At 39.0% G+C, this 246,529-nt stretch overlaps 21 protein-coding genes, 4 long non-coding RNA genes and 2 pseudogenes across 38 annotated transcripts; 13 read left to right on the forward strand and 14 right to left on the reverse strand.

The window, feature by feature from the left end:
* The first annotated feature begins 5,726 nt into the window (after positions 1-5,726).
* On the forward strand, positions 5,727-12,196 carry LOC149668193 (uncharacterized). Its single transcript, XR_016367992.1, has 5 exons — positions 5,727-6,192; positions 6,260-6,308; positions 6,384-7,264; positions 10,941-11,842; positions 11,915-12,196. It is a non-coding gene; the product is annotated as an uncharacterized LOC149668193 (long non-coding RNA).
* A 10,570-nt stretch (positions 12,197-22,766) lies between these two features.
* On the forward strand, positions 22,767-25,165 carry LOC149668194 (uncharacterized). The gene is made up of 2 exons (XM_089841061.1): positions 22,767-23,519; positions 23,610-25,165. The coding sequence occupies exons 1-2, from the start codon at positions 22,959-22,961 to the stop codon at positions 24,786-24,788; spliced, it is 1,740 nt and encodes a 579-aa protein (XP_089697187.1). The 5' UTR covers positions 22,767-22,958; the 3' UTR covers positions 24,789-25,165.
* Positions 24,804-25,762, reverse strand: LOC149668195 (tRNA-dihydrouridine(20) synthase [NAD(P)+]-like; annotated as a pseudogene). The gene is made up of 6 exons (XR_016367986.1): positions 25,749-25,762; positions 25,563-25,684; positions 25,305-25,341; positions 25,151-25,238; positions 25,020-25,089; positions 24,804-24,966 (listed from the first exon to the last, which is right to left on the reverse strand). The product of XR_016367986.1 is annotated as a tRNA-dihydrouridine(20) synthase [NAD(P)+]-like (transcript).
* A 277-nt stretch (positions 25,763-26,039) lies between these two features.
* On the reverse strand, positions 26,040-27,765 carry LOC149668196 (tRNA-dihydrouridine(20) synthase [NAD(P)+]-like). Its single transcript, XM_089841248.1, has 7 exons — positions 27,697-27,765; positions 27,192-27,275; positions 26,978-27,097; positions 26,494-26,537; positions 26,374-26,434; positions 26,201-26,314; positions 26,040-26,141 (listed from the first exon to the last, which is right to left on the reverse strand). The coding sequence occupies exons 1-7, from the start codon at positions 27,763-27,765 to the stop codon at positions 26,040-26,042; spliced, it is 594 nt and encodes a 197-aa protein (XP_089697374.1).
* LOC149668197 (DNA (cytosine-5)-methyltransferase 1.S-like) lies at positions 26,237-203,337 on the reverse strand. The gene is made up of 15 exons (XM_089841250.1): positions 203,298-203,337; positions 203,138-203,222; positions 202,314-202,646; positions 201,637-201,808; positions 197,510-197,607; positions 196,698-196,797; positions 196,330-196,365; positions 196,161-196,253; positions 195,531-195,652; positions 195,419-195,464; positions 118,858-118,917; positions 103,746-103,861; positions 96,866-97,048; positions 26,374-26,434; positions 26,237-26,314 (listed from the first exon to the last, which is right to left on the reverse strand). Exons 1-13 carry the CDS (start codon positions 203,335-203,337, stop codon positions 96,934-96,936), a joined length of 1,416 nt encoding a protein of 471 aa, XP_089697376.1. The 3' UTR covers positions 26,237-26,314; positions 26,374-26,434; positions 96,866-96,933.
* On the forward strand, positions 27,241-35,828 carry LOC149668198 (uncharacterized). The gene is made up of 5 exons (XM_089841083.1): positions 27,241-29,276; positions 29,332-29,462; positions 29,523-33,905; positions 34,699-35,388; positions 35,455-35,828. The coding sequence occupies exons 1-3, from the start codon at positions 29,258-29,260 to the stop codon at positions 29,625-29,627; spliced, it is 255 nt and encodes an 84-aa protein (XP_089697209.1). The 5' UTR covers positions 27,241-29,257; the 3' UTR covers positions 29,628-33,905; positions 34,699-35,388; positions 35,455-35,828.
* On the reverse strand, positions 36,386-37,210 carry LOC149668199 (putative fatty acyl-CoA reductase CG5065). Its single transcript, XM_089841249.1, has 4 exons — positions 37,148-37,210; positions 36,908-36,997; positions 36,613-36,788; positions 36,386-36,557 (listed from the first exon to the last, which is right to left on the reverse strand). The coding sequence occupies exons 1-4, from the start codon at positions 37,208-37,210 to the stop codon at positions 36,386-36,388; spliced, it is 501 nt and encodes a 166-aa protein (XP_089697375.1).
* Positions 38,838-40,100, forward strand: LOC149668200 (uncharacterized). The gene is made up of 5 exons (XM_089841078.1): positions 38,838-39,252; positions 39,308-39,437; positions 39,616-39,737; positions 39,802-39,903; positions 39,978-40,100. The coding sequence occupies exons 1-5, from the start codon at positions 39,172-39,174 to the stop codon at positions 39,990-39,992; spliced, it is 450 nt and encodes a 149-aa protein (XP_089697204.1). The 5' UTR covers positions 38,838-39,171; the 3' UTR covers positions 39,993-40,100.
* On the forward strand, positions 44,129-48,863 carry LOC149668201 (uncharacterized). Of its 3 annotated transcripts, XM_089841096.1 has the most exons (3): positions 44,129-44,627; positions 44,762-44,820; positions 46,528-48,863. In XM_089841096.1, the coding sequence occupies exon 3, from the start codon at positions 47,029-47,031 to the stop codon at positions 47,530-47,532; it is 504 nt and encodes a 167-aa protein (XP_089697222.1). In that variant the 5' UTR covers positions 44,129-44,627; positions 44,762-44,820; positions 46,528-47,028; the 3' UTR covers positions 47,533-48,863. The 3 variants fall into 3 exon arrangements, with proteins under 3 accessions (XP_089697222.1, XP_089697223.1, XP_089697221.1); XM_089841097.1 differs by lacking the exon at positions 44,129-44,627 and having other exon boundaries at positions 44,663-44,820; XM_089841095.1 differs by lacking the exons at positions 44,129-44,627; positions 44,762-44,820 and having other exon boundaries at positions 46,308-46,834; positions 46,962-48,863.
* Positions 82,426-83,991, forward strand: LOC149668202 (uncharacterized). Of its 2 annotated transcripts, XM_089841113.1 has the most exons (4): positions 82,426-82,566; positions 82,745-82,960; positions 83,533-83,691; positions 83,901-83,991. In XM_089841113.1, exons 1-3 carry the CDS (start codon positions 82,488-82,490, stop codon positions 83,682-83,684), a joined length of 447 nt encoding a protein of 148 aa, XP_089697239.1. In that variant the 5' UTR covers positions 82,426-82,487; the 3' UTR covers positions 83,685-83,691; positions 83,901-83,991. The 2 variants fall into 2 exon arrangements, with proteins under 2 accessions (XP_089697239.1, XP_089697238.1); XM_089841112.1 differs by having other exon boundaries at positions 83,533-83,991.
* On the reverse strand, positions 100,801-102,284 carry LOC149668203 (uncharacterized). The gene is made up of 5 exons (XM_089841072.1): positions 101,756-102,284; positions 101,512-101,686; positions 101,381-101,453; positions 101,134-101,321; positions 100,801-101,047 (listed from the first exon to the last, which is right to left on the reverse strand). The coding sequence occupies exons 1-5, from the start codon at positions 101,946-101,948 to the stop codon at positions 100,876-100,878; spliced, it is 801 nt and encodes a 266-aa protein (XP_089697198.1). The 5' UTR covers positions 101,949-102,284; the 3' UTR covers positions 100,801-100,875.
* Positions 109,103-112,485, forward strand: LOC149668204 (uncharacterized). 3 transcript variants are annotated; one of them, XM_089841067.1, is made up of 4 exons: positions 110,380-110,393; positions 110,590-110,626; positions 110,685-111,496; positions 111,566-112,485. In XM_089841067.1, the coding sequence occupies exons 3-4, from the start codon at positions 110,695-110,697 to the stop codon at positions 112,141-112,143; spliced, it is 1,380 nt and encodes a 459-aa protein (XP_089697193.1). In that variant the 5' UTR covers positions 110,380-110,393; positions 110,590-110,626; positions 110,685-110,694; the 3' UTR covers positions 112,144-112,485. The 3 variants fall into 3 exon arrangements, with proteins under 3 accessions (XP_089697192.1, XP_089697191.1, XP_089697193.1); XM_089841066.1 differs by having other exon boundaries at positions 109,103-110,626; XM_089841065.1 differs by having other exon boundaries at positions 109,104-110,393; positions 110,590-111,496.
* On the reverse strand, positions 113,967-116,773 carry LOC149668205 (uncharacterized). The gene is made up of 4 exons (XM_089841068.1): positions 115,111-116,773; positions 114,751-115,028; positions 114,507-114,676; positions 113,967-114,446 (listed from the first exon to the last, which is right to left on the reverse strand). Exons 1-4 carry the CDS (start codon positions 115,655-115,657, stop codon positions 114,095-114,097), a joined length of 1,347 nt encoding a protein of 448 aa, XP_089697194.1. The 5' UTR covers positions 115,658-116,773; the 3' UTR covers positions 113,967-114,094.
* On the reverse strand, positions 119,000-122,603 carry LOC149668206 (DNA (cytosine-5)-methyltransferase 1-like). Its single transcript, XM_089840893.1, has 5 exons — positions 121,385-122,603; positions 120,526-120,625; positions 119,767-119,802; positions 119,602-119,694; positions 119,000-119,125 (listed from the first exon to the last, which is right to left on the reverse strand). Exons 1-5 carry the CDS (start codon positions 121,435-121,437, stop codon positions 119,000-119,002), a joined length of 408 nt encoding a protein of 135 aa, XP_089697019.1. The 5' UTR covers positions 121,438-122,603.
* LOC149668207 (uncharacterized) lies at positions 143,353-151,352 on the forward strand. Its single transcript, XM_089841084.1, has 3 exons — positions 143,353-143,669; positions 150,745-150,959; positions 151,028-151,352. Exons 1-3 carry the CDS (start codon positions 143,399-143,401, stop codon positions 151,058-151,060), a joined length of 519 nt encoding a protein of 172 aa, XP_089697210.1. The 5' UTR covers positions 143,353-143,398; the 3' UTR covers positions 151,061-151,352.
* LOC149668208 (methylthioribulose-1-phosphate dehydratase-like) lies at positions 156,865-158,537 on the reverse strand (annotated as a pseudogene). Its single transcript, XR_016367913.1, has 5 exons — positions 158,517-158,537; positions 157,755-158,016; positions 157,193-157,293; positions 157,024-157,119; positions 156,865-156,962 (listed from the first exon to the last, which is right to left on the reverse strand). The product of XR_016367913.1 is annotated as a methylthioribulose-1-phosphate dehydratase-like (transcript).
* LOC149668209 (protein regulator of cytokinesis 1-like) lies at positions 159,517-170,471 on the forward strand. Its single transcript, XM_089841062.1, has 10 exons — positions 159,517-160,869; positions 162,550-162,723; positions 163,265-163,562; positions 164,690-164,826; positions 164,901-164,996; positions 165,812-165,964; positions 167,008-167,248; positions 167,337-167,455; positions 169,306-169,452; positions 169,982-170,471. The coding sequence occupies exons 1-7, from the start codon at positions 160,291-160,293 to the stop codon at positions 167,125-167,127; spliced, it is 1,557 nt and encodes a 518-aa protein (XP_089697188.1). The 5' UTR covers positions 159,517-160,290; the 3' UTR covers positions 167,128-167,248; positions 167,337-167,455; positions 169,306-169,452; positions 169,982-170,471.
* LOC149668210 (uncharacterized) lies at positions 178,225-179,724 on the reverse strand. The gene is made up of 2 exons (XR_016367991.1): positions 178,853-179,724; positions 178,225-178,790 (listed from the first exon to the last, which is right to left on the reverse strand). It is a non-coding gene; the product is annotated as an uncharacterized LOC149668210 (long non-coding RNA).
* On the forward strand, positions 179,907-183,764 carry LOC149668211 (uncharacterized). 2 transcript variants are annotated; one of them, XM_089841080.1, is made up of 9 exons: positions 179,907-180,407; positions 180,554-180,663; positions 180,726-180,771; positions 180,838-180,940; positions 181,014-181,095; positions 181,158-181,300; positions 181,358-181,422; positions 181,482-181,771; positions 183,421-183,764. In XM_089841080.1, the coding sequence occupies exons 2-8, from the start codon at positions 180,565-180,567 to the stop codon at positions 181,496-181,498; spliced, it is 555 nt and encodes a 184-aa protein (XP_089697206.1). In that variant the 5' UTR covers positions 179,907-180,407; positions 180,554-180,564; the 3' UTR covers positions 181,499-181,771; positions 183,421-183,764. The 2 variants fall into 2 exon arrangements, with proteins under 2 accessions (XP_089697206.1, XP_089697207.1); XM_089841081.1 differs by having other exon boundaries at positions 180,560-180,663.
* LOC149668212 (uncharacterized) lies at positions 184,901-189,456 on the forward strand. 4 transcript variants are annotated; one of them, XR_016367987.1, is made up of 4 exons: positions 184,901-185,038; positions 186,548-186,902; positions 187,167-188,336; positions 188,412-189,456. XR_016367987.1 is itself a non-coding variant. In XM_089841115.1 (3 exons), the coding sequence occupies exons 1-3, from the start codon at positions 184,910-184,912 to the stop codon at positions 187,242-187,244; spliced, it is 270 nt and encodes an 89-aa protein (XP_089697241.1). In that variant the 5' UTR covers positions 184,907-184,909; the 3' UTR covers positions 187,245-187,712. The 4 variants fall into 4 exon arrangements, 2 of the variants coding, with proteins under 2 accessions (XP_089697241.1, XP_089697240.1); XM_089841115.1 differs by lacking the exon at positions 188,412-189,456 and having other exon boundaries at positions 184,907-185,038; positions 186,548-186,610; positions 187,167-187,712; XM_089841114.1 differs by lacking the exon at positions 188,412-189,456 and having other exon boundaries at positions 184,907-185,038; positions 186,548-186,594; positions 187,167-187,712.
* Positions 202,640-209,648, forward strand: LOC149668213 (uncharacterized). The gene is made up of 7 exons (XR_016367989.1): positions 202,640-204,098; positions 204,613-204,853; positions 204,942-205,033; positions 206,754-207,075; positions 207,279-207,656; positions 208,639-208,751; positions 209,470-209,648. It is a non-coding gene; the product is annotated as an uncharacterized LOC149668213 (long non-coding RNA).
* Positions 209,649-223,123: 13,475 nt separating this feature from the next.
* On the reverse strand, positions 223,124-224,404 carry LOC149668214 (uncharacterized). Of its 2 annotated transcripts, XM_089841303.1 has the most exons (5): positions 223,989-224,404; positions 223,802-223,931; positions 223,502-223,623; positions 223,336-223,437; positions 223,180-223,261 (listed from the first exon to the last, which is right to left on the reverse strand). In XM_089841303.1, exons 1-5 carry the CDS (start codon positions 224,067-224,069, stop codon positions 223,247-223,249), a joined length of 450 nt encoding a protein of 149 aa, XP_089697429.1. In that variant the 5' UTR covers positions 224,070-224,404; the 3' UTR covers positions 223,180-223,246. The 2 variants fall into 2 exon arrangements, with proteins under 2 accessions (XP_089697428.1, XP_089697429.1); XM_089841302.1 differs by having other exon boundaries at positions 223,124-223,261; positions 223,336-223,623.
* Positions 224,405-226,620: 2,216 nt separating this feature from the next.
* On the forward strand, positions 226,621-227,249 carry LOC149668215 (putative fatty acyl-CoA reductase CG5065). The gene is made up of 4 exons (XM_089841251.1): positions 226,621-226,675; positions 226,710-226,768; positions 226,847-227,022; positions 227,078-227,249. Exons 1-4 carry the CDS (start codon positions 226,621-226,623, stop codon positions 227,247-227,249), a joined length of 462 nt encoding a protein of 153 aa, XP_089697377.1.
* LOC149668216 (uncharacterized) lies at positions 227,229-228,736 on the reverse strand. Of its 2 annotated transcripts, none has more exons than XR_016367983.1 (3): positions 228,564-228,736; positions 228,192-228,473; positions 227,229-227,510 (listed from the first exon to the last, which is right to left on the reverse strand). XR_016367983.1 is itself a non-coding variant. In XM_089841055.1 (3 exons), exons 1-3 carry the CDS (start codon positions 228,720-228,722, stop codon positions 227,497-227,499), a joined length of 312 nt encoding a protein of 103 aa, XP_089697181.1. In that variant the 5' UTR covers positions 228,723-228,736; the 3' UTR covers positions 227,229-227,496. The 2 variants fall into 2 exon arrangements, 1 of the variants encoding a protein (XP_089697181.1); XM_089841055.1 differs by having other exon boundaries at positions 228,192-228,330.
* A 6,127-nt stretch (positions 228,737-234,863) lies between these two features.
* On the reverse strand, positions 234,864-235,784 carry LOC149668217 (uncharacterized). Its single transcript, XR_016368142.1, has 2 exons — positions 235,429-235,784; positions 234,864-235,367 (listed from the first exon to the last, which is right to left on the reverse strand). It is a non-coding gene; the product is annotated as an uncharacterized LOC149668217 (long non-coding RNA).
* Positions 235,785-238,093: 2,309 nt separating this feature from the next.
* LOC149668218 (uncharacterized) lies at positions 238,094-240,536 on the reverse strand. Its single transcript, XM_089841305.1, has 2 exons — positions 240,463-240,536; positions 238,094-238,806 (listed from the first exon to the last, which is right to left on the reverse strand). The coding sequence occupies exon 2, from the start codon at positions 238,734-238,736 to the stop codon at positions 238,101-238,103; it is 636 nt and encodes a 211-aa protein (XP_089697431.1). The 5' UTR covers positions 238,737-238,806; positions 240,463-240,536; the 3' UTR covers positions 238,094-238,100.
* Positions 240,537-241,414: 878 nt separating this feature from the next.
* LOC149668219 (uncharacterized) lies at positions 241,415-242,041 on the reverse strand. Its single transcript, XM_089841252.1, has one exon. It carries the CDS (start codon positions 242,039-242,041, stop codon positions 241,415-241,417), a length of 627 nt encoding a protein of 208 aa, XP_089697378.1.
* Positions 242,042-246,529: the final 4,488 nt, after the last annotated feature.

Below are 246,529 nucleotides of genomic sequence, written 5' to 3' on the forward strand. Positions count from 1 at the left end.
TAAAAAAATCTCTTAGACTGTTATTTATAGTTAAAATGTTTCTTTACCATTTTGGTGCAACAAATACACTGGAAAACTTAATGTAGATCGAGTTTATTTAATTATAAGCACTTAAAACGTGCTGGGTAAAAGTTATTTGATAAACCTCAAACACGTGTCCGAGATGAGGCACGTGGTTTAAAGAAACTTTGTTTCATTATAAAAACTTGCGCTGCAGGGAATTAGCGCTGATATCTCGCGAAAAACTTGAGTACGTGTTCAGAAGGGAACTATGAAAATTTGTACAAAATTAACGGATAGCGCCTCTGGTAAAATCTTTTTAAGGATTTTCGTCTTGTTTTATTACGCCATATCGATTTAACAAAATGCTCTTTGGCCAATTTTTTTTTCTCCCTTAAACCAGTATAAGAACCAAAAGCTTTTCCCAGGGATAGATTTAATTTTAGAAGTAGGAATGGAGAACAGAGTAATCTGAGCGCGCGTCAAAGTACTCGGGAAAGGGGGGGGGGGTTTATGAAAGAAGCGGTAAAATTCAGGGAAATTTCGAATTTTTAGTAAAATTCGGGGAAATTTGCGTCAAACAGGGGCCGAGTAATTAAGCAAAGTGAACGTGAATATTCCCACCATAGGATTAAGATTACACTATACTTTGGAGGCTCAGAACTGTGGTTATACTAGAGATACGGGGATGTCCTTTGATTATGTAGTAGTCATATTTGCCCCCCCCCCGTTCGTTAGCATTTGCTCCATAGGATACTCCATATACGGGAAAACTCTGGGAAGTATATGGGGGAAAAACCTGGAAATCTCAGGGAAATTTGTTTTCCAAAAGTTGTGTGAACCCTGTTTAAGTGAGCCAATAAAATAATTTAAACTTTTCTTTACGTGTTGGAGGGAGGGGCTCTATACTGGGCTATGAGTCGGACTGAAGTAAATACTAACAGAAGGGAATAAAGGAGAAGGGAGACATTAGAGGCTGATATGGTAACGGGAGTCCGGCCAACCTCAAGAAAACCGCGAAAACTTGCGCAAGTACACAGCTTTTAACCAATTTACTGCAAATATAGTTCTTTAAGTCCTCCGCGGTATCAGGCGGCCTATTTGTCTGCTAGATTTTCATTCTCCAAAGGCTTAGGGCTGTCGATGTTTCGTTCTTGTGCAATTATAACCTCAAGTATGTATTTTATTGAAACTAATTTTTATTTTTTAATATTAATTCAGAATAATTAGTTTTCATCTATTTATTACCTTCAAATTATCTGATTTTGGTATGTTCTATCAATCTAGGGTCTTCATTATGAATTCCGACGTAATCACATCATGCACAAATATTATCATAAGTAACTGTTCAACCGAAAGGTTTTTGAAAAATATTAATGTTCCTGGAAGTGAAATAGCTTTATTGCACAATGAATTGGCTAGTCGAACAACTCAATTTGAATCTCTAATTAAGTATCTTATAAAGTTATTTTACCAAATATATGATTCTGTTAATGCTCCTAATACTTCTATCAAAGGAAAAAAAGTTAAGAGTACGTCAGAAAAAAGCACGCTCACGATTATAAATTGGTATGGTGCCATCGCGAAACATTTCTTCGATTTATCAATTTTAACCACAGAAGCTACCTCAACTGCGGCTAAGGTGTCACACTATCAGAAACTCCAGTTATTTCATGCCTATGGATATGAAGTATTCTCTGTATCAAGACTGAAGCTACTTGGTAGAGATTTAGATGTGAATAACCAGTGTGATAACCCCGAATCAAAGACAGCAAATGATACTGATACTGGCTGCGATGATCTCATTGAAAGTATCGATTTAGATGTGAATAACCAGTGTGATAACCCCGAATCAAAGACAGCAAATGATACTGATACTGGCTGCGATGATCTCATTCAAAGTATCGATTTAGATGTGAATAACCAGTGTGATAACCCCGAATCAAAGACAGCAAATGGTACTGATACTGGCTGCGATGATCTCATTGAAAGTATCGATGATGCAAGTGTAGAAGACAAATACGACAGAAGCTATATTTCATTTGGCGGTGGCTGCTTATCGAGTATAAGAAGAGTTTTTAAAAATCGGATTCGATTTGGAAAAGAAAAATCACTATGTGAGAAGCAAATCCTAGAAGCTAAAACACTTTACGAATTGAGCTGGATTTTCAGCATGGATGCCAAAGATAAAGTGAATTTAAATTATACGGGCATGCTTATGAGAGATGACGGTGGAATGCAGTTTCCGAGAGAGGAGCTTAAACCATTTTTACGGGAACTTAACTCGAAAGTTAGAAGCTACCTTAGTACAGAGGGTTTCTGTAAATACGGACGAGGCATTATAAAAGTAATGGCAGAAAATGTTTTCCAAGATGCCAGTCTAGTCAAGAAATTTCTTGAAAGTGCAAGAACATTCACAGATCGTGCGGAAGAAGATTTGCTTCTATTTTATAAAGAATGGACAAGAAAAATGGTTCACGCAATGTTCAATGATTGGTTAAGAGCTAAAGAATCGCAGGAAAGTGAAAACCATAAGGAAATGAGTAAAGGTGGCGCTTCTCTTAGGGATGAACTATATATTCTTTCAAAAACATCCACAAATTCGCTTAATCAACCCCTGAATGAAGATAGCAGTATTTCAAAAAAGACCACGAAAATGTCGACAGCCACAATCTCAAAACCCAAAGTCTCAAATCCAACCGCTATACGTAAAAAGAAAACTGTGATAGAAGTGAAAAATCGCAAAGACGTGTCAAAACTGACCAAAAGAGCTCGTCCGAAAACCATTGTGATAGCAAAAGATGCCACACAACCCAACAGTACATTGGGACAAGCTAAGAAACCCACAAAAAGAGGGCGTCCAAAAACCATTGTGATAGCTCAAGATGCCAAAGAACCCAACAGTACATCTGGACAATCTAAGAAACCCTCAAAAAGAGGGCGTCCAAAAAACATTGTGATAGCTAAAGATGCCTTTGAACCAAACAGTACATCAGGACAAGCTAAGAAACCCGCAAAAAGAGGGCGTCCAAAGAAAACCATGATTGAATCAGAAGTCACAGAAGCGCTCTCTAAACCAATGGCTAAACCGAGCGAAGTTGTGCAGCCCAAAAAAGAAATTATACATGCCTCAAATGCTAAAAAACCAAAATCGTCTAAACCATCCAAGAAGCTTAACGAAAAAGACAGTACAAATAAATCTGTGATAAATAGTTCAAATGAAACACAATCAGGTGGCGAAAAAAACTCTCTATTTGAGCCGGGACCATCCTCTGGAAGACAAACAAGAAAACCAAAGTTCCTAGCTGACTTTAAATGCAAATTTTAAAAATGACTTGACAATTAAAATGTATAACAGAATGTTTTAATTTCCAAATTAATTAAACAATTCCAAATGCTCACTGATTCTAGCTTTTCTTCACTAAACTTTGCTTAATAGCCTTACCCGTACAAAACTTTTAGGCTGTAATTCATCTGCATACGCGCTTTTTTATCACTATCACGCTGTAATAGGTATACATTAAGGCTACATTTTCTGCAGCTCGAAAAACGCGAAAATTTAACAACAATTCCAGAACTGCAAATTGTCTGCCGTTTCTACATTTTCTGTTTATTATCTGTTAATTGTCTGTACTGGCAGAAATATGCAGCGCGATTCTGCAAACGCGATGCAAAAGTAGAAATAACAGCTGCTAGTTTAAAACTAAAATTTGACCACAGTTATAGACATGTTACAGATCTGCAAAAGTGATGGAAAAGTAGAAATCCAGCTGCCAATTTAAAACTGCAATTTGACTATATTTATTGACATGTTATAGGTTTGCAAAAGTGATGAAAAAGTAGAAATACCAGCTGCTAGTTTAAAACTGCAATTCTACCACATTTATAGACATGTTACAGGCCTGCAAATGTGATGGAAAAGTAGAAATCCAGATGCCAATTTAAAACTGTAATTTTACCTCATTTATAGACATGTTACAGGTCTGCAAAACTTATGGAAAAGTAGATATTCAGCTGCCAATTTAAAACTGCAATTTGACCACATTTATAGACATGTAACAGGTCTACAAAAGTGATGGAAAAGCAGAAATCCTGCTGCCAATTTAAAACTGTAATTTGACCAAATTTATAGACATGTAACAGGTGTGCAAAAGTGATAGAAAAGTAGAAATACCAGATGCTAGTTTAAAACTGTAATTTGACTACATGTATAGACATGTTACAAGTCTGAAAAAGTGATGGAAAAGTAGAAATCCAGCTGCCAATTTAAAACTGTAATTTGACCATATTTATAGACATGTTACAAGTCTGAAAAAGTGATGGAAAAGTAGAAATCCATCTGCCTATTTAAAACTGTAACTATTCCACATTTGTAGACATATTGCAGGTATTCAAAAGTAGAATTTCCTACTTTTGAATACCTGCAATATATCTCTCTAAATGTTGTTAAATTACAGTTTTAAGTTGGTTCCATCACGTTTGCAGACCTGTAACATGTCTATAAAAATGGCCAATTTAGGTCAAATTAAAGTTTTAAATTGGCAGCTGTATTTCTACTGTTCCAGCACTTTTGCAGACCTGTAACATGTCTTTAAATGTAGTCAAATTGCAGTTTTAAATTAGCAGCCAGATTTCTACTTTTCAATCACTCTTTCAGACCTGTAACATGCCTATAAATGTGGTCAAATTGCAGTTTTAAATTAGCAGCTGGATTTCTACTTTTCTATCACTTTTGCAGACCTGTAACATGTCTATAAAATGGTCAAATTACAGTTCTAAATTGGCAGCTGCATTTCTACTTTTCCATCACTTTTGCAGATCTGTAACATGTCTATAAATGTGGTAGAATTGCAGTTTTAAATAAGCAGCTGGATTTCTACTTTTCTATCACTTTTGCAGACCTGTAACATGTCTATAAAAATGGTCAAATTACAGTTCTAAATTAGCAGCTGGATTTCTACTTTTCCATCACTTTTGCAGACCTGTAACATATCTATAAAAACGGTCAAATTTCAGTTTTAAACTTACAGCTGGTATTTCTACTTTTGCATAGCGTTTGCAGAATTGCGCTGCATATTTCTGCCAGGCTAGACAGTTAACAGTTAACAAACAGAAAATGTAGAAACGGCAGTCAAATTGCAGTTCTAGAATTGCTGTGAAATTTTCCCGTTTTTTGAGCTGCAGAAATGTAGCCTTAATGGTTACAGCGTGGTAGCGATAAAAAAGCGCGTATGCAGATGAATTACAGCTTAAAATTTTTGTACGGGAAGTCAACTTCGAGCGCTCCATAAATTTTTATCTGCTTCTGTTAGGCATTAATATTACTGCTTTGATTTTCCTAAACTTTGAATAAACAATTGGTTAGGCCTAAAAAGGCATCTTAAAAAAGCTTTACTCATTCATCTCAATAAGATCTTTTGAACTAATACTGTCACGTCTCGATCCTAAAAATATCTAAACCACCATAAAAGATAGAAAATTGAAACATTTTTGGTCATAAAAGGGCCAGTATTGAATATACAGTTATCAAAAGTCTATCAGATATGTTTCAATAAGTATGACTCTGCCTATACTTCGTAATGCTAGAGACTTACTGAGAGCTAGTTCGAGAATGACTCGAGAATTGAATACACTCGGTTTTGCAGTCCAACTTCATCGATTAAAGGTAGCGTCGGCGAGGTTTATTACCGATCTAGAACGCTAGATGGCGCTCGCGATGGGGGCGGTGGCCTAAAATTTGAAAAAAGGACCATACCCTACGAGTGGATGAATCGCGTCACGTGGGTTACAAAGACTCTATTTGCCCCTCAACCTGGACTCCACGAATCAATATAAATGAAGCTCGCCTAGAGCGCAAAACCTTGCAGTCCATTTTGCACCCCTTTTCCTCATTCTTTCGTGACAGCGAGGAGCGGTTTTTCTTTTTCGCACCTGGGAACTTCTTTTATTCTTGGAATTTTTCTTTTTTTTGTACTATGCTGTTATAGTCATAAGAGAGGGGAAATTCGCGGAATTGAGAAATCATTCGACTTGGTTTGGTTGGGGGCTTGGGGCCGGGCGCGTTTAGCGATCGGTTAGGTATCTTTCTTAGGGACGAGATTTCAGAAAGACGGTTAGTAAGAAACGAATTGAGCTTTCTTCATATCGCATGAAGTCAATTGTGTTTGGAACTGTTTTATATGAAGATGATAGGTAACTATTAATAAAAGCATCAAAACTATATCCATGCCTGGTTTTAATTCATGCTTTGTTTTATCAGGAAAATTATTTTAGTGGTGTTTGGTAATGAACATCAAAAATAAAATGAGGTAAAAATCGAATGTTAAGTTTGACCAATTTGTGACTAAACATTTTGTGACTTTTATATTATACGTATACACCAGGACGTTACTGATAATTTAACAGGACGTGTGAATAATGTTTGAAATTATTGGGGTGGGAGAAGTTGCTCCCTCTCCGAGCTTTATCTTCAGTGCCATGTTGTGATTGTGAGGCATTCTACGTCAGCCAAGATGGTCAAGTACCAATTCAAACTGAACTGCTAGCCTTTCTCCCTGCAGCCTCTTGGCTTAGTAACACTGGGAGAACCAAAATGAAATTGAACTGGGTTACTGGACGCTTGGCAAAATTTAAATGGACGCTCGCGATATTTTAAGTGGACACTCGCGATATTTTAAGTGGACACTCGCGATATTTTAAGTGGACACTCGCGATATTTTAAGTGGACACTCGCGATATTTTAAGTGGACACTCGCGATATTTTAAGTGGACACTCGCGATATTTTAAGTGAACACTCGCGATATTTTAAGTGGACACTCGCGATATTTTAAGTGGACACTCGCGATATTTTAAATGGACACTCGCGTTATTTTAAGTGGACACTCGCGATATTTTAAGTGGACATTCGCGATATTTTAAGTGGACATTCGCGATATTTTAAATGGACGCTCGCGATATTTTAAATGGACACTCGCGATATTTTAAATGGACACTCGCGATATTTTAAATGGACACTCGCGATATTTTACGTGGACACTCGCGATATTTTACGTGGACACTCGCGATATTTTAAGTGGACAGTCGCAATAGTTAGAATACTTTTTCAAACTTCGTATTTATAAAAACTTTTTGAGGATACAGAGTTTAGACTAATGGTGGTAGAGAGGGGTGTAAACTGTGTATCCCTCCCTCTGGGCGCGCTTTTGTAAGAGAGGATACTGTACGCGCCAAGTAGGGGCATGACGCTGAACTAAGAGATAGGAGGTATGCCGTTTGCATAGGTAGTACTGCCATTACTCTATATCGGGCCTGATTTCAGTCTTACAACATCAGAACCAGTTTGTGTACCTGTACATATATAGACAAGCCTTTAGCAACTAGGGTTTTCTATACAATGTTGTGATTCTTTCTCGTATAACCGTGTCTAATCATAGAGCTGTTAAACTGGCAGCTTCAAGACGGAAAGGGTGTAGCGCTTTTTCTTTTTTTTTTTATTGATGGTTTAGCAAGTTTACACAAAAATAATCACCCTCCCATAAAAGCCACATGAGCTTCAAACTATTGTATCTATAAATCGAGACAGGTTTGGGAGAGAATAGGTAGACTAAAGACATTTTCTATGATTTAGAGAAGGAGAAAAAACTTATGCGTCATGCACTGCTCAGCCTTAGACCATTGTTGGGTATTGTACAACCTTAGCACATTGCAAAATAATTTTGGTCTTTGTTAGCAACATCGAATGATAGATAATACCAGGTGGTAATTAGCAAAGGAGATGTATGTATTCATCCTTATTGGCATTAAGGGGTAGTATGGACTGGTACTTGCTTCGTTACTTTGAGTGGGGTAAGGGTGTGATGGTGTTGGAAAATTTTTGTGCCGGCTCGCTAAAAGCAAGGAGGATGAATAAGAGAGAAGACTCGTTTTGGAAATGTGGATATAAAAACATGCATCGGCGCGTAAGCCGTTGGTAAAGGCGCACGTCACGTGATCGTTCTTGCAAACGAGGAATATTCAAAATTATAAACAAGCTGATGAGGCTAGAAAAAGGGGGCTTGAACGCATGGGCGAGAACGTACGCTCTCTTGCCGTGAGAGGGTAGTGGTAATCATGGTAACTGGTCAACGCCACAGTGTAATTTTATGAACTGCGGACTACGTGCATTTTGTCTGACTCTGAACCTCCTCTCTTATAAATCCTCCTTGCTACGAGAATGCTACGGCATCTACCGTATAGACCATTTCGGAAATTAAATACGGTACCATTGCGGTATCCTCCTTGGCGCCAAGAAACCCCGCTAGATTCAGTGCGAGTTGGCTAGCCTCCCGCGAGCAGTGAACTCGGGCTCATTCTGGCGTCTCTTCTTGGCGCGAGAGAGAATACCCCAATGGCCGCCTCGCCCTTGTGGGTTGGTTACTCAGTATTTATATTCCGAAATTTTCTATAGTTAGTTGGTAAAGGGGGTCTGTAAACCAGAAATGTGATTTTATTTTTGTTTGGGTTCTAAGAATTCCCTCCAGATCCATGAATGTATACCATTTCTCAATCTTGGCGGATGGTGTTAATTTCGGGAGGGTAATTGAGGTTTTCCTACCCTTTTCTTAGTATCAACTCTGCTTTAAAGTCAAATTCCGGGTGGCTAGTGCTTCCCAAACACACCCATAATATCGGCCGGTTCTGACATTTTTACCTTGAATACAAGTTCATTCGTTCATTATTTTAAAAGGAGATAAAAGAAATGTTTAGGCGCAGTGGCGTAACGACGTTTGTTGGGCCCGCCCGCAGCCCGACAATAAGGGCCCCTTCTTAAGTGTCGAGCTTTCAAAAGGTATATGAAAGCATCACGAACGTTACTACTTTTCCCTTTCATAATTTTTAGCAATGGGTCTTGTCGTCGCTCTCGACTAAGATTTCTCGCACATACCAAACTGCAATGCAGGCCCTCAACTCTTATAGGGAATTTTTAATACAAGAAATAGGATTCTCTTCGCAAAATGATAGCATTATATAGGACCAGATTAATCAAATGATAGGATTATACAGGACCAGATTAATCAAATTATTGGATTATGCAGGACCAGATTAATCAAATTATAGGATTATACAGAACCAGATTAATCAAATTATAGGATTATACAGAACCAGATTAATCAAATTATTGGATTATACAGGACCAGACTATCCAAATTATAGGATTATACAGGACCAGATTAATCAAATTATAAGATTATACAGGACCAAATTAATCAAATTATAGGATTATGCAGGACCAGATTAATCAAATTATAGGATTATACAGGACCAAATTAATCAAATTATAGGATTATACAGGACCAGATTAATCAAATTATAGGATTATACAGGACCAGATTAATCAAATTATAGGATTATACAGGACCAGATTAATCAGATTATAGGATTATACAGGACCAGACTATCCAAATTATAGGATTATACAGCACCAGATTAATCAAATTATAGGATTATACAGAACCAGATTAATCAAATTATAGGATTACAAGGACCAGACTATCCAAATTATAGGATTATACAGGACAGATTAATCAAATTATAGGATTATAAAGGACCAGATTAATCAAAGGATTATACAAGACCAGATTAATCAAAGGATTATACAAGACCAGATTAATCAAATTATCGGATTATACAGAACCAGATTAATCAAATTATAGGATTATACAGGACAAGATTAATCAAATTATAGGATTATACAGGACAAGATTAATCAAATTATAGGATTATAAAGGACCAGATTAATCATAGGATTATACAGGACAAGATTAATCAAATTATAGGATTATACAGGACAAGATTAATCAAATTATAGGATTATACAGGACAAGATTAATCAAATTATAGGATTATAAAGGACCAGATTAATCATAGGATTATACAGGACAAGATTAATCAAATTATAGGATTATACAGGACATGATTAATCAAATTATAGGATTATACAGGACAAGATTAATCAAATTATTGGATTATACAGGACTCATAATTGATTAGATTGAAAGTGTGGATAATTTTATTTTTTTGAGAACGTAAGACTCTTTAAATAAGCGTTACATCGCTCCTAGATCTAAACAAATACTGAAGGGCTCACACAGACATAGATTTACATTTGCTTCAAACAGTGACTATTAATTAAATGAAACTGTAAGCAAAAAGAGACTTGAAAAGTTAAAAGTTACTGATAATGACTAAATCAAGCTATTTAAAAGGGTCAGGTATTAAGAGATGTTTTCAGAGATGACAGATTTTCAAAACTCTTTTTTATAATTGAACATATTTTAAAGGTCTAGGCTATAATTCACTTCAATCTCTGGGCTTAGATATTTAAATGAAAGGTCAGAGGCGAAATTCAATTGTGCTATTTTGAGTTCAGCTCAGAATGCAAAGTAATTGTTATCATTTCATATAAAAACCTTAAAAAATCGTATAAATTCAATTATGTGAGAATTGAAGATAAAAAATTCCTGAGCGAGCGAAGCGAGGTCCGCGGTTTTTTTTGATCTAACCAAATGAGCTATCACTAATTTTGCGTTTAAAACATCATACAGCAGGGATCATAAATAGTTTCTTTGAAATCACTAAAATGTAGGACTTTATTGGACGATTTGTGAAATTGTAGGGCACTATGGGACAATCAGTCTATAAGGAAAATTTCGAAAGGGCCCCAAAAGTCATGGGCCCGCCCGCAGTTGCGGGCTCTGCTCCCCTGTCGTTACGCCACTGTTTAGGCGCATTGGAATGTGGTCACCGAAGAAATGGAGAGAGAATTCAGTTACGGTTACTGCAGTGATTATAACATCATTATTTAATCGCCGCCTTTCATAATAAAGTGTACCCAGAACAACTCGCCAAATACACATGGCAAAGGTAATTGTAAAGCGATTAACGAGTCATTTCATTTCAGAAAGAAGTATGTTCGAAACACTTCGCAAATATCACACGATATAAGGAATTAGATCGGGATAACCAAATCATTTCACATCAGGTGTTCACAGGATATAAAGAAGGATCACGTCCCTTTCGTTTGAAGAACGTTCAAACCAATGTACTTTTTCAGTTTTTCCAAGAAATAAATAAAAATGCTCATTATATACTCTTGTTCAACCTCACTTGACGGTATTGTAAAAGTTGAGGAGCATTAGCCAATATATAATGGCAAGTACGGTTTCTCAAGTGCGGGTAAACAGGAGTATAGATATTTGTCTCCATAGTTTCATTTTAAGTTGAAAATATCGAATCGAAAAAAATAGTGAATCTTTATAAAAGACCTTTCTATTCATAGCTGCTAGCCATTAGCACATAGAGAGTGAGAAAATGGATTGAAAGGCATGTGTATGGCATTGGGAAAAGGGAATAAAGGAATCAACTATAGGTGTTTGGTTGTCAAAATATTCAGGTGGTCGAAGCTACCCTGCCCTTATTTAAAAAAGGGGGGGGGGGAGGTACCTCCTTCTTACAGAAAAAAACTTAATAGTATTGCAATGTTAGGGGGTTTCAGTTCAAACCTATGCCCTCTAAAAACTCCGAATCCCTTCTTGGTACCGCAGTCCCCAGGAAAATCATGGCAGTAAGACTATAGAGTAATGGCACCTCCCTGCCTTTGGCTACGTTACGCTCTATGTGAAATTAACATGGAGTGCCACTACTCTATGTAGGGGCAAAAAGAAAACCCAGTCTGGCGTTTTTCGTCCCCCCGTTTAACATTCTTAAGCTATCCCTACCATCAACGGTCACGTGGCACGAGCATCATCCATGGGGAGGGGGGTTTGGCGAACCTAAAGGAAGCGTGGCTTCGTCGTTGGAGCGGTAACGGATGGGAGAAAGGGGGGAGTAGAAAATTCGTTAGAAATAAACTGAGTTGCAAGCTTTCTCGCCTAGGCGGCAGCACATTTTCTCGGCGTTTGGAGCTACACAGGAAAGTTTCACTAAAGGGGCGCCAACCGAGCAGAGTTCCCCTTTAACCTCGTTCAAACGCGAAAATAACACTAAAGAAAATAAAACAGAGCGCTGAGGTCCGAGGTTGTGACTCTTCCTTGAGATACGCCTATGCCAAATTGTCCCGTTTGGTGGCGTTCAAATTTGAATGGTTAAACACCTCTCGCGCGCTTGAGCGTCTCGAAATGCATGTCAAGCTAAGGCAAAGGTAGGAAAATATGGCAGTCCGACACTTTCCCCTATTTATTTTTGTTTAAGGGTATAACTCCTTTAAGACTAGCTATGCCTCTAAAATTCGTAATCTAATGTAGATTTGGAAAAACTATCAGAACTATATAAAATTTCGAAAAAAAATGGTTAATTTCCCGTTAATAAGTTAGCCGTGCATTATGGTAATGAGAGAATATCGATCGAGGCACTGCCTTCTCTAATACCAGGCCTTGCGATAGGAATAAAAGGGGGGTGGCAGTTAGGATTTCACAAATGTCGCTTTTCTGAGGTTTTAAACTGGCGGCAAATTCAAAACTATGGGAAATTGTTAGCAACGACGAAGTGTAATGTGCTAAGTTCGTCTCGAAAAAGAAAGCATAAAACCGGACAATAAACCAGTTCATGATGCTGAACGGTTTCCGAGTTCGAAAAATACTAGTTTAAATTTGGTGTATGTTTTGACACGTGTCAATGGCGTCTGCAGGAAATTTCAACCCTCCACAGCCCTTAATTTTTTCCCAAAAACTGCCACTGTCAATGAAATACCTTAAGTTTGATTTGGACTGCCCAATGAGCGAGCTTAGGAGAGGTAGGAGGAGATTTCTTTGGCAGCTGAATTCGGACACAGACATCTCCAATATTTTAATTATTCACTTCTCTAGTTTAGCAGACGATGTGCCCTGTCATTGACCAGGTTATTTAGTCCAGTTTAAAAAAAACCTTATTTCCCTTCCTGGTCCGCCTCTCAATATTCACAGAAATATAATAAATATGGTTATAATAAAGTATTGTTGTTACCAAAGAGGGTAGAAAGAGGGGGAGTAGAAGCTAGAGGCTTTGGCGAGGCATTTTGGGTGTTCTCGCTTTTCTTTTTTATTTGTTTGTTATATTTTCCTCCTAATATCCGGTTCACCGTATTTCAACCAATAAAAGGTCAGAGAAAGATGCGCGCGCACACCGGAAGCTTAGAGGTAAACTTTCAAAGCGAGAACACTCCAGCCAAGCCTTCTACTCCCCCTCTTTCTACCCTCTTTGTTGTTACCGTGGCTGTCGCAATAATTCGAGACATTTGGATACCTCTGTTGTTCAAGGGGCACACATAATGTGTTCTTTTTATCTTTTCCGTGGTTAAATCAGTTCAACCGCACGAAATAATCCATCTTTTACATATGTCCCCAGTCCAATTTGGTTTTGTTTGCGGAATGGGATGAATTTAATATCGGGGCTACAGTTTTTGTAACAACATTTCTTAAACGAAACCATTATCAGGCCTATAAATTGTTAAAAATTGTAAACAAACCGTAGACAAAGCTACAGTAACCACGCTGAATGCTGATCTCTAGTCTAGTGTGTAGTGTGAGCCTCTCTCTAACCGTATTTTCGGGTTTACCCTTTTTGAATTTTCCTCTCAAAGGATCACGTGATGTCTTACTCCTCGGCTGTGCGCCGAGGTAGGTTCATAATTGGAATGATATTTGATATTTAAAATAAAAAAAAATAGCCGTAAAGTATATAGGCCGGGGTCACCTTACAATAAATTTAGCTAGCCCAGGCAAAACGTTATATGGCCGGGGCCATCTTGTTATATTATTATTTCAAATGATTGTTTATATATTACCAGAAGAAAATAGGGGAAGTGGGTAGCCGTAGTCTTGAGCCATACAAGTCGTCCAGTGATTCTCACTTACAATGGTCGATTCCCCTACCACCCTTAAAATTTGAATCTGGCCAATCGGCGCGAAGCATAAAATAGTACCAGATTTCATTGCGAACGCCACCATGTAGCGAACTGTGGAACTAACTTGTGTAGTCTGCTTATATTTCTGCTGTGCTTCAGTTTGAGTTAGGGTTACGTCAGGTAACAGGTTAATGCGCACCAGTGGTCGAAGGAGGAAAAAAAAAAAAAAAAAAAAAAAACAGGTTAATGCGGATATTGGTTTAATTAAGGACGAAAATTCGGTTATTTAATAAAATGAATGTCGTTAAGAGTACTCAGCAGGGTTGTTTGATTTAAATCAGTTTGATTTAAATCACTGATTTAAATCATGATTTAAATCAAGCGATTTTTTTAAAAAAATCATTTGATTAAAATCAAGAATATATTTTTATCTTTAAAAAATGTTTTCTAAGATTCCAAGAAGTAGTTTAAGAAACTCGAGAAGAAACTTAACTAGAAAAGACCTAAAATTAAAAATAATCATGGTTTTGGTATATTTCAATGTAAGTTTTTCCCAGAACTCCAGTTTGTCTTGCTGGAAAGGCTAGGAAATGAAATAGCGGTCAAGCTACAGTGGCGTAACGACAGGGGAGCAGAGCCCGCAACTGCGGGCGGGCCCATGACTTTTGGGGCCCTTTCGAAATTTTCCTTATAGACTGATTGTCCCATAGTGCCCTACAATTTCACAAATCGTCCAATAAAGTCCTACATTTTAGTGATTTCAAAGAAACTATTTATGATCCCTGCTGTATGATGTTTTAAACGCAAAATTAGTGATAGCTCATTTGGTTAGATCAAAAAAAAACCGCGGACCTCGCTTCGCTCGCTCAGGAATTTTTTATCTTCAATTCTCACATAATTGAATTTATACGATTTTTTAAGGTTTTTATATGAAATGATAACAATTACTTTGCATTCTGAGCTGAACTCAAAATAGCACAATTGAATTTCGCCTCTGACCTTTCATTTAAATATCTAAGCCCAGAGATTGAAGTGAATTATAGCTCAGACCTTTAAAATATGTTCAATTATAAAAAAGAGTTTTGAAAATCTGTCATCTCTGAAAACATCTCTTAATACCTGACCCTTTTAAATAGCTTGATTTAGTCATTATCAGTAACTTTTAACTTTTCAAGTCTCTTTTTGCTTACAGTTTCATTTAATTAATAGTCACTGTTTGAAGCAAATGTAAATCTATGTCTGTGTGAGCCCTTCAGTATTTGTTTAGATCTAGGAGCGATGTAACGCTTATTTAAAGAGTCTTACGTTCTCAAAAAAATAAAATTATCCACACTTTCAATCTAATCAATTATGAGTCCTGTATAATCCAATAATTTGATTAATCTTGTCCTGTATAATCCTATAATTTGATTAATCATGTCCTGTATAATCCTATAATTTGATTAATCTTGTCCTGTATAATCCTATGATTAATCTGGTCCTTTATAATCCTATAATTTGATTAATCTTGTCCTGTATAATCCTATAATTTGATTAATCTTGTCCTGTATAATCCTATAATTTGATTAATCTTGTCCTGTATAATCCTATGATTAATCTGGTCCTTTATAATCCTATAATTTGATTAATCTTGTCCTGTATAATCCTATAATTTGATTAATCTTGTCCTGTATAATCCTATAATTTGATTAATCTGGTTCTGTATAATCCGATAATTTGATTAATCTGGTCTTGTATAATCCTTTGATTAATCTGGTCTTGTATAATCCTTTGATTAATCTGGTCCTTTATAATCCTATAATTTGATTAATCTGTCCTGTATAATCCTATAATTTGGATAGTCTGGTCCTTGTAATCCTATAATTTGATTAATCTGGTTCTGTATAATCCTATAATTTGATTAATCTGGTGCTGTATAATCCTATAATTTGGATAGTCTGGTCCTGTATAATCCTATAATCTGATTAATCTGGTCCTGTATAATCCTATAATTTGATTAATCTGGTCCTGTATAATCCTATAATTTGATTAATCTGGTCCTGCATAATCCTATAATTTGATTAATTTGGTCCTGTATAATCTTATAATTTGATTAATCTGGTCCTGTATAATCCTATAATTTGGATAGTCTGGTCCTGTATAATCCAATAATTTGATTAATCTGGTTCTGTATAATCCTATAATTTGATTAATCTGGTTCTGTATAATCCTATAATTTGATTAATCTGGTCCTGCATAATCCAATAATTTGATTAATCTGGTCCTGTATAATCCTATCATTTGATTAATCTGGTCCTATATAATGCTATCATTTTGCGAAGAGAATCCTATTTCTTGTATTAAAAATTCCCTATAAGAGTTGAGGGCCTGCATTGCAGTTTGGTATGTGCGAGAAATCTTAGTCGAGAGCGACGACAAGACCCATTGCTAAAAATTATGAAAGGGAAAAGTAGTAACGTTCGTGATGCTTTCATATACCTTTTGAAAGCTCGACACTTAAGAAGGGGCCCTTATTGTCGGGCTGCGGGCGGGCCCAACAAACGTCGTTACGCCACTGTCAAGCTAGTCTTTTTATGCAAGCATTTGAATATTTACAATATCCAATAGCTGCTAAAATGTCATGATTATTTTGCTTTTGGTTAATTTTGACTCAAAAGTTTTCATGTTGGTAATTTACTGTCTATTAGTTCAATAAAAATCAAAAAAATTAAATAAATCAATTAAAATAAAAAAATCCGATTTAAATCAAAAAAATCAACAACCCTGGTACTCAGTCTGATTTAACGTACAAGGAAACTACCGATAAGAAAACTCAGGCTGTGTTGAAAGGAAAAGTAAAATCTACCCAAACCAATCCCAATGTTAAAAATCAAACAACAACAACTTGGATACAACTTTATTACTTTGAACTCTTCCCTATCACAGGTCAAAACTTCGGACAAGTTAATTTTTTCCCTGGAATTTAGAAATACCATTGTATTTAAAAATAAAGACATATTTTAAAATAAGTTATGAATTTAGTACTTACCACTCGATTCCAGCCTCTGCCACTCTGCCTGAGTGCCTCACTGCCTCTAGCAGACGCCTCTAGTCAGTTGGAAGGCGTAGGACCGTACTGTCCACAGAATAACGTCACTCGTGTGTTAATGCGCGTAAAAATCCCATCTCTCTTCACCCCCACGGGGAGGTAAATGGCGCGAAAAATCCGTAAACGGGACGCCTCGCGAAGTTGCCCAAGCTACCCACTTCCCCTATTTTCTTCTGATATTACCAAAAGGAGATGATCTAAAAGGACATAGCTTTCCAGCCTAGGAATGTGACCCAGGTGAACCACAGCCATGTAGTAGCGGCGTGAGAACCCATAACTAAAGGTCCAATCAGGAATACATAGATTTACTACTGATGCAGACGACAGCTTAAAAGGTCATGATCTCGATCTGTCCCACACATTCGCATAACCAATGAGACGCGAGGAAGGAGGAGCAGGTCGTTTAAAAGTTTTTGGCGCTTCCCCTCACAGTCAATCAGATATTTGTGTGGGGTCTATGGCCTCTTAAAGATTCCAAGTACTAAATCTATGTATTCCTGGTCCAATAAACGGTGGTAATAAGTTTGACAGGGTATGTTCTAATGGATGGCAATATATGGCCGTTATGGCGATTGGAGACGTCCATTCATGGTGTTGCTTATGGATGTGCTTGTAGATTTTTGGATGGTGCAGGAGTCTGGGGAAAGAAATTACCTCATTTCATAGAGTTTAAAGGAACATAAGCACCGAGTTCAGGGGGATATTTCAAAATTTTTACTGGCAGACTTCAAGTCCTATTTTCTTCCCCTAGCCTATATTTTCTACACCGTTTCACAATAATTGATTCTTTAGGCTAAGGACAACAACACCACCCTTTGCTGAGCAATGAAACACCTTTTGATTTGAATGCCTTACCTGTGAGAATAATAGAAACCAATTTCCTCAATCAGTATGAAGACACTTAGTTCCAGGAGGACCCATTGAAAAGTTGGCAATTCCCCGCAATAACTACCTCGCCATTTGAAGAGCTCATAGGCGATGATAGTAAAGGGAATACCCACGCAAATCTGATTGCAGAGAACTTGTCCTATTACTTTCCATAATCGTTTCGGCTCCACCTGAACATAATACCATCATATTCAATCTCTCCCAGAGATGAATTGATTTATTAGGCTTACAGGGTAGTTGGTTAATTGTCTCTTGAATTTTATATTTCAGGAGAAAGGCTGGTTTTCCAGTCAGATCTACGAATGTGTAAATACCTCCAATCCCCCAGTATACAAAAAAGGCAATTATATTGGATGCTGCAAAAATGTTTTAAAAACTAATTCAATATCCATGATCAGCTCCCTGTTTTTGAGATGATTTATTTAGAGTATTTTTTATTTTATTGTATTATTGTTGTTTATCTTATTTTATTATAATATTGTTTATCCTATTTCAATGTATTACTGTTTGTCCTATTTTATTTATTATTTCGGTGATAAAGCGTAGGTAAACAATATCTTACCCGAAACAGCCACTGTAAAATCATCTTACTAGCAAACTGAAATAACATAAGCATTTCCATCATGAACTCTCTATTCCAAAAAAGTGTATAGTAATACGCAACATCTACAAGTGAAATTAACCTAAAAATCTTACACACATGCGTATCAAAGCGGATACAATTTACAATATAGTACACTGTAAATTACAAGTTATAGTCTATACAGATGTTTTAGGAAATTAGTAACTACAAAGTTATAGGACACACGGAAGTTTCGGAAATTGTAGGATGAAACAAAGGGGGGGGGGATTGGTCCAATTAAAACTCAATTTCACATAACCTAATCTGCCTGTAACCTATGGAAATGGACCTTATTTGAAACCCAAGCCAAAGATAATACTTAGCAAGTTAAAGTATTTCGGAATGCAACAAAAACCACCAGGAATGTGCTGAGAATAAATATTGCGCTTTTCAATGAAGAAATTAGCTGGTGAGCTTTTCGCGGAACATTAGGATCTCTAGAGACAGTCTTAGTAACGTCGACTGGTGAATTATCCAGTAATGAAACTGAAGATGGTCTTGCCACTTGATTATCCTCCATGAGTGATGTTTGGTGTTTGTTTGTTCGTTGAACTAGCTAAAATCCCAAAATTGTTGATATATATCGCGATTAATATACCCTATTTAAAGATGAATAATAATCATTATCAGGAAGTCAATTATAACAATTTTATTATTAATTTTTCCATAACAATTTGGTAACAAATAACATGAGGGTTTGCTAAAGATGAATTTGTGGGAGGAAGCTTTGAAACCCTTCGGGTATTATGAAGTTTGTGTAATGAGCTTTCACGACAGTGTCATTAATAGTGTAGTGGTTGATAATTGGCATCTTACCTTTTTTTTTTTTTTTTTTTTTTTTTTTTTTTTTTTGCTCCAGTTTAGTTGCCGAGCTAGGGCTTAAGTAGTTAGCCTTACAGCTCCAAATTTTTGGGAAAGCTAGAGATTGAGGGACTTTTTGAGTGCCAATTTAAATTGCGCCAGAGATGTGAGGGAGACCACTTCAGGAGGTAGGGAGTTCCAAATGGGAATAGTTCGTCTAAAGAAGGAGTGTTTCAGGGGGTCTTTACGAGAAGGAGGAAGGAAAAGTTGGCGTGGGTGTCCGCGGGTGTTGTGAGAGTGATGAGGGTATGTAAAATAATTTTGCCCGGGAGTATTAAGGACCCGGAAGAGACTTACAAGGTCTATGTACGTCCGCCTAGTGGACAGGGGAGACCACCCTAGCGCTGTTTGTCGAGATTGACGAGGTAGGTGACAAAGGGATTTGGAAAGTTTAGACGCACGACCCTGGACACTATCGAGTAAATTAATATCTCGGATCAAGGAGGGGTTCCAGAGCTGGCTACCAAATTCAAGTAGGGGTCGTACATAGCAATTGAATAAGCGCGTAAGAAGTTGGTGGGGTAGTCTGCGAAAGTTAGCTTTAATGGTCGCGAGAAGGCCTTTAGCACGGCTACAGGTTCGCATTATATGAGAGTGTGGTTTGAGGTTGTATGTCACCTGAATCCCTAGATCCCGACATTCATGGACTCTATTGATATTAGTGCCACCAAGGTAATAGGGAGAGGGTAAATCGATATCTGGTTTGGTATGGTGGATAGTGAGTAACAATGACTTCTGACTATTAAATAAGAGGCCATTCCGCGAGGTCCAAGTTTCTAGCTTGCTAAGGTCAGATTGAAGACTACGAACATCGTCGTATGATTTAATTACCCGAAAGATTTTAAGATCATCCGCGAAAAGGCACAACTGTGAGGATAATTGAGATGGTAGATCATTAATGTACAATAAGAACAATATGGGTCCTAGAACGCTACCTTGGGGGACGCCACTAGCTACAGGGAGGGACTTGCTAAGAGAGTCACCAACGCGCACAGATTGGATGCGATCTAGTAAGTACGAGTTAATCCACCTGTATATATTATTGTTAAGACCAAAAGCTCTGAGCTTGGCCAACAACCGTTTATGGGGAACCGAATCGAACGCTTTTGCAATATCTAGATATATGACATCGACTTGATGACCCTCATCGTAGGCCAATAGCCAGGTGGAAAAAGCCGTAAGCAGGTTTGACTCCACAGATCGATTATTGAGGAAGCCATGTTGATACTCGCTTAGGTAGGGCGTGACAAACTGGAGGAGAGGCAAACGAATACACTTTTCAAGGACTTTACAGACTGTTGAAGTTAAACTAATGGGCCTATAGTTGTGGGCGTCACTTTTGCTACCCTTGCCCTTGTATATGGGGGTTACGTGCGCAACACGCCAGTCGGATGGTAGAGTGCCTTCAGTAAGGGATGTTGTAAAAAGGGTTAAAAGAGGGATAGCTAGCGAGGATGAGCAATGGTTCAGAATACGGTTCGGTATCCCGTCAGGACCAGAGGCGCTTTTTATGTCAAGTTTACGGAGGATGAGTTTTAGATCGGCTAATGTAGGGAGAAAATCAGGCATTTGGGCTGGAAGGCTATTAGGTAAGTCAGCTAGGTCCGGAGGGTTCGAGTTAAAGTTTTTAGAGAGGGTTTCATTGAGGCAGTTGGCCATTTCTTCATCAGAGTCTGTGGGTGTGCCGTTGTTCAACCGGATATTGAGGCGCGAAGGCAGGCAACGTAATTGATGACGGATGAAGCGGTAGAAAGCCCGTGGGTTGGTCTTGATTGTAGACAACTTGCGCGCTTGGGTCCTGGAAACCGCCTTACGGAGAAGAGATTTGACAAGACCCACTTGGGATTTATACAATGGTTGAAGGCGGTCATGGGTGAGGCTGTCTTTAGAAGCGATAGCTCGACGGAGTTTCTTCCACAGACGTTCTTTTTTCCGTATGGCGCGTTTAGTAGAAAGCGGTATCCAAGGTCGGGAAGTGCGAGAGGCCAGGTGATCGTAGAGTGGTACTGCTTCTGAGATGCACGTGAAGAGCGTAGTTTTGAAGAAAGTCCACGCCTGTTCAATCGGAAGCCGAGCGAGGGGAGACCAGTCGGAGGTGGAGAGTAGAGTGTTGAGTTTGACGTAGTCACCTCGACTATAGTCAAAGTCATGTGAGAATTTGAGTGGTAAAGATTGGTTACCAACTAATGGGTACACGGCGCATATTGTTATGTGATCACTACTACCAACTGGGGCTAATGCGGTGATGGTGGGATTGACGTTGGCTCTTGTTAGGACTAGATCGAGTGTATTATGGGATAAAGTGTGGCACTGGCTGAATCTTGTCGGGAACGTGACGTGTTGGGTCAAGGCTGCTGAGTGTAGAAGATTGAGAAATTCATTGTGGAGAGGGGACGAACCCGGGTTTGGCGTTGCGGTATGCCAACAGATGGCGGGGAGGTTAAAGTCACCTGTGATGATGATTTCCGTGCGATGATCTGAGATTAACCGTATATCGTGAAGAAGCTTGTCTGATTCCATTTTAGGGGTATTTGGAGCGCGATATATACAACCAAGAGTGACCCAAGAGCTTGAGGAACGGGGCTTGAGGTCAATCCATAATGACTCGGAGTATGTGGTAGGAACTGGTGTTACGTGATAGATAGAAGCCAATGAATTATGTTGGTTGAATATTTTCCGTCTTATATACCACAATGTTAATAGTCTTTCAATGTCATAGCTATTGTTTAAAAAACACAATACTACACTAGCAATTTATTGTAATTACTTCAGAATTTTGACCGAACTCGGGGCAAGGGTTATCAAATGTCAGAGCAGACGACGGTTTATAAACTTCTAAAATAGCGCGTGATCCCGTGGGCTATGGCTATGACATAACATTCGTTGCAGGGCCGGAAATAAGCACAGGACACTGGACATTGTCCAATAAAATTTTAAAATGTCCCATAATTTTTCTAAAAACTAAGGGGGTCACAGGACATTTTGACCAATAAATTTTCCGAAGTTTTGATAGTTTGACTATGAAGATGCGACACTATTTTTGCACACTTCAGTGGACACTGTCCTATAATTTTTCCAGTCAAAGGGGGCGTCACTGGACACTTGTCCTATAAGAAATTTCCCTTATTTCCGGCCCTGATTCGTTGGTTTTTTTCATTGAGTTGAGAAAATTACCACTAGAGTGGCCTTTGCCTATTGGGGTACAAGGGACACTTTTGAAAACATGGAACGGACGGACAGCTTCCAAGTTTCTCACGCGATGGTGTCTCCATCTCGAAGCCTAGATAAGAAATGTATAAATACATGTATTCTTGAAATCAGTCAAATTTCCCGCCTTTTCTTTTAGTTCCCTTGTTTGCACCGGGATAGCGCAACGATGGGTCTTATATCCAAGGATGGAAGACTATTCTAGGGGTAATTTTCTCAACTCAATGTTTTTTTTTCGCCGGTCACGGACTCCCGTGCCTGAACTGGTTCACCTGACCTATTTAGCCAATCACTTTCACATTCAAGAGATTTCCCGCCTATTCCGCGCCTAATATTTTCAAAATGTCAACTGACACGATCAACCTTGGATAGTGTTGTCTATTCTCAATTGAAGTTAACATTTAGTTTGAATTAAATATTTAATTAATCTAGAATGTCGCGGAGAAAACCTTTAAAGGGAGATCCGCAGAAGGAATCTCGCGAGGCTTTAGCCCTAAAAATAGGACAGTGGGCTTTTGATGAACTTGAATATTCGGAAGAAGCAACTCGACCTGTTGTTGCGAGTGCGTGCAAGGTATTTCAAAATTTAAGTAAAGGCGTAAATGGGAAATTGTGGGAAAATGTAATAAACAACGTAAAACGAGTCAAAACAGATGGTCCAATTAACGCCTGTACTAGTAAAGCTTTAAAGAAACTGTCAGAATTGAATGAACATTCCAAGGCTCTTGATTTAGAGTTAATGCGAGAAATATCTAATGTTGAGGAGTTGCAAAAGACAGCAACTACCCTTCAATCTAAGATTGACAAAGATTTAAACCAAATAACCCACCTTCAACGCGTGACTGTAATGTTAGAGTCCAAATCCGAAGAAACCAAGTCTAAGGCCTTTCATTTTACGCGAGTTAACAATCATCTTCGGGAGAGTTTTGAGTTATTGAAAAAACCTGACGAAATAGTCGATGAATCCTTTTCAATCGCAAGCACGTGTCAAAAAGTACAAAAACGGAAAATTTTAGCCACAAATTTGATGATGGAGATTGAAAAGAATGTTTATTCTTTTTGCTATGATCATTCTATTGGAAAGCTTAATACCGAAGAAGAATCCTTCAATAAAAGAATTCTCACGGCACAAATAATTGACTTAAAGAAAAACATCTCCTTGAAGACCATAATGAAATGCTTAAGCCATCGAGCCCAAGAAGCGACTAATGATGTAACCAAATTAAGAAATGCATTTACCATCAGAGGACAAATGAGTGATCTGGGTGAAAGGGCAGCTTCAATGGGGGATGGGAAAGGCGATTTAATTCACGAAATTGAGGACAAGTGTATGCAACACCACTTTGAAACTTTGCGTTGTAAACACGCAACAATTGATTCTGAATACAGAATGATTCGTAATCAGATTGAAACCTTACTTTTGAGGAGGAAAAACCTTGAAGAAAAAATGGCCGCCTTAATCTCAGGTAGTTCCAAACGTCAGATGATCTCTGATTTATTAAAATCCGAAATAGGCTTAAAAAACGCGGAGTCGAAGTTAAGCGCAATTCGCAAAGAAATAAATCTCATTGAAACTTCAGAATTTAACCCAAGTTTGAATGAAAAATTGGAAATTATTGAGGAAACTGAACGATTGATTCGACAAAAGCATATTTCAATATTGTCCGCGTTGTCTACGAATGCGAAAATGAAAGCTGAAATAGTTCTACGCTTCCAAAATCGAAAAGATGCGAGATTAATGTTTACACAAATGAATCTTTGCAATAACTTAACATCTATCGAAATATGGAAGGAGAAAATGGCACTAGGATTTCGCATGTTCTGTGAACTGGATATCGAAAATTTATCCCGTCTAAAAATTAAAGATCAAGTTGTCCCTTACACAAAGACGAACCTCTCTTTAATTGAACGAAATCCGTTTTTGTCCCAAATTAAAGACATATTTAATGTTTCTCGAGTTCAAAGCTTTGACTACCTTATGAAACGCGCCATTAATGAAAAACAGATGTACGCAATCAATGGAGACATTTGTCCGCAACAAGTGCAACTAATTAATGAAATGAAGAATTTTCAAGCAAAGCAACGACAATTTGTAGAAGACTATCAGAAACGTTTGAAAGACTTGAACCGTGAAATGGCTCAATGTGTACCAGTTATTAAAGAATTCTTAAATGAAATACCCCTTATTGAACATAGATGTAAAGAGACTGCGGAGCAAATTAACACATGGTGGACTCTACCCGCCTTTAATGTTAAATTTTAACTAAATAATTAACGCTTCTTAACCATTGTGATTTATCAAATAACATTTTTGTTACATTTACACTTCATGTCCTAACAAACCCGTAGCAGAACCAACTATTTTGTCTTTTTCAATTAACCCCAATGCAAAAGCAGCGACCAAGGCTGCACTTTGTTACGCAAATTTCTTGTTCTTTTCACTATGAAAAACAAAGACGTTAAATTGTTTATATAATATTAAGTAACCACTTACTAAAATGAACTTGAGTATTTTTGGCCTCCAACTATAACCGCATAGATGAAAACATTTTCTCCATTGGCCACTAAGGAATATTAATACTTAATTATCTTTGTAATTAACTTAATAATAAAAATTATATCTACAGTCTTATAAAAAGTTTGCTTTTTGTTATTTTGTCGCGTCCAATTTAACAAAATTGTTTTAGGTAATTCTTCCGTTGGAAACATTGATCTTTTTACGCAAAAAATATAGTCAGTCAATTCAAATGCAATTAAAAACGGATTAAAATTATTTTACTTGATATATCTGGCTTTCATAATCCACGTTTCACCGTCTTCAGTTTTCATTTTCTTTAATGAGACTTCTGGTGGTTCATCTTCATTAACATTTCCATCTATACTTTCTTTACGTTTCCTATTATTTTGAAAGCCGTGAGCTTTGAGCTTTAAGTTCTTTTGGTATTCTTCGTAATAGTCTAACACGCCCCATAGTTCGCTAAAATTGTTGTAAAGTTTAAAAAAACAAATAACAAATCAAATTTTAAATTATATTTACCATATTTCCTCCATTCTTTGAGAGGCCAAGAGCTTTTTTCCACGTTCAGACTCTTGTAGTGAACCCAACATTTGTTGAATGCAATATTTTGTATTGTGAAAATGGTTATCATAATCTATAGCCTAGAAAGTAACACGCCTTTCAATAAATTATAATTTAATTATTTTAATTAATTAAATGTAATACCAATTTTAAATAAGCAACAATTAATTCATCCAATGGTATTTTCCCTTCTGGTCTCAAAATGGAACAATTTTTTTCAATTTGTCTGGCAAGCATCACGGAAGAAGCTCCACACCTCTCTTTAAACTCTTTAATATCATTGTAACAATAAATTCCACCGGAACCACCACTAATTTTATTTAAACAAAAGGGGTTGAAGTTTCAAAGTTTGCATTAAAAATTTAAAATTGAATTTTTTTTCAATACTTTGCTATCACCGGGATTTTTAACATTTGGGCTATTTGTTTAATTTCTTCATTTCTGTTCTTGTCTCTCTTCTTTTCTTCTGCCATGAATGGCTATAGCGGAAACAGCCGTGCTTTCAATGACCTTGGCTAGTTTCATAGTTTCTTCTAACTAAAAATGATCATTATATAAGTAAAATTGACTTCAGTATCTATTTAAATTTAACATACACAAGGAAGCAACCGGATTTTGCAAGTTATTGGCATCTTGGTATTTTTAACAAGAGTGGTCAAAATCTTTTCTACTTTTTCAGGATTTTTTAGCAAAGCAGCTCCCATACCACCCTAAAATTTTCAAGTATTGTTATTTAATGTTATTTGTTTTTTTTTAATTAATTTTTTACTTTGATTGAGAATTCTTTAGGACATCCCATATTTATATCTATTCCAGCCACATCATTCTGCCTGTTAAAATGTTATTTTTTATTTATTAGTTTATACAAGTGATGAAAATATATACTTACACTTTTAACGCTACTTGTAAGGCACGTTCTGGGTTGCATGTTCCCTATATTATTACGAATGCTTAGTAAAAGTTTAGAGAGATTGTTGTAAAAATTATAAGGTTTAATACGTTAACATTTGTAAAATTAATTGCTTCTTTTCATTATCACATGTTCGGAAGACTATGTTTTGATCATCATCAACATAGTCAACAGTACCCAAAACATCTAGAGCAATCGTTTCATAATTAAATTTTTTAAGTGGGGTATTTTTAATACATATTAATACTCCGTTCCATTTATTCCATAAATTGCTTTCCCCCACTCTAATCGGGAAAGTAGGGCTTTCATACCACCGGGCTGCCAGGCCTTTAGTGCGGTTTCTGATAGGAAACCGATCTCCATGATTATAAGCACTGATTGGCTTTTAAAGTTGCGAAGACGTTTATCTAGCCAAGGCATAGCCCACTCGATCCGCGCTCGCGGACGCTGCGCTCATGCTTACGTCGTTATGCGCGTGATCGAGTGGGCTATGGCTACTGCTACGAGTGATAGCCGGCTTCAGAAGAGGAATCCAAGGCATAGCCGATATCCGAAACGCGGTGCACGTTACCGGGCTGCCGGACTAACAAAATGTAAAATCCACAAAATAGTGAAAGCTTGACTAGTCCATTTAGATATTTTTATTTGGTCTTTGTCGACTATTACGGTTTTCCTACCCCCATTAATGGAACGGTGTATTGAACAAGTAGTTTACTATTTTCAATTCTTCGGCATTTTAATAATCGGTAATCAATCAGTTCCTGCAGGAATACATAGATTTAGTACTTGGAATCTTTAAGAGGCCATAGACCCCACACAAATATCTGATTGACTGTGAGGGGAAGCCATAGTTAGACCCGTATATATATCTATGGTCGAGACCTAACCGTTAAGAGACCCAAGTGAAACTAAAATTATCAGGCATAAAGGATAGTGATCATCTGCGTCATTGAGGGGGAAACGAGGTGTTATGTTGTTAATGTTATTAAGTTTGTTAACCCTGTTTAAAGTCACAAATTATGGGAAAATCAACCACTAATATTTGGCGGTACTTTAATAAATCTACTAAAGTTGGCAAAATAACTGGAGAATGTTTTAAATCTTTAAAAGTTAGATAAATCACGGAGCTTCTATTTACAGGGAGAGGAAACTCGGACTTTCCCCCCCTAGCCCTTAGCGTACCTCGGTTCTGCGCAACGCTTTCGCTCCTCGCGCGCACCCCGAGCCCATGTAAACAAAGTCTGACGTCATTTTCTTGGTGGAACTTCAATTCCTTGCCATTAAATGATGATTTGTACCGTGAATCGCTTCTGTAGCTACGGTATACACATTTCTCCTCATTCCCTCTAGTGCAAACTATTAGCCTGGAATCGCAGTCCATTCAAAATTTAAAAATTAAACCTTTAAAACACCAAGGCTTATGCCTTTCAACGAACTAGTGAAGGAGGCCATCTTCGTTGTTTACATAGGCTCCCTTTTTTGCCAGCGAAAACCGAGGGGGGTTAAATATGTGCCCCTTTTTATGGACAAATAGTGTCTACGTTTCCTAAGAGCGTTTACATTACTAGAGGGGGATGAAGTTTCCTCTCCCTGTAAATAGAAGCTCCGTGGTAATACCATGGTTGTTTGCTCTTCTCACTTTAAAAAAGACGATTATAAAACAATTCCGCAAGAACATAGAGGTAAGACACTTGCTGGAGTAATAAAATTTGTAGTAGTTTTAATTCTACAATTCTTTAACAGATCAGTTCAAATACCCACCGCGCCTAAGACCTTTGGCAATTCCATCCCAGAATCTGCCTATTCGTAAACATGACAGAACTCTTTGAAAAATAAAAACGGGGGAATGAGTTCAGATGATGGTGAGAATTTGAAAAATCATTTGTTTGCGGATCATGATCATCAAGTAGAGCAAATTGGTGTTAATAACCAACCCGATGACATAACTGAAAGTGAAGAAAATGGAAACAGTACTCGACTACGAGACACACCTGAAATTTGTGACACTGATAACAGTTCCTTAGAAAAAGGAATTATGGTGAACACATTAGAAGAACATAAATGTAAAGTGTCAGCTAGTTGCGGAATTTTGAAACAACAAACTGTAGCAGTGCCGTCTTATCCATTGGGCCCGTTGGGCACTGGCCCAGGGGCCCCTTAAGAACAGGGGCCCCATAATTGTCAAATAATACTCATTTTTCATTTCTTGTCATAAGAAAACCACTAGAATATAAAAACTACTTTCCATCGGTCATACAGTCTTTTCAATGAAAAATTTGGCCTTCGAACTTGAAAAATGTAAAACTAAAAATCTTGAGACTTATGAGGTAGTCACCCATTGCTTAGGCCTTAACATTATCACCCCTCCCCATGGCCTCACTTCACAACCGTACATCGGCTTATTTATTTAGTTTGAAACCTTCACCCTAAAACAGACTCAGTCTATACTCTCATTTTGCCCATGCGCAGAGAGAAAACCTGGAATTTTCTCGCTCATTCTCGCTGTTTGGTGGCACGTGGGGTACAAGTCTATTTCTTTCCCTGCTGAAAGTAGACAACTTTGTTTAAAATATAATGCCTGTTATGAATAAAATTATGGCTGAGATGTTAGACAAACTATATATAGAGATTAGTAGTGATCAAATCAAAATTGAAACGTAATACTTTGAGCGGTGCTCAGAAGATAAAACGAGCTGCGCAGGAGCTAACAAACTTCCCAAGGTAACATCATGGTGCCATAAAAATGCAACGAGAAGTGCCTGGTAAAATTACTCTTTCAATAATATCACCGAAGCCCTCAAAGACTACCACATGCAGTTCCAACCGACATTGCAGTGGAGTCATCACTTGTTCCTACAACTGATCCAGATGAGGATATTCCACCAGTGGAAGTGCCTAAATGTGAAACGAAAACATCTTCCTTCCAGGAAACAGATGCAGGGCTATGGGTAATCGGCAATCCTAACACAGTTAATTGCTGGATTCAAAATGGGCCGGCATCTTTTCAGAAACATGAAAGCGATCTTTCCAAGACACGCCAAGTGTATAAAGCAGATAGAGAAAGATTAGTATTCCAAGACAAGATATTTGTCAAAATATGTGTTCAAACGTGAATTACGTAATGGCGATCCAATTGTAAAGGAATTTTCAAGGAAGAAAGTGCGCAAATGTTTCTGACTTTTCGTTGACTGTTAAATTTGTAGACTTTTGTTTGAAGGAAATAATAAATATTTTTTTATTTCTCGATTAATTTGTTTTGTATGGGGGATTAGGGGGCCCAATATACTGCACAGCCCAGGGGCCCATATAGCACTTAAGACGGCCCAGAACTGTAGTAGCTTTGACTGGAATTCAGTCAATGGAACTTTTTAATGAAATAGTTAAAATTGTTAGTGAAGAATATCCTAGTAAAAGTCCACTACCTGTAGCTGACGGAATTTTACTTACACTAATGAAACTTAAACTTGGTATTTCATATTCCGCTCTCGGAGCTCTTTTTGGTCTAAGCCAGCAGATAACTTCTAGTTATTTCAAACAAACATTATGCAAGTTAGCGACTGTCTTGGAGTCATCAATTCAGTTACATGGCTAGAGAAAGAAGAAATTGTGGAAGCTATGCCGCATTGCTTTAAAGAATACACTGATACAAGAGTGGTATTAGATTGCACCGTGGTATCTGTTGAAAAACCCAAGTGTTTAAAATGCAAGATCAAGACTTATTCTCACTACAAAGGGACCAATACTGTAAAAGTACGCGTTTGTGTAGCTCCATCCGGTGTGATCACCATGGTGAGCAGAGCATATGGGGGAAAGTCAACAGATAAACAAATAACTGAAGAATGCGGGGTCCTAGAACGATGCATACCATACGCAGACGCCATAATGGTAGACAAGGGGTTCGCTATTGAAGATCTTTGTAACGAAAGAGGGCTCAAACTAATTAGGCCACCTTTTCTAAAACGTAAAGCTAAAGGTCAAAAAAATAAAAAAAGGGAACAATTCCCTAGAGAAGATGCTTTGCTTACGTCAAAAATTGCGTGTGCTAGGGTACACGACGTGGCTAAAAACACTGAATTAGGATAGGCAATAATTGTATACACTGTACATGATTCTGTTGGTTAAAGGTACAATGTGATAATTGCCTCATATTAACTATGGGCAATTTTAGCTATGGAGATATTGTAACCAAATATATCTGGAACAGAAAGAGGACCATGCCTATCGAATAAATTGCCAAAAGGTGAGCTCCCCCCAACGGGGGCGCATTCGCCGAATGAAAGAGAGAAACTTTCGAAATCATACAGCTAGTAGCCAGTGACGTGCGCTGCTAGTAACCAGTGACGTACTGTATATTTTTTGGTGGTATTATTATGTTGGCAATTTTATCTGTCTCTAAACTCCGTTAGCTGTGATAAGGCTAAGAGGATTGTGATTTTGGTAGTATATAAATAGTATAAAATTAAAATAATTCAAACTTGACAAATTTAGAAATATTTTAATTTCAAATGCTAATTTTTAAGTATCTATTATAGGGAGAAAGAATAGAACATGCTTTTTTTCTCGAGTTGAAATTAGGAACATTATAATCACAAATTTAACAGTGTTTTCTCTTGTTTAATATACATAAAGTCGGCTTTCAGGTCTGTTTCATAATCATCAGGAGTAAAATGATGGGAAAATATTCTAGCATTTTTACTTGAAATTCATTGTTTCATAAAGCAAGTTGCATTTACTTAAGCAAGAATGTCTGATAATGTTATCAGAAGGGAATCTATGATAAGACACATCTTGAATTCTGGTTGACAAGAAAGTTGTTTGCCTTATACAAATCCAATACCTAATTACCGATAAGTTTAAGCCTATGCTTTGCCCGAATGTTGAAGTTGAACCTGATATTTGAATAACACATCAGCATCTGAGCTCAAGGTCCGTAAAACCGCAAAAGCTCTATGATCTGAGCTGATCCCATCTTGAAATTTAACTTATAATAAATAACCCTTTCGGATACAAGTCGTCAAGCTGCCGGTAGCCCGGTACCTTGGCCACCGGGCGGCGTGCCGGCCCGTGAATCTCGTCGTAATCCCTCTCGGCCCGTGAATCTCGTCGTAATCCCTCTCGCCTCGTGATTGCCGTCGCCGGCTCGCCTCGGCTCTCCACAAAAAAGCTGGACTACATTCGGGTTCATGTTTTCGAACGCGACTACTTATTCCTAAAAAATCCGTAGCCAACTACGTCACGCGGCAGGGAATACATCGTTTTCTTGCCCCCCGGTGATTTTGAGAATTTACCTTTGTACAATAAGGCTTTATAAGCTAACCTAAATATAGCTTTTGCGATTTTACGGACCTTGAGCTCCCCCTTCCCCCAAAAATATATATCGAAACTAGGTCACAACACGCTAAATTTCCCCAGTCCATAATAGCTTAGCATCGAAACTGTGGGGTAGGACGTTTTAGAAAAGGTGTACGGTATTTCGAAATCCAATTTGATTTCTTCGGATTTCACTTGATTTCAAAATTTGATAAAGTCCGACGGATTTCATCGAATTTTGCGATTTTTTCCCGTGATTAAGACGGATTTTGGGATATTTCCCTTGATTTCGTCGGATTTTGTAATGGATTTCGTTTTTTCTTTACTGATTTTATGATTTCTTTACTGATTTTAAGATTTCGTTGCTGAATTCGGATTTTTTTATGGGATTTCGAAATCAGCAATGACCGACCCCTCGATCGAAAACACAGCCAATGCAAAGCACCAACCACGCACTATAGGTTGTGTCCCGAAAAGTGGCTTGGCCCGGCCAATTAAGACCATTAAGTACGCCGTGATTTAATATCGACCACCCCCCAACCTTTCCCTGCGTAATAATGACTCCGATATATCTTAATTAGATCTAGAATAGCCTTACGCGTACGTGTACGCCTAAGCACATACACTACACTACAATTCCAATAAATGTATGGAGGAAGAACAGGGTCTATACAACTTTTCGAAGAAAACAAATTTCCCTGAGTTTTCCAGGTTTTTCCCGTATATGGAGTATCCTATGGAGCAAATGTTAACGAACGAGAGTGGTGGGCAAATAGGACTATTACATACTCAGAGGGCATCCCCGTATCTCTATTAGAACCAGAGTTATAAGCCTTCAAAGTATAGTGTAATGTTAATCCTATGGAGGGTATGTTTGTTTACGTTTTGCTTAATTACTCGGCCCCTGTTTGTCGTAGCCCTACGTTTTTAGTATGGTTGGATGGGGGTCAAATAGGACTATAACATAATCAAAGGACATCCCCGTATCTCTAGTAGAACCAGAGTTATGAGCCTACAAAGTTTAGTGTAATGTTAATCCTGTGGAGGGGAGTATGTTTACGAACATTTTGCTTAATTACTTGGCCCTTGTTTGACACAAATTTCCCTGATTTCCCTCAATTTTACTAAGAAATTTAAAATTTCCCTGAGGTTTTTGTCAACTATTTTTTTCCCTGATTTTTCCAGGTTTGTATGAACCCTGAGGAAGTATGTTCCAAACACAAAAGGACACGCAATTGCGCTATAGAGAAACTAGGGAAAGTTTCAAGATGATATAGTTATTGAATATATTCAAGATGGGTTTTATCGTAGAACAGAATTTCAAGTGACTCAAATCAGGGATATTAGATGTTTTAAATTAAGAGGCATTAGAATTTTAAAGGGAGAGGGAAATTGTGGAAAGTTATCGGCGTGTGCCCTGTGCTATCGCCTTATTTCACACGCTGGAAATAAGGGTAAGGTAGAGCATAGCCAACTCAATCACGTAGGGGTAAGAGGTTCTATTTAGCAGACGCCATGCACTAAACCAATGGAGGGTGGTGCAGTAGTCCTTGATTATTTTAAACCCTAATTAAATGTACTAATTATAATTTGTAATAAGAGATCATAATTATTTTAATTTGAATTAGTTTTATGTTTATAATAAGACTGTTCCTTTAAGGTTACTTAAACTATCCCTTTAAGAAAAGACAAAGGGACATTATAAGATGGAGGCTTATAAAACAAAGAGCTACTGAATGAGGAGGTCGTTCAGGTATAGGCTAAAGAATGACGGGCGGTGCAGCTAGGGATTACCGCATTACTGTCTGTGTAATGGTTTTCCATTATTATAGTGAAGGATAAGCTTACGAGCTCACAGGTATGCGACGTTACAGAGAAGACAGTTCTACAGAAGATGCATGCGTCATGGACTCATGGCTGCTGATAAGGATTGCAGTCGTTACCGAGGAGGATTTGCCATCGAACTGTAATGAACATCACTCTTCTTATAAGGAAGGACCAAAGAGGAACTACGTTATACCTTTTACAAAAGGTGCCATGGAATTACAAATACTGAATTATCAGTCTTGAGTTTATTAAAGGTTTAGAGCTTAAATTATTACTTGATCTAAACCCCTCTAATAAAACCATTAAGTCATAATAGAACGTCAGGTCATGATGTAACACCATAAGTTCATAAGATATGTTCATGTTCCATAAGTTTGTTTAATTAATCTCTGGTAACTTAGAAACTCAGCTTGTAATTTTGAAGTGAGTGAGTGAGGTCATAAGGTCATAGATTCGAGGATGTAAAGCGAGCGATGGGAGCCTGGTGAGTGGGGCGCTGCTGTCAAAGGCCTAATTAGTAATGCAGATACTAAATAGGAGGACCTAGATGGAACTTGGTCCTGCATGCAAAAAAAATTAACCACTTGCACAGAGTGTAGTAAGGACTTCAATTGAGTTCCCGCTTAATTGTCGTTCTCCTTCTCGAACTAGTTATCATCTCGAGCTGCTGTAAGTCTCTCAGTAGCATTACTTAGCATTGAAAGTGACATACTTATGGAAGGAACAAATCACTTATAAACTTATGGTAACACCAATTTAACTAGTGCCCTATAACTAGAACGATCATGTTGAGGATAATATGGAATTAAACTTCCTCTCTCACTTGTTTTTACTTTTGCGCTCCTTGAGAGCTGCAAAACTATTAGCTGGTCACCTTCCGGCTGGGAACCTATACCCCCTTTCTTCCCCAGTTTTTGGTGTGACCTTCTGCACCATATTTAAAGTCCCCCGTATTTCAAATTTCCCGCTCAAAAAACTGCATATAGACCTAGGTGGCTTCACAAATTTTATTTCAAATTAAATTTATGTATCGTGATCCCATCGCAGGTAAAATTTGGGTCTCTGATAAAATACTCGACTCCGTTCAAGATACCAACTCCTTCTTTAACTCTCCAAGGATTTTAAAAACAATTACATCTGGATGAAGACCCGCTCACACGCCATTTAAGAAAGCAGCTTAAACTTTCAGATTCAAATTCCCAGCCTACTTGTTCAATGACCATGTCAAGAGTGCATTATTTGTTAAAAATAATATTGTGTTACAAACAAGTTGATTCTACATTTCGAAAAAATGCTGATTTAACAACGTTTCTGATAACTCGTAAAATCCTTCAAGGTCAGTTTCTACTACGTCACGCCGATCACGCGTACTTTTATAAAACCAGTCTCTTTGGTACGTGCACTGAACGCCCCCTGTGTGACGTCGACAAAAATAGTAAACCAATGAGTAAAACTATCAGCTGCCCAAGCAATTTTACGAAGCGCAGCTAGATGGGCAACTCCCGTTTCAATCGAAAAAATTATGCATAAGGGGTTTCATACCGTTTCCCCCAGTGTTGCCAGGCCCTTGGTGAGTCAATAGGATGCAGAGTGAAAGGCTAGCAGTTCAGTTTCACTCAGAGCAACCTGACTCGCAGAACTAGGGCCTAACAACACCGCACTGAAGTTTAAACCGAGAGAGGGGGAAGAACTTTCCACAGCCCCTTTATTGAAAACTATCAATGCCGCGCCAAATTGGTAAGTTGCTGTCTGTTCGTGTAACCGCGACTTAAAAATAAATTCTAGATTTATTGGTTCGTCCAGGGACACCAGCTAAAGGAAATTTGTTGACTCCGTAATTTTTAGCACGGGTGTCATTTATATGGACTCTTTGTTTTAGGCGAGATTGTCACGCCTAGCTTCCTTCCAAAGTAATAATAAATGAAGCATAATTACTTTATAGTATTTTGAAAAAACCGAGGGGACAGACACTGCGAACGCTTAACCCGGTTCACCCTGCAAAACCGCCTTTCAAATCGCTAGCAAATGAACTAATGCCCTATTACTAAGATAGCCAGTGAGAGCTCCTTTTGAGACCCTGTACTTGAACTCGAAACTTAAAGGACAAGCTCAGGTAACATAATATTATAGCCGCGTCAAGCCTATTTTATTCAGATTCGCGGGACATTATTAGTAGACTCGGGAGTCTCGGGCGCTCGCGCTTGGCTTCCGTCGTTCTCGAACTAGCTCGAGTAAGCCTCTAGCATTACGAAGTATAAAAAAAGCACGAAGAACTTATATAATGTAGCGAGCGGCGTTGCCGGCAGTTAGATGCATTCATTAGTATATTCGTTTCCAACCAAATATTACATATGGACAAACAAAAGCCGCAGTTGGACCAGCAGGTTCTTTTCTGCCTTTGTATTTCACTCAAATCTGACTAACAAGTACTAGGCCTACAAAATAAATGGAATTATGATTGTTTATATTCCACAGAATGCTGTCAATAGCCTAGATTTTGAATTACCAGGGATAGATTTAATTTGAGAAGTAGGAATGGAGAACAGAGTAATATTTGGACGCGCGTCAAAGTACCGGACCCCCTTCCACGGGACGGAGGGGGGGCGTATGAAAGAAGAGGCGGAAGGGTCATAGCGATAGAGAAAAGAAGGAATTACGTCACTATTTTTCGACGTCCCCGTCAGCAACGTCATCAAAACGTACCTGTTTAAGTGAGCCAATAAGATAAAAGATTCTACGAGGAAATCGGCTGTATAACGGGTACTGGGTAGACAGTTTCTTCGATCAGCGGTTTCTGGCAATTCGAGTACGCTGTTGAGACGTAAACGAAAGCCAATTTCTCGTCAAAAGCTTGAAAAAGCTCGAGGACATTTTTCGTCCCGATGAAGTTGATGGCCAGGGCCTTTCTACAATAATTCAAGGGATTAGAGCGCAACACGCTCTCGAGTAATAAGAAGTAACTTGAGCGGTTCGTTGAACTTTGTGGTGGCGGCCAAATGGAAGACGATGGAAGCGTTTCGCCGTAACATCTCCCTGTCCGACTCGGACAATCCGAGTCCCTCTTGCGAGACATCTCCCCAGACGGCAACTACCTTGGACAGGGCTTCCGGTCTTTTCTCTCGAAGACGGTCGAAGACCTAAACGCGAGCAGGCACCACCACCACCACCGTCCGTTATACGCGCGTCTTACAATTAGGGTTGAAAATGCGCCTTCATACCTTCAATTGAGCAGATTTTTCAGGCGATCTTCACCCACTGGATCGGTGGCTCTGGAACCTTTGGGCCGAATTAGAACGTAGGCGTTCTTGACAAGAGGACACGAATAGAAAATCTTCTCCAAAAAGATCTAATCGAAATGAAAACATCTTTTAATCGAAGTACAATCGATGGTGGCCGAGCGATAACGCGTCACTCTATCGGCATTATCGCGAGTGAAGGGATCAGGTTACCCAGAGTTGGGAAAGATTATGATTTTCTTGGCGAGAAAGCCAGTTACCCCCGTGATGAATACTCCCTTGTTGTCATAAAAATCTAGTACTCCTTGCCTCTGTCCGTCCATAGCGAAACCAATCGGAGAAGTGACTAGGAAAGGCGGTTAATTAATTAACTATTAATTATTTATATTATGGTTAATCGCCATTAAGAAATATGGAGAGTTCCACGCGCAGGACATGATACTACTCGGAAAAAGCCAGTTGCTCGGATTCCTCGACGTTATTCTTCAGTTGAAATTTCGAAAAGAACTTTCATCATTTTGGAAATGTATCTTTTACCGCGTTTTCATCAATTGATTTCGACATTTTTACCACCGCGTTGACGCGTTTCTCGGTTTTTGTACTAGGGTAATGGCAGCGCCTGACCGAAGGCCTTACCTTAGACTGCGGGAAGATTACGTCGAGTGTCAAGACGCTTTCTCTCCAAGCTCTCAATCGAAACTGAACTTGTAATATTTTTGGGAGAGAAAGAGATTCGGGGAGAGGGTTCGAACTTCGAAACGCCTTGCAAAAAATGCAAACTACGTTTAAACGTAATTACTAATTTCGTCATACTTTTTGCCAAAAGCGAAAATTCTTTTGTCTGTCAGAAGTCAATCATTCGACGTAAATAACTAAAGTTTCGCTTTAAATTCAACGTTAAAAGTAAATATCTCGAACGAGAAGTATGGCGCGCGCGTTACGTCAGCTTCAACTTTCGAACTACATTTCTTAAATCTTTTTTAATTTTGAATATAATCATATAATAGATAATAATTAGAAAAAGTTCTAGGAGGAATTAACCTTGAAGGCCTTAGGCGCTCTTTTGTGGCAGCAACTGCCAACCGTAATTAAGCCAAATCCAAATAAACCTTAATTACTGATAATAAGATGGATGGGCGGCGTAATACGGCGTCCAACCTTTGACCCACGATACTTCTTGATATCAACAAAGATATTAAAATTGGAACTAACTGAAATTATAAGTGCCGCGAAGGGCTTGGGAGCAATCTGACGATCACGTAGCCACTCGCGTACCAAGTCGCCAAAGAAAGTACCGGCGATCTGACTGATTCTGGAGGATTACTCGGTTCTATGAAAATAATGGAATGTGGTTTTCCATTACACCGGTCACTTTGAAGCTGTTTATTGTTGGGACACCGATTTTACCCGAAACGTACCACTCCTCTACCCGTCTCCCATTGTTAGCCCGTCTTAATTTTTCCAAGGTTGGCAATTTCTCGCGAGACCCGCTCTCTATCGCGTATCCGACCCCTCGCTTTGAAAAAAAAAAGAAAGAAATGTTTTGAGAAGAGATTGCAATCTAGTTTAGTCAAAGGTCTTTGTGAAGGGTAAAACCCGAGGGGCTCGTCACTACGCCTCCGTGGTGGTCATCCCCAGTCGTGCCCCTCCTCCCATCATACACAAAATGGATAATTTAAACCTCCCCCGGGTTTTTCAGGGGCGAACCCCCAGCAGCATCAGCCAGCGCGTGGCGCCGAAAACAAGATAGAGAGAGACTGAATGTAATAAGTCAGTCAAGGTCCGGGATAAGATTAAAGTAGGGGTGGTGGTATTCCCTTTACTGCATGGTTGTTTACCAGGTAGATTTTTGAAAAGACGCTTTACAAGTGGAAAAGTACCCCGCTCCCTCTATACAGAATGTAGCCCGAAATCTTATGTCGCAATGAAATATAAACTACGAAAGTTGAGGGGTTTGGGGGGGAACTACTTCTCATCGACTATTCATTTGTGATTTTCTCTCGTGTTAGGAAGATTTAATTCATCATTGAGTCGCTTTCAATGTTCGCCTATTTATCAAAAAACCCACTGTTTTTTTACAATCTTTCTGGAACAAAGCCGACTTAACGTGACGCAATACTCTAATTCCGAGTACATCCCTTGATGGGAAACTTCCGTTTTCCACCTCCCGGATGTGTCATCCATATCACTCGTACACGAGACGCGAACATTTGTCAGGCTGACGCGATCTATCTAGTTTAAAAGCGGCTGTCTTTCTTAATTTCAACTCATTTTAGACAGTACAATGTTGCATTCCATCATTTGCGTCTTGTTCCTTAGCTCCTTTCAACTCTTAAACGCCTTGAATCAGACGGATAATTATTTCGTAGGTTTCGTTTAGTACACGTTGACGTTGGCGTTTAAATTTAAAGGTATTTCAGGATGAATCGAAATACGTCGAAGAAGTTCGACGTCACATGCAAGAGGTCAGAGACCAATTTGGTGACGAACTGAAGGACACCTACGATCGGGACATTACCGATTATATTCGTCGACGCAAAAGATCGAGTAGTACGAGCACTTCGCTTTCCCACGCATTTAATCACGCATAGTTTATCGGTACCAATACCTCAAAGTAGCTATAGTTACCATTTTGAAGAGAATCTACTTCTAGGGATTGGGACCGATCAACGAGTCGTTGTTGCGCGACATAATAATAATCTGGCTAAAGACGAATTTCTTTTGTCAGTTGGCAAAGGTTGCGATTTGCCCTTGCAAATCGGTATTAACGACGCTTGCATGTGTCAATCGGGACCTCACAAAACCATGGTCGAGTTGGAAATGATCAACGGAGATATATCCGGCAACACCGTAAATCAAACGAAAGATAAACTCGGGAAACATATTTTAAATCATTTCATTCATTGGTATATAGTTGCAAATACCGTGGTGCATTTCCATCGACAGATGCAGCAGTTCTTGCTCTTCACCCACGCACAAATGCGTCGCCGTCGACAAAGAGATGGTCAAAGTACCGGTAAGTACGCGTCTTCGAGTCGCGACCTTAAAAGGCCCGGAAGGTTTCCATTCTAAGTCCCACCCAAAACTTAGATGGAAGTCAATTAGAGACAAATATGTCCGAGAAAAGAAAATTATGGACGGACAGAAATTGAGCGGCAGTGGTTGTTCGAGCAGAGAGGTATGGGACCTCTACGAAAGCCTTCATTTCCTTAAAGACTCGATTAGCCACAGAAAGTACGTGAATACAAGAAAAATAAACAGCTAGATTTAACGATTCTTGTTTCCACGCAGAACAATTAACAATATGTCTCAAGCAAATAAAGACGAGGCGGCCGATAAGAATCCTGATAAGCCAGAAGATAGTCATGAGGAAATGGTTTTTGAACATGAAGATGAGGACTTCATTATCGAGGAGCCAATTAATGAGGCGGCAAATGCGCTGTCCGATGCTGACCAAGGAAATAACAGTTTGCCTAAGCCAAGAAAAACCAGCTCTACGTCTAGCTTGAGAGCAAGTGACAGTCGGCCCAGTACGTCTTCAAGCAAACGTGAAAGTGAAGAAACATTTATGAAATCAGCCAAGTATAAAAAGCCAAAACAAAAGGTTGATGCCTGTGAACAAACGCTCCTAAATATTTGGAATGAAAATACAGGTAAAATCAATGCTAGCTCCTGCAATGCCATCCCAGATGATCCGGATCGTTTATTTCTGTTGAGCCTAGAAAAGGATTTTAAATCTTTAAATGATAAAAACAAAAGAAAAGCAAAACATGCACTCATGCAAGTGCTCGATGATTTGCTTGAAGAGGAAGAACGTGACAAATTGGCAGAGCAAATTAATTAATAATCTGTATTTTCATAATAAAATCATTTTTATTAAACGAGTAATCTTTAACGTCCTTGGTATTCCATTTTACCATTAATAGTAAAATATTCCTTATAAGAATCTCTTATCTGTATGGCTCCTCTTCTACATGCTCTACCTCCTTGCCGAGGAAGCCCGGTCATATTACTGTTATGGTTAAGTCTCCATTCCCCTTTGACCAAATTTCCATGTTCATCAATATGGTCACCGTACTTGATTGGACAATACAAACGCCTATCAGTTTGTTCTTCCTTCGTCATCAAGAAGTTGTGCAAACATACTGCAGCTTTTACAACAGCCTCAGCATTCACTGGGTCAAGAGGTATAGGGCTTTGCAAACATCTAAATCTAGAACTGAGAATCCCAAATGAATTCTCAATGGTCATCCTAGCACGAGACAATCTATAGTTGAAAGTGTCTTGATCAGCTGGGAGATTTCTGCCAGCATAAGGGCGCATTAATTTGGGTTTAAGAGGAAAGGCAGCATCACCAACAAAACAAAACGGAAGTTCAGGCCCATTTTCTTCAATTTTTCTTGGTTGCGGAAAGAAATTTTCATCTTCAATTGCTTTCCCCAACTCTGAACCACCAAAAACACCTCCATCACTTATTCCACCGAAATTTCCAATGTCTACAAATGTAAATTTATAATATGCGTCGCACACCGCCATCAACACAATACTGTAGGTTCCTTTGTAGTTGAACAAGATGGCCCAAGGGCTGGGCCTTATTAGTAATTTTACACGGCTCACGTGACCCCCCGTATAGTTGATCTCCAATAAATCGTACAACTAAAAACATTTCTGAAACGCAATCGTGTATCCCCTTAATTTCTAATAACGTCACATTTCAAATAATATTAATGAAATTAAATTGTGCACCCCACTAAAGTATAATTTTTAAAAACCATACGAATCAAATAATGTATCTAAAACAAAATCCTGGATCCCCTAAACCAGAAATCACTATGACCGTAAACCGTCCCCTCTATTTTACGAAACCTAACCTAACCATTCAGCATAATCTCTGATGTATCACGCGCACAAAGTGCAGCAGTGCACGAAAATTATCAACTTGTTTCTTCCACTCAAAAAAGCCCGCGAGATTTAAACTACCTTTCTTTCCTCTCTCTCCTCTCCGAGCGGGATGCCGCCTCTCCCTCTTCCCCCTCTCACTAATATACCAGGCAGGCAGCGGAGCTTCGTTTCCCTCCGATCTGGGTTCCATCTCTCTTCGTATCGCCATCGCGTACGCTAGCGATCTCTCTCTCCCATCGTAAGCGTACGCGAAACCGGTTTCGCGGACGCGTCCGGCACAGGGGATTGGTGCCCTTTCTTAAATTTTAACGGAATAAAATTCCGTGTAAAATTAAAAACATAGAGCCAGAATTAGCAGGTGCGACCAATTCATTATGTTTTCCGTCCAAGGAGCCAACACAATTAGGGAAATTCCACTTTTGAAAATAATTTAACGCGGATGTCATCATTGCTTTTTTAGTCATTGGTGGAAGATATATTGGCTGAACTGCATTCCATATGACGTTACAAGTCTTTGGTACAATTTTAGCAACGGTTGATTTACCAATTCGATACGCTAATGACAAAGTTCGATAGCTATCTCTAGTTGTCAAATACCTATAGAAAAGCTAGTAAATTTACAACCAATTCAAATAATTAAACATAATACAAATATTACCTCAATGTGATGTAAAGTCTTTCTTTAGCAGATATGGCTTTTCGGTAATGGGTGTCTTGTTTAGTTAAATTATCTTTAACGAGACTCAATAAATAATCAAATTGGCTGGGTGTGACTCGAAACACTTCTCTGTACATATTGTCATTATGATATTCATAGCAAATTCTCATTTTCGGTATTAAATTGTGGAAGTCACCATCTACAGGTCGGTCCTAAAACACTTCTCGTACCCATATTCTTCTCTTTTTTTTATTCGATTACGGTGATTTAATATCAGAAGAGAAGCTATTACATTATTATTGAAACTTAAAATATTCTTCTGTTTGGAACACACAGGTGCCATGTTTAATTCCTACAGGAAAGAAGCAACCTCGATGACGAAATCATTTATGACGTCAAAATATAAGCGTACGTTATTGGTTGATCCTTTGCGAACAACGCAAAACTTGCAAAAATCTTTGGCACGCCAAAGAATTTTGCTCTCTTCGCAAGCCTCGCTTAGTAGACGTTTTTTCTGGTGTGAACGAAACGCGACGGATGAAAGCGAACAATGCGAATGCGGCGAACTTGGCGAAAGACGCGAAAACGGTTGGTGTGGACGGGCTATAAAAGAGTGTCGCGTGACGCCTTAAAGAGTGTCGCGTGACGCCTTAAAGAGTGTCGCGTGACGCCTTAAAGAGTGTCGCGTGACGCTTTTAAGAGTGTCGCGTGACGCTTTTAAGAGTGTCGCGTGACGCTTTTAAGAGTGTCGCGTAATGCTTTTAAAAGTGTCACATAACACATTTAGCATGTTTTATAAAGCTAATACCACCTGATCACCAATTCCTTTTCCTTAGCTACTTTTTACTCAGGGATAAAAATATTTTCTTAAGAAAATATCATCTTTAAAAAATGCTGTTATATTTACTTTAATACGAACAATTTCGTCTTTTTCCTTGCATTTATAATCTTTGGATTGACTTCAAAATTAAAAGATATATAGAAACGGAAGACCTCATATAAAAAACAAGTTATTGATTTTCAATCCCGCAGTATTATTATTTAATTTCCATGTTTAATTTCAAACGGTGTTTTAAAGGTTTTTATTACTGAATTTACACCAAATTATCTGGAAAAACTCAAGGTGATGAAACTCTATTTTGGGTGTTTTTAATTTGCAAAAAATTTGTTTTCTTAAATTACACTCTTTTGAAACTTCCATTTCGCTAAATATTAATTATCCACAAAACTATTTCATAATCATAAGTCAATGAAAAAATGCGAAATTGTTCTCTCGCCGCTCTCGCGTTATTGTATGGTACTGTATGAGACAGTTTAACTATAGCAATTAAAAATTTACAGAATTGTGCTAAAAAATACCAGTTTATAAAATTTAAAGTCTGAGATCTACCCTTATAACACCCTTTCCGACGAAAAAGGAGTAATTCCAGATAGATTTTACACCTTTATTAACTAAGCTTTTTTTCGTAGATAATGGTCACCTTTAAAATACCAATATAACACCGTTTTTGTTATTCATGTGAAAATGTTAGGTGTTATATAGGTGTTTTTAAAAAGTACACCATTTTCACTCCAAAGAAACACTCATTTTTTTTGTGTGAATACTACAACTTCACATTAAGTAATGAGTTTAGAAATAAATGTACATGTTTCTCTCACCAGAAGGAAAACCATTATCTAGACATCAAGAAACAATATCAATATCATAATCCCATTCGTAAACGCAACAGTTATGAACCAAATTTGAAAATTTGCAAAAAAATATCTTCGAACTCACTTCCTTGCTGATTGCAGACGCTTTTCTATGCCTAGCAGCCTACCGGCGTTTCCCTATTGTAGCGTCATCTACGTACACTACTATTTTAGCAATTTGGAAGAAATAATTATTCATTGTTAACTATCTATTAATTTTAGTTTTTTAATTGTAAATTTTATGTATGAGCAAAACAGTTTAAAATTACTTTGGCATATGTATTAAAATTAGGCCGACATGATGGCGCTAAATAGAGCCTAGATCTGACTTAGATAACCAGCCTTCATTCCGACTCTCAGAGCATTCCACCCCCATTTTTCCTTATAACTACACCCCCAGTTCAAAGAATTCGATTTACATGTATAAGCGCGACTTTTGAAGAAAATTCGAAGGAACCGAAAATTAACATTAAGTTTTATGGGAGGAGGTAGGTATTTTTGCCGGATATTTTCTTTGACCTATTGATTCAAATGACCTTAAATTGTAGTGAGACGTGTGTCTCAATGTGTTTTATTATACTAAGAAAGATTAAAGCTTTTTTGTGTAAAAATTATTTCCAAGGCCAAACTGATGATATCTTCGGATCTACTGATCCAAATGTCCTGAAATTTCACCCTGAGGTGTGTTACAATCTATTCTATTATATTAAATAGGATAAATATTTGAATAAAAATTAATTTCTAAAGTAAAAATTGTAAATTCAGTATTTCTAATGTGAAAATTGTAAATTCAGTATTTCTAATGTGAAAATTGTAAATTCAGTATTTAATCCACAATTCAGTACTTACAACCATTTTCCAAGAAAGAAACCCATCCCCATCCTTGTCCAAAACAGGCCTTTTAGAGAGTAATAGATTATAAAACCAAGACCTCTTGAACCAATATTCTTAGATTTGTAAACGTGCCGAGGGGCAGGTCTCGCGAAACCTGATCAGTTGAATAACACATATAATGAGAACGTTCTGCGTTCGTTACCAAATGATACTGATAAAAAATTATTGCATTAAAATGTAAGGTCTCCCTCGCAAGAAGCTTCAGAATGTCATCGAAAAAGTAGAGTACCGCTGAGAGGAAGCTTTTTTCTTCTTGGACCTGCTTGACAACTAAGTATAATTTAAAACTATATCTCAAGTAAATCCTGGTTTTTTACCAACAGTAACTGATATTGTGATACTTTTCCCCCACCCTTTCAGTTAGTTTCTTAATCATGATTTTTCTACTCTTCATTGTTTTTCAAAATATGTAATATTTCCAATAAATACAGTTTTGAACTAAAATTGCGTTAACATAGTAACGTTTACTTGGTAGAAACACAAGGGCTTTTCTGAACTTTCCCATTTAGATGTGTTGTAAGCTTTATGGACTGTAATTTGGTTTAGTTACAGGATTTTTAGTGCCATGTGTAAGCGATATGTTTAATCTTGGAAAGGGCCTGAAAGTACTAAATTTATCATTTTGACAAAACTAATTAATTTGAAAGTTTTTAACCATTTTTAGATATAATAGATAGTAGCACATCTCTTATTAAAGTTTCATTACATTTGGACCATTAGACCTAAATATATTGTGGATTGAATACTGAATTTACAATTTTGGCATTGGATATTATTTATCAACAAGAGGAAAAAAAAATGATACTTGAACTTCATATCACATTATTTGTGTTTTTGCTTTTGCGCTTCGAGTTGCAAAACTATTGGCCTGACCCTTGCTAGCAGGCTGGCTGGGTGCCTTTCCGCCCTTTTTCCTGCGCGGAATTAGATTTAAATTTATTAATACCATTTAGAACCATACTTATGTGGCTTTGCAACGTCAACGTATTTTATTTATTTAAGAAACTATTAAGATTAGTCATGGTAAGTAATTGACTACACTTATTATAAGTTAAAACAACAGATAATTAAATAAATTATTAAGAACGCTTACAGGCAAATTTAAACTTCAAATAATAATTTTGGTTTGTCAAAAATTGTATGTGAAAAGAACCTTACAAACTGCCTGGTCCAATTTATTATTAAGGGTTATTTGAGTAATCAGACGTTAATAGAACGATTTTGTTGCGAATACTAATGCTTATAATTTAATCTACAAATTATCATGCTTGTTTATAAAAAATTGTAACTGAAAATAACCGTTGAAACTGCTTTGTCGAAACTATCATTGAGTTTATCAAACCGCACTAGAAAGATTTTATTGTGAATACTAATTCAAAAATAGTTTGTATAGTATAAAACAACTGTAATTGTTTTTGTTAAAGAATTTATTTTAAGGTCAATGATTATATTAAACCAAAGTCATACTAAATTGATTTTGTTCATAATCGAAAGGATATTTGATAAAGAAAAAGAGAATACCGCCAAAAATATTTGCCGGAATCACACCAGTTCTAGCCAAAAGAGGGCGCGCAAAGCATAATATGGCCGGGGCCATCTTGTTCACTCAACATATCTTGTCGGTTTTTGTGTAAAGATCTAGACTAATTCTAATGTGTGACGTATTTTACCTGGCAAATAATCTATCTCGCTGCGCATTGCACCTTGCGCACGTGCCTGACCTGACCTCGCGTTGCTAACAACCAATGAAATCTCAGTTAGAAAGACATCTGTACTATGACACGTGATTGTTGTTATTAAGGTAGGGGAAGTAAATGATATGTATTCCCCTAAGGTCACTGCATGCTATGACCGCAAAAAACTATTTTACTAGTCCTTTTTAAATTACAAAGTCCATGGGAAAACGCTTATTTTTTTTAATATCTAAGGAATAATGTATAAAATGGAGTTGCGAATACCTATCTGGCATCAAAAAGCTTTAAACCATTCCTCAAAATGAGTAATACACCGTTGAAGACAGCGTCAGAACCTTTCAAAGCTAGTGGATTCGTCGTCAGCGTCGACCCGGATTTCACTTATGACGAATCCGAGCCAAAATTGACACCCGTATCGGAAGCTCGGCCATCGTACCAGGACTTAATGAAACCCCATAACATTAAGATGCGCCGGAAATTGAATGCCGTCGTTTGTTCCCCAAATTTAAGACAAAGTTTGCGAGATTTGGTTTACTCGGGGCAAAACGGTTCGCCTGATTTTCAAGACCAAGGTACTTCCGGTACAGTTCCTCAGGTGAAAGGGTCACCGTCTGTGGAAGACCAATGTACCGTTTGGAAGACCAACTCGTGCCGAATTTGCGCAACTGTCTTCGAGGACATTAACGTGGTTTCCACCTACTGTAATCACCTTCTTTGCGAACCATGCGCGCAAAAATGGTTCCGAGAAAATACCAAATGTCCTTTTTGCCAAAAAATAACTTATTACCATGAAATATCTATGTAGGATTATTAAGAATTTTAATCAAAGTTGTTTTATTTAATTCATTTGTATTCTTTTATCTTCAATTGTCACCAATAAATTATTTTCAAGTCTTTAATTACGATTGTGTAGTTAATTAGTGTAATGTTTGTTTAATTAAGACTGACTTTGAAAGGGGTGTTATTGTTTTATTTAGTAATCTTATCATGAATTGTCGCTAATAACTTCTCTTAATTTTAACTGTGTTCTTAACTTCTTAAGGGTATTTAATTAATAAACATAATTCAACAACACAATTAGCTTTGTTCAATTAAGATTTATAGTAATTTGTAATATCGGGAAAATTCCAGATAAGAAAAATTTGTTTTCCAACAACAAAAAATTGGAATATGACCTTGTTTTTTTCGGTTTTGCATTATTTGCACAACATTTTACTGAATTTAATGTAAACATTTGCTTACGTTAAGTTTAAAAGTAAACTACTCAAAAGGGGGCCGTTATTTTCAACTGAATTAATCAAAAATGTTTTAATAAATAAGTTTGAAAACTGAAAATTTTGTTTTACACTCAATTTCGAAAAATAGAGCGTTTAACCTACGAGGGGCTAATCACTTTTACAATTCTTAACCCCAAGATTATTTTAACACTGTCAGAAGCGTACACCGACTACCAGCAGTGACTTGCCCCTCGCCACTACCCAAAAAAACCAACTACACTATAGGCCTACTCGTTTAGAACAAACTGATACACAAACTTTGTATACTCCCTCCCATCTGGGGGGAAAGGGGGATGACATTTTATTTTTTACTGCGTTCCAAGGTACTAAGATGCTATGAATTTTCATGGAAATTTTGATTCCGATTCTATTTACCGACTCAGTTTAATTAGTAGATTAGAAAAAATAGATTTAGTATAAAAACTACAGTAGGCCATAAAAAAATCACACTTCACATTAGTTTTTTTGTTGGCCTACAATAAACATGTTTTCGCCTAATTATGATGAACCGAGTCTGGAGGAACTTCCGAGTTTAGAATGGAACCACGTGGGACCGGCGTACTTACAATGGAATCACGTGGGCTCGCCGTACTTAGAATGGAATCACGTGATTGGTTGTAAGTGTTACGCAAATTTTTATTTCTTCATAGGTTGCTATTTTTTACGCGCTTCATTATACACGGTAACTTTTCGCGCTTTGGTTAGTTCGTAGCAGTTTTTTTGAGTAAAATTTAAAGACCGATTTCGCAACAAAACTTAACAACCCAAACGATTATTTAAAAGGTATGATAAAAACTAATTATATATTTTTAATTAAAAATATACGGTTGCTTCCAAGTATTATTATAGTAGCTTAAAGAATGTCATGTCCTTTCAAAATAACTTTAAAAAATATATAGTAATAGCACCGTGTATTTTTTCTCGTAACCTTTAAACACAGTTAAGCTTAGAAACTGCCGTTTATGTTTTTAAAAAGTAAAGATAGGTTAATCCTTTTTTATTGTGAAAGCGAACATCTTTGGCATCTGTTATAGATTTTGTCAGATTTTTGGGAAGGGTAAAAAAAAAATTGTAGGCCTAGTTTTTGTTGGGACAAGGATGGTTCGGTTCTTGGAAAGGCCCGGGGGATCTAATGGGATGGTTACTCCTTTTTCTTGACCACACTGAATGGTACCAAGAAAAAAAAAGAATTTCCTTTCTAATTTTCTCACGCTGAATCACGACGCCTACCTCGTAAAAATTCTTTTAAAAACATGCCTAAGGCTTAAAAATACTCTTTTTCTAACAACGTTTTGTTGAAAAAGGGGGAAGAAAATGAAATAATTTCCAGCATAGCATGAATATTAAATCAATAAGGGAATATGATGAATAAGAATTGAATATTAGGGTGGATCAATAGATAGTGTCATAAGTTTATAAGTGATATGTTCCTTCCATAAGTATGACACTTCTTTTACTTCGTAATGCTACTGAGAGACTTACATCTCGAGCTATTTCGAGAACGACGGAAGCTAGAAATTGTACATCCCTTTAACTCAAAAAAGTGGGTGAGATGGGAGGAAATACGTCACTGCACGTGGTACGCTGGGGATGAAATAGAGAAGCCTTAGTGTGACGTCACCCATGCGGTTTGCCGTAGAACCAAAGTGGTACCAAACATGGCGCCCACTGCCAAAGCTAAGCCCTTGACGTTTTACCTAGGCATTAACTGAGAGTAACTTTACGATATTCATGTAAGAAATATTAAATTCATGTTAGTAACAAAGTTGAAGGGGTCAGTTACTCAGTAGTACCATTTGCAGATGGCCAGGGGTCAGTCAAGCGGCAATGACTGAAAAAAACCTTTACTATTCAATATGGTCAGTTACATATCACAATGGCGTACAGTTGGTATAGTACAAAAGTCTGGACTTCTGGAAATAGAGCGAATATTTTTTCTTCGCCATTTCCGGTTGCTGAAGTAACTAGTTTGGTAGTACTTAGGGTTAGATTTAGTTGGTCCCAACTCCCCAAAGTATTGCGTGATTTCCTGAGTAGATTGTCCCTTTCAAACAACGTCTTTGCCCTTAAACGTTTTCTTAAAAACCAGTCCTTGATTGACAAGGTCATGGTTGCTTAGAGATAAAAGGTTATCGCGACAAAAAACGTTCCTTAGTTTCCTAAGCCTTTGCGGGCATTTTTTTCTATATTTTTTTTCTTTGAAACATGGTGTTGTGTTGTATGGGTCACTTGGAAGTTGGAAGGCATTAATTGGACGTATTCCCACAACTGTACCAAGGTCACACACCCTTGGTGGTATATGCCACTTAGAATCCCTAAACCCTAACCCTAAAAATGGTCAAAGCTGTTGCTAAGCCTCGAACAGTTTTTTTTTTCTATACTTGAATCGTTCCATCAATGTCAAAACTAAAAAGTGTTCCCAATAAGAAATATTTTACAGTCCTTTTGCCTTCCATTCTGAATAATTCGCAATCCTTTTAAGGGCAACCGAAAGGGTGGAAGTTTAAAAAAAGGGGGAAGTAGTGGATTGTTAACAAAGGAAGTGATATTATTAACCACAACGAAAGTAGGCAGCTGACCAAAGGACAAGAAAATAGTATAGGCCTAAAATTTAGGGCCCTTTTTGAAAAGAAAATATGGACAGTTTTGGTAAAATTCATTATTCAAAAAAAGAGACTTATTTAAAGCATATAACTGACCAAACATTTCTAAAAAAGTGAATCAACAGGAAGTGTTCTTTAACTGTGAAGGCACGTTTCTCAGTAATATATATACACTCTCCATGTGTACCTATAACTTCCCAGTGATTTATTTCACCGTACCTTGATGAGATACTGAAGTAAGATAGTGTAGCAAATAGCAATAATTCATTTGGTCAGGCCATAAATTGGTCAACACAATGATTGAGGTTTGAAATTCTTTAGAATGACCATTGACTATCCTATGTTGTAAATTATATCTCTGAGGAAATTTTCACACGCGAGTTTTTAAGTTGTGTGGTCCCTAATAGAGGCAGCTTGTTCTCAAAAACACAATGGATTACTAATAGAACTTTGGTATAGATATCTATTTATGTAATTGCAGTTATTGCACTGTTCTTCCCCCCCCCTTGTAGTCTTTGACGCGCGCTTCATAAGTGTCATCTAGTCAATCGTCCGTGCACCGTTAAGTACCGCGTAGCAACTACTGAACATTACTCGAGTCGACTGTCGACTGACGCGGGTCTCCCACCCCAAATATTAACATTTCCCAAGTTCTTTATGGTTCTTTATGCTTGGATAAAAAACTGGTCAGCGGCAAGAACGTTTGGTGGAAGATACCGATGTCGTTTGGTACTATATCCCATTATAAAAGAAGTAACCACCAAGCAACTGCACGGGGTCGCGGACTGCCACCGTCAGATTCTTCTAGGAGTCCCAAAGCCCATTCCTCGTAAACGCTTATGTTCTATCGATTCACATAAACGTTCAACTTGGGGGGATACGTTCATCGTATCACGGATATGTTCACACTAACTTACTTTAATTCTTGAGATGATATTTGTTTTTGTTGGATGTGTTTGATTTAGGCTTAATTGCTAACTTGGATAGGTTCGTGAATCATGGATTAACTTTGGAGAGAAAGCTTGAACTAGGCATAAAGAAACGCTTGAACTAGGCATAAAGAAACGCTTGAACTAGGCATAATGAAACGCTTGAACTAGGCATAAAGAAACGCTTGAACTAGGCATAAAGAAACGCTTGAACTAGGCATAAAGAAACGCTTGAACTAGGCATAAAGAAACGCTTGAACTAGGCATAAAAAAACGCTTGAACTAGGCATAAAAAAACGCTTGAACTAGGCATAAAAAAACGCTTGAACTAGGCATAAAAAAACGCTTGAACTAGGCATAAAAAAACGCTTTAACTAGGCATAAAGAAACGCTTGAACTAGGCATAATGAAACGCTTGAACTAGGCATAATGAAACGCTTGAACTAGGCATAATGAAACGCTTGAACTAGGCATAATGAAACGCTTGAACTAGGCATAATGAAACGCTTGAACTAGGCATAATGAAACGCTTGAACTAGGCATAATGAAACGCTTGAACTAGGCATAATGAAACGCTTGAACTAGGCATAATGAAACGCTTGAACTAGGCATAATGAAACGCTTGAACTAGGCATAATGAAACGCTTGAACTAGGCATAATGAAACGCTTGAACTAGGCATAATGAAACGCTTGAACTAGGCATAAAGAAACGCTTGAACTAGGCATAATGAAACGCTTGAACTAGGCATAATGAAACGCTTGAACTAGGCATAATGAAACGCTTGAACTAGGCATAAAGAAACGCTTGAACTAGGCATAATGAAACGCTTGAACTAGGCATAATGAAACGCTTGAACTAGGCATAATGAAACGCTTGAACTAGGCATAATGAAACGCTTGAACTAGGCATAATGAAACGCTTGAACTAGGCATAATGAAACGCTTGAACTAGGCATAATGAAACGCTTGAACTAGGCATAATGAAACGCTTGAACTAGGCATAATGAAACGCTTGAACTAGGCATAATGAAACGCTTGAACTAGGCATAAGAAACGCTTGAACTAGGCATAAGAAACGCTTGAACTAGGCATAAGAAACGCTTGAACTAGGCATAAGAAACGCTTGAACTAGGCTCAAGAAAGCTTTGGAATTAGGCTCAAGAAAGCTTTCGTGTTATGTCTTAATCGCGAACCCCTGGAAGTCGAAAACCCACGGCACTTTTTTGTCCGGGGAAAAGCCATTCTACAGGCGTTTTTCGTTCGACTCTGATCCGAACTGGGCTTGGGCGGTAAAAAAATCTGGAGCGATTCCCCGCGATCACGCGAATCGTGTCGGGCGCTACACGGGGTTGAGGAGATGGTCATCCTCATCCCAAAATACGTCGTTATACCAGTCTAGCTCGTATCGTAAGAAGGAAGAAAAAAAATGCCGAAGCCCTTGGCCCCGTAACGATGTCTACTTGGCTGGGGCTTCACGTGGTTGGAGACAACAATTTTGTCTCGGGGGTAAGTTAAAGTTCTATTCGGGAAAAGGCGGGAAAGATTGACTTGAGTTTTGGTCAGTTTTATATTTTGTAAAAAATAGTTAATTATTGTCAGATGTTTTATATTTTCTTAGGGGTACATTTAAGTTTAAACTTAATTGTAAGTGATTTCTTTTAAAGTTAGGCTTATGAAACTTTCAGGGAATGATCTACTGAATGTCTACTATCTACTGGTGAAATCTGTTTCAAATTATCATATCTAGAAGTAAAGTTATGTCGAGTTAAAGATAGGCAACCTTTTAAAGTTGGTCGATCAGACCCAACAAAATTTGGAATTGAAGTTTAAACTTAATTTTAGTTTTAAAGCTAGGCTTATGAAACTTTCAGGGAATGATCTACCGAATGTCTACTATCTACTGGTGAAATCCGTTTAAAATTATCTTATCTAGAAGTGTAGTTATGGCGTTTGTTGTAAAAAGCAATTTTTCAATTGATTATATATGGGACACACAGGTTCTCTTCCGGAATTTTGAGTTGTATTTACTCGCTAGGCCCAGTCTCTCATGCTTGAATGGGAAAAATGAGAGGAAACTTTCCCTTAGAGGGGAGATAGAACCTATCCTCTTTTTTACGTAACCAACTATTGAATAAAGTCCTTCGGAAATATGACTTTATTATCCCCCTTGCGCTCCAAGGAAGTAGGCTTAGCGTTGACAGGTAAATATGATGCTGTAACAATGAGCTCACTCCCTGTCCTAGGGAGAGAGACATTTTTATCAATGGAGACATTTTTATGAATGAATATCGTTAGACGCGTATAATGGCTAAGAATTTGTACGAGGAAAGATCGCTATTTAGTTGTATTGGCCCATATTTCAGGTACATTTTGTTTAGTCGACCATGAATTGATCGAATTGTGAAATATGTTTCCAGTTGGAAAATTGCAATATGAAGGGCAAAATATGAGGGGAAATTTAATTTTCAAGTTTAAGGAAGTACGAATTAGGCTTAACTGACGAGAGGGAAAGTTAGAATCAGGCTTAATTGATGTAGAGATTAAGTATGAATTAGGCTTAACTAATGTAATGAAAGAGTTAGAAGTAACAAAGATAAAATTTGAATTAGGGTTAAATAATAAAGAGGTTTAATTAGGCTTATTTAACAGGAAAAAGTTTGAATTAGGCTTATTTAACAGGAAGAAATGTTGAATTAGGCTTAACAATTAGGGAGAAAGTTTAAATTAGGCTTTTTTAGCAGAGAGAAAGTTTACATTAGGCTTTTTTAGCAGAGAGAAAGTTTAAATTATGCTTATTTAGCAGAGAGAAAGTTTAAATTAGGCTTAACCAATAGGGAGAAAGTTTAAATTAGGCTTAACCAATAGGGAGAAAGTTTAAATTAGGCTTAACCAATAGGGAGAAAGTTTATTTAGCGTGGAAGTTTACCCCTTTTAAAAAATCCCCTAAATGGTTTATGCAAATTAAAGTTTGCGCATTATTATCCTAACGGTTTCCATGCAATTGAATTGGCAGAATAATATAACTCACACACAAACACACACGCGTACAGAAGCCAAAGGCAATAAATCTAGGCGGTATTAGTCACTTTTAATATCCTGAAAGAAGAAAAACAAGACGGCCCAAGGGCTCGTAATAGTAGCCATATCGTACGAGTGAATAGCCCCTCTATACCCTACCCTAATGAGTGGATAACGCCTCTATACCTTACCCTAATGAGTGAATAGCGCTATCTTTTTCAATGCAAAAATGATTTACCGTGCATAAAATCAGAGTGAATAGCCCCTCGATTCCCTACTCTAAACAGTGATTAAATTATAACCGTATAAATTTACTTATGCTGTAATTCTATTATTCCGGCGAATCGAAGAACAGATAGTTTTTAGTGATAATCCCCTCGATGAGTTTACAACATAGACTTATGCCGATGCACACTTATCGAATCTTATAAATTTCAAACAAGGACTAGCTTATGCCCAGAAACTTTTGAAAGAGAAAGTTTAGTTATAGCAGAAATAATATAAGAAACCTCCCTACGGGAGGGAAGTATACAAGGCGCCATAGGCATAACGTTAAAACACGCGATACATCCTCGAACCGCCAAATACCATATTCAGACACTATTGCTCATGGACAAGGTACGTTAGATCTTAGTCCTTTGATATGGTCGTTGGAAAGGGAAAGAACAAAAAGCGCTTCAAACTAGTGTAGTCTGCTTAGCCGTCTGTCGTAAAGAAATAGAAGATTCCTGAGTTTGCTAATAAATATTCACATACGGTAATTTCGGAACGAAAATCTAGTTTGTTGTGAAGCCAAGTAGAAGATGAAAATTTCGAATACAGGAGCAAAATTTCGAGATAGATAATAACATCATTTTAAAATCTATATATGTATAGTGTTAGTCATATACCTTGGCAAGGTAAGGGTTTAATTCAAATTTTATACAAAGACCTATGGAAATCCTATAATCGAGTCACTGCCTGTTTATTAATGATTGATTGTCATCAAAATCAAAAAATGCTGCATGAATTATTTCATTGGAAAAGTTTAAAATTAAAATGAGTCTGTGAAATTGACTTAACTTAAGCAGCCGACGCAATCGCGAGATCAGAGAATGTATTCCTACGCTCTACGCGGCGCGGCCCTATTTTTTAAACTTTGTTTACAGCTGTATAAGTGCGCGGGGACATTCGCGGTACGAGGATGTATCGGGAAAAATTCGCCTTTGTATACTTTCCTCCCGAAGGGAGGTTTCTTATATTACTTTTGGTTATAGTGAATACGCATTTTAGTGATTATCCCCTCGAATTACCTTTAGCAATGCTAAAATGATCAAACGCATAACGCTCATTTAACACTATGTTAGCTCTATCAAAACCCACATTTGAATTAACCGCCAAAACGTTCCAGTCAAACATAACATAGATGACGATAGCTACCGAATGAGAACGAAACACATGAGGAGCGCGGTAGGAAACGGGGAAAATCGTTATATATTTAATTAGCACATACATAAAAAGAAAATAAATATAAAAACCCCAAGCATAAAAATTCATAAGTATCCGACCCCACAGATAAAAATTCAAAAGTTTCCGACCCCACAGATTAAGAGGTACCCCTCCCCACATCACCCCGACATTTTAGAGATAAGAATAAATAATTAAAAACTCGAGACTTCTATCAAGTCTCTATGGTTCATTGGTAGAATGGCTGTCTACTACGCCAGCGACCCGGGTTCGATTCCCGGGTTCTGACCTGAAAAAATTTTAATTAAAATTAAATCTCTATCCGAGCCAGTAACCTCTATGGGTGGGTTGTGGTAATATAAAGTTCCTTTTAAGCTAAAATATAACGATAACGATAGCGAAAACTCCGGTTACTGTTACTACTACGGCTCGGGTCAAACTAAGAGCCTATCGTATACTACGATATGGCTAAAAAAGAAAGCTTGTACTTAAATCGGGCTATGTGACAAACAAAATAATACTACGTTAGGCCTAACTTCCCTTTACAAACCATACCATACCATATTCAATTCCATATTTTGTTGTGTACAGTTGTATCCAAGCAAAAGATAGAGAGAGTCATGGGGGCTTCTAAATAAAAATCTGGCTTTTTTTTCTTCCTTCTGGGGGAGAGATTTTAGGGGGTTATATCTGGATAACACGGGGGTTCTTGATTTATTGGGTCATAAAGGCATCGGTCGCTGTACCCCAGCTGTCTACACCCCCGCTTTTCAGGGGGGAAAGCCCTCTTTCCAAGTGTAATAAGGAAGCACCATCAAGTATACTATTGGAACCCCAAAAAACATTTGCTCTTGCTCCTGGGGTCAGTTTCCTTGGAAAAACCCGTAAACAGAACCATTTTGACCACAGTGCTTGGTACTCCCCGTGTCTGACGGTATCTTTTCTTTTTTTAATTATTTATTTAATGTTGTCTACTCAGAGATGAAGTGATTTGAACTGACTTTGGTTTAGAACATCCTGAAAAAAATTATCACCATTTTTCTTAAAAGAGAAGAAGGGGTTTTCTTTTTCTTAAACCTAACGTTTGTCAATTTGCAAACATCTGTTGTTGTTTAGCAACGTTTTTTTAAACGGGTCCTATTTTGGTAAATAAATAAATGAATATAGCGGATATTAATTTATGGGTTCACCAACTTTCACTATCGCGGAAAAAGGCGGGGGAAAAGAATTGGCGTCGGGACATATTGAAAGAAATCAGAGGCATAAAACCAACAATAGTTTTCTACAATTCCAGATATGGCAATGCTGGAATCCTGGTCCTGTTATAGTACTTATTCAGTTAAATATGTTTTGTGAAAGGAAAAAATATCTATTTACCTATAGCTAAATTACTTCCGGAGAAGGGGGAAGGGTTTTATTTTACTTCCTAAGTTGTCATAGTGGTCTGCAATTAAACCGAGAAGAATATTTCAGAGGCCCAAAACCATTTTCAAAAGACCCATGTTATCTTTAGACGGAACATAGATGGGTTTGTGAACAACAAAGGCGTGAATTAAGATATGGTTCAAACTGACCAAATTTCGTGCAGGACTGGTAACGTTGAAGTCCATTCTAAGGTGTTTGCGTCCTCCACATACCCAATACCAAGCGGAAAAAAAGCTCAATTTCAATTGTCGAGGGGTTTAATAATCTTACATTAATTGGTTAAAGAATTTTTCCCGCCACTTTTCTCAGCGTCTGTTGAAATATGGCGGGAAACCTCTTAATAGCGCTTAAGGGGATTTAGGAAAGTGTCATTATAGTTGGGGGGTCTGGACACCCAATTGTCCCACTCAACTCTTTTATACGAGATCATAATAGAAACCAGGAATGGCTGGTTGGTTGTTAAAAATTTCATTATATCCTAACCCTTAGTGACGTAATCAGGACTTCAAAAGGAGACCACAGTCCACAGGACGAAGCCACCCTTAATATTTATGGTTCAGCTGCTAAGGCCTAAAACTGACCAGAAAGAAGAGTGAGTTAGGTCTTAATCGGTAGAAAAACAAGACGGCCCAAGGGCTCGTAATAGTAGCCATATCGTACGAGTGAATAGCCCCTCTATACCCTACCCTAATGAGTGGATAACCCCTCTATACCTTACCCTAATGAGTGAATAGCGCTATCTTTTTCAATGCTTAAATGATTTACCGTGCATAAAATCAGAGTGAATAGCCCCTCGATTCCCTACTCTAAACAGTGATTAAATTATAACCGTATAAATTTACTTATGCTCTAATTCTAATATTTCGGCGAATCGAAGAACAGATAGTTTTTAGTGATAATCCTCTCGATGAGTTTACAACATAGACTTATGCCGATGCACACTTATCGCATCTTATAAATTTCTAACAAGGACTTATGCCCAGAAACTTTTGAAAGAGAAAGTTTAGTTATAGTGATTACGCATTTTAGTGATTATCCCCTCGAATTACCTTTAGCAATGCTAAAATGATCAAACGCATAACGCTCATTTAACACTATGTTAGCTCTATCTAACCCACATTTGAATTAACCGCCAAAACGTTCCAGTCAAACATAACATAGATGACGATAGCTACCAACGAGAGAAAAACGGGGAAAATCGTTATCTATTTAATTAGCACATACATAAAAAGAAAATAAATATAAAAACCCCAAACATACAAATTCATAAGTATCCGACCCCACAGATAAAAATTCAAAAGTATCTGACCCCACAGATTAAGAGGTACCCCACCCCACATCACCCCGACATTTTAGAGATAAAAATAAATAATAAAAAACTCGGAGTTTCTATCAAGTCTCTATGGTTTAGTGGTTAGAATGACTGTCTACTGCGCCAGCGTCCCGGGTTCGGTTCGCGGGTCTGACTTGAAAAAATTTTAATTAAAATTAAATCTCTAACCGAGCCCAGTTACCCCAACGGGTGGGTTGTGGTAATATAAAGTTCCTTTTAAGCTAAAATCTGACGATAACGAAGCGACAACCCCGGCCACTACTACTACTACTACTACTACTACTACTACTACTACTACTACTACGACGGCTCGGGTCAAACTAAGAGCCTATCGTATACTACGATATGGCTAAAAAGGGGGAACCCAGCTAGTACTTAAGGGTACCTTCCCTGTTTTCCAATCAAATCTAAAACCCGCCATTTGTTGGGGTCTCCTTTTTACTCGTGAAGCGAAAGAACCCTAAAGATAGAACCACTGAAGCGAGAGCTATATTCGAAAAGTAGGCGAGTTTAGACCGAAAGTGAATCAACCCTACGACCGAAGTTGTTTCCTTACTTAGAAAATGTTACGTAAGTGTACGCACTGGGTTTATTTACTTCTAACCGTTGACAAGTAAGGGGGTCCAAGGCATCGAATATAATTTACGCGCAAAACGTGGTGGCCATTTCCCGGGGTCCCTTTTATTTCTTTGATCGGTTCAAATACTACGAATGAAGGAAGGACACATGACATTAGGTGGTGGAAATATCTTTCTCATGCAGTATCCCGCTCGCGATTCTTGGGGTTATATCTGTGTCACCCTTGATTACCGTCTAGGTCCGTTAATAGCCCCGTTCAAGACGCAGGGAAAGTAACCCGTCCCCATTCATCGTGGTGTTACAGCATGGCCCTTGATTTTGAATGATAGGGAACCAAAAGGGGGATGGATGGGTGAATCGAAAGATTCGCATTCAAGGGACACAAGGATTGAATCACGAGAAGTAACTTCACTCTAGAAGTTATCTAAATATTCCATTTCGATTTAACTAAGAGGGAAAGAGACGGGGGTAAAACTCTGCCTTCCATCTCGCTTTTTGGCACATGCGCTGCAGTCTTTTTGTATCTTGTGCGCAGAGACGGATGGCAATGGATCAACCCCTCCCCCCTTGATACTGAGGATTGCCTACCCTTAAAATGTGAGATATAATATAAGGGCACAATAATTCCTGTTAACTGTATGCATTCCTGGTAGCAAATACAAACAAACTTCACTCAGCCTTTCATTTTATAACTTCTAACCCAACATCAGCCTTTCATTTTATAACTTCTAACCCAACATCAGACAGTAATAATAAAAATCTTAACTGCCCATTGATCAGTGTTTGAATTTTCCCATGGTTCCTTCCTCAGGCAGCACCCTTTTTTTGTCGGATTACATAACAAGATATCGTGATTGATTCTATGTCCAGTTAGGATAGAGCTCAGCTTCTATTGAATTGGATAGGCTCCTAAAAAAGGCTGAAATGTTCAGAATCAGGACTATCCTGAGCCTGACATCCTCGAGTTTCGTTGGCACGTGGCGCGACTTGTTCAGACGTTACTAATCCCGGGGTTAACTTGACAAGTCCTATCTAAGTACCTTCTTTTTTTTGCTGCATGCACGAGGACAAGGGATCCAGGATTATGTTCTATACGCTCAAACGCGGGGCTCACTCCTTTTTCTACATAACACTCGGGGTATTTATCATTTCCGGTTTAACGCCCTTGCATAAAAGTACATCCCGGCTCGTAAAAAACGATGGACTTCCTCTTACAGTTAGGACAAACAAAAACCCCGGTCGCTGTGCATTGCAAAAAGCCAAAACATATTTTACAAGAGCCCCTGCATGCAGACGCTTGCTTGCATGCTTGTTTATTGAAATATGCATTTAGTTAATGCTGTCTGCATATTGTTAAAATGTAAATAATTTGATTGAAATGTAAAACTGGTTGTAATTTTTGTTCAAAAGGTAGTACTTGATAAATGATAAAACCATGATAAATTTAAAAAACATGGCCGTAATTCCACCAAGTATTTCAACCAATACCGTAGGGGTAAGGTAGGGTTCTGGCTATCAGACGCCACTAAACCAATGGCGGGACAGTAGTCTTTGATTGTTTTTAATTCTAAATGCTAATTATTTTGTAATAAGAGATAAAATTTTTCTTTTAATATCTCGAATTGTAAACATGCGAGAGCTCTGTAGGTACATATCCCCTTGGGTATCCATCCTCATGTCGCGAACCTGCACTGATTCCTGGTTCCGTTTAGGCCCATAATGCCTCCTCATCCTTAAGAGGGGGGTGATATGACGTTCTCTTGTCAAAGGACACGCTATCCCGGGGACCTCGTGGCTACCAACCAACATCCAAAAATATGAAAATGAAAACCATGCAGGAGGAAGGAAGTCTCTAAAGAAAGAAAGAGAGAGCGGCGATAAATAAAATATAATCATCCGAATATTCTCTTTTGTAAATCGTTCCATCTTGTTTACAAGGGGCACCGAAATTTCCCTCCAAAAGAAAAAAATTGTAGTAAACATCCATTTCACGCTTCGACAGAGTCTTTTTATTTTGCGCCATCTAGCGATGAGCGTAAAATATTAGGGAGCATAAACGGAAAGTTTAACTCCTCCTTCGTTTCGTCTTCGTTTCGTCTTCGTCACACCGCTTATTGGACGGCGTCGAAAACCCCGCCTTAATTTTCACCCTCAGCTGTCAGTCAACTCTAGCTTTACAATATGTATACAGTACGCAAACAGACAAGGAATCGCATAGTTACTCGTAGCCCAGTTGGTAAAGCGCTCGACTGTTTTTTCCTCGTGGATTGTTTTAAATGGCGGCTCGCACGGCGACTAGCGCGTTCGAATCTACCTTGAAATTTTTCTTTAAAAATTTATATTTATTTTAAGCTATTTAATTCATTTACAAAATATTATTTTAAATTACATAAATTATTTATTTTAAATAATATGAAAAAATAATATTTTAAATAGTAATTTAAAATATAATTTAAATATATATTTTGAAAAATGCCAGGTGTTGATTTCGCTAAAATATACATGATGTCGCCAGTGTTTCCACTTTGCAATTATTGACTGTGGAGCTACTCTTCTTAATGCTATTTCTACATTAATTACTCCAGCGAGATAACCTAATTTTTAATTTTATTTCATATTTATTGCTTTATTATAATAGGAGATAGGACTCATAATCTGTGCTTAATTTATACGAGATGTGGCGCAAAATTGTAATGGTCCTCTTGGGACCCTTGTTTTACTTAGTGGAGAGGTTAGGCTAACCAAAGAGAGAGAGAGGATATGATGCAGTGAGTTAGATTTGAAGGGAAGATTCGGAAGGTGGGCGCTTATAGTTCACTTTTTTGGTTCGCGTTAAGAGGCGAAAGTGATGAAAGCTGCCACTTCATTAACCGCCTCGCGGCGGTAACACGGGCATGCCTCGATTCGCTTTTTGGGGACCCCGCGAGCTGATTTTTTTATCGTCATCTAAGGCAAGCCATAGTTCTCCCCATAGTATGTGCGCGTGCTATTATTAAATCCAGGAATATATAAAACTTACGGGAATAATTGTGAAGGCTGTATTCACTTTCACTCAACGTACATAACGTATCTAGGCGGATTTTGTGTTAAGGGGGAGGACGACTGACCTAAAGTTCGAATCTTTTTCAAACGATGGCGCTCAGATCTGCGGGGAATAACACAATTCTATCCCCCGTGTAGTAGGTATTATAGTGGATATTTAGAAGTTTTCCTTCTATAAACCATCCCTGTACCGGAATTCAGTTAACTATTTATTAACGCTATACTAACGCCGATAGAAATAACTGTCATGAAGGCTTTAATGTATTGAACATTAGGTGAGACGAACCTGATCTCGCATCTTTGAAAATGGGGAATTTTTTTTTTCCCCAAGCGCGGTTAAGATTACCACTGAAAGGGAAAGGGCGTGCGTTACTGATCAAGGATAGATAGCGACCTGAACAAGAGGGGATGTTCACCTCGACATTTTTCATTAAGGGGGAAGACCACTGAAGACAACCCAAAATAGTTCGAGTCCAGTGTTCAAAATAATAGCCCCATACGGATAAAATTTTACTCACTTATAGTTTAAACCCTCTCCTAGCGATTAAAATAGTTTTCATTATTTTTAACTCAATATTTAAGTCAGAATATTTTTTCCCGCTGGTGAAGTTTTGGCTGTAGTTATTCAAGACCAGCTCTTACAATTCAATACCTAATTTTTTGCCTAATATGTCATTCGAAAGACAATTTTGAGCTGCATCGATTAAAAAAATTTCAATTAAATCCGTCCACCTGACCTGTGAACACCTGAGAATGTTACGGGAATTTTATCTTTGGATAGCACAATTTCTTTCATTGACCACTATTAGGCGAGTGGTTTGCCCCTCGCGTGACACCGTTACCCATTTTTCAATAGAAACGCTTGTAATATCTGTAAAGTTTTTTTTTTCTTGAAGCTACAATACCTATAAAACTAGAGCTGTACTTCTCTTCCCTATTGAAAGTACATTTAGTATAGCTTTGAAGGCACTGAAGTATTCATCTGAAACATGGTGACATTTAAGAGGGTCTGAACTAGGCCTAATGCACAATAAATGTAGCGCTATTCGAAAGAAGTGATAATTTGAGCGTCAGATAAGGTGTGAGTCTTGCTCCTAAAATGTACACGTAGTTTACGGTTAGTGAACCTTTGCATCATTTTAATACAGTAATGGCAGTGCTGCGTATGCAAACGTCTACTCTTCTCTCTTAGCTCAGTGTCATCCCCCTACTGGGCGCGTACAGTATCCCCTCTTACAAGAGCGAGCCCAGATGGAGGGATACACAGTCTACGCCCCTCTCTACCGCCACTAGTAGTCAATTTTGTTACAACGAGATCAGTTTTTAATTTATTTAGCAGCAAAACTTCTCCTAAGACTTTATATCGCTAACCAACTTCGAAATTAAAATGTATATGGCAACAGAGTTAAGTATTCCTTAATCACCCCTAGGAAAAAATCAAGTTAATCGAAAAGAAAAAGACCACCAAGTAAAGTTCGTAGTCGCAAAAAGCGCCATTGACATTATAGGAAGAAATATTACGGCAATACCAAGTATCAGACAACGACCACATCTCTTTTCAACGCCAGACTGTTTTCACAAAATGTAGAGAGGAAGGCTAGCAGTTCAGTTTCACTCGTTACTTGACTAACTTGGCTAATTTCAGAGGGCCACTGCAGTTAAAGCTGAGAGAGGGGGAGGAAATATCTCTAGCCCTTTTAGTGGAAGCTATCTATATTTAGAATAATAAAATAACATGAAAATTGCTTTAAATTAATCTAAATCGATTAAAACTGTTTGTATGACCATTTCTGACTCCCTTTAATTATTAAAAATCGTTTAGTAAAGTAAATTTTATTTGAACACCCGGGAGAGGGTCAGTGAGGCCTAAATTCAAGAACGATAAACTAGAATTTTGTTGGTGATAAGAGGGAATAGCCCGAAATCCACGAGCAGCAAAATTCTTTGACGAAGCGAATGAAGCCTTTCAAAATCGCATTCACAGTCTCCCGTATTAACCCCTCCCCTCGGTAGTTCTGTACAACAAAAGAACTTCAAAATCTCGCTGCGGGGGCCAGCCGACCAGTTTTACCTTTTCCCGTCGATCCGCCAGTCTTTATACCAGCATAGAAGGAAAACTTCTACATAGTATGAGAAGTTCAGAGTTTAGCCTATAGGTGGGTTTCCAAATTCTGCAGTGAAGTATTGAGATAGGCGTAAAAGGGGCTAAGAAGACAAATCTAATGCTAAACCCTCTCGCGAGTTGGCGCGCAAGGAATGGTTCTATGGAAATTTTACATTGCTATTGTCCAGCCACCTGGAGGGAAATTTTGGCGAACTATTTTTCTTCTTCGCACCTGCGAGTTCAGCTGCTACGTAGTGAATATGGAAACCCACCTATACCCAGATAGGGTGCCCTCTAGGAATTAAGCATTGAAGCTGTCTAAATTTGAAGTTTTTCTGGTGCAGCTCTTTTATTAGTGGACGGATTTAATTGAAAATTATTTTAATCGATACAGCTCAAAATTGTCTTTCGAATGACATATTGAACAAAACATTAGGTATTGAATTGAAAGAGTTGGACTCGAATAACTACATCCAAAACTTCACCGGCGGGAAAAAATATTCTGACTTAAATATTGAGTTAAAAATAATGAAAAATATTTTAATCGTTAGGAGAAGGTTTGAACTATAAGTCAGTAAAATTTTATCCGTATAGGGCTATTATTTTGGGGACTGGACTCGAACTAAAACGGGCTATTTTGATTAGTCTTCAGTAGTCTTCCCCCTTAAGAGCTAGTAAGACTAATCATTATTTATGACGAATATTACCTTTGAACCTTGCTCTCGCGCCTGACTGACTTGGCGTTGCTACCAACCAATTAAATCGCAGTACAAAAGACGCTATCAGAATTGCGAGTCGTGATGAATAGTAAGTTCTCAGACCCACGCCCACAAACCCCGCATAGAAATTAACATGAGAGATCTATGCGGGCACAATTATTCCTAGTAGCTGTATGTATTCCAGTAAAACTCCCATAGTATAGACTTTAGTGTCTAAAAAAGGACCTTGCTGAGATGAGGGGAAATTGTTTGACATATCCTACCATGCTAAATTAGTCCAAAGGATGTCAACAAGTCCATCAAGGTACTAGCTACCGTATTTCAATATATTTCTTGATTTTTATCACATGGAATTTTGCCAAACGTTTTAATCTATACCCATGGATTGGATTTTGGAAACTATTGCCTTAACATACAACCAGAAAAAATACACATCACCTAATGTTTCCGCCCCCAACGCGCTTAGCTTTAAACATCAAATTAATTCACTAAAATTAAATTTAGAAAATGACCATTCCGTTGATAAACTAGATAAGTTAATGGTTAATTAATTTCCTTGCTGTGTTGCACACCGTTCTGTTATCATGTATTTTCGCAATAAGGACAAGAAATCCCTCTCCCAGTTGTCCCATCCCATATTAGGAATATTTTTAAGATCCAAGGATGGTACGAGATACCTGGCCATAGGAAAACGCCATAGACTATTTCATTAATTCCATAAGGGAAGCAAACACCCCATGAGGGGAAAGGTAAAGTTCTTGGGTTTATTTTCCATGCACCGCTAGAGGCACTACTGCGAGTCTGCTAGCCTTCCTCCACGTGTAGTGAACTCGATTGAACTCCGTTGACTATTGGTTGGCGCCAGGGGAATTAACAACCTAAGATTGGAAGCCCCGTCCTTACGAGTTGGTTTCTTTACAAGTAATTTTTGGAATTGTCTATTCGAAAATGCTACAGAAGTTCAATAACGGATTTTACTATCCCTTTGAAGTTTGAGTCAAAATAAAAACATACCTACGTAATCGGTTTTGTTTTGAGCGGTAAAAGAAATATTTTGAGCCTTACGTCCCTTTTAGATTGACTTTGGGTTGGGTTTGCTTTGCTTTGGTAAGAGAGAAAGAGAGAGAAAAAGAATTGTCTTTCTTTATCTCAAAGTAAATCTCTCTTTCCTTCGCTGAAGAAGCGATTGCTCCTTAGGGAGAAAAAACTCTGTCTTTAAGGGCCTTTGGATACGGGCCAACAACAAAAAAAGAAAGTACATAGTTCTTTATAAGGTCGAGGACGGGGAAAGCCCTTTCCCTACAAACCCTTTAACCCAATGAAACGAGAAAAGGGGTCAAGATCAAATCGCGCTCAAAAAAATATTTGCTAATATTGCAAATTTCTCTCGCACTTGTTTACAATTTTATTATTTGATATTTTTGTAGCCTTTATTGCCATTAGGTTTTGAGGTGTGTTGTTTATTGTTTTCTAAGAAATGTTATCTTTCTATTTGCAGATCAAGGAAGTCCATATACCATGTCGATGCCAGTCATCCCTTACAGTTTCCGGCAATATCTAACCGAAGACCAACAGCAGCAACAGCAATCAGCTACAGCTTACCCGGGTTCTCAATTTTTGTTGCAAACATTGCCACCTCCACCAGCTCCGCCAAACCCAGTCTCGTCACCCATCATGTTGGAACAACTTAATTCATCATCGAAACCAGATCAAAGGCGAGGAGGTCCAGTGACGTATCGTCGCTTAATGCCTAATGGTTCCGGTTCACCTCCAGTTGGAAACTACGCCACAAATATCAACGAGGGGATAATGACCACGTCACCAGTTTCCTCTCCGGGACCTTCCGTTTCAACGTCACCTCTATTGCCAACGGAATCCGTTAACCGATCGTACATGGATGGTAATGGTGTCACTGATCAAGGTCAGCATCCTTTGGCTAAGTTACAAAACGCTTTGGACCACGGTTTCTTGGGTATTAAACTATTCAGTCCAGTTGGGAATGACGCGCGTCCTCTTCGAGAAAACCACCGTCCAAGTACGGGTAACGATGAATATTTCGGGCCACCAATACCCGTGGCACTGGGCGTCGCGTCACGCGTCTCACCCGACTCCTACCAAAACCCGGATGAAGTCAAAGACACCCGTTATAGATGCCACCTTTGCGAGTTCGAAACGGGTCCCAACGAGGAATATACTGATCACATGAACATTCATTTCGATTATAAATGTACCCTCTGCGATTATTCGTCGCGTACCGAAGGACGCTTGAAGAGACACCTGAAAGATTTTCATAGCGAAATTCCACCCGAAAGTTGGGCAGGAACTAGGGTCTATCGGGGAAGCGAAGCACTTATAAATCCCGCCAACTAGCCTTTGCTAAGCCAAAACTGGAGTACAGGAGGAAAGTTACCTTGTACGGGTAATGGGCGGTACTCGCGCGGGGGGTTTCTATTTATTCGCTAGTGTGGCAATCTTATAGAACGAGATACAATTTATATAAATCATTAGGTGCCCAAACATGACAATAGCGGACAAAGACGAAGTCGAAGATGAATTAATCAAAACGCGTCTTGGATTTAACCAAGACCTAAAAAGTATCGATAAGAAGAGAGTTAAGCAAGTGACTGAAGGCCCAGATATAAAAAGTTTTTTTTAAATTAAGACTTACATGCTTAAGATGCTGTTCGGACAGTGGGACAAAGGACGATCTTTCTCGTAGAGCTTAACATGGCGGGTGGGTAAAAAAGGAGAGGGCGTCGGCCGTCGGACAGCCCCTTTAAGAAACTAATGTTCCATCACCCTATTCCATTGAATAAACTTAATTTACTGGTAGTCAATTTATTCCCTCTCAATAATTTGAAAAATTTACTTATCTCGGGTTTTCGAGCACAATTCCATTCCCCGTTTACATTTTATAACTACATTTATCATTTTTAGGAGAGTACGTGTATGGCTTTGTGTCGTTAATAGGTTGCTAACATATCCCCGTTCATGGTCTGAACGATTTATAGTGAAACCTTTTGTTTTTGTGCAAATTTGAACAATGGCGGCAAATTCAATAGGGACGTTATGATTTTTAGTCTTGGTTAAACTTAATATATGTAAGAGGGAAAGACACGGGGAAAATACTTTTCCTTCCATATCGCTCGATGGAAAGATCATAAAAAGAGTAGAGACGTCGAGGGGTCAACCCCCTGTATATCCCGATACTGAGGATTGACATCTCTCTTTTTTAAGTAGAAAGGGTCTATAGCAGCGGTATGATAGACTACGGTCACACGGTTCTATGCCAGGCCCATGGCGTCTCTATCGTTTCTATGGTTCGCAAGCAGTAGGGGGTGCATACTATTCGAAATTTTTTTGATTTTCTTTGTTGTAAACTTGTAATTGTCAACTTAAGGGCGCTAAGGGTGTGAGAGTGTCAGCTGGACTCACTCAGCGCGGTCGTAGCCTGAAAATTCTGACTTGGCTAGTTTGCAATATAGCCTGCGTTCACCCAGTCGCGTGATCTAGGAGGCTGTGACTCGACTCTGCTACTTAGTCTGTATCAGGCTTCTGAGCTAGTCCTTCGGACCAGTGACCCCTGATGTCTTAAATATGGAACTGGTTCCGGGGTCAGTAACCCTTCCCCTATTTATTTTTCTACTGGTCCCAGGACTTGCGGCCGTTCTCTCTTCTAAAAAAATCTCTCTCGGCTTAGGGTTGTATACACAACTGGACTCATGGAGCCGAAATTTATGTTAAAATGAAAATAATTAAAGAGGTCCCCATATCAATTTTTAATAAAAGTTGGAATTAATAAACTAGTCATTGGGACCAGTGACCCTCACGTTTTGAATAAAAAAAGTGGTCCAAGCTATTAATAAACTGGTTTTTGACCTGTAAACCTGTCTTATTTCCTAGCCTGGACTTTGTATATGTTCAGGAACAAGGTTAATGAATGTATTAACGGTTTTTAAAGGAATATGGGATTTATCAGGGATAGCCCTGGATTTATATACTTGTCGCCGCGAATCTTCCTATATAAATGTAGTATTTCTAGTAGCCGCAGAGACGTCTGGTAGCACTCTGTACGCAATAGGTAGAATACTTTTATAGAAATTGAAATTATTATTATTTACAAAATAAAATTTGGTCGAATTATTTCGTAGTTGTCCTATTTCAAGCCTAGGAATGTTCTCAAAAACAATTACTATTTGGTGACGAATACCTTAAAAAGTACTATTCACACGGAATTTTGGAGCAGCTTAACGCGTAATTGAGTGGGCTATTACCTTGGTGACGAGGCCAGCGAAAGAAGGCACGAGAGTGGCACAAGGCGTACTTCTAGTCGATGTATACAACTATGCATCCTCCTTGCTCGTATCGGGCATAGCAGAAGCTAAAGCAGACTACGACTAAATCGTTTTGTCATTGTTACGTGTAGTTTTATGGTATTTTTCATGACGAAATCCCCTAAAAATGATAAATGTAGTTATAAAATGTAAACGGGGAATGGAATTGTGCTCGAAAACCCGAGATAAGTAAATTTTTCAAATTATTGAGAGGGAATAAATTGACTACCAGTAAATTAAGTTTATTCAATGGAATAGGGTGATGGAACATTAGTTTCTTAAAGGGGCTGTCCGACGGCCGACGCCCTCTCCTTTTTTACCCACCCGCCATGTTAAGCTCTACGAGAAAGATCGTCCTTTGTCCCACTGTCCGAACAGCATCTTAAGCATGTAAGTCTTAATTTAAAAAAAACTTTTTATATCTGGGCCTTCAGTCACTTGCTTAACTCTCTTCTTATCGATACTTTTTAGGTCTTGGTTAAATCCAAGACGCGTTTTGATTAATATCTGTGACTTCGGTCTTAATTTTTATTAATTTTGTGTAGACACGTTGGTGATTTTATATTGATTATTTCAACGCTTATTTCTGCATGCCGTAGAATAGGGAGCTAACAGTTGTGACCCTGAAACGTCACACACTTCTATCACTTACTGGAGTTTCATCCCCCTAACGGTTGGAAACGCGCAAAAATGACAACCAGATAGGGCCTGCGTGACGTCAGACTATCTCATCCCCTAGCCAGTTGTTAGCTCCGTATAGGAAGTAGTTCATCATTCAATAGAAAATTGTTGAGAGATCGGAGCTATGGGAACGTCACATGAATATTTTTAGTCTAAATTGTATGACCTGAGCTGACAAAGATTGTAGTATCACACTATAGAGAGCTTTCAGTTGACTAGCAGTACGTCACACTCTCCCAAGTCTTACCGCGGTTCTGGTAGCCATATTGGGTGGTCTCAGCTTCATCCCTGCTTTAAACCCACCAATATGGCAGCGTAAATTACGTCACGAGACTCGGCTCCTCCTCCAACTGAAAGCTCTCTATTTCAGGTGGACCAAGACCAGATGCTCTATTACAAATTTTTGAGCCCCATTTCCAATGTCATTGTTTGAACAAGATCTTATTTAAAATGGATAATTTTTTTAACCTTGACGGGAAATGAAACATATAGAATATGCCATCTAACTTTAACCTAGTTTAAAGAACTAAGATAGTATTTTTTTTGTCGAAAATGGCATTAAATTAGTAAACTAGCAATACTTTAGCAATATTTCGGGGTGAAAACAAATCCAATTTTGTAATATTTTGGGAAAGATGTTAATTTGATAATAATAATAAGAAATACAATAACAGGCACACATTCAGTCATTCAGTTTTAATGTTATTAGCTCCACCCTTAAGTACAATTCTAATTGGATTCAGCCTTTGGGAAATTGAAGTTGATGTTTAAATGATTTGCCGGAATGCTAGGAGGTCAGGCAATGGAAGTATGCTTTGATTTATCATTAAATATAGGAAATAACAGGATTAAATTATTATTTACTTGTAACCATGAAATTAATGTTATTTTATGCCCTGTAAACTATTTTATTTTTAATAAATAAAGTTAAATGACAGTTACGGTAATTTATTGATGACAAAATTTAGGGTTAATAATATTATTTCATATAATAGTTAAAATACAAATAGGAATGTTTTTAAGTAATGCCTGTTTAAAAATTACTTTCAAGTACTAAATTGCATTAAGAATGTTTTTGTTTGACTATTTTCAAGTTTTTAAACACGCATGATTATGATATTGGAAGGCGCAAAATATTTATTTAAATAAACATTTGGTTTGATACTTGCCACGTTTATTTACAGCATGTAATTTGGGCTTAATTTCCCTAGTTGTTATTTAATTATGGTATTCATTATAAATTTATTCCAGTCAATAAAAATATTGTTTTTTACGTTTAAAGGTAAAAGTTGCATATTTTAAAGGGTTTTTCCAAATAAAATTGTTTTTGACACCAGAAAGGCTTTTGAGGATAATTAGCGATTGCGACCTGCTGCCAAAAAATAGACCTTAACAGGGAAAAGCTAAGAGTAACTATAATTAATTTTAAATGAATCTAAAATGTAAGTTTCACAATGAATGCGTGAGAGGGATTAAAAAAATGTTCAAGGACAGTCATACGTGAAGGTTGGATTTATAAAGTGAGAGACTTCAACATTATCGTATGAATGCCTATAATAATTTTGTTAATCTCTCAAGTGAACAATTCAATGATGAAAAAATATTTACACACATTTAATCCTAGGATTGTCAAATTGAGACTATATAATTGCCAGAAAAATAGTAAGCATGTGTTTCAATATTATATTTTTTTAAGGTATAAAAAAGGGAAGGGGAGTTTGTTAAATTAGTCCTAATATACTTAAAGATGCTTTTTAAAATTGGTAGTGATTTGTTGGTGTAGAATCTGCAGTTTAGTTCAGAGAGTTAATGAGGTGCCTTGTATTTCATTAGTGACATCTCCAATCCAGTTGATTTTAGGTTTTTTTCTATATTTATTACTATCGAACTCAGATGGCGTTGGGAGTTAATGTCATTAATTGTAGTTTTTTTACTGGTTCCATCGCGCTTGATTTTGTTTTGTTGATGTAAAATCTGCAGTTCAGTTCAGAGAGTTAATGAGGTGCCTTGTGTTTGGTAGCGACATCTCCAATCCAGTTGATTTTAGTTTTTTTTTTCTATATTTATTACTATTGAACTCAGAAGGCATTACTGCTTAACGTCATTAATTGGCAGCAATTTTTACTGGTTCCCTCGACCTTGCTTTGTTTGGCAAACGTCCGTTAAACAATGTAATATACCATCATGGTATATTAGCTTTAATTAGCTTTAAGGCGTTTTGATGAAAATTGAAATCCAACGTTAATCAGTTGGTATTTTAGAGTAACGAGTGAAGTACTTGAGGTTTAATCGAGTGGTGAAGGAGGGGGGATTTGGGGTATTTCACCACCCGCGGACACGGGGTAGTCAGTTCCTGTAGGGTAGGCATGCTGACAAGTCCCTTATTCCCTCAAAACTTTGTCGCCCAGAAGCTTGGCTTACAGGAGTGCGCCCAACTCCCAACATAGTCAAGCACATAATTTTAGTAACAATCCATTGCTGTTCTAAATTTTAACAACGTTGAGGCAACTTTTTGCCCGGAAAAGGTTGTTTTGCGAATCTATAGCTGTTATGAACTTCTATTGTGTTGATAAACTTGTAGGCGCGGCTTGCCAAACCGTAACGTAGTTATATAGGGAAACCAAAGAGTTGACATGTATTATTTGGCCTTGATACAGCTTGATGTTCTATAGACACTGACTCAAGCCAATAGAAAGATTATTTCTTTGAATATCTTTGCTGTTCTTAATCCAAAGACGCTTTCACTCTTTGAACACGCCAGTATAAAGTGTCTGTTATTTCGGTGGAGAAGTTGAATATATTTCTTGATTTGTCTATCGAAGTCTTGTTGCGGGTTTTTTTCTAATGATGATGATCATCATATTTTTGAGCTGTGTAGGTTTAGTCTTTTATTATACTGGTAATAGCTATGATGAATTATTTTTCTGTTGAAGCTTAGCATGTAGTTGTACGAAATTAGTCTTTAAATTGTATGTTTCAAACTTGAAAATATACACTGCTTGTAGTATTTATTTCGGAATAATTTTGATCTTCGTTATATTAGTTACGTAAAGGGGCGGGGGTTGAAAGAAAACTTTACAATTTACTGGCAATTATATGTTCATTTAAATATAAGATTTTGAGGGTCTATTTTTAAAATTTTGTCACGCAACTCTTAACTTTAAGTTTGGAAACAGTGCTGCTAGAACATGGCAATTATTGTTTTGCGCGTGGGTTACCAAAGGGACAATGAAAAGGTTATTAATTTTTGGGGAAAAAAAAATATTCCAGAAGGCTTTGCAAATTGTACCCCTGTTGGATTTACGCAATGCAATCTGCCACGCAGACTACCCCAGCTGGTGAGAAACACAAAGAGACTATGCAAAACTTCCTGGAATATTAATTGGAAAAATGGTTTAGTTGTTTTAATTACAAGGGTAATGTCTATATATAATATTGGTAACCACAATTTGGGAAATAATTTTCACACTTTATAAAAACAAATTATACAACAATAGTAGGATATTAGTTATAGGACAAATTAATAAGTTCATATGGCTTTTTTTAAGCCTAACTATTAAATAGTTTAAAAATCAATTTTTGTAAGTGGTATCGGATTGGGTCGGGTACACATTATTGATAAGTTATAGAAAGAAAAGGTTATATTAATAGATAATATTTAAACATAAAAGCTTTGCTAATCTTTGATATTGTAACAGGATAATATTAGATTAGATTAATTTAATTTAATTTAATTTAATGTTTTTGAATGGTTTTAAATTGTTAATGTAAAAAAGTTATGGGCGTCTTAATTTAAAAAAAAATAGCGCGCTTAAAAGAGAAAAAAATGGAAGCTGCGAAACTGGTATTTAGAAAACTCTTTGAATATATTAATTTTAATAAGTATTTATTTAAAATTTGGATACGAGTGTCTAAATCTCAGTTCAAAAAATCTGTTCAATGTTAACTAATATGATGAGTTTATCTCAATAGTTTCACCAGCTTATTAAAGAATTATATTTAATCACATAGCATTACCAACAGGGGTTACGTTTTTAGCGTGTTTTTTACATAAAACACCATTGGGGCAAGAGTACTAAAAACCCTTCACTTGAAAATTCTAAAATTAATGCAAGAATCATCGCCCTTTTTTCGTAACAATAGCATGGCCCTACAATCCTCCCTCCTCTCCCTTTCACGGTTATTATAGTAGGCAACATCAAAATTACTCCAGAACCATCGTTAACCTTAAACTTGCTCTAGGATTAACAATCTTACCCAGTCATAAATTACTTTAAAGTGAATATGAAACTATTAGTATATCTTTGACAGATATGATGCTCCTTTCTGGTATGAATATTGAAATTTTGGACTTTACTCGGGGTAATTTTGATATGGATTCTTCAAGCACGTTAGATTCCCTTTAATGCGTCTGGACTCTTTCCAAGAGCAGAACAGTGACGTCAGTCAAGTTACTGACGAATCTCTCCCTTTTTCTGATCATTGTATCACTGACCTCGTACCAGCCGTTGTCTTTTCTCACAAAGTTCACATAATGTCCCTCGGCCAACGATTCACCTTTATGAATAATCACCCCTTTAGTTTTAAAAAGCATCTTACTCATAGTGACATTTTGATTTTCAAAACTTGATATTTTGGTCGAAATCTTAATTGGTCGACCATCTTTGTAATCGCCACGGAGAAGACACAAAAATACGTACTTCCCGCTGGATATCAATACATCACGCTCTTGTATTTTTGGGTTGTTACAAAATACGCATGGCACCTCTGTTAATCTCATCCTTTTTTCTAGAGATTTCCAATCAATTTTATCTCGGTTTTCTAGTGGAAGATTGAAAATGTTGCTTTCAACAATATTCTCCGAATTTTGTTCAACTTGACAATTGGGGCATTTGGTAACGTTTCGCGACTTTGACCAAAAAAGATCTTTCAGAGCTTTAGAGTAATCGGCTTCCATTTCTTGACTTAGTGTCGTCAAAAGGACCATCAAAAATTCACTGGCGTCTTGTTGATCGTTTAGCGTAAAATGATTTCCGACAGCCATTCTCAGTTCCAACCCTTTACGACTGAAGCTTCCTTGAGAACTCTCGATGTCGTTTATCGTGTTATGGAGGCAACGTAAAACTGGTTTTTCAACGAATGATCCATTGTAAGATTTAACCAATTCTCTTAATTCCGGCACTAATAAGAGTAGTTGCAAAACGCTATTAGAATAGCACGTTACTTGGTCATCGTTAGCTAAACCCTTCAAGGGCAAACTATCCAAACTCTGTTGGGTTTTCCTTTTCTTCTTCGGTGTTTCTGCACATCTCTCTTCCTCGCCTTCTAAAAGGCTTTTAGATAGTGTAGGCGCACTTCTTTTCCTACCTCGACTTTCTTTCAACTCCGTTATTTCCAAAAGAGGCAGATCTGGCCTATATTTTTTGCGAAGCCTGTTATACTCCATAATGGCTCGTCCATCCACCTTAATTTTAGTCGGATCGAACTGTAATAGATGGAGTCCGGCTAAGGACGTCACTCTCGATAAAGCCACGTACGCCATGCCAGTTCCGAATAAATTCGGACCCAAATCCATAATGGCGCATTTTAAACTCATGCCTTGGCTTTTGTGTATCGTAATAGCGTACGCCAGGATGACGGGAAACTGGGAGCGTTTAACGTAAACGTTTGCCATGAGCAAAAATTTGACGCAAATTTTCTCAACTAAAAAGTCAGTGTTAGCGTCATCGTTATTCGGTTCGCGATCTACTCTGAGAAAAATACCAGTAACGTTTCCTTGTTCGTCCTTCTTGAATCCAGTTACGAAACCCATCGTACCATTTACAACGCCTTTTTCAAAACTGATATTCCTTCTGACCATTATTCGGCAGCCAACGCAAAGAACTAACTCGCTCTCCAAACCGCCTGTTTTGGACGGTTCGTTTTGTAGCCCTTGCAGTCTCCTGAGAATGTTTTTATTCATTTTTTTCCCATAGTCAGCGAGTCTATCCTGACAACGAATGACTTCAACTTTCTCGCCGTTTTTTCGCAGCATATCAAAGTTGAATTTTACGCACATGGCTAATTTAGGCATCAAACAAATTGGGTGAAACCCTTCATTGGACAGCTTAATGAAAAGGTCCATAGCCACCTCGATGTTTTGACCTCCCTCAACCAATCTAGTTCCTAAGGTTGCAACATCAGCTTCGGAAATATTTCCAATTCTAACTCTGCTTAGAATGTCGCCGTAACTTTGGTCGTTGGCTTGTCTAACATTTTGCGTTAGTTCATCGTATTTAAAAAACTTCCAAAGATCACTTCCTCCGATGCAATTGAATCTAAGTCTGGCTTCTTCGGAAGTGATTTTGATAAACGCGGGATTTCCTTGAACCGGTGGCAATTGGAAAAAGTCTCCCAAGACAAGAATAAATACAACTCCACCAAATGGTTGGTTCATTTCCCAAAATTCGTTCAGCCTCAAGTGAACGTGTGTCAGTAAAACCGATGAGACCATAGAAATTTCATCAATAATTAACAGTTTTAAATTACCCAAAGTTTCTTTCATAATGCTCATATTGTCCGAACTTAGGGAATGGTATTCGGCAATACGCCCATGATCTACCGGCAACATTAGTAATCTGTGTAATGTTACGCCATTAACATTCAACGCTGCCAAACCCGTTGGCGCGGCAATTGCCACGCTAGCAGGATTTTGAAAGCGTCGCCTTACGCCGTTGGCGAGAGTGTCGATAAGAAACGATTTGCCAGTGCCACCAGGTCCCGACACAAAAAGGCACTTGTTTCTACATTTTTCTCCCTCTTGGGAGAAGTGATCCATGATGCGATCATAAATTCGCCTTTGATCCGAGTTTAGTAACGCCACATTGTCAACATCAGTCTCGAAATTCATTTCCATGGCAGCTTCCACATCAGCCATCGCGTGTTCGGTTTCGATAACAATTTCCTTCCCTTGCAGCGCATTTTCATTGTCGTCACTTTCAGTCTCCGAGACTATGGTTTCTGGCTCTTTCGCCTTTTTAGAAGCCTTCCGTTTCTTTTCAACTTCTTTGGAAACCGAGAGTTTCTCGTGGTATTCTCTCATGTCTTTTAACACCGAAAGCGAGTTTTCGAAAGCATCGGCGTATGTTTCAAAATCGCCCAATAGTTCAGTTTCGTCACGCCACGGTTTGAAGAGGATCAGTAGAGCGTGACAATACTGTTCTTTCTCCTCTATCGGGTCGTGAATAAAGTGCTCTATTATGTACGGCTTAATTCTCTTTCTCATGAAACCCAGATTGTTTTTCAACTGGATTACATTCGCATTTTTCTCGACACCCTCAGAGCGCATCGCATAATCGTAAAACTGACCAAATTCCCGCAAACTAAGATTTTCCAAGCTGTCGGGACGATTCGGATATTTGTCGTCGACGAACCCTTTTTGGCAAGTGTCCGTGCTTTCGGGGTCAGTTTCCCTCAAACGCGCGAGTTCCTTGTAACCTTTCAAAATTCTCGATCGGTTTTCTTTTAAGTTAGTGTTAATAAATTTAGTGCTGTCGGACTTGTTGAAAAGGTCTTGGCCCAGCATCATATCGAGAGCTTCGTAAATTCCTATTTGTTTGCACGTCAAAGATTTCAATCTATAGGCAAATAATTTTTTGGACAAACTTTCGTTGCCTAACTCGGCAAAAGTTTGGTCCACGTCAGCCCGGTCTCCCTTTGTCACGTAAGCCGTAACATAGTTTGCCACTATTTCCGATTTGTCAGCGACAAATTGCAAATCCATGTTGGCTTTGGAAGCCAAAAGTAGCGTGGGATTGTAATCATTGATTAAAACTTCGTGCTGTTTTCTCGGCAAGTCGTACAGTCGTTTCTGCACCTTTTTCATTTTACGGTGACGAGTAACTGATCTAACAGAATTCATAGTGGCAATGTTTGTTACGTTTCGAGGGAAACCGTAACGACACACTTTCAATCCTTTTTTAGAATTTTTCACCTTCTTATAACAACTGGAGGTGCATTTGTGAGTTTGGAATTTTTTTACCAGCCGGTGTAGTTCCGGACTTACCGATGCTCTTGGCATCGAACACGTGACGTGTTTTTGCACGTAATCCAAAATAGTCTCGGTCGAAGAAGTTCCAATCTTTGGAGCGTCCTTGGCCCACAAAAGCATATGGTAGTGAGGTAAACCCCGAGATTGGTATTCAACCCTCCAAAAATGATGTTCTATCATGCCAAGAACTGGATTTTGCTTACACAAGACAAAGTTGTTTAACAGCGACCGCACTTTGTTGTGAAAGTGCAAATTGACGCTAAGTGGGTCCAAATTCAACAATTCAGCCACCGTCATCGACTCTACTCCTGGAACGTCTGAATTCACTTTTCTCAAGTGATCGTGCAGTTCCATATCATCGTACTCGGCCGGATTAAAAGTTAGAAGCCAGGTGGGAGGACCAAATTCCCGAATCATCGCTAAAACGTATCTAAGAACTTTATACCAGTAGTCCTTCGTTCCTCGAATATGACCCAAGAAAGTAGCTAAATTACTCTCAAGTTCTTTATCGCCAGATTCAACTCGATTGAGCAAATTTTCAACCCCAATTGGCATGGGTTTTTTAACACGAAGAACGTAGTTCAAACTGCTAGAAATCGCTTTCATTTCGCATTCTTGATAAGAATGGAACAAATAGGCGTAATCTCGTCTAAAAATTGGACTTTTGTTCAAAAGACGGGATAAACGATACTCGGTTTCCGTTATTTTGCCAAATGGTCTATCATCGTGCTTGCCAAAGCGACCCCGAGGGAACAAATGAACGAAGCTCATGTATTCAAGATTTTTGTCCCAAGTGCTAACCGGCTCGGCTTCGACGCGCTTCATTTGGTAAGCGCCAAGTAAATCTTTCGGTGGTTGAACGTTCACTGGATGAATAGAGTAATGATCGTACAGATCATTGGCTTCACCCTCAGATAGTTTTCGCAACAAAGCCTCGGGCTGTGTTAGAATTTTGTAGGCGTCGCCTGGTGCAAGGCTAGACTGATTTTCATCTTGGTCCTGCATGTTCGAAGCGTTTTGGTCACCTTGGACGTCGTGACTACTATCCGCTGGTCCTTCTGTTGGAAGCGCAGCGGAAGCACGTGTCAACGCATCAGATCCATCATTAATTAACGCAAGTGGATCTGTTACGCTCAGTAATTCTTCGGGAGTCAATGAATTTTCATTTCCATCAATTTCTTGCGTGCCACAAATATATTCCTCATTCATTGTCGAAATATCAATGTCTTTGTAAAAAGGGTTTATCTTTTTCAGCACACTGAATGCTTTCAACACTTTTTCGAGGCAAACAACCTGTTGCCAAACTTTTTTGTCCGCTGTGGGAACGCCATTGACCAAGATATGCAGTTCGTGATTTTTGGGCAATGTCTTGGGAATCATCTTCAAATTTTTCTCCACGGGTATTGGAAGATAAATTACTCTTCCCTTCAAAGCTTTAACCGTGCCAAACTGCATGTTGGAGTTGGTTTTGGTGCCTAACCGCACCACAGTGTGGAAGGCCTTCACAAGCTGAATTAAAACTTTCTCAAACATGTTTAAACTGGTGACATCTAGTGGAGGATTGTCAACCGCCAAGTTGTTCAGAAAACATCTGATGGGAACTTTACCCTTTCCCAAATCCGTAGCGCAGTAACGACATAGTAGCATGTCTGCTTCTCTCGTGTCGGAATTATTCATTATCCAACCAGCTCTTAAAATCAGATAGGCCTCGTTCTCAAAAACAGCTCTGTTTACCAGTTTTTCTACTGCTCTTAAATCAGATTTTTTCAGTAATCTTAAACAGCAGTCGCAGGGCGTATCGTGAAACTCGTTGGTGTTTAGCATTGCCCGAGCGAATTGATTCTCGTAAAGACTCAAGATTTGACTTTCATCGAGACTCGGCTGAGGAGCGTTAACGCTTCCTTCGGGAGCATCGTTTTGTTCCTTATTTAAATTTTTCCCACGTGTAGCAAGGGTTTTCCTTAATTCCGCCATGACATTCGTCACAGACTCGTAATCACCACTTTCAATTTCAGTTGAGATTTTAGTTAACGCGTTGAGTAACGCTTTGACGTGATAAATATTATTCAGAATATTTCTAATTCCCGAATAGTGAGGAGCCAGTTCAGCTAAAGCACGCAAATGACTTTGGCACTCTTCGCTATCAGCGCAGTAAGCAGTGTGTCCTAGGAACGGAACTATTCTCACCACTATTTCGTCCCCATCTGGTGGTATAGACACGTTTGATTTTTTGCAAAATTGTTTTCTTAATTCGCAAAGGTCCAAATCAGAGTCAAAAATTTTAGTCAAAGATTTTTCATTCGCATTGGCAACTGTGTTTACGAAAGCTAGTACTTTTGCAATGGCTCGAGTTCGAACATTACAAATATCACTGCATTCCCAATATACAGTTTTGTTTAAGGTTTCAATAAAGCCACCTTCATTGATCACAAAATTTGCTTTTGGATTCTTCTCTTCAGTTTCAACAATGTTGAAGAGATTCGTAACAACACCCGACTCATTAACTTGTAAAACTAATTCAACATTACTTGTTGCGTTATTGTTTTTCATGTCAACGATATTTCCCATTTCGTCAACAAACAATTCTTTAGTCGAACTGGTAGCACGGTCTCTCAGAACTTTTCTTATACTACCATCAGAATCCAATTTAAAAATTTTGCCGTAATGTGACTCATCGCCATTTTTCAATATTTTACCATTATTTCCAATCACATAATAGGTAGTTTCATGAAAATAGGCCTCTTTCATGCTACTGTGAAGCCTTTTCCCACCCACAACTTCTGTCAAATTGCCAGGGTCAATGGACCCAATTTCTTTGATTTTCTGAACAAAATCCTTAAATTCACTAACAATGCTCGTTAGTTGGGCGTGGTAAGCCGAATATAATTGCCTTTTCAAATGCAATATTCTACCAGCTAGCACTTGGCATTTTAGCTTGTGAGAGATAGACTTCGTGCGTTGTTTTTTAGTCTCACCGTTAAAAGACTCTGACGCCACCAGTCTTTCAGTTAGACGTTTGACTAAAAACCTTTTATAGCTTTCGGCTATAATTTTTTTGTTTTTCGTTTTGAAAATCCCCGCATTGAGGAGCTTTTTCGCAAAACCAAATTTATCTACTTTAGTTGGTTTATGTTTGGGTTTTAATTTTTTTGAGCAAAAAGCAACATTAGTGGTGCCACCTGGTGCCATAGCCCTTTTACAACCTTTTGCTGTACCAAGCGCAAGTTTACGCTGAACATAGTTATTTGCATTTCTTCTCTGAAAATTGTCTTGGTTTTTCAAATAACATTCCTTATTCTTAACTCGCTTAGCTTTCTTTTTTTGCAAAGCTTTACTGTTAACTAACAGTTCCAATTTATTTTGGGCTCTTTCTTTTTGCATTGCTAAGCATTTATTTTTTCTCTTTATTTTCTCCCGACAAAACATTATGAAAATTTACGAATCGCACAAGAAAGCAAATCTTATTCAACCCCTGCAGAGTTCTAGTCAGTACAAGCAGTACCGTATTTGACACAGTTTGCAATGGGTCACAAGGAAACCTTAATCCCACACTGGAACTTGCAATTTGGATACACAAAGAGATCCAATTAATGGGAACACAGAGAACCCAATTAATGGGAGCACAGAGAACCCAATTAATGAGAGCACAGAGAACCCAATTAATGAGAGCACAGAGAACCCAATTAATGAGAGCACAGAGAACCCAATTAATGAGAGCACAGAGAACCCACTTGCCAAACACAAAGAATTGGCTGAATAAAAGGTACACAGGGTACCTTTTAGGCGCACAGAAAGAACCCAGTGTCAAAAAAAAAACTTCTGACAGAATTGCAAATTGTAAAAAGAAAAAAAAATACAATATAAATTAATGAAGATAATATAATTACAAGAGAAAGTGAAACCTATTAAGACTAAGAATAAATAAGACAATTTCACAATCTGAAATGAGAACAAAAGTTATTGTACAATAGGAACATAAAAAAACCAAAAATACTTAAGTTTATAAATCATATAAAACCTTAAAAATTAAGATTCGTGGCAATTAATATTCTTTTACAAGTCTTCGGAATTGTAAGAGAACGGAACGACGTGGAAATTGTAACAATTCCCGCCAAAAAAGAAGCCAAGAGAATAAGCTTTTTTAATTTATTGCCCTCTGGAGTCTGGAACAGTAGCATGGAGCGATTATAGCTGGAAACGTTTCTGTAAAATCGTGCTATCACTCTAGTTTAATTGCTCTATGGTACTTCCCCTAGCCCGGGGAATATTTTTGGCGGGAAAGTACTATTACTTGTTAAAGCAAGCCGTTTATCAACCTCGTAAGTATGTTTTAAACACAATTTTTAATAGTTAAAATTATTAATTAACGGGTTTTGAAGCTAAGTCATAAAATTTGAAGTTATAATGTTTAAATTTATTGTCAAACTTTAAACTAGATAGAAAGTAATTGATTGTAAACTATTCAATAAAATTTCTTGTTTGTCGGTTTGGGCTTAGTAATGGAAGGCAAAAACATTAAAGTAGTTAATGCCTACTTTTACGGCGGCGGCGGCGACGGCGGTCGCGGACGGGGCGGCCAGGGCGGCCGTCGCGGACGGGGCGGAGGACGAGGCGGCGGACGAGGTGGCGGTCGCGGACGGTGGCAATGGGTCCGCACTTGCTACAAGTGCAAGAAGGCCGGCCACATAATGCGGGAATGTCCGCAAAACGGAGGTACTAAATATTTTCGATTGCTTTTCCCAGGGCTACCTAAAAACTTCTATGCACTTCGTTAAAAATCTCATTTAGGGAAACTAGTTTTAAATTTAATAAAATGTTATAGAGAGCTTTCAGTTGGAGCTGAGTCTCGTGACATAATTTACGCTGCCATATTGGAGGGTTTAAAGCAGGAATGAAGCCGAGACCACCCAATATGGCTCCCAGAAGACTTGGGTGGGTGTGACGTACTACTATCCCATCTGAAAGCTCCCTACTGAATTTAAAAAAGACAGTGAAGTTCCCTGCTATCCCTAGGTAGGCCTAATGCAAGCAATCTTAGTTAGAGCCCTTTATCGCCATGGCTTTCATAGCGTAATTTTGTTCTAATATTGGCAATGGGGTAGAAAGATATTCTATGGTATAAAAGTATCTAAAGAAAATGAGATATTAAACTGAAATTGTAGGACTGAGAAACTCTGCATGTAAGACCAAAATGAATTATAAAAAAGTATATCGCACCCAAACCAGCCAAAGTTGTTAAAGGCTCAAGCATATATATAGTTGTCTTATATACGGTTACATGATAGGTAATGCAACCACCACCACAACCACCACTACCACCACCACCACAACCACCACCACCCCAAGCACCACCACCACAACCACCACCACCCCAACCACCACCACAACCACCACCCCAACCACCATCCCAACCAACAATATGGAAACCTCACTGTAAATATTTTGTAAGTATTAAACCACATTTAAAAAAGTTAACACTTTTATTATATTGGGGCACAGGAAAAGAAGTTACTATTGGGGGGTTTTTTTTTTTCATTAATATCATGAAAGCCTAAGTTTTAAATATTTTTGCATTCTCAATTCTTTTCTTGAGTTTCAATTAAAAATTTTCATTGAAGATAATTAATATAATTTTTCTTATATTTTTTTGTAGCATCATCACCATATTAATTTTCATTCAATTTCTTGTCAAAACATTTATTAATATTGAAGCATTTAACAAAATAAATTAATTTCATCCAAAATTATTGCATTCTTTTTAATTCATTTTAATGGACTAATATTCCATTCTTATTAATCCATTTTAGAAAATTTTCATTTCCTTTAAAATAATAAATGGTTACCCCAATCATTTGTTTATGCTTTGTAACGGGAGAAATGGTTTCCCAACCATTTTGTAATACCTTAAACTTAAGACACTTTTGACCCGCAATTACGTTATTCCTTGACTTAAAAATGGTTATCTCTTGAACCAAATAATTTTTTTCATCAATATTCATCTATTTAAATTTAAATTATTAAAATTTATTAAAATGGATTAATTAGAACAGTCCTTTAAAGGACCTTTCTAATTAATCCATTTTAATAAATTTTATCCCTTGAACTTAAGAAAATGTTTCCCAGTGATTTCTTTATCCCTTGAACTTAAGAAAACGTTTCCCAGTTATTTCTTTATCCCTTGAATTGAAGACTCATTTTCCCAGCCATGTTGTTATTTTTTAAAAAATTCAATTAACTTTCCCATCATTATTCCATTCTTTTTGATCCATTTTAATAAATTAATGTTCATTCTAATTAATCCATTTTAATAAATATTATCCCTTTAACTGAAGAAAAGGTTTACCAGTCATTTCATTACCCCTTGAACATAGGAAATGATTTCCCTACCATTTTGTTATCTTTTGAAAAAATAAACTAACTTTTCCTTCCTTAGTCCATTCTTTTTGATTCAAAACCATTTAGTTTTCCAGTTATCTAAAAAATGGTTGACCCGTTTGAAGCTACAAATATATTTCATAAAAACATTTTCTTATCCCTTTAACTCCTATTAACAGAAATAAACAATTTATACTAATATGAATGTATCATTAATTGCTGTAAGGGACCGTCCATAAACTACGTCACACTCTTATGGGGGGGAGGGGGTTTCTAAATTTGTGACTGTCCGTGACAAGGGGGAGGGAGGGGTTCTTCGATGCGTGACGTCACATTTAGCATTGATTTTGTTACGAAGTCAGTAAGAGGCCGATTGGCTCTCTAATGTTATAGAAGAAGAAGAAAGACAACATTCCATAGTCCACCGTTACAATAATTTACCAAAATTGTTATTCCATCATCGCTTAAATAGTAGAAAATTTAAGCAATTATCTACTATTTACCCCTTTATATAGCCAATTTAAATAGCGCATTTAAAATAAACAGCGTAAACTCTCTTATGTCTCTGTTTATTCACCCCTATTATTTGTGAGGATGAATCAAATCCCCCTGCCGATTGAAATGGTTTCGATTCTTTGGCAAATTTTCTAAATCTCAAGCTCGATTAGTCTGTTTTCGGTGACAGTGTCGAAACCTAAAAATTGTGCCCCTTTAACTAAGCTTTATGGAACTTTTTTGAAGCTTATAAAAAGCTCATCCAGACATTAAAATTCTAAAGGTTAATCAGAGGGAAAAAGCTTAAAACGGAAGAGAACTTCGAATTTTCAGCCGAGCAAAATATTTCTGAGAGGGCGGCATATCACTCAAAAAATTAGTGAAATTAAATTTGTAAATTAAGACAAATCATAGTGCGGAGGGGGGGGGGTTAAAGAAATGTGACGTGGTTTTTAGGGGAGGGGTCTGAGAAAAGCGTGATCTGGGGGGACGGGGGGGGGGTTAGAAAATGCTTTTTTTCGCGTGACGTAGTTTATGGACGGTCCCTAAGCAAATATTAATAAATGAAACAATTTCTTTATCAACTCGCGTTAATCAATTTCTTCAATCTTCATAACTCAATGAAATTTTGTCGAATTTTAAAACAAATAAATGGTGTGGTTTCGATTAAACAAACGTTACTAGATGGTCCCGTAGTCCAAGAGTGGGGTTGACAGGGTTTATTTGTTTATCAGTGTGTAAAGGGATTTAATTAGCCTCTATGCCTAATTGCTAATTAAGTCATAATTGTCCAATTGCTAATTCCAATTCAATTAGTTGCCAGTTAATTAGCACAGCTCTGGTTTTTTTGGTGACACGGTTTTGTGATCGTGCGACTTAATCAATAATTTATTCTACCAGCAATTTGACAAACAATTTATCTTCGTAGCAGTTATCAGTGGCACCTGGTGAGAATTAAAAACAGGCTATTGCTTATTGTTTTCTTGGGCAATGTTAAAATAATCATTATATAAATAAACTGGTCATCGTTTAATTTTTTCTTAGGTAACTAAAAATAAGCACTAAAAAAATAATAAAAAATTTAATAGTTACCCAACAAAAATGATTGGAAGAGTCTGAATAAAAAATATTAATTGGTTTGTTGACAGGGTTTAGTGATCGTGTGATCTCGATTAATTTACCAGCAATTTCAACGAACAAAATGATGTACGTATTTGTTATCATTGGCCGGTGACACCAGTTTAGAAACCTGTTAACAAACTCTTATGCGTAGAGTTTGCAAAAAGACATGAAATTTAGCACTTAAACTTAATTTTTCTCAAAATCCTTAAAAATGGTCCTAGAAAAAGGTTTAAATTTTCATATGCAAGGCCTAATACCGTTTTGCTTGACTGCATGTCGCCGTCAAATTCCTTTTAAAGCCTAAATCATACTAGTATCCACCCTTGATTTTCATTTCGTAACACACGTTGGATTCGTAAACCTCGACGCGCACAACGATTAGAAGCATTAAAATGCAAACACAACAACACACTGAGCGCATACATTTAAAACAAAAAACCCTCCTTATACATTAAGAGCAGTATGAAGTCATATCTGAGAGAGCGATAGTAAATAAAATTTCTCACTACAGCTGTTTTCAGGCTGAAGCGACCGAAAGACGGCGGTAAAGAAACATTCTCCGGCCCATTAAAGGGAGGGAACGAAATTCAAATGCAAGGCGCGTCCCATCAACAAACAACATTGAATTCGTTTTACACAATTATAATATTGAAATTTTATACATTTAAGTAATATTTAAGAAAACAAGTCTAAACTTAAGTACGACGATACGAGAAGGCGAAGTAACGGGCAACGAGAGGTAAACATTTTTTTAAACGGCAAAAATTAACGGAAAGCCAAGGCTTAGCGCAATTTCACCGCCTTAAAAAAAGTGCCAAGTTTAGAAATAGATTGTGGGACAATAAAAAGGTGGAAAATTATGAAATTAGGCTTATATTAAAGCTTGAAACCTACTTTATATTATATTTAAAATCCATCCATGAGCAAATCCTCCAAAAATATGAAAATGGCAACGAAAAAGGACCCACTCTCAAATTTTTTTCCCCTTAAAAAAATGGCGGCCACAAACGGGGTAATTTGTCACGGCGGCAATATTAAAGCAGTCTTATCTCACTATCGATAGGCCATTTCAACCAAAAGGCATTATGAAAAAACAATCGGATTATTATGACGCAACTATACGTAAAAAAAGGCCAATATTGGTCGCGCTGATATTTACCAATAAAACAGCGTATCCATGCTAAAATATCGCAGATTGGGGTAGTTATTAAAATTTAAAATTAAACATACTTAAAATTAATTTTTCTCAAAAACCTTAAAAATGGTCCTAGAAAAAGGTTTAAATTTTGATATAAAACCGTTCCCAAACGTAACAAACGAATATTTCATGTCAAAAAGGTGGCCACAAAATGGCTAAATTTGAAAAAAACTCCATGTTATTTCTATGGGAAAATTTAACTTTTTCACCAAAAGGGCTGATTAATTTTATGGAAATGAAAACCACCCTTAGCAACTTTATTTTTTATACAATAAACTAATGGGTGGATCTTCTTGAAATTTTAACCACATATTGAGGGCCCGAATTGTAGTTCTGTGGAATTTTTTCAAAGCAGTTAATACGATACAAAAAAAGTTATAACCAATCAAAAAACCATCCTTATACATTAAAGTCGGTATGAGGTCTTATCTAAGAGAGCTATCGCTCTCCTAGAATATTGCAATGGAAGTAGTGATACTGAAGAGCAAAGTCGCAAATTGCCACCTGCAGTAAGTATTTTGTTGAAAAAGTAATTGCTGGAGTTTGGATTTGTTTGTGTTGAAGGGTCTGTAAGGAAGGGATCGGAGGGTTTTCTAAATATTGATTAGACACGTGACTGGGGAAAGGGTGGTTCGAAGAATTGGCGCTGCAATCTCGCGGAAACCAGGACTAAGCGTCCAGTCTCATTCTTCCGTCGAGTCTTTGTATCTTGGCGTCACGTCACTCACGTGGTGCCTGTGAATTTTTTCAAATAGTTTTTTCCCATCCTTCCACGCTTGCTTTACAGACCCTTTAAAAATTAATAAAACGTTACTTTTAAAATTTTTAGAGCCCCACAAAGAAGAAAAATGTCGAGGAGAAAAAGATAATTCCTAATTTGTAAATCTTCATACTCTATTGACGTCGAACTATAACTTTTTTATTGCCTATTCATTTTAAGCGTAAAGGTACTGTTAAACCCATTGGCAAGCCCAAATTTGTGACGAAATCCAAAAGGAAGTACTATTCGCGGATCAATGTACGAGGAGAAATTGTTAGTGTAATTACATTAAATTTACAGGGTTGCCACGGGGTCAGGGGAAACCTGGAAAAGTCAGGGAATTTAAAAATGGGCAGAAAAGTCATGGAATTTCATTTTAGTGGGTAAAATTTCTGGGGATAAGCCTTTATTGAGAGAGTAATGAAAGTTCTCCTCATCCTCTCTTAAAGGCCGACTTCCCACGAAAAGGGTTCTTACGAACTGAAAACCGAGCATCGAGAGTAACAATGGGGCGACCGTGCCGATTTTCGAGCTCATGCTGAGACCAAATTTTGAAGCGTTCTTACTAACTGAAAACCTTGCAAGGAGGGTTCTTACGAACTGAAGATAAACAATAGAGGGTCTCTTAATATTTTTCCCCCAAATTTTGCATCCATCTGACGTAAAACTAGGGGTTCTTACTAACTGAAAACCGTGCAAGGCGGGTTCTAGCGAACTGAAGATAAACAATAGGGGATCCCTCGGCTCTGACGGGAACCGATAGGTTCGAGGCTTATTGATATCCGCGCCTAGGTCGATTCTATTCGAAGTGAAGATCAACAAAAGTTGCTTCTATAATCGCGCTTTTAAAATTTATTTCGAGAGAAGGGCTATTGTATATTATCACAGAACAATTCTACTTCAAGAAGGCGTGTTATTGGTATTTACAGGTTGCTCCTGCTACAGCAAATGTCCCGTAACCGCTTTACAATAGAGTAGTGTCGGTAGAGGGGGGAGTAGACTGTGTATCCCTCCCTCCAGGCGCGCTTTTGTAAGAGGGGATACTGTACGCGCCTGGTAGGGGGGATGACACTTAGCTAAGAGATAGAAGGATATGACGTTTGCATACGTAGAACTGACATTACTCTAATAGAGAACGTCGCCACCTAAAAACCTCGGTCCTTCTCTAAAGGATAAATGAAAGTATTTTTCTTGTACCGAAAAGAGGGATGGGAGGCATTCCTCCCTCCCGCGTCTCTCCGCATAGACACGGTGGAAAGAACTTTATAATATGGACTATTTCTTAGAAGAATTCTTGTATTTGTTGAGGTGTCAAACTATTTCGCGCCTTTTTTATACTTGAAGCGAAATAACTAATTTAATCTAAAGGCCTTCCCGGATTGTTTCGGCACCATGAAGTTTATTAAGAAAAAGAAACTATGGTTAATAAAACGCAAATTTATTTAATAAAAAAGACTAAATTAACTTGAAATAAACGCGAGTTACAAATTTTCCTCTCGCGACTCCTCGACCCGTACCTTGTGGAAACCTCTATTGAACTGTCCTTTTTGGCGCCTTTTTTCTCCGAATTTTCTTTATCTCCCACGATGTCGAGCCCCTCTTGTAAAAACCCATGAGTCACTAAGTTGACCGGGTCTTTCTTAAAAGTCCCAAAAAATTCCAAAACAAGATGAACAAAACCACAACTACTTCACAATTCGTTACAAGGCGACGCGTGATTCTCATTGTCTCTGAGCGAGGGGCTAGTCATTCGTCAAAATTTTGTACACCTGATTTCTGAACTTTTATGTGAATTCCGTTGATTACTGATTGAATTCCTTGATTTCTGTGATTAGGATTATTTTAGGTGATTTTCTTTACACTGTTTTCCCGTTATTGCCGCAGATTACTTGTGATTCCTATTTGAATTTCAACGAATTCCGTTGATTTTTTTGGTGAATGCCGTGATTACCACTGGATTCTTCGTGAATTACGATTATTTCTATCTGAACTGATTACGATTTTTATTTTGGATTTTCGAGTTCTTCAATTGATTATGTGTGATTATTTCACGAAATGTGTGATTGCCGAGGTGATTACAAAAGATTACAAGTAAATCATGTGATTATTTCTGAATTTCTCAAGATTTCTCGTGATTTCCAGTGATAATCGGAGATTTCTGATTACCTTTGATTACCCACAAGAATGATTTTGATTACACTCTTAAAACTAATGGGTTGAATGAGTAGGGCTATTTGAATTTTTACTACAATTTGGTAATAAAATAACCCAGTAGCAGTTGAATAAATCTTTCCTGGTAGTTTGGAATAGGGTTGTTTCAAAACAAAAAAATGTGGTTATTGCAGTAACCCAAATTGGTCATTTGCAATTTTAGGCAAACCAAGCATACAAATTCACGGTATTGAAGACTAGATGGATGTTTAGAAAACTTTGCAATACCAGTTATTTAAGTAATATATAAACAATCATTTGAAATAATAATATAACAAGATGGCCCCGGCCATATAACGTTTTGCCTGGGCTAGCTAAATTTATTGTAAGGTGACCCCGGCCTATATACTTTACGGTTATTTTTTTATTTTAAATATCATTCCAATTATGAACCTACCTCGGCGCACAGCCGAGGAGTAAGACATCACGTGATCCTTTGAGAGGAAAATTCAAAAAGGGTAAACCCGAAAATACGGTTAGAGAGAGGCTCATACTACACACTAGACTAGAGATCAGCATTCAGCGTGGTTACTGTAGCTTTGACTACGGTTTGTTTACAATTTTTAACAATTTATAGGCCTAATAATGGTTTCGTTTAAGAAATGTTGTTACAAAAACTGTAGCCCCGATATTAAATTCATCCCATTCCGCAAACAAAACCAAATTGGACTGTGGACATATGTAAAAGATGGATTATTTCGTGCGGTTGAACTGATTTAACCACGGAAAAGATAAAAAGAACACATTATGTGTGCCCCTTGAACAACAGAGGTATCCAAATGTCTCGAATTATTGCGACAGCCACGGTAACAACAATACTTTATTATAACCATATTTATTATATTTCGGTGAATATTGAGAGGCGGACCAGGAAGGGAAATAAAGTTTTTTTAAACTGGACTAAATAACCTGGTCAATGACAGGGCACATCGTCTGCTAAACTAGAGAAGTGAATAATTAAAATATTGGAGATAATGTCAGTGTCCGAATTCAGCTGCCAAAGAAATCTCCTCCTACCTCTCCTAAGCTCGCTCATTGGGCAGTCCAAATCAAACTTAAGGTATTTCATTGACAGTGGCAGTTTTTGGGAAAAAATTAAGGGCTGTGGTGGGTTGAAATTTCCATGCAGACGCCATTGACACGTGTCAAAACATACACCAAATTTAAACTAGTATTTTTCGAACTCGGAAACCGTTCAGCATCATGAACTGGTTTATTGTCCGGTTTTATGCTTTCTTTTTCGAGACGAACTTAGCAGATTACACTTCGTCGTTGCTAACAATTTCCCATAGTTTTGAATTTGCCGCCAGTTTAAAACCTCAGAAAAGCGACATTTGTGAAATCCTAACTGCCACCCCCCTTTTATTCCTATCGCAAGGCCTGGTATTAGAGAAGGCAGTGCCTCGATCGATATTCTCTCATTACCATAATGCACGGCTAACTTATTAACGGGAAATTAACCATTTTTTTTTCGAAATTTTATATAGTTCTGATAGTTTTTCCAAATCTACATTAGATTACGAATTTTAGAGGTATAGCTAGTCTTAAAGGAGTTATACCCTTAAACAAAAATAAATAGGGGAAAGTGTCGGACTGCCATATTTTCCTGCCTTTGCCTTAGCTTGACATGCATTTCGAGACGCTCAAGCGCGCGAGAAGTGTTTAACCATTCAAATTTGAAGTTGATGATGTTATTCTTCCCGAAAATAACGCTCGTACGCCACCAAACGGGACAATTTGGCATAGGCGTATCTCAAGGAAGAGTCACAACCTCGGACCTCAGCGCTCTGTTCTATTTTCTTTAGTGTTATTTTCGCGTTTGAACGAGGTTAAAATTTGTTTAAAACGTTAGCACGCCGAAAATAAATTAAAAATGCCGCAAATCATCATTTATTTCAAAAAACTCATGGGTAAAATCCTTCAGAATTTCGTTCAAACTTAGGCCCTGGGGCTGTCATTATAAGCTAAATGGTTTTAATATTAGTAAATAACATCAATATTAGCAAGCTATATTAATACAATCATGTACATCATCAAATTAAATTGTGGTCATGGTTAGCCTCAGTCAAAAGCAACTAATGTAAAATAAAACCGCACTATTTCTTCACGCGCAATATCAAAAATCCATCGATAATCGGCTTTAAATGATTTTATTTTAATAATGTTAATTTATGTAGACATATTTAATATTGCAGTGAAAATTTATGATACTTGGGTTAAAAGCTTCCAAAAAGGAGCTACTGGTGACAAAGATCTATACACATCGCAGATGAATAAATATCATCTGAGAATTGATATTCCAATCTGATGCCATGAGTTTGATTTTGCGTAAAATCGAGCTGCAAGTTAGTAAGAAACGGATTCGCATTTTAGAGAGGATAGGAAACTTCACGCTGATTTTGGTAAGTTCACTTGATTTTTCTCGTTTAATGAAATCATAAGTTTATAAGTGATATGTTCCATAAGTATGACACCATCTATGTTTCGTAATGCTACTAAGAGACTTGCAGCTCGAGCTAGTTCGATAACGACAAGCCAGAACTGAATCTACACTCGGTGGTTAATTTTGTGGGATTTCCATCTAGTCCTATTTAGTCTGCATTACTAAGCCTTCGGCAACGACTTACCAGGCGTCTGTCGCTTTACCCTGAATCTATGACCTACCTCACTCATTTCATGACAAGCTCTGAGTTACCAGTGACAAACTTATGGCACATTATTTTCGCGAAAATGGTATATGGCGGGCGAAATTTCGCGATGATGGTAGATCGCGGTCGAAAAGAGCAGTTGTGAAAAACGGATAATTGAATTAAAATGTGCCTTCTAACTTGCCTATCTTATAATAATTAATTAAATGTAAATGATCCCGATTAGGAACTAAAATCTCATTCGCATGCGGAAAAAACCATTCGCAAACTGGTGGAGACAGTTTCTCGAAAATCGTCCTTTAAATTTTAGCCCTCCATCATTTAGTTAACTTGTTTTAGTTATTTTAAATTTCCCTTTCTTTGTTTTTAATTTTAAATTTTACTCCAAAAATTTTTTTTATCCTGTTCAAATTTTTATATACAACGGTACCTTATTAAATTAAAAATTTTACCATTGTGAAAATTTTGATTATCGTCCGAAAGGATTGGGAAGTTTGGCGAACTTCCTGTAAAACCTAGCTACACGCCCCCTCTTTTGTGAACTTAAAATTTGGGTGCTTGTTTAAGGGTATAGACAGGGTGTTCCCAAAACCCTAGGGAGCTATATATTATTTTCTTATGATTCCACCTTTAGATCTCGTATCAGCATAAAATAGCAGCGTGTTGAGGCGCGAGATTGACATTAACTATTACATTTACAATGGCTGCGTTCAGTAACCGGCATCAAAAACATCGATGACTAGAAGATGACATCGATGTCTTAAGCCTGGTTCACACCTGGCGAACGGAGAAGCGAATAGCCCGTCATGAACTGTTCGCTCGTCCGTTGGCCTATTCGGACATAGTTTTGGCCATTCGCTCACCCCTTTCGCCCGGAACGAATAGGTCAGCTTTGCCCGTATAAAATGTGGGTGGGTAGGAGGCCTTTTTATTCGCTGCTCAGCCCTCTTATCTATTATCGCGCAAAAATTTCTTTCATCCAAACATACTTGGCCTTATCTTTAAGCAAGAACAAGACGTTTACCTGGTAGAATGCTTTCTCTCAAAGTTGCGTCGTTCTTCCGAATATAAGGACCCACCATTTGCAATAAACTCCCAAATGTTGTCGGAGTCATTCGCAACTATTGGCTGGTGGATTAAGTTCACCTTCTAGCTACAAAAATCCTACGCCAATGCGATGCGAGCATCTTCTTCTTTCTATCATTCTAACATCCATTGGCAATTATGAAAAAAAGGCAAACCAGCCCAGTTTTCTGATTTTCCCGCCAATATAGCACCCCTTACAGCTATGACACCGCTTAAATTTTGGAGAGTTCGCCCCTTAATTCGCCTAGTAACAGCTCTTTGCTCCTTCATTCCCTTGGATCCAGAATTAATTTACTATAAGCATGAATCTATATAACTATGAATATACAGCTGCGTTACGCTGTCTAACCTCTCGATAAGGTTTGGGCGGGGCTTAGCGAAAGGAGACATCAGTCACGTGTCTGCTAGTGTTAGGAGCGGGAGAAGGAAGGGGGAGTCCGGGGTTGTGTAAATTCGAAACGTCACTTCCTCTTGTCTCGTGATTGGCTATTAGAGCTACGCAAAACGCGTCAAAGCTAGGAGGGTAACACCCAAACCAAATCGACATGATAGAAGGGGCATATGACAGAGCTGTATATTCATAGTTATATAAATTCATGCTATAAATGATAAGAAGAGCCGCAATTGCGTGAACCTTTGGGGGAGTTGCCATTGGGAGGCTAGACGTTTCTCGTAACCCTAGCCGATCTTCGCGTACTTCTCATTCCTAACGATGATGATGGAGGAGAAGATGATATTGCTATCTGCCAGGTGCGAACAGGTTAGCTCCGTTTTGCCAAATGCGAACGCGGTGACACAGACACGTCCAGTGTAGTACCTCACCGTGACGTCATCGTCACTCGGAGAGGTAATAAGCAGTTCAGATTAACAACCACTAGTAAACGAAATTATCAGAACTTTATATTTTTACATTTGACTTGGAATTATTCAAGGTTACAATTTTTAAAAAATTTAAATTAACATTAACAGATAACCAAATAAGCGTGGTCTCTTATTAAACTTTTTCCAGAAACTAAAACTTTTTAATTTATTCTTTGCAAGCAGAGACGAGTCGGGTCGACTTTCTTTTCGACCCGACCCGGCCCTAGTCCAACTTTAAAATTATAAACTTAGCCCGACCCGACCCGACCCGAAAAAAAAAATTAAAATAAAAACCCGACCCGACCCGGAAAATTTTGAAATTAATTTTGCCCGACCCGACCCTGACCCGTGGCAACCCTGTGTTCCTACTCTACATGAGTCGATTCGAACTATTGTCGAGCCAGCGCTAATTCTACTCCACTCGAGCCGAATCGAGCTGCTGTCGAGCCAGCGCTAATTCTACTCCACTCGAGCCGAATCGAGCTACGGTCGAGCCAGCGCTAATTCTACTCCACTCGAGCCGAATCGAGCTACGGTCGAGCCAGCGCTAATTCTACTCCACTCGAGCCGAATCGAGCTACGGTCGAGCCAGCGCTAATTCTAGTCCACTCGAGCCGAATCGAGCTACGGTCGAGCCAGCGCTAATTCTACTCCACTCGAGCCGAATCGAGCTACGGTCGAGCCAGCGCTAATTCTACTCCACTCGAGCCGAATCGAGCTACGGTCGAGCCAGCGCTAATTCTAGTCCACTCGAGCCGAATCGAGCTACGGTCGAGCCAGCGCTAATTCTACTCCACTCGAGCCGAATCGAGCTACGGTCGAGCCAGCGCTAATTCTACTCCACTCGAGCCGAATCGAGCAATTCAAGCTACTGTCGAGCCAGTGCTAATTCAATAACATAACCCTGCGCGAGTACTCCTTAAGCCTAGGTTCGAATAAGACTCAAAAGCCAAAGTTCAAGGCCTTTCTCTAGTGCACGTACAGTTTTTGAAGTCGAAATATCTCAAGCCTAGAGCTATAGCTAATGAAACACAACCAGTTTGAGATTTATTATCTTTTTTAGAGGGAAACTAATAGTTAGGGGCAATCAATAGTCTAAAAATGTACGCGAAGTAACGCGAAGATGCTTTTGAAGTTGTAAACGAATAACTAATCTGAAGATGAAACATTACTCGGATGAATAATTTTGACTAGTGAAAAGGCTAGAGACAATCAAGACTCGGCTAGACACTCCAAACAGGGTTGGCAAGTTTTTGCCAGGGGTGGAAAAAACCGCGGTTTTTACCTGGTAAAAACCGGGTGGCAAAAACTAATTTTTCCGCGGTTTAAACCAGGTTAAAACCGGTGGCAAAAACCATTTTTCCCGCGGTTTTTTCCACTTTTTAAGGTTTTTTCCAGTTGCTGTGTGAAGTATTTGACTAATTATTCGTTAAATATTCGCGAAAAACCTGGCAAATTTGAATACTAAAAATTTAATAGAGTAATAACCACCTCAAATTTAAAAATTAAAAATACTATTGTTATTTTTCTAACATAACAATAACAAACATCACGAAAATGCACTTAAAACTCGCTAGTTTACCACTTTGTAACCATGAATTTAGTTTTTGCCGGTTTTTTCCGTTTTTGCCGGTTTTTTCCACGTGTCCCGGCAAAAACTAGTTTTTCCCGGGTTTTTTCCACGTGTCCCGGCAAAAACTAGTTTTTCCCGGGTTTTTGCCAACCCTGACTCCAAACCGAAATTTTTAAAAGCTCTTTACTCGGCTCGCACCCCCTATCATTCTACTCTCGGAAAAGTTCGCGTCGCCCAGCTGTTTAAATGTCTTATTAGGACAGGCAAACAAATTAAATAGCGTAATTACCGAAAGATCCTTTAACTTCTCAATCTTCGGAGGTTCTGGCGTATAGTTAAACGTGTAAACATCTGACATTAGGTAAACGCAATCGCCCACCCTGTATTCAATGTTCTCCCATTTAATACTTTCAAAGTAGGAGACATCAGATTTTGGCCCAGACGTCCTAGCTCCCCATCGTGGAACAAAAAACTAAAAAATAAAAAAAAAGTCGTGAATTTCCTCTACAAAAGCAGGGATAGATTTAATTTCAGAAGTAGGAATGTATAACGGTTAGTATTTACTTCAGTCCGACTCATAGGCCAGTATAGAGCCCCCCCTCCAACACGTAATGAAAAGTTTAAATTATCTTATTGGCTCACTTAAACTACGTTTGGATAACGTTGCTGACGGGGACGGCGAAAAATACGTAATTTCTTTTTACCTCTGTCACTATGACCGCCTCTTCTTTCATACCCCTCCCCCGTTCTGTGGAAGGGGATCCGGGACTTTGACGCGCGCCCACATTACTCTATTCTCCATTCTATCCAATCTATCTATGACAAAAGCTTTTGGTTCTTATACTGGTTTAAGGCCAAGGGAGAAAAAAAATGGCCAAAGAACATTTTGTTAAATCCATATGGCGAAAATCATTAAAGCTTAGTTCCCACTTGACCGAAAAAACGACGGAAACACTGCGTAAGTACCTCTGCGGTAAAACATCTTCCGCAGAACGCGACCGAAACAGCTTTCGGTCGGACAGAATTGGTGTTCTATTTTTGACGCAGAGGCCTACGTAAAATTATTTTCATAACCAATCAAAATTCGTTTCGGGATGAAGCTTCTGTTGACGTCATAATAGGCGAGTTTTTCATCGCCACTTTGAGGTTTTTTTTTAACTCGTCAGTCGCCATTGCCACATTTGAGGGTTATGAACTTTTGAGTTTCAATTCTTTAACCGGATTAGATCGCGAGTCGCTACTGTAGTGTTTGTATTTTGAATCTCTCTGACCTTCATTTGGTGGAAGTAAGCTCCCTAATTTAGATACCAGAGGGAAAATCAAAGGTCAAGGCTTAAGTTCTTCTGGCTCCGAGTCGCAATTCCATCTCGTGCCACGTGACTACCTGTCGACCACCCTTTTTGGTCTGAATTCGGTCGTATGTGTGAACCGAACTAAAATCTTGCCGTCAAAGGCCCGCGTAAAACTCAATTTTTTGACGCAGCGCAGACGTTTTCGGTCAAGTGGGAACCCAGCTTAACAATTTTTACCAAAGGCGCTATATCCGTTAATTTTATATAAATTTTCATAGTTCCCATCTGAACACGTACTCAAGTGTTTTTCGCGAGATATCAGCGCTAATTTCCTGCAGCGCAAGTTTTCAAAATGAGACAAACAAAGTTTCTTTGAACCACGTGTCTGAGGTTTTTCAAATAACCTTTACCCAGCACGTTTTAAGTGCTTGTAATTAAATAAACTCGATCTACATTAATTTTTCCAATGTATTTGTTGCACCAAAATGAATAAGAAACATTTTAACTATAAATAACAGACTAAGAGATTTGTTTAGAGAGCATTTACTTTGTAGAAACAATTCTAGACATTTTTAAGGATTGCTCTAGAGTTTTCTGTGTTAAGAGAGGATGCCAGTGTTGTAACTAGCTAAAATAATAACCAGGTGGCGCCACACTATGGGGTGCCCAAACAAGGAGAGAGGCTCAGAGAGCTAAGGATTTTCCCAGGGATCCACAGTTAACAACGCGCTCCTAAACAAGCAGGTAGCTCAACAATGTTACTTTGTATTATTGCATTATAAAAGTATTAAAGAACTAAAAACATTACATTAAAAGAAATTGATCATTTTATAACAGCGAGGAGAAACTTTCATTACTTTTTCAATTAAGACTTATCACCCAGAAATTTTACCCACTAAAATCAAATTCCCTGACTTTGCTGAAACTTTTAAAATTCCTTGACCTTTTGGGCCCAGAACAGAGGTAAGACTTACTACTTAAGATGTACTACTATCCCATCTGAAAGCTCTCTATACTTCATAATGTTCGAGACTTAATAAGAGCTAGTTCGAGAACTGACTACACTAGGTTTTGCAGTCCATCTTCCTATTTATTCCGTACTTAAGGTACGTTCACAAACGAGCGAGAATATGAAGATTACGCGTGAAGCTTAGGCTGAAGTTAGAAACCTATTCTCGCGGGCTGATTTTGAATTCAGCTTCCGCTTTCAACATCATCGTGATCTTCTCGCTCGGGCGTTCACATAAACGGCGAGAAAAATTAAAATCCCGCGTTTCGCGCATGCGCATCTTGACGGATCGACAAAGATGGCGATTGTAAAAAATAGACGTGTGGTTCTTTTGCTGTTGAAAAAAAAAATCCTACTGAGAAAGAAACAAGAGCTCGAAAAAAATGTAAAACGAAAGAGAAGACAAGATCGCCGATGGTGGGTGCATCCGATTTGGCAAAATAGGAAAATTGAAGGATATTTTCATACTCTGGTACGTAAAAGCCAAGGCTTAACAAGAACACAAGCTATGTTAATCCTGTTTTTAAGTTTGAAAAAATGTATGACCTATTCATAGCTAAATACTATGAGGATTTGTGACCATTCTTATTTCCACAACTTTATGAGAATGACGCCGGACGTTTTTGATAAGTTGGTTGGAATGCTAGCAAGTTCCCTTAAAAAGTACCCTCGTTCTAGAGAACCGCTTTCACCAGCTCATCGTTTAGCTATTACATTAAGGTAATCTTTTCAATTCAAAGAATATATATTTTTAAGATTTGATATCTAATTTCGCGTTTCCTAGGTTTTTAGCCACTGGTGATAGCTTTATGAGCACTGCCTATGGCTTTAGAATTGGCAAATCGACATCTCACTATGTCATTAAAGAGACTTGCGACGCTTTGTGGAAAGTTTTACAACCACTGTATCTTCCGGTATGGTTTGGTTTATACTTTAAACTCGATAACCAATACTGAATGGTGTTTCTCTTAAGACCCCAACTAGGGCAATATGGATGGAAGCGGCCACGCAATTTGGACGACAATGGCAATACCCCAATTGTTGTGGGGCTGTAGACGGCAAGCATGTCGCAATTAAACAGCCCGCAAAAACGGGGTCAATGTACTATAATTACAAAGTATGGATCTTCTTTTCTAAATAATTTTACATTTAAATTTTTTTAATAACTGCTATAAATATTATTGTTGCAAAAGGGTACAAATTCTATTGTCCTCATGGCTGTAGTTGACGCAGCATACAAATTCTTGGCGGTAGATGTAGGAGCCTACGGATCAAGCTCAGACGGCGGCATATTTAAGTCGTCAGAAATCGGCCAAGCCCTGGAAAAAGGAACATTAGGCATTCCAGGACCTTCTACCTTACCAAGAAGTGACATTCGAGCCCCCCATGTATTATTGGGTGATGAAGCGTTCCAGCTTAGGACTGATTTTCTCCGACCATATCCAGGAAGGAATTTAGACTCAAAGAAAAGAGTGTTCAACTATAGGTTAAGCAGAGCCAGGCGTTGCAGTGAAAATGCTTTTGGTTTATTAGGTGCCAGATGGCAGGTTTACCATCGAACCATGACCTTAAATCCAGACAACGTTGATAGAGTTGTGAAAGCAACTGTTGTGCTTCACAACTTTTTGATGGCTATCGAGCCAGGCCAAAAGAAAAAAAACAGGGTATATTGCCCACCAGGGTACGCTGATTTTGTTGATAAAAATGGGAAATTTTGTTATGGCTCATGGAATGATGAACCTGAGAATTGTTTTACCGATATTGCCTGCTCAACAGCGCGAAATTCTAGCCAAGAAGCGACACGAACACGTCAGAAGTATACCGATTATTTTTGGAGTGAGGAGGGAGAAGTCCCCTGGCAATGGGAGATGCCTGGGGTTACTAATCCACGAAGTGATAATTAAAAAAAAAATAATAATAAATTTGTTTTCAATCATTTTATTTGATATATAAAAGTATCATTTTACAAAATAAATAATTTAGTCATACTGTACAAATTTAGTTTTCAGAACTATCTGCTTCAGTTTTTTCAATATATTCATAAACTGTTTGAAGCAGTTTGAACTCGCACTTGTTTTTATATTTAGGGCCAACACGGCGCATCAAAACTGCCAGATATTTTCCTAGTTTTTCTTCGTCGTCATCTTGAATAGTTGCTTGCTTCAACAATCTAGAATTTATTTCAATCCAATCAATCGAGGTCCCAAAGTTTTAAAAATATTAATTCCTAAATTAGTAAAGTTAGTCCAAACACACTCATCAACAACTGTTATTTCCGTGTCCAGTGTTGTTGTTTGTGGGGTACTCTCCCTTATTTTGCGTTTTTTTGACGTTGTGGTTTGTTTTTCTACATATTTTGAGGGTCCGGCTGTAGCTGTCTCTTCCACCGAATTATCTTCCTCAATTTCTTCATTGATGAAACCTTGCCCAAGGTTTGATAGAATCTTTATCAACCAAAAATACAATCATTATGGGAAACGAAATGGGATTAAGGGATTAATACCTGGAATGCAGCTGCATCATTAGCTTCTTCATTTAATTTTGAGACGTCCTCTGGCTCTACATTAGATGTGGTGCTAAAGAAGTTCAAAAGTAATGTAACTCTAAACAAGCTTCGTTATTATCTGCAATTACTCTCTCTTGGCAACTGTGTCCTTCAAAAAAAGCATTTGCTTGAAGTAGGGCCATTTGACTAAAGAAATATCTCCTTCTTCTAAATATTCCTGGCCTGATTTCTTTACAGAAATTGCGTGAAAGTTTACTCTAAATTGGTCCTTCAAGTATTTCCAAGTTGTTTTTGCCTCTTTCTCTACAGTAAAAAATTCCAATTCTTTAAATAAAATTTGGCATTTCAAGTGTATTATTCTGTGATTCTTACTCTGCATGCCAGTTTCCATGCTAACCTTCTCCCACGCGGCTTCTATAGTATCTCTTTCCCTGTGGGAGGGAAGGAATCTATCCCATAAAACGTTATTGTTTCTGACAGATTCAATTAATGCTTCTTTTTTCTCTACTTCTTTTTGTCTTTCTTCCGCTTTTAATTGTTTCGCTTTTTCCTTCATGGATTTCATAACGGAACGGATATTAAATATAACCAGAGGTTTAATTATAGGCTTCTGATATAACTAAACTAATTGCACCATATCTTTATTAGAGAAGGTTAGAAATTTAGGGTCTCTGTCAGTTATGGCGCCACTTTTTTAGTTTCGTGGTTCCTATTGGATAATAATTGTCACGTGTTGTTTTGCGATAAAAAAAAGCGGCGAGAAAATCAAACACTTTTTGATCGTGTTTGACCCGAGCTGACTGCGACAATCAGCTCCATCTATCGGCAAAAAGCGCGTAAAAGTAATCTTCTCGCAAATATGTGAACGAGGGCGCGAGAATCAGTTTCAAAAATCAGCTTCATGCGTGCGCGATCCGCCTCGACTTTATGGCTTTCTCGCTCGTTTGAGAACGCACCTTAAGCCTTTGACAGCGTCTCACCAGACGTCGCTTTACGAGAATCTACGATGTTTCACCTCGTGACAAACTCTCAGTAATCAGTGACAAACTTATGGAACCTATTCTTACGAATTAACTTATGTCATTATCAATCTATAGGGAGCCAAAAGTTCTGACCCTGAAACGTCACACCCTTTCATCTCTTACTGGAGTTTCATTCCTCTCTAACGGTTGGAAACAGTATTCTAGGCACAAAAATTCCAACCAGAGAGGGGCTGCGTGACGTCAGACTATCTCTTCCCCCCAGCCAGTTGTTAGCTCCCTATAGATGTTTGGCCATTTCATTCCCCAGTTAAACGAAATAATACCTGGCGTTTCTTTTCCAAAGATTGGCAATTAAAGCAATAATCTGGTTTGTTGTCGTCTCAGACATCAAAATCGGGTGGGATGTCTTCAAAGCGGGCTTGGTCTTTGTCGTAACTCACAGTACAAAGTAGATTTCATACCCGAACCGAGCCCGGCCCGGGATTTAGCATTTTTAAAAGAAGTCCGAAACATGGCCCGGCCATTTAGTTGGTTTACTGGCCCAGCCAGCCCGTTGCATGTAGTGCAGTTGGTCGTGTGTTATTAATAACAGTCCGTCACATTTGTTCTTAAAAGCTTATATTCATTTAAATTATCTTTCATTTGAATTAAAGGAGGTCCTAGTCCGGCCTGGCCCGAATTTTTTTATTGTATAAACTAGCTGTTACCCGCGGCGTCGCTCGAGTGTAATAAGAATTTCACCAAAATTATATAAAGAATGGGTATATTTTACTGATGACTAATATAGCACCCTAGGAGTGAAGGCATTCAGCGTTGCCCGTCAGCCCGTCGGGCCATTTTATATTACTTTTCATGCGGACATTATTCCATAAAGAAAGGTTTTTAAATTTCTGGCCTCCGTGAAAAAGATGGCAACAAATCGAGCCCGAAGGACCATTCAGCCCATCTATAGGTTAAAGGAAACCAGTGTACTAAATATTTGCGGAATCGGTTGAAACGCGCGGGCTTTGTTGCATAGAGAAGATCTTTTACATTTCTGGGCGCCATTTATTAAGATGGCGGCGGATTGGAAAAATCATTCTTAGCACGCGCCTACAACTTATGAGTAACGTTCCTGCAAATTTTCAGCCTTCTAGGGCAAGCGGTTTGGGCTGGGCGACGGGCGTTGATTATCAGTCAGTCAGTCAGTCAGGACTTTGATTTATATAGATATATACATAAATGAAAGTTGGCCCGGCCCCTTAATTTCCAAAATTTGAAAAGCTCAACCCGATAAAATTTCCGAATTTGGAAAGCGGGGCCAGTGCAAGGCTCTGGGCCCCGCCCCCAAGTAACTGATTGTAATAAGAAAGACACAATTTTACTCAAAAAGGTTTTACCTTTTTTGCAAAAAGAAGGATTCCCAATCTTCGATGGAATCAAATTTACACATAGTGTATTTTTCTCCACCTTCCTTATACCATCCTGGCGTGGGACGACATCCCACTGTGTCAATCTAGAAACCGTGATCAATAAGGCATTAGTGTATTTAACCAGACATGAAAAGCAAAACAATTAAAAAAAGAGGCATATTATTGAATAGAATTTAAAAAAAGAGTTCTATTGGTGCGAGAGTCCCATTTTTAGTTTTGCGCTCTTTAGAGCTGGAAAACTATTGTTCTGTCCCCTTGCGGCTGGGCGCCCCAGTTTTTGGTGTTACCAATTTGTCCGCGCAAAACTGTAATGTGGCCGAGGCCATCTTGTTTAGTTTCTAAAAGTCTTTAGAGTATAGTATTGGTCCATTTGAGCGCCGCATAGTTCTCAAGAATCTCGCGGCGTTTTTTGCGGGAAAAATAAAATCACGTGATCGGCCGCCATTTACGGAGAGAGGGATTTTTTTCGAATATAATAATGTTTATTGACGGGTAAAAAGAAAGCCAGAGGCTTATTGTGGCCCGACTCAGTTACAAACAAATTGAAAAAAAAAGTAATAAAAATAATAAATACATAAGAACGGAACAATGAGGTGAACAAAAGAAATAATAATAATAATAAAAAAAAAACAAATAAATTAAAAAACAAAACAAGTGTCAAACAACAGAACAGAGTGAAAAATAAATAAAAAACCAAAACACAAAAAAATACAATGACGCGACTCAGTGGACGAATTTGTCCAACCGGGCCTTGAACGCATGTACGGACGAGTTCCGCTTCACCTCACTAGGGAGACCATTCCACGAGTTAATTACCCGTTGCGTGAAAAAGACACGCCGAGGTAGGGACGTACAGCGGAACTTGGAAAGAGTGGGCGCTCTCCTCCCAGTCCAGCGAACGGTAAAGAACGCGGTGGCATCCACGTCGTAGTGGCCATGGACCAATTTGAAGGTTTCCACCAAATCCTGACGCAGCCGCCTATCAGCCAGGGACATAAGGCCCAGCCGTCTGAGGCGCTCCGGATAGGGCAAAGTTCGTAGGCCAGAAACAAGTTTTGTGGCCCTGCGCTGGACCCGTTCAACATTCTCAATGTCCCTGACGAGGTGGGGAGACCATATGCTTGAACAGTAGTCAAGATGAGGACGGATGTAAGTTTTATATAGGACGCCGAATGACCTGACGCTAAAATGCGAAAAGGAGCGTTTTAAAATGTAAAGAGCACGGGAGCCACGGGCCGCCGCTACCCTACTATGGGTATCCCCCAGCATACCACCAGCCAACATAACCCCGAGGTCCCTCACAACAGACTGAGCCGCAATTGGCCTACCCGCCAAACGGTACTGAAAGCGAGGGTTATTTTTTCCGCAATGCAGGACCACGGATTTGGTGGGGTTGAAACTCATGCCGTTCGAGCTGGCCCACACCTCGAGAGCATCCACGTCCCGCTGCAGTGCGAGAGAGGCAGCGGTCGTGCGAATGCCGCGTCCAACCTTGGAATCGTCCGCAAACAGGCTCACAAACGAGTGTCGGATAGCACGCGGGAGGTCGTTGATGTAAACAATAAAGAGCGTGGGCCCCAGTACCGAACCCTGAGGCACACCACTGGCCACTTCACACCACGAGGAGTAAACACCCCGAAGAGCCACGCGCTGAAGCCGATGGCGGAGAAAGGCCGCAATCCAGGTCACAAGCGTGAAGGGCACGCCAAGCCATTCTAGTTTCCGAAGTAACAACGAATGCGGGACCGTGTCAAAAGCTTTGCGCAAATCAAGGTAGATTAAGTCGACCGAGGCTCCCGAATCGAGGCAACGGGAGGCGTTCTCAAGGGTGCTCAACAAGTTTGTGAAACACGACCGTTTCATCAGAAAACCGTGTTGGTCAGGCGTAAAGAAATCCCGGGCTGTTAGGAAGGAGACAAGAGCAGCCCGGACATAGAGCTCCAATTGTTTACACGGTAAACAGGTCAAGCTAATGCCCCGAAAATTCGCGACCGAGCAGGAAGAGGGTGACTTCTTGATAGCCGTAATGTTTGCCCTCCTCCAAATAGCAGGAACGACACCCGACAAAATTGACCGGTGAAATATGGCCAACAGGGGCGCAGCCAAAATCGTGGCACCCTCGCGCAAGAGCCGTGGATGAAGATCATCCGGGCCAGGAGATTTGTCGAGCCGCAAACGGCGTAAGTAGCGGCGAACTTCCACATAGGACAAACCCAAATCTGAGGGCTCCATTTCGACTTGGAGCGCGGTCTCTTCAGAAGCGACGCGGGACATAAAGTCCCCAAGATAAACCGCCTCCTCGTGGGGTTCCGGATTAAAGACCGACTGAAAATAAATGTTGAGGGCCTCAACAATGTCAGCGGGGTCCCGAAGCGTAACGCCAGCAGGGTCGTTGACAACCGACAAATGAGCTCTGGGGTTCAGCGAACGCGAGACGTGGGAGTAAAGAGCCTTGGGATTGACGGGAATCTCAGCGACTAGTCGAGATTCATACCGGAACTTAGCGGAACGTATATGACGCGTAAGATCATTACGCGCGCGTGCAAACACATGACGATGTGCCGTAGTCGGTGATGAACGGTAGCGCCGGAAGGCAACGCGCTTTGCCCAAATTAACTTCTCTGTACCGGCGGACCACCAAGGCTCACGACAAAGGCCAGAGCGTGTGGGCACCCGACCAACAATGAGCGGAACACTATCCGCCCGAGCAGCAAGAACATGAGCCACGAAGAGCTCAACCATGTCATTTACGGTGGGAGCCAGGCGCACACGATCCCAGTCCTTGGTAAGTAGAGCGGCCCGAAAAAGCTCGTAGTCACCGCGACCATACGCGAAACGGTCAGGGGGAGGGCATGGAGCCGGCAAAGCACTGTCGATTGGGAACAAAAAGGTTAGGACATCATGGTCCGCCTTACCCAAAGAGGGTAAATGGGTAAGCCCATGCACCACATCCCAGTCAAATGTAAGGACTAAATCCAGAAGTGACGGCACATGCTCGCCACGGCTGCGAGTGAGGAGACTGACGTGTTGCCGTAAACGGCAGCCAGTGACAACCGTGAGCAGACGAGACTCCACGGATCGTACACCCAACGAAGTCGTGCAGGTAGGCCAATGAATCGATGGCGAGTTAAAGTCCCCCAAAATAAGCAGGCGGTCCGCCAACCGGGCAGCCCTCTCAATCGTCGCTAGTAAGATCTTCAAGAAGTCCAAGGACGCAGAAGGACTGCGATAAACACATATGACAATAAACAGTGTGTCGCCAACTTTAAACTGACAGGCCAAAACATTAGGCGATGTAAGGGAACGGTTGAGGGACGCGGCAAGAGGGGTTTTACAGTACAAAACACATCCACCTCTGACGGTAACATCACAGTCAGAGCGAAAAGAGTCATAGCCAGCAATGTGGTATAAAGCATCGTCCATCCCGTCTTTGAGCCAAGACTCGGAGACAGCAATCACATGGGGCAACTCGACCCAGACGAGACTCCGTAACTCGAGAATTTTACTTAACAACGATTCCGCGTTTGTACTTAGAATTTTCAGTTCCTCACAAGGAGAACAATGTACAAGGGTGCGGAGAACACCGACATCGGCGCGTTTAGAAATGTCATTTGCAACCGGAGCAAGCCGATTTATAAGAGAGGTATCCATAAAGGCAGACGAGGCAGGGACGAACGGTGTGGCGTAAGGGTTTAGGGCAGACGGGCTGGCGAGAATGACGGGCGAGGGGGGTCAACCCTCCGATGCAGGCACGGCAGAGACATCTGGCTTGGCCGAATCGTCAAGAGAGCGAGGCGTAGCAGGGATACGAGGGCGAAGGGTCTTCTTGAGGGCATCGCGCTCAAGAACAGTACGATCGGGAGTCAGGCGGACGCGATGAAATTTGTGACCCACCGGGAGAGCAGCAGTCCGAAGCTTCTTAGCCGCCTCCAGAAGGTCAAGCTTCACCTCTAGGGTAGAGACCGTGAAACGCAGGGGTCGCGTACGGCCCTCAGCGGGACGCCCCAAGCGTATCACTTGGAAGAGACGGGGGGCCTGTAGACCCAAAACGTCTGTAATGAGCGAAGAAATAGCAGCAACATCATCAGAGCGCCGAACAGTAGGGTCCTCGGAGCAGGATTCCCCGACATTGTGCACAATAACATTATGGATACGTTTTTGACGTTCGGATTGTTCATCAAAACGTTTATCAACTTCACCAAAGCGATGCGTGAGTTCCTCCCGGAGGACGGGGATGTCCAGGACCGACTTTTCAAGAGCCACCAGGCGCCGAGCGTGGTCATCAAACAAGGTCTTGGTCTCTAGTTCATGACCCTTCACGGTATCTCGCAATGCCCGGAGCTCAGACTGAGTGGCACTCAATCGTTCCGGCAGGTTAGCAAGTGCGGGCACTACAGGCCCCGTAGAAGGAACCGCAGCAGCAGGCAACAGTTCAAGCTTGGCAAGGCGATCCTTAATTTTTTGTATGTCCATGGACTCGGCCAGTTTCACCTCAACATAGACATTGCATTGCGAACAAAACCAGCGGAGCTGGGGTGAAGCGCTTATAAAGTCATAGAACGCGCCATCTATGCCAAGGCAGTCGCGATGCCACCAGTGGCGGCAGTCCTCACACTGAAGCAAGGGAACATCATCCCCACTCGATTCACCGCAGTCCATACACGAGTACGTCACCTAACCAGGCTAGGAAATAAGACAGGTTTACAGGTCAAAAACCAGTTTATTAATAGCTTGGACCACTTTTTTTATTCAAAACGTGAGGGTCGCTGGTCCCAATGACTAGTTTATTAATTCCTACTTTTATTAAAAATTGATATGGGGACCTCTTTAATTATTTTCATTTTAACATAAATTTCAACTCCAGGAGTCCAGTCGTGTATACAACCCTAAGGCGAGAGAGATTTTTTTAGAAGAGAGAACGACCACAAGTCCTGGGACCAGTAGAAAAATAAATAGGGGAAGGGTCACTGGTCCCGGGACCAGTTTCATATTTAAGACATCAGGGGTCACTGGTCCGGGGGACTAGTTCAGAAATAAACCTTATTTCCAAGCCTGTACCTAACTAGATCACCTCCGTGAGCGGGCAGGGCCGGAAATAAGCACAGGACACTGGACAATGTCCAATAAAATTTTGAAATGTCCCATAATTTTTTAAAAAAATAAGGGGGTAACTGGACAGTTTGACCAATAAATTTTGTGAAGTTTTGATAGCTTGACTATGCAGGTGCGACAATATTTTGCACACTCCAGTGGACCATGTCCTATAAATTTTCCAGTCAAATAGGGGGTCACTGGACATATGTCCTATAAGAAATTTTTCTTATTTCCGGCCCTGTGAGCGGGTGGGCCGTGGTTTTGGTAACTGATTATCGTCTGCTTTATAATTGAGAGAACTGCAGGGCACAATTATAAAATGGCAGCGTCCTAGCCTTATTCTTTAATTTTTTACTATATTTTGTTCCACGTTTAGAAATTGAGGTTTCCAACTTAATTAAATGGTATTGAATTAAGGCCAATTAAAGTTTCCGTAAACAAAAATTAACCTTTAAGGATGTTCTGTGTCCAAATACGGAATGAATAGCAGCCGACGACAATCAATCCAAAAAATACTAGGGAAATGTGTCTGGCAGCAATGCACCTCCGAAAATGGCGCTAGGTTTCAAATTTTAAAACTAGCTTACTACGCTCAGTTCTCCCATATTGATGGTTTTAAAACTGTTCAAATCTTAAAAAGGGAACGACAAGCCAGTTTTAAATCGAATTAAAGAGACAAGACAAGAATTCGCGACTCTTTGGGTTACTTAAAGCCGGTCCTATCTAGGAAATAAAGGACAGTATTTGGTAGGCCTGATGCCCAACAATTACCCGGTCGGGTACCCGAAAACTTAATTTCTTAATACCCGAAACTATTCAAATATTATAATTTTCGCTCAATACCCTTGACAAGGCTTAGGACAATCGGGTATTGGTTGGCACTCGGGCGTAGGGGTACCGGGTAAGGTGTGCCTTAAACCACCAATGAGGGCGCTAGACGCCCGACTTTCTTTCTTCTTAAAAATGGAACTGAACAAAGCCACGAGTTTAGAGAAGAACAAAGTGATACAGCCAGACAGAAATTCAAGGAAGAATTTTTGCTACCCGAAAACCACCCGAATAATGGTAGTTTTGTTAGGCCTAATTATTCGAGTACCCGTTAGAAATCCGGGTACCCGACCCGATTTAAAGTTTTTCAACTACCCGTACCCGACCCGACATACAAAATCACTACCCGCACATGTCAATGATTCTGATGCTATTTTATTAGAGGTGTGAGAGTCCGAACTCAAATTGCGAGTAGCAAAAGCGGATAGAATAACAGAAAGTCTGGCTCTCAACCTCTGAGCAGCTCCACGTAAAATTAGAAGCCCCCATAGTTCTATTTTTAGTGCGACCCCCTTTTAGCCCCGAGTTACAAACGGCGATTGACTCTAGGTACATGCGTGATCTGGTTGGAGAAAATAGTTCCTTTAGTCTTGCCAATCTACTTGACTATATGGTCTTCAGAATTTTGAGTGGTGTGTGTTTGCTGCTGCGCGTGGAATGGTGGAATTGTTACGAGCCTGTCGAACCAGCTAAGTAAGTTTTTAATTTTAAATATGTTTTAAACTGTTTTTATGAAAACATTTGGTCGTAACGACCTCAGTATTAATTCTCTAGTCAAGTTAGTTAACGCAGACGTGTTTATTGACAAATAACATTATGCTAGGGTGCACTTGTTGCTCTTGATGACCAAGGCTTAGGTGATGTTTCTCACTTTTTAAGTTTTTTAAAGGTTATCATTATCAACGAAACATTCTGTCATAAGTCAAGTAAGAAGCTCATGGTCTAGTCAAGTTAATCATCAATAATAATGGAAAATACGGATAGCAAAGTTATAATGAATGTGATACTGGACAAATATGAAAAGGATCATTTCTTTAAATTGGACGTGTCAGGAAAAAGGAAAGGGGCCTTGGAGTATTTGCATAGGAATGGGAGTTTAGAAGAAATTATAGAAGATATGGAAGCACAATATAATCTTCTCAAGTCAAAGCACGAAGATGATGTGGCGGGTTATTCGCAGTTTTTATTTTCCTGGAACAACTGGGTTTATAATTTGGTGTTGGCCGAAGGTGCTCCACGTCCTGTTATTGTTTGTAACGCTATTTTTGAATCTGAACTGTCAAATGTGATACATTGGATTGCTTGGACGCTTTTGGACTGTAAGGCCGAAGCTCTTCGAGAGGGGGAAATTGTAGCAAATGAATTGGAAAAAGTGTCTGAAAGACGCCAACACGATTATCCATTAAATATTTCCAAGGCTGATAGCGTTAAGTACAAATTGCGTCATTTAAAAACAGACCGACTTTATACAATGAATAGACTAGTTGGAGGAGCCATGGGAGAAATCTGGGGCGTTAATAAGCGTGGAATGCAAGTTTTTCAAAAAATAAAGAAAGGAAAGAAACCTCTCACCCAGAAGCAAAGAGACAAAGCACACGTGAACTACAAAATTAGCCTTTCTCTACGTAATTGCGATCTGTTAAAAACAGATATTCCACCGGCCCTTGATGAAATAAACCAGGGAGGTTTGTTTGTTGCTGATGCGACAATAATTCCATATGTCAATAAAATTGTAAAGCTGGTTGTTGATGAATTTAGAAGATGGTCGTACGGAATTAATCCTCACAAATCCATTAGTAAGTATTACATATTTTAATTTCAAACATTCATGTTATTTTAATTTACGTTAAATTAAATTACTGTAGAAGAAACTGTGGCAGTCGTCAAAAACGATCCGACTTTAAAAGGTATATTTCATGGTATTGTGGAGAAAATACCTCGAATTAAACAAGAGGGATTCACAAGTGAAGAACTTGAAGCATATCGCCTCATTTTTGAGAGAAAATTCGTGCATGGTAAACTTGCTGATTTGATTAGAGGGCAAATTAGGAAAAGAAATGAGAGGAAAGGTAATAGAGGTGTAGGGGGCCAAACTTTAAGGTGTGTTTTATATGGACAAAAAGGAAAAAGAGGAAGAAAGACAATTCAAAATAAATCACACGCACAAAAGAGAAAATCAAATACAAACAACGGCACAACCACCAAAGAAAATCGAAGAAAAAAGAAAGGCCCAACCACCATGTTGAAAGGAATTACTCCAATACCTCCCTTGAGTAAGAAGTCAAAGGTATTAGCCACAGCAGTTAAGAAAGACATCCAGGCTGAAAGTGGTCCAAACATTTGCAGCGTTGACAATACAAGCCCCCAACCATGTACGTCACAAGTATCGAGACGGGGAAGAATAATTAAAAGAAGAATTTTTGACGATTTTAATTACTCTTAAAAACTGTGATAACTTTTTAGTTAACTAGAAAACTTTGGTTATTATTTTAATTTCACTTAGATATTTTTGTTTTGTTATTTTAATTACCATTAGAAAATGTGATAACTAGTTCCTAAAGCTTAAGAACTTGGATTATTTTAAATACACTTAAAAACAGTGATAACTATTTTTACCTTTATGTAATTGAAAGATGTGATACCTTTTTTGTTTTAAATTTTAAAACAATTAGCAATTGTGATAGCTCATGAAGTGCACGCAATTAACGTGTTAGGCCAAAGTTCTTAGATTATTATCTATGTCTCAGATAATGTGTTTGCGATTAAAAACCAATCGTTATTTAAACTGTTACGCTTAATTTTATTGCTTTGTATTACAAGGTTTTATTTTATCTAGGAGGTCTAATCCCACTTTACGATAGGATGATTCAGCATTTTGGGAACTTTTCGTAACATTTTTTACCATTATTGCGCGTCTGCTGCTATGAACATTTAAGCCAGTAAGTTTCGAAGCTGCGATATATTTCATTTGACTGAATAATGTTTCGACCGCAGATCCATTTATTCTCACAGGGTAGATATACCTTGTTGGATGTCTAGTTGTAAAGTCTTTAACATAGTCAATGAAACCATAAATGGAAACCCTAAGGAGCTCCCATGTCTGCCATGCTAAAAAGTGTCGGTTGTTTGTCATTTTCTCATTTGCCAATATTTTTTCTGAAGCCCAAGTTTCGAAGTATTTTAAGCCTTTTAACATTGACTTGATTGGATCAGAATCATCTCCACTTACAGGCCTTTTGGATAGTAGACCCTCTTCAAAAATATGTTGACATGCCTTCAAATAATCGTAACAAGCCATGACAGACGGTGCATCTATTGGTTGCTTTTCATACAATGGGTTGGCATAGTTAAAGAGTTCTCCTAGAAGAGGATTTTGTTGCATGATTCGTGCTGGAGTGACATTTAATTTAGTCCAAGAGTCTCGATCAATGTGAGATTTCAGCAGACCCTTAACTTGGACCATCTCATCCGAATCTCTTCTGTCATCTTCCCTCTTTTTTACATCTTTAATTTGTAACCATCCAAAGCGAATCCCACCAATAGTAAAATCCCTTGTACCTTTATCCTGTGAATGTTCTAGGGCATTTATCATGTTCTTGAGCTGATGGCTAGGGCAAACTATCCAGTAGATCCAGGCCCCTTTAACGTAGGGATTGCGAAATCTTGTTTCAAATCTAAAATCCAGAGACCCATCTTGTTTAAGGGAATGGGAAGTTGACTTTGTTTTGCCAAGACTTTGTCTCATTGCAGTCATGTTGCAACTTCCTCCATCACAGACGAGAGCACCAACTTCTAGACCGACACTATGAAACGCAAATACAGTCCTCAGCATCGAACTTGTAATTGCTGCGTGAGATGTGGGTTTAGCAAACATAAAGTAAGGCCCAATGATATCAAACTTGGTACTGGTACATCGCCACAAATACTGGAGTACGTACTCTGCTTCAAGGATTTCTGAAGCTGTTTTATACTTATACAAGTCTTCCAGGGAAGCAAATTCGGTAGGGTTCATTTGGCATCCAACAAACTCGCCATTCCGCGAATTCCACATCATCTTTCCAATTATTTTGACTTCATCAAAAATTAACGCTCCTTCTTTCACAGGATTTTGTAGTTGTGGGTTATCTTTAATAAACTGATCAAATCTGTCTGATTCCGTTTTGAGATGTTCTAGGTCAATTCCAGGTTTACTTGGGATTTCACGTAGCTTTGCTTGTAAAGTGTGTACACTTGGTAACTTTAACACGTCAAAGGCAGAAAGTGCGTCATAAGCTGCAGGTGATCTCGAATAAACACTTAGTGCAATTCTATATGTTAAGGCTGACCATCTGTTGCCGTTAGAGCCATTAACACATTTGTCTTGATCCTTTAGAAAATCATTGTGCAAACAAGGTTTACTGTTCATCTCCCACGCTTTTCTTAATGCCCGACTTAACACTTTTCTTAGATACGCTATCAAATATTTTCTCTAATTCTTCTCGATCTTTTAGGTTAATCTCTTGAACAACTTCTCGCATTTTCTTATCTTGGTCTTCACTTAGTTGCAGGCTTGTTTCTTTGATCTTTTCTTCTAGTTGTCTTATCTTTCTGTTTAGAAATGATCGATTGCTTTTATTTTGACGAAGTCTGTTGCGCCTTGATTTTGGTGTTAAAACACCGATTCTACATGAGGAATTATGTAACTGTCTCTTTTGCTTCCTCGTTGGAGTTAATGACGCCTTTTTCTTTTGGGCATGAGTCAGATACCTTTTAAATTTGGATACATTAATTACTTCTTGAATTTGTAGGTTAATTTTGAAAAATTACCAGTTCAGAGCTCGACATTTGCGACATTGATAAAGCTTGTTCTGAATTTTATCTTTACTGGCATTAACTGGAGGTACAAACCATACGAAACATTCCTTGGATTGATAACGTTCGAAAGGGGCAGTAAATTTGACAAGATTCTTTGTAGTTTCCAGCCCTTCACATTCATTCTGATATAAAAGATTTAAGCATTATAATTTAGATACGTTATTTTAATATTAATAATAAATTGGTATTTACTAACTTTAGATATTCCTGAGCAGAACACCTTGTTTTCATTTAAAAGGTTCAATTTAACAGAAATAATATCCGTTTTCAATGTTGCAGTGGCAAAATCAAAATATTCAAATTCTTCAGCAGATTCAAAAAGAGTCAAAATTGTCCCTTTTCCCGTTGAATCAAATAACATCCTGATTGGTGTATCATAATAAGAAGAAACACCAATTAATCCATTATTTTTAGAAATTTCTAGTTGTTCCAAAAGACCATTTTGATTTGTCAAATGTTTTATGGAAAGTGATCCTAAAATATAAACAAAATATGGGTATAGCTTTGGTATAGGCAACCCTTAATTCTGCAAAGGTAAACAAGAAAAAAAGCTTACCTAGATTTGAAGTTTCAAGGTGAGGAAGCAGCTTTATCAACGGTGATGATGGAGTATTAAATGGTCGAGCTACTAAAGTGTCTTTAACGATTAAATTTGCAACTGATGTCTCTGATAGTTCCTCTTCGGGTTTATTATCGCTCTGATTAAAATCTGAAGCCAAGGTATGGGTTTCACTATCGCAAATACATAGTTTACGTTTCTTGGAATTTAAATCCATATCCCCATCTTCGCGTTTCCGTTTTTGGGCATTTAACTTAGCAAAAGAGTTAATTTCATCCCATTTCCACGCTGGAATTATGAATCCAAATATTTCCGTTTGAGTTTCCACAGTAACATTACGTGACCCGTTATCTAAAACCGTTTCCAAATCTGTTTGAACTTCCTTCGTTAAATTTAACGGTTTTAAACTTTCCAATGACGTCGATGTTTGCCCAAGGCTAGTTTGAATACCAACAGTGTGCTGAACCTTTGCATAGGCATTATATTGAGTGGTTTTGTTTTTTGGCATCAAATCTTGTTGTTGTTGTGATCTTTTACGCGGCATTGTTAAAACCAATTTACCAAGAGCGAAAAATTAATAGGTTAAAATGAACTAGCACTCTAGCACGACACGGAGACCGCCATTTTCCAAGTAGTTTTTTTTTTTTTTTTTTTTTAGAAATAAGCAGAAAGCTTTTTTTTATTTCAAAGATTCCCGGTAGACGCGCTAGTGTCGCCCGGGTCTATTTTCGATAGATTTAATACGCCCCATTACGTAAACAAACTGCTTCGTGATTGGCTACCTTCTCTAAGGGGGTAAGTGTGTGGTAAGACGCTTCTCGACTTAGGTGGAAACCGTTGTAAAAGGCTGAAACTACTGTGAGAGCCAGACTTTCTGTTATTCTATCCGCTTTTGGTTCTAGGTTTAGTTAAAGTACGAATGTGGAATAGAACGCGTACTGCGCGTGACGATAGAAGCTTTATCTTAGCCTTTGCAAACTTAGTGTAACAGCGCCTGCACTGACAAGTGACAACGCGCGTGTCAACTAAAGCGTGATCGAGTGGCCTCTGGTCGAGGGGTCGGTCATTCATGAAATCCCGTACGCTACCCGTGAAATCCAACTTAAGAAATCCGAAATCAATGCTGATTTCGAAATCAAATAAAAAATCCGAAATGAAGTGAAGAAATCGCAAAATCAGTAAAGAAATCATAAAATCAGTAAATAAATCACAAAATCTACGAAGAAATCACGAAATCAACATAGAAATCACGAAATCAGAAGCAAAATCAGTGAAGAAATCGTGAAATCCATTACAAAATTCACGAAATCCAAAATCAAAAGAAATCACAAAATCCGACGAAATCACGGGGAAAATTTCAAAATCCGAGGAAATCACGCTAAAAACCTCAAAATCCAACGAAATCAAGGGAAATATCGCAAAATCAGTCGAAATCACGGTAAAAATAGCAAAATCCGACGGAATCACAAGAAAAATCTCAAAATTCGATGAAATCCATTGGATTTTATCGAATTCTGAAATCAAACGAAATCCGATGAAATCGAACGAAATCCGATGAAATCGAACGAAATCCGATGAAATCGAACGAAATCCGATGAAATCGAACGAAATCCGATGAAATCGAACGAAATCCGATGAAATCGAACGAAATCCGATGAAATCGAACGAAATCCGATGAAATCGAACGAAATCCGATGAAATCGAACGAAATCCGATGAAATCGAACGAAATCCGATGAAATCGAACGAAATCCGATGAAATCGAACGAAATCCGATGAAATCGAACGAAATCCGATGAAATCGAACGAAATCCGATGAAATAGAACGAAATCCGATGAAATAGAACGAAATCCGATGAAATAGAACGAAATCCGATGAAATAGAACGAAATCCGATGAAATCCGACGAAATCAAACGAAATCCGACGAAATCAAACGAAATCCGAAGAAATCAAATTGGATTTCGAAATCCCGTACACTTTTTCCTAAACGTCCGACCCCTCGCCTCTGGTACTGAAAGACGTCGTGTAGTTTGCTTTAGTTGACCCCTCTCGAAGAAGGAATGGACTAGCCCGACAAAAATTAGACTAGGCCTAGTTTAAAGAAACAAATAAGACTCGCATAGGGGGAAAAATGGGCTCGTCGAGTAGTGTTACTAGCCTTTCCGTGGACTCGCGAGTACCCGCAAATTTCAAGGAGAACAGTTTGCGCAGGCCCCTATTTTATCAATCTAGAATGGTTGAATTAGGAGATGCCACCCCATTTCCCCCTCCCTTTAATTTTAAGGACCAGGGATAGATGCAATTTTTGAAGCAGAAATGGAGAACTGAGTAATCTGGGCGCGCGTCCCGGACCGCCTTCCACGGATGGAGGGGAATGAAAGAAGAGGCGGGTCATTGCGACAGAGCTAAAAACAGGGTTCAAACAACTTTTGGAAAACAAATTTCCCTGAGATTTCCAAGTTTTTCCCCATATTGTAAGCACGCTTGCGATATTACTAAACTCGCCCCACGTGGCCATAAAAGCCTTGGCTAATACTAAGAGTAACTACTCCGGTTCCTTAGGTTCAATCATACTTTTATTTAACTAAATAATAATTAAATGCCGACTCGCATTTACTACAAAGTAAAGAACTTAAAGTTTAAACATAATTACTAATTGGGATCAAGTCCTATACTAGGGCAAAGCCCTTCGCTCGAGCGAACTACTACATCTCAGTAGCATGGATTAACTAACCTAGGGATAGTTTCGTTCCCCCAGAAAGATAACGCATGCGTGTTCCAAACGCCCCCTAGCAGCAGTTACTATCCCTAACAGGGAGTTATAAGAAAATTGGACCAAATATCACGTGGTCTATGACGTCAAAATTGAAATACTACCTAGATTGGGCAAAACGATTTATTTTGCCGAGAGATGGCGCTCTATCTACATCCTTTTTGGTCCAATAAATTGGGGGAATGAAGAGGGGAATCAAGGAATAATTCGGAACATGTAGTTGGCGACAGTACTACATGGGAAACACGGTTAGTGAACAATCCCTAGCGTTAGTTAATCCATGTCAGTAGTGAAGAAAGACTGACTTAATAATGATAAGCAGTCGACGCTTATATAGTACGGGAAAGGTCAGAGGTAACACAGGGTGTTAATCCTCTATGTAACCTTACACCCCTGGAGTAGAAACCCAGGAGGTCCCTTAATTACTATACGGAAGGTTACAATATAATTCCCTGAATTTCCCAGGTTTTTCCCGTATATGGAGTATCCTATGGAGCTAATTCTATCGAAGGACGGGCGGGGGGGGGCAAATAGGACTATAGCATACTAAAAGGACATCCCCGTTATCTCTAGTAGAACCACAAATATGAGCCTCCAAATATAGTGTAATGTTAATACTATGGAGGGGATGTTCACGAACATTTTGCTTTATCACTTGGCCCCTGTTTGACGCAAATTTCCCTGAATTTTACTAAAACTTCTAAATTTCCATGAGATTTTTGTCAACTATTTATTTCCCTGATTTTTCCAGGTTTATATGAACCCTGAAAAAGGAATTACGTATTTTTCGCCGTCCCCGTCAGCAACGTCATCAAAAATTAGTTTAAGCATTTTCGTTACGCGTTGAAGGTAGGGGCTCTTTACTGGGCTATGAGTCGGACTGAAGTAAATACTAAACGTTCCCCATTCCCGCTTCTAAAATTACATCTATCCCTGTAAGGACATTCTGTTAAGATCGGCTTAAACTCACATCACATTTTTTGAAAATGTCTAGCGCAATGACATTTTCGCAGTGAGATTCCAAGAAGACCTCGTGGGCATCTCCGGTTTCTGAAAACAAACCAAATATAATAAGACCATTTGTGGCGGAATTGAACGCTTCTAGGAGAAATTTACCTCAGCCAATGGGCGTGAAACATGATGTTACCATTTTCCTCGTAAAAATAAGCGCATTTTGCGATGAAATACGCGACTTTCGAATCGTCCGGTTCAACCAGGACAAAATCACCGGAATTTATCTGACAAAGAAATTATTTAGTCTAGATGATGGTAAAATAGTAAATAACTAAATCAGGGTTGCCACGGAATTTTCAGAACCAAATTCCCCGACTAATTTTCCAGGTTTTCCCTGACCTTTTTCTGAGATTTTCCCTGACCTTTTTAGGCCGAAAAAGTAAGTGTTTACAGCACAGTTTAACTGCTTATAATTAGATAGAGTTTATTTAATTATAACTGCTTATAATTAAATAAACTCTATCTACATTAAGTTTTCCAATGTATTTGTTCCCCAAAATGATTAAGAAACATTTTAACTATAAATAACAGTCCAAGAGATTTTTTTAAAGGCATTTACTTTGTAGAAACAATTCTAGACATTTTTAAGTATTGCTCTAGAGTTTTCAGTGTTAAGAGAGGATGCGGGGAGAAACTTTCATTACTCTTTCAATAAAGACAAACTTTCCAGGTTTCCCCTAATTAATGTAATTATACTAACAATTTCTCCTCGTACATTGATCCGCGAATAGTACTTCCTTTTGGATTTCGTCACAAATCTGGGCTTGCCAATGGGTTTAACAGTACCTTTACGCTTATAATAATTAGGCAATAAAAATATAGTTCGACGTCAATAGAATATGAAGATTTACAAATTAGGAATTACCTTTTTCTCCTTGACATTTTTCTTCTTTGTGGGGCTCTAAAAATTTTAAAAATAATGTTTTATTAATTTTTAAAGGGTCTGTAAAGCAAGCGTGGAAGGATGGGAAAAAACTATTTGAAAAAATTCACAGGCACCACGTGAGTGACGTGACGCCAAGATACAAAGACTCGACGGAAGAATGAGACTGGACGCTTATTGCGGCGCCAATTCTTCGAACAACCCTTTCCCCAGTCACGTGTCTGTGACGTATTTCAAACAATATTTCGAAAACCCTCCGATCCCTTCCTTACAGACCCTTCAACACAAACAAATCCAAACTCCAGCAATAGGGGATTGTAAAAAAGATTAGGAGGGGAAACAAAAATGGGGGGGAGGCACTAAAAAGTGTTTCGTCACGTGGTACAGCTGCTTTGAACCTTCGAGCAGACGCTCCTTTAGTTGGACCTTTATTTATAAAAAAATGAACATCAATGTAATGCAAACGTACTTCATATTGCACGTAGTAAAAGAATAACTCGCCTTCAGTTTTAAATTAAAACGTTTAATTATCTGCAGCGAACAAATCCACAAAATAAAGTTTTCAGTTAGGCCTTGTCCCACCAAAAAAAAAAAAACATTATGGGCGGGGGAGGGGGTGTAGTAGGACGTTTTAAATATGTCCAGCCTTCTTTTTAAAGTTATCTGGCAGTACTGAAAACACTTTCACGTGACCTCTTTCTTTTTTACAATCCCCTATTACTTTCTCAACAAAATCCTTACTGCAGGTGGCAATTTGCGACATTGCTCTTCAGTATCACTACTTCCATTGCAGTATTCATCTTCGACTTCATCTTCGTCCGCTATTGTCATGTTCGGACACCTAATGATTTATGTAAATTGTACCTCATACGTCACGATAAGATTGCGACACTAGCAAATAAAAAGTAACCCCCCCCCCGGGCGAGTACCCGTTTCACTGGAATTTAATTACTTAATACGCAAAAGCATTTCGTTATTTAAATATTCCCGCCCATTCCCCGTGACAACGCTTAAGTCAATCAGTCAATCGGGTACCCAAGACGGAGTTGATATAAAAACTTAAATCTTTACTTTTTACTAATGTATTTTTCCACAAATATTATTTTGACCTCATAAGTACCCGAGCTAATTATTGCTACCCGAAAACCATCTAACAATTGTCACTTTGGACAGGCCTAATTATTCGAGTACCCGTAAAAAAGCCGAGTACCCGACCCTAATAGGGAATTTTTCTAGTACCCGTGAAAAATATGGGTACCCGACAATGGGGAATTTTAATGTACTCGTAAAAAAAGCCGGGTACCCGACCCCAATAGGGAATTTTTAATGTACTCGTAAAAAAAAACTCGGGTACCCGACCCCAATAGGGAATTTTTCACGTACCCGTAAAAAATCCGGGTACCCGACCCCAATAGGGAATTTTTCACGTACCCGTAAAAAACCCGGGTACCCGACCCCAACAGGGAATTTTTCATGTACCCGTAAAATAACCCGAGTACCCGACCCCGTGAGAATTTTAAGTACCCGTACGTGGCTCAAAATTTAAAAATCACTACCCGTAAAGTAGTAAATAAAATAAATAATGTAGAACAATACACACTTGCGCTTTAAGCAGGCTTGCTTGCTTTTACCGGAACCTCCAAATTTAGTCATTTGCTTACAATTTCCACATTCACCACAGTCGGGCTGTTGGCAAAACTGCAAAGACACACGAGCCAAAAGTAATCAAAAGAGCAGTACAGCCGAGGAGTGAAAAACAATTGTCGCTCATGTGGTGTATGTTTGGTTAGATTAGTTCAGATTTGGTTATTTAAACCCCAGTAGTATTAGGGTCGGTTTAGGCATACCGAATAGTATTAGGGTAGGTTAGCCTATTATGATCTTTTTGCGCTTTATAGGTAAGGTAAATTGTAGGGTTAAGAATTGCTCAAACCTCAAGCTAAAAACTGCTATTACCCAAAACAGCAGTTCTCAACAACGCCGCTGTTCTTATGGAATCGCGGTTGCTTTTCCGGGAACTGCTCATACAAGGTACACCCGAATCGCGATAGGACACTCTTGCCGGGTGGGCCCCAATCCCTTAAAACACGCTGTACAAAGCCGAGTTAGTTAGCAAGTCAACCCAATACACATTTAGTTGAGAAAGCGCTTTGTTTGTATATATGTCGTTTCGGAAATTGATCATGTTTTGGTTCAGTTCTTCCCACGGTTTGGTTGGGACAGAGGTGAACCGTAGCTGATAAGAACATCCTATTCTAGACCCATAACAGTTTAGCTTTAAGATTAACCTCTAATCAGTCATATTTTTATTGAATTCGAAAGATGTTAAAAAAAAGGTCTTATGAAACAAAACGTAATCAAGGATAATTTAATGTTTAGTGTCTGTTTTCACACTTGGGCAACGAGGGGTAGCCTAATTAGTGAATTATAAAATTCCACTGTGTAAATATGTAGGGATTAATCGCACAGCTGTCAATTTCTTCAGAGGTAACTGTCGGCAAAATCCCATTAAATTATTCTAGGTGGTTTGCAGTATTTAAAACCATAGCTTTGGTTTCAATACGAAAGTAGCTTCCCCACCAATTGGTTTTCTAATTAGAATTACAAGACGCACTAGCTTTCATAACCGCGTCATAAAGATTTTTAGACTAAGACGCCGTTTTATATTTTTAAGTCGGTTTCATCAGAAGGGGATAATAGAAGAAGGATGACACTCTTTATCCCCTTAACACCTGAGTTATGTAAAGTCATTCTTCCCGGGCGAAATTTTGTTTGCTTTCCCGCTCATCAAACTTCAGATGGGCCTCTATAGCACCGTTCTAGGGTGAATTCCATAATTGTTTGGTAATAGATCCCCAGCACAAACCTTGATTGTCTTGACGTGGGAAAAGAATTTGCGCAAGCGCATATGCGTCTTGCCAAATATTTAAATGCTAATAGAGTAATGATGAGGGAACTATTTATCGCGTATGTGATTCGGTTTAGTAACCTTGTACACTCCAAATGTAAAATGATGTTGGGAAGAATGACGTTACACTTACCACGCTTTGTGGTGGTACACTTCTCTCGAAGTATTATATACTTCTGGTTTCATACACAAACAGGGTTCGGTTCAGACGAAATTTTTATAATGAAAATCCCTGACTTTTCCCTGGCCATTTTAAGGACGCGTTTACCAAAGCCCACTTCATGGTCACACCTGCAGTCCATATTTATCATTGCTCAAAGCGTTGTTAAGTTTCCCAAACAAAGTCCCTGACACCTCCAGCTTATCCCTGACCATTTAAAGGTGATTACCAGGGTCCACTTCATAGTCATGCACTGCTGTTTAATTTCCCAAACGAAGTCCCTGACCTTCTGTCCCATCAATGGCTTTAGAAAATCCCTGACTTAAGCCCGATTTTCCCCCTTTTTACAGGAAAAAAAGCGTTCACTCACCTCGCAAATCATGCACCGCTTTTTGCGCCAATCAACCTTGGTCGACTGAGATGGATCTTGAGAAATCTGTTCGGCAAAGAGGGTTTCGAATACGTGTCGAACAAGAGGAGTCGTCGTTGCCAGAGTATTGGAAACTGGCTTCTTCGTGGGAACTTTGGGTCGCTTATTCTTACTATAACGCAAAGGGACAAATAAAATTCAAAATTAAATTCTCATGTAATAATAACAATATCCTCCTCTATGCTATTAAGTAATCAGGGTTCATACAACTTTTGGAAAACAAATTTCCCTGATATTTCCAGGTTTTTCCCGTATATGGAGTATCCTATGGAGCAAATGTTAACGAAGGAGGGGAGGCTATAACACAATCAAAGAACATCCCCGTATCTCTAGTACAACCAGAGTTATGAGCCTCCATAGTATAGTGTAATGTTAATCCTATGGAGGGTATGTTCATGAACATTTTGTTTAATTACTCGGCCCCTTTTTACTCGAATCTCAAGTTTTTAGTATGGTTGGATGGGGGGCAAACGGTATGATTATAGTTTGTGGGTAATCAGCCATAACTGACGTAAATCGCCGAGTATTAAGTGGAAACTATTTTTACAGTATATATCAGACCTCGGGGACTTCCGGAAAATATGTCTCTTTATCTTTCTTTTACTTCCCAAATAATATTACGCATTTTCCAAAAAGTTGTTGTTTATCTTCATTTACTTCCCAAATAATATTACACCTTTTCCAAAATTTTGTTGTTTATCTTCATTTACTTCCCAAATAATATTACACCTTTTCCAAAATTTTGTTGTTTATCGCCTCCCTATGGAGTTCTAATGCTTCTCAAGCCCTAGCTCGTCACCCCCAAATGTTATAACCAAAAAAAAAAAAAAAAATTTATTTCTTTTTTTTTTGAGACATATTTTCCGGAAGTCCCCGAGATCTGATATATACTGTAAAAATAGTTTCCACTTAATACTCGGCGATTTACGTCAGTTATGGCTGATTACCCACAAACTATAATCATACCTGTCATTTAATAAAAGATTAAAAATGTGTTTAAGGGCTAAGCGAGGTTAAGTAAAATACAATTGAAACTGAAAGTGACAGTCTTGTTTGTAATAAATTGTTCAAGAACGCAGACGGTATTTCCTGGATGTTTCACTATGCAAAATGGTCTTATAATTAGAAGAAGAATCGATAAAAAATAACTTTATTTTCCTCTTTATCCTCCCTTTAAGGGCTAGGGTATGTCCAATAAAATATCAAGCAAAAATTCAAGCTGAAAGTGACTGTCTTGTTTGTATAAAATAGTTCAATAAAGCACACGAGCATTCTTCAGTTTGAAACTCGAAGGAAGTCTTGTTATTTGAAAATTTTCCTCCAAATTTTATAAATATTTTTCAACTTTTAACTAGTTATCAATAATGATATTAATGGTTATCCAAAATTTCTTTAAAAAGGATAATTTTCTTTCCTACACAATAAAAGTCTTAAAACACAAAATGGCCTAATATCCCAATACCTCCCAAAGTTAGTATTTTTACCATAGAAAATAAACGAAAGGAGTAGCAGACCAGCAGCGCAGAGAGACCAACTTCAAGTGTTTACCGTTCGGGTTCGTTTTAGCTGTTAGCTGTTATTTTCAGTTGTGATCATTGTTACCGGCATTAATTTTTTTCCTCATTTATTTGTTAGGTTTTCCATCGGTAACTTTGAACGTCAGTTGTGAAATACGCCTTTGCCCATGCTTTGGTTGCGGTCGGCTTTATTATTAAGCCTCAACAGAGATAGATTTAATTTTAGTAGTAGGATTGGAGAACGGTTAGTGTTTAATTCAGTCCGACTCATAGCCCAGTATAGAGCCCTCCCTCTAACGAGTGATGAAAAGTTAAAATTTTCTGATTGCTCACTTAAGCTACGTTTTGCTGACGTTGTTGACGGGATCGGCGAAAAATACGTTATTCCTTTTTACCTTTGTTGCTTTGACACGCCTCTCCTTTCATACCCTTCCTTTCCGTGGAATTTGACGCGCCCCTAGATTACTCTATTCTCTATTCCCACTTCTAAAACTAAATCTATCCCTGGTCTCACATTTGCAGTAAACGCGGGAGGCTATAGCCCAACCTCAGGCTCCGTTTAGAGAAGCTCAATCGCGTAGCGAAAATTCCTAGCATAGAAGCCATCTCCTCTGAAGTTGTTTCTTATAAGGAATAGTCGAATATGTCTATTTGAAGGGATCTCGTGAAGCGCATATGCCATCATGAATGAGTTTTTCACTGGGCTGCAATGAGTCGGGCTGAAGGCCCAAACGTAATTAATGTGAGTTCTAAATATTATGATATCATGGCCCAAATAACAATATTTTCAAATCGCTTCTCTCCTTCAAAAGACGCAGGTTTTCTCTTAAAGGGAGGGGAAAAGGAAATTAAAGTGATTTTTTATTGATTCTTCTACTAATCCTGAGACCAGTATGCATAATGAAAAATTCAGGAAATACCTCCCATTTATTTTAATATTCAAATTAGGCTAAGATTTTAAGAATAGTTTCAAAAAAGGAACACCGACCAATCGCGTAACGCCGTGCCTTTTTGTTAACAAAATTCTCGTGGCACGCTCCATGTCTCGCGCCACAATTGTCACATCGCGCAAATTTTTTCAAGTCTCGCGATAAATTTATTCAACACGCAGCGTGCCAAGAGAAAATTGTTCATAAAAAGGCAGGGCGCTACGCGATTGGTCGGAGGTCCTTATTTGAAATTATTCATGAAATTTCAAACTAATCGTAGTTTAAAAATCGTTCGGTGTTATTTCTTGGATGTTTCACTGTCTTATGGAAAAATCAATAAAAAATTACTTTATTTTCCACTTCACCATCCCTTTAATCAACGTCTGATTTGTTTCGAAGTATTGCGCCACAAGACCAATCATATATATTCTATGAGAGCGGTAGCTCTCTTAGATAAGACTTCATACCGACTTTAATGTATAAGGATGGTTTTTTGATTGGTCATAACTTTTTTTGTATCGTATTAACTGCTTTGAAAAAATTCCACAGAACTACAATTCGGGCCCTAAATATGTGGTTAAAATTTCAAAGAGATCAATTTAATAGTTTATTTTATAAAAAATAAAGTTGCTAAGGGTGGTTTTCATTTCCATAAAAATAATCATAGATTTTGACGAAAACCTCGAAATTTTCCCATAGAAATAACATGGGAAAATATTTTACAGATAACCATCTTGTTGTAGCCGTCATGATATAACTATACGTTTGTTTGATTTGAAAACGGTTTTAAACGAAAGCCTCATATTTAGTATTTGTGCTTTCCAGCTTTCATTGATTAATTTTAAGTTTAAGTATGTTTAATTTAAATTTTCAAAATTACCCCAATCTGCGTTATTTAAGCATGGATAATAGTCAGTTTATGATGTTAGCACGGTTAAGGCTATTTGGTCCAATTTTCGTAGTGGTAAAAAAACAAGAGAACCTAAGCTTGTGTTAGCTAACAAGTTAAGTTGGAAAAGGACCCCACACATGTATATTAAGTTAACAAGATAACCTACGACTGGTAATTAAGCTAGATTACCTACGACTGGAAATTAAGCTAGATAACCGAAGACTGGAAATTAAGCTAGATTACCGACGACTGGAAATTAAGCTAGATTACCGTCGACTGGAAATTAAGCTAGATTACCGACGACTGGAAATTAAGCTAGATTACCGACGACTGGAAATTAAGCTAGATTACCGACGACTGGTAATTAAGCTAGATTACCGACGACTGGTAATTAAGCTAGATTACCTACGACTGGTAATTAAGCTAGATCAGCGACGACTGGTAATTAAGCTAGATCAGCGACGACTGGTAATTAAGCTAGATTACCGACGACTGGTAATTAAGCTAGATTACCGATGGCAGGTAATTAAGCTAGATTACCGACGGCAGGTAATTAAGCTAGATTACCGACGACTGGTAATTAAGCTAGATTACCGACGACTGGTAATTAAGCTAGATTACCGACGACTGGTAATTAAGCTAGATTACCGACGACTGGTAATTAAGCTAGATTACCGACGACTGGTAATTAAGCTAGATTACCGACGACTGGTAATTAAGCTAGATTACCGACGACTGGTAATTAAGCTAGATTACCGACGACTGGTAATTAAGCTAGATTACCGACGACTGGTAATTAAGCTAGATTACCGAAGACTGGTAATTAAGCTAGATTACCGACGACTGGTAATTAAGCTAGATTACCGACGACTGGTAATTAAGCTAGATTACCGACGACTGGTAATTAAGCTAGATTACCGACGACTGGTAATTAAGCTAGATTACCGAAGACTGGTAATTAAGCTAGATTACCGACGACTGGTAATTAAGCTAGATTACCGACGACTGGTAATTAAGCTAGATTACCGACGACTGGTAATTAAGCTAGATTACCGACGACTGGTAATTAAGCTAGATTACCGACGACTGGTAATTAAGCTAGATTACCGACGACTGGTAATTAAGCTAGATTACCGACGACTGGTAATAAAGCTAGATTACCGACGACTGGTAATTAAGCTAGATTACAGATGACTGGTAATTGAACTTGATAAGTATATGACATGTGTTGGTGCTCAGGTGTACGGAATCTTTTTATGGTATAACTATGTACAGCTTCCTCTGTATTTGCATGTGAAAATGACGGGAAAGCAATTTGAGTTTGATCGGACGTTCATTGTCAAGTCAAGCAGTCAGGAATGACAGTTTTATAATAGATGGTTGGCTAGTTCAAACGCGTTTACTAATGTATGCACAATGCCCTAATACTTTTACTCTCCTAAGGTTTCTGAATTTGAATTAATATTAAGACTGAAGTAACAGATATTAATAAAAACTGTCATTGTAGACAAAGACGGGAAAGTGTAAAAGATAAGTGTAGAAAATGAATTGCCAGAAGTAACAGATATTAAAATTTTTACTTTTGAAGACATGATCATAAAACATCGATTATTTTAAAAAATTCTTATCTTAGGTTTTTTCACAAAAATTAGTCAAAATATTTTGTCACGAAACATGTGCATCATTTCAAAACCAGTACGCGTGTACATTTTTTTTTATACCAAAAATTTACAATGAGTTTTGAGTATTCGGTCCTATGAGGAGAATAAAATAGTCAGAAAATGGTTGAAAAAAAACTGTGTGAAAATCGTAGTCGTTATTTTGAAAGTTTTAAAAGTATCAAAATTAACGTGATGTATAGGTCCCAAAATATCTTTTGAACATTAATAACTACATCACAGTCAAACGGCCTTTGTAATTTTCTGCTTGGCAATATTTCCAATTATAAAATATAAAAATTGGAGTATTTGAACTAAAACCTAGTATCAAAAAACTTGAAGATACCATTTTTTTCTGGAACTATTATATAGAGCAAAATCCTTGTGTAAATAATGTAGAAAAATATATTGAGTTTAATGAAAATTTGGTGAAAAAAACTAAGATAAGAATTTTTTAAAATAATCGATGTTTTATGATCATGTCTTCAAAAGTAAAAATTTTAATATCTGTTACTTCTGGCAATTCATTTTCTACACTTATCTTTTACACTTTCCCGTCTTTGTCTACAATGACAGTTTTTATTAATACGCATAAGGTGCCATAACATATAACAAGCATTATTACGACAAAGATTCGATACTCGATTATGAATTATCGCCAATCTAACCAAAGTTGCCAGGTTTTGAATAAAGGCTGATTACTCGTGACCTATTGATCCGAATTGAATTTGGTGAAAACTTTTCAAATATGAATCGACCCCAAGGAATCCGAAAATCGCATTTATATCCTCGAGAATCCAATATTGATAATTTTGACATTTCTGGTTTCCGGTATAAGTATGCAAAGGACAACTGTGGTACGGGTAAAATATGAAAGAGGAATGCAAAACTTTTATAACGCACTTTATTCCAGAGCGCTAGCTCTAATAGTTTTTGAAATATAGTAAAATATGTGCGAAAAACGCAACGCGCAAAGACTTCTTTAACAGTCTGTACTTGAACTTGAAAAGGTTTGGTGAAAAGGAGGTCGTCGACCAAATCGCGCGACTCCGGTTCTTTGGTGACGAAGGTAATTTCGTCGTAGGCGTACGGGAAGGAAAAGTCCACGAAGCGACCGCGTTCCGGAGTCGGGGTCACCGTTGAAATGCCCACGTCAACCTCCTATTCAGCGTTTAAAGCGATATGCGTGGTCATAAAGGGGGGTGGGGGGACATCTATCTAAGTCATCTTACGTTTCGGGCCACCATTCCTATCAGTCCCGAGCACTGGTTTCCCGGCATGTTTTGGTCGCAGAAACCCCACTGTTTTTACTCACTTATAGTTTAAACCCTCTCCTAGCGATTTCAATAGTTTTCATTATTTTAAACTCAATATATAAGTCAGAATACTTTTTCCCGCTGGTGAAGTTTTGGCTGTAGTTATTCAAGACCAGCTCTTACAATTCAATACCTAATTTTTTGCCTAATATGTCATTCGAAAGACAATTTTGAGCTGTATCGATTAAAAAAAATTTCAATTAAATCCGTCCACCTGACCTGTGAACACCTGAGAATTTTACGGGAATTTTATCTTTGGATAGCACAATTTCTTTCATTGACCACCATTACGCGAGTGGTTTGTCCCTCGCGTGACTCCGTTACCCCTTTTTCAATAGAAACGCTTGTAATATCTGTAAAGTTTTTTTTTCTTGAAGCTACAATACCTATAAAACTAGAGCTGTACTTCTCTTCCCTATTGAAATACATTTAGCATAGCTTTGAAGGCACTGAAGTATTCATCTGAAACATGGTGACATTTAAGAGGGTCTGGACTAGGCCTAATGCACAATAAATGTAGCGCTATTCGAAAGAAGGGATAATTTGAGTGTCAGATAAGGTGTGAGTCTTACTCCTAAAATGTACACGCAGTTTACGGTTAGTGAACCTTTGCATCATTTTAATACAGTAATGGCAGTGCGTATGCAAACGTCATACTCTTCTCTCTTAGCTCAGTGTCATGACTGTCATCCCCCTACTGGGCGCGTACAGTATCCCCTCTTACAAGAGCGAGCCCAGATGGAGGGATACACAGTCTACGCCCCTCTCTGCCGCCACTAGTAGTCAATTTTGTTACAACGAGATTAGTTTTTAATTTATTTAGCAAAACTTTTCCTAACCAACTTCGAAATTAAAATGTATATGGCAACAGAGTTAAGTCTTCCTTAATCACCCCTAAGAAAAAAATCAAGTTAATAGAAAACAAAAGACCACCAGGTAAAGTTCTTAGTCGCAATAAGCGCCAACGACATTATAGGAAGAAATATTACGGCAATACCAAGAATCAGACAACGACCACATCTCTTTTCGACGCCAGACCGTTTGTGAGCCAAACAAAATGTAGAGAGGAAGGCTAGCAATTCAGTTTCACTCGCTACTGGACTAACTCGGCTAATTTCAGAGGACCTGACTGCACTGCAGTTAAAGCTGAGAGAGGGGGAGGAAATATCTCTAGCCCTTTTAGTGGAAGCTATCTATATTTAGAATAATAAAATAACATGAAAATTACTTTAAATTAATCTAAATCGATTAAAACTGGTTGTATGACCATTTCTGACTCCCTTTAATTATTAAAAATCTTTTAGTAAAGTAAATTTTATTTGAACACCCGTGAGAGGGTCAGTGAGACCTAATTTCAAGAAGAATAAACTAGAATTTTGTTGGTGATAAGCGGGAATAGCCCCGAAATCCACGAGCAACAAAATTCTTTGACTAAGCGAATGAAGCCTTTGCAAATCGCATTCATAGTCTCCCGTATATACCCCTCCCCTCGGTAGTTCTGTACAACAAAAGAACTTCAAAATCTCGCCGTGGGGGCCAGCCGACCAGTTTTGCCTTTGCCATTCGTTCCGCTAGTCTTTATACCAGCATAGAAGGAAAAATTCTACATAGTATGAGAAGTTCAGAGTTTAGCCTATACCCAGATAGGTTGCCCTCTAGGAATTAAGTATTGAAGCTGTCTAAATTTGAAGTTTTTCTGGTGCAGCTCTTTTATTAGTGGACGGATTTAATTGAAAATTATTTTAATCGATACAGCTCAAAATTGTCTTTCGAATGACATATTGGACAAAACATTAGGTATTGAATTGTAAGAGTTGCACTCGAATAACTACATCCAAAACTTCACCGGCGGGAAAAAATATTCTGACTTAAATATTGAGTTAAAAATAATGAAAAATATTTTAATCGTTAGGAAAAGGTTTGAACTATAAGTCAGTAAAATTTTATCCGTATAGGGCTATTATTTTGGGGACTGGACTCGAACTAAAACGGGCTATTTTGATTAGTCTTCAGTTGTCTTCCCCCTTAAAAGTAGTTTATATGGGTCCAAATTTGACACCATTACAGGTGTTCATTTACACCCCAGAAAGGGTTTAATAAAACTTATTTGAGCAATTAGTGTCAAAGATAAGAATAAAATGGTGCAACAGAGGTTCAGTTTAACACTTTTTTAACTCTTATATCGAACTAAAAGTTAATTTTTACTCCCATATGAGTGTTGCGCAATTCCTTAAAGGGTGCAGCACAACACCTTTCCGAGTTTAAATAACGCTTTCTGAGTGTCGTATGACACCTTCCCGAGCGGTTGATTTATCAGCAAATAGCGCTATGTGCTTAGCAAGGTTCAACCTTGAGAGAACTTAAGAGGACAGTTCTAACAAGCAAGGGTAGTTCTCGCATTAATGTGAAACTACATAAATAGTTGGCCACTTGATCGACTTAAAATCCAGCGTGAAACTGCATGGTAAGTTGGTCATTTTCACCGACTTAATAACTTCTGAAAAAGGCAGAAAGTTATAAATTAGTATAAATGCATCGGGTATTAAATTGGTTTTGGAGGCCCTAATATCCCAGCAGTAGATACAGACGTATTCGTCAAATTTAATAATCTCTTTTTACGAAGAGTTTTTCGAGCACCAGAAACGCGTTTGACCTAATCTACTCTTCTATATTTATAAAAAGAAAATCCATGGAAGTGCGAGAACTTGGAACAGTTTGACACTAACGACGTTTTTGAAGCGGAAATTTCTCTAACTGTAACTAAAGTCGACGATTTAGAAGTTAGTGTTCGGATTATTTTGAGGGGGCTAACTTTGAAATTTGGGGGCGCTATAGCCCCCATAAAAGGCCTAGCGACACCACTCCAAGAGTGTCGCATAACGCTTTTAAGAGTGTCGCATAACGCTTTTAAGAATGTCGCCTAACACGTTTCAGAGTGTCGCCTAACACGTTTTGTACATTTTCGGTCAATTTTAGAAATAAGTAGGTTGAAATTATAATGAAGAAGAGAAATTGCAAAGTTAAAAAATTGATTTTAAAATTAGCAATTCACTGACTTTCCAAAATATTTTTATTTTCATATGGGTCCTTTCATAATAAACGCGGACCTTTTCCAAAAGGCTTAGCATGATTAGGTAAGATTAGGTTATATTGCTTCAAGGTTTAAATTAAAGCGCTTCAAGGTTTAAAATAAAGTGCTTCAAGGTTTAAAATAAAGTGCTTCAAGGTTTAAAGTAAAGTTCTTAATGTTCAAATTATAGTATGCAAAACTTTAATTTACGGTGGATTATACAGTAAAATATACGTTAAATTTATACTTAATAGTGTAACTATCTGTGTTTTTAATTATACACTACTGTATTCTTCACGGCTGAATCCTTTTTTTCCCGGAAAACAGCAACGTTCTATTAATAATAACATATCCTGCACTTCCGTTTGAGAAAAAACAAGTTGGGAAAACCAAAATATTACCTCTCCGAGTCAAGAGGTCTACTACTACAAACTTATTTACCTAGATATGGAATTATTTCTCTTTTTTGAAGTAAAAATTTACGAAATATTGAAGCAGTATTCCAAGCATAGCGAATAATACAGTAAAGCAGACGACATTTTACATCCAATAAGGATAAATCTTGGACACATGGAAATCAGTCAATGGGGAAAAGATCAGGAAATGAAGTCTACGCTTCAGCTGTTTACCGTATATTCTGATAGCTACATTCACAACTGGTTTGCAGTGTAAACACTATCGTCTCGTCTCACCTCAACAATATTCTTAGTTTGCCAACATGAATGTTAACGTTAATTAACACCAAATCTAAATTGTAGATAGACGCACTAATAGTCAATGCGCACCATAAAGAGAATAAAAAGTCTGTAGCTACTACCCGTTTACCATTAGCCGTTTTACTATTCTAATTGCCACCATAATCTTTTCTTCTATTATAAAATGTTAACGTGATTATTTAATAGTGTATTTAACTTTCGGCTCACTCTGAACCGTTGATGTCTCTTCATTTCAGACACGAAAATCAAAGCCCAAAGTTTACTTCACCTCAGGCCTCAATTATTTACTCTTTGTTTCACTAAGCCTATTGCGGATGCTACTTAATATACCCGCCGAAGTCTAGGTCTTAGTTTTTTTCATGAAATCACTAAAGCAAGCATTATTCTATATACAGATGAAGTATAGCTTAAGTAATATATAAACAGCCATTTCAAATAACAATATTAAAACAAATCTTTGGAATATCAAAATGAAACAGAGCTTTAAAGCTACAAAAGTACAAAATGCATCATAATTACGAAAAATACTTCCACATATTCACTTTATATTATGGAAAAAGGGAATATTAAGGTTCTGTATGATTTCTTAACACATCAACACAAGGCTAACTGCTAACGCGACGCACTAGTGTAACAATGGACGGACACACACAGACAAAAACATAGACTGCTTTTTAACTCTTTCCGTATTAATTTTAAGTTGAGAAACAAGATTATCTTTAATATTTAAATAAATATAATTATTTTTAATTATTTTAATCTTCAATAATTAACATTAATAATAGTTAAATCGTTTAAAATAAAGTTATACCTATTATCATCTCAAACTTTGCTAATATTGACGTTTAAAGTGAAGGATACCCCTCTTGCCCGCTTTCTTCAAATTTTGGGGTATATATACGATTCTTTTCCATTATAATAGTAAGGAAAAAGCGCAATTGCGAAAACCTTTGGTGGCGATCCCACCTTAGGGAGGCTAGACGTTTCTCGTAACCCTAGCTGATCGCCGCGTATATCCTAAAACCAAACGATGATAATGGAGTAGAAGCCAATGAGACAGATTGGTGTCTATGTGGAATAGACGGAAGACCAGTAGATGGTGGTGTTTAGAAGCCAGTATGTACAGACTGGTGTCCAAGTGGGATGGACAAAGACCAGAAGATGGTGGTGATTAGAAGCCAGTATGTAAAGACTGGTGTCCGAGTGGAATGGACGTAGACCAGAAGATGGTGGTGATTAGAAGCCAGTATGTAAAGACTGGTGTCCGAGTGGAATGGACGTAGACCAGAAGATGGTGGTGATTAGAAGCCAGTAAGTACAGACTGGTGTCCGTGTGGGATGGACAAAGACCAGAAGATGGTGGTGTGAGAACTCAAGTAGAGGAGCCATTTCCGAACCTGTGAAAGCAGTTCGGAAATGGCGAACACGTTTGCTCCGATTTGGAAACTGCGAACGCGGTCACGTGGGTGTAACAACAGACACACACACAAACACACACACACACAAACAAACAGACACACACGATCGTTACAGAACCTCTCCGTGACATACGTCACTCGGAGAGGTAAAAATTGCTGCTTTTTCCACAGTCGTTAACGTAAAAAAAACAATGTTTTGCTGTATATTTAAAATTAAGGTAATGTAATTTCAAAAAACAGCGACTCCCTGTATATATTAAGGCTTGTTAGAGGTTTTTCTGGATAACAGCATTAAACAATCAAAAACATGGTGAAAACTATTGTTTTTTTGACATTAGTTTCTCAGTGTGTAGTGTTTTGTGTTTAGTCATCTTGTTGTCTTAAGACAATGTGGATGCAACGGATTTACAAGTTGGGAAACCAAAATAAACCTCTCCAAGTCGAGACATAATTTGAGGTTTTTCTTAAATAAATATAATTTATATTAATTATTTTAATTGTCATTAATTTAGCCTAGTTATAGTTAAATCGCTTTATGAACCTTTATTCCAAAAATCATTTTTAAAAATTATTGGAAATTTGGGGTATATAAAGCGATTGATTCTCAATAAATAGCCCTTTTCGCATGTCGGAGGGTAAAAGTGGGGGAAAATGCGAGGCGCATGCGTGTTAGTAACAACGTGGATAAAATAGCAGACTACGGTCTTAGCCTCCGCCGATTTCCTCATTATTTTAGAGGCATCAACTTTGCCATTAAATCTGATCATTTTTGATACATTTTCTTGATTTTTTTCTTATAAATTTGGAAAATAAGTGTAATAAAATTCATTTAAGCCAGTGGTTTTTTTAGTTAGTTCAATTTTGTAGGATTGTTCAATTATTTTTCTCATATGATTCTTAAGCCTTTGCACTATGCCTGGATGCTGTGTTGTGATAGTGGGTGGGATTCAAGAATCAGTCGTATAAAGTAAAGAAGGATGGTAAAACAGTGGAAATTTAATTTCACAGAATTGTTGTGAAAAGGAGAACGAGTTATAAATCGAAAATGTTGGAACTCCAAAGACGGGGATATGTAACATGAATTCCGTTAGTGGGTACCGGAGCCTGGTCGGGAATCGGCGGCCCTCGCGGGGAAAGCGCTCTTTTTTGCGGGGTTGCTCTCGTGGTTTTAATAATAACAAAAGGAGATGTAAGATTATTCTACTTGTGATAATAATAATAATAATAAAGGCTTTTATTGGAACAACCATTAAGAAAAAAAAAATCTTATTTACAAAGGTGTCCGTCAAGATAAAATTAATTTAGGAAGAAAATTAAAAAAGTCAAGCACTTAAAAGTTCTTTTATGGTAGATTTAAATTTAGTCTTTGATTTTAGAGTTTTTATTGAGGTGGCTTGGTCATTCCAGGCTTTGATGCCTCTATGTTTAACACTTTTGGCGCGGAATTTAGAGTCAAATACCTCCACATAAAAATTATTTCTGTGAGCACTACTGTAGCGAGATTTCTTAGGGTCTGGGAACCACTCTTGCATGTATTGTGGGACGTTTTTATTTTTGATGTTATACATCAGAGTTAAAAGATTTGATCTGTAGTTAAATGTTGGGGAGGTGATTTGGGCTAATTCTTTAGCCTTGGTTGCGGAAGAATATTTTGGGGTATTGGTTATGAGTTTTGTACAGAGTTTATAAAGAGATTCTAGTCTAGCAATATTGCTTGAGGTGGAGTTATGGTAAAAGATATCTCCGTAGTCGAAAACTGGTTTTATACAGGCATTGTAGATTAGGCGCAATGTAGATATATCCAGATAGTTTTGTAGAGGTCTGAGGAGCCATATTCTAGTTTTCACTTTGTTTGAGACGTATTTAATCTGCTCTGTCCAGGTTAATTGGTCGTCGATCCATACCCCTAGGTACTTGAAAGAGGTTACACGAGTTATTTCGCCGTTGCACAAAGAATTTAAATGGTCGGCGTGTACTCGCAGTTTTTTATTTGGGGAGAATACCATAAATTTGGTCTTGTCAATGTTTAAAAAGAGACCTTTTAAATTGAGACCATTCCTTAGCACCTTGACATCCTGTTCCATGTTCTTTATCAGCTGATCTAGATTTGATCCGGATCCGATTAAGGCGTTGTCATCAGCATACTCATTGGCCGTTGTATGTAGTAGACAGTTATGTAATACTGATGTGTATAGATTAAATAACATAGGCCCCAGTACGCTACCCTGAGGAACGCCATGTTTTACTTGGAGTTTTTGGGAGTTGTTGTTTGCATAGTATACTGATTGGTACCGTCCCTGGAGGTATGATGCAAACCATGATAGTAGCAGTTTGCCCGGCCCTGCTTGGTTACCGACATTATTTATGAAGCCGACACTAAGCCTTGGTTATTAAGGGAAATATTTTCGATATTATCATATTTTAAAGCTAAAATGTGCATGTGTATTCGCCAGTAGGATTTAAATACAATTCCCATATTTTTACAAACTTCTTTAAGTTCCAATATTTTTAGTTTATCATAGTTTAGATTCAAATTTACTCCGTTATCTACAATCCCAGCTATTTCTCCGTAGGCCGATGGCGTCGTCTGCTATTTTATCCACGACGCACGACAAGCGCATGCGCGCATAAATTTGCGAAAAGGTCTATTATGAGAATTTAGCAAATGCGAACGCGGTGACAGACACACGCACACAGACACCTCCAGTAAAATACCTCTCCTTGTCGTCAACGTCACTCGGAGAGGAAAAAGTTACCAGTCCTTATTGTTTAAAGCCCCATTTAACGTCTTTGAATCCACATCTATATCTATATAAATCAAAGTCCTGACTGACTGATTGACTGACAGACTGACTGATAATCTAGCCCAAACCGCTTGCCCTAGAAGGCTGAAAATTTGCAGAAACGTTACTAATAAGTAGTAGGCGCGGACTAAAAAGATTTTTCCCGATCCGCCGCCATCTTAAAAAATGGCGCCCAGAAATGAAAAAATCTTCTCTATGCAACAAAGTCCGCGCGTTTCAAACCGATTTCAAAAATATTTAGTACACTGGTTTCCTTTAACCTATAGACGGGCGGAATGGTTTTTTTGGCTTCAATTTGTTTCCATCTTTTTCAATGGCGGCCAAAAACTTAAAAACCCTTCTTTATGGAATAATGTCCGCGTGAAAAGTAATAGAAAATGTTTCCACGGGCTGACGGGCAACGCCGAGTGCCTTCGCTCCTAGGGTGCTGCAAAAATATTAGTCAACAGTAAAATCCACCCATTCTTTATATTCTTTTGATGGAAGTTCTTATTACACGCGAGCGACGCCGCGGCTAACAGCTATTACCGGATAAGTACCGCTTAGCACTCGATAAGGCAGCATGGTCTATAAACCTACTAAAGAGAGGGTGAAGTAGAAAATCAAGTGATTTTTTATCGATTCTTCTACCAATTTTAAAACCAGCCTGCATAGTCAAACATTCAGGAAATACTTCCGAATGATTTTAAAATTCAAATCAGGTTCAGATTTTAAGGATAATTTTAAACAAGGACTTCCAACCAATCGCGTAACACCCTGCCTTTTTATTAACAAAATTCTCGTGGCTCGCTCCATGTCTCACGCAAATTTTATCAAATCTCGTGATAAATTTCATTCAACACGGAACGTGCCACGAGAATTTTGTTAACAAAAAGGCAGGGCGTTACGCGATTGGTCAGCAGTCCTTGTTAAAATTATCCTTTAAATCTGAACCTAATTTGAATTTTAAAATCATTCGGAAGTATTTCCTGAATGTTTGACTATGCAGGCTGGTCTTATAATTAGTAGAAGAATCGATAAAAAATAACTTGATTTTCTACTTCACCCTCCCTTTAAAATGGCATAGCACGTTTACTAACTCAAATACAGCAAAATGCAATTGATTTCGTTCCTTAGACGCTTTAGCCCATGTTTTAGGTTTCCCCTAATGTTATCAATATATATTTTTGTTTTTGTTTTCAGGAAAAGGTTCCTTGAGGAGTCAATTAAAATTTTCCTACAAAAGATAATGGAAGAATTATATAATCCGAGAAATCCCTACAACTTGACTTTTGCATTTCCACATGAGGTAAAAACAAGTTGGGAAACCAATTTCAACCTGTCCGAGTCGAGACGCAATTGAGGGATTTTTCTTAAATAATTAAATAAATATGATTGATATTAATTATTTTAATCGTCACTTATTTAGCTTAATTCTGGTTAAATCGTTTTAAGAAACTTTATTCCTAAAATCATTTTAAACATAGCTATTGTTGACGTTTGAATTCAACCGGCATATGCCTCTTTTAAGAATTTTTGAAAATTAAGGTTATATAATGCGATTGATTCACAATAAATGATAAGAAAAGCCCCAATTGCGTGAACCTTTTGTGTTAGTCCTGCCATTGGATCGGCTAAACGTTTCTCGTAACATCAAAAAGGAGAGGGAGATAGAAATGCGCTTTATTAAGTTCGCCGAAAAATGTGAAAATAAGGGGGTAGCAAAAATAATTTTCGGTACGTTTAGTTTTAGGACGCACATCCTTAGCGTATTGGGGGGATTGACCTCCTCGCCTTATCTCTGTCATCCCCTACGTCAACTGTGCGTGAGAAAGCAGCGCCGCGGTGTACCGTAGATTTACCCCCGTTTTCACCACGCATGGATCACGGCTGCCAATACTGATTCTCTCTCCCTCTTTCTCTCCTCTTTGGTAACACTAGCCGATCGCCACGTGCTTCTTAATCCTAACTATGGGATTAAAAATTGCTTTCTGAGAACACGTTTGCTCCGATTTGCAAACTGCGAACGCGATGACAGACACATACTCACACACAGACACGTTCACAGTAACGCCCTTCCGTGGTGTCATAGTCACTCGGAGAGGAAATAATTATTCACATTGATTGAAATGTAGTTGTGTAGCATCTGGTAGCATCTAGTATGAAATTTAGCTTTTCCGGTTTTCAATCGTGCTTTAATATTCTCAGAATTTCCCAGGTTTTTCATGACCAATGACAACCTTGCCTACCTTTTCTTAGTAAGAATAAGGTGAGGCGGGCCTACAGAAAGTTCAAAAATCATGGCACGATTACGGTTTTGAAGTTCAGAATAAAGCTCGGGTTCTAAAAGGAGTTGTGAAATGTTTCTTGTAGAAGTCTGGAATTATTGTTAAAGAGACTGTAAAGAAGGCATCGGCGGGTGGGTAAAAATAATTTGAAATACGTCAGAGGCACGTGACCAAGGAGAGGCGTGGTTAAAAGAAGCTTAGTTCGTTTTATTTCGAAAACTACCACTTCATGGAATCGGCGCTGCAATCTCGCGAAAAACAAGGACTAGATGCCCAGTTTCACTCCATGAGGAGCCTTTGTATCTTGGCATCACGTGGTATCTGTGACGTATTTCAAATAATTTTAACCCACCCGCCGATGCCTTCTTTGCAGTCCCTTTAACCTCGTCCTAGAAACGAAGACTTTCGCATTGTTTGCTAGTCCCGTATGAGTTTATATTGTCCCAGGCCACCCAGGTTTTCGACTTCAGAACCAGATTTTGTATACATATATAGACAGCCTCGCCTCACTGCGAGAAGATTAGAAATGGTTGGGTTGGCTTCGAACTTTCTAAGATTGACCAGTATGTTGACGGATTTAGTGTTTTGGCAAACTAAATTGTGCAATTTCTTACTGTAAGGGTTAGGGTTTGTTTCTGATTGTGTTGATTTTCTACGATTTACGGAAAGAGAAAAAAATGTATATGAAATGGCACCTTATAGCAAATGTGGATGAGAGGGAAAGTATGGCAATGGCCATAGAGCCTGTGTTAAAAAACGCGGACATCAAAGTTTCGCCAATAACTATTTAGTTTACTAGTGCCTGATGGACTTGCAAACTCGCGACTGAAAGTAGTTCCGACATTTATGCTCCTTGGTTTAACCATAGCCCACTCGATCACGCGCATCACGACGCAAGCTGCTCGCGCTATAGCTAAATTACCGAGATTTGTTTTAAACGTATATAGTTTTATGTGCTCTTCTATTGCTTCGATAACCTTACTTTAATCCATATTATACCTTCAAATACCTTTTAAAACATTACCAGATACTCTGTCCTGACTAAAAACACAAATCGAGGAAGTTCTAGCATACACAATAGCAGACGACGGTAACCGCGTAACCGCGAATTAACACAAGACCTATTTTAAGGGAGTGAACAGGCCCAGTATAGCTACGCCAATAAAACGGTGAACTACGGCGAAACTCTGATGACTCGCCACTTTTGGCCATTTTCATACTTTTCCTCTCATCCACTTTTGCTTATAGTGTCGTGGTTACTGTATTTCGCGTATATCGAAGTGGGCAGGCATTTCTCAAGTTTATGCGGCACTCTTCGTAACTTTATAGTGTATGCGAGCCACTGTATAGCCTTAGATCATAAGAAAATAATATAAAGCTCCCTATATATTATTTTCTTATGCTTAGATTGATGTTGGGTGCTGTAAAACTTTAGCACATATGCACATTGTAAACCACACGGAGTAATTTAAAATGATTTTTGGCCTTGTTTTAATTTGAACTGATAAGGCACGAGAGCTTAATGTTAGTGAATGTATTTTTCAGTGGCTGGATCCTAAAGTGAATTTGTTCATGACGACGCCGTATAATCCGTTTCACGAAATGGGGTTTTCGTTCGCTCGTTATGTGCTTTTCAGTCTTAAAAATGTGAAGTAGGACTGACCTTTTCTTATTTTTCTCCAGAAAAGATAATTGCAAAATGTGTAACATTTTAAATTTACATTGCAGACTTGTATTTATGAGCAATAAATACATCGAATTTCGTTTGAAGGAGATCAATGTCACGCAGTGGACATCAAGTCACTTAAAACATAGCTTAGCCATCTCAAACGGTGTAAGTATGCAGCGTATTCTCCGAGGGGTCGGTCATTCACGAAATTCCGTACGTTACCCGCGAAATCCAAATTAAGAAATCCGAAATCAATAACAAAATCATAAATCCGGAAAGAAATCAAACGTATTTTTGCTGATTTCGAAATCCCATAAAAAATCGGAAATCAGTAACGAAATCACAAATTCAGTGAAGAAATCACAAAATCAGTTAAGAAATAACAAAATCAGTAAAGAAAGCACAAATTCAGTAAAGAAATCACAAAATCAGAAGCGAAATCACAAAATTAGAAACGAAATCACAAAATCAGATGCGAAGTCAGTAAAGAAATCGCGAAATCCATTACAAAATTTACGAAATCCAAAATAAAAAAAAACAACAAAATCCTTTGAAATCACGGGAAAAATCTCAAAATCCTAGGAAATCACGAGAAATACCTCAAATTCCAACGAAATTAATTGAAATATCGCAAAATTCTTCGAAATCACGGGAAAAATCAAACAAAATCCGAAGAAATCAAATTGAATTCGAAATCCCGTACACTTTTTCCAAAACATCCGACCCCTCGATCTATATATTCTCATTACCATAATGCACCGCCAACATATTAACAGGATATTAACCTTTCTTTTTTTCGAAATTTTAATGAAGGTTCTGATAATTTTACGAAATCTAGATTAGATTACGAATTTTAGAAAGGAGTTATACCCTTAAGTAGAATCCCCTTAAAGGGAGGGTGAAGTGGAAAATCAAGTGATTTTTTATCGATTCTTCCACTAATTATAAGACCAGTCTGCATAGTGACACATACAGAAAATACAGTCTCCGAATGATTTTAAAATTCAAATTAGGTTCAGGTTTTAAGGATAATTTGAAATAAGGACTTCTGACCAATCGCGTAACGCCCTGTCTTCTTATTAACAAAATCCTCGTGGCACGCTCCATACCAAATGATATTTATCGCGAGATTTGAATTAAATTTGCGCGCGATGTGACAATCCTGGCGTGAGATGTACAGCGTGCAACTGGAATTTTGTTGATTAATAAAATTGTCTTGTTTTAAGTGTCCATTATGGAGCGAATTTAACGGTTCAAAGTGAGCCTAAGTTTAAATACACATAAAAATAAATATATTTAGGTTGATTTAAATTACACTATGCGATGACGCGATTGTTGAAGGTCTGATAGTAATCGTTTTCAGCGTCGAAGTTTTCATCTTTTTGAGCACATTCTGATTTAGTGATGAACCGATACCGATATGGTATCGGTACCGGTTCATCTAAACCAAGAAGCGATATCTAGTAGAGTACCACCAGAAGTTTATTTTCATACATGAACATTTGAGCTCCCCTTTTTTCCAAAACCCGCATTTATACCCGTTTTGTGTAAAATCCAAATTTCTCATATCGTTTATTTTTAATTTCAAATTGCAATACATATATTAACTTGAAATTTTTGGCCTTTTCTGGGTTGAAAAAGCGTTCTTGTTTCGCCAAGGATTGTGTATAAATGCAATTTTTTTATAATACTTGTTTTTGTATAATATATTTATAATCTTTGAAACTGATGCATTCAACAAAACAATAGCGCAAACCTTAAATCCAAAATTTCATATTTAGGCTTCTTAAATTTTAGTTCACAATATATATATTTTTAAAGATTCTAGACACTGTTGTACTGCAATATTTCGCCGGTGAAATGGACACGATGTTACATCATGTATCTCCGATCAGTTACTTCGATTCATTCTCCATATTTTCAAGCATGCCCATTAAGAACGAGCGTTCACAAAAGAATCTCACCATCAAAGGGCACGATAACACAGTTTGGACGTTGAACGCTTTCTCCCTGATATTAGTGTCGCTAGTGACACTTCTAGCTACCTGTAAACAAATGAAATTATGGAAAAAGAATTGTTGGACTTTTTCAAAGTGCATCTGGATATACTTTGCTGATTTATTGCAAAATCGTAAGTAAATTAGACCGATTTAAATAAATAGTTAAACCATAGCAAGCCAAGGTGTTGAGGCATCGTGCCGAGGGCTGCGTGGTACTGGGGAAGTAAAACTACGGTATCGCTAACGATCCCCTCGGGGCACCAGGCGACACCCCGTTGTATCTAGCCTTCCACCCGGGTGGGGGACTACCGGGTGGTGACCTTTTACTTGCCCCCTTACTCGTGGGATTCTCATGGAAACCTCAAACAAAAACAACTCCAAAACTACCAAACCTACAGTGCAGGGGTCTGCTCAGGGCGGAACCCACACTGATACCACTGCGCTAGGGCCTGCATCCAGCGATACTCGTGCCGATTTATCGGTGCGTGTGACTGGTAAGGCTTCGAAACGTACCGTGCGACGTCGTCTTAAACGACAGATTGCTCGGGAAAAGGCCAAATCGGGGTCTGAAACGGTCTCCACCCCCGCTGGGGGTGCGGCGGCTCGTGACAACCCACTGAAGAGGCCTAGAGCGGAGAATTCGACTCCCTCACCCAGTATCTCGCAGGCGGCGTCGAAAAAGTCCAAGTCCTATAGAGACGCCGCCAGCTCAGAAAAGATGGCCATTGTTAAAAAAGGCTATCCGAAGGCGGTCAACACGGAGGAAGACGTGGGCCCAATCCAGAAGACGAGGGGTGCTGGGCGGGATACCCTCGGGGAGCCGTCTACCGCGCCTTGGGAATTTTAGCCTGACGGCCGGGCCCTAGTATACTCCTGTGAGGATACGTTCACCGGTCAATGGTTGAAGGATAATTTAGCCTACTCGGTGGTGGGGGATACGGTGCTCTCAGTAATGAGAGCTAGCAAAATCCCTAAGCCGTTTAAGGTAATGTTCCGCACCAGGGACCAGATCACCAAAGAGCCGCCGGTGCTGTTCCGGCGCCTAAAGGCTCTTAACGATGGCTTTGCAACCGAATATTGGAAATGTATCCGGACATACGTGGACAGGGCCGTGCGGTACTGGGTACTGTCCATTGATGGCTCCTCGCTGGACGCCATTAATAATGCTGGCTTCGTGGGCTTCACTGGAGTGGACAAGGGTTCCTTCAAACTCCTACAGCACACGGAAACCACCAAAACCACTGCAGCCGAGTCTACGGCAGGGGGTGGGTCTAGCGAGATGGGGGATCTCGCTGTGGAGCTCGCTGGTGTCGCTCTAGGCACAGAGGGGGAGGGGGTGGCTCATTCGGAAGCTTGTTCTTCCATGGATGAGTCCACCCTACTGGAAGAATCGGATGGGACCCTTCGGGATCCAGCCGATGTGCGTTCTAGTGGTCCTGATGAGGGGGAGGATCTTGGGACTGGGAGCTTGCCTGTCGGGGGGGGAGGTGCCACTAGCCCCCTCGGGACCGATGAGGTGTAGCTAGGTCCCTTCTGAACCCCTCTCTTAAGGACCATGGGGACGCTACGTGCAATTCAAATCAATCTGCACCATAGTAAGGCGGCCTCTGCGGTACTCTGCAGGAGGTTTGCTATAGAGGGTCTGGATCTGGCCCTCATACAAGAACCGTGGATTTGCCATGGCAAAATCCTCGGTTTGACGCGGCGGGGTCACTATTTTATGACCATACTGCTGCTAGACCTAGGGCGTGTATTCTGGTTCGGAGGGATCTTTGTTGTATCTCTCTACCGCTGTACACGTCCCAGGACACGGTGGCCGTGAAGCTAGTCCTGGCCACTGGGCATGCCAAGTTGACTATCACGGCTGCCTCTGCATACTTTGCCCACGACGCGGACTCTCTCCCGACAATTGAGGTGATCAATTTGGTCAATCAATGTGAAAAGAGAGGGGACAAACTAATCATTGGCTGCGACGCCAATGCTCATCACATCACGTGGGGCAGTTCTGACTGCAACAGGAGAGGTGATGATTTACTAGAATATTTAGTTGGTTGTAAACTCTATATTCTTAATCAAAACAATGAACCTACTTTTGTTACTTCTAATAGAAGGGAGGTCATTGACCTCACGCTAGCCACGGAAAACCTCGTGTCTTCCGTGTCTAACTGGCATGTGTCTAATGAGCCGTCTCTGTTGGATCATAGGCACATCTGCTTTACTGTCTACCTCTGTCCCGGCGAGGACGGAGATACGCAATCCAAAACGGACTAATTGGGCTGGCTATAGGGAAGACCTAATCCTACGCTACGGAGGGGGTCACACTCCAAAATTACTTCACCTAAGGATCTTGATAGGGCTGCTTAGAGGACTGCAAAGGCTTTGGGAAAACTCCAACTCCATAGAAAGCCAAGGGACTCCCTCATTTTTGGTCGGAGTTGGAGTTGGGTAAAATAAATAATTTGGCTTTGGGTGGCTTTGGGAATATTATCTCTGAAATGGAACGGAGTCGGAAGGGAGTGGAAATATTTCGAAAACTTATACGGGAGTCGGTCGGGACTGGATTATTGTTGGATTCAGGTGGCTTTGGCTGGCGTTGGCATTTATAGTATCCAAATGGAGTTGGTGGCATTGAGAGCCAGCCTTATTTTATTCAACCGGAGTTGGGTGGCATTAGTGATATTAGTCAATTTTTCCTCTTTGAATTTCCCACGCGGTTGTTTTGGCGCAAGCGGGATGCATGAAGTTCAACCCCACACAGACGGCACATGACGGTCGCGGCTGGTACAGCCGTCCCTCCGCAAAAAAAAAACAAATTCATTGCTGTGCGAGAGAAAACGAAACTAAAACTATTTGTTCTTTTTAAGTTAGAGAGTCATAAATTTTTCCGTCGCCTTAGATTAAATGTAAAAAGGAAAAATACAATTATAAACAATGTTCCAGTTTATAATAAAAATAATTTAAAAAATGCAGTGGGATAACGTTGGAAAACCTTCATAATATATCAGTTCATAATATACCACACGGCCGGCTGGGAAACGTTGGGGTAAATATAAATGAAAATTGGTTAGGTTAAATGCTTTTGTGTTTGGAGTAAGAAATAAAGTTTGTTGAAGCTCTCATTGGCTTTGGCAGAGACGGGAAAACTTGTCGGATATCTCATTAGTTTGGTCAAGGATTAGAAAACTTGTCGCATATCTCATTTGCTTTGGCAGGGATTATTAGAAAACTTGTCGGATTTCTCATTGGCTTTGGCAGGGATTGGAAAAATTGTCAAATTTCACATTGGCTTCGGCAGGGATTGGAAATATTATTGAATTTATCAATTGGCTTTGGAAGGGATTGGAAAGATTTTTAAATCTGTCAATCGGCTTTGGCAGGGATTGGAATTCGTGTGAAACTTCACAATTGGCTTTGGCAGGGATTCAAAAATGAAATGAACTTTAGTGTGGCGTTAGGGAGAAGTTGAAAATATAACAATGGCGTTAGGGTGGCAGTGGCGTTTGTGAAAATTTTACCATTGGAGTTGGCAGGCTTTGGGAATGACTTTTTTCAGTTTGCAGCCCTCTAGGGCTGCTGGTGATTTACAGTGCTCCATCATGGAGTCGTTCCACCGGAACTGCCCACTTGGCTCTTTAACAAAGCCAAGCGCACGGGTGACTGGGCTGGATACAGGCAGTCCCTTAACACCTACAACAGGGCCATTAGAGCTGCTAAGAAGGACTCCTGGCGGACCTTCTGTGAGCAAGTCTCCAATGTCCCTGCTACGGCTAGGGTCATGAAGATTCTAGCGCACGACAGCACACATCGACTTAATGCTATTAAGCTGCGGGAGGTTGTGTACACTAAGTCTGGGGCTGAGACTCTCAAGCACATGCTGGAGGTCCATTTTCCTGACTCTACTTTCATCAATCCAACAAACCCTGACTCTCTCTACCCTGTCCAGCACAGGGCTAAGAGGGAAGACAGGCTTGCAGCCAGACAGGTTGTCACGATTCCCAAGCTTCGGTGGGCTGTCAACTGTTTTGAGCCCTACAAGTCTCCGGGACCCGATGGGGTCTTCCCTCTGCTTTTGCAGGAGGTCTTAGACCACATCGCTTCTGCGCTATGCAAGATCTACAGACTCTGCATTGCTCTCGGTCACATACCTCGTGACTGGAAACGCTCTAGGGTCATCTTTATTCCCAAGGCTTCCTATCTCGAGGCGCAGGCATTTAGGCCCATATGCCTGACCTCCTTCTTCCTCAAAATTCTGGAGAAGCTGGTGGACAGGTACATTAGAGACGAGGTACTTTCGGTAACTCCTCTCTCTTCTTCACAATTTGCTTACCAAAAAGGCAAATCCACTGAGACGGCCCTTCACGGCCTTACGAATTGCCTGGATAGGGCATTCGAGTTTCAGGAAATTTCACTGGCCGTCTTCCTCGATATTGAGGGGGCCTTTGACAAGGTCTCTAGCTCGGTTATTACTGAAGCTGTTAAGAGATTTGGCATCAGCGACACTCTTGGCCGCTGGATCAAGTCCATGCTTACCGACCGCGAGGTGTCGGCGTCCCTCCTTGGGGACTCTCTAGGGGTGACTACCAGCAGGGGCTGCCCTCAGGGTGGAGTGCTCTCCCCCCTGTTGTGGTGCCTGGTGGTGGACGAACTCTTGGGGAGGCTCGGGGGTGCTGGGGGCTGTAGCTGCTTCGGGTATGCGGACGATGTAGCGATAGTCTTTACCGGGAAGTTCCCGGATACTGTTACCGCGCTTATGAGATCTGCTCTCTCTAGCGTGGAGCAATGGTGTCAGGCGGTTAACCTCACCGTTAATCCTGATAAAACTGTCCTTGTTCCGTTTACGAGGAAAAATACTAAGGATCTGTTCAATGATATCTCTTTCTTTGGCCAGGTTCTGACAAAGTCCTCCGAGGTGAAATACCTGGGGGTGACCTTTGATTGCAGACTCAGATGGAAGCCGCATCTTGATCGGTGTATTAAGAAGGCCAAGATGCTCTTCTGGAGGACCAGGAGCTCTGTCGGCAAGACTTGAGGCCTCAACCCCAAGGCTGTACACTGGCTCTATACTGGGATCATCAGACCCATACTATCTTACGGGGCACTTGTCTGGTGGACAAGGGTCCGGCTTAAGACGGTGCAGGCTGCCCTGCGCAAGCTTCAAAGGCTTGCCTGCATTGGTGTTACGGGGGCCATGAGATCGACCCCAACTGCTTCCCTGGAGGTGCTCCTTGACATGCTTCCTCTTCATCTCTTCATTGAGAAGGAGGCTGTCATGGGGGCCTACAGGCACGTGAAACGGTGTCTGCATGACAGGTTGACTGTCATACAAAACCAGCTCTGGCATAACATGGAGGGCCAGAGAAAGACAAAACTGTTGGTCAATGGTCCCTGCAGGTCTCGTGCCAGAGACCTAATTTCGCTCAGCAGATGGGATATTAGGCTGGCCACTGGTCTTCTGACCAGGCACTGTCGGCTTAATAGGCACCTCCATCTGATGGGTTTTGCCGACGACCCTCTCTGTAGGTCGTGTCAGGAGAAGGAAGAAACATCCGCTCACGTACTTTGCGAGTGCGACTGCTTCGCCTCGCTTAGACTAGAATATTTTGATTCACACACTTTGGAACCCTCGCGGGTCTCCTCTATTACGGTGGAGCGAATTCTTCGCTACGCTGCTGCTACGGGCCTTTTCAAGGCCTGAATACGAGGATGCACAATATGCCTTTGGCATCGGTGCTAGGGCGCGTACCCTCCTCAACAATAATAATAATAATAATAATAATAATAATAGCAAGAAGGAATATACAATAAGAATAATTCGCTAGATTTTGCGCCGGTATCAGTTGACAAGTAAGCCCCACCCCTTTCATGTCCGTCATTGCTCTGCGTTTTCCTATTGGATCCCGTGGGGATAGGTCATACAGACGCGAATAATAATATAATAATAATAATCTAGGCTTTGCCTATGAAAGGATTTCCACACTAAACCTGTGGGTTGTTTACAGTTGGGTCCGTTTACAATGCATAGAGGGGTGGTGGCTAGCCCCTATGCCACAGCTAACCTACAGCGCCCTATACTAACTATTACCGTTAACCTCTGCAAGTTTTGATGGAAAGGAGAAACCGGGTTAGACCGCGGAGGAAAACTCCTTTTATCAAGCGGGGAGAGAACTTGCAAACTCTACGCGGAAGGATTTGTTCCCGGATTTTCACCCGGTGCCACAGTCCGGGATCGATCCCTGGATCCTCTTGCTGCGAGGCGAAAGCGCTAACCGCTTCGCCACCCCACTCCAGAATGACGTATTCCGACTAGAAAAAACATAACTAGAGCAAATTAAACAGAAAATGGTGGCTGCCCGCGGTGCTGAATAGGTACGCCAGTTGTTTTCAATTGCCATTAACTATCTAGTTAAAGGTTTTGAACGTAAATTGGTGGAGTTGAATATGTAACTCTACGTGAAAATTGTTCTACAATTATTTCTAAATCGAATCAAGTGTACTAATGATTTCGTGAGTTCCAAAAACCAAACCAAGGCTTAACGCAAAGGTAAAAGAGAGATAGTGAAAAACATAAAGTAAGATAAAATATTAAGCCCCCACCTCCGTTTACAATCCTCCCCCCCCCACCATTGAGGGGAAATGTCGACTTTCACGCGAGCACCGGACGCCTTTTTATGCCTTCAAATATAAATCACTTCCTGGTTTAACCAAGACGCGATATATAGTTTATTAGGAAGAAGGTATAAGATGCCTAAGTATTCGCGCGCCATAGTCCCAGTCCCTCTTCAAAAATACAAGGGGGGGGGACGTAAAAGGAGGCCGAAGTATTTCGCCTCTCCATAGTCGGAGAATACGTAATTTTCGTTTTTCGCGTCGCGCTAACGTCAGTTTTCTAGAACCAATGAGATGCTGGTTGTAATTTAGAGGCGGAGATTAACTCCGGACCTACGTTTGAACTGGAGATAAAGCTGGAAATGCGACGAATTTACACCTTCTCCCTAATAAACTAGATATCACTTCTTGGTTCAACTAAAGAAAAAATAGTTGAAACTTAGGAATTCTTGATGTTGCTAAAATTACGTTTAGGAAATAATTTGAGGGGCGAAGTTACAAAATGTGTAGCTACACAATTGCGCGTCTAGAATTTTCGTTTGAAATATCAGTAATTTGTTTTTCAGAAACCATATAATGATGTATATTTAATGCTTTTAGCTGTAGCATCATTGGAGGAACGTGGAGTGAAGAAATGGTTGCGCGCTATTTGGATTTTCGGAACTTTGGTGCTGGCGTATGCGTGGTCGGGAAATTTAACTGGCACACTAATGACTGGCAAGTCCCAAAAATTTGACACAATCGAAGATTTGATTGCAAATCCAAAAGTTTTGACTCTCATGTCCAAGAATTGTAAAATATACAATTTAATAACGGTATGTAAAACCATAAGTTTATAATACATGGAACATATATTATAAACTTATTCGTTTATAATATTTAGTTTCTACTGGAGAATGTTAATCTCTCAGTTTGAAGTTTTTTATCGACTAGAGATCGCAAAGCTACTCGAAACCCATAAGATGTTCCAGAAAATTTTATAATAAGAATTAGATTAAAACATTCGTTCTTGATTAAAGCAATATGTGGTGCGTGCTTTTTTGATAGTCTTTTTTAGTTTTCCCCCCTTTTTTCCCAATTTTTTTGTGACCAATTTGGCCGCCCAAAACTGTAATATTTCCCAAGGCCATCTTTTTATTATATGTCATTTAAAAAATCGGTCTGTGCAGGAACCAGTAATGCTTTAAAAATTACCGGTAATTTACCAAATGCCGCGAAAATTACCGAATTATATCTTACCTTCATTTTAGAGTGGTAATTTTATCGGTAAATTAACTAAATTTTAATCGGTACTTTACCCGATAAATTACCATTTTTAAAAATTAAATTGCGGTAATTTCACATCTCTAAGGAATGCATACAGCCCCATATCCGTCATTAATTTCTATGAGGGATTTGTGGGCTGAGCTTGAACACTTCCCGTCACGATTAACTAACTGTCATTTCAATGGTCGATGCAACAGCTAGGCAGCGAGATGGATTATTCGCATCATAAATTTCGTCATACATAATGATGAGTCTAGCTATTCCCACAAAATCTCCCTTTTGATGACGTTCCTGACGGAGACGGCGAAAAATACGTTAATTCTTTTTACCTCTGTTGCTATGACCCGTCTCTTCTTTCATGCCCCCCCGGGAAGGGGGTCGTGTACTTTGATGCGCGCCCAATACACCCTGTTCTCTATTCCTGCTTCTAAAATTACATGAATCCCTGGTAACAGTAAATAAATCTAAGTCGACAAAAACACTTGTCTCGGGGCTAATTCGTGATACAGTTGCACGCGTTAATTTTTCAGCAAAACGAAATTGCGTATCCCGGTTTGAGGAAAAAAGGAGGGAGACTATTTCATTTCCTCAATGATCCAAATGTAACGGACCAATTGGCGAATGGCAAATCGGTTATCATTGATCAAACGCAAATGTTTTGGGATCCTGGTCGCGGACATTTGTTTAACCTGTGGAATCAATTGGATGAGAAGAAAAGACGGATTTATGTCGGAAAGAAAACTTACGAGCCCATATTCGCTCATATGTTTTTCAACAAAAGAATTCATCGAGAAATCCTTGAGAATGTCAACTATCTGTAAGTATTTTGGACGAAAATTAGAGATGACCGATACCCGGCTTAACCCGATACCGATCGGTGCCGGTGCAAACAGGAACCGATACCGATATTTACTCACTATGATCCAAAAACTTGATTCTTCGACCGATGCCGATATTTTTAGTAGGACAGTGCCATTTACAGATCAAGGAAATAATTTAATTTAAAGTGTAATTTCATGAATTATATTTCTAAGTACACTGTTTAGAGTTATTATTTCCAAAATAATTTTATTTTTTTATTAGATATACTAAATTCATGTACTTTTTATATAGATGAGAAATCATCACGATTGACATTCATAGAAATGAAATATTATCAGAAGGGAATAAGAGAGAAGGGACACACTTTATATCTCCATAATGCTTTACACTCGTAACAACAGTCTTACTAACCTCAAATCAACTACCCTTCACTGATTGGCTATCTAACTTCTGTCTTAGCAGTGACGTCACATAAGAAGGTGACGTCTCGGTTGACGAATAAAAAGTAGTTTTGTTTACAACTTTACATTGAAGGAGATAAAAATGGCCGAATTTCATGTTCATAAACGAAATCAAGCTGTGCAATTAATTTAGATACACGGAAATTGAAAACATACCAAAATCAGATATTTTGAAGGTAATAAATAGATGAAAACTTATTATTCTGAATTAATATTAAAAAATAAAAATGATTTTCAATAAAATACATACTTGAGGTTATTACACAAGACATAAACATCGACAGCCCTAAGCCTTTGGAGAATGAAAATCTAGCAGACAAATAGGCCGCCTGATACCGCGGAGAACTTAAAGAACTATTTTTGCAGTAAATTGGTTAAAAGCTGTGTACTTGCGCAAAGTTTTCGCGGTTTTCTTGAGGTTGGTCGGACTCTCGTTACCAAAGCAGGCTCTAATGTCTCCCTTCTCTCTTATTCCCTTCTGATATTATCAATACATTACTGAAAGACCTAAAAATGTCACGTAGCGCCATTTAAAGTATTTTAAACGAGTATCGGTTTAGTAGCATATTAAACGAGTATTGGTTTAGTATCATATTAAACCAACCGATCCGATACTATCGGGAAACCCTGAGTATTCGTGCCTAATTTTAAAGTCATTCGGAGACTGTATTTCCTGGATGTTTCACTATGCAGACTGGTCTTATAATAACTAGAAGAATCGATAAAAATCACTTGATTTTCCACTTCACCCTCCTTTTAAGGAATTTGAAATGTTCATTTTCGAGTGCTTGGAATTTTAAAATATTGGATTTTGCGCGCGTTTCGTTCCAGCTCGCAATGCCATCTCGCGGTAATATAGAGGGAAAATAAGAAGTGGCGTTTCTTAAAAGTCGCCCCCTTCGAAACTACCGCGCACAGGCCTTGATTAACGTAGGCAGCGGTATAACTCAGTTCCTGGATAATTCTCGAGGCTTTACGTTAAATTACAGTCGATGTGTTATTCTACAATTAATTTTGTTTATTTTTTTATTTACACAGTTGCCAACGAATATTTGAAACTAGTCTACTGTCTACCCACAGATTTTCTGCAAATTTTTACGCTCAAAAATACCTAGTGGAGTCTGGCGCTTTGATATTGGGAGAGCCAATGAACTTGATCTTTCTCACTTCCGTTTTCCGAGTCTGGATTGTAGGAAACATTATGGCTGCATTAATTTTCGTCTTTGAAGTGATTCTGTCGTTAGTGATACTTTCTTACGGGGGATCATAAATTATTTTTCCGTATCAAATTTCAATAGAAATTCTATACATAATTGGCACATCAATTTTAAACATACTTCGAAATTACTATTTTTATAAGATCAACTCAGACTCATGATATTTACCTCATTTCACCTCAACAGGTTTTAAATAGCTTTTTAATAGAATTGTAATTAAATACAGCAAAATGCTAAAAAATTATACAGTTTAAGATTTTTATGAGTTAGAAGAAGCAGTGGTCACAAAATGTGCCCGTTGGCTATTTGGACGTTTCAAGGGCACGTATAAATTCGTCACCAATAAGGTCATAACACTCATTTCTACAAAAATTCCACTAGAATTTAGTATTATCCATGAGTTATCTGCAAAATTTAAACTGTTAAACATTTATCAACTAGTTATTTCAACATCCCGCTAAGTAAACCCAGGGATAGATGTAATTTTAGAAGCAGGAATGGAGAATGGTTAGTATTTACTACAGTCCGACTCATAGCCCGGTATGGAGCACCTCCCTTCAACACGTAAAGAAAATTTTAAATTATCTTTCTGGCTCACTTAAACTACGTTTTGATGACGTTGCTGACGGGGACGGCGAAAAATAAGCAATTCCTTTTTACCTCTGTCGCTATGACCCCGCCTAACCTTTCATACCCCCCCCCCCGTCCCGTGGAAAGGGTTCCGGGACTTTGGCGCGCGCCAACATTACACTGTTCTCCATTACTGCTTCTAAAATTACATCTAACCCTGGTAAAACTAATTTATTCATACCCACGAAAAGTGTTTTACAAATTTCCTCATGAGAATAAAAACAACAATCAGAACGGAAAGAACATTCTGCTCTAAAATTGCTTGATTCTGCTGCTAAAAATTCAACTAAAAACAGTTTTCTTTTTAAATCCAACAATTTACTGTAACATGTCTATTTACCCTGATTAAAATATAAATTTACCTTGTGAAGCATTATTTACAATAATATAGAAAGAAATTGTGCGGATATTGATAAGCCTTCAAATCGTTTGAAAATATAACTTTTCACTAGGGTACTCCTTATTATCGGAGAGAACTTAGCAATGAACCCTTTCGTTACGTGCAGTATATTGAGGCTATTTTCCACCGCCAAATTGCTGGAGTTCCGTCGAATGGAACCTCCCAATTTTGGTTCCAGTCGGATTGTAATAGGTGAATATATAAAGAAATTGGTCTTTTCGAACTTGTTGAAAAATAAGAAATCGTCATCACAGTTGCGCGCGATTTTGCACGTGACGTGAGTCTGGTGATTTATTGTTAAGCCATGGATATGGAATGAGCGTAAGGAAATTTTTTTCACACTATCTTAGAGCATGAAAACAAATCCTCACGCGCTTCTTCGCGAGCGTCATTTCTCCAGACTAGAAACATAGCTCGTAACGATTTGTTATATTTTTCAATTAGCTCCTCCTAGTTTATATATTTACCTATTCGGTCCATTGGGAGGGAATCTCCAAACCGTGGACCGTCTTCTTTCATCTTGAATAAAAACAGAAAATGGTTTCGAGATAAAGGGAGCGCAGATTTTCACATATGAAATCTTATAAATCTATTCTTGTGGAGATACAAAATGAGCTTTTAGCATTATAATTATTTAGGGCGGAACAGAAAGGAAGAACACTTATTTCAAGTAAAATGTCGCTTTACTACTCCTAAAATGAGATCCCTCATTCAGATTTGTGGCTTTAAAAGCGGTATCGTGTTTCTGACAATCATTAATGGTGCTCTTATGTGTGTGTTGTTTTGTGAGTTTTAAACTTCAATTTCAACTCGAGCAGTGGCGTCGCTAGGCCTTTTTTGGGGGGGCTATAGAAGATAATAGGTATAACTTTATTTTAAACGATTTAACCATTATTAATGTTAATTATTGAAGATTAAAATAATTAAAAATAATTATATTTATTTAAATATTAAAGATACACCTCTCGTGCAAAGAGAGAGATTATCATTGCCTCCTATATCTACCAAGGCAAGTTTGAGAAGATAATAGGTATAACTTTATTTTAAACGATTTAACCATTATTAATGTTAATTATTGAAGATTAAAATAATTAAAAATAATTATATTTATTTAAATATTAAAGATAAACCTCTCGTGCAAAGAGAGAGATTATCATTGCCTCCTATATCTACCAAGGCCCGTGCATGCGATATATTTCCTTCATTGCCTCCTATATCTATCAAGGCCCGTGCATTGTGATATATTTCATTCATTGCCTCCTATATCTATCAAGGCCCGTGCATTGCGATATATTTTTCAAAACAACAACAAAAATGGGAAACCCCAACTCAGAAACATAATAACGTTTTCATTGGATACTTAAGTTTATATAATCTTCTTGACACGGAGAGGTAATATTTTGGTTTTCCCAACTTGTTTTTTGTTTAGGGTCTTTGAATTTTTTTCTTTTTATTTATGTGCAAATCAAATAGATTATTTAGGGTGGAACAGAAAGGAAGAACACTTATTTCAAGTAAAATGTCGCTTTACTACTCCTAAAATGAGATCCCTCATTCAGATTTGTGGCTTTAAAAGCAGTATCTAAGTGGCTACTATTAAGTCCAAGCCATTGGGCCATCTTGTTTATATTAAGTTCTTATAATAACTTTAAAATAGTTTGCCCAGATTTAGCCCCCCCAAATTTCAAACCCTAGCGACGCTACTGATTTACTCGAGTCATAATCGTCCTTAATTTAATCGTCCTTTTAATAGACCCCAACTTTTCACGATCATTTTAAAAGCCTTCAATATCAGAATTAGGGCCAAAAAACTGCGTAGATTTTTTGGGTGACACGCGTTTTGAGGCCAACTGGACGGGCTTCTACAGCGGGTTCAGCGGGAAAAGCGTGATCGGGTCGGCTGTGGTACGAATCAACTTGGTACTCACATTATTTTGGTTTTTTCCCATGTGTCACCCCAAACGTAGACACAAGAACTGCGTAAGTTTCGGGATACTTAACCATAATTTCAGCTAGTGGGTCCTAGTTGTATCAAGATGAAATTAAACCTAGTATTGCCTCCTAGTTCGAGATTTAGGCCTACCTTCAGGTCACTTTCGTAGTTTAAGTTCTCAATAATGGGAACGATTAGTTCTTCATCGTAACGATAGTTGAGCCCCGTTTTTGCATTTTTAATCCCCTAATTATGAGCGAGCGAAATTGTTTGGCAATTAAACAAATGTTAAAGTTATTCGGGGTGTGTTTAGGGTCACCTTAATCGTTTCCTGATGAGTTATCTTAAACTCATTTCCTTCAAAGAGTAACGTGGCCATAGCGGCTGCCTTTGAGTGCGTGTGAATCGCGGCACCGGCTCCTTTAGATTACGTAATAAAACACCGAGCTATAGGTGCGCGGTGCGCAAACAGTGGAATGGCTCAGGTTGGGTGGGACGCCAAAATGGCGGATTAATAGTCGGACTCAATTGTAGTTGGTTCGTCTGTAGCCCTTTTAGCCAATGCGTCCGAGCATTCCTCCCCCATTTTGTCGCGTCCCCGCCCCCGGACCTAAGCCGTTCCACAGTTAACGCGCCTATTTCTCCTCCTCCCCTCATCATCCTTGTTTAGACAACTTGAAGCAAATATAAGCGATATTACCCCCCCCCCACCCCCGGGTTTTTAACACGGACCACCATTACTTCATTTTTCTCGCGGGATGGGGGACTAATGTAATGGCACCTTCCTGAGTTTGACTGCATTACGTTCTATGTATATTTAACACGGACCGCTATTTCTACAATATAAAGCGCAACGCAAATTTTAAATATTCTAGGTCTACCTCTGATAATGTAAGCATTCATAAACAATGGCGTACAGTCACTCTTCTTAAGTTTTTTAGAAGGGGAGGGTCCAGCGATATCGTCTCCATTTATGTTTTGAACAAAGAGATCGTCAGCTTGAATTCGTTCTTTCTGGATTCCAGATGGCGCCAGGTATATTTCGTCACCAATTTTAATACTAACCGCGCCACCTGTCCCCGTTAGCCAACCAAGATTATAGAAACTTCTACAGAGTTCCGGTATCAGTCAACGAGGATGCGTCTGACATTATTGGAATAAATTGAAAATGGATCTAAATTAGGCGTAAAATTTGGGACTACCACACGCCATATTGGTGTGGCTCGAGGCTTCGTAGGTGGCTTCTCCTCTTTAACCCAAAATTAATAGAGTAGTCTCGGTACTACGTACGCAAACGTCATACCCTTCTCTCTCTTAGCTCAATGCCATTGCCATCCCCCTACTGGACACCCCCCTTCTAACGACCCTAGTCAATAAAGTAATGGCAGTACTACGTATTTAAACGTCATACCCTTCCTACTCTTAGCTCCGTGTCATCCCCCCTACTATGAGCGTACAGTATCCCCTCTTACAAGAGCGCGCCCAGAGGGAGGGAGGGATAAACAGTCTACACCCCTGTCTAGCGCCACAGAATGTAAGGTTTACCTAAGTTTCACTTTGGTTATTTAAACTACGAGAAACACTCTCCTACATGGTATTAATTTGATATTTAACTATATAATTAAATTAAATGGCATATTTACCTCGTTCAGCTCTCCATCCATGACTATGTTGTATTCGAAACAACTTGTTACTTTACCGAGAAACTGAACAAACCACGTTGCGACTTTCAAAATAAAAAAAAAACTGAGAAAAGAAAGGCAGAAGTTTTAGCAGACGATATCACCAGAGTCAAGTTAAAACGAGTATCCAAGAAGAGAGTGTCTATTCTCACCCCCGGGTGGAAATAGCCTACGCATAGAGATACATTATATATTATTATTATATTATTATATTATTATATTATTATAGAATTCTAATGTCTATGAGCCTACGCGCTATTCTCAACCCCCCGGGTGAAAATAGCTTATACGCTATTCTCACCCCCCTCCCGGGTGAAAATAGTCTGACTAATTAATTATAGTGGTCTATGACCATTGACCAGGGCACGTCGTCTGCTAAGCTAAAAAAGTGAATAATTAAAATATTTTAGATAATGCCTGGACTACTTTACTAATTTGTAGTTGAAAACGCCGAGTTCCTAATATTCAAGAATCAAGAAAATTTTTAAAAATCCTCAGCAGTCCTGTGGACCACTGACCCCTTTCGATTTAATTTTCAAACTGATCATTTGCCCTGCACCACGGCCTTATTTCCCTCGCTGGTTATTTCCATCCCTGCATTTATGAAGTTAGAAAATTTGTTGACCAATAAGATTCGCGAAAGCCACGCGCATTCGGAGGCGGTTGAATATAAAAACGCCTAACCGGTCGTGATTCAGTTTAGTTATCGATTTGACTTTTGAAGTATACTACAAAAATATTTTTGCCGAATATTTAACTAATAAAGTTTAATTATGGCGTCATCAAATCGAAGATCTGTTTTGGGTGCTCCGCATGAACTTAATAGCGAGGAGAAGGACGACAGCAATATTGTCTTGGTAATAGAAAGGTAAATGAGCCCGTTTTTGTTATTATTAACCGAATAAAATACCCCTTCATTAAAAATTACTAAATTTGATAGGTTTTAATCCAAAATACTGCTGCCTTTACCAAATGATTGCTTGTTTATTGCCACCTGTTATACAATATTGCTATTTTAGTTTCTTTCTACAACCCTCGTTTTAGCCAGTAGCGTAAATCGTACTTATTTAGCATATTAAACTTAACCCCTTTTACCATTGTCGATACCCCCTTTATTAAAAATGACTAAATTTGATAGGTTTTAATCCAAAATACTGCTGCCTTTTCCAAATTATTGCTTGTTTATTGCCACCTGTTATGCCCAATATTGCTATTTTAGTTTCTTTCTACAACCCTCGACCCTCGTTTTAGCCAGTAGCGTAAATCGTTCTTATTTATCATATTTAACGTAACCCCTTTGACCATTGTCGGATATGCGAGGTGGAAATTTATTATAACAGCTATAGTTTTAGCTTGTAAAGCTAGGTGTTTCTTTAATTTGGGAATGGGTTTGTGATCACTTGAATGTGCATGCAGTGAAATCATTTCTAAGAGAGTCAGCAACGTAATTCCCGTAATTCTAACTGATAGTACTTAATAATGGACGTTAGTTATTGAGTTAATTATGTTTAAGACAATAGGGACTTGGCAATTCGGACTTAACTCCGCCCCCAGCGCCATTATGGTATGTTTTTTTAACAGAATGAAAGCTACATAAGCCCCTCCTCCTGGTATGTTTTTTTAACGGAATGAAAGCTACATAAGCCCCTCCTCCTGGTATGTTTTTTAGCACTAGTGGAAGGTAGCGTGACGTTGCATGACGTAGTACTGCCAAGTCCCTATTGTTTAGTCTCTGATGATTGATCTCGCAAACATTTCTGAAGTATCCCGTTTTCTTTTTCGTAGTTTCAATCTGGTCGAAAAGGTCGCCGTAATGCTAGCCAAATCCGAAAAAACATTAAGCGACACATGGACCAAGATTGGCCTATCCGAAAAAGACCAATTGGACAGACTTCAAAACCTCTACAATTATCACGAGGACCTGCAACAACAAATGGTGAAAGAGGAGGAAGATCTGTACCATCGAATAGAAGCCATCGTTAACGACTTAAAAACAGAGTACGTCGATCTCTGCCAACAACTAAAAGTGGACCAGGAGCTCGATGTTAATGGCATGGGACACATGGGACTCCTACAACAGGAGTTCCATCTGAAAGGAAGAGTCGAAACTCTTATCAAGAGCAAGGACGAACGCTTGGAGCGGCTTGCCACTTTGCTGGAGGAGGAACGAGAACTCTGCCAGTTACTCAGCATGCCTCCAATTGACAATGGAACAGCCAGGGCTGGGGACGAGGACGTTGATGAAGCCAATGTTCCATCCGAAGAACAGCTGAATGAAATAAAGCAACATATCCTGATGTTGCAAGACGAAAAGGTAAAAACATTTTTATGAACTCCGTTGATTAGTTCCATACTTTCTACAAGAATGTCTGAAGCAGCACGCCATCTAGTATTTAATTATACATTAACATTTTTATAATATACTAGCTGTTACCCGCGGCGTCGCTCGCGTATAATAAGAACTTCCATCAAAATGATACTAAGAATGGGCAGATTTTACTGATTCGACTAATACTTTTGTAGCACCCTAGGAGCGAAGGCACTCGGCGTTGCCCGTCAGCCCGTCGGAACATTTTTTATTACTTTTCACGTGGACATTATTCCATAAATAAGGGTTTTTAAATTTCTGGCCGCCATTTTAAAAGATGGCAACAAATCGAGCCCAAAAGAGCATTCAGCCCGTCTATAGGTTAAAGGAAAGCAGTGAACTAAATATTTGCGAAATCGGTTGAAACGCGCGGACTTTGTTGCATAGAGAAGATTTTTTACATTTCTGGGCACCATTTAAGATGGCGGCGGATTGGGGGGAAACCTTTCTTAGTACTCGCCTACTACTTATGAGTAACGTTCCTGCAAATTTCCAGCCTTCTAGGGCAAGCGGTTTGGAATGGGCGTTGATTATCAGTCAGTCAGTCAGTCAGTCAGGACTTTTATTTATATATAGATGTAGATTTAATCAGTTGTTTATTAAAACTGTAGTCATCTCGATTAGTAATTCTAGTTTAATCAATTATAGTACTCTTATTGATACTCGATTCATATGAGTACTCACCCATGATAATTAAAAAAAATAATAACTTGTCGTAAGGTTCCAAATATCTGCTATTTGTCCTCATGCATGCACCCTAATAAATTTAACAATAACATCTTGTCTTATTTTTCGTTAGAGGCCAAAGGAAAGTCTTCCCAGTCCAGTGTTTTAGGTGTATAGAGTGCTGTCAGTTGTGACGTCAGATCCAAGGTTAAACGTCACGAGTCTGCCTTTAGCAATGGGCGGCCATGACAGTTACTGTTTTTTCTTTATGGGAAAACAGCATGGGTGACGTCACACCGGCGCTTCTGACAGCACTCTATAGAACTATCTCAGAAGGCTTAGTGTGACATGACGTCACCCATGCTATTTGCCCATAAAACCACAGAAGTACCAAACAAGGCCGCCCACTGCCAAAGCTAAACCCGTGATGTTTTACCTAGGCACTAACGTCACAACTGAGATAGCTCTATTGAGTTAAGTTAGTCTAAGCATGTCGCGTCTGTGGTTTAGTTTAAACAATTGTAACTAGATGGCTCCCATAGTCGAGGAGAGGAAATGACTGCTTGTCAAGCTTAGCAATGGCTAGTTTTAGCTCCGCCCTCGACATTAACGAGTTCTGATTTATATTGGGAGATATTTTAATATTCCTAATACGAAAAGTAATAATTAGTAAAATTAGTCTTCATTTTCTCGTTTTAAAGCAAAGCGCGGGTCACGTGGTGCCCCAAGAAGTTGACTTTCCTTACGAACTCCAGTTTAGGCTTGGCGAAGGCAGGAAGCATTTGTGGGCGGGGTTTATAAATCCCGCTCACTAGCCTTCGCCTAGCTAAACCCGAAGCTCGGAAGAAAAGTCATCTTGGGCTTTGCTTTAAGCCCAACCAATTGATGTTCTTCATTACTATTGGTCGAAATTACATGAAAGTTATGTTAATTAATAATTTGATAATATTCTGACCATAGGAAAGACGGATGGCAAAATTCGACCAAACTCGTACCGAAATCGTAAGGCTCGTTGAAGACCTGGAGCTTACTCCCGAAACCAGCTTTCATAAAGCCATCATCTCGCTCGATGACAACATCCCGAATATATTGTCGGAAAAATGCATGACTGATGCTAAAAATTGGTTGCTCGAAGTAAGATATCCTATATTTTGAACCTGTCCCATATTATCCTATATTTTTGACTTCGTCGAAGTTTTCGTATAGTTAAGCATCAAATTTTTCAAAATTTAGCCCTTTTTATTGAGATCACTTTGACTAAGTTCCCCTGAATTTAAGTAAAATGCAATTTGTTTTTTTTTTAGATTTATCTGCATAATTTAAACCAAATATTATAATACACGAATATTTTTAATCCTATATTTTCATATAAAAACTTTTTCTTCTATAAAATCCTATAATCACTGGAAAAAATTCCTTTGCAGTCCATCTAGTTCCTATTTAGTCTCTACTAAGCCTTTGACAGCGCCTGACCAGGCGTCGCTTTACCTCGAATCTATGACCTACCTCGCTCACTTAGTGACAGGCTCCAGTTTGTAAACAGTGACAAACTTACGGAACATATCTTATTCTTATAGACTTACAATATTATTTACTCTTAGTTGCTAACCCTTTGCTTAAAAATACTTCTTAATTTATTCATAACTTGAGTAACTTTGATTTCTGCAAATTTTAGCTTCGAAAACTTAAAAGCGCCAATGATGCCGTCTTAAAGGCCTTGCATAGACAACTGGGACAGTTATGGGATGGCTTAGAAATCAGCGTGTTGGACCGGGAGGAGTTTTGGTTAACTTGCATTTATCACGGCCAACCCACGATTGAAATGGTTCAACGAGAAATCGTTAAATACCAAGAAATTAGAAAACAAAATGTGGGGAAATTCATTGATCGTCTAAGAGTCGAACTCCTTGCATTATGGGATAAATGTTTTATCGGCACTGAAGAAAGGGAAAATTTTGTTTCCTTCAAAGAAGGTAAAAACTGACAAATAATTTGCTTTTGACAAATATAGAGGTGTGCGAATACCACTTTTTGGGTATCACAGACCAGTTACCAAATAGTAAAATAGGCAAAAATTTTCCTTATCAAATACCGAATCGAATAGTTAGGCCTTGGTAAATTTTTACTACCCGATTAATTGCCTAGTATTCGCGAATAGTTAACCATACTATTCTCGAATACCGAATTGAATACCAAAAATTTACCTTATCAAATACAGAATTTAATAGTTTTTTCCAAATCGAATACCGAATAGTTAGGCCTTTGTAAGTTTTTACTACCCCGATTAATTGCGAATAGTTAAGCCTAGTATTTGCGAATAGTTAAACCATAATATTCACGAATAGTTAATACTAGGTGACCAATTAAGAGTCATTTAAAATACGTTTCTTCATTGGTCGCCGAATATTTCTTAAAAGTTTCCTAGGCACTTGCTGGTAGTTTTTGATGGGAGATATATAAAATTGGGACGAGATCTTTTGATAGAAGGTGGGTCTATGTAGCGAGAGTTGCAGTGTCAGGGCGGCCAGGCTAAATATTTATGGTAGTGAAACTTTAACCGAATAGTTAGTTCGATATTCGTATCGAACAGTGGAAATGAGCTTAATTGATTGAATTACTCTATTGAAACGGTTAACCGCACGCCTCAATTTTAAAGGGATTCTTCAAATTTTAAGACCAATTTTAGTAATGAAAAATTAAGACAATATCTCTGAATGATTAAGAAATCTGTGCTTATTATGATTTTAATTTCATTTGGAGATATTCTCCTAAATTGTGGAAATTGATCTTATAGTATAGTATCAAACCTAAGACCATTAAACGCAGATGGAATGGAGATAAGGGGCGTTGTTCTTTTAGGGCTGCGGCTCTCTAGCGCCACACCGCGACCAATATTGAAACTTGTTCGACTCAAAGCATAGCGAAGGCTTGTGAGTCGAATTAAGTTCGGGCCTTTCCCGCAAGGGGCGCTGCCAACAGGCGATGCCATTAGAAGAACGGGGGTTTTAGGTTATAATTTTTCCAGTACATCTATGTTTAATGGTCTTAGATCGAATTAAGTACGATGGAATATACTTAAAACAATTTATTTTATTTTCAGAAACTTTCTCCGAAGATCTGTTAGAGCTCCATGAACGCGAAGTTTCGAAATGGACTCAAATGTATGAAGATAATAAAGGCATTTATGAAAAGATTGTTGAAAGAAATTCTCTGTGGGAGCAAAAGAAAACCTACGAGGTAATATCCATTTTATAACTTCACTTTGGTTGGCGGCTATTGCGATTTTAATTTCCCTAACTATATCATAATAGATTAAGGGAACTGATCCAAGCCGTTTTCAAAACCGTGGTGGAAATCTATTGCAGGAAGAGAAAGCTCGAAAGCGTCTGGAGCATGAAATTCCAAAGGTAGATTTATACCTTATTAAGTTCCCTTTCAGTTTGTCTAACACTTTGAAGGAAAGCGCGGCTCCATGATCACCCCCAGCATTCTGGCTAATCTTCTGGACACGAATTTTACCTTGCCAAAGGCAGGAACCAATCAGACCTAATGCACTAGTTCCCATTGGTTCCTGCCTTTGACTTAACTAGCCTTTAGCAATCTTAGCCACTGTGTAGTAGAAAGACAATCTTTTAGGGGCACCAACAGAGCCGCGCTTTCCTTCAAGGGAAAATTTCAGGTAACGGTACATTATACTTTCAAAGAACGGCATTTTTTAAAAAAAAATGTTAAAAATAAAATTAGCGATCTCTTATTACAATATGATAACTAGCATTTAATTAGTCTTAAAAATTATCAAGGACTACTGCGCCATCCGCCTTTGGTTTAGTAGCGTCTGGTAAATCGAACCACTCACCCCTAGGGCATTGGTAGAATTCTCACAGGCTGAGAGAGATAAGGGGTAAAAGCTTCGATTTAGCAGACGCAACTAAACCAAAGGCAGATGGCGCAGTAGTCCTTGATTATTTTTAAGACTAATTTAATACAAATTACTTTGCAATAAGAGATCATTTATTCATTTTTTTAATATTTAATTCCTTTCATATTTAGAAAAATGCCATTCTTTTAAGGTATAAAGTAACGTTACCTGAAGTTTTCCTTTTAAGGCTCTATTTATTTCCACTCTACACTTGGCCCTAATTACTGTTAATTGTTCCAAAAATTCGTAACTATGTTAAATACTAGTCACTCGCAATCAATCTAATGTGAAATATGTTTCTAGTTGGATTTAAAAATCGAATTCATGATTGCTGAATGGGAAAAAAGTCAAGATAATGCGGAAACCCTTCGGATCAATGGCAAAAAATATCAAGATTACATCGCGGCTGAAAGTCAAAATTTGAAAAACGAATTGGAAAATATCAAGAGAATGCGGGTAAATAGAAGCCGTAATCCAAAAAAGCGCTGAAAAAGAAATTAAAAAATATAAACCCCACATATTACACTTAAGCCTCAAATAAGTATTTTTTACTAAATAGAAAATAACATTAATAAAAAAAAATACTTATTGGGGCTTTTAAGTGTACGTTTTTATTTATTTGTTTATTTATTTATTTATTTATTTGTTCATTTATATATTTATATATTCATTTTATTTTTAAATTATTTTAATAGTTACTAAATAATTATTTAACAAGTGATATTTTTAGTTTAAAGATACTTTTATTTCTGGCAATGTTTACTTTATTATAAAATAAAATTCGTAACATAAGTTTATAAGATATTTTCCATACATAAGTTTATAAGATATTTTCCATAAGTATGACACCACCTAAACTTTGTAATGCTACTGAGAGAGACTTACAGCTCGAGCTAGTTAATGACCGACAAGCGAGAATTGATTAACTCGGTTAATTTTGCAGACTTCCATCTTATTATTATTTAGTCTGCATTACTAAGCCTTTGTTAGCAGCGCCTTACCAGGCGTCGCTTTATCCTTAATCTATGACCTACCTCAATCACTTCATGCATGGATTAACTAACGCTAGGGATTGTTCACTAATCGGGTTTCGCATGTAATGCTATCGTCAACTACATGTTCCGAATTATTCCTTGATTCCCCTCTTCATTCCCCCAATTTATTGGACCAAAGCGGATGTAGATATAGCGCCAACTCTAGGCAAAATAAGTAGTTTTTGCCCAATTTAGGCAGGATTTCAATTTTGACGTCATGGAACACGTGATATTTGGTCCAATTTTCTTATAGCTTCCTGTTAATGATAGTAGCTGCTGCTAGGGGGCGTTTGGAATATGCATGCTTTATCTTTTGGGGGGAACGAACTATCCCTAGTGTTAGTTAATCCCGGCTTCATGACAAGCTCCAGTTCCTAAGTTACCAGACTTTACAAACTTATGGAACATATCTTATGAATTAACTTATGGTGATACTAACTCTCTAAGGTTAATTCTTTGCAACAGAAAACTGAAGATGGAGGGAAAAAACTGGTAACCCCAATGAAACGCAAAGCACCACCGACTTCTAATAAAAATACACCAGCCAGCGCTGTCAAAACACCGCGTTTACAACCAAAAGGTTAATTCTAATGCTCCGCCTTCTCCCGCCATTGTTTTGTTTCCCGGTGTAAGTGCTACAGCCGTTCAAAGTTCGCCACGGAAACTTCTACTTAAATCCTCTCCACGAAAATACGCCAATTCGCCGGTAAATTATTTTATTCTTCTGTTATCTCTGGTAGTTGGTTAAGATTCACTTAATTTCCTTTTGGTTTCCTTCGAAATGATAACTTTAGAAACGTATTGCGCAAAATCAATGTATGATTGCTAAACCTCGCACGATTTATGCGAAATTCAAGAAAATCAACTTTCGTTGAATATGCCCAGGTCTTCTATAACGTATATGGACTTTCAGGTATTTACTGCTATTTTTACATTTAGCATTAAAAATTGAACATTAATAAATTAATTAATTAAACATAATTAAAAACATTAGCTATAGTTAAGCCTAGTATTCGCTTATAGTTCGGCCTAGTGTTCGCGAATATTTCGGCCTAGTGTTCGCGAATATTTCGGACTAGTATTCGCGAATAGTTCGGCCTAGTATTCGCGAATAGTTCGGCCTAGTATTCGCGAATAGTTCGGCCTAGTATTCGCGAATAGTTCGGCCTAGTATTCGCGAATAGTTCGACCTAGTATTCGCGAATAGTTCGGCCTAGTGTTCGCGAATAGTTCGGCCTAGTATTCGCGAATAGTTCGGCTTAGTTTTCGCGAATAGTTCGGCTTAGTATTCGCGAATAGTTCGGCCTAGTATTCGCGAATAGTTCGGCCTAGTATTCGCGAATAGTTCGGCCTAGTATTCGCGAATAGTTCGGCCTAGTATTCGCGAATAGTTCGGCCTAGTATTCGCGAATAGTTCGGCCTAGTATTCGCGAATAGTTCGGGCTAGTATTCGCGAACACTTAATATTAACTAAGGAGAAAAACATTTAGAAGCTCCTATATTTCAAAATACCCCTCCTCATTGTTCGCTGAGCATTTCTTTCGTTACCTATGCTTGTTTCCTGCAATATGTCGTTATTCGAGAAAAAAAATAAAGAAATATTGCTAATATGGTGTGTTACCACGAACTTTGTTGTGACGTCACATGCTCTTATCTCTTACCAAAAATAAATAGGGGAAAGTGTCGGACTCTCTCCTTCGTCTGTGACATGCATTTGGAGGGGTGAATGCATACTCGCGAAATCTGTTTCATCCCCCTCGCCTATTCACCATGTACCTAAGATAATTTGTGATATTGCGCGTGAAGAAATAGTGCGGTTTTATTTTACATTAGTTGCTTTTGACTGAGGCTAACCGTGGCCACAATTTAATTTGATGATGTACATGATTGTATTAATTTAGTTTGCTAATATTGATGTTATTTACTAATATTAAAACCATTTAGCTTATAATGACAACCCAGGGCCTAAGTTTGAACGAAATTCTGAAGGATTTTACCCATGAGTTTTTTGAAATAAATGATGATTTGTGGCATTTTCAATTTATTTTCGGCGTGCTAACGTTTTAAACAAATTTTAACCTCGTTCAAACGCGAAAATAACACTAAAGAAAATAGAACAGAGCGCTGAGGTCCGAGGTTGTGACTCTTCCTTGAGATACGCCTATGCCAAATTGTCCCGTTTGGTGGCGTTCAAATTTGAATGGTTAAACACCTCTCGCGCGCTTGAGCGTCTCGAAATGCATGTCAAGCTAAGGCAAAGCAAAGAGGGTAGAAAGAGGGGAGTAGAAGCTAGCGGCTTTGGCAAGGCATTTTGGGTGTTCTCGCTTTTCCTTTTTATTTATTTGTTATATTTTCCTCCTAATATCCGGTTCACCGTATTTCAACCAATAAGAGGGTAGAGAAAGATGCGCGGGCACACCGGAAGCTTAGAGGTAAACTTTCAAAGCGAGAACACTCCAGCCAAGCCTTCTACTCCCCCTCTTTCTACCCTCTTTGGGCAAAGACAGGAAAATATGGCAGTCCGACACTTTCCCCTATTTATTTTTGCTCTTACCTTATTTTCAGGCGACCATATTGGCGGTCGCGAGACGTCGTCAGCTTGGGTAATACAAATTCGGGACCCAATATTGACGTCAGAGTTTTCCCCCCTAGCTTCGTGGTAGCACACTATAACTGTTGTTCTTTTAATTTTCTTATTTTTTTTGCTTTGAAGCCACGGAGAAAGGTCTAAAAATGTAGAAACTAAATTTACCGTATTGCCAGGTTTCATTAGCAGCGTTCAGCTTGGTGTACCATAAAGGCGCCTTAGGTTACCGGTTCCGTATAAAAATTAAAATCCGACACTGAACCGAGAACTCGGTAGTGGTTGCTGAACGCACTTACACTTTTCAAACTTTGTCAAGAAAACAAGTAAGCGAATTCAGTTTTGTACTTATTGTCATGGAATATGATTTTAAATGGAAAATTTATTAACGAATAGGATTTTATTTTGCGCTTAAATACTTTTTAGTAGCATTAAAGCACTAACAGCTTATAGTTTCACTTTGAAATATTTTTATAACGTCTTTTTCAAAATATAGAACTTAAGCCTCGGTTAATGAGAGCTGCTTTCTTTGAATCTTTCAAGTTTCAAGGCTGCAGCTAAGGCTTAAGGGAAGTAAAAATAGGGCGGGTTCGCTACTTCGCTGGGGGGAAAAAATTATTAAAAGTACGGTACAGACCCGTAATTAAGATAACCAGGGTTTCAAGAAACTAAGTTCGATTAATTCAAGAAATTAATGTTTAAAGATTATTCCAATGCACCTCTTTTCTTCAGTCTGTTTTTCAGTCCCTTGGATATTTTTTACTATTAAAATCAGCTTCCATGAATGTGAAAATAGTCCTTGAGTAAAACATAGGTTAGGACCATAATAATAAATGTCTTTATTTCAAAATCTAGTTTCCAATATGCATCGCCAATTTACGTTTACCTAAAATACAACGGTAAGAGTTCAACTCTTTTATGGGGATGAAGCTAATCGCGCAAGAGGCCGCCGAGGTGCTAATAGGGCCATAGGGCGACCCGCCCGAGGCCGTGGGGCGGCGATCGGTCGACGACCTGGAAGGCCCTGGGCCGATAGCTCCACCTGAAAGGCCCTGGGCCGATAGCTCCACCTGAAAGGCCCTGGGCCGATCCCTCCACCTGGAAGGCGACTGTTACAGTTTGTGCTTCGTGCCAGTTGTATTACGCGCCTTACGAATCCTTACATTAGTACCTTAAAACCTCCCTAGACGGCGCCAGACTAATCAGAACTATAACACTAACAATTACGGACTAGATAGAGGACTGGCACTTCAGAGCGGATCTCCAGCCCGCAGTGCAGCTAGGAAGAACGCCTCTAAGCTACAGTTTATAACTCAGTTAATTGTATTCCTTTTAATAAAGTAAATTTGATTTAACCTAGCACATACTTGCGTACGTGAAGATCTCAGTTACTAACAGAATAATCTAACATGGTGACAGCGGTGGGATGCTGAATTTCCTCAGAAACGAACTCATCGCTACTGATAAGCCTTGGACACACCACGTTGGGCCTTCGAAAGTGTTGCCGACACAATGACTCATTTTAAAAGCCCTGAACCTTTTTCCCCTGGATCAGACCCAGCCTTGGCGTGGTCTGAGTATAAAGAGGGATTCGAACTATATGCTACGGCTTCTAAACTCGGCACTGAAACAGTTTCCACGCAGCGGGCTACGTTTCTTCATATATTGGGCCCCGCTGGGCGGAGAATTTATAAAACTCTAACGATACCCAAGGTTGACGATGCTCGTACGTTGCCCATCATCTATGCGGCATTTGACACATATTATGAGCCTTACAAGAACCTCACATATATCAGGTATCAATTCTTCACTTCTAAACAAAAGGAGACGCAGACGTTCGATGAATTCTATACCGATTTGAAAATTAAAGCTCAGGACAGTGAACTTTCCCCTTTAACTGATATCTTATTGTGTATGGCCATCGTCTTTGGAATTCGAAAGGAATCATTGCGCAAAACCTTATTAGCCAAACCAAAGTTAATATTGACTGACGCCATTTCACTCTGTCAAGCGGAGGAAACTTCTGGTATTCATGCCAGTGCAATGGCTCTCACTAACACCAATACGACACCTCAACAGGTTGACGCGGTAAATCACCACTCGTCTACAAGCCGAACTCGGTTTCACCCTCGTGGTGGGGGTCCACCAAGAGGGTCTGGGCGTCCGTCGCCGCACACGACTTCCTCTCGCACTATGCCTCGTTCATCGTCTTCCCAGCGACCTGAATTTACGTCTTCCCAGCGGTCGGAATTTAGTCGCAATCCTGCCTCCCCTCACCAGCGAAAATGTCCTAACTGTGGGGGCAGACCGCACTCATCCAGACCATGCCCTGCTCGAAACACCACTTGCCTGAAATGCAATGCTCGTGGTCACTGGGCTTCCGTCTGTCGGTCTACTCATGCCTTAGAAGCACGTGACGCGCCACAAGACGATTACGACGACTCGGACACAGACGCTAACACGGGCTATGATTATGAGGGTGACCATGCCCCTTCCGATTATTTGAGTTATGGCCTCACCCTTCATCCACAGGTTTCACAAGACGAAAACCTTACATTACACACCGTTCACTCACGGGACGGGTCTGATGAGCTCTATGACAAGATTTATCTCTACAATCAACCAACCACGTTCAAGGTAGACACTGGCTCCCAAGTGAACATTATCACGAAAACCATTTACGATGCCTTACCACATCACCCGGCGTTACACATGCCTACGCACCGCGTCACGTCATATTCTGGTCACACTGTTCCCATTACGGGGATGACGAGCCTCCCGTGCACCTCTCACACTGCTGCCTGCTCCTGTCACTTTTATGTCACCGAGGAGGACCGCACTCCTATATTGGGCGCCCAAGCTTCGCTCGCCCTTGGGCTTATCGATCACATCGACCGACCCCTTGGTCCGCCACCTCGACTTCAGAATATGTCATGCGCACCATATATCCAACTTCTGAGTTCCCCAATGTACACATCTCGACCGATGACTTTCTCATCGCCTCAGCTGATGTTGCCTCCAACGCCCGGATGTTGTTGCAGGTTTTGGAGCGTGCCAAGGAACACGGCCTCCAGTTTAGCTCATCCAAAATCCAACTGGCGATACCCCAGATCACCTACTTAGGTCATGTCATCAGTGCCCGTGGTGTACACGTGGATCCCAAAAAAGTCAAGGCCATATGCTCTTTACCACCCCCCGCGGACAAGAAGGCGCTCCAGCGGTTCTTGGGGATGATCAATTATGTGGCAAAATTCTTACCAGAGGCCACGTCTGACACGGCACCACTCCGGATCCTGTTGAAACCAGAAATGGCGTTCGTGTGGGAGTCCCATCACCAATCACACTATGATCACCTCAAAACCCTCCTATCTACCACACCAGTCCTCGCTTTCTACAATCCGGCCAGGCCAAGTGTCATCTCCGTGGATGCTAGTCAGAGTGGCATCGGAGCGGCTTTGCTACAGGATTCCCATCCAGTCGAATACACGTCAACAGCCTTCACACCAACACAGCGTCGCTATTCTCAAATCGAAAAGGAACTGCTGGGTGTGGTGTTTGCGTGCGAACACTTCGATTTTTACATCGCAGGCGCTACAGCTACGGTGCAAACTGACCATAAACCCCTCATAGCGATCGTACAGAAACCACTACATATACTATCTCCGCGCCTACAACGCCTGGTCATGCGTTTATTCCGCTACAACATTCAGTTGGTTTACGTGCCTGGGTCTGAGCTATACATAGCTGACACGCTATCCCGAGCGCATGAATCCCACGTCTTAATCAATACGGACAACCTGGAGGGTCCCCACGCGGCTGTCCATGCCATTACGACCTTTCCCGCCTCCATTCAGGACAAGTACAGGTCTGCCACAAAGGACGACGCTGTCCTGCAACAGGTCAGCGAACATATCCATCAAGGTTGGCCCAGAACCCAAAGGACTCTCTCACCGGAGCTGGCCGCGTATTGGCAACACCAGAACGAACTATACATCGAGGATGGTCTAGTCTATCGTGGTTGTTGTCTGGTTATCCCGAAAGCACTACAAGGGGAAATGCTTACTAAAATTCACAGCACGCATCAAGGCATTAACTCCTGTGTTGCGAAGGCAAAAATAAATGTGTTTTGGCCACACATGTCCCACCATATCACCGATTTTGTTCGAGCCTGCACCATCTGTCGTGAACGAGATCGCGCCAATATCGCCATGCCTTTAACACCCCATCCAGTCCCACAACTCCCATGGGAAACTGTTGGTTCTGACCTTTTTCAAGTGGACTCCCAACATTACATTGTATTGGTGGATTACCATTCCAAGTTTGTTGAGGCAAAGTTGCTTCAATCCACAAATGCACAGGCGGTGATCAATTTTATGAAACCAAATTTTGCCCGCTACGGCGCACCTCAACTGTTGGTCACAGATAATGGCCCGCCGTTCTCGTCTGCTGCTTTTAAACACTTTCTTGAGCAGTGGGGTGTTAGGCACACTACATCCAGCCCCTACTATCCGAAGTCAAATGGCATGACGGAACGGACCATACAAACGCTTAAGAACTCCTTAATAAAGGCCAAGAAGGAACATCGTGACCTGGATCAAGTATTACTGGATTATCGCACTACACCCAAAACAGATCTTCCATCCCCAGCAGAATTACTTATGGGCCGTCGCCTACGCACACACTTAACCACCACCAACATGTCACTTGAGCCGTTATATCCCACGAACGACACAAAACGGGTCCTTCATGAACGCCAAAAGAACATGGTTGCAACTTTCAACAACACGTCGACCATGCCTCTACCTCCATTATACCCTGGTCAAGCTGTCCGCTACCTCGCAGGACCTAGGCTGTGGCTCCCGGCTAGAATCGCTTCAGTTGGCCCTGAACCTCTTTCCTACCACCTACACACACCCCTGGATAAAGTCATCCGTCGCACGAGAAGCCAAATTCGGTTAGATCCCTCTAACATCAGACGTACACCCGATTCAAATTCAAATTCCGTTCGCACACGGACCACGCCATGCGAACCAAGGAGGCATGACCCGGAACCATTTGCATGGCACACTCACACAAAGGCACGCCCGGCTCCACCGCCTCTTGTCCCTCCTGCCGTCTCACCCCGCCATCGCGACACTCCTCCACCATCCGCCTCTGCACCGACCGAAGTGCCTATCGGACATTCCATCTCCCACGGTGCTCCGAACATACCAATGGATACACCATTGCCACTATTGCCTAGTCGCCCGAAGCGTGACGTTCGCAAGCCACTCCGCTACACATACTAACTACTAAAACACGAAAAAAAAAAAAAAAAAAGAAAGTTGTTACAGTTTGTGCTTCGTGCCAGTTGTATTACGCGCCTTACGAATCCTTACATTAGTACCTTAAAACCTCCCTAGACGGCGCCAGACTAATCAGAACTATAACACTAACAATTACGGACTAGATAGAGGACTGGCACTTCAGAGCGGATCTCCAGCCCGCAGTGCAGCTAGGAAGAACGCCTCTAAGCTACAGTTTATAACTCAGTTAATTGTATTCCTTTTAATAAAGTAAATTTGATTTAACCTAGCACATACTTGCGTACGTGAAGATCTCAGTTACTAACAGAATAATCTAACAGCGACCTGGTAGGCCCAGAGGCCGTGGTATTGGAAGGCCCCGAGGCCGTGGTATTGGAAGGCCCCGAGGCCCCGAGGCCGTGGTATCGGGCGTGGTATCATACCACCCCGAGGCCGTGGTATCGGCCGTGCTAGAGGATGTCGGTACGGCCAATCTGTACAATGGAACGGAAGACGAGTCCGTGGTATAAAAATTCATTTATTGCTTAAAGGTTAAAATTTACAATTATATTATACAATTCCGATTAAAGGGGGATCGTTGGAGGCTGCGCAATCTCAAGGCGATGAAATTGAAGGAGAACGAGCTCCAAATTAAAGTAATATTTCCAAATAGAGTGGTAAGACCGAAGTACAATGGTTGTGTTTATGGGGAATTTTTCAGTCATAAATGTTCTTTGACATTTTGCCATCCAGGTCAGAATAAAAGTCGTTGACGGATGACCCCTTAAATAAATGAATAAATAGGCGTAAATAAATACAGTGGCAAAACTTTCATAGAACATTTTCCACTCACGCACATAGCCCACTGTACTTTGGTTCTACCACCCTTTGGATGGGAGGGGGAAGAAATACTGTAAGTTTCTTAGCGAGTTATCGTCATTGATAACTATGGGCTTAAGGGTTTGTGCCCATCTCGTGTGTTAAATAACTTTATATTCATCTATGTACAGGGTGTTTTTGAAAAGTCTGGCCAAATTTAGGTAGCGTGTTCTTGGAGTCACTCCGAGTGAAAAATTCCAAAGAACCATGTACCTCAATTACGCCATTTCAGAGTTATGAGCTTTCAAAAGTAGCCCAAAAATCAACAAAATTGTGAAACTTGTCATATGGCTTGCTCATCTTGTTTTCGATTAAACGCTCAATTGCATAAGCCAACCGAAAGAAATGAGAGACTAAAGGTTTGGAAACAGAAGGGGGCGATTGTGTGTAGAAGTGTGCTATCGCTAAGAAACATGTTTACATTTCATTAACACAGGTTGTTTTAATGGTCATTAGCACAGGTACTTTTAATTGTTATTAACACAGTACAAGTTAAAAGTCATAATCAATATTTAGCACACCGAAAATAATTTCACCACAAAACAAATCAGTTGTTGTAGCATTCAATCATATACTGGGTACTGAAGATATTTATCCATAGTTTTTGATGTCTTGGCTGGTTAAGTCACGCTATAGGATAGGCAACTCCCTATTTCATGGTTCTTTGGAACACGCTACCTAAATTTGGCCAGACTTTTCAAAAACGCCCTGTATATCTCTCGCTGCCATAACATCGTGTGTTATCATCTGCAATAACTAGCTATAAAGTTACAGAATTTCCCGCAGGTCATGATTCTAATTTTAAATCATTTCCTTACAGGAGCGCCATTTAGATTTGATCCTTTTAATTGTTCTTTATTTTAAATATTTATTTAATTTATAGGCAATTTTTTTTTCAATGATAAATTTCTTTTTTTTTTTCAAATATTATAAATTGTTTTTAAATATAAAATCTCTCTTATTATCAAAATGTGTCAGACCTTTTCATTCACCCTTTACTGAAACGTGTATCTATTTTACATCATGACTTAAAAGGAAACACCCAAACTTTCAACATCACATCTACAAGAAGTCTGGGAATGTCAAAAGGGATATTTTTTCAGGATATTATTGAGCTATAAACAAGTCAACTCTTCATTTGAACCGTTATCTTTTAAACACAAATTTATCGCGCAATTTTGCATTTTTCGTAAACCCAAGAACTGTTGTTTCCCACTAAAATCAAATTGCCTCGCTAAAATTTTTCAAATTTCGAGGTATTTTTTGGAGTTCAATAACAAAACTCAATGCATATTCCAGGGATTCAATGATACGCGGCAGTCTAATACGCGCACCATGAAACAACCATGAGTCTTCAGCCTCTCTAAACTCCGTCAAGGTCATTTTCCAGGTAATTTCACATCTCTAAGGAATGCATACAGCCTCATATCCGTCATTAATTTCTATGAGTGATTTGTGGGCTGGGCTTGAACACTTCCCGTCACGATTAACTAACTGTCATTTCAATGGTCGATGCAACAGCTAGGCAGCGAGATGGATTATTCGCATCATAAATTTCGTCATACATAATGATGAGTCTAGCTATTCCCACAAAATCTCCCTTTTGATGACGTTGCTGACGGAGACGGCGAAAAATACGTTAATCCTTTTTACCTCTGTCGCTATGACCCGTCTCTTCTTTCATGCCCCCCCCCCCCTAGGGAAGGGGGTCGTGGACTTTGACGTGCGCCCAATACACCCTGTTCTCTATTCCTGCTTTGAGCGTCGAAAGTTTTGCACGCGCATCCTTCATCCATGGTACTCATTTTGATAAAGACAAAGGACACGGTGGCATAACTTACTTTCCCGGTGAGTCGGTGACTGATATAATTGATCTTCAATCATAATAAACAATCCGAAATTTCACCATACAATTTATTTAAAAACTAAGACCTACAAAGAAGTTTTCTTTCTTTCAAAGCGTTAGTTCTCCGTTTATCTCAAGTTGTAGTGGCCAAAAGAGCCCCATGAAAGTAAATTAGCCAAATTGTTTAAAGGTGGCAATAAACAAGCCTATTTGGAAAAGGTAGCAAAACTTTACAGTTCAAACCTATCCAATTTAGTTGAATTTAGTAATATTTTGTAAAAGCGGTTAATGTTTTCCGTTGATAATAACAAAATCATGGTGATACTATGGGACTAACTAACGCTTAGAAATTCATTTTATCCCTAACCTGGATACATAATTTATTTAAGAACTAAGTATTTAACACTTTAAAGGTTGTACCGTTGTTTTTAAAATAATCATAAATAAGGTGAGACCTAAGAAGATCTGTGTGTGTAGTGGTTGTAGAAGTGACAATCGCCAAGCGCAGAAACAGTACATGAAAGATGAAGAGTTTATCGCCTTTTCACAACCTAAGTGTAATTATGAAATTTGGACAGAATTGATAGGTTGGAAAGAATACCCAGTCTCAATTGGAAATATATATATATATATATATATATATATATATATATATATGACTGCTTTTAAGGCTTTTTGCTAACCCCCCCCCTTCCCCTTTTAAAAATTGAATCACTTTTCCGGTTCGCATCAAATTCTCGCTAGGGTGCGTTGTCACCAAACATTTCTCAGATATTCAGGCTTGCGTTAGTTAGTTCCATGGTTTCAGAGAAAAGACTGGTGGCGCCCCTACACGCGGCGAAGGTAATCTAAAAATACGTTATCAAAAATCCAGAAATTGCAACTTGGATTTCCCGCGCTTTATTTAATAACTCCTTCGCTCGTCAACAGAAGGCGCCACCCCATCACATACGCCAAGGAGAAGAAGCGAAAAATCCCTCACAAAAACGTTCAAGCGCCGCCTTCCCCAATAGTTTAGGCTTAAATAGTATGTTATAATGTCTATGGTTTTGGAGCGTTTTCATAAAATCAATCAAGCGAGAAGTTATGGAAACAAGTTAGATAATTTATTGTTTGGAAAAATAAAACCATATTAATTTTTACAAAAGTTTAAAATTTAATTAAAAATGGAACTGTAAATTTAAGGCCTTCCTGAACTGGCCTATAACTAGGTTCTTGGAGGAAAGCGTGGGCCCATGTTTGAAATAACTCAAAAATTTTGGCTTTAGGAATTTTAATTTAAAATCTAATTAAAAATTTTGGCTTTAAGAGTTTTAATTTAAAATCTAATTTAAAATTTTGGCTTTAAGAGTTTTAATTTAAAATCTAATTTAAAATTTTGGCTTTAAGAGTTTTAATTTAAAATCTAATTTAACATTTTGGCTTTAAGAGTTTTAATTTAAAATCTAATTTAACATTTTGGCTTTAAGAGTTTTAATTTAAAATTCAATTTAAAATCTAATTTAAAATCTAATCTAAAAGCTAAATTTAAAATCTAAATTTAAAATCTAATTTAAAATCGTTCCGTGCATTCCGTTGAACACAGAGTTGACCACGTCTTTGCGCAACTCGTTATAAACGTCCAAATTGCTTTCCACGTCGGAGAAGACGCGATCTGACAGAGTTTTATTGTCAAAAACGAGTCCCTCCCTCGCTTACCATCCAAGCCACGCTTACCAAAAACATACTGCGTCCTGGGAATGAGGCAATCGTTGGAATCCAGTTGATAAATCTCATTGCGCGGATTTACTTTCCAATCAACGGAAACGTTGCTGTTTTCTCCCTACGCAAACTTTAATAGTTAAAGGGGGGTTCCACGATCTAACTAGGTCGGACTGTTAGGAGTTGACGCTTAAAACATGAATGGCTGAATGCGCGACTCTCATTTGGTTAGAAAGAAACTAAAATAACAAAATTGGGAGCTTTCAGTTGGAGGAGGAGCAGAGTCTCGTGACAAAATTTACGCTGCCATATTGGTGGGTTTAAAGCGAGAACGAAGCTGAGACCACCCAATATGGCTACCAGAACAGCGGTGAGACTTGGGAGTGTGTGACGTACTACCAACGCCTACGTTATCAGGGTAAAAACGGCTAAATTTTAGCTCGCACATTCAAAATACAGTTTTATCAATAAATATCATTTATTCAAGGTTAATTATAGGATAATTTGTTAAAGTTATGATGCGTAAATTAATTAAAATTTAAAATATATATTTTCCATGTTTTTCTATATTTTACCCTTCATATTATAGGTTAGGTTAGGTTGGGTTATGTTATATTTTTAGATATATCGTGGCTAGGAAGAAGGAACTGGTGGGGTTTTTATGGCTATGAAAATATCGATTAAAATAGTTTCCGCGACTTAAATGTAATTAATTATCATATAATTAACATCAAGAAATTAATTGGAAAAACTGTATTTTGATTGTGCGAGCTAAAAGTAATGTTTTCCCGTAAAAACATACCCAATTTAGTAATATTTTGAAAAAGGGGGAATTTATTCAGTTGATAAAACCTCAGACCACTAATATATATATATATATATATATATATATATATATATATATATATACTATATTAGTGGTCTGAGATAAAACTTGATAATAACAAAAACAGGCGCGCATTTAGCAGAACATCATAAAAACCTTTCTGAATTTAGCGCGCGTTGTATTGAACACGAAGAACACTAACTTACCTTTCTATTACCAAGACAGGATTGCGGTCGTCCTTCTACCAAGGCTTCTACTCGCTATTAAATTCATGCAGAGCACCCACAATAGATCTTCGCTTTGACGACGCCATAATTAAACTTAACTTTATTAGTTAAATTTCATATTCAGCAAAAATATTTTTGTAGTAAGTTTCACAAGTCAAATCGGTAACTAAACTGAATCACGACCGGTTTGCCGTTTTTATATTCAATCGCCTCCAAATGCGCGTGGCTTTCGCGAATCTTATTGGTCAACAAATTTTCAATCTTCATAAATGCAGGGATGGAAATAACCAGCGAGGGAAATAAGGCCGTGGTGCAGGGCAAATGATCGGTGGCCAATGTCCCGTGTATTGTGCTTATTTCCGGTCCGGAAAATAATTTTTTCCCGGGATCAGCGTGATCGAGTGAACCGTGTCGGTGGAGTGTCTGCTTCTGTCAAACTGTCAGTGACAGTCACCAGCGCAACTTTATTTTTCAGCGAATTATCGTTTGACATTTTTGATTATTACTTCTTTTTTGCGTGTGTATTTATTAATTTTCAGAAACAATTTTAGTAGCCATCGGTTTCTTTAAAAATTTAAATCAAGAATAAAATCTTGATCAAAATTTTCAAAACTTTTTACACTAAGCCTTGGATTTCTTGAAGATCTTTAAACTTAGTTCTAGTTACAGTTTGTATGCCATTGTTTCCGACTTTGAAAAAATGGCAGTTAAAGGCGCTACCCTTCATGGATTCTATGGAGATTTTGGATTTTGTTGGCTGCAAACGTCATAAAGTAAAAACCAGACCTTTTTTGCGAAACTGAACTCAATCTCATAGGGCTTTTAATATTTGCAGACGATACATGATTTTAGAACAGCTTATTTGATTAAATTTGCTCCTTGTTTGTTCAAAATTCGAGCTCAGCTATATTTAATATTTTTTTACTAACATTAATCGTGTAATTTAGATTATTACGTTTATCGAGGGAAAGTTTTGGAGCCACTTTTATTTGAAAATCCTAACCCAAACCACCCCATGTATAAAGAATGGGCGGAGTCTGCGGGTATAAAGTAAGAAAATAATCCTTTTACTATTGAAAATAAACGTAATAACTCGTCTTATTTGAAAAATTCTTTGATTTAGCGACAGTCTAAATTTTGATGACCTAATTAGTTTTGTAAACTTCTTCAAACTAGTGGCAAAAGCGATTGGTCCAATTTTATTGGTAAGAAGGGAAAATTTTTATGATTTAATATTAATTGCAAATCTGGGGAAATTCTATTTAAGTTGTTTAAATGCGCGTCCACCGAGTGCGAGAAAGTAAAGACTCGGTGGGTCGAGCTTATTTCGAAATGTCAAAGCGTAAAGAAGTTTCATTTGGACAAAGCCTCGAAATTAATTAGAGATGACGCTTCATATGAGATCATAAGGTAAGGCGCAAAGTATAATAAATATAAAGAATTGTGATTAAAGCTAAGGTTTTAAAGGAAATATTCAACAATATCCCGTGAAAAAGAGATTGAAACAGCCTATATCCTCTGCACTCGCGTTTGTAAGTTCATTTCTCCCAATGTTTCGTTTAATATTTTATATATCATGAACATTTTTCAGTTTTTGATGAAAATTAGGACTGGCCCATGACATTAACATCATTTGGTGTATCAGGGGAAAGTACAGGAAAATGTCTGGGAAAAAGCAGCTAGGAATTTGGAAGTGGAATTTTCAGGAAACCCTCTTATCTAATTTTTAACGCGTATTTTTAATTTCTCAGTTTTGACGTATCGCTTCTACCTCCAAAACATTGCCAGGAACTGATTAAAAACGTTTCAGTCTTAAAGCAATACGATTGGCCAGGAACGGAAAAAGTTATTGACGAAACTTCAATCAAGGAGAGACTCGAGGTTAGTTCTCATTTCTATAAATATATTTCTACGCTTGCTTGGAATAGTTATAATGGTATTTGTCACGCTTTAGGAAAAAACTTATCAATAAATAAACCATTATAGTATTCTAGCGTAAAAATAAACACGGGGAAAAGTTAAATAGAAAGTCCAACAAACAAACATTTTATAGCTTCGTTTTCAAATATGGCCACGGAATGAGTAAAGGCGTGTTTTCAATCAAGATTTTTTGAACAAAAATTAAGCTTTTGCTTCAAAAGTAGCAGCGGAAAGCCGAAGCAAAAAATCTTGGTGTTTTCAAACAAGCTTCAAATTCAGCTTTTCGTCTTTTCAGGCTTTAAACCTTAGAGAAGCGGATACCTAAATGAGTTTGATATTTGCTTCTCATTTTGTTTAAGCGCTAGAAGTGTCGTCAATCTTGATTCACCAATTAGATTAAAGCATACAGTCTCCATGGTTACAACTATCTGCGTGTTTTTTACATTAAAGGCAGCTAGTGTTTCGGCGCGTTCAGTTTTGCTACGGGTTTAGGACTTTTTTCGAAAAGAAAATGACGTCTACACACATGAAAATGTAATTTATAAATAAGTCACGCCCACTTGTAATTTTTTATTCATTTGAAGCTTGTTTGAAAACGATACGAGTTTCAGCTTTTCCATTTCAATTTTTTGGAAGATTTTTTATCTTCGAAAGCCCGTCAAAAGTTCCCAAAAAAGCCAAGTTGATTGAAAACGGGCCTTAAGACTTTGACATTAGCCAGGGTTAGTTTCAATTTAATTATTTATTATCATTTTAATTAGGGTTTTAGGTAATGCACTTCGCGTCTTAGGGGAAGGGAAAATTGCTGCACTTACCAAATAAAAGGCGCAAGCAATTAAGGCATTGTTATTATTCTATGATATATCAGAAGTGAGATGAGACTAGAAGTGAAGGGCTCTAGCATTGGTAATAGATCCTGGCACTAATGAACAAATTTGAGGATTTTATGCCGCTTCCCACGCGCTAAAACCAGAGAGAGAAAAATTGGTCGAGTTCCAAAAAAATTTCTTACCCCCTTCCCCTCAACCTAAAGCGGCGAAACACGGACGCGGGTGCTTGAATCTAGTTCGGTCGTCTACCACCGCGAGCGTCTCACGTTTTGGAGGGGAAATTCTGAAACCGCCACCAGAGGGCCAACCGTTGGTGTGTTATCAAGAATATTCACTTTCGCCGAGTGAAGAATTTGGTTAGCTCAGTACTTCTGGTCTCATCTCACTTCTGGATATATTTAGGTTATTCTAATTTTAGTTTCACAAATCATTGTTTAAAGGTATGTTCATGTACGTTGGGGAAGTTAATTAGTGTTTGAATTCTAGTTTATCAAGGTCACTTGCAATATCAATTTGAAGCACTGTTTTAAATAGAGTTGCTACGGGTCAGGGAATTTGAAAATTGACCCAAAGGTCGGGGAATATTAAGAATTTCAACAAAGTCAGGGAATTTGATAAAAGTTTGTTAAAATCTCCGCGTTTATGTGACGTTTTAAACGCCGTTTTAGCGAGATCACGCGTGACCAGGCACTGAAATCGAGGAGTGTGAAATCTGCTGTGTTTTACGTCAAATATTAATATTCGATTTAATCGAATTTGTTCTCTTTTTCTTATATTTAGAGCAATAACAATTTGGCCTAAAAATATCAGGGAAAATCTTATAAAAGGGTCAGGGAAAAGCTGGAAAGTCAGGGAATTTGAATGTGAAAATATCAATTCAAAGTGCTGTTTAATGGTAGGGTCGAGTGCGTTGGGGTCGATGAATAGAGTCTGTATTTTTTCTGGTGTATCAAGGTCTTTTGGAACATCTATTTGAAGTGCTTTTTAGACTGGACTTTGTATCTGGTAATGTTTCGATACGCAAAGGCCACAATCGAGATACGTTAGATTAGGTTTCATTTAATGCGTAATTTCATTGCGGTCATAATGCCTTAATTTTTATAAATTCGATTTGTGGTGAGCCCTAATTTGTATAAAAAAAAATATTATTTTTCGCAGGATTTTTTGGATAATTCTTGCCCTACACCCGACTGCGAAAACGTAGTTTACCTAATCCAAATTATTTCCAAAAATTGCGAAATTCAAAATACCGTAAGTAATCTATATCTAACCACAAACTTCACCAAGGCTTAACTGGCAAGGCCTAGTGACGTTTCATTTAAAATATGATCTCCAACGAGATATTTGTACATATAAATGGTCTAACCACTAACTTCACCAAGGCTTAACTGGCAAGGCCTAGTGACGTTTGATTTAAAATATGATCTGTCTAACCACTATATTAACTATGGGTGTGCGAGCGCTGGATTTTCAGTTTCGAGCCTTGGAATTTTTTTCTTATGGAGCTCTCGATCTTTCAGGTTTAGTCAAAAATCGGGTTTCGAGCCTTATTGAGCTTTCAAGTTAGTGAAAATCGGATTTCGAGCCTAAAGAAAGTTTTTCTTTTTAGATAAGACGACTTTTATTATTCTAGCAAGTTTCAGAAGGAACTAATTGCCTTTAACCTTATGCTAAGTTTGCTAAGACAGTATCACGAAAATAAATAAAAACTAGTTTAATCAAACAGCCTTTAGTTTTTTGTCGGCGGGAAAAATGGCGCCGATTTCCTCCAACAACGCTGCTAACGTGGGATAATTGAATAATTTCTTTGCCTTGCATCATGCGCATCATGCGTGCTTCGAATAACTCAAACTAAGAGCCAATCAAAAGTCGTCTTATATATCGGACCTGGTTCTGTGTCACACCATTTCAAGAGCTAATAATAAGTATTAAGCTTACTTAAACCCCTTCGCAGATCTCATAGGTAGGATTTCGCGCATCCAGGGTTTTTGAGAGATGGTTGAGAACTCAATTTTGGCTACTCGGCTCGAACCTTTTCGAGCACTCGCACATGCCTAATATTATCCAAGGCTTAGTGACATATTTCATATTTGTTTTTTTTAGTGTGAAAGCGCTATTCATGGTAAGCATAAACAGAAAGTAGCCAAGCATCGCAAGTCAAAGTTGGAGAGGAAGACGGAGACTCGAAGTATTAAGAAGCGTAAAAAACTAGAGAAAGTAAAAAAGCCGTTGAAGGATGGTGAGAAAGAAGCTGAATATGATCCCGAAGATGAGGATGAAGATGATCAATATAACCCTAACGACACTGAGTGGAAAGATGTTCCAACGGAGACCACTGCTGAAAAGGAAAATATTCCCCTTAACAACGAACATTAACCAAATCAAATCATTTATGATTGTAAGTTTACTATTTTTTGTTCTGACCTTACTCCCACTGATGAAATATGTAAATTAAGTCCTGAAATTAGCGCCCAATTTAGATGCATTAGTATTACCATTAGTTTATAAGTAGAGGTGTGCGGTTAACCGTTTCAATCGAATAATTCGATCGAATACCGAACCGAATTATTCGATAAGCCCATTTTCACTATTCGATACGAATGTCGAATGCCGACCTGACTTTTCGGTTAAAGTTCGACAAAAGAAATATAGGCCCTTGGCACTAGAGAGACCCACCTTATTTTAAAAATTATCATTCCAATTTTATTTGTCTCCAATCAAAAACTACCCTCATGTGCCTAGGAAAATTTTAAGAAACACTTGGTCACCAATGAGGAGAGGTATTTTGAAATTTAGGAGCTTCTAAATGTTTTTCTCCTTGCTTTGTATTGACTATTGGCGAATATTAGGGTTACTACCCGATTAACCGCGAATAGTTAAGCCTAGTATTCGCGAGATGAACTGATATATTTAAAAAGAGTGGTTATAAAGAATCTAGATTTCTATTAGAGAGCCTGATTTATCTGGGCATAGCCGACTTGTATTAATACAAGTCGGCTATGACTCGAATGAACAATTTTGACTAGTGAAAAGGCTAGAGACAATCAAGACTCGGCTAAACACTCCAAACCGAAATTTTTTAAAAGCTCTTACTTGGTCGCACCCCCTATCATTCTACTCTTGGAAAAGTTCGCGTCGCCCAGCTGTTTAAATGTCTTATTAGGACAGGCAAACAAATTAAATTGCGTAATTACCGAAAGATCCTTTAACTTCTCAATCTTCGGAGGTTCTGGCGTATAGTTAAACATGTAAACATCTGACATTAGGTAAACGCAATCGCCCACCCTGTATTCAATGTCCTCCCATTTAATACTTTCAAAGTAGGAGACATCAGATTTCGGTCCTGACGTCCTAGCTCCCCATCGTGGAACAAAAAACTAAAAAATAAAAAAAAGAAGTAGTGAATTTCCTCTACGAAAGCAGGGATAGATTTAATTTTAGAAGTAGGAATGAATAACGGTTAGTATTTACTTCAGTCCGACTCATAGCCCGGTAAAGAGCCCCTCCCTCCAACATGTAAAGAAAAGTTTAAATTATCTTATTGGCTCACTTAAACTGTTAAACAGGGTTCATACAACTTTCCCTGATATTTCCAGGTTTTTCCCCATATACTTCCCAGAATTTTCCCGTATATGGAGTATCCTATGGAGCAAATGTTAACGAACGAGGTGGGGGGGGGGGGACAAATAGGATTATTACATAATCAAAGGACATCCCGTATCTCTAGTAGAACCAGAGTTCTGAGCCTCCAAAGTTTAGTGCAATGTTAATCCTATGGAGGGGATGTTTACGAACATTTTGCTTAATTACTCGGCCCCTGATTGACGCAACTTTCCCTGAATTTTACTAAAAAATTCGAAATTTCCCAGAGGTTTTTGTCAACTATTTATTTCCCTGATTTTTCCAGGTTTGTATGAAGCATGTTAAGCCACGTTTGGATGACGTTGCTGACGGGTACGGCGAAAAATACGTAATTCCTTTTTACCTCTGTCGCTATGCTCTATGACCCGCCACCCCCCCCCCCTTTCCCGAGGACTTTGACGCCGCGTCCAGATTACTCTGTTCTCCATTCCTACTTCTAAAATTAAATCTATCCCTGGGAAAAGCTTTTGGTTCTTATACTGGTATATGGGAGAAAAAAAATGGCCAAAGAACATTTTGTTAAATCAATATGGCTTAATAAAACAAGACGAAAATCATTTACAACTTTCAACAAAGGCGCTATCTGTTAAAGGGACTGCGAAGAAGCTATCGGCGGGCGGGTAAAAATTATTTGTAATACGTCACAGGCATCACGTGACAACAAGATACAAAGACTCCACATAGGGTGGGACTGGACACCTAGTCCTTGTTTTTCGCGAGATTACAGCGCAAATTCCCCAAAGTGCTTGTTTCCGAAATAAAACGAACTAAGCTTCTTTGAACCACGCCTCTCCTCGGTCACGTGACTCTGACGTATTTCAAATCATTTTTACCCAGCCGCCGATGCCTTCTTTACAGTCCCTTTAATTTATAAATTTTCATAGTTCCTATCTGGACACGCACTCAAGTGTTTTCCGCGAGATATCAGCGCCAATTCCCTGCAGCGCAAGTTTTCAAAATGAAACAAACTCAGTTTCTTTGAACCACGTGCCTCATCTCGGACACTTTCACCCGCCTGATGATTCCTTCTGTACAGTCCATTTTAAAAAAAGTTCTTACTTGAACAAAATTATATAGATATCGGCATGTAAACTAAACTGAGACACAAAGTACCACCTACAGGAATTAACTAATCAATCAGGGAAGAGCTTTTTGACGTCACAGAAAGTGTGAATGTTTACAGCACGTTTTAAGCGCTTATAATTAAATAAACTCGATCTACATTAAGTTTTCCAATGTATTTGTTGCACCAAAATGACTAAGAAACCTTTCAACTATAAATAACAGTCTAAGAGATTTGTTTAGAGACCATTTACTTTGTAGAAACAATTCTAGACAGCATTTTTAAGGATTGCTCTAGAGTTTTCTGTGTTAGGAGAGGATGGGGAGAAACTTTCATTACCCTTTCAATAAAGACTTATCCCCAGAAATTTTACCCACTAAAATCAAATTCCCTGACTTTTCGGCCCATTTTTAAATTCCCTGACCTTTTCCCTGACCCGTGGCAACCCAGCACAGGTTTATAGAAAGTAGTACATGATGCTGGCGATCCAAACGTTCATTTTTGGTACTTTACGAGCTTATTCACGGCTTGTTATAATAATAATAATAATAATAATTTGTCGTAACTGCGAGTGAAAATAAAATAAATTGCCCTTTCCAAACGAAAACAATAAATAAGAATAAAAATAGAGATAAATCAAGAATTTTTAAAAAGGTCCAATGTCAGTCCCGGTGTTCCCCACGAGCTGATAACTCTATGAAATTCACCGTACAAAGTAGATGGAAGATAATCTGGATATAGGCTCCGCCAGATGGGCCGAATTTTTCAGACCCGACCCGAGCCCGGCCCGGGATTTAGCATTTTTTTAAAAAAAGTCCGAAACCCGGGCCGGGCATTTAGTTTTTTTTTTTTTTTTTGCTCCTTTATTATGACGAGCTAGGGCCTAAGTGACCTTTCAGCTCCAACTTTAAATTGATACAAAAGGTAAGATTACATTGGTAAAGAAAGAAATGAACAAAATATTTACAAATCAAGGATAATAAAGACAATGGTAATAATAATATACAATAACAAAGGAGTAGTAGAATAATTATACATGATATGATATTATGGACTATAAATACAGGTAATATGAACTGAGGTACCGTAGCTTATAACTTTAGGAACTTTTTTAATTGAGCCTTAAACTGTGCTACCGAACGGAGGGAGACTAACTGTTCAGGAAGACCATTCCACACAGATATCGTTTTGCGGAAGAAGGAGTAGCGTAATACATTGGTGCGCGATGGGGGAAGAAAGAGTTTTCGACTATGACCCCTGGTGCCCTGGGAATGCGAATTAAATTTGAAATACGGCTGTGTGGGAACGCACAAAATTTTAAAGAGACCAACGAGATCAAGGTAGGAACGACGGAGGGAGAGGGATGACCAACCGAGGGTGGATAAACGATGGTGTCGTGGTTTGTGTCGAAGGTAATGAGGGATACGGCTGGCGCGAGCTTGAACCCTGTCAACCAGATCTATATCTGTCTGAGATGCGGGATTCCAGATCACGCTGCCAAATTCCACGAGAGGGCGAACGTAGCACTGGTATAACCGAGTTAACAAGGGGGGAGTAATACCAGGGAAGTTAGCCCTTATCACTGCTATGAGACTGTTGGCACGCGTGCACATCCGTAGAATATGAGGTCGCGTAGATAGTTTGTGGTCAATTATTACCCCCAGATCACGACATTCATTGACTCTGTTAATGTTTACTCCATTAAGGTAATAGGGCGAGGGGGAGTTCACATCCATAGGACGACGCTGCAAAGTTAGGACTTGGGACTTATCCAGTTGGTTTACTGCCCCAGCCAGCCCGTGACATACATTGACCTGGCCCGGCCCGGCCCGACACGTTGCATGTAGTGCAGTTGGCCGTGTATTATTAATAACAGTCCGTCACATTTGTTCTTAAAAGCTTATATTCATTTCAATTATCTTTCATTTGAATTAAAGGAGGTCCTAGTCCGGCCTGGCCCGAATTTTTTTATTGCATAAACTAGCTGTTACCCGCGGCGTCGCTCGAGTGTAATAAGAATTTCACCAAAACTATATAAAGAATGGGTATATTTTACTGATAACTAATATAGCACCCTAGGAGCGAAGGCATTCAGCGATGCCCGTCAGCCCGTCGGGACATTTTATATTACTTTTCATGCGGACATTATTCCATAAAGAAAGGTTTTTAAATTTCTGGCCTCCGTTAAAAAGATGGCAACAAATGGAACCCAAAAGACCATTCAGCCCGTCTCTAGGTTAAAGGAAACCAGTGTACTAAATATTTGCGGAATCGGTTGAAACGCGCGGGCTATGTTGCATAGAGAAGGTGTTTTACATTTCTGGATGCCATTTATTAAGATGGCGGCAGATTGGAAAAAATCTTTCTGAGTACGCGCCTACTATTTACGAGTAACGTTCCTGCATATTTTCAGCCTTCTAGGGCAAGCGGTTTGGGCTGGGCGTTGATTATCAGTCAGAAAGTTGGCCCGGCCCCTTAATTTCCAAAATTTGAAAAGCTCAACCCTATAAAATTTCCGAATTTGGAAAGCCCGGCCAGTGCAAGGCTCTGGGCCCCGCCCCCAAGTAACTGATTGTAATAAGAAAGACACAATTTTACTCAGAAAGGTTTTACCTTTTTTGCAAAAAGAATGATTCCCAATCTTCGATGGAATCAAATTTACTCATGGTGTAGTTTTCTCCACCTTCCTTATACCATCCTGGCGTGGGACGACATCCTACTGTGTCAATCTAGAAACCGTGATCAATAAGGCATTAGTGTATTTAACCAGACATGAAAAGCGAAACAATTAAAAGAGGCACATTATTGAATAGAATTTAAAAAAAAAGTTCTATTGGTGCGAGAGTCCCATTTTTTCAGTTTCTAAAAGTCTTTAGAGTATAGAGTAGGCCTGTGCGGGGACTCTAGTTTGACTCCTCGGACTCGAATGGGTCCTTGGCCAAGGCCCGAAATTACCCGTTTACTAAAACTTTGGGCCTAAATAACTTACCAAATCATTCACACTATTTAAGCCCACAATTTGAGCCGAAATAGTGTCCCTGGCATGGCCAACTATCTTTAGGCATAGTCTTCAAAACTAAAAACGACACCAGAAGGCGACACTAACACGATGTCATCACCCATTCACACTGAGGCGGGCTTCGCGTGTCTATTTCACTTTTCACAATATTTCAAATTTTAAAACTAGCTTACTACGCTCAGTTCTCCAATATTGATGGTTTTAAAACTGTTCAAATCTTAAAAAGGGAACGACAAACCAGTTTTAAATCGAATTAAAGAGACAAGACAAGAATTCGCGACCCTTTGGGTTACTTAAAGCCGGTCCTATCTAGGAAATAAAGGACAGTATTTGGTAGGCCTGATGCCCAACAATTACCCGGTCGGGTACCCGAAAACTTCATTTCTTAATACCCGAAACTATTCAAATATTAAATTTTTTTCGCTCAATACCCTTGACAAGGCTTAGGACAATCGGGTATTGGTTGGCACTCGGGCGAAGGGGTACCGGGTAAGGTGTGCCTTAAACCACCAATGAGGGCGCTAGACGCCCGACTTTCCTTCTTCTTCCAAATGAAACTGAACAAAGCCACGAGTTTAGAGAAGAACAAAGTGATACAGCCTGACAGAAATTCAAGGAAGAATTTTTGCTACCCGAAAACCACCCGAATAATGGTAGTTTTGTTAGGCCTAATTATTCGAGTACCCGTTAGAAATCCGGGTTCCCGACCCGATTGCAAGTTTTTCAACTACCCGTACCCAACCCGACATACAAAAATCACTACCCGCACAGGCCTAGTATATGTCAATGATTCTGATGCTATTTTATTAGAGGTGTGAGAGTCCTAACTCAAATTGCGAGTAGTGGAAAACTGGACAAGCCGAGCGAGTACTCAAAAAATTGTTAATGAGTCCTATGCCCATGGATTAACTAACCTAGGGATAGTTTGTTCCCCCAGAAAGATAACGCATGCATGTTCCAAACGCCCCCTAGCAGCAGCTACTATCCCTAACAGGAAGTTAAAAGAAAATTGGACCAAATATCACGTGGTCTATGACGTCAAAATTGAAATACTGCCTAAATTGGGCAAAAACTACTTATTTTGCTTAGAGATGGCGCTATATCTACATCCGTTTTGGTCCAATAACTTGGGGGAATGAAGAGGGGAATCAAGGAATAATTCGGAACATGTAGTTGGCGATAGAATTACATGGGAAACCCGATTAGTGAACAATCCCTAGCGTTAGTTAATCCATGTCAGTAGTGAAGAAAGACTGACTTAATAATGATAAGCAGTCGACGCTTATACAGGGTGTTTCTGAAAAGTCCATCACAAATTAAGGGGCGTGTTTATGGGACCAAACTGAGCGGAAAGTACCAAAGAACATGGGGTGTACAACATTTTGTTACGGAGATATGGCCTTCCAAACATTCGCCCCTAAAACAAGGAAATATCCAAAAATGAGGAGTAACACTTAAGACCGACTAACCAGCTTGTTTAAAATTACTAGACAATTTCAATAGCCTTTAATCGAACAATTGATTTCTACCTTTACTAATCAGAAGCGTATAAATGAGTAGAAGTATGCCTACGGTGGTAATGTAAAATTAATCCCAAGTGACATGATGTTTCAAGATCTTCCCAGCACCAAGTAAAATGGTTCTGATTGAAGGGACTTTTATTAGCACAGCGTAAACAACGTTATTTTCAGGAATTAGTCCAAATGTCCACGGGCGGCATTACAAAAACGAGGCAGTCTTTCGAATGATACTTGGACATGTTGGAAGATCCCTGGCTTGTTCCTGTTATCTCAAACCGTAAAAAGCTACGCAAATCTTCATCATCACGGACAACACTCTTGTACGTTAGGTATGACCTTGAGAAAACCTAAAAGGACATCTCGAATGTATTTGAAAAACCCATCTCCAATTAAGGGGCGTGTTGTTTGTTTCCAACAGAGTAAACTCGCCCAGAGAACAATTACAATGCAGAGCCACGTTTCGGCGTTAATGGCCCACAAAGGTGGTCCCAAAAACAAGAACAAACTTTAATTTGTTTCGTTCAGTAAGTGTTTCATGTGTCATAGATAAAACGCCATGATTAATGCACGAAGAAAATGAATTTATTGACAAGTTTTAAAATTTAATTGCAACTAGTTACAAAAGTTGTTCAAAGTGTTCACCACCCGCGTTAAGGCACACATTAGCACGTCTTACAAATGATTCCCTTACACGTTGAAAAATGCCTGGAGTTTCGCGAATTGTTTGACAGCCGTGAATTATTCGTCGACGTAGCTCTTCAACATCGGGCACTTCAGTCTGATAAACTAAGTCTTTCAGGTGGCCCCAAAGAAAGAAATCACAAGGGTTCAGATCGGGTGATCGAGCAGGCCACTCCACAGGTCCACCTCGACCTAACCACCGCAAAGGGAAGGTCGCGTTAAGATAATTTCGGACCGCGATGCTGAAATGTGGTGGTGCACCATCGTGCATGAACCACATTCTGTTTACCAAACCTAAGGGTACGTCTTCGAGTAGTTCCGGTAAATCGTCCCGTAAGAACTGCAAGTAAGCCACACCGTTTAACCTGGGCTCTAGGAAATATGGCCCAATTAAATTGTCACCCACAATACCACACCACACGTTTAAACTGAATTGTACTTGGTGACTTCTAACGCAAGTTGCGTGGGGGTTTAGCTGGGACCATTGATGTTTATTATGTAAGTTAATAATACCATCCCGTGAAAAGTTAGCTTCGTCAGTAACCAACAAATCCCGTGGGAAATCGATATCGTTTACTTTAGCCAGAAACCACTGACAAAACGCCGTGCGTCGTGGGTAGTCCGCTGGATTCAAACCTTGAACTTTTTGAACATGGAAAGGATGAAACCGGTGGCTTCTGAGGATTTTCCACACGAGCGTGTGGTTTACGCCTAATCGGCGACCAACTTGGCGGGTACTTGATTCAGGCTCGTCCTCGAAAATGGTGAGAACTTCGTCTTCTACGGCCTCTGGGATGGCTCTCGCTCTAGGTTGAGGTCCAGCCGGTTGGATTCGTCCATCTTGCCTCAAACGTCTGTCCACAGCCTCGAACGTCAGTCGATTTGGTAGTCGCCTCTGCGGAAATCTTTCCTGATACAAGCGTACAGCTGCAGCGGCATTCCCCTCGGCTAGTCCATACATTAGGTGCATATCCGCATATTCGGCATTTGTGAAGAAAGGCATTGTAACAGACTTCGTTGAATTATGAGTTTAATAAAACAAACACATGTACGTGAAACCTCTTTTATTCCTTTCTTAAAAAACATAGTGCTCTGTTTTAGTGCTCTGTTTTTTAAGAATAGGCGAAGTTCTCACTATTTTCGAGGACGATCCAAAAACAAGCAGCCGCCAATTGGTTTGCTGATTAAGAAAAAACCACACGCAACTTGCGTTAGAATTCACAAAGTACAATTCAGCTTAAACGTGTGGTGTAGTATTGTGGGTGACAATTTAATTGGGCCATATTTCCTAGAGCCCAGGTTAAACGGTGTGGCTTACTTGTAGTTCTTACGGGACGATTTACCAGAACTACTCGAAGACGTACCCTTAGGTTTAATAAACAGAATGTGGTTCATGCACGATGGTGCACCACCACATTTCAGCATCGCGGTCCGAAAACTTGTCAATAACATTTTCTTTGTGCATTAATCATGGCGTTTTATCTATGACACATGAAATACTTACTGAACGAAACAAATTAAAGTTTGTTCTTTTGTTTGGGACCACCTTTGTGGGCCATTAACGCCGAAACGTGGCTCTGCATTGTAATTGTTCTCTGGGCGAGTTTACTCTGTTGGAAACAAACAACACGCCCCTTAATTGGAGATGGGTTTTTCAAATACATTCGAGATGTCCTTTTAGGTTTTCTCAAGGTCATACCTAACGTACAAGAGTGTTGTCCGTGATGATGAAGATTTGCGTAGCTTTTTACGGTTTGAGATAACAGGAACAAGCCAGGGATCTTCCAACATGTCCAAGTATCATTCGAAAGACTGCCTCGTTTTTGTAATGCCGCCCGTGGACATTTGGACTAATTCCTGAAAATAACGTTGTTTACGCTGTGCTAATAAAAGTCCCTTCAATCAGAACCATTTTACTTGGTGCTGGGAAGATCTTGAAACATCATGTCACTTGGGATTAATTTTACATTACCACCGTAGGCATACTTCTACTCATTTATACGCTTCTGATTAGTAAAGGTAGAAATCAATTGTTCGATTAAAGGCTATTGAAATTGTCTAGTAATTTTAAACAAGCTGGTTAGTCGGTCTTAAGTGTTACTCCTCATTTTTGGATATTTCCTTGTTTTAGGGGCGAATGTTTGGAAGGCCATATCTCCGTAACAAAATGTTGTACACCCCATGTTCTTTGGTACTTTCCGCTCAGTTTGGTCCCATAAACACGCCCCTTAATTTGTGATGGACTTTTCAGAAACACCCTGTATAGTACGGGAAAGGTCAGAGGTAACACAGGGTGTTAATCCTCTATGTAACCTTACACCCCTGGAGTAGAAACTCAGGAGGTCCCTTAATTACTACGGAAGGTTACAATATACTTCCCTGAATTTCCCAGGTTTTTCCCGTATATGGAGTATCCCATGGAGCTAATTCTATCGAAGGACGGGCGGGGGGGGGGCAAATAGGACTATAGCATACTAAAAGGACATGCCCGTTATCTCTAGTAGAACCACAGTTATGAGCCTCCAAATATAGTGTAATGTTAATACTATGGAGGGGATGTTCACGAACATTTTGCTTAATCACTTGGCCCCTGATTGACGCAACTTTCCCTGAATTTTACTAAAACTTCTAAATTTCCATGAGATTTTTGTCAACTATTTCCCTGATTTTTCCAGGTTTGTATGAACCCTGAAAAAGGAATTACGTATTTTTCGCCGTCCCCGTCAGCAACGTCATCAAAAATTAGTTTAAGCATTTTCGTTACGCGTTGAAGGGAGGGGCTCTTTACTGGGCTATAAGTCGGACCATAATATCTAGCGCAATGACATTTTCGCAGTGAGATTCCAAGAAGACCTCGTGGGCATCTCCGGTTTCTCCCAAGATCGTCTCGCAGGCGCGACTGAAAACAAACCAAATGTAATAAGACCATTTGTGGCGGAATTGAACGCTTCTAGGAGAAATTTACCTCAGCCAATGGGCGTGAAACATGATGTTACCATTTTCCTCGTAGAAATAGGCGCATTTTGCGATGAAATACGCGACTTTCGAATCGTCCGGTTCAACCAGGACAAAATCACCGGAATTTATCTGACAAAGAAATTATTTAGTTCAGATGATGGTAAAATAGAAAATATCTAAATCAGGGTTGCCACGGAATTTTCAGAACCAAATTCCCTGACTAATTTTCCAGGTTTTCCCTGACCTTTTTCTGAGATTTTCCCCGACCTTTTTAGGCCGAAAAAGTAAGTGTTTACAGCACAGTTTAACTGCTTCTAATTAAATAAACTCGATCTACATTAAGTTTTCCAATGTATTTGTTGCACCAAAATGATTAAGAAACATTTTAACTATAAATAACAGTCCAAGAGATTTTTTTAAAGGCATTTACTTTGTAAAACCAATTCTAGACATTTTTAAGGATTGCTCTTAGAGTTTTCTATGTTAAGAGAGGATGAGGAGAAACTTTCATTACTCTTTCAATAAAGACAAATTTTTAATATTCCCTGACTTTTCCGGCCCATTTTTAAATTCCCTGACTTTCCAGGTTTCCCCTGACCCCGTGGCAACCCTGTAAATTTAATGTAATCATACTAACAATTTCTCCTCGTACATTGATCCGCGAATAGTACTTCCTTTTGGATTTCGTCACAAATTTGGGCTTGCCAATGGGTTTAACAGTACCTTTACGCTTATAATAATTAGGCAATAAAAAAAGTTATACTTCGACGTCAAAAGAATATGAAGATTTACAAATTAGGAATTACCTTTTTCTCCTTGACATTTTTCTTCTTTGTGGGGCTCTTAACATTTTAAAAATAATGTTTTATTAATTTTTAAAGGGTCTGTAAAGCAAGCGTGGAAGGATGGGAAAAAACTATTTGAAAAAATTCACAGGCACCACGTGAATGACGTGACGCCAAGATACAAAGACTCGACGGAAGAATGAGACTGGACGCTTAGCCCTGGTTTCCGCGAGATTGCGGCGCCAATTCTTCGAACCACCCTTTCCCCAGTCACGTGTCTGTGACGTATTTCAAACAATATTTAGAAAACCCTCCGATCCCTTCCTTACAGACCCTTCAACACAAACAAATCCAAACTCCAGGAATTACTTTTTCAACAAAATACTTACTGCAGGTGGCAATTTGCGACTTTGCTCTTCAGTATCACTACTTCCATTGCAATATTCATCTTCGACTTCGTCTTCGTCCGCTATTGTCATGTTCGGACACCTAATGATTTATGTAAATTGTACCTCATACGTCACGATAAGATTGCGACACTAGCAAATAAAAAGTAACCCCCCCCCGAGCGAGTACCCGTTTCCCTGGAATTTAATTACTTAATACGCAAAAGCATTTCGTTATTTAAATATTCCCGTCCATTCCCCTTGACAAACGCTTAAGTCAATCAGTCAATCGGGTACCCAAGAGGGAGTGGATAAAAAAACTTAAATCTTTGCGTTTTACTACTGTAATTTTCAACAAATATTATTTTGACCCGATAAGTACCCGACGTAATTATTGCTACCCGAAAAGCATCTAACAATTGGCACTTTGACTAGGCCTAATTATTCGACTACCCGTAAAAAAACTCGGGTACCCGACCCTAATAGGGAATTTTTCTAGTACCCGTGAAAAATATGGGTAGCCGACAATGGGGAATTTTAATGTACTCGTAAAAAAAGCCGGGTACCCGACCCCAATAGGGAATTATTCTTGTACCCGTAAAAAAAACTGGGGTACCCAAAACCAATAGGGAATTTTTCTTGTACCCGTAAAAAAACTCGGGTACCCGACCCCAAAAGGAAATTTTTCAAGTACCCGTAAAAAAACCCGGGTACCCGACCCCGTGAGAATTTTAAGTACCCGTACGTGGCTCAAAATTTAAAAATCACTACCCGTAAAATAGTAAATAAAATAAATAATGTAGAACAATACACACTTGCGCTTTAAGCAGGCTTGCTTGCTTTTACCGGAACCTCCAAATTTAGTCATTTGCTTGCAATTTCCACATTCACCACAGTCGAGTTGCTGGCAAAACTGCAAAGACACACGAGCAAAAAGTAATCAAAAGAGCAGTACAGCCGAGGAGTGAAAAACAATTGTCGCTCATGTGGTGTATGTTTGGTTAGATTAGTTCAGATTTGGTTATTTAAACCCCAGTAGTATTAGGGTCGGTTTAGGCATACCGAATAATATTAGGGTAGGTTAGCCTATTATGATCTTTTTGCGCTTTATAGGTAAGGTAAATTGTAGGGTTAAGAATTGCTCAAACCTCAAGCTAAAAACTGCTATTTCCCAAAACAGCAGTTCTCAACAACGCCGCTGTTCTTATGGAATCGCGGTTGCTTTTCCGGGAACTGCTCATACACGGTACACCCGAATCCCGATAGGACACTCTTGCCGAGAAGGTCCCAATCCCTTAACACACGCTGTACAAAGCCGAGTTAGTTAGCAAGTCAACCCAATACACATTAAGTTGAGAAAGCGCTTTGTTTGTATATATGTCGTTTCGGAAATTGATCATGTTTTGGTTCAGTTCTTCTCACGGTTTGGTTGGGACAGAGGTGAACCGTAGCTGTTAAGAACATTCTATTCTAGACCCATAACAGTTTAGTTTTAAGATTAACCTCTAATCAGTCATATTTTTATTGAATTCGAAAGATGTTAAAAGAAAAAAGGTCTTATGAAACAAAACGCAATCAAGGATAATTTACTGTTTAGTGTCTGTTTTCACACTTGGGCAACGAGGGGTAGCCTAATTAGTGAATTATAAAATTCCTTTGTGTAAATATGTAGGGATTAATCGCACAGTTGTCAATTTCTTCAGAGGTAACTGTCGGCAAAATCCCATTAAATTATTCTAGGTGGTTTGCAGTGTTTAAAACCATAGCTTTGGTTTCAACACGAAAGTAGCTTTCCCACCAATTGGTTTTCTTTTTAGAAGCACAAGCTTTCATAACCGCGTCGTAGAGATTTTTAGACGCCATTTTATATTTCGAGGGAATTATTTTTAAGTCGGTTTCATCAGAAGGGGATAATAGAAGAAGGATGACACTCTTTATCCCCTTAACACCTGAGTTATGTAAAGTCATTCTTCCCGGGCGAAATTTTGTTTGCTTTCCCGCTCATCAAACTTCAGATGGGCCTCTATAGCACCGTTCTAGAGTGAATTCCATAATTGTTTGGTAATAAATCCCCACAAACCTTGATTGTCTTGACGTGGGACATAAATAGTTAAACGCTAATAGAGTAATGATGAGGGAACTATTTATCGCGTATGTGATTCGGTTTAGTGACCTTGTACACTCCAAATGTAAAATGATGTTGGGAAGAATGACGTTACACTTACCACGCTTTGTGGTGGTACACTTCTCTCGAAGTATTATATACTTCTGGACTGGTTTCATACACAAACAGGGTTCGGTTCAGACGAAATTTTTATAATGACAAGTTGGGAAAACCAAAATATTACCTCTCCGAGTCAAGATGAAGCCTACTTACAAGCTTATTTACCCAGATATGGAAATGTTTCTTTTTTATGAACAAATACTGAAGGGGGAGTGAACTGTGTATCCCCTACGTTAGGGGCAACTTTGTACTAGAGAATACTATTTGCCCCCGGAAGGGAAGGGGAGGGGGGATATCACTAAGGTAAGAGATAGAGGGTTATGACGTTGCCGTATATGGGAAAGAAATTACTCTATAAGGATATACATATATAACATATTTATAGAGATAGATAAGAACAACTTTTATAATTAAAATTAGAAAGACTAACATGTCTCTTAAAATTCTCGCGTGATCAACTGGTTTCACGCCAATTAAATAGGTATAGTCCCATCAGAATCGGCAAGATCTATTTGTAATAATACCACCATGTTTTTACCGCCAAGCTGAGAACTAAGCGTTTTACGCCACGTTATCCAAAAACCCGACGATTTTCTTTGATGACCGCGCTGGCTCAGCGCTGAGCACCGTGACGTCAAAATTCAAAAACAAAATCCCCTTCTGTACAACACTGGCTGCGTTCTGTAACCGGCATCAAAAACATCGATGACTAAAAGATGACATCGATGTCTTACTGAACGGGTTTTCGCGTCTTTGGGCCTGACGTCATGATGCTCATCGGATGCCCATCAGAAAAATCAGCTGTGAGAGGAGGTTTTTTTTGATGAGCATCGGATTCATGACGTAAATTTCGTCATTTTGCGCCGCGATAAAAAATGGGGTGAACTACATCTCATTCTCCACCAATTTTAAATAATGAAGAATTGACAAATATTATTCTTATGGATAATAATACTAAAAGAAATATATTATTTCGGTAAAAAAATGGATTCTGACAGAATTTTGATTTAATTGATAAATTGAAGTACAATATCTTTGTAAATAGTTCGGATTTATTATTTAAGCCTCTGCCATAACGTTATCATAACATCGTCGCCATTAAGAAAAGCATCGATTACACAAAATTGTGCCGTTCAACAACTGCAACGTCATCATGACGTCAAAAGAACACCGATTTCATTTTCCCAAACATCGATGTTTTTCCTGATGAGTGTTACTGAACGCAGCCACTGCTAACAGCGCTGAGCTCTGCTGAACGCGGCCTAGATTTGCACCATGATGCTTTATTAATTATAAAATTTAAGCCCGATTATTTAATACTGTATTTAACTTTCGGCCCACTCTGAACCGTTAATGTCTCTGCTTTACAGAAACGAGAACCAAACCCAAGCGTTTACTATTGGGTTCACTAGGCCTATAAAAGTTCATTTGACCGACCTAGTAGCGTTCTTCTTGTTATCAGTAATGAAAGGATTATGCTATAAACAGATGTAGTATAGCTTAAGTAATATATAAACATCCATTTCAAATAATAATTATAAAAAATATTCTTGGGATATCAAAATGAAACAGAGCTTTAAAGCTACAAAAGTACTAAATGCATCGTAACTACGAAAACGATTTCCACATATTCACTTTATATTATGGAAAAAGTGAATATTAAGGTTCTGTAGGATTTCTTAACACATCAAAACAAAGCGAACTGCTAACTCGGCGCACTAGTGTGACAACGGACAGACACACAGACAAAAAAAGACTGCTTTTTAACTCTTTCCGTATTAATTTTGAGTTGCGAAACAAGATTATCTTAAATATTAAAATAAATAAAATTAATATTAAATATTTTCTTCGTTAGTTGTTCGCCTTATTGTGCGTTACATCGTTTTAAAAAAGAATAATTAAACAACCTTGAGAGACTTGACTAATATTGACGTTTGAATTGAAGGATATGACTGCTGCTTCGCCTTACTCAAATAGGTAGTATATAAGGGTTTCGAATCGCAGCTATGGATAAGAACATCGCAATTGCGTGAACCTTGGCGGAAGACCCCGTCAATGGAAGGCTAGACGTTTCTCGTAACCCTAGCCGATCGCCGCGTATGTCTTAAACTTAAGGATGATGGTGGTGTTAGAAGCCAGGTGTGCAGACTGGTGTCCATGTGGGATGGACAAAGAATAGAAGATGGTGGTGTTTAGAAGCCAGTAAGTACAGACTGGTGTCCATGTGGAATGGGCGAAAGGCTAGAAGATGGTGGTGTTTAGGAGCCAATAAGTTCAGACTGGTGTCCATGTGGGGTGGACAAATGAACAGAGTTGTTAAACAGGCAATGGAGTAATAGCCTGTAAGTCGAATACAATTTCCGGGACTGTAAATGCGGTCTGGAAATTGAATACACGTTTGCTCCGGTTTGCAAACTGCGAACGCGGTCACGTGGGTGTAACAACGGACAGACAGACAGACAGACAGACACGTCGAAATTAGAACCTCTCCGTGACATACGTCACTCGGAGAGGTAAAAATCCCTGACTTTTCCCTGGCCATTTTAAGGACGCGTTTACCAAAGCCCACTTCATGGTCACACCTGCAGCCCATATTTATCATTGCTCAAAGCATTGTTTAATTTCCCAAACAAAGTCCCTGACTTAAGAAAAACAATTTTAAATTCCTTACTTACGCCCGATTTTCCCCCTTTTTACAGAAAAAAAGCGTTCACTCACCTCGCAAATCATGCACCGCTTTTTGCGCCAATCAACCTTGGTCGACTGAGATGGATCTTGAGAAATCTGTTCGGCAAAGAGGGTTTCGAATACGTGTCGAACAAGAGGAGTCGTCGTTGCCAGAGTATTGGAAACTGGCTTCTTCGTGGGAACTTTGGGTCGCTTATTCTTACTATAACGCAAAGGGACAAATAAATTCAAAATTAAACTCTCATGTAATAATAACAATAGAAAATTTAGACCACATCCTCCTCTACGCTATTAAGTAATGTATTATTTCTGAGCCAGGGCAAATGCAAAACGCAAATCCGTTAGCGAGGTGATCCAGATCTACACATGGATCGTGGTAGCAATTATCGGAATACGGATCATTTATGAGGTAAATTAAATATTTTAACTAAATTAATCAACTCCATATGACCTAGTCAAGATGACGAAATTTTACCGCGAAGAGAAAGCCCACGTAAATGGTTTCCCGAAAACAGACAAACAGCGCCATCTAGGTAGGAAATGCGGACCTGTAAAACTTACACGTCGCCCTAATATAACGCGATCCAATGCACAGCCATTGAGGAGGCACATATTTGCAGAAGACTGCGTTTCGATCCCGACCCCCGATAACGCCGAGCGATTCGATCGATTTTAAATGTAAACAAAATAAACAAATGACAACTGACCGTTTTTTATCAACATATGCTCCAGCCAAATTAACGAAGTTCTTGAGAGCCTCCGTATCCAGAAGTGCTTCGTGCGCTTGATTACGAGTTGCATCAAGATCAACAATTTGATCAATAATGAACTGCGAGTGACGTAGAAGGGACTCCTCCGTAAATGGTTCTAAACCTTGAGGTGGCGTGCGAGTCTGAATATGATTCAAGAGTTCCGAGTAGTCCGATTCGGGCTCCGAACCAACGAACTCGATGACTAGTATAGATAGATTTTCTCTTTCATGGCATCCATATACGGAGCGTACATTTCCATGGGCGTAACCAGGGCGTATTGAGCGCAAGCTAAAAAAGAAGGAAAATTGTATTGTCATTGGAATGCGTGAAACGAAATATGACCTTCAAATACTTTCAACTGGTAATGCCAATAATGGCATTTTCTCCGCCATCATATGAAGTTATGAACCATTCAACTATTGGTCCAAGATCCAGCGTCGCAATTCCTCCTATGGTAAATTATTATCCACAATTAGAGGAAGTGTGATCAATTACCAATAAATTCAGTTTAATCGCTTTGGCAATTAACGAGACTTGGGGACTCGAACAGTCTGAGAAATAAGGACATTTTTTAAACTAGTCCTTGGGACCAGTGACCCCTCTAATGTCCGAAGTAATAAACTGGTCTCCAGAGTGGTCCCCGTCTTTGTTCTCCTATAGATTTGATGCAATCAATAAACTCGTCCCGAGGACCGGTATCCCCCCACTTTTTGAATTAAAAAACTAGTCCAAGTAATTAATAATCTGGTTTTGGACCAGAGGAAGTGCACTGCTATTACCCAGACTGATCGCAAGCACTGACAGTTTGACAGAAGCAGACAGAGTGACAGACACCGGCACGGTCCACTCGATCACGCTGAGTCGCTGATCCCGGCAAAAAATTATTTACCGGACCGGAAATAAGCACAATACCCGGGACATTGGCCACTGATCATTTGCCCTGCACCACGGCCTTATTTCCCTCGCTGGTTATTTCCATCCCTGCATTTATGAAGTTTGAAAATTTGTTGACCAATGAGATTCGCGAAAGCCACGCGCATTCGGAGGCGGTTGAATCAATGGGTTGAATATAAAAGCGCCCTAACCGTTTATGATTCAGATCATTCAGTTTAGTTCTCGCGTTGACTTGCGAAATTTACCATAAAAATAGTTTTGCCGAATATTTAACTATTAAAGTTAATTTTAATTATGGCTTCATCAAAGCGAAGATCTATTTTGGGTGCCTTGCATGAATTTAATAGCCAGGAGAAGGACGACTGCAACAATCCTGTCTTTGTAGTAGAAAAGTAAGTGAGCCCCTGTTGTTTTTGTTATTATCAGCCGAATAAAATACCCCCTTCATTAAAAATTACCAAATTTGATAGATTTAAATCCAAAATATTGCTGCCTTTTCCAAATTATTGCTTGTTTATTGCCACCTGTTATACAATAGAGCTATTTCAGTGGGGGAAAAATTTCGTCTGCTACGAAAATTGGGCCTGCCTTTGAGTGTAGAGGGCGGCCATTTTGTGAGGGTTTCTCTATGGGCAAATAGCATTGGTGACGTGGCCATTACCCCCTCTGAAATAGCTCTTGGAAAATATCAAAAGAATGCGGGTAAATAGAAGCCATAGTCCAAAAAAAGCTCACAAAGAAATTAAAAAATAAAAACCCCAAATATTACACTTAAGCCTTAAATAAGTGTTTTTACTAAATAGTAAATAACATTAATAAAAAAAATACTTATTGGGGCTTTTAAGTGTACGTTTATTTATTTTATTTATTTATTTGTTTATTTGTTTATTTTATTTACTTATTTATCATTCATTTTATTTTTAAATTATTTTAATAGTTCCTAATTAATTATTTAACAAGTGATATTATTATTTAGATTTTTAATTTTAGCGTTGTTTGCTTTATAATGAAATAAAATTGTACCATAAATTTATGTTCCATAAGTCTGACGTCACTACCCATACTTCGTAATGTTACTGAGAGAGACTTACAGCTCGAGCTAGTTAATGAACGAGAAGCGAGAATTTATTAACTCGGTTAATTTTGCAGACTTCCATCTTAGTATTATTTAGTCTGCATTACTAAGCCTTTGATAGCAGCGCCTTACCAGGCGTCGCTTTATCCTTAATCTATGACCTACCTCAATCACTTCATGCCAAGCTCCAGTTCCTAAGTTAGCAGACTTTACAAACTTATGGAACATATCTAACGAATTAACTTATGGTGATACTAACTCTCTAAGGTTAATTCTTTGCAACAGAAAACTGAAGATGGAGGGAAAAAACCGGTAACCCCAATGAAACGCAAAGCACCACCGACTTCTAATAAAATACACCAGCCAGCCAGCGTCAAAACACCGCGTTTACTACCAAAAGGTTAATTCTAATGCTCCGCCTTCTCCCGCCATTGTTTTGTTTCCCGGTGTAAGTGCTACAGCCGTTCAAAGTTCGCCACGGAAACTTCTACTTAAATCCTCTCCACGAAAATACGCCAATTCGCCGGTAAATTATTTTATTTTTCTTTTATCTCTGGTAGTTGGTTAAGATTCACTTAATTTCTTTTTGGTTTCCTTTGAAATGATAACTTTAGAAACGTATTGCGCAAAATCAATCTATGATTGCTAAACCTCGCACCATTTTATGCGAAATTCAAGAAGATCAACCTTCATTGAACATGCCCAGGTCAATATGAAAATATCGTCCGAACCCTGAATTCTAGAAAGTTAATTTTATATTTTTATTGTGTCTCGATGGTTCCATAAGTGTTGTTTCTGACCTTGCATAATAACAAAAATAAATTAATTCCAGAGGAACCTCATTTCAACTGCAATGAAGATTAAAGCGAGTCTTGGCTATGGTATAGTTTGAACAAAGGCCACTAGATGGTCCCATAATCGGGGGGGGGGTGGAGTTGATTTACCCGCTTTTTTAGCTCCGCCCTGATGAGGGTTCTGATTGGTTCCCGCCTTTTGCAAGGTAAAATAGGGACTTGGCAGTACTACGTCACGCTACCTTCCACTAGGGCTTAAAACATACCAGAGAGCAGGGTTCATACAAACCTGGAAAACCGGGAAATATCAGGGAAATTGATTTTCCAGATTTTGTATCGCCCTACAGACTCTCGCGGCCCGCCCCCCGGCAATAACGGCCTCATTCCCATACACTGCGTCCGAGGTCAACATCGTCCTTCGGGCTGCTGCCCTCCGCACCTGGGCTGTGGCCTGGTCCGCCGATCCCGGCGGCCGCCTCCTCTTCCGCCATCGCCCGTCCCCAGGAAGCCACGCGGTCCACTCCCTGCGCCTCGGACGGCACGGGGAAACCCTGCTCGCTCGCCTCCACTGTGACCGCGTCCCCACTCCGGCGGTGCGCCACCGTTTTGGGCTCGTGGCTGACGCTCTCTGCCCCACTTGCCGGACTCTGGCAGACGCTGCCCACCTCCTGCTGGACTCTCAGAATGCATTTGATTAGGCGCTGCTCCTGCGCGCGAGGGCATCTACAGCGCCCCCCTCCTGCCATTCATCCCTGTGCCCAAAATGGTACCTGCGGAACCGCCGTCAAGGCACACGGTATTGGCCAGCGGGCCCGGCAACGCCCCTTAAGCAGGTGACAGAGGCGGGACACCGTCGGCGGCGAGCCCAGCCAGGAGGTGGTCGGTGACAGGGCTCGGACCAAGGCAGCAGAAGGCTCGAGGGGCCGGGGGATCGCCCTCCGAGCACAGCAGTGCCATACAGTCCAAAAATGTATCCGCGACCCCCAGAGGGTTGCCAAGAGCTGGGGATGAGCCAAAGCAACACCTGGGCGGGGGCGAAGCGGCCGAGCAAAACGTTCGCGGAACGGGGCAGGGAAAGGTCCGAACCAAGGGCGAACCCAAGGAACCATCCTAACCGGCACACCGAACTCGGGCCCCCTCCGCCACGACAAGGCCTTTTGCTCTACTCCCAAGGGGGGGCACCCAAGGGAGCGGGAGGGGGCCTCCTGCTGGACTGCCCGCACACGCTCTCGACGACCGCGCCGGTCCGCTCCCTTCTCCGTTCGTCGGCCCGCCCGGTCCCCCTAGACGGACTAATCTCGCTCACCGCCGCAGGCCACGTCACCGCGGTACGCGTCACTTGCGCGGCGCTCGCCTCGCTGGGCATAGGCTGTGCCCGCTGAGGAGATTCCGCCGCCTCCCAGCACACTCTTACTGGTGCTCAAGGCCTCACGGCTAAGCACCAATGCACGTTGGAGGTAAAAAAAATGGCGTTGGGGGCGGAGTTAAGCCCGAATTGCCAAGTCCCTATTTGTAGGTAGAATAGTATCCAGATTGTTTGGGATGCCACAGGAGCCAAGAGAAATTGAAATGGCTAGACTTAGACAAACACTTTTTTTATTTATTTTTTATTTATTTATTTTTTATTTTCAGGTCTTAAAGCCGGTTTTCACGGGGCGAAAATCGGGGCGAAATCGGGCGAAAACCTTCCGCCACCGAAAAAAATTCGGCGCGCCGAAACGAAAAGTCTCTTTTCGCCGGAGTAGACTGGAGCTCTACTTTTGGCCGCCGAATATTGTCGCAGCCAATAATAGGGCCGTATGATCGTACGTCACTCTGACGTCGTTTCTCGATCTTTTGGTGGTTTTTCTTTTTTGGTAAAATAAAATGGCGGCCGCGATGAAGTTGATAGTTTTAAAAAAGGATGTGAACAATGAAGATTTTATCGAGACGATTCCCTCATTTCTCTGATGAGGTTAGAAAAACCGCCTTGTTCTTTTCTCTTTCGAAATATATTTCTCACCCATATGGATTTTTTATACTTGCGATTATTCCTATTTAACACCTGAGTAGCCAATATTATAACCGCAAGGTTAATAACTCCTAAATTGGCTCTAATTAATGCTTGGCTATTGTTATCCATTTTATTTTTGGGAATATAAATAAATAATCAAGCAGACCATAGAGCAGACTGCTGAAAGAAGACAGGAAAAAACGGGCCAGACATACGGAATTCTCTAAAAATGGAAGTTCAATAAAAAATAAAATAAAGCAGACGACAGAAAAGAGAGAGAAAAAAATATTGCTGGCCGAAAAAACTGCTCTGTGAAAACTTCTCGCCGCGGTGATAAGCAAAATTTCGGTGCGAGAAAGCGGAATTTTGCGCCAAATTTCGGTCCCGTGAAAACCAGCCTTTACTCGCGCAACCGAAATTTGCAAACGAAAATAATTTGACTGAGGACTTGGTGTTATCATTAGTGGATTTGGTCTCATTAAGCGAAGAGGATGGCGGTGCTTTTGCGGCCCAGAAATCTATTTCCGTACTTTACAAAATGGGTATAAAGGATTTTAATTCTTAATACACTGAATAAATAATATTCAGCCCAAGACCTGTCAGGATATTTTAATATAGGAAATGTTTGGTATTGTAAAGCAGTCAGCGAATTGTTTGAATCTTTTGGAAAAAGGCAAACGATTTCCCCAATCTCAACAATCATTGATGTAAAACATGTCAAACAGGAATGATTTTGTGATTGTAAAGGGGTTCCTCACATCCGGCTAATCTCTCTCGCGATTGGTTGTGAGCTCCGGCGTTTTCCCAGTCCCTCCCCACTCCCGAGAGTCCGAGACCCCCGCTGCGGTTCCTATAATCGGCGTTGCTAGCAATATCATAGGCCCAATTGTCAGGGTTCATACAAACCTGGAAAAATCAGGGAAATAAATAGTTGACAAAAACCTCAGGGAAATTTACAATTTTTGGAAAAATTCAGGGAAATCAGGGAAATTTGCGTCAAACAGGGGCCGAATAATAAATGTTCCATAGGATTAACATCGCACTCATTTTTGGAGGCTCATAACTCTGGTTATATAAGAGATACGGGAATGTCCTTTGATTATGTAATAGTCCTATTTGTCCCCCCCCCCCAACTCCTTCGTTAACATTTGCTCCATGGGATACTTCATATACTGGAAAATTCAGGGAAATTTGTTTTCCAAAAGTTGTATGAACCCTGAATTGTATCACCTGCCGGATAAGGTTGAATAACACCAAAATAGGAAAATGCCTTAAGGGCTTTCGTTTTTCTTAGCCCCTGGGGTTGTGACGTCAATAACGACTTAAAAAAAAATTCAATGGTCCGCCGACTAGTTTCCTGACCCTTTAAGAGTCCCAGATTTGACTTTCTCTTAGTATGAGGCTTTCAGGTTGCAATTTTTTCTTCTGGTATTTTAGACAGACTCTTAAAATCCGATTATTTTCAAATTGTTTGCAAACTATCTCTTAAGACAATTTGTGATATGATCGAATGTTTCATTTCAGCGCAAAACCCGTTTTTACTGGAAGATTTGACTGAAACGTATAAAATTCTTCTACCAATCTGCGCCTACTTCAATGCCAATGTTAAAAAGGAGGATTCCTTGGCGAAAGTGCCTGTTAGTTTTGACTTCTTTCTATATATAGTTCCTAACTTCCTAAGTCAATGTTTACTGTTTTCTCTGTAATCGAGAATATTGTATGTAACATAAGTTTATAAGATATGTTCCATCCATAAGTCTCCTAATGCTAGAGACTTTCGGCTCGAGCTAGTTCAAGAACGACAAGCGAGAATTGCAGACTACACTCGGTTAATTTTGCAGTCCATCTTACCACTACCAACGAAATATACAAGGCCCATGCACGCTCACTTCGAAGGGGGAGTCACTCACCCATATATATTTGACTCGTGCGGTTGATAGATGGCGCTTCTTAATCTCTTTAATACACTTACTAATTAGGCTCAATTCACATGAAATCCCGCCGCACGCTCCTTCGCTCGAGGTTCGAAACTTAGAGCAGACAGATGGTCATGTGAGGTTTACGTAATTTTTCTAGACTTAAACGCGCCTCTAGAGGAAAATCGTGGCGATTTAGAAGGTCCAGAAAAAAAAATTGGGGCCCGCATGGGCCTTGTGTATCTCGTTGGTAGTGATCTTACTATTATTTAGTCTGTATTACTAAGCCTTTGATAGTGCCTCACCAGGCGTCGCTTAACCCTGAATCTATAACCTACCTCGCTCACTTTATGACAAGCTCCAGTTTGTAACCAGTGACAAACTTATGGAATGAACATATCTTATAAACTTATGATATAATCCTATTCATTTCATACAGGTCCTATTGTCTGTCAAACGAAAGAAGAGCCCTGAGAAATTTGTCCAAATTGGTGTCGCCACCATCGACCCCATAGTACTTTATCAACTTGTTTTGTTTTGTCAATAGTCGTCTGTAATATAGTCTGCTATAAACAGATAGGCTTAATCGCAATAGAACCAATAAATTTTGCTATATATATTTAATATGTTTATGTTTCATGATTTTTTACGATCATCGAGTATTAAAGAATAAAAAACTAAATAACCGACAAGAAACCAGTTTTATCTTTGTTGAACTAGCATTGCAATATATTTTAATGACATAAGTTAAAGTATTTGTCCATAAGGCTAAGTAGTTCAGCATCAAAGCGTCTTCAGTCCACGTTTTCATCAGAGTCTTCGCTGTCTTCTTGCATATTAATTTTAAGAGGTTCAATTGTGGTTTCGATGATGGGATCTTTTTCCCAATACTCATGCATTATATTAGAATTCAATTCATTATTTGAACAACTTATAAGGCCATCTTTCAATATAAGTTTTTTTTAAAAATACTATTTGTAAAAATCTATCAGCTGACATTTCGTAAGTTTTATGATACCCTAATTTAAATGTTCGCAAGTTGATATTGCTTCTTTTTTTAGAGAATTCACGCATTGGAGAACACTAACGAGGAAAGGGATTTTGCATTTCCCTAGCATAACTTGTATTACTATGGGTTTTTTAGGCAGAATAATTAGTATGTGATTTTCAGAATATTAAAAAATAACAAGTTGGGAAAACCAAAATATTACCTCTCCGAGTCAAGACGACTACTTACATACTTACTTACCCAGATATGGAAATGTTTCTTAAGTTAAAATTTATGAAATATTAAAGCAGTATGCAAAGCATAGCAAATATACTGTAAATCAGACGACATTTTACATCCAATAATGATATACTTGTACACATTAAAATCATCCGATGGGGGAAAAACGGGAAATGAAGAGATAAAACTTTGGAGAGATATATACCTTTACCTGTTTGTAAAGGCCCAATTTTCTACTCCTCAACTGTATGCTCTCTATGTTCAAAGCCATATTCACAACAGGGTTGCAATGTTCTCGCGTGATCAACTGGTTTCACGCCAACTAAATGGCTATAGTCCCATAGAGCTATTTGTATTAATTCCTCCATAGTTTTTCCGCCAAGCTGAGAACTACGCGTTTTACGTCACGTTATCCAAAAAGCCGACTATTTTCTTTGAAGACCGCGCTAGCTCAGCGCTAAACACCGTGACGTCAAAATTCTAAAACAAAATCCCGTTATGCAGGACACTGCTAACAGCGCTGGGCTCTGCTGAACGCGGCCCAGATTTCCACCATGATTGTAAAATCTAAGCCTAATTATTTAAAAGTGTATTTAACTTTCGGCTCACTCTGAACCGTTAATGTCTCTGCATTACAGAAACGAAAACCAAACCCAAGCGTTTACTTTTTGGTTCACTAAGCCTATTGACAAATAAAAGTTCATTTGACCAATATAGTAGCGTTGTGCTTGTATTCACTTTAGAAAGGATTATGCTATAAACAGATGTAGTATAGCTTAAGTAATATATAATCATCCATTTTAAATAATAATATTAAAAAAAATCTTTGGAATATCAAAATGAAATAGAGCTTTAAAGCTACAAAAGTACTAAATGCAGCATAATTACGAAAAATATTTCCACATATTCACTTTATATTAAGGATAAAGGGAATATTATGGTTCTGTAGGATTTCTTTACACATCAAAACAAAACGAACTTTTAACGCAGCGCACTACTGTAACAACGGACGGACACACACAGACAAAACATAGACTGCTTTTTAACTCTTTCCGTATTAATTTTGAATTGAGAAACAAGATTATCTTAAATATTAAAATAAATATAATTGATATTTAATATTTTCTTCGTTAGTTATTCGCCTTATTGAACGTTACATCGTTTTAAAAAAGAACAATTAAACATTCTTGAGAGACTTGACTAATATTGGCGTTTGAAATGAAGCATACGCCGGTTGCTTCGCCTTAATCAAATAGGTAGTATATAAGGGTGTCGAACTACAGCTAAAAGCAAGAACAACCGCAATTGCGAAAACCTATCGTGGACAACCCACCCTAGGGAGGCTAGACGTTTCTCGTAACCCTAGCTGATCGCCGCGAATGTCTTAAACCAAACGATGACGATGGAGTAGAAGCCAGGTGTGCAGACTGGTGTCCATGTGGGATGGACAAAAACAAAGACCAGAAGATGGTGGTGTAGAAGCCATGTGAACAGACTGGTATCCATGTGGGATGGACAAAAACAAAGACCAGAAGATGGTGGTGTAGAAGCCATGTGAACAGACTGGTATCCATGTGGGATGGACAAAAACAAAGACCAGAAGATGGTGGTGTTAGAAGCCAGTGTGTACAGACTGGTGTCCATGTGGGATGGACAATGAACAGAAGATGGTGGTGTTAGAAGCCAGTAAGTACAGACTGGTGTCCATGTGGGATGGACAAAAACAAAGACCAGAAGATGGTGGTGTTAGAAGCCAGTGTGTTCAAACTGGTGTCCATGTGGGGTGGACAATGACCAGAAGATGGTGGTGTTAGAAGCCAGTAAGTACAGACTGGTGTCCGTGTGGGATGGACAAAGACCAGAAGATGGTTGTGTGAGAACTCATGTAGAGTAGCCAGTAAGTACAGACTGGTGTCCGTGTGGAATGGACAAAGACCAGAAGATGGTGGTGTGAGAACTCAAGTAGAGGAGCCATTTCCGTGACTGTGAAAGCAGTTCGGAAATGGCGAACACGTTTGCTCCGATTTGGAAACTGCGAACGCGGTCACGTGGGTGTAACAACAGACACACACACACACACACAGACACACACACGGACACACACGATCGTTACAGAACCTCTCCGTGACATACGTCACTCGGAGAGGTAAAAACCATAAATCCATCAAAACTACTTAGTAATTTATTTATACTTATTTCTTTTCAAAATAAACTTCAAAACAAAGTGGCGTAGTGAAATAAAATGATTTTTTTGATATTTATATATATATTTATTTATATATGTGTATGCATTGCTTTGTTTGGTTAACCACCTTTTATAGGCCTCTGTGGTTGTCAGTAACTTTGGATACGAGATAATTATTAAATACGTATAGTTTACTCACACATCTTTGAAAACAGTTGTAAATTTTTCTAACAGCCCAAACTTGCCTTCGTAAGGATACCAATATCTCTTAAAATACTACTAATTAAATCAGTATAAACACAACAAAACCGCCTCGTAATAACCCTTACAAAAATTTAGGTCACAAATAGTTCCTCAAACGTTACCTAATTGTTGCCCATTTTATGCTATACTTTTTCGAAGGTCATGTTCGCTAAACTGCTGCGTAACACGTACCGAACCGTTAGCTAACATTTTTTCGCCATGTTGACTGAAAGTTACCGAACTTTTTAAATGAGAGTTACCTACACGTTACCTATTAGGTAACATTTGTTTAAAACTTGTTTTCAAGATGTTACCCACTAGTTATCTTTCGGGTAACTAGGCCTACCTCGTCTGCGTAATTAGCCTTAGAACACGGTGCAATGCGTTAGTTTGCATATACAGACCTTGGGTGAAAGGGTTCGGCAATTTTTTTATTAAATAAGATACGGAAATATGTTTAATTTTGATTTTGTCTTTCGGTTCCCTCAAACAGTAGACGAGTCAGCTAGCTCAAAAGTTTACTGATAGTTTTTAAAATAAATTAAGTAAACAAATTGTGACCACAGAGTTCACGGTTTTTTGACCAATGAAAAGTAGTAAACAACTTGTGTCCTCATAGTTTGCTGTTTTCGGCCCATGAAAATTACAAAACATATTGTGACTTAATAGTTTCCTCATTTCGACCTTCGGTATGAAGGTCAACAAGTTGTTGCCTAAAAGTGGCTCTCTTTTACCCATAGTAACATTTGGGTAAAAATGGGTAACAATTTGTGTTGACTTCAGTTACCTAAAAGTTTCCATAAAAATCCACGGTTACCTAATTGTTACCTATTTGTTACCAGAAAGTTACCTAAATTCCTTAAATTTTTTTGTAAGGGAATACCCAAATTCCAGATTGGGTATACATAAAACAAGATCTACCGCGATATTTTTGAAGTTTGAAATGCAGTCTGTGCAGACGAATTTTAATTTGAAGTTGCTATTGGTCATGGCATTAACCAATAACAGGCTGATACCCATATAAATCCCGCCTTTCAAGAATTTTGGGTAGAGCAAAATGGTCTTATAATTAGAAAAAGAATCGATAAAAATAACTTTATTTTCCTCTTTATCCTCCCTTTAAGGGCTAGGGGATGTCCAATAAAATATCAAGTAAAAATTCAAGATGAAAGTGACTGTCTTGTTTGTATAAAATAGTTCAATAAAGCACACCAGCATTCTTCAGTTTGAAACTCGAAGGAAGTCTTGTTATTTGAAAATTTTCCTCCAAATTTTATAAATATTTTTCAACTTTTAACTAGTTGTCAATAATGATATTAATGGTTATCCAAAATTTCTTTAAAAAGGATAATTTTCTTTCCTACACAATAAAAGTCTTAAAACACAAAATGGCCTAATATCCCAATACCTCCCAAAGTTAATATTTTTACCATAGAAAATAAACGAAAGGAGTAGCAGACCAGCAGCGCAGAGAGACCAACTTCAAGTGTTTACCATTCGGGTTCGTTTTAGCTGTTAGCTGTTATTTTCAGTTGTGATCATTGTTAGCGGCATTAATTTTTTTTCCTCATTTATTTGTTAGGGTTTTCCATCGGTAACTTTGAACGTCAGTTGTGAAATACGCCTTTGCCCATGCTTTGGTTGCGGTCGGCTTTATTATTAAGCCTCAACAGAGATAGATTTAATTTTAGTAGTAGGATTGGAGAACGGTTAGTGTTTAATTCAGTCCGACTCATAGCCCAGTAGAGAGCCCTCCCTCTAACGAGTGATGAAAAGTTTAAATTTTCTGATTGCTACGTTTTGCTGACGTTGTTGACGGGATCGGCGAAAAATACGTTATTCCTTTTTACCTTTGTTGCTTTGACACGCCTCTCCTTTCATACCCTTCCTTTCCGTGGAATTTGACGCGCCCCGAGATTACTCTATTCTCTATTCCCACTTCTAAAACTAAATCTATCCCTGGTCTCACATTTGCAGTAAACGCGGGAGGCTATAGCCCAACCTCAGGCTCCGTTTAGCGAAGCTCAATCGCGTAGCGAAAATTCCTAGCATAGAAGCCATCTCCTCTGAAGTTGTTTCTTATATGGAATAGTCGAATATGTCTGTTTGAAGGGATCTCGTGAAGCGCATATGCCATCATGAATGAGTTTTTCACTGGGCTGCAATGAGTCGGGCTGAAGGCCCAAATGTAATTAATGTGAGTTCTAAATATTATGATATCATGGCCCAAATAACAATATTTTCTAATCGCTTCTCTCCTTCAAAAGACGCAGGTTTTCTCTTAAAGGGAGGGGAAAAGGAAATTAAAGTGATTTTTTATTGATTCTTCTACTAATCCTGAGACCAGTATGCATAATGAAAAATTCAGGAAATACCTTCCATTTATTTTAATATTCAAATTAGGCTAAGATTTTAAGAATAGTTTCAAAAAAGGAACACCGACCAATCGCGTAACGCCGTGCCTTTTTGTTAACAAAATTCTCGTGGCACGCTCCATGTCTCGCGCCACAATTGTCACATCGCGCAAATTTTTTCAAGTCTCGCGATAAATTTATTCAACACGCAGCGTGCCAAGAGAAAATTGTTCATAAAAAGGCAGGGCGCTACGCGATTGGTCGGAGGTCCTTATTTAAAATTATTCATGAAATTTCAAGCTAATCGTAGTTTAAAAATCGTTCGGTGTTATTTCTTGGATGTTTCACTGTCTTATGGAAAAATCAATAAAAAATTACTTTATTTTCCACTTCACCATCCCTTTAATCAACGTCTGATTTGTTTCGAAGTATTGCGCCACAAGACCAATCATATATATACGCATAAGGTGCCATAACATATAACAAGCATTATTACGACAAAGATTCGATACTCGATTATGAATTATCGCCAATCTAACCAAAGTTGCCAGATTTTGAATAAAGGCTGATTACTCGTGACCTATTGATCCGAATTGAATTTGGTGAAAACTTTTCAAACATGAATCGACCCCAAGGAATCCGAAAATCGCATTTATATCCTCGAGAATCCAATAATGATAATTTTGACATTTCTGGTTTCCGGTATAAGTATGCAAAGGACAACTGTGGAACGGGTAAAATATGAAAGAGGAATGCAAATCTTTTATAACGCACTTTATTCCAGAGCGCTAGCTCTAATAGTTTTTGAAATATAGTAAAATATGTGCGAAAAACGCAACGCGCAAAGACTTCTTTAACAGTCTGTACTTGAACTTGAAAGGGTTTGGTGAAAAGGAGGTCGTCGACCAAATCGCGCGACTCCGGTTCTTTGGTGACGAAGGTAATTTCGTCGTAGGCGTACGGGAAGGAAAAGTCCACGAAGCGACCGCGTTCCGGAGTCGGGGTCACCGTTGAAATGCCCACGTCAACCTCCTATTCAGCGTTTAAAGCGATATGCGTGGTCATAAAGGGGGGTGGGGGGACATCTATCTAAGTCATCTTACGTTTCGGGCCACCATTCCTATCAGTCCCGAGCACTGGTTTCCCGGCATGTTTTGGTCGCAGAAACCCCACTGTCCGTTGGACGACGTTGAAAGGGTATGTTATCGATTGGGCGTGTTATCAAAATAGCATTGTCCAAAACGGCTTTTTCATAAAAGCGTTTGCCATTATAGCCATTTGTCGTTTTAGCGCATTTTGATTACAGCGTTTATATCTTGAGCGTACGGAAGTACGCCTTTTCCAAAATATTGTTGTTTATCTTCATTAACTTCCCAAAATAATATGCCTTTTCCAAAAAATTATATTTTATATTTAGTTCCGATATAACATTACTCCTTTTTGCATAATATTGTTCTTTGTCCTATATACTTAATATAATAGAGATTTCCCTCCCTATCAATCACAGTTTGGGCGGAAACAGCAACCGCTGTTTTGGGAAATAGCGCTGTATTGAGAAACGCGAAAACAGCAACCGCGGTTTTGCTTCCACGAGGTTTTGCAAACCGCTGTTTTGGGAACCGCTTTATTCCAAAACGCTCTTTTGAAAACCGCTCAACTACCCGTGAACCGTTGAAAGCCGGTACCTGCGTTATAAACAAAAGTTTTCGTTAAGTGTTCAAAGTTAGCGAGTGAGCGACTAGTCAAATGCTCTGAAATTGCGTCCGTCCACCTATTACGCGGAATGACTAGTCCCTCGGATAACGGAGCTTATATCCTCACTGGAATCGCAATTTTCGCGACAGAGCTTCGAGGATTTGAAAATCTCTCCCTTTCAGGCCGACTACCGTCGAATTGCCTTCCGTTGAAAGGACGTGGCGCAGTTTGAAGGCGTTGTGCTTCATTCGGGGATAGTACTGTAACGGCCAGATTTTGTCCATTCTCTGTCAACATATTTATCACATATGTATCCTTGCTGTACCCCTTTTTACTTTTCGACCAAGCCTCTATATAAGGCGGGCTGGCGCTGTTGGTGGCCAAGAGACCCCAAAACCTGTTTGTAAAAAGGGAAATCCCCTTAAAGTAGAGGGGCTAGTTTTTCTCGCTTGAGAAAGGCAGTTCTTGTTTAGTAATAGCCCGTCCACACCAACCGTTTTCGCGTCTTTCGCCACGTTCGCCGCATTCGCATTGTTCGCTCTCATCCGTCGCGTTTCGTTCACACCAGAAAAAACGTCTACTAAGCGAGGCTTGCGAAGAGAGCAAAATTCTTTGGCGTGCCAAAGATTTTTGCAAGTTTTGCGTTGTTCGCAAAGGATCAACCAATAACGTACGCTTATATTTTGACGTCATAAATGATTTCGTCATCGAGGTTGCTTCTTTCCTGTAGGAATTAAACATGGCACCTGTGTGTTCCAAACAGAAGAATATTTTAAGTTTCAATAATAATGTAATAGCTTCTCTTCTGATATTAAATCACCGTAATCGAATAAAAAAAAGAGAAGAATATGGGTACGAGAAGTGTTTTAGGACCGACCTGTAGATGGTGACTTCCACAATTTAATACCGAAAATGAGAATTTGCTATGAATATCATAATGACAATATGTACAGAGAAGTGTTTCGAGTCACACCCAGCCAATTTGATTATTTATTGAGTCTCGTTAAAGATAATTTAACTAAACAAGACACCCATTACCGAAAAGCCATATCTGCTAAAGAAAGACTTTACATCACATTGAGGTAATATTTGTATTATGTTTAATTATTTGAATTGGTTGTAAATTTACTAGCTTTTCTATAGGTATTTGACAACTAGAGATAGCTATCGAACTTTGTCATTAGCGTATCGAATTGGTAAATCAACCGTTGCTAAAATTGTACCAAAGACTTGTAACGTCATATGGAATGCAGTTCAGCCAATATATCTTCCACCAATGACTAAAAAAGCAATGATGACATCCGCGTTAAATTATTTTCAAAAGTGGAATTTCCTTAATTGTGTTGGCTCCTTGGACGGAAAACATAATGAATTGGTCGCACCTGCTAATTCTGGCTCTATGTTTTTAATTTTACACGGAATTTTATTCCGTTAAAATTTAAGAAAGGGCACCAATCCCCTGTGCCGGACGCGTCCGCGAAACCGGTTTCGCGTACGCTTACGATGGGAGAGAGAGATCACTAGCGTACGCGATGGCGATACGAAGAGAGATGGAACCCAGATTGGAGTGAAACGAAGCTCCGCTGCCTGCCTGGTATATTAGTGAGAGGGGGAAGAGGGAGAGGGGGCATCCCGCTCGGAGAGGAGAGAGAGGAAAGAAAGGTAGTTTAAATCTCGCGGGCTTTTTTGAGTGAAAGAAACAAGTTGATAATTTTCGTGCACTGCTGCACTTTGTGCGCGTGATACATCAGAGATTATGCTGAATGGTTAGGTTAGGTTTCGTAAAATAGAGGGGACGGTTTACGGTCATAGTGATTTCTGGTTTAGGGGATCCAGGATTTTGTTTTAGATACATTATTTGATTCGTATCGTTTTTAAAAATTATACTTTAGTGGGGTGCACAATTTAGTTTCATTAATATTATTTGAAATGTGACGTTATTAGAAATTAAGGGGATACACGATTGCGTTTCAGAAATGTTTTTAGTTGTACGATTTATTGGAGATCAACTATACGGGGGGTCACGTGAGCCGTGTAAAATTACTATTAAGGCCCAGCCCTTGGGCCATCTTGTTCAACTACAAAGGAACCTACAGTATTGTGTTGATGGCGGTGTGCGACGCATATTATAAATTTACATTTGTAGACATTGGAAATTTCGGTGGAATAAGTGATGGAGTGGTGTTTTTGGTGGTTCAGAGTTGGGGAAAGCAATTGAAGATGAAAATTTCTTTCCGCAACCAAGAAAAATTGAAGAAAATGGGCCTGAACTTCCGTTTTGTTTTGTTGGTGATGCTGCCTTTCCTCTTAAACCCAATTTAATGCGCCCTTATGCTGGCAGAAATCTCCCAGCTGATCAAGACACTTTCAACTATAGATTGTCTCGTGCTAGGATGACCATTGAGAATTCATTTGGGATTCTCAGTTCTAGATTTAGATGTTTGCAAAGCCCTATACCTCTTGACCCAGTGAATGCTGAGGCTGTTGTAAAAGCTGCAGTATGTTTGCACAACTTCTTGATGACGAAGGAAGAACAAACTGATAGGCGTTTGTATTGTCCAATCAAATACGGTGACCATATTGATGAACATGGAAATTTGGTCAAAGGGGAATGGAGACTTAACCATAACAGTAATATGACCGGGCTTCCTCGGCAAGGAGGTAGAGCATGTAGAAGAGGAGCCATACAGATAAGAGATTCTTATAAGGAATATTTTACTATTAATGGTAAAATGGAATACCAAGGACGTTAAAGATTACTCGTTTAATAAAAATGATTTTATTATGAAAATACAGATTATTAATTAATTTGCTCTGCCAATTTGTCACGTTCTTCCTCTTCAAGCAAATCATCGAGCACTTGCATGAGTGCATGTTTTGCTTTTCTTTTGTTTTTATCATTTAAAGATTTAAAATCCTTTTCTAGGCTCAACAGAAATAAACGATCCGGATCCTCTGGGATGGCATTGCAGGAGCTAGCATTGATTTTACCTGTATTTTCTTTCCAAATATTTAGGAGCGTTTGTTCATAGGCATCAACCTTTTGTTTTGGCTTTTTATATTTGGCTGATTTCATAAATGTTTCTTCACTTTCACGTTTGCTTGAAGACGTACTGGGCCGACTGTCACTTGCTCTCAAGCTAGACGTAGAGCTGGTTTTTCTTGGCTTAGGCAAACTGTTATTTCCTTGGTCAGCATCGGACAGCGCATTTGCCGCCTCATTAATTGGCTCCTCGATACACTGTTAGAAAAAAAGGTGTTTCATGGGTGTTCGGAAATACCTTGAGGTGTTTATACACTCTTTTTGGAGTGTTTTTTAACTGAAATGGTGTTTTCTTCGTAAAAAGGTGCTAGTTGACTCTTTTAAGGTATTTTTTAAGGAAATTGTGATTCAGTGGTACGTAGACACACCTTTAGGTGTTAATTGACCCTTATTAAATTGTTTTTTAAACGGAAATAGTGTTTTTAATATAAATCTGTTCGAATGGTGCGAATAAACACCTTTGGGCTTTACTTTACACATTTTAAGCTGATATGGTGTCTTTTTAAGTGAAAGGTTATTGATATGAGCTTAGAGGGAAATAATCTCACTAATTCTACCTGCACAGTGAAGCATCCTAAAAATAACCCAAAGATTTTAAAAATCTAAATTATTTTACATTTCTTAGGACTAGCTTATTCTAATATTTGAAGGAATTTATACTTATTTTGATTTTTCAATCATTGGAAAATAATTCTCGAAGAGTTCAATATGCTGGAATGTCTTGGAATTAGAGTAATTCATAAAATTATCACTTGAATTTCCCCTTGACACAAGTTTTTATCACTCCGAGTGACGATGACGTCACGGAGAGGTATTACACTGGACGTATCTGTGTGTCCAAGATGAAACAAAGCTTTATAGCTACACAACTACTAAAAGAATCGTAATGCCGAAAAATATTTAAAATATTTCCATTTAATATTATGCAAAAAGAAAATGTTATCCTTTTGGAAGAGATCTTATCACCCTACTCGCTTTATATTAACTTTGATATGCGTGTAGTGTTTCGATTCAGATGCAATCTTCATTACTCGTTCTATATAAACTCTCACTTGTGTCACTTCAAAGAAATAAATTTATCTTAAATAATTAATTAAATATAAATTATATTAATTATTTTAATCGTCAGTATTTTACGTTAATTATAGTTAAGTCGGTTTCAGAAATTTAATTCCTAAAATAATTTTAAACATAGCTATCTATAAAGTTATACTTCTAGGAAACACCTATATCAGAACGTTTGTAAATTTTGGGTATATAAGGTGATTGATTCACACTAAGAGATAAGAAACGCGCAATTGCGTGATCCTTTGGTGGAAGCTCTGCCATTAGGATGCTAGACGTTTCTCATGTCTCACGTGTGGACGTGTGGCGTATGTGGTGTACACGAAAGACTAGTGCATGGGGTTGTTGTTAGAAACCATTAAATACCGGTTAGCTTTGGGTGAAACAATTGGTTGTTAGACAGCAGATGAAGGTGTAACGGATAGTTAATGATTGACGTTAAATAAGATGGATATAGCAACGAAGTAACATTTTCCGAATTTCTTTATACTGCGAACACGTTTGCTTCGATTTGCCAACTGCGAACGCGGTGACAGACAGACCCACAGACACGTCCAGTCACTTGGAGAGAGGTAAAAATTCTACTTCATTACTCTATCACCACACTTGTTTTTCTAATGGTATATACCACATACACGCTAATCTGTAGTTATTGTCTTCTGACAACACCATCATATAGTCTTCTGTGTATACCACATTCACGCCAAACTGAAACATTGGCTTCTACTCCATTATCATCGTTGGGATTAAGATGTACGCGCGATCGGCTTAAGTTAAGAGAAGCGACCAGCCTCCCAATGGCAGGGCTTCGACCAAAGGTTCACGCAATAGCGCTTATTCCTACCATTTGTCAATCAATCGCCTTATATACCCTAAATTTCCAAAAATTGTGAAAACGGTTTACGCTAGGAGTCAAACGTCAACAATAGCTATGTTTAAAATCATTTTAAGAATAACGTTCTTAAAACCACTTAACTAGAATTAAGCTAAAATACTGACGATTAAAAAAATTAATATCTTTTATATTTATTTAAATATTTAAGATAATTTTCTTTCTTCGGAACGACACAAGTGAAAGTTTATATAGAACGAGTAATGAAGATTGCATCTGAGTCGAAACACTACACGCATATCACGAGTAGGATAAAATTATATCTTGCAAAACCATAACATATTCTTATTGTAGAATATTAAATGAAAATATGTTAAGTATGTTTTGGCATTACGATTCTTTAAGTAGTTTTGTAGCTATAAAGCTCTGTTTCATTTCAATATTCCAAGAAGATCTTTTATATTAACATTTCAAATTTGGTGTTTACTTTTTAATTCAGCTTTAAAATATTTATATACAGTGTAAACATGAAATTTAACTTTCCTAGTTTCGCTAAATGTTACTTCTAAATATTTTGGTAAGCGTTGTTCGGATTGGTTCCTTGAATTCGTGTGTCTTTGAGGAGGTCTTGACGGTTCACAGTGAGCCGAAAATTAAATACACATTTAAATTATGTAAATCAGGTCCTTAAGTAGAACTATTGAGGATATACAGTAAAGGTTAAACGTAACCATTTCACACGCATCAATTCTTACACGGTTGAATAAGGCTTACAGCAGAAAAAACGTTTACCCTTAATCCACTGGATTTGAGCAGCAGATTTTGAGCAGCTATTTTGAAAGACTAATCTATGGTAACTCATGTGTTTTGAAAAAAATAATTTCAAAAAACATCTTTTACAGAGTTGATAGACACCTTTCTGGTATAATTATAATCCTCTATTAAGGGTGATGGTTTAAACCTAACAAGAATTAAAAAGCACCAACGTCAATGGAATTTTAAAACACCAAATTAGTCTCAAAAAGACCTTTTTTTAAAGGGTTTATTAACACTTTTTCTGGTATTAATATACACCTCTATTCAAAGTGATTAAAACACCTCACCGGATATAAAAAGCACCTTCAGAGAAGGTATTATTTCGCACCGTTTTGAAAGGTGCGTATTGACATCCTCTCGAATGGTGCTTTTAAACACCAATAGGGGTGCTGCTGGGGATGCATTAGGAAACACCTCTAAAGGTTTCAAACAATTCCATTTTTTTTAACAGTGTAATGAAGTCCTCATCTTCATGTTCAAAAACCATTTCCTCATGACTATCTTCTGGCTTATCAGGATTCTTATCGGCCGCCTCGTCTCTATTTGCTTGAGACATATTGTTAATTGTTCTGCGTGGAAACAAGAATCGTTAAATCTAGCTGTTTATTTTTCTTGTATTCACGTACTTTCTGTGGCTAATCGAGTCTTTAAGGAAATGAAGGCTTTCGTAGAGGTCCCATACCTCTCTGCTCGAACAACCACTGCCGCTCAATTTCTGTCCGTCCATAATTTTCTTTTCTCGGACATATTTGTCTCTAATTGACTTCCATCTAAGTTTTGGGTGGGACTTAGAATGGAAACCTTCCGGGCCTTTTAAGGTCGCGACTCGAAGACGCGTACTTACCGGTACTTTGACCATCTCTTTGTCGACGGCGACGCATTTGTGCGTGGGTGAAGAGCAAGAACTGCTGCATCTGTCGATGGAAATGCACCACGGTATTTGCAACTATATACCAATGAATGAAATGATTTAAAATATGTTTCCCGAGTTTATCTTTCGTTTGATTTACGGTGTTGCCGGATATATCTCCGTTGATCATTTCCAACTCGACCATGGTTTTGTGAGGTCCCGATTGACACATGCAAGCGTCGTTAATACCGATTTGCTTAGGCAAATCGCAACCTTTGCCAACTGACAAAAGAAATTCGTCTTTAGCCAGATTATTATTATGTCGCGCAACAACGACTCGTTGATCGGTCCCAATCCCTAGAAGTAGATTCTTTTCAAAATGGTAACTATAGCTACTTTGAGGTATTGGTACCGATAAACTATGCGTGATTAAATGCGTGGGAAAGCGAAGTGCTCGTACTACTCGATCTTTTGCGTCGACGAATATAATCGGTAATGTCCCGCTCGTAGGTGTCCTTCAGTTCGTCACCAAATTGGTCTCTGACCTCTTGCATGTGACGTCGAACTTCTTCGACGTATTTCGATTCATCCTGAAATGTACCTTTAAATTTAAACGCCAACGTCAACGTGTACTAAACGAAACCTACGAAATAATTATCCGTCTGATTCAAGGCGTTTAAGAGTTGAAAGGAGCTAAGGAACAAGACGCAAATGATGGAATGCAACATTGTACTGTCTAAAATGAGTTGAAATTAAGAAAGACAGCCGCTTTTAAACTAGATAGATCGCGTCAGCCTGACAAATGTTCGCGTCTCGTGTACGAGTGATATGGATGACACATCCGGGAGGTGGAAAACGGAAGTTTCCCATCAAGGGATGTACTCGGAATTAGAGTATTGCGTCACGTTAAGTCGGCTTTGTTCCAGAAAGATTGTAAAAAAACAGTGGGTTTTTTGATAAATAGGCGAACATTGAAAGCGACTCAATGATGAATTAAATCTTAAATCAATTTTCAGATCTTCAAGTTCCCGCGGCTTACTTTTAAAACTATATATTTTCAGATGATTTCCTTACATTTTCCCATAATATTTTTAAGCCTATAACAAAAGAACGTTATAAATGGCAAGGATTTTAAGGATATGATTTGTCATGAACAAAGTCGATTCTTCAAGAAATACGTATTCCTGGTATTTCTCGTAAAGCGGAACACCGCGCTTAAACCAGTTGCATGATTGCAGTTTTCGTCAACCCGAGAAATCAAACTTCCTAACGTTTTAGTCCATATTTAAATTCCCTAGCCTAATTATTACTATTTAATTAATTCAAGGTATCCTGGATATAATTTGCATTCCAATTAGGAATCTTCCGCCTTTTTGAAATGACTGTCACTTCTCGTGGAAGAATTTCCTAACACGAGAGAAAATCACAAATGAATAGTCGATGAGAAGTAGTTCCCCCCAAACCCCTCAACTTTCGCAGTTTATATTTCATTGCGACATAAGATTTCGGGCTACATTCTGTATAGAGGGAGCGGGGTACTTTTCCACTTGTAAAGCGTCTTTTCAAAAATCTACCTGGTAAACAACCATGCAGTAAAGGGAATACCACCACCCCTATTTTAATCTTATCCCGGACCTTGACTGACTTATTACATTCAGTCTCTCTCTATCTTGTTTTCGGCGCCACGCGCTGGCTGATGCTGCTGGGGGTTCGACCCTGAAAAACCCGGGGGAGGTTTAAATTATCCATTTTGTGTATGATGGGAGGAGGGGCCCGTCTGGGGATGACCACCACGGAGGCGTAGTGACGAGCCCCTCGGGTTTTACCCTTCACAAAGACCTTTGACTAAACTAGATTGCAATCTCTTCTCAAAACATTTCTTTCTTTTTTTTTTCAAAGCGAGGGGTCGGATACGCGATAGAGAGCGGGTCTCGCGAGAAATTGCCAACCTTGGAAAAATTAAGACGGGCTAACAATGGGAGACGGGTAGAGGAGTGGTACGTTTCGGGTAAAATCGGTGTCCCAACAATAAACAGCTTCAAAGTGACTGGTGTAATGGAAAACCACATTCCATTATTTTCATAGAACCGAGTAATCCTCCAGAATCAGTCAGATCGCCGGTACTTTCTTTGGCGACTTGGTACGCGAGTGGCTACGTGATCGTCAGATTGCTCCCAAGCCCTTCGCGGCACTTATAATTTCAGTTAGTTCCAATTTTAATATCTTTGTTGATATCAAGAAGTATCGTGGGTCAAAGGTTGGACGCCGTATTACGCCGCCCATCCATCTTATTATCAGTAATTAACGTTTATTTGGATTTGGCTTAATTACGGTTGGCTGTTGCTGCCACAAAAGAGCGCCTAAGGCCTTCAAGGTTAATTCCTCCTAGAACTTTTTCTAATTATTATCTATTATATGATTATATTCAAAATTAAAAAAGATTTAAGAAATGTAGTTCGAAAGTTGAAGCTGACGTAACGCGCGCGCCATACTTCTCGTTCGAGATATTTACTTTTAACGTTGAATTTAAAGCGAAACTTTAGTTATTTACGTCGAATGATTGACTTCTGACAGACAAAAGAATTTTGGCAAAAAGTATGACGAAATTAGTAATTACGTTTAAACGTAGTTTGCATTTTTTGCAAGGCGTTTCGAAGTTCGAACCCTCTCCCCGAATCTCTTTCTCTCCCAAAAATATTACAAGTTCAGTTTCGATTGAGAGCTTGGAGAGAAAGCGTCTTGACACTCGACGTAATCTTCCCGCAGTCTAAGGTAAGGCCTTCGGTCAGGCGCTGCCATTACCCTAGTACAAAAACCGAGAAACGCGTCAACGCGGTGGTAAAAATGTCGAAATCAATTGATGAAAACGCGGTAAAAGATACATTTCCAAAATGATGAAAGTTCTTTTCGAAATTTCAACTTAAGAATAACGTCGAGGAATCCGAGCAACTGGCTTTTTCCGAGTAGTATCATGTCCTGCGCGTGGAACTCTCCGTATTTCTTAATGGCGATTAACCATAATATAAATAATTATTAGTTACTTAATTAATCGCCTTTCCTAGTCACGGCTCCGCTTGGTTTCGCTATGGACGGACAGAGGCAAGGAGTACTAGATTTTTATGACAACAAGGGAGTATTCATCACGGGGGTAACTGGCTTTCTCGCCAAGAAAATCATAATCTTTCCCAACTCGGGGTAACCTGATCCCTTCACTCGCGATGATGCCGATAGAGTGACGCGTTATCGCTCGGCCACCATCGATTGTACTTCGATTAAAAGATGTTTTCATTTCGATTAGATCTTTTTGGAGAAGATTTTCTATTCGTGTCCTCTGGTCAAGAACGCCTACGTTCTAATTCGGCCCAAAGGTTCCAGAGCCACCGATCCAGTGGGTGAAGATCGCCTGAAAAATCTGCTCAAATCGAAGGTATGAAGGCGCATTTTCAACCCTAATTGTAAGACGCGCGTATAACGGACGGTGGTGGTGGTGCCTGCTCGCGTTTAGGTCTTCGACCGTCTTCGAGAGAAAAGACCGGAAGCCCTGTCCAAGGTAGTTGCCGTCTGGGGAGATGTCTCGCAAGAGGGACTCGGATTGTCCGAGTCGGACAGGGAGATGTTACGGCGAAACGCTTCCATCGTCTTCCATTTGGCCGCCACCACAAAGTTCAACGAACCGCTCAAGTTACTTCTTATTACTCGAGAGCGTGTTGCGCTTTAATCCCTTGAATTATTGTAGAAAGGCCCTGGCCATCAACTTCATCGGGACGAAAAATGTCCTCGAGCTTTTTCAAGCTTTTGACGAGAAATTGGCTTTCGTTTACGTCTCAACAGCGTACTCGAATTGCCAGAAACCGCTGATCGAAGATACTGTCTACCCAGTACCCGTTATACAGCCGATTTCCTCGTAGAATCTTTTATCTTATTGGCTCACTTAAACAGGTACGTTTTGATGACGTTGCTGACGGGGACGTCGAAAAATAGTGACGTAATTCCTTCTTTCCTCTATCGCTATGACCCTTCCGCCTCTTCTTTCATACGCCCCCCCCCTCCGTCCCGTGGAAGGGGGTCCGGTACTTTGACGCGCGTCCAAATATTACTCTGTTCTCCATTCCTACTTCTCAAATTAAATCTATCCCTGGTAATTCAAAATCTAGGCTATTGACAGCATTCTGTGGAATATAAACAATCATAATTCCATTTATTTTGTAGGCCTAGTACTTGTTAGTCAGATTTGAGTGAAATACAAAGGCAGAAAAGAACCTGCTGGTCCAACTGCGGCTTTTGTTTGTCCATATGAAATATTTGGTTGGAAACGAATATACTAATGAATGCATCTAACTGCCGGCAACGCCGCTCGCTACATTATATAAGTTCTTCGTGCTTTTTGATACGCCGTGCATGGTCAAAAGGAAGGAGCACGTCCAACCCGTATTTCCTCTGTCCGAAACGCTATACCTGCATACCTGCCTCCTAGCCATTCTATTACCTATACCTACTAGGCTCTAATAGTACTTGACGTCAGCGGCTGATGTAAAACGCGTCAAGGAGGAATTATTTCGTCGTTCTAAAGCGCTTCCTCACATCCGGTTTATCTCCCCAGCGCGCACTCCCAATAGTCGTAGACCCCGGCTGCGTTTGCTAGAACCGTCGACCCTAGCGCTGTTATTGGCCTAATTGTATCACCTTCCGGATATGGCTGAGCGACGCAAAAATAGGGAAATGCCTTAACATTGAGAAAATCACTTGATTTTCTACTTGACCCTCCCTTTAACGCCGCGAATACTATGAGGGTCAAGTTGCCGACAAGGTCCATGGTTACAGGATTGATACGTTTAAACGCCATACGCTACCTTTCGCCAAGAGGGCTCCGAAGTAGAGAGATAGAATGTTGAAGATGCGATGAGGAGTGATTCTCAGTTCTCTTAATCCACTCTGGATGGTCTCAACGGCCGTGATGGCGAAGCAGGCTACGATGACACCCCACCAGATCTGCGGTCGCGGAATGGAAGCCTTTAGTTTTTTGTCAAGTGAGACCTAGGAGGAAAGAGTGGGACGTAGTAGACTCGTTTGTGGACAACGCGGTGATGAACGTCTCCCAGAGGACCTTGCGGGGGGTTGGGGCCACGAGCATTCTGGATAGGACATGATTGCCATTGATGGAAGTACGTTAGAGATACCCTCGGTCCATATAACTCTTTCCTCCAAGATGAGGCATGACATACCACGGGAGAAAGCAATCCGAGGTCGTTCAAGGCTCCCGGCGTTACCCGTTGAACCTTCTCGTGACGCTCAGACCACAAGTAATTGTCAACGTACATGACTGGCTCCGAAAAATACGGGGTGCCATCACGGTGTGTTGCGGTAAAATACGATCTGGTCATTGGATTAAGGTTTAGGTCACCCTGAAAAGACATCGACATTGAGCTGCACTTTCAACAATTGAGTGTGACGATTGCGCCTGGCAAGCGGTACGTCATGGACCCCGCTTTTGTCTCTCGTTCGCTTTCATATTATCTATAGTCTACTCGGTCTTATAAGGATCTGAATACCGGGAAGTGTTTCCCGTCTATGATTGTAGACACCATTAAGTTTAGAAGCGATATGTTCCGTAAGGATGACACTACCTATACTTCGTAATGCTAGAGGCTTACTCGAGCTAGTTCGAGAACGACGGAAGCCAAGCGCGAGCGCCCGAGACTCCCGAGTCTACTAATAATGTCGCGCGAATCTGAATAAAATAGGCTTGACGCGGCTATAATATTATGTTACCTGAGCTTGTCCTTTAAGTTTCGAGTTCAAGTACAGGGTCTCAAAAGGAGCTCTCACTGGCTATCTTAGTAATAGGGCATTAGTTCATTTGCTAGCGATTTGAAAGGCGGTTTTGCAGGGTGAACCGGGTTAAGCGTTCGCAGTGTCTGTCCCCTCGGTTTTTTCAAAATACTATAAAGTAATTATGCTTCATTTATTATTACTTTGGAAGGAAGCTAGGCGTGACAATCTCGCCTAAAACAAAGAGTCCATATAAATGACACCCGTGCTAAAAATTACGGAGTCAACAAATTTCCTTTAGCTGGTGTCCCTGGACGAACCAATAAATCTAGAATTTATTTTTAAGCCGCGGTTACACGAACAGACAGCAACTTACTAATTTGGCGCGGCATTGATAGTTTTCAATAAAGGGGCTGTGGAAAGTTCTTCCCCCCCCTCGGTTTAAACTTCAGTGCGGTGTTGTTAGGCCCTAGTTCTGCGAGTCAGGTTGCTCTGAGTGAAACTGAACTGCTAGCCTTTCACTCTGCAATCTATTGACTCACCAACGGCCTGGCAACACTGGGGGAAACGGTATGAAACCCCTTATGCATAATTTTTTCGATTGAAACGGGAGTTGCCCATCTAGCTGCGCTTCGTAAAATTGTTTGGGCAGCTGATAGTTTTACTCATTGGTTTACTATTCTTGTCGACGTCACACAGGGGGCGTTCAGTACACGTACCAAAGAGACTGGTTTTATAAAAGTACGCGTGATCGGCGTGACGTAGTAGAAACTGACCTTGAAGGATTTTACGAGTTATCAGAAACGTTGTTAAATCAGCATTTTTTCGAAATGTAGAATCAACTTGTTTGTAACACAATATTATTTTTAACAAATAATGCACTCTTGACATGGTCATTGAACAAGTAGGCTGGGAATTTGAATCTGAAAGTTTAAGCTGCTTTCTTAAATGGCGTGTGAGCGGGTCTTCATCCAGATGTATTTGTTTTTAAAATCCTTGGAGAGTTAAAGAAGGAGTTGGTATCTTGAACGGAGTCGAGTATTTTATCAGAGACCCAAATTTTACCTGCGATGGGATCACGATACATAAATTTAATTTGAAATAAAATTTGTGAAGCCACCTAGGTCTATATGCAGTTTTTTGAGCGGGAAATTTGAAATACGGGGGCCTTTAAATATGGTGCAGAAGGTCACACCAAAAAATGGGGAAGAAAGGGGGTATAGGTTCCCAGCCGGAAGATGACCAGCTAATAGTTTTGCAGCTCTCAAGGAGCGCAAAAGTAAAAACAAGTGAGAGAGGAAGTTTAATTCCATATTATCCTCAACATGATCGTTCTAGTTATAGGGCACTAGTTAAATTGGTGTTACCATAAGTTTATAAGTGATTTGTTCCTTCCATAAGTATGTGACTTTCAATGCTAAGTAATGCTACTGAGAGACTTACAGCAGCTCGAGATGATAACTAGTTCGAGAAGGAGAACGACAATTAAGCGAGAACTCAATTGAAGTCCTTACTACACTCTGTGCAAGTGGTTAATTTTTTTTGCATGCAGGACCAAGTTCCATCTAGGTCCTCCTATTTAGTATCTGCATTACTAATTAGGCCTTTGACAGCAGCGCCCCACTCACCAGGCTCCGCTCGCTTTACATCCTCGAATCTATGATCTTATGACCTCACTCACTCACTTCAAAATTACAAGCTGAGTTTCTAAGTTACCAGAGATTAATTAAACAAACTTATGGAACATGAACATATCTTATGAACTTATGGTGTTACATCATGACCTGACGTTCTATTATGACTTAGTGGTTTTATTAGAGGGGTTTAGATCAAGTAATAATTTAAGCTCTAAACCTTTAATAAACTCAAGACTGATAATTCAGTATTTGTAATTCCATGGCACCTTTTGTAAAAGGTATAACGTAGTTCCTCTTTGGTCCTTCCTTATAAGAAGAGTGATGTTCATTACAGTTCGATGGCAAATCCTCCTCGGTAACGACAGCAATCCTTATCAGCAGCCATGAGTCCATGACGCATGCATCTTCTGTAGAACTGTCTTCTCTGTAACGTCGCATACCTGTGAGCTCGTAAGCTTATCCTTCACTATAATAATGGAAAACCATTACACAGACAGTAATGCGGTAATCCCTAGCTGCACCGCACGTCATTCTTTAGCCTATACCTGAACGACCTCCTCATTCAGTAGCTCTTTGTTTTATAAGCCTCCATCTTATAATGTCCCTTTGTCTTTTCTTAAAGGGATAGTTTAAGTAACCTTAAAGGAACAGTCTTATTATAAACATAAAACTAATTCAAATTAAAATAATTATGATCTCTTATTACAAACTATAATTAGTACATTTAATTAGGGTTTAAAATAATCAAGGACTACTGCACCACCCTCCATTGGTTTAGTGCATGGCGTTTGCTAAATAGAACCTCCTACCCCTACGTGATTGAGTTGGCTATGCTCTACCTTACCCTTACCTCCAGCGTGTGAAATAAGGCGATAGCACAGGGCACACGCCGATAACTTTCCACAATTTCCCTCTCCCATTAAAATTCTAATGCCTCTTAATTTAAAACATCTAATATCCCTGATTTGAGTCACTAGAAACTCTGTTCTACGATAAAACCCATCTTGAATATATTCAATAACTATAGGTATATCATCTTGAAACTTTCCCTAGTTTCTCTATAGCGCAATTGCGTGTCCTTTTGTGTTTGGAACATACTTCCTCAGGGTTCATACAAACCTGGAAAAATCAGGGAAAAAAATAGTTGACAAAAACCTCAGGGAAATTTAAAATTTCTTAGTAAAATTGAGGGAAATTTGTGTGAAACAAGGGCCAAGTAATTAAGCAAAATGTTCGTAAACATACTCCCCTCCACAGGATTAACATTACACTAAACTTTGTAGGCTCATAACTCTGGTTCTACTAGAGATACGGGGATGTCCTTTGATTATGTTATAGTCCTATTTGACCCCCATCCAACCATACTAAAAACGTAGGGCTACGACAAACAGGGGCCGAGTAATTAAGCAAAAAGTAAACAAACATACCCTCCATAGGATTAACATTACACTATACTTTGAAGGCTTATAACTCTGGTTCTAATAGAGATACGGGGATGCCCTCTGAGTATGTAATAGTCCTATTTGCCCACCACTCTCGTTCGTTAACATTTGCTCCATAGGATGCTCCATATACGGGAAAAACCTGGAAAACTCAGGGAAATTTGTTTTCTTCGAAAAGTTGTATAAACCCTGTTCTTCCTCCATACATTTATTGGAATTGTAGTGTAGTGTATGTGCTTAGGCGTACACGTACGCGTAAGGCTATTCTAGATCTAATTAAGATATATCGGAGTCATTATTACGCAGGGAAAGGTTGGGGGGGGGTCGATATTAAATCACGGCGTACTTAATGGTCTTAATTGGCCGGGCCAAGCCACTTTTCGGGACACAACCTATAGTGCGTGGTTGGTGCTTTGCATTGGCTGTGTTTTCGATCGAGGGGTCGGTCATTGCTGATTTCGAAATCCCATAAAAAAATCCGAAATCAGCAACGAAATCTTAAAATCAGTAAAGAAATCATAAAATCAGTAAAGAAAAAACGAAATCCATTACAAAATCCGACGAAATCAAGGGAAATATCCCAAAATCCGTCTTAATCACGGGAAAAAATCGCAAAATTCGATGAAATCCGTCGGACTTTATCAAATTTTGAAATCAAGTGAAATCCGAAGAAATCAAATTGGATTTCGAAATACCGTACACCTTTTCTAAAACGTCCTACCCCACAGTTTCGATGCTAAGCTATTATGGACTGGGGAAATTTAGCGTGTTGTGACCTAGTTTCGATATATATTTTTGGGGGAAGGGGGAGCTCAAGGTCCGTAAAATCGCAAAAGCTATATTTAGGTTAGCTTATAAAGCCTTATTGTACAAAGGTAAATGCTCAAAATCACCGGGGGGGCAAGAAAACGATGTATTCCCTGCCGCGTGACGTAGTTGGCTACGGATTTTTTAGGAATAAGTAGTCGCGTTCGAAAACATGAACCCGAATGTAGTCCAGCTTTTTTGTGGAGAGCCGAGGCGAGCCGGCGACGGCAATCACGAGGCGAGAGGGATTACGACGAGATTCACGGGCCGAGAGGGATTACGACGAGATTCACGGGCCGGCACGCCGCCCGGTGGCCAAGGTACCGGGCTACCGGCAGCTTGACGACTTGTATCCGAAAGGGTTATTTATTATAAGTTAAATTTCAAGATGGGATCAGCTCAGATCATAGAGCTTTTGCGGTTTTACGGACCTTGAGCTCAGATGCTGATGTGTTATTCAAATATCAGGTTCAACTTCAACATTCGGGCAAAGCATAGGCTTAAACTTATCGGTAATTAGGTATTGGATTTGTATAAGGCAAACAACTTTCTTGTCAACCAGAATTCAAGATGTGTCTTATCATAGATTTCCTTCTGATAACATTATCAGACATTCTTGCTTAAGTAAATGCAACTTGCTATATGAAACAATCAATTTCAAGTAAAAATGCTAGAATATTTTCCCATCATTTTACTCCTGATGATTATGAAACAGACCTGAAAGCCGACTTTATGTATATTAAACAAGAGAAAACACTGTTAAATTTGTGATTATAATGTTCCTAATTTCAACTCGAGAAAAAAAGCATGTTCTATTCTTTCTCCCTATAATAGATACTTAAAAATTAGCATTTGAAATTAAAATATTTCTAAATTTGTCAAGTTTGAATTATTTTAATTTTATACTATTTATATAGTACCAAAATCACAATCCTCTTAGCCTTATCACAGCTAACGGAGTTTAAAGACAGATAAAATTGCCAACATAATAATATCACCAAAAAATATACAGTACGTAACTGGTTACTAGCAGCGCACGTCACTGGCTACTAGCTGTATGATTTCGAAAGTTTCTCTCTTTCATTCGGCGAATGCGCCCCCGTTGGGGGGAGCTCACCTTTTGGCAATTTATTCGATAGGCATGGTCCTCTTTCTGTTCCAGATATATTTGGTTACAATATCTCCATAGCTAAAATTGCCCATAGTTAATATGAGGCAATTATCACATTGTACCTTTAACCAACAGAATCATGTACAGTGTATACAATTATTGCCTATCCTAATTCAGTGTTTTTAGCCACGTCGTGTACCCTAGCACACGCAATTTTTGACGTTAATCTTCTCTAGGGAATTGTTCCCTTTTTTTATTTTTTTGACCTTTAGCTTTACGTTTTAGAAGAGGTGGCCTAATTAGTTTGAGCCCTCTTTCGTTACAAAGATCTTCAACAGCGAACCCCTTGTCTACCATTATGGCGTCTGCGTATGGTATGCATCGTTCTAGGACCCCGCATTCTTCAGTTATTTGTTTATCTGTAGACTAAGACTTTCCCCCATATGCTCTGCTCACCATGGTGATCACACCGGATGGAGCTACACAAACGCGTACTTTTACAGTATTGGTCCCTTTGTAGTGAGAATAAGTCTTGATCTTGCATTTTAAACACTTGGGTTTTTCAACAGATACCTCGGTGCAATCTAATACCCCTCTTGTATCAGTGTATTCTTTAAAGCAATGCGGCATAGCTTCCACAATTTCTTCTTTCTCTAGCCATGTAACTGATGACTCCAAGAGAGTCGCTAACTTGCATAATGTTTGTTTGAAATAACTAGAAGTTATCTGCTGGCTTAGACCAAGAAGAGAGCGGAATATGAAATACCAAGTTTAAGTTTCATTAGTGTAAGTAAAATTCCGTCAGCTACAGGTAGTGGACTTTTACTAGGATATTCTTCACTAACAATTTTAACTATTTCATTAAAAAGTTCCATTGACTGAATTCCAGTCAAAGCTACTACAGTTTGTTGTTTCAAAATTCCGCAACTTGCTGACACTTTACATTTGTTCTTCTAATGTGTTCACCATAATTCCTTTTTCTAAGGAACTGTTATCAGTGTCACAAATTTCAGGTGTGTCTCGTAGTCGAGTACTGTTTCCATTTTCTTCACTTTCAGTTATGTCATCGGGTTGGTTATTAACACCAATTTGCTCTACTTGATGATCATGATCCGCAAACAAATGATTTTTCAAATTCTCAGCATCATCTGAACTCATTCCCCGTTTTTATTTTTCAAAGAGTTCTGTCATGTTTACGAATAGGCAGATTCTGGGATGGAATTGCCAAAGGTCTTAGGCGCTGTGGGTATTTGAACTGATCTGTTAAAGAATTGTAGAATTAAAACTACTACAAATTTTATTACTCCAGCAAGTGTCTTACCTCTATGTTCTTGCGGAATTGTTTTATAATCGTCTTTTTTAAAGTAAGAAGAGCAAACAACCATGGTATTACTAGGTTCAAATGTGGATGAGAGGGAAAGTATGACAATAGCCGTAGAGCCTGTGTTAAAAAACGCGGACATCCACTTTTGCTAGGTTTCTTTCCCATTTTTAAGGTAACTTCCCAAGTCTTGGCTAATTTCGGTAGTTTTGAAGGAAAACGATGAAACCGCATACCTTTCATGGTGCCATTGTTTTTACACCCGTAAACACAGCAATATGTAACCGTTTTTGTAATTTAAAACACAAGTAAAAGAGTGTTTACTTAATAATAAATTAGTTAATGTCTGACTTTACTTTCACTCTAAAGGCTAAGATAAAGCTTCAATCGTCATGCGCAGTACGCGTTCTATTCCACATTCGTACTTTAACTAAACCTAGAATTAGAATCGTAGGATTGATAGTTGTAAATATTTTTCCGCCATTTCGACGTTTTAGTAATCAAGGGGTTATTTTTAAATTAGAATAGGTAAAAAAAAATTGGACTGGCATAGGACTCGATTAACAATTTTTTGAGTACTCGCTCGGCTTGTCCAGTTTCCCACTACTCGCAATTTGAGTTCGGACTCTCACACCTCTAATAAAATAGCATCAGAATCATTGACATGTGCGGGTAGTGATTTTTGTAGGTCGGGTCGGGTACGGGTAGTTGAAAAACTTTAAATCGGGTCGGGTACCCGGATTTCTAACGGGTACTCGAATAATCCGGCCTAACAAAACTACCATTAGTCGGGTGGTTTTCGGGTAGCAAAAATTCTTCCTTGAATTTCTGTCTGGCTGTATCACTTTGTTCTTCTCTAAACTCGTGGCTTTGTTCAGTTCCAGTTGGAAGAAGAAAGAAAGTCAGGCGTCTAGCGCCCTCATTGGTGGTTTAAGGCACACCTTACCCGGTACCCCTACGCCCGAGTGCCAACCAATACCTGATTGTCCTAAGCCTTGTCAAGGGTATTGAGCGAAAAAAATTTAATATTTGAATAGTTTCGGGTATTAAGAAATTACGTTTTCGGGTACCCGACCGGGTAATTGTTGGGCATCAGGCCTACCAAATACTGTCCTTTATTTCCTAGATAGGACCGGCTTTAAGTAACCCAAAGGGTTGCGAATTCTTGTCTTGTCTGTTTAATTCGATTTAAAACTAGTTTGTCGTTCCCTTTTTAAGATTTGAACAGTTTTAAAACCATCAATATGGGAGAACTGAGCGTACTAAGCTAGTTTTAAAATTTGAAATATTGTGAAAAGTGAAATAGACACGCGCAGCCCGCCTCAGTGTGAATGGGTGATGACATCGTGTTAGTGTCGCCTTCTGGTGTCGTTTTTAGTTTTGAAGACTATGCCAAAAGATAGTTGGCCTTGCCAGGGACATTTCGGCTCAAATTGTGGGCTTAAATAGTGTGAATGATTTGGTAACTTATTTAGGCCCAAATTTTTAGCAAACGGGTAATTTCGGGCCTTGACCAAGGACCCATTCGAGTCCGAGGACTCGAACTAGAGTCCCCGCACAGGCCTACTCTATACTCTATACTCTAAAGACTTTTAGAAACTGAAAAAATGGGACTCTCGCACCAATAGAACTCTTTTTTAAATTCTATTCAATAATATGCCTCTTTTTTTAATTGTTTTGCTTTTCATGTCTGGTAAAATACACTAATGCCTTATTGATCACGGTTTCTAGATTGACACAGTGGGTTGTCGTCCCACGCCAGGATGGTATAAGGAAGGTGGAGAAAACTACACCATGAGTAAATTTGATTCCATCGAAGATTGGGAATCCTTCTTTTTGCAAAAAAGGTAAAACCTTTTTGAGTAAAATTGTGTCTTTCTTATTACAATCAGTTACTTGGGGGCGGGGCCCAGAGCCTTGCACTGGCCGGGCTTTCCAAATTCGGAAATTTTATCGGATTGAGCTTTTCAAATTTTGGAAATTAATTCACAAGCCAATTGTAAGGCCGTTTTCCCATTTTTATCACCGGCGTCGATATTGATACCTTTACCCAAGAGAGACTTGACCACATCGAGTAGATTACGGCTGGAAGCACCCATTAACGGTGTTGTCCCCTCTGCATCAGCCAGATTAATATTGGCACCTTTTTCAATAAGCAGCAATGCCGTATCCGCTTTTCCAAAACCACAAGCTACTTGTAATGCCGTTCTTCCTTTTTGATCAACAGCGTCGATATTGAGACCTTCTTTATTCAAAAGAGACTTGATAACATCAACTCGATCCTGCTGGATAGCACTCATTAACAGTGCCGTTCCGTCAAAATAAGCCAGATTAACATTGGCACCTTTTTCAATAAGCAGCAATGCAGCATCAAAGCGTCCATAAAAGCAAGCCAATTGTAATGCCGTATTTCCCATTATATTAACGGCGTCGATATTGACACCTTTATCCAAAATAGACTTGACCACATCGAGCAGATTACGGATGGAAGCACTCATTAACGGTGTTGTCCCGACTGCATCAGCCAGATTAATATTGGCACCTTTTTCAATAAGCAGCAATGCCGTATCCGATTTTCCAAAACCACAAGCTACTTGTAATGCAGTTTTTCCATTTTGAACAGCGTCGATATTGAGACCTTCTTTATTCAAAAGAGACTTGATAACATCAACTCAATCCTGCTGGATAGCACTCATTAACAGTGCCGTTCCGTCAAAATCAGCCAGATTAACACTGGCACCTTTTTCAATAAGCAGCAATGCCATATCGGAGTGTACATTATCACAAGCCAATTGTAATGCCGTTTTTTTCTTTTTGTTAGCGGCGTCGATGTTGACACCTTTATCCAAAAGAGACTTGACCACATCGAGTAGATTATGACTGGAAGCACTCATTATCGGGGTTCTCCCAAATGAATCAGTCAGATTAACATTGGCACCTTTTTCAATGAGGAGCAATGCCACATCTGATTTTCCATTATCACAAGCCAATTGCAATGCCGTATTTCCCCACATGTCAAAGGCGTCGATATTGGTACCTTTATCCAAAAGGGACTTGACCACATCGACTAGATTACGGCTGGAAGCACTCATTAACGGGGTCATCCTAAATAGGTCAGTCCCATTAACATTGGCACCCTTTTCAATAAGAAACGAAGCCACATCGGAGTGTTCATAATCGCAAGCGATGAGTAACGCTGTTTTGCCAAACTTATTAGCACAGTTGATATCGGCACCATGGTTTAACAACCTGACCACATCATTCATTTGGCCCTTTTCAACGGCAGCCAAGAACTCTTCGGCAGACATATTGTTGACGTGTACTTCACTCTCTATTTTCTATTATTTTGGGTAATTCGCAGCTACAATAGTAGATTGCCTGAAAATAATAATAGTAATATAATAGATAAATACCCATACCCTTATTTGAACAAGAAATCATTTCAAGCTTAAAGGGATACTTTCAATCTTTTACGACTAGTATTAGATGGCGGCAGTTTTAGGTAGAAAAACGAGCCGAAAATTAAGTGGGATACAAAAATACCGACATAAAATTAAGATGAGTTATTTGGAAATTCAAACTAACCGCGAAATACCGACTAGCGTGCTTTCCCGAGATGCAACGTCAGAAAGGGGACCATGTTTCATTGGTTGTTTGGAAATGGGAGAATGTAGAACTCTAAATAATGATTTTTTCCAAACTGGTCCTCCAGACTAAGGGACCCCTGGTGTGTTGAATAATTAAACTACTTATAACATGACCAGTGCCCCTTATCCTATTATTAAAGTAGTCCGTCAGACCAGTGAGGCTCGGGGTCCGTGAATTATAAACTGAATTTTGACTTCGAAGCCTTCTCTAGAAGTGTATAGTAGATTTTAGCTACAATCTGCTTCAAACCAACGATAGTTCTATTGCAAATCCATGATTAAACTAAGCCAAGTCAAAACAAAGCACTTTTTATGCCATTTGGGGCAAAGGCATAGATTCCATGAATAATGAGGCATTGGTTTTAATAGCATCATGACTCTAATCTAAGCTTTAACGACTTATTTTTTCTAATTACACATTGTAAAGCTCTTACTTTGAAGTTTGAACGCAAAAAGTACTTAGAAACTATTTATATTCCTTTAAAACTGTCAAATCATGTATATCAAAATAAAAATCCTTAAAAAGTGGAAAATAGTATGAAAACTACTGTTAGGTATAAATTTACAGTACTACCTAGTGAGAGGAGGGTAGTGTAGATGTATCACTCGGATTTTTCCCCGAACGACACGAGTGAGAGCAGTAATCAGAGCGGCCCCAAAAACTAATACTTTAAAAATTTATTCAAAATAGTTAAGTCATTAAAACTTTCATTAGTAGCCAAAACACTGATTGTATCCCTTAATCTACAACATGGAAACAAACAATATTTAGAAACGATTGGTTAATTAAGCCCAGAACTTAATATTATTAGAGTAGAAACCTTGTCTTGAAGGTGGTTCACTTTTCTCTGGCTATGTTTGTTGAAACTAGTTACGTTAAAAACACCCCGCAGAATGGGTCTTTCTCAAATCTACAATTTCCCTGATCTGGTTTTATAACTTGGCAATTACTGGACTTTCAAAAACAAACACGTGACGTCTTATCTCTTCTAACTAAACGCGACATGTTTCGCGATTCTTACCACTCAGTTTTCAAGGATAATTCTACCCATAGCCTCTCTGCTTCAATAAGTCTTATGTGAAGATTTTGATGTTTTTAAGAAATCAATATAACATGAACGTAATTACAACCAGCAAACGCGTTCTAATGTTCCAAAACTGACTTTTGTTTGGAAATGAACCTATTTTCCTTCAATCTCTTGACCAAGGCTTAACCGTAAAACCGTTTGGGGGTGGGGCTTTGGAGCGATAACAGAATATTAAAATAGACCGGTAAACGGTTGTTTTAAGAGATAAAATCTAACAAATATACTGTTCAAAAAGTATTGAAGAAAAAAAACAACAATAATAATAATAATAATAAATAATAATAATAAATAATAATTACCTTGTCAAATAAGCCGTGTTTTAGTTTTACAACGAAATGAACGAACGACGGGCGCCGTGAGCCTGCTGTATGGGGTGCTAGTTCGGTGCTTTAACTGAGCAGACGACTGTTAATACCGCTCGCGGCGCGCTCGCTCAGCAAGTCAGCAACAGAGTGTCAGCAACGAAGAGAGTGTGATGCCATAGATAATATACACAAGGATCGGAAGGTATGCCTTCCGTAGTGTATCTCTCTTTGCCGCGCCTGTGCGGGGGGCCGCACGCCAAACTTCTGCAGTTGACTTCCGCTTCTGCGCAGACAAGGTCTGCCTGCTCGTTTTTCGTGCATGACTCGCCGTACGCATGCGCTGGTTTCCGGAAGTAGAACCTACCCAGTTTCTACAAAGCGCGGCAAGCTCTCCCCCGACCTTCTGATCCTGGTGTTTATTATCTATGGTGATGCAAACCAAAGAGGATTCATTCTCCGTGTGCAAACAGATCAAATTAGTTATGACTTTTTTACAGACTTATGAAAATTTATTGAAATCTATAATTTCAATTTATCTAGCCTAAAATATTAATATTAATATTAATACGATTAATATGAAGGTTTGACTTATTTTCGTGCGAAGTTATGCCACTGTGAAGTAACAAGACGTAGTGCTGTTTCAAGGAAACTCTGTAACATTTCTTTCAATTGAAAAGAACCTAAAGAAGGAAAACTTATCGGATTCGATATAAAATCACAGCTAAAATTGACGGAATAACATAAAACTTCCTTGGAACTTTTAACATAAATTTTTGTCAAAGTAATAATTAAAACTTCTTACCACACACTAACCCTATAACAATTTGTACGAATAAATATTGATTATCGTATAAAAAACAAACTTTATTTCAAAATTACACTGGAAAATGAAATACTTTTGGCATTTTTTTGAAAAAAAAGGGTTAAGGAACGCATGATGATAAGTTTATTGTGGTGGAATGTCTTTGTCAGATTTGATTCTAATAATTGGAGCGTCTTCATTTTGCCGCAGAAGAATCTTGCCATCTTGAACCCAAACGAATATGTACTGGTTTGTTTTAGCGAATTCTTTGACGCGATGGAGCAATTTCTTGTTGAAATGGGTCAACTTCAGGTTGATGTAGATTTTGTCATCCTTGAATGATTTATCCAAAGATGATGCCAAGATTCCAGTTGACCTCTTCTCTCTGAAGGCTTTCAACCAAGTCTGGGCCGTCTCCACCCTCTGAAACGTGACCACGATCGATCTGGGCTTGTTGGTAGCTTCTGGATAGACACTAGTTTGACAACAGACTCGAATCAAATCGCTTGGAAAAGCCAAACCCAGATGGTGAACTATAGAGGCTAATATAGATGTCAGGTTCTCATCGGATTTCTCTGGTAAGCCGTTTATTTCCAAGGTGTTGAGCATTTGCTCTTGCTCATAGCTGTTCAGTTTGGACTCAATTTTGAACCTCCAGTTATCTCTTTCCGGTTTCGAAGCAACCAGTTTTGGTTGCTTGGCAAAGTTCTCGCCAATTTCCTTACAAGATTCTGTTATTTTGGCTAGTAGTGGGGCGACTATTTGGGGCATTATAACCTCAGCCGAAGATGCTGTCGACGTTTCTACAGCAACACCTTAGACTAATCCCTCAAGTTTGATCTTCAGATTGTCCATTTCTTCTATCATTTCGATTTCATGTTCTGATTTACTTGCCTTCAATTTGTATTTTTCCGTTTAAGTAATCTTCCCAAGGCTGCTTTAAGTTCTGTCAACTCTTCTATCAATTTCCGTTCTCTCTCGGTTGACTCCAATTTGTCGTTTTCCCTTTGTTTCAGTAATTCATCCAAGGTGATTTTCAATTCACGCTTACTTTTACTTGCCTCCAATTTGTCCTTTTCCGTTTGATTCAGTAAATGTTCCAAGGCGGCTTTAGGTTCTGTCAACTCTTCTTTCAATTCCCGTTCTGTCCAGCTTGCCATCAATTTGACCTTTTTCGTTTCATTCAGTAATTGGAAAAATGTGGTTTTCAGTTCTGTCAACTCTCCATGCAAATCAGTTTCTCTCTTGCTTGCCTCAAACTTGTCCTTTTCCGTTCGATTCAGTAGTTCACACATGGTGGTTTTAAGTTCTGTCAACTCTTCTTTCAACACCCGTTCTCTCTCGGTTGCCTCCAATTTGTCCTTTTCTGTTTGATTCAGTAGTTCACCCAAGGTGGTCTTCAATTCACTTTCTCTATTGCTTGATTCCAATTTGTCCTTTTTAGTTTGATTCAGTAGTTCATCCAAGGTGGTTTTCAATCCCCGTATTATCTTGCTTGCCTCCAATTTGTCCTTTTCCGTTTGTTTCAGTAATTCATTCAATGTGGCTTTCAGTTCTCCGAACTCTTGCTTAAATTTTTCCAATTCTTTAACCACGTTGTTGGACTGCGATTAACACATCTGGGCTGAACCTGCCACGTTAGAATTCTTATTACACTTCATTTGGTTCTTAAGGATTTTCATTATTAAATCATTATCTCTAGCCAAATCCAACGGCGTTTTTCCATTTATGTCAACCGTGTTACAGTCCGATCCTTTAGACAGAAGGAAACGTACGATGTTGACGTTGCCACGTACGACAGCGTGATGCAAAGCATTACGGCCTTCATTATCAGTAGCATGAATATCCGTTTCTTTTTCGAACAGAGCAACGACTGTTTCATATGAAACGGCGTAATGCAAAGCAGTCCAACCACTGTTATTCCAAGCATTAACGTTCGCTCCTTTATGCAAGAGAGATTTGCTAACATCGAGAAGATTACGACTGGAAGCACTCATTAACGGGGTACTCCCATTTGAATCAGTCAGATTAACATTGGCACCTTTTTCAATAAGCAGTATTGCCACATCTGATTTTCCTAATTCACAAGCGAATTGTAATGCCGTTTTCCCACTTTTACCAACGGCATCGATGTTTACACCTTCATCCAAAAGAGACTTGACCACATCGAGTAGATTACGGCTGGAAGCACCCAATAACGGGGTACTCCCATTTGAATCAGTCAGATTAACATTGGCACCTTTTTCAATAAGCAGCAACGCCGCATCGGATTTTCCTAATTCACAAGCCCATTGTAATGCCGTTTTCCCACTTTTATCAACGGCGTCGATATTGACACCTTTATCCAAAAGAGACTTGACCACATCGAGTAGATAAAGATTACTTCTGGAAGCAATCATTAACGGGGCAGTCCCAAATGAATCAGTCCGATTAACATTGGCACCCTTTTCAATAAGAAACGAAGCCACATCGGATTTTCCACTAAAGCAAGCCAATTGTAATGCCGTTTGCCCACTTTTATCAACGGCATCTATGTTTACACCTTTATCCAAAAGAGACTTGACCCCATCGAGTAGATTACGGCTGGAAGCACCCATTAACGGGGTACTCCCATTTGAACCAGTCAGATTAACATTGGCACCTTTTTCAATGAGCAGCAACGCCGCATCGGAGTATCCATTATTGCAAGCCAAATGTAATGCCATGGCTCCCCAGTCAGCAACGGCATCGATGTTGGCACCTTTATCCAAAAGAGACTTGACCACATCGAGTAGATTATGGCTGGAAGCACTCATTAACGGTGTTGTCCCATTTGAATCAGCCAGATTAACATTGGCACCCCTTTCAATAAGCAGCAATGCCGCATCTGATTTTCCATATTCGCAAGCAAATTGTAATGCCGTTTGCTCACTTTTATCAACGGCATCGATGTTTACACCTCTATCCAAAATAGACTTGACCACATCAAGTAGATTATGGCTGGAAGCACTCATTAACGGGGTACTCCCATTTGAATCAGTCAGATTAACATTGGCACCCTTTTCAATAAGAAACGAAGCCACATCGGATTTTCCACTAAAGCAAGCCAATTGTAATGCCGTTTGCCCACTTTTATCAACGGCATCGATGTTTACACCTTTATCCAAAAGAGACTTGACCCCATCGAGTAGATTACGGCTGGAAGCACCCATTAACGGGGTACTCCCATTTGAACCAGTCAGATTAACATTGGCACCTTTTTCAATGAGCAGCAACGCAGTATCCATTATTGCAAGCCAATTGTAATGCCGTGGCTCCCCAGTCAGCAACGGCATCGATGTTGGCACCTTTATCCAAAAGAGACTTGACCACATCGAGTAGATTATGGCTGGAAGCACTCATTAACGGTGTTGTCTAATTTGAATCAGCCAGATTAACATTGGCACCCCTTTCAATAAGCAGCAATGCCGCATCTGATTTTCCATATTCGCAAGCCAATTGTAATGCCGTTTGCTCACTTTTATCAACGGCATCGATGTTTACACCTTTATCCAAAATAGACTTGACCACATCAAGTAGATTATGGCTGGAAGCACTCATTAACGGGGTACTCCCATTTGAATCAGTCAGATTAACATTGGCACCTTTTTCAATGAGCAGCAACGCCGCATCGGAATATCCATTAACGCAAACCGAGTGTATAGCTGTTCTCCCACCTTTATCAACGGCATCAATATTGACACTTTTATCCAATAGAGACTTGACCACATTGACTAGATTACTCTTGGAAGCACTCATTAAGGGTGTTGTCCCTTCTGCATTAGTCAGATTAACATTGGCACCTTTTTCAAGCAGCAGTAATGCCGCATCGGATTTGCCATAATCACAAGCGAAGTGTAATGCCGTATTACCCCTTTTATTAACGGCGTTGACATTGACACCTTTATTCAAAAGAGATTTGACAACATCGAGAAGATTACGGATGGAAGCACTCATTAAGGGTGTTGTCCCTTCTGCATCAGTCAGATTAACATTGGCACCACTTTCGATAAGAATCGATGCCACATCGGATTTTCCAATACCGCAAGCGATGTGCAACGCGGTTCTGCCGTCCTTAGTACAGTCATAAGTTAATTATGCCTCTAAGTACACAAATCGCTTCCACTTCTATGGCAATAGTGTTTGTCTGGCTCCCTTTAATGAAACCCTATACTCTCTCCGTATCATTTATCACCTCAACTTCAATACAAAATTGTACCGCCTAGCCTAGCGTTTCTTTTATCCCTTTTAGAATGTTTCAGGACTGAAACCGCCTCTATCTCACGAGAGAGAGAGAGGGATTTGGGGTTGCTGAAGTAAAATTCGTTCCCCCCCCCAGTGCCTGCCTATACGAAACGTAAAAATCTCCTTTATTCCACTTGATGTTTTTTTTTCGTCTCGACCGCTTGGTGGCTGCACCGCGACAGAAATTTCAAAATTTTCTCTCTTCGGATCTTAGAGCTATACGAGTTCTGACGTCACAGAAGCCTGCAGAAGATGCCCAGTTTTAACCCGTATTTGTGTACTTAGAGGCATTATAAACTTATGGTACAGTTGATATCGGCACCATGGTTTAACAACCTGACCACATCATTCATTTGCCCCATTCCAACAGCAGCGAAGAATTCTTCGGCAGGCATAATGTTGGCGTATTCTTCAATCTCTATTTTCTGGTACCTTGGGTAATTTGCAGCTGAAAATAATAATAACAATAAATATAGACAAATACCCATACCTTTATTTGAACAAGAGATCATTTCAATCTTTTCTCTCGCGCTCTTTGAACCTTAAAATTTATTATGGCTGGTTTTTCCTATCTATATAGTATGGGGACAGATTCTTCCTTAAAGGAATACGTCAGATAACAAAAGAACGACCTTTTTCTAAATGAAATATTAAAAATAAATTATCTCTTATTACAATATGATAATTAGCACTTAATTAGTCTTAAAAACAATCAAGGACTACTGCCTCGCCATCCGCCATTGGGTTAGTGGCGTCTGCTAAACCGAACCTTTTACCCCTAATAAAGGATTGGTTGAATTCTCACAGGCTGAGAGTGAGAGAGGTAAGGATGAAATAGGGGAAAGAGGTTCGGTTTAGCAGACGCCACTAAACCAATGGCGGATGGCGCAGTAGTCATCGTTTTTAAGATTAATAAAATGCTTATTATCATGTTGTAATAAGAGATCATACCCCTATATATTTATTTTTTTACCTCTCCTAGTGACGATGACGTCA

Source organism: Phalangium opilio, unplaced genomic scaffold, assembly GCF_054372755.1.
Source record: "Phalangium opilio isolate 3A_F unplaced genomic scaffold, DU_Popi_V2 ptg000056l_1, whole genome shotgun sequence".
NCBI lineage: Eukaryota > Metazoa > Arthropoda > Arachnida > Opiliones > Phalangiidae > Phalangium > Phalangium opilio.

Coding starts and splice junctions, on each gene's coding strand:
- LOC149668194 (XM_089841061.1), top strand. CDS start 22,959: ATGTCGCGGAGAAAACCTTTAAAGGGAGATCCGCAGAAGGAATCTCGC. Junction 23,520..23,609: donor TCGCAAGCACGTGTCAAAAA/GTACAAAAACGG, acceptor TCTATTGGAAAG/CTTAATACCGAAGAAGAATC.
- LOC149668214 (XM_089841302.1), bottom strand. CDS start 224,069: ATGTTGCATTCCATCATTTGCGTCTTGTTCCTTAGCTCCTTTCAACTC. Junction 223,932..223,988: donor ATCAGACGGATAATTATTTC/GTAGGTTTCGTT, acceptor GGTACATTTCAG/GATGAATCGAAATACGTCGA. Junction 223,262..223,335: donor AAGAGATGGTCAAAGTACCG/GTAAGTACGCGT, acceptor CCCAAAACTTAG/ATGGAAGTCAATTAGAGACA.
- LOC149668197 (XM_089841250.1), bottom strand. CDS start 203,337: ATGGAAATAACCAGCGAGGGAAATAAGGCCGTGGTGCAGG. Junction 202,647..203,137: donor AGTGCTTGCGATCAGTCTGG/GTAATAGCAGTG, acceptor CTTCTTTTTTAG/CTTGCGCTCAATACGCCCTG. Junction 196,366..196,697: donor GTCGCAAATTGCCACCTGCA/GTAAGTATTTTG, acceptor TAAAATGTTAAG/AGCCCCACAAAGAAGAAAAA.
- LOC149668211 (XM_089841080.1), top strand. CDS start 180,565: ATGCCATTGTTTCCGACTTTGAAAAAATGGCAGTTAAAGGCGCTACCC. Junction 180,941..181,013: donor GCGGAGTCTGCGGGTATAAA/GTAAGAAAATAA, acceptor TCTTTGATTTAG/CGACAGTCTAAATTTTGATG. Junction 181,096..181,157: donor CGATTGGTCCAATTTTATTG/GTAAGAAGGGAA, acceptor ATTCTATTTAAG/TTGTTTAAATGCGCGTCCAC.
- LOC149668201 (XM_089841096.1), top strand. CDS start 47,029: ATGAGTAATACACCGTTGAAGACAGCGTCAGAACCTTTCAAAGCTAGT.
- LOC149668216 (XM_089841055.1), bottom strand. CDS start 228,722: ATGACCAGATCGTATTTTACCGCAACACACCGTGATGGCACCCCGTAT. Junction 228,331..228,563: donor TCGGATTGCTTTCTCCCGTG/GTATGTCATGCC, acceptor CCGCGACCGCAG/ATCTGGTGGGGTGTCATCGT.
- LOC149668215 (XM_089841251.1), top strand. CDS start 226,621: ATGTTTTCATTTCGATTAGATCTTTTTGGAGAAGATTTTCTATTCGTG. Junction 226,676..226,709: donor TTTTCTATTCGTGTCCTCTG/GTCAAGAACGCC, acceptor TTCGGCCCAAAG/GTTCCAGAGCCACCGATCCA. Junction 227,023..227,077: donor AAGTTCAACGAACCGCTCAA/GTTACTTCTTAT, acceptor GAATTATTGTAG/AAAGGCCCTGGCCATCAACT.
- LOC149668219 (XM_089841252.1), bottom strand. CDS start 242,041: ATGCCCCAAATAGTCGCCCCACTACTAGCCAAAATAACAGAATCTTGT.
- LOC149668204 (XM_089841065.1), top strand. CDS start 110,668: ATGGAAAATACGGATAGCAAAGTTATAATGAATGTGATACTGGACAAA. Junction 111,497..111,565: donor TAATCCTCACAAATCCATTA/GTAAGTATTACA, acceptor AAATTACTGTAG/AAGAAACTGTGGCAGTCGTC.
- LOC149668205 (XM_089841068.1), bottom strand. CDS start 115,657: ATGCCGCGTAAAAGATCACAACAACAACAAGATTTGATGCCAAAAAAC. Junction 115,029..115,110: donor CCTTGAAACTTCAAATCTAG/GTAAGCTTTTTT, acceptor TTTATATTTTAG/GATCACTTTCCATAAAACAT. Junction 114,677..114,750: donor TCTGCTCAGGAATATCTAAA/GTTAGTAAATAC, acceptor CTTTTATATCAG/AATGAATGTGAAGGGCTGGA.
- LOC149668196 (XM_089841248.1), bottom strand. CDS start 27,765: ATGACGTCAGACTTTGTTTACATGGGCTCGGGGTGCGCGCGAGGAGCG. Junction 26,538..26,977: donor TCGATCACGCGCATAACGAC/GTAAGCATGAGC, acceptor GTAATAATATAG/GGAACATGCAACCCAGAACG. Junction 26,315..26,373: donor CTAAAGAATTCTCAATCAAA/GTAAAAAATTAA, acceptor TGAAAATTTTAG/GGTGGTATGGGAGCTGCTTT.
- LOC149668212 (XM_089841114.1), top strand. CDS start 184,910: ATGAGGATGAAGATGATCAATATAACCCTAACGACACTGAGTGGAAAG. Junction 185,039..186,547: donor AAATCAAATCATTTATGATT/GTAAGTTTACTA, acceptor TGATTTTTCCAG/GTTTGTATGAAGCATGTTAA. Junction 186,595..187,166: donor TTGGATGACGTTGCTGACGG/GTACGGCGAAAA, acceptor AAATTTTCATAG/TTCCTATCTGGACACGCACT.
- LOC149668202 (XM_089841112.1), top strand. CDS start 82,488: ATGGTACTTCCCCTAGCCCGGGGAATATTTTTGGCGGGAAAGTACTAT. Junction 82,567..82,744: donor GCAAGCCGTTTATCAACCTC/GTAAGTATGTTT, acceptor GTTTGGGCTTAG/TAATGGAAGGCAAAAACATT. Junction 82,961..83,532: donor GGAATGTCCGCAAAACGGAG/GTACTAAATATT, acceptor GTTACATGATAG/GTAATGCAACCACCACCACA.
- LOC149668199 (XM_089841249.1), bottom strand. CDS start 37,210: ATGGACGGACAGAGGCAAGGAGTACTAGATTTTTATGACAACAAGGGA. Junction 36,998..37,147: donor AGGGAGTATTCATCACGGGG/GTAACTGGCTTT, acceptor CATTTCGATTAG/ATCTTTTTGGAGAAGATTTT. Junction 36,789..36,907: donor GTTCCAGAGCCACCGATCCA/GTGGGTGAAGAT, acceptor GCTCGCGTTTAG/GTCTTCGACCGTCTTCGAGA.
- LOC149668198 (XM_089841083.1), top strand. Junction 29,463..29,522: donor AAACAGATGCAGGGCTATGG/GTAATCGGCAAT, acceptor GCATCTTTTCAG/AAACATGAAAGCGATCTTTC.
- LOC149668218 (XM_089841305.1), bottom strand. CDS start 238,736: ATGTCTGCCGAAGAGTTCTTGGCTGCCGTTGAAAAGGGCCAAATGAAT.
- LOC149668200 (XM_089841078.1), top strand. CDS start 39,172: ATGTTGCATTCCATCATTTGCGTCTTGTTCCTTAGCTCCTTTCAACTC. Junction 39,253..39,307: donor ATCAGACGGATAATTATTTC/GTAGGTTTCGTT, acceptor AAGGTATTTCAG/GATGAATCGAAATACGTCGA. Junction 39,438..39,615: donor TCGACGCAAAAGATCGAGTA/GTACGAGCACTT, acceptor TTCTTTTGTCAG/TTGGCAAAGGTTGCGATTTG.
- LOC149668203 (XM_089841072.1), bottom strand. CDS start 101,948: ATGAAATCCATGAAGGAAAAAGCGAAACAATTAAAAGCGGAAGAAAGA. Junction 101,454..101,511: donor GACACAGTTGCCAAGAGAGA/GTAATTGCAGAT, acceptor GAACTTCTTTAG/CACCACATCTAATGTAGAGC. Junction 101,322..101,380: donor ATGATGCAGCTGCATTCCAG/GTATTAATCCCT, acceptor TGGTTGATAAAG/ATTCTATCAAACCTTGGGCA.
- LOC149668207 (XM_089841084.1), top strand. CDS start 143,399: ATGGACACGATGTTACATCATGTATCTCCGATCAGTTACTTCGATTCA. Junction 143,670..150,744: donor TGCTGATTTATTGCAAAATC/GTAAGTAAATTA, acceptor TAATGCTTTTAG/CTGTAGCATCATTGGAGGAA. Junction 150,960..151,027: donor AAATATACAATTTAATAACG/GTATGTAAAACC, acceptor TATAATATTTAG/TTTCTACTGGAGAATGTTAA.
- LOC149668209 (XM_089841062.1), top strand. CDS start 160,291: ATGATTGATCTCGCAAACATTTCTGAAGTATCCCGTTTTCTTTTTCGT. Junction 163,563..164,689: donor TTTTGTTTCCTTCAAAGAAG/GTAAAAACTGAC, acceptor TTTTATTTTCAG/AAACTTTCTCCGAAGATCTG. Junction 165,965..167,007: donor AAAATATCAAGAGAATGCGG/GTAAATAGAAGC, acceptor TCTTTGCAACAG/AAAACTGAAGATGGAGGGAA.
- LOC149668206 (XM_089840893.1), bottom strand. CDS start 121,437: ATGACTAAATTTGGAGGTTCCGGTAAAAGCAAGCAAGCCTGCTTAAAG. Junction 119,695..119,766: donor AAAATGTCAAGGAGAAAAAG/GTAATTCCTAAT, acceptor AATTATTATAAG/CGTAAAGGTACTGTTAAACC. Junction 119,126..119,601: donor TCAATGTACGAGGAGAAATT/GTTAGTATAATT, acceptor TTTCTTTGTCAG/ATAAATTCCGGTGATTTTGT.